Genomic DNA, 249649 nt, shown 5'->3' with positions numbered 1-249649 from the left:
GTGTGGAGTCCACCAGAAGTGGAATCCACTGAGTAGGGAATTCAGTGGAGTAGGTGAAAGGTCACGCTGACTGCAGGCGGGAAAGCGCCAGCCGGAAAATCCTGGATAAGTCCCAGGGACAGACATCCACCAATCAATGGCCCGTTGCCAGGCAGACTGATGGACACAAAGGCGCCAAGACTCCGGCCATTCAAAAACTGGCAGGAGACCAGAAAGTCCAACCAGCACCTTAGAGCCCGACCCTAACCGTATACAGAAAGGTCCCGCCACATCCGCAGCCGCCAGGGTATATAGGTGTCGCCCCCACCCCCCACCCCCTTCCCACAGGTTGCAGACTCCCGCTTTCCCCCTGTTCGCGCCTGGGAGCTCTGCCCAGGAGCGATTGCCCAATAAAAGCCTCTTGATACTCCGGCGGCGCTCTCTTTGTCTTGCCGCGGCGTTCTTACATTTGGCTCACGCCATGCGGGCCCCCTCGAGCTCCGCCGCCGCGGCCCTACGCGCCTCAGCCACGGACCAACCTCCCGGACGGCAGACGACGGGGTAAGTCCCTCCGGCTTTGGGTCCCGCCACCCTGGGCGACCACTTCCTAGGGCCAGATAACCGGCGCACACTTATCGGGCCCTCATCCGGCAGCTGTGCCTCCTCCCGGTTCTCAGCTCGTGCCGGAGACGTCCTAATCGGCTGAGTAACCCCCGGTCTCTCTCGAGACCTCCGATCTGGCTGCCTCTGTTTGTCCGGGGACGCCTGGACAATAGAGGCTAGCCCCTGGTCTCTCTCTCTCTCTCTCTCGACCTCCGATCCGGCTGCCTCTGTTCGCCCGGGGACTCCCGGACAAATAGAGGCTAGCCCCACGTGGTCGCCATGGGGTCGGCGGCCTCCAAACCCGAGTCCAGTTGGTCTACTCCACTAGAATGCCTGCTAGCCAACCTAAAAAATCTGAGGTTAACGGGCTACGCCCGGCCAAAATGGCTCACTTTTTTGTGCTCAGAGGCTTGGCCTCAATACCCCCAGACAATGATTCCCATTGGCCCCCCACAGGGACACTAGACTTTGATGTCCTCCGTGATCTAGATAATTACTGTCGGGAGAACGGGAAAATGGTCCGAGGTCCCCTACGTACAGGCTTTCTGGACACTGCGCTCCCGCCCTACCCTTTGCACAACCTGCTCCCCGACCCAAATTAGGAGCCACCGTGGCTCCTAAACGTCTGCCCAAATCCAGACCCCCCCTCCCAAAGAATCGCCAGGCCGTGAGTCCTCTGCCTTCTCTATTCCCCCGGAAGACCTGGTCGGCCCCCCCCCCCCCATGCTCCTCTGGCTCCAGCAGCTCCCTCCCACACTCCCACTCCCCTAGCTGCCTCAACAACACCTCCCCACACTTCCTCAGTTGATACACAACCGACTCCAGCAGCTCCCTCCCCCACTCCCACTCCCCTAGCTGCCTCAACAACACCTCCCCGCACTTCCTCAATCGATACACAACCGACTGAAACTATACACCTCCCTCCTACTCCCATTCTCTATCCTCCATTACCTCCCCTAACACCCTCCCCATCACCAGTCAGCTCACACACACGGTCCCAGGGACAGCCATCCCGAGATTCTTTTCCCCGTGCCCCGGCCCCCCTACTCCCTCTGAGACAAGTAGCTGGAGCCGAGGGCTTGGCACAGGTCCACGTCCCCTTCTCCCTCCAAGACCTGTCTCAAATCGAGGCCAAGCTTGGGTCATTCTCATCCAACCCTACCCATTACATCAAGCAGTTCACCCAACTGACCCGCTCATACGCCTTAACCTGGAAAGATATCTATGTGGTCTTAGGTTCCACCACCACCCCAGAAGAGCGACAAGCCATCTGGACGGCCGCTAGGGCCCAGGCCGACCAGAGACACTGCGCTAACCCCTCTCCCGAGCACCCCCCCAGGGGCCCAGGCAGTCCCCGACACAGACCCTAACTGGGACTATCAGGAGACTGGGGGAGGTGAACTCAGGGTCAGGTATATGATAGAGTGCCTCCTGGATGGCATGGAAGCCACTTCTAATAAAGTGGTCAACTTCCTCAAGCTGGATGAGATCACCCAGGGCCCTGACGAAAACCCCGCTATGTTCTTAAATAGGCTGACAGAGGCCCTTATCCAATATACCCGACTGGCTCCAGAGTCCCCAGCTGGAGCAGTCACTCTGGCCAATTATTTTATCTCCCAATCCACCCCCGACATCCGAAAAAAACTGGCCAAGGCTGAGGACAGCCCTCAGACTCCCATACGAGACCTGGTAAAAATGGCCTTTAAAGTTTACAATGCCCGGGAAGAGACTGCAGAGGCTAGTCGAAAGCCAGACTGAGACAAAAGGCCGAACTCCAGGCCAGCCTCCTCAACCAACAAACCCAGGCTCTGATAGCAGCCCTGCGGCCAGCAACAGGCTCGGGCCCACAAAAACCCCCACCGGGGGCCTGCTTCAAATGTGGCAAAGAGGGACACTGGGCCAAAATGTGTCCTAACCCAAGACCGCCCACAAGGCCCTGCCCAAAGTGCAAGCAACGCGGGCACTGGGCAAGTGACTGTCCCTCGGCCTCTCGGGCCCTGACCCCAGGGGGTAAGGGACCAGAGTGACCCAGGATGACTCCGAGCCCAGATTCCGCCCTACAACTGCTGACCTTCGATGAAGACTGAAGCCGCCCAGACTTGGGAACCCCGATAACCCAAGCCGAGCCCAGGGTAATGCTCCAGATAGCGGGTAAGTCCATCGACTTCTTGGTTGACACGGGGGCTACCTATTCGGTCCTTCCCTCTTTCGGAGGCACCTTGCGTCCTTCCCGGGTCTCGGTAATGGGAATTGACGGCCAGCCGTCACAGCCTTTAGAGGCCAAGCCCTTAAACTGCCAATTAGACAATTGCCTATTCACCCACTCCTTTCTAGTTATTCCCTCCTGTCCGACCCCTCTGCTAGGGAGAGATATTCTAACAAAACTCAAGGCCACACTTCACCTAGCCCCAGGGCCTTTCCCTTCCACAGGCAGATTCCTACTGCTACTCACTGGGTCCTCTAGCTCCCAAATAGATCCCCAGGTTTGAGACACCAAGATCCCAACAATTGCCCAACACCAACCCCCAGTCCTCATCCACCTAAAAGACCCCACCTGTTTTCTGGCTCGGGCCCAGTTCCCCCTGTCCCAGCCCAACCTTTGAGGGCTTAAGCCAATCATTGACCACCTCCTGGGACAGGGCCTACTGGTCCCCACCTCGTCCCCATGTAATACCCCCATCCTTCCGGTCCGTAAGGCCTCAGGAGCCTACCGACTAGTCCAAGACCTCCGGCTTATCAACAAGGCCGTTGTCCCTACACACCCACTGGTCCCCAACCCCTATACTTTATTGTCCCATATACCCACGGGCACCACCCACTTCACGGTAATCAATCTCAAAGATGCATTCTTTTCCATCCCAATCCACCCCGACTGTCAATTTCTGTTCGCCTTCACCTGGACTGATCCTGACACCAGACAGGCCACTCAACTCACGTGGACGGTCCTGCCTCAGGGGTTTTGAGATAACCCTCATTACTTCGGCCAGGCCCTGGCCCGGCACCTGGCCCTCTGACCTCTTAGCCCTAGTACCCTGCTCCAATATGTAGATGACCTCTTACTATGTAGCCCTTCCGAAGATCTCTCAAAACAACACACCACAGCTCTCCTTAACTTCCTGGCCTCCAGAGGATACCGGGCCTCACAGTCAAAGGCCCAACTCACCCAGTCCTCAGTTACTTACCTGGGATTACAAATTACCCCCACCACCAATTCCTTCACAACAGACCATTGGCAACTCCTCCGGTCTTTCCAGCCTCCAACTAGCGGAGACCAAATCCTGTCTTTCCTGGGCATGGCGGGATTCTTCTGCCATTGGGTTCCCAACTATGCCTCACTGGCAAGACCCCTCTATACAGCAGCGAAGGAAACCTCACAGGGGCCACTCTCTTCACAAAACGAGGTCACCCGAGCCTTTCTCACGTTACAGTCTGCTCTGACATCTGCCGCTCCCCTCTCCCTGCCTAATCCAAACTACCCATGTCATCTCTATACTGATGAAAAGGGGGGAATAGCCTTTGGGGCCCTGGTACAGCCGGTGGGCTCTGGGGTGCTGCCTGTCGCCTTCATCTCCAAACAACTAGACCCCACTGCCAGGGGGTGGTTCCCCTGCCTATGGGCATTGGCAGCGGCAGCAGCGGTTTACATGGACACAAAAAAGTTACTTCAAAATCAACCTCTAGCCATTTCCTCCCCTCACCGCCTCAGTGACCTCTTGGCTTCCAGATTCCTCTCTGACCTCAGTGACTCCAGACTACAGCAGTTCCACTTAATATTCCTAGACAACCCGCAGGTCACCGTGGGACATAGTTCCCAGCTGAACCCGCTATCTGCGCTTCCCTCTCTCCCGATTTCGTCAAGAGTCCCTGCTCACCAGTGTATCGAGATCTTGGACTCTCTGACACAGCCACCTCCAAACCTCTTTGCAGAGCCACTGCTGGATCCCGATATAACCATGTTTGTTGACGGGAGTTCCAAAAAGGACCCAGATGGGTGCTGGGCAGCGGCCTACGCTGTAGTCACCCTACAGAAAGTCCTTGAGGCCCAACCCCTCCCACTAGGAACAACTTCCCAAAAGGCAGAACTAACTGCATTGACCCGAGCCCTACACCTAGCAAGAAACAAAAGGGCCAATATCTACACAGACTCTAAGTACACTTTCCTAATCGCCCACTCACACGTGGCAATCTGGAAAGAGAGAGGCTTTCTCACAACTAAGGGCTCCCCAATATGTAATGCCTCCCATATTACCAGACTACTAGAGGCCATCCCCCTGCCAAAATAAGTAGCCATCTTACATTGCCGGGGACACCAGGAAGCTCGCGATGAAATAGCCCAGGGTAATAATTTGGCTGACCAAGTGGCCCGGCAAACCGCCCTGCAGCAAGAGGCGGTCCCTCTACTGGTCCTGGAAACTTCCTTTACCCCTAAATACACCAAGGCAGAAACCAGAGCTCTACTCGCCCAGGAGGGGACACAAACAGATCCTTCTGGATGGATCACCCTCCACGAAAAACTGGTCCTCCCTGAACAATAAGCCATCACCATCAATAAAGCAGATCCATGACACCCTCCATATCGGACCGTGAGCTCTCTTAACTTTCCTTAGCCCGCTCTTCTCCCCTCTTCACCTTAGACAGGCCATCCAGACCGTACATCGCTTCTGTCTGAGCTGCACAACGATCTCTCCTCAAGGAGGACTCCGGCCCCCCCAGGAAACCCACCAGCTGAGAGGACATCTGCCCGGTCAAGATTGGCAGGTGGACTTCACTCACATGCCCAGACACCGGGCTTATTGTTATCTGCTGGTACTCGTGGACACATTCTCAGGATGGGTCGAGGCCTTCCCCACCTTCTGCGAAACGGCCGCAATAGTATCCGAAACGCTGGTCAAACACATCCCCCGGTTCGGACTCCCTAGCTCCCTCCAATCCGATAACGGACCTGCTTTTGTTTCGCAGATAACCCAGCAGGTAGCTGCAGCCCTCAACATCACCTGGCATCTTCACATCCCGTACCGACCCCAGTCATCGGGTAAGGTAGAACGGGCCAATGGGGTCCTCAAAGCCCATCTCGCTAAGCTCGCCTCAGAAGTGCGGCTCTCCTGGGTCGACCTCCTCCCCTTGGCTCTCACCCGCATCCGCACAACACCGCACTCAAAGACAGGTTTGACCCCCTTCGAACTGCTGTACCCATCTGCCCCCAGAAAAACCACCTCCCCTGGCCAATTATCTGCCCCTCTTCACCCGCCTGCCCGCCTTACTCAGGGAACACGCAGATCGGGTCCTGCCACAACCTGGAGAAGGTGACGGTTCCATCAGACCGCTGTCGCCCGGGGACCAGGTGCTACTCAGGACCCTGTCTCCCGGGCCCCTCCAACCTCGTTGGACGGGTCCTTACACAGTAGTCCTGACCACCCCCACTGCAGCCAAGCTCTCAGGCCTCCAACCCTGGTACCACGTGACCAGGCTCAAACGAGCCCCCTCAGGCCTTCCAGAAAGAGATCCAGGCTTAGACTCGGGTCCAAAGGCTTCGCCAGGACACACATACCAGTCCTCTCTAACAGGGCCCACAAAACTAAAAATCTCCCAGACCCCCTTCCCACCAGTGGCCAAAGAATGACAGGTACCCTCCTATTGCTTGTTCTCCTTGGTCAGACCTACGGGGGATTTGATGACCCAGCTAAAACGAGGCAAATCCTGGCCAGGCAAATGGGAAAGCCTTGCGACTGTGCCGGGGGGACTCTCTCCCAATATCCTGAGGGAAGGGTCAGACATGTCCAATCAGTCAACTGTGGGGACAAAATGGCTTACAACTTTATAGGGTCGGGATATGAGTCTTCCTCAAATGGATACTCACACATTGGAAAAGCCAATTCATGGCAATGCGTTAACACCATCCAGACCCCAGAACCCCTGCCCCCAGGTCAGCTCAAGAACTGCTCTTGCTTAGAATACCAGGAAACTCTCCACTCTCTATGCTACCTTAAGGAACAGGCACGCCAATGCAGGGGCCCAATAAATAAGACTTATTGGACTGCAACACAAACAGGACACTTCCTGGGTACATCATGCCCAGGCCCTTCCTCACCTGCGTGCCCAAATAAGGCAGGTAAAGAGGTCTGCTGGAACCTAAAGGCACCCATACACGTCTCAGACGGAGGAGGGGTCCAGGATATGGCACGAAGAGAACAAGCCCAACAAAGACTCCAAGAAGTAATGGACCATTACTTTCCAAAAGTCCATTACCATCCCCTGGCCCTGCCTGATCGGCAGGGCCCTCTACAACTAGACCCAGCAACTACACACTTAATACAGCTAACATGGAACACCCTAAATCAGTCCAGCCCCGAGTGGGCCCAAGATTGCTGGATATGCCTAGCCGTAGGAACCCCTCACCCGCTAGCCGTGCCGGCCAACCTCTCCCAACCGGTCAACACCTCTGTAGACCCAGCAGCGTGTAAAGTGACACCACCCTTGCTGGTACAACCGATAGAAGCCTCAATAGGATACTGCCCAAGAGGCCAAATAACAGACAATGAGACAACTCTAGACGTGGGGGTGGGAGACTTTGCCAGCTGCACCACAATACAGAACATCACCACCTCAATATGCGCCCCTCATCCCCTGGTCTTTGTGGAGGAAACCTGGCCTATACTTTCCTCCCTACAAACTGGACTGGAACCTGCGTACTCGCAGTCCTGCTCCCAGACATTAACCTGATATCAGGAAAAGAACCCGTCCCCATACCCACTCTAGACCATGTGGCCGGAAAAAAAAAGCGAGCTAGCCAAATGGTACCCCTACTGGTGGGACTGGGCTTATCCACCAGCTTAGCGGCAGGGGCAGCAGGGATCGGCCTCTCACAGCATACATACGCCAAGCTCTCCCAACAGATCATAGCAGATGTCCAACATGTGGCTGACACCATGTTAGAACCTCAGGGGCAAATAGATTCTCTACCAGAAGTTGTCCTCCAAAATAGACGTGGGCTAGACCTCCTCACCGCCCAAGAGGGCGGCACATGCCTTTTCTTACAGGAAAGATGCTGCTTCTATGCCAACCGATCCGGAATAGTCCGGACTAAGATTAAGGAGCTACAGGACGACCTGGAACAAAGGCGCAGACAGCTCCAGGAGAGCCCCCTCTGGACCGGACTCAATGGTTTACTCCCATACCTCTTGCCCCTTCTAGGCCCTATACTCCTGCTGGTTATGGGCCTCACCATAGGCCCCTGCCTCCTCCAACTTGTTTCTCGCAGGGTCCAAGAAATAGCGCAGTCCGCAACCGGACGGGCCATGATACTAACAGCTTACACTCAACTCAATCAAGAAGACATAGAACCACCTCACAATCCTGCATAAGCCGACCTTTCGTCCCGACCGGCCCTGACCCCCACGTTGCCCCCGTTCAGCAGGAAGTAGCCAGGAGACAAACGTTGCCCCTTGTCCTATACCAAAAAGGCCGGGATGAAAGGTCACGCTGACTGCAGGCGGGAAAGCGCCAGCCGGAAAATGCTGACAGAGAAGCCCCCGCTGGAAAGTCCCGGATAAGTCCCAGGGACAGACATCCACCAATCAATGGCCCATTGCCAGGCAGACTGATGGACACAAAGGCGCCAAGACTCTGGCCAATCAAAAACTGGCACGAGACCAAAAAGTCCAGCCAGCACCCTAGAGCCCGACCCCAACTGTATATGGAAAGGTCCCGCCATGTCCGCAGCCGCCAGGGTATATAGGTTCCCCCACCCCCTTCCCACAGGTTGCAGACTCCTGCTTTCCCCCTGCTCGCGCCTGGGAGCTCTGCCCAGGAGCGATTGCCCAATAAAAGCCTCTTGATACTCCGGCGCTCTCTTGCCGTGGCGTTCTTACAGTAGGGAATTCTTCTTCCGGTTTGGGGATGGAGGTTGAGTTTCTGGCAGGTTGGGTTTGGAGATGTCTAGGACACCCACTTTCTTCCTGCCCAGCATGCTGCTTTTTTCCCTGCGCTGCTCCGAAGTTCCACTATTTAAAGCTAGACTCATGCCTCATCACTTGTAAGAGGTCCTCCTGGATCCCTCACCACCTCCAAAAAGTTCTCCTGGATCTTTACAGCCCTTACTCGTCTCTCTTCCCAAGATGCCAGGCATGTCTTGGGACCATTTGGATCTAGCCAAAACTCGGCCATAAGGGGTCAGTTCCAGCTATTTCGTCTGGAAACCTAGAAGTAGAGATCCAGCAGGGCACTTGGGAATCATGAAGTGCAGCTGTTTAACTTCACAGATACTGAGGCCCAGAGTGGGTAAGTTGCTTGTCCACAGTCACAGAACGACACAATGGCAGAAGCCAGAACCCGACCCTGGGATTTTTTGGCTTTCAGATTGGGTTACTTCCACCGCATCTGGTTACTATGCTTGAAAAGCCAGATGGATGGGTTTGAAGTGGCTCCAGGGCCGAACTTTTATTACATGAAAAATCCCATCAGACTTCATTCATGCAAATCTATGACTTGTCAAATAAAAGAATTTGTCTACAAATTAAGAAATTCCCAATGATGACTCCTGTTAAAGAGCAGAACCTGTGATTTGGACCCTGCTCCTCATCTTCCTTGGATGCAGTTTTATATTTCCATGTTTGTTTGTTTTTAATATTTATTTGGCTGCACCAGGTCTTAGTTGGGGCTTTCCTTGTGGCTCAGCTGGTAAAGAATCTGCCTGAAATGTGGGAGACTTGGATTTGATCCCTGGGTTGGGAAGATCCTCTGGAGAAGGGAAAAGCTACCCATTCCAGTATTCTGGCCTGGTCGCAAAGAGTTGGACATGACTAGCGACTTTCATTTCACTTCAGGTCTTAGTTGTGATATGCGGGATCTTCAGTTGTAACATTTGAGATCTAGTTCCCTGACCAGGGATCCACCCGGCACCACCCCTCTCCCCCCATATGAGCACAGAGTCTTAGCCACTGGACTACCAGGGAAGTCCCCATATTTGCATATTAATTGAACCTATCAACTACTGCTGGAGAAGAGTCTTGAGAGTCCTTTGGACAGCATGGAGATCAAACCAATCAATCCTAAAAGAAATCAGTCCTAAATATCCATTGGAAGGACTGATGCTGAAGCTGAAGGTCCAATACTTTGGCCACCTGATGCAAAGTACTGATTCATTGAAAAAGACCCTGATCCTAGGAAAGATTGAAGGCAGGAGGAGAAGGGGACGAGAGAGGATGAGATGGTTGGATGGCATCATCCATTCAATGGACATGAGTTTGAGCAAACTCTGGGAGATAGCAAAGGACAGGGAAGCCTGGCATGCTGCCGTCCATGGGGTTGCAAATGGTCAGACACAACTGAGCGACTGACCAACAACAACAATCAGCTACCACTGTTGGGGAATGTATTATTCCTATTTACAGTCATAGGTGTCATTATCATTTGCTTCTTTGATGTCTTGCTTTATCACAATTTCAGGTGGTTATTTGGCCTACCTGGCATCTTGGACCATTATATTCCAGATCTCCTAGTAATGACTGATAGGAGCTTGGTGTTTTTATGACTGTGAGTAGTGAGACAGTAAACTCTACCTAATTAATTCCGTTTCCCAACTGTATAAAATCAACTCATTTTCCATGGTCTCATAGGACTAGCCCACCCTTTTGTAGTTTGCTCTTTCCCTTACTATTAAGTTAGTAAATGTTAACATATGCTCAGAATCAATTTGTCTTAGAAATTTGTCTTTTACCACAGTTCTGGGCTTAAAACCCTAAATGCTTGTCATGGCTTATGAGGCCTCTCTCCACTGGTTCTTCCCTTCTCATCCTCATGTTGCAGCCCCCTCCACCTTCTTTCTATATCCTGAGCACACCCCAGTCCCCCCAAGCCCATCCTTCACCCTCTATCAGGAGTGATGTACTGTGCTCTTCTGCCCAGCTGGTGTTCATCGCCTGTTCAGTGAAGACTGCTCGATCACCCAGACCAGGTAATTGCCCCTGCTGGATGGACCCAGAAGCCCCTGCAATTCCCTCTGTAGCCCTCATTGACTCTGTCTTTATTCAGTGTTTGCCTTTCCAAACACAGAGTGCTTTATGAGAGCAGGGCTTGAAGCTGCCTCGGACACTTTGGATATCTATCTTTTGGCACTGTGTCTGATCCAAAGGGCGTCCTTCTTGCACTGAGGGATCTTTGGTGACAAGCAAGCCGAAAGGAATTTGGAAAAAGACTCTGTAATGGCCAAACTTAGGTCACACCTCCACTCCTTGGCTGTCCTGAGCCTGTGAGAAAGAATCAGATATAACCTATGGTAACGTTTAGCCAAGATGCATTGTGTGGTATACTGGGGTTTTCTTGTGTTTTTTTAAAATTTCATTTATTTATTTATGGCTGTGCTGGGTCTTCATTACTGCCTTGGGCTTTCTCTAGTTGTGGCGAGTGGGAAGCTACTCTCTAGTTGCAGTGTGCAGGCCTCTCATTGCGGTGACTTCTCCTGTTGCAGAGCATGGCCTCCAGGGCATGCGGGCTTCAGTAGTTGTAGTGCAAGAGCTTAGTTGCCCCATGACATGTGAAATCTTCCCAGACCATGGATTGTGGAATCAGTGTCTCCTGCCTTGGCTGGCAGATTCCTAACCACTAGACTATGAGGGAAGTCCTGGGTTCTTAGAATAGACAGATACTTTCCAAATGGTTGGTAAATAGGTGACACCCTTCTACTGTAACCCCAGGGTTTTGTGTGTGCATGCTCAGTTATGTCTGATTCTTTGTAACTCCTTGGACTGTAGTCCATCAGGTTCCTCTGTCCATGTGATTTTCTAGGCAAGGATTCTGGAGTGGGTTGCCATTTCCTCCTCCAGGAGATCTTCCCGACCCAGGGATCAAACCCTCATCTCTTGGGTCTCCTGCATTGCTAGGCAGATTCTTTACCACTGCACCACCTGGGAAGCCCCAGGGACCGCTTACAATCCAGCAATTAAAGAGTTAAGGCCTGGCCCATTCTGATTGGCTGATGACCCTGCCTGCTTGTGTTATTCAATATTTTGAACATAACCTTTGGATGAAAGTCTTCAGGATAGCATTTATATTCCTATCAACACTGATCCTGAGTTGGGAAAGTAATCTCCCAACAAAAAATCAGGATATGTTGGGTGGATAAACAAGATACACACATGTTCAATAGGGTGTTCATTAAGTGTTTGATATTGGATACCTGAAGGACAAATGGATGAAAGTATCCCATAGAAAGAAAGAAATCCAACAGACTGTGTTTCCATCCCTCCATCAACATGGGGGGAGCATAATCTCTTTACTCCGGAGGGCAAGGTGTTTGAGTTCTTTTAATTCCTTTTGGGCTGTTTCCCAATGTTGTCCTCATCTGTACTATGGATATATTAGCCAGCTCTGATGTCACGTGCAGCAGCTGGAGCTAAGGCTGCAGCATCCAAAGCCTTTGTGAGGTGGCCTTAGTGACAGCGGTTCTGAGGCAGGGGCTACCCCACCCTGCAGTGCCTAGGTCAGCTGTGTCAGCCCTGCCCTCCAACTCCAGAACACCACCTGCCTGACCTAAACCGTGTCATGTTGCTGCCCCTCCTGGGCGCCTGTGCTGTCGTGGGCCCGTTTCGGGGTCCTGAGTGGGAGCCAGTGCGGGGCCTGCTCTCTGAAGATCGCAGCTGCAGGGACCCTCGGTGCTGTGGTAACCTGCTTGTCCTCTGCCTCTTTCTGATCTGGCAGGTCCGGCACTACTGGCCTCAGGTCACCAGGACCCACCGCAGCATGAGGAAGTTCATCAAGGTGAGGGGGTCCCACCCACCTCTTTCCCTCCACACCATGATTGTGTCAGTCATTTGTTACAGGGACCCTGTCCTATGCCCTGTGTATCGGAGATGGATTCAGACTGAACTCTGATGAACTCAGGAAGAGCATTTTCTTGCCTCAAAAAAGAGCATTTTCTTGCCTCAAAGCCAGCAGTCACCCTGGACTTCTCTCTCCCTCATGCCACGTGTTCAATCCACCTGCAAGTCCTATGGACTTTACTTGCAAACCATATCTCAAATCTGATCATTTCTCAAACCCTCACCACATTCTTCTGGACTATAGGTACCACCTTCTGCCTGGTCCCTGCCTCCTGTCTCACCCAACCATGGAGCTCAGTGGTCCATGCAGCCAAGAGAATGAACTTCTGTCTCTCTTAAAAATTTTTCACCCAAGGATAATGCATATAAGCAGATTATAAGTGTGTATTTTTATTTTTTAATTTTATTTATTTTAAAAATTTATCATCTTAACTACTTAATATATATATGTATATTGTATATACTTACATGTACATATATTGTATATTTATTTATTTTGGGCTGCATTGTGTCTTAGTTGTGGCATGTGGGATCTTTCATTGTGGTGTGCAGGCTCTTCATTGCGGTGCTTGATTTTCTCTCTAGTTGCGATGCCCGGGCTCAACAGCGCCCCAGGCTCAGTAGTTGTGACAAGCAGGCTTAGTTGCCCTGCGGCATGTGGGAATCTTAGTTCCCCCAACCAGGGATCAAACCTGAGTCCCCTGCATTGGAAGGTGGATTCTTAACCACTGGACCACCAGGGAAGTCTTAGATTATAAGTGTGTAGATCAATGAATTTTTTCAAACTGAACACATACAGGTGCAGCATTAGATTAAGAAAACAGACCACTACCAGCAGCTCAGAAGCTTGTGGACACCACTCCGCTGATTTCTAAAAGCATTAGACTGGTTTTGCCCATATGGCATCATGCAGTAAATATTCCTTTGCACCTGGTTTAGGCCTAACATTATGTTCATGAGCAAGAACAAACTTTTAAAAACAGATCATAACACTTTGCCACTCAAGACTTTGCAATGACTCATGGATATACTTCCAGTCAAACTCAGAACAAAAGCTAACTCCTAACCACACTCCAAGGCTTGGAATAATCTGTTCTGCATTTCTCCCTGACCTCATCTCTTTGTGCTCTCTTCCTCACTCACTCGTTCCATTCTGACTACACTGGCTTCCTAGCTGTTCTTTTACAAATGACCCTGTTCCATCCTCAGGGCCTTTGCATGAATGTCTCCTCACCTACAAGGTTCTTTTTTCAGTCACTTGGTTTGTCCCTTGCTTCATTCAGGTCTCCAGTCAAACATCACCTCCTCTGAGAGGATTCTCTGACCAAAGAAGCTAGCCCCATCCCTACTCTTGCTTTTATTTCCGTTAGAACACTTTTTGATACCTAACATGTTGTATTATTGTGTCTTCCAAGTCTGGAAGACAGCTCCCAACAAAGACTTTCTGTCTTGTCCATGCTGGTACATCCAGCACCTAAAACAGTGCATCGCCTGGAATAAACTCTTTATCTATCTTTCTTGAGTATTTTCTTTTCTGTAAGTTTAATTAACTTTGCTGTGCTGGGTCTTGGTTGCTGCGTGAGGATTTAAGAGTGGGGATTAGAAAAAAAAAAAAAGAGTGGGGATTACTCTCTGGTCGCGTTGTGTGGGCTTCTCATTGTGGTGGCTTGTTTTGTCTCAGAGCACAGGCTCTAGGCACACGGGCTTCAGAAGTTGTGGTGCGCAGGCTCAGTTTCAGCTCGTGGTCTCTATAGCACAGGCTCAGCAGTTGTAGCATAACAGCTTAGCTGTTCCTGCAGCATGTGGGATCTTCCCAGACCAGGGATCGAACCCACATCCTCTGCATTGGCAGGCAGATTTCTATCCTCTGTACCACCAGGGAAGTGTAAACGAATACTTTCTTGAATGAATATTTTCCTTAAGAGAAGTGACTCCCATTTCCTGAACCCCAGCATCGTCATCTGGATAATGAGGATTACAATCCTGATCTGTGAGGATTAGATGAGATAATGTGAATGCGAAGATTTTTACTTCTCTGTTTTTATCTACAGGTGCCACCACAGAAGTGGGCAGTGCCCTCCATGAGACGTGACACTTGTTTCAGGCTGACCCCTGAATTCTTTCTCAGTCCTGGCAAGTTCAGGGGCCTGCATGCTCATGCCCAACAATGGGCCCAAAGTAAGAGCAGGGAATACTGGAGGAGCCTCGAGGAATCATGGACCCAATATCTGCTCTCTTGTCAGCGCCCATGTCAAGGTGTACTGTGGGATGCCTACACCTCTTCTGATCATATCTTTTGCACCACCTCCTTTCCCAGCACCAGTATGCTACCTCGGGACAGTTCTTGGGAAGCATGGCAGGTACCCTGGTGTTGTAGTGATGATCAGACTCACCTGATTTGCAGGCCACGGCCCCCTGCCTTGGACAGGTGCCAAAGGATGGAGCAGCTGTTGGTCCATCCCCAGGAAGAACTGGCACCACTGGAGTATATTGTCAACATGAGATGCCACCCCACCTCCATGACCCCTCTCCCAAACCTCCCTTCAGCCCAGAGCTTGCCATTCTGTTCCAGAGAGTTCCTAGTGGTTCCTTCCAACCAACGAGTGGGAATGCCTGCTTGGAAATCCTGGGGCTGCCCACACGAGGTCTGCGCACCAGGAACGGAAAACCGGACATTAAGTAGAGAGGCCAGTAGAGAGACCCAGGTTCCAGGGTGCGCGAACCAGAGAGAGAGCAGAGGGGATAATGCTTGGGAAATTCAGGCACCTGGAAGGCAATTGCCAATAAACTTTGGGATGGAGGACATGGCAGAGAGTAAGGTCCTGGACTGGGGCAGACAGAGACTAGTAATAAGTAAGGCTGTTGGAGAGATCTTGACACCATGGTGGGAGAATCAGGACCAGGTGCAAGTTGAAAGTAGTGTTGAAATTCAAGAACTATGGAAGAGAAGTCCGGGGGAGGCTGGAGGTGAGAATCTTCCTGAAACCCAGGCATGTAGAGGAGAGAAAGTAGAACAGTTAAGATGTAAAACTGATGCACAGACCCAAACACAAATGTGGGAAACTCAGGATAGGAAAAGGGATAAGGATGCTATAGAGACCCAGTCTTTTGAGAACAAGAAGGAGGCCAGAGGAGAGGATGAAGAAAAGAATGAGGCCCAATTGTTGAGGAAGCAAGGCCAAACTGGAAGTGAGGATGGTGAGGATACCCAGCTCCCAGGGTGGGGAAAACAAGACCAGATTACAGGTGATACTAATATAGAAATTCAGGCAGAAAAGAGGAGAAAAGAAGACCAGGGTGGAGGTGAGAATGCCGTGCAAATCCAGATATCTGGGAAGGAGAACTTGGGAGAAGTGAAAAATGAGGATGGCATAGAGACACAGGCCCTGGGGTGGGGAAAGCAGGAATGCGTTCAAAATGAGAATGTTACAGAGATCCAGACACCAGGGTGGGAGAAGTGTGATCAAGATGGAAGTGAGAAAGCTGGGAAGATCCAAGTATGTAGGGCCGAGATCCAGAAACAACTAAGACATGAACTTCAAGTGGGGTGGAGTAATCAAGGCATAAAAAGAGGTGAGGATGCTGGGGAAAGTCAGATATCTAGAAGGAACAACCTCAGGGAGATAAGAGAGGAGGATTGGGTGGTGATCCGGGCACAATGTTGGGGAGACCAGAAACCAGCAGCAAGTGAAATTGACAGAGAATTCAAGACACCATGTTGGGAGAGTGAGGACCAGATTGGAGGTGAGCAGAGAGCAGAAATCCAGGCACTGGAGAAGAGAGACGAGGGAAAGGACAGAGATGAAGATGATACAAACACCCTGGCACCAGAGGCAAAGAACCAGAGACAAATAAGAGGTGTAACTCAGGCAGAGACTCATCCATCAGGGATGAGGAACCAGGAGCAGTTTGGAGATGAGACTAGAACAGATATCCAGGCAACGGGGAAGAAAAACCTGAGAGAGGTTAAAGGTGAAGATAGTAAGCAGACTCAGGAACTTAGGGAAGAAAACCAGTACCAGTTAAACAGTGAAATTAATGGAAATATTCACATACCAAAGTGGAAGAATCAGGAACACATTAGAAGCAAGGATGGTAAAAATACCCAGGCATCTGAGGCAGAGAACTGGGGAGAATTAGCAAGTAAAATTGATGTGGAAACTAATTCAGCACAATGGAAGAAAGAGGAGCAGGTTGGAGGCGAGAATGCTGCAGAAATTCAAGCTCCAGAAAAGAGAAACCAGAGAGAAGCTGGAGGTGAGGATGGTATAGAGACCTGGACACCTGGAGAAGAGAACCAGAGTCAGTTAAGAGATGACACTGATGAAAAGACTCATTTGTCAGACAGGAAGAACCACCAGCAGATGGGAGGTGAGAATGAAACAGAAATTCAGACACCAGAGAAGACAGACCAGAGAGAACCTGGAGGTGAGGATGGTGTAGAAACCCAGAGACTTGAGAGAGAGAATGAAGGACAATTAGATGGTGAAACTGGATTGAGCCACCCACCAGGGGGAAGGAACTGGGAGCAGACTAGAGGAATGGACAACCCAGAAGATCCAACAGTGGAGAAGAAAAGCCAGAGAGAGGTTGGAAGCAAGGGTGGTAGAAATATTCAGAGACTTGGGGGAGGGAAGCAGACACTGTTAAAAAGCGAGGTTAATGAAAACTTCTGCCCACCAGAGTGGAAGAACCAGGAGCAGACTGGAGGTGAGAATGGTGCAGAAATTCAAATACAAGGGAAGAGTAACCTGAGAGGGGTCACAGGTGATGATGGTAAAGAGACCCAGGCTCATGGTGGAGATTATCAGGGAGAGTTAAGAAGTGAAACCGACGAGGAGATCCAGATCCAAGGGCAAGGAAACCAGAACAAGGGTGAAGAGGATGCTGCAGAAATCGGGGATGTAGGAAGCCAGAGAAAGTGCAGAGTTGAGGATGCTGGAAGGCTTCGAGTGCCAAGGCAAGGAAACAAAGGCCAGGTCAGAGGAAAGGATGCTGCTGAATGCCCTCTCCGAGTTGACTGTTCTGGGGGTGAAGGGCCCCCAGCCCTCACTGGCTCTGACTATGGGGCCATGGATCAGGAACAGGCTGTGGCTGCTGCTCCCCATCCTGAGATGAAGGCTCTCCCCGACCAGAGCGAACTCTTTCTGCCTGCCAGTGGAGAGGGGGAGCATTCGGCCTGCCAGAGCACGGCCACTGCTGGGAAGCCCAGAGTCGATGTCGTTCCAGCTTCCCGGCAAGCCAGACCTAAACCCCAGAGAAGCCGACAAAGGGACAGAAGAGTGGATCCAGGGAAGACCGCTGACCGGACTGGACAGCTCCAGAACCCACAGTCTTTGGCTGCTCCCCTGAGCTTACCCTCTGCCTGCCCCTCTGTCTCATGTGGCCACGCCCCCCCAGCCGCCACAGCTCCATTGGGTGGTCCCACTGCCCTCACTGTCCTGCCCAAGTGGCCAGTCCTCAAGAAGAGTCAGCGACAGCTCCTGGAGTCCCTTATGCGGCGGAAGATCGCCCACCTGAAGTGGGGCCTCCCCCAGCGGATCCTAGAGTCCTACTTGCACTTTAATGTCTTAGGACCACGCCCACTGCCTCTTGCTGGGCAGAGGCTCCCTGGGTTGCACATGGCCTGTGAGTTGCAGGGGCAGCAGGAAAGTGAGGCCCAGGGCTCCAGGCCAGGCCTTAAGTCCCAGAAGGTTCGGCCCCCCGAAGGGAAAATCTCAAAACCTGCTACACAGGCCAGAGCCCTGGAGAAGCCTAGACTGTGTGGGTCAGAGCCAATGGGCAGTTCTATCCCTCCTGTAAAGCCCAAGAGAGTCAGGCCACCAGGGGGCGCTAGAGAATCGCAGGATGTCCAGAAAGCGGCTCCTCCCAGGGTGGAGCTCACGGCTTCCAGAAACCCCAGGCCTGCTGCAGAATCTAGCAGCTGGTGTGGCCAAGAAAGGGTCCAAGAACCTTCCAGTGAGAACAGCAGGGGGAGGAAGATGGTCAGGCCGGGGATCTCGCGGATGGCAGAGAGGACTTTCTGCAGAGTGAGGATCTCATACTCCAGGGCAGGCTACGACCACTGGAGAAGGGAACACACATCTCAGAAGCTCCTCAGATTCCAGTGTCAGCAGCCCTCACACAGGAGAAGAGGAAGCCTGGAACCTGAGGAACGCAGAGGGGCTGGGCAGCAGCCTTCCTCCTGTTCCACAGACACCTTCAGCTTCAAAAGGAGTCTCCACTCTGCTGCGGCAAGGCTGAGCATGACCTTTTTGAACAAGAGCTCCCGGTCCCCACACTTGGCCAAGGCCCAGCACTCAGCCCCCAACCTGAGTGTGAGGGATCCTGGTCCTACCCTGCTCCCCAGAGTGGGTGACCCACATGCCAGGGAGGGCAGCATCAGAGTTCACACTCCTCTGAAGATGGACCTTCAGCCACCAGGTCACTGCGGTGCTGGGGCTCCTCTTCTCAAAACGGAAGAACTGGAGGAAATTGAGAACCCACATGGGGCCCTATGGAATCCACCAGCCCCCAGAAAGTCTGGTTTCATGAAATATTTGAGGGGTTTTCTGCTCCAGCATGGCTTTAGGAAGTAGGCTGAGGGCACAGAGTCTTCAAAACATCCAGAGAAGGCATGAGAGTGGCCTACTAACCCCTAAAGGGGATGATAAAATAACCTCTAATAAAATTGGTTATTTAAGCCCTGTGAGGGTTCTGATTTCTTTGATACATGTTTTATAAGTGCCTCTTTGGGGGATGGGATACCGTATGGGTGGGATAGCTACTCTATGGTTTCGAAGGTTTGGGGAATGTGGGTCAGCCCAATGCTGCCTCCTAAACACCTGCCCTCTCCAGGTCCTCAGAGGAGGGTTTACTGAAATTTCTATCATGGTTCTGTCCTGTCCTACTGCTGCTAAATTGCTTCAGTAGTGTCCAACCCTCGGGAATGTAGCCTACTTCATAACCCTCGGGAATGTAGCCTACTAGGCTCCTCTGTCCATGGGATTCTCCAGTCAAGAATACTAGAGTGGGTTGCCATTTCCTTCTCCAGGGGATCTTCCCAACCCAGATATCAAACCCACATCTCTTATGTCTCCTGCATTGGCAGGAGGGTTCTTTACCTCTAGCACCACCTGGGAAGCCCTGTCCTGTCCTCAGTTTAGTTCAGTTTAGTCGCTCATTCATGTCTGACTCTTTGCGACCCCATGGACTGCAGCACACCAGGCCTCCCTGTCCATCACCAACTCCCAGAGTTTACTCAAACTCATGTCCATTGAATCAGTGATGCCATCCAACCATCTCATCCTCTCTCGTCCCCTTCTCCTCCTGCCTTCAATCTTTCCCAGCATCAGAGTCTTTTCCAATGAGTCAGTTCTTCACATCAGGTGGCCAAAGTATTGGAGTTTCAGCTTCAGCATCAGTCCTTCCAATGAGTACCCGGGACTGATCTCCTTTAGGATGGACTGTTTGGATCTCCTTGCAGTGTAAGGCACTCTCAAGAGTCTTCTACAACACCACAGTTCAAAAGCATCAATTCGTCGGCACTCAGCTTTCTTTATAGTCCAACTCTCACATCCATACATGACCACTGGAAAAACCATAGCCTTGACTAGATGGACATTTGTTGGCAAAGTAATGTCTCTGCTTTTTATATGCCACCTAGGTTGGTCATAGCTTTTCTTCCAAGGAGTAAGCATCTTTTAATTTCATGGCTGCAGTCACCATCTGCAGTGATTTTGGAGCCCCCCAAAATAAAGTCTCTCACTGTTCCACTATTTCCCCATCTATTTGCCATGAAGTGATGGGACTAGATGCCATGATCTTAGTTTTCTGAATGTTGAGCTTTAAGCCAACTTTTTCACTCTCTTCTTTCACTTTCATCAAGAGGCACTTTAGTTCTTCGCTTTCTGCCACAAGGGTGGTGTCATCTGCATATCTGAGGTTATTGATATTTCTCCCTCCTGGCAATCTTGATTCCAGCTTGTGCTTCATCCAGCCCAGTGTTTCTCATGATGTACTCTGCATATAGGTTAAATAAGCAGGGTGACAATATACAGCCTTGAGGTACTTCTTTCCCTATTTGGAACCAGTCTGTTGTTCCATGTCCAGTTCTAACTGTTGCTTCCTAACCTGCATACAGGTTTCTCAAGAGGCAGGTCAGGTGATCTGGTATTCCCATCTCTTTAAGAATTTCCCACAGTTTGTGGTGATCCACACAGTCAAAGGCTTTGGCATAGTCATGTTCTGTTCTATTCCAAGTTAATTCTGATTGAGGTAGGATGCTCAAACAGCCTTTGCTGCTTGAGGAAGAGGTGGTACTTTGCACTGGACTATTATTCAGGTCCTTTTGAAGGACCTGAGGGAAGAGAGCTTAATCACTGAGTAGCTGCCCTTCTGGGATTCTGCTGTCCATGTATAGATTTCATGGAGAAGACATTTCTACCTCTTCAGTTCTCAAACACTGGTTCTCAAGTCATTAGAAGCTGGAAAAAACAAGGAACTGTTTGCCTGCTAGTGCCTAGGACTTCCCAGGTGTTGCTAGTGGTAAAGATCCCACCTGCAATGCAGGAGCTATAAGAGATGTGCGTTCAATCCCTGGATCAGGAAGATCCCCTGGAGGAGGAAATGGCACCCGACTCCAGTATTCTTGCCTGGAGAATCCTATGGACAGAAGAGCCTGGCGGCCTATGGCCCATAGGGTCGCAAAGAGTCGGACACGACCGAGCACGCAGTGTAGTCTTGCTGACTTACGGCCTCCAGAACTGAGAGAATAAATTTCTGTTGTTTCAAGCCACCAAGTTTGTGGTAATTTGTTATAGTAGCCATATAAAAGTAACATACCCCAATATTTAGCAGCATAAGGCGACATTAAACATTTTTTTTGCCACACCATGCAGCACACAGGATCTTAGTTCTCCAAACAGGGATCAAACCCATGCCCCTGCATTGGAAGTCCAGACTCTTAATCACTAAACCACCAGGAAAGTCCACAGGAGCATTTGTTAACTCAGTTTCTGTGAATCAGGAATCCAGGCACAGTTTAGCAAGATGACCTTGACTCAAAGTATCACTTATCTCCTTCAATGCTAACAGCTTGCTGGGCATTTTGGTGCTAATGAAATTCTTGTAGATTGACCGATTTGGTTAATATATTTAATAAACCAATTTTTCTTCTTCAGGATTCCTTCTGGGCTCACAAAACTGCAGGTACTGTGCAGCTCTCTGTGAGGATATTTTTTTTTTCCCTGTGAGGATATTTTAAGGGGATCACCTTAGAATCTCTGAGAGAAAGGCATCACCTTAGATTGTTTGAGAGAAAGGTGTCACATAAATTTAAAATAATCGTGCTGACAGTTTTTCGATAAAAATCACCAAGATCATTTAATTTTTTAATAGCACAAATAGATTGTTTCCTTTCCTTCCTTTTTCAAGGCTAATAACAGCCCCTTTATAAATGCTTTTCAACCTTCGGCGTGGTGAAGCTGAATTCCTGCAAGTTACAAGAGCAAACATCATCTTTTAGGATTTGAAATAGCTCAACTGGAATTCCATCACCTCCACCAGCTTTGTTCATAGTGATGCTTCCTAAGGCCCACTTGACTTTGCATTCCAGGATGTCTGGCTCTAGGTTGGTGATCACACCATCGTCATTATCTGGGTCATGAAGATCTTTTTTGTATAGTTCTGTGTATTCTTGCCACCTCTTTTTAATATCTTCTGCTTCCGTTAGGTCTATACCATTTCTGTCCTTTATTGTGCCCATCTTTGCATGAAATGTTCCCTTGGTATCTCTAATTTTCTTGAGGAGATCTCTAGACTTTCCCATTCTACTGTTTTCCTCTATTACTTTGCCAACAAAGGTCCATCTAGTCAAAGCTATGGTTTTTCCAGTAGTCATGTATGGATGTGAGAGTTGGACTATAAAGAAAGCTGAGTGCCGAAGAATTGATGCTTTTGAACTGTGATGTTGGAGAAGACTCTTGAGAGTGCCTTGGACTGCAAGGAGATCCAACCGTTCAATCCTAAAGGAGATCAGTCATGAAGGACTGATTGGAAGGACTGATGCTGAAGCTGAAACTCCAATACTTTGGCCACCTGATGTGAAGAACTGACTCATCTGAAAAGACCCTGATGCTGGGAAAGATTGAAGGCAGGAGGAGAAGGGGACGAGAGAGGATGAGATGGTTGGATGGCATCATCACCGACTCGATGGACATGAGTTTGAGTAAACTCTGGGAGTTGGTGATGGACAGGGAGGCCTGGAGTGCTGAAGTCCATGGGGTCGCAAAGAGTCAGACACAACTGACTGAACTGAACTGAACTGATAAGAGCAAACAGTTTTGAGCTTAGACGTACAAAGTGAGTCCTGAGGCCCTTCACCTGCCTTCAGGTGCCGCTGCTCGCCTGAACTGCCAGGTACTCGGTTTACGCAGGCGCATTACCCTCCTCCTCGTGCGCCTGCGCCGAGCTCTGCCAAGTGCGCTTGCGCATAAACTTGGCGGGAAAAGTGCTGTCGCTGTAGAACGCCAGTCGAGGGATGGCTGTGAGGGAGGAGGCGATCGGCCTTTCCGGGCCCGGGAGGGACGAAGAGGCGGCGCTGCTCTTCGAGAAGGCCCATTACCGGCACGACTCGCGCTGGCTGCTGCCCGTGTCCCCACGCTGCTGCCTGGCCTGCGCTCTGGAGCTGCTGCCGGAGCCTGGCGTGTCGGTGCGAACTGGGTCCCAGCACTTCCCTCACCAACAAGGCCCTCCCCTCAACGGAACAGCTCGCGTGAACCTGACGCACGTCCAGGGAAACTAAGCCGGCCCCCGTATGGTTAAATCTGGCTCCTACACAGGCCCGCCCCTCACCCTACTCCGCGGGCCGCCCAGCAGCCTCTTTCATAACGAGGCCCTGACCTTGGCTCTGCGCCTCGTGTGGGCCTACGCTCTCCGCACTAAATCCAGAGCTCTCGGGGGCCCCCCCAAGACTCATTGGCACGCGTTCTCAGCTTGCTTTCTGCCCTCCTCTCAGCTGTCCTGCCCTTTGCTGACCCTCTCTCCCCTTCTCCAGGGTCCAGCCTTCGCTCAGGCTCCCTCCCGCTCGAGCACCCGCGCAGCCTGTGGGCCGGGCGCACTCACCATAGGGCCTTACTCCCTTCAGCTTTCTGAGGGAAATGTGAGGCGGGGGCGCCTTTGCCTCTGGCAGCAGGAACAAGAGTGGATGTTATGGGCGGGTGGGAGTGGGCTGAGGGGAGGACCTTTCTGAGAGGCAGAGCTGGCTGGAGCGTGACCTGCCCTCTCCCTCAATGTCTGCCCACCTGTGCTGTGAGTTTTTTGTCCATGGACAGCTTCAAGTAGAGTTCGGGAGATAATTTGTTTTTCAGATTCACAGGAGGGGAATTCTTACCGTGGAGTGGGTGGGGAATCAGCTAGTTCAGCGGTTCTCAAGGTTTTGCTCTGGGGATACCTTTCCACTTTTTAAAAGTGTTGAGGACCCCAGAGAGCTTTTGTTTATTTACTGTGTTGAAAGTAACAAAGTTTAAGATACTCATTTAAAAATAGTAGTAAATCCATTACATATTAATGCAATTCTTTTTATTTTTGACAAAAAATAGTAATATCCCATTTACCATTTTGACTCTTTTAAATGTACAGTTCTGTGGCATACATGATTTTCAAAATGAAAATAACTACTTTCAAAACAAAGCAGATAATGAAAGGAATGTCTGTTTCACATTTTTGCAAATTTTCTTAATGTCTGATTTAATAGAAGACGACTGGATTTCTGCATTTTGTCTGTTGTGACATATCTCCTTGGAAAAACTACTCTACACTCAGTAGAGTAAGTGAAAAAGTCAAATAGCATCTTAGTATTATATGGAAATAATTTTCATCTTGTGGATCCTCTGAAAGGATTTTGGGCACCTCAGGGTCCAAAGACTATACTCTGAGAACCTATGGACTAGTTGATAACATCTGTAATATCACTGAGGCTAAAGTTCTGAGACTGCCATTCTTGGACAGTGAGAGATACAGAGATGAATAAGACAGTAAGGTATGAGAGAAAATAATAGAACACATTTCTGGGAGTTTAGAAGCTGGACATGCTTATGGTAAGTGCTGTTTGGTGGGATGAGTGAAATTAAGGAAGTTTTTTTAAGAGGAGGAAGCATTTGAATTATACTTGAAAAGATGGGTGATATTTGGGCCAGAGGAAATGGGGGAGCTTTTTCCAGGAGGTGGGATTCCAGCAAGGATGAGTTTGGGGAGGTCATCATAATGTGTTTGAAGGGCAGTTGAGGGAGGTGATATTGGAGAGCCAGGGTTGAGATCATTTCCTTTAAGAGTTTGAATCCAAGCTAAGGCTTGGATTTAATCTAGCAGGTGAAAGAGTGTCATTGAAATTTTTTAAATAACTCATTTAGGTCACTGGCTTAATGAATTATGTGGGAGGAACTGGTGAAGTTTGAAAAGGAGAGACTTGTAATAGCACAGGTTAGAGGCAGTAAGAGATGCAACTTCACCTTTTATTGAACATACTTGTCTTAGCTTCAGTTTTCACCAGTTGAAGGGGTATGTAGTCAGTTGTACCTATGTTCATGTTCTATCCTCAGTACACCCTTTTTTTGATCTATCTTTTGTTACTGTCTTGAACACTTTGCACAGCTGCTACCCAGTTCCCTGTATAGGGAGGCAAATTGAGTGTGAAGATTTATGTCTGCACTGAATGGAAGGATGCGTTTTTCTCTACCTACTTCAGTGAGACTTGTGAAGGGTCCCCAGTATCATTCTCATAGACTGTGGAAAGAGCCTTAGATAAGACCTGGTTGGATACTTAGATTTGAGTCCTTGGCAAAGTCTCTGACTGTCAGTTTTCTCATCTCCAAAACAGCAATAGTAGTACCTTTTTCTGCTTGCTTTACCAACTCAATTAGGCTTAAATGAGCTAGTACACAAAAGAGTGATTTGTGAACAGTAAAGTGCTCTGTAAATATAGTGTATTAGAAACCTTAGTTCTGGTATCACTCTTTGTTTGAACATGTGAATTCCTATGTGTAAATGATGCCTTTTCATACTCCATAGTTCAGATGATCCCATTGGTATAATCTTGTAATTATATTTGGAAATTATACTTGTTTGGGTTCAGAACAACTGAGACTTGGTTGCTATTGAATATTTTCTTCATCTGCCCCAAGTTGGTGCGCAAGAAGCATGTGCTGTCCGGCTTCCGAGACGCTCTCATGAAGCATGCCTCCCTGGTTGTGCAGCTGGTGGCTCAGGATCAGAGAGTCTGTATCCACTTCATAAGCATGCTTTTCGGTGAGACTAAAAAGGAAACCTGGAGTGAATTTTGCCTGTATACCTTGTACATTTGTTTTTGGGGTCTTGGAGAAATGGTCTTGGAACGATAGTTTGCACTGTTTGCAATGTAGAAGTTTAACTCACTAGCAAATTATTTTGTTACAATGGTGAAGAAATGGTTCCCTTCCTACGATACATGGTGCATTGTAACTGGCTTTACCATAGCTCAGGTGTCATTAGCAGTGTGAAAGTGGATGTGTTCTTTTAAAAAGTCCAGACTGTCTGGTCTTTGAACAGATCTGTCTGGTCAGATCTGGAGTCTGCTGATCTGAGTGTGACCTTGATTGAGTGGCTAGTTTTCTGTACCTTTAGTTTCTTCATGTATAAAATAAGATGAATTAAAAAGTCCCTCCTTTTAATACAATTATAGTGTCCTTTGGAATGAGCCCTTTCAGGGAGGAAGGGAGCCAACTCAAATTGGATGCTTTTCTCTGCTAGAGGCTTTTCAGGCTTTCAACTGCCAAAACTGTCTTTTAAGGGAGAGAGGATGATCCCCAAGGCTCAGGCAGGCCTTAGCTAACAGCTGGTAGAACTGGGATTTTACCCCAGGTCTGTTACAGACTCCAGAACACACAGTTTTTATATTGTGCCGCACTGACTATTTTTATCCTTTTAAAGCCAGAGTGCTGTTATTGAAAATCTGGGGTTTGGTGCTGAGGATAGAATTTAGCTGGGACATTGCTTAAAGCTGCTATTAGTCTTAGAATTCATAGTGTGCCTTTCTGGATTTGTTTCTGTTAACCATCCCCCTCTTCCTTCTGCTCCAAGGACTGTTATGTAATGTAGAGGATGGGAGCATAACAGACCTCTGTATTGAAGGTAAGGTAAAACTCTGTGTTCTCAGCATTTGAAGCTGGGAATATTACCCTGAATTGCAGCTCTGACTATTTGAGACCTGGATGAAATGTTCCATTTTACAGACAGATAAAGAAAACTCAGTTTTTAATCATTGATTCTGCATTTTTTTTCTTGGCACCTACTCTGTGTCAAGTACTGTATTAGACACTAGTGATACATCTGACATAATTCCTACCATGTAAGAGTTTACAATCTGGAGGAGAGGTTGGCTGGTAAATAGCAAAGGCTGATGAGTGCTGTTACAAAGACACATACAAACTCTGCTTTTTTTACATTAGTGTTGGGTGATTGGAAGTTGTCTGCACATAGATGGTATTTAAAGCTGTGGAAGTGTCTGAATTTACCTGTAAGACTCAAGAAGAAGGAAGACAAGAGCATTGGGATGAAAGGATTCTTGCAGAAAGAACAAGAACTGTATTAGTTAGAATCTAGTGAGGAAACACAAACCACTCAAGTTATTTGAACAGAGAAAAGAACTTTAAAGAATTATTAACTAGGTAACTAAAGGCAAAAAGAGAACCAAGTTTTCACCAAGGTAGCAATTTCTGAAAACAGCTGCCACCCCTGGGACTAGGGAAGCAAAGGGAGAGATTGAAATTATTAAAATTTACAAGTTTGGAGGAAGGACCCCATATATGAAACTCAGACCACTGAGGAGAGGATGCTGCTTGGCTGCTGCTGTGTCCGTGACCATACAGCCATAGAGTTAGCAGCTGTAACTGCTAGCAGTTGTAACAAATAAGTCAATATGATCTGTGTGTACTTTTGACCATCTCTCAGTATAGAGAATGTGGATAAACAAATGTCTCACTTGAAGTTCTGACCACTGGCATGGGTGGGGAGATTTCCCTTTGCCATTTTCCTCAAGGCTGCCCTGTTGTTATTGTTTAGTCACTAAGTCGTGTCTGACTCTTTGCGACCCCATAGACTGAAACCTGCCAGGCTCCTCTGTCCATGGGATTGTCCAGGCAAGAATACTGGAGTGGGGTGCCATTTCCTCCTCCAGGGGATCATCCTGACCCAGGGATTGAACCCATGTCTCTTGTTTGGCAGGTAGAGTCTTTACCGCTGAAAGTGAAAGTGAAAGTCGCTCAGTTGTGTCTGACTCTTTGCGACCCCATGGATGATACACTCCCTGGAATTCTCCAGACCAGAATGCTGGAATGGGTAGCCCTTCCTTTCTCCAGGGGATCTTCCCAACCCAGGGATCAAACCCAGGTCTCCCAAATTGCAGGCGGATTCTTTACCAGCTGAGCCACAAGGGAAGCCCCAAGGCCACTCTAGAGTGGAGCTATAATCCTAAAGCCATCTGCATCTGGTAGATGCCAGCATAGCTTGGAATCCTCTGTAAACTTCATGAGGTGGTGAGCACTAGATGGAGATTGCAAAACTAGAGGGAGAAGGACTTGCTCCTTCCTCACTATTTCCTGTTGGCTTCCTGCCTTCTTTCTGTTTCTGTCAGTGTTCTAGACTGCTTCTTTACTCTGGGAGTGGTAGAGCCCTCCCTCAGCAGCAGCCAAATCTAGTTTGCCACTTCCCCCACACTTGCAGAGCGAGCCTCTTCTCCACTCCTCATCAAAGACACCAGCAGAAGCACACAAATGATTGTATAGAAGGATAGGTTTGGGGTTGAGTGGTAATATTATTGTGAATTATCAGCACAAGAATTAACTCGGAACTCTTTTTTGGTATATGAAGTAGCAAATTCTAAGGAAGGAAAAAAGTGGAAATAATATAATGATAGTAGTTTTCAACCTTGGTTTCACAATAGACTTAGCTGGGAAACTTAAAAAATATCCAAATGCTTAGACGCTTTCTCTAGAAATTCTGAATTAATTGATCTGGGATGGAATTGAGCAGTAGTTTGTTTTTTTTTTTAAAGCTTCCTAGATTATTCTAATGTATTGCCTTGTTGTGAACCATTGATGAAAAAACAGTTAAGAATGGAGGAGATAGAAAAGACTAATGCCAATTAACACAAGCAGATGACTTTGATTAGAAGTCTGGGCCTGGGGTTGTCTTCTGGTAAGTAATGCTATTGTGTCTGTTCAGTCCTTATCCAGCTTACGACTCAGCTGAAGTTGGAGCAGACCATTCATTGCCTGCTGGATGAATGTCACAAAGAGGTCAGTAAGTATCCGTGGGTTCTTGAGTACCTCTTGGAATCCTCAGATGTCAGAGCTGGGTCAGCCCTTCTTTGGATAGATTGGAAGATTGAATCTGGAGAGGAAAAGGGACTTGCCTGAGGTCACTGAATCAGTGGCAGAACCAGAGCTGGGGCCTGGGTCTTCTGCTCCAGTACTCTTTGTAGCTTCCTCCCTTTCACTTTTAGTCTCCCAAAGGCTACCTCCATGTTGGTAAAAACCATTTTCTGGCATAATCATCCCATGGCCATTCTCTATATCCTCCTAAATATGAACAGATTTCCTTGATAAATTTATTAAGGAAATATGTTCACTATGTCTTGGCTTAGTATTTTTGTTTGGTTTAAGTTGTATACAGTATTTTGTGCTGAAGGCATTTGTTTTTATCAGCATCTAAAGTAAGCACTGAATAGTTACATTTAACCTGCTTTCTTCAATGTAGTCAAAGACATCAGTTAAACAAGCAGCTTTTGCTTTGTGTTTAAGATACAGGAATAATATCAGAATCACTTTTTTTTGCAAGAGAAAGACAGATGTTTATTTAACACCATTAACAGCAACATTTAATTAGAAAGTGTTAAATTACCATGTCATTATGATTACTCTGCATGTGATTAATGTATAAGATTACATTTATAAATTTATATTTATAAATATCAACACATCATTATGGTGATGCCCCTTTCTATACTGTAGGCACTGTGTTGGTGCTTCACATGCAATATCTCATTCAATCTTCTCAACAACCCAGTAAAGTTGGTACTATTACTAATTCCCATCAGAAGAGTTAAGTATCTTACTTAAGGTGCTATAGCTAGTCAATAGAAAAGGTGAAATAAATACTATTGACTCTCCCTGAAAAGCAACAAGCAAGCATGCATGCTCAGTTGCTTCAGTCGTGTCTGACTCTGCGACCCTATGGACGATAGTCCATCAGGCTCCTCTGTCCATGGTATTCTCCAGGCAAGAATCCTGGAGTGGGTTGCCATGCCCTCCCCCAGGGGTCTTTCCAACTCAGGGATCAAACTCGTGTCTCCTGTGTCTCCTGCATTGCAGGCGGCTTCTTTACCCCTGAGCCACCAGGGAAGCCCCAGGCATCAAGCATAGTACCTGACAAATAGAATGTTCAGTAATAGTAGCTATAATAATGATAATAATAATTTTTTGCAATGAACTAGAATTCCATTTTTATGATGTGTCCAACTTTCACCCCTCCAGTTTCTGGCTCCATAAGGGGCAAAATATGCTAATTTTAATTTAGTTTAACAAACATGTACTGAGCTATGTATTGAGGATTCTAAGAGAAATCTGACTTGGTCCCTTTCCTCCGGGGTTTCCCAGTCCAATAGGGGCAATTGATACTTAGCTATAGAGGCTGGTTACTAACTTGTGAGAGACACAGGCAGTACAGGCTTTGGTGTAGATAGGGCAAGATGAACTTTGGTGGGATCTGTTCTCATCCTAACTTATAGAATGGAATGTGTTCACCTTTTGTAGCTGTGTAGCATGCCCTCCATGCGAGGCAGCCTGGCCACACTGACTCTTCTTGGCAAGTTGGTAGATGCTGTCCCTACTCTGGCAGACAAACTTGTGATGGAGCACGGTGAGTAACCTCTGGGGAAAAGCTGCTGCTACACTTTCAAGAGCTGCTTTGATCACACTTCCATCTGGGAGGTCCATTCACTGTATACACCTGGAAAGACGTTACTTTCCTTCTATAGGCTTCAGTTTCCCCATCTGCAAAATATGCTTTATATTGGCTAATTGGGGAAAAAAAGTGTTGCTCAACTCTGGTCTTGGGCTGTTTCTATTCATTATTTTAACACAAAAGAATTAAGTATCTACTATGAGTCTTTCAGATGGGAGGAGGAATTAATTCTGGAATATAGAAGTACTTCTTTCTATCAGTAACAGAAAATAAGTATCTCATAGAGGATTTCTCCAAGGGTAAATCACTTAACTTCTCTATGCCTTAGTTTTCTCTTTTAGGATCCCAGAAATCATGTATTGTGGGGGATTATAGAGGATTACTATGACTACCCCATTCAGGGCAGTAGTTTGGAGTGTCATCTAGCAGTTGACATTGCGAGGTTCCCCTGATCCCTTGGTTGTTTTCTGGATAGGTGACCTGATGGAGCATCTGTTGAGAGGTTTAGTGTACCCCAATGAGGGGGTGCAGGCTTCTGTCTGCTACCTTTATGGGAAGCTGTACTCCTCCCCAGTTGCTGCTGAGATGCTTTTGGGCCATTTCCGGGAGAAGCTGTGTCCTCTCTTCCTTTCCACCATGGATGGTGCCCAGACAAAGGAGCTACAGATCAACTGCTTGGGTAAGATGTGAGACTGGAGAGAAAAGAGAGAGCTTTTGAGATTTTTTTTTTTTTTTTTTTGAGGATTTGAGATGCAGGCTCATTAGCGGTGGGGAGGTTTGCTGCTTTGCATGAGGTAGAAGTCATGGATTTGGGAGATAAGAGGCACAGACTGTGAAAGATGCCTCATGTTAGTGTGGTATCTTAAGAACGTCACCTTTGGAAGGAGAAGAGAAAAAGTGGGACAGCAGTTTTTTTGCCTCTGGTCTTTACTGCCTGCCCTGGTGCATCCTATACTTGCTGCCAAATTAATCTTCATACTGCATAGCTTGCATCCCATCAGTTTCCTATTTGGAAAATCATCTATGGCTTCCTCTGGCCTCCAGGGTGAAGTCCAAGTTTCTCTTGTTATTTGAGGCTCAGTGTACCCTTTCAACCTCTCCTGTTAACTTCCTTACATAAATACACAAAATCTATCAAATGCTTTTGAGCAGGGAGCTTTTTTGTATTTTGCAAAATATAAATGGGCACTGTGATTGGTGATTGGGTGCAGACCTGTTTCAGAGCAGGAGCTATAGGGAAAAGCATAGTCTGGGCAACAACAATTTCTTTTCACAGTTTGGGCCAAGAGATCTGTTTTGAACAGCTCAGCCATACATAGAGAGTGTTCATTCTGAGCCAGGACCCCTTCTGGGTTTCTACAGATGAAACCCACACTCTAATCTGAAGAAATTCATAGTCCATTGTGGAGGGCAGATGTGGACAATTAGAATTAATTGTGGTGTGCACTGTCATGGAGATTGCAAAGGAAAAGGTGGGATTCTATTCAAAGTAGTACTCGAAGTCCTAGCCAGAATGATTAGGCAAGAAAAAGAAATAAAAGGCAGAAGTAAAGGAAGGAAGTAGTAAGAGTGTCTCTGTTTTCAGATGATATTACCTGATAGATAGAAACCCCTAAAAACTACACTGAAAGAAAGGTGAAGTCGCTCAGTTGTGTGTGACTCTTTGTGACCCCCTGGACTGTAGCCTACAAGGCTCCTCTGGCCATGGTATTTTCCAGGCAAGAATACTGGAGTGGGTTGCCATTTCTTCCTCCAGGAGATCTTCCTGACCCAGGGATTGAACCCGGGTCTCCCACATTGTAGGCAGACGCTTTACTGTCTGAACCACCAGGGAAGTCCAAAAATCTACACTAAAAACTGTTAAAACTAATAAATGAATTTAGTCAAATTGTAGGATACAAAATCAGTTGAATTTCTACATGGTAGCACAAACTATCTCAAAAATAAATTAAGAAAACCGTCCCATCTACAGTAGTGTTAAAAATAATAAAATGCTTAGGAACATCTATGGAGAGATGAAGAAACTTCTAGCAGATGTCTGAGGAGCCACCTTGGGTGTGTCCTGGTACCCATGCTGCTCTTGCCTCACTTCCCCACCCCTTTGTTGTCTAGGTTTGCTAAAGCAGCTGCTGAAGTATGATCTCTTTGTGTCCATGATCATGAACAAGTCTGCGCTGGTGGAAAATACTGAGAGTGTTGAGGGGCCACCAGGAGAGACCGCACTGCCTTTGGTGCTCAAAAAGGTAGTTGTCCTGTGACTCCTGGTCTCTGGGTTCAGTAACCCAGGAACCTGAATCACCTGGGGCTTTTTCCTTATCCTTCTATCTAGGATTTCCTAAGTACTTTCTCACTGGCCAAAACAACATGCTCTTAGAAGATTCAACATTGGTTTTCTTTCAGTCATGAATCTTTATGTTTGTATCCTCCCCTTTACATCTGGGTTGTCTTAGAGTGGAAAATACAGGCAGCCGTGGAAACAAAGCCACCTCAGTTGTCTGGGGGATTATTCAAGCTTCTCAGCTTGGTACGTGGAGTCCTCTTTCTCTGGGCCCAGCTTATCCCTTCAGCCTTACTTGCCTGTCTCTTCTACCCCACAATCCAGCACTCCAGCCATATGCAACTTCTCCCTGGTCCTGTATATGCTAGGACCTCCTGTCTCTGTGCCTGTGCAGATGCTCTTCCCCTTTGCCTTTAAAGCCTTTTCCTTCTCCTTGGTCTGATTCCTTCAAGGCCTATAGAGGTCCCCTGTTCCCTGGTTCCTTTAGGTAGAATATGCCCTCTTCACAGTGCTTACCTCACCATGTTGTGGTGGATCAACTGGGAGCTTCTTTGATCTGACTGAGGATCAAAGGACCTGAGTCTGACTGTCTCTGTCCACAGTGCTCAGCACAGGGCTTGACAGAGCTGCTTATCCTCATCTGATACCAGGGGTATCATTCATTGACCAGACTGTGGGTCTCCTTCTGCAGAAAGGAGGAGGTACCTTGGTTAGAAACGGGAAAGGGACAGTCGGGATTAGGTAAGTTAGGAATCAAAAAACCAGAGCAAACTGCCCCTCCTCACCTCCCTGGGACACCTCTGGAATGGTCCACGCAGGGCCTTTGAACTCTCAAGAGCAAGTCTTGTGTCTTTGAACCACAAAATCTCATAGTGGGTTAATTTCTGTGTTCACTTAATTGCTGTGTCCTGGAGTTTTGGTGGTGTCTAGTTAGAACATTGCTCCTGGGCTCAGCAGGAGCACAAGGTCTTACGTCCTCACAGTGTACCAAGGCAGCATGAGGGTGGCAGGGACAGAGACTGGAAAGCACCTCCCTAGGGAGAGAGCTTCGTGGAGACAGGAATCTTGGTTTAGAGGTCCTGTCCTCCATCCATACGTGGAGACTGTTCCTCTCTTGGCCATTTTGGATGATTAGTGTTTTATTTACTACAAGAATCAGCAAGGTTGGAACTAGGGCAAGATGAGAAGGCACTTGCTTTAGGTGCAAAACTTAAGGGGGTGCTAAAAACTCAGCAATCAAAAAGAAAAGAATTAAAAAAACCTTAGCAATCAAGATAAATAGTATTTTAATGCAATATTTAAAAAAATCAAAGTTAATGCAAAAAATTAATGATGAACAAAATATCAGAATTTTAAATAAAGACTGGTCTGTATTCTTCTACTTCCATTCTTCCTTTTTTTTTTTTTTTGATCAGTCTAATCCCAACACAATACATTTTAAGCAAGGAATCATTGCTTTGCTTAATGGTTAAATATCATTTTTCTAAGGCACTTTTTAAACACTGTAACAGCTCTGAAACTAGAGACATTTTTACCATTAATGGTATGTCATAGTTTAATTATAGCTCTTCTTCTTTCTTAGTGGTACATAAAAAATGGTTTGCCTTTTATCACTAGGCATGACTGAAATACATGTCATTTTCTATATAAAAGAGAACAAGATAAAGATTAATATCTAGAAACTCCTTTACATGCAAATGCATTTTTAAGTCTAACATAACTGGAATGGGTTTAAGTTTGTAGTCCTCAAGAAATGTGCAGCTTGGTCCTTTTCCTTTGAAGCTCTAAAACCATGCACTCCCTCCTCTGTCTTGTGCTATGTTTTGCTTGTCATTTCCCCCCAGAAGGCCAGTTTCTTTTACACTTAAAATCTATGGTTGCATTTAACTCTTTCCTTGATTTCTGAAAGTGTTGTTCAGTTCAGTTCTGTTGCTCAATCATGTCTGACTCTCTGCGACCCCATGGAAATGTTTTAGGGACTCCCGATAGCTATGGTATCTAGTAGGAGTTTGGATGTTATTCAGAGTTCAGTGGAAATTCACTGAAATATTTTAATTAGAGGAATAACCTGATTTAAAATTTTGATGAGGGAGGCATCTCAGTTGTGGAAAGACTCCTAGATTTGGATGTGGCTGACCTGTGTCTGCCTGAGTTTTGCCACTTACAAGCTGGCATAGGCAACTTAATTTCAATGAGCTTTCGTTCCTTCCTCTGTGTGTTGAGGGTCCCGAAGACCACTCTAGGTTCAGTGATTCACTAGGAAGACTCACAGGATTCAGTGTACCGTTATATCCACAGCTGTGATATATTACAGCAAAAGAATACCAAGCAAAATCATCAAAAGGAAAGGTGTATGAGATGAGGTCTAGGGGAAAACCAGGCACAAGCTTCCAAGAGTCCTCTCCTAGTGGGGTCACACCAGATGCACTCTATTCCTCCAGGTATGAACTGTGACAGCATGTATGAAATGTTTAGCAGGAAAGCTCTTTAGAGTCTCAGTGCCCAAGGTTTTAATTGGTAGCTATCTGATTATGTAGGTACCCTCTGCCTAGCACATACCAAAATCCCAGATTCCCAGAAAGAAAGCAGGTGTACAGCATAAACTGCATTGCTTGAACAAATGGTTTAGTCACAGTGCACCACTCTTATCAGTTCTGGGAGAATTGGGAATCCTCCTAAAATTCAGCTTCCCAGACTCAGTGAGTGGCCAGCCTTGCAGGCAGGACTTTCTAAGGGTACAGTCTCAGGTCTGCAGTGTTAGCTCTTTTCTGCACACTCTGTAAAGCGAGGCTCATAATAGAATCTTGCCTTGTCACGTCCCAGGCTAGTTGCAAACATCAAAACTGGATGAGGACTGTGAAAATACTTTTGTCATGAAGGCCAGAGCATTCTTGGGGACAGGTTTAGTGTTCTTGGAATGCCACTGTTTTCTTTTGTTCTATTTCACACCTGCTGCTGTTCATAGAGACTCTTTTCCATAACCCATAGCTGCTCTCCTTGAGTATCATGGTTACACCTGGTGCCAGTAGTGTGGGAGGGATTCAGAGACAGTCATGCTCTTGCCCTGAGGCACCCAGGTGCCTCCCTCTGATCCTGTCTGTGTTGTGACTGCGGCACATTTTGCTGCCTGTTTCTCCAGCTTCTTCTCTCCAGAGATGAGACTCTGCAGGTGGCCAGTGCCCAATGTATAACTGCAGTATTAGTCCACTCACCAGCGAAGCATGCCCTGGCCTTCATCCTCGCCGACATCCCAGGTGGGAGTACCCTTCTAACTTTCTCCTCTGAGAACCCCAGAATTCTGACTGGAGATTCTCATGTAGCAGTGGCAGCAGCAGTTCTGTTTTGATTCTTTGTTATGCGTACTGAAAGGATTGGCTGGGGGCATGTTCATTATATATGACGAGTCTAGGAAATACACCTCAGGAAATCTGAATCCTCTTTCTACAGATTTCTAATTGACCTTGAGCAATTTGTTACTGATTTTTAGACCAGTCTAGAAATAAACCATCTAAAAATAAACACCTAGTGTGGGGTGGTAGAAAGACCTGTAGAAAAAAAAGGAACTAATGTGTCTTGACAGTTTGTTATGAGCCAGGAAATATGCCCTGAGGTGCATTGTAAATGTTGCCACATTTAGGTCCTCGTCTTTGCTATTTTATGAATAAGGAAATTGAACTAGAGAAGGGAAATAGCTGGTTTAAATCGACAAGGCTCAGCATTGGCAGAGAAGGAATAAAAAATCAAGGCTCTCTGGCTCTAAAATTTCTTTTCTCTGCATCATGTTGCTGCCCATCCTGAGAATTAGGGGACCTAAATTCTAGTCCCTCTTCTACCACCAGCTATCTCTCTCTGGACCTCAGTTTCCCCATCTGTAAAAAGAAGAAGTTAGACGATAAGCCAGAGGGCATTTTCCAGGTTTTTCTGTGAATTAATGATCATGTCTTATGGTGAGGGTGTATGAACAGATGAAGTGACAGGTTTGAGATGCTTAATAAATCTAAACCCTAGTATTAGTTGAGGGAGCAATATCACACAGTTTTCATATTGCTTCCTCCCTCTCTCCCTGGCCAGAGTTCCTCTTTGAGCATCTTTCCTCTTCCAGTGAAGTGCTTGTCTGGTCCTGCTACAACTGTTTGATACTCCTGGCAGAAGAGCCACTCTTCTTTTCCAAGTGCCACACGGTGTACGGTTGGTACTGTGGGTCCTGTACTAGCTCTGGCTCAGGTGGACAGCACCTTGAAGTTAGGTGGCAGCAGAAGTGATGGGCAGGTTGGCTTATATTTTGGAGGAAAGTGCTGGTCTGGTCATTTCCATAAGCGCCAACTTGTCACCAGATTCCACAGGCAAGCAGTGATATCCAAACAGTTCTGATCTCCATTAATTGGTGGAAGTGTCTGTTTAGCGAGAAAAGGACACTCCTATCAGCCACGAGATGAATTCCTGTTGTACCTTACTCAGCCTTGGAGCAGTCTTTTCCTGTGCCCCAGAAGTCTCCCCGTCTAATTAGTCCCCCAACTTTGATTTATCCTTTCAAAGTTTTTTGAAACTATCCCTTCTTCTTTCTTGGTGACACCTTCCTTGTCTAGGACTTTTTATATCACATGTAGATTTTTAGACTGGGCACATTCAGTTATTCATAGTCTGTGTTCCTATGCTATGCCAGGCATCAGGCTGGGAGCTAGAGATTTAGAGATACATATAACGTGGTCCCTGTCCTCTGGAAGGGGAGGGAGATATAAACAAGGTGGTTAGGGTTATGCTAGAGGGGATGGACAAGAGGTGTAGGAGGCCAGGGGATGCCCATAGCTCTGCCTGAGTGGACCAGAGAAGGCCTGGAGAGTGGAGGTCTGAGCTGATTCTTTGAGGACAAATAGGAGTGTATGTAGTAGAGAAGATGTAGTAGCCCATCCAGTAGGCACTGATGAAATACCTCGAATGCAGGGCCTGTGTTATGGGTTGTGCTGGGTTTGGGGAGACAGAGGTAAATCAGACAAGGGTCTGCCCTCAAAGATCTCACAGCCTCGCCCCATCAGCTCAACTTGTCAGGACTGCTCCAGGAGGGCTGCCAGCAACTGTGTGCTGTCCAGAACCTCTTCCCTCTCCTGGGAAGGCAGGAAGGAGACTACTGGGCACTGATCCCTGGCCTCTGCCGTGTCTTTTTGAGTTAGGGATCGAGTCGGTGGTGAGGAGCCTACAGGGAAGCCTGAGGATGAATAACACCGAGCTGCACAAGCAGGGCCTGCTGCTCTTTGCTGAGATCCTGACTCGGTGAGCTAAGGGGCAGAGCATCAAGCCTGCAGGGGCCAGACTGGAGAAACAAAGAACTGGAGGTATTTATTCCTGGTGGGGTCAATGATAGCAGTTCACACGCTTATTCTTCATTTACAATTTCTCAGGCAGCCAGAAGAGATCAAGCTGTTCACAAGCTCAGCCATGTGCAGAGATGCTGGCCATGCCCTCCGAGAGGCAGTGAGCAGCCCTGTGCTGGAGGTGGCCGCTGAGGCACTGAAGGCCATTTCTGCCTTTCTGAGGTGAGAGACCCAGACAGAGTGAACTTTGCACCTCTGCATGTACCCAAAGGCCTGTCAAGGCCAGAGCAGCTTCCAGGGGATACTTGTCCTTTAGGTCAGGGAAATTTCATTGAATTATTTCTTTCCATTATTCTGCTTGCTCTGTTCCGCCTTTATGGAACTGCCATTTGGATGTTGGGCATCCTGGATTGGTCATCTGGTTTTTTTTCTTTTGTTTCTTTTCTTTGTCTGACAGTTTTTCATCTTTTTGTCATTATGTACTAGTTTCCAGGAGATTTTCTTGACTTTATTTTTCAACTCTACTATTGAGTATTTTACTTCTACTTTCATATTTTAATTTGGAAGAGTTCCTTCCAATTCTTTGCATGTCTTTTAAAATAGGATTTTATTCTGTATTTATTTTGTGGATATAACTTTTTAAAACTCAGTCTTTTTTTTTTAGTCTGGACTTTGCCCCCACTTCCTTTCTACTAATTTTTCCTTATGCCTAAAATACTGTTCCCCGTAAATCTTTGCATGACTGGCCTCTTTCCATCATTGAGGTCTCATTCAGAGTGTCCTTTCCTAACTGACCCATTTGGCTATTGCAGCACCTACTTGACAGTTCTTGTTTATTCACCTGTTTTGTGTGTTCTCCACATATAACATAGTCTCCAAGAATTAAGAGATCATGTCATTTTTTTAAAAACTGCTATATGCCTCACTCCTAATAGATAGTCAGTATATGAATGATGTTAAAAGGGATGGTGAGACTAAATGATCCTAGGGTCAAAATGGGAAATCATTCCTTAGTAAGATGCTTGATCTTGAAAAAACTAATGGAGGAAACCCATATTTATTTATATAGAAAATTTTACTTTGTTTCTACATTCTCCCTTTTAAAAATCTAACAAAGTAATATATTTAAGCAATAAAAAATAAAACATGCACAAGGTTTATAAAGAAAAGAAAGAGTCTTTAGTCCCTACTTTCTAAAGGAAACTAATTTTAACTCATTTTGGTTTTAGTTCTAGTGACTTATTTCCCTCACTCTAAACAATATGAATGCAATGCTATTTCTTTGTCCATTTAGAACATTTCATTGACTTGCCAATAGGAAAGACCAAGACTTAGCTATTTTGTCTTCTCTACATTTCCTTGACATTTTTGCTAGTTAATATTTTGTTTTCAAATTTTTAAATAATATACTTAAAACTTGTATTCCTTGTTCCCTCAACTTGAAGCAGTATCTCTTGACACCCTACTTGGTTAGCTGAGTATATTAGCACCCCAACTCTTCCTTACCTTTCTCCTCCTTACCTTCTACTACTCAATATCAGCTGTACCTTAAATTTTGTATAGTACTTTTAATTTATATTGTAAAGGTTGTTAACATTTATAGTCTCATCTGTAACCATATTTAAGTCTTTGTCCCTTGCATAAAACTGCTTCTAAAATTTGACAGAAAGAATAGCATTTACATTATAATGGCTTCAGTTTGTCTCTTTTCCCTTTTTGTCCTTATCTGGATTTGAATCTCTAAATATGGGGCATGAATCCTAACAAGAGTGAGATGAGTGAACCAACAGGGTAACAAAGGCCTAGAGTAAGAGCAAAAGTCAATCAGAAGTTCCCAGGCAGAACTGCAAGTCTCCCAGCAGGTCAGTGTTATGGGGGACTGATAGCACCTTTCAAGCAGGAGGCAGTGTTTGGGCTGTGCTACGAGAGCTTCCCTGGTGGCCCAGATGGTAAAGAATCTGCTTGCTGTGCAGGAGAACCAGTTTTGATCCCTGGGTTGGGAAGGTCCTCTGGAGAAGGGAATGGCTACCCACTCCAGTATTCTTGCCTGGAGAATCCCATGGACAGAGGAGCCTGGTGGGCTACAATCCAAGGGGTTACAGTTACAAGGGGTTACATATTAATAACCTTATATTATTGACTTTATAAATGTTAGCTTTATTATGTATACTAATATATGCATACATAAGGGATGAGAGAGAGAGATTTGTGGAAGGACTGCTGCTGCTGCTGCTGCTGCTAAGTCGCTTCAGTCGTGTCCAACTCTGTGCGACCCCATAGACGGCAGCCCACCAGGCTCTGCTGTCCCTAGGATTCTCCAGGTAAGAACACTGGAGTGGGTTGCCATTTCTGTGGAAGGACTAGGATTGGTCAAAACATGTGGGTGGGAAAATTTAGGGATTACTGAGGGTACAGTAGTCAGTCTCACTAGCAGGTTGTGTGAAGGTAAGTAGTACTTGAAGAAGCCAGAAAGCTGGTTGGATCAGAATTGTGGAGAATTATGGGCAGGGAGCTTATTAGGTTATTAAGCTTATTAATATAAGTTTATATTTATAAGGTTAATATATAAGGTTATTAATTATAAGGTTATTAATCCTTAGATGCTTTTATTTTTGACTTTAATTTTCCTGAATGTTTACTGAGGTGGTCCCTCTGAGGTGGAGTAATTCAGAAGGTCTCTGGGAAGCCCAACTAGAAGAAGGAATGAGGAGTGAGAACTGTTGAAAGAATTTAAAGATGGCAGAGCCAGAGCTTGGCTATCAATGTAGGATAGAAAGTTAGAGCTTCCATTCAATACTGTTCACTAATTGTAACAGATGTACCACACTCATGCAGTGTGTTAATAGTAGGGGAAACTGCAGTAGGGCTGGGGGAGTATGGGAACACTGCACTATCTACTGTATTTGTTTCTGTAAATCTAAAACTGTTATAAAAAATAAAGTCTAAAAAAGGAAAAAAAAAAAAGAAAGAACTTACAGAAGGGAAAGGGGAAATCAAGCCTTCACTATATACAGTTAACTGAGCAGTTAGAAGGCCCAACAGATTGCTCTCAGAGTTCAAAAACAGCCCAGAGATGAGGGTTAACATAGGTTTCTCCTTAGTTGCTGCACTGGGTTGAATTAGCATCCCTCTAAAACTCATGCCCTTGTTTGGAAATAGGGCCTTTGTAGATATAATTGAGTTAAGATGAGGCCATACAGTGTGGGCTCCTGAATCCAGTGGCTGATGCCCTTAGAAGAAGGGAGTTTGAACACAGACACACACAGAGGGCCATGTGAAGACTGAGGCAGAAATTGGAATCATGCATTTACAAGCCAGGGAATGATAAGGATTGCCAGCAACCACTGGAAACTAAGAAGCAAGGCAGGATTCTTCCCTAGAGCCTTTGCAGGGTCTGACACCTTGACTGCAGACTTCTAGCCCCCAGAATGTGAGAATAAATTTCTGTTGTTTTAAGCAACACAGTTTATGGTAACTTATCATAGCATTTCTAGGAAATCAGTACAGCAAACTATACCCTGTCAAGTAGTCAGTCATTCATTCCTTTAAATTTTTTTTTTTTAATTTAGCATCAATTTACAATGCATCTAGCTCTGTTAGGTAAAGTGAAAAGGCAGAATTGGCCCCTGGCCTTTTGGAGCTCACATTTAGACTAATCATGACTCTTGCCTCTTCTGAGTCTATAGAAATATGAGAGTTCAAATGTACCATAAGTGTTACTTTTCACATTGTTTCACATTCTCATATTGATTGATTCTCCAAACATAGTTTCCAGTCTCTGTTTATAATCTCCAAGAATGGGGAGTTCACTTCCTCCTAGATACTCCTGTCTACCTCTATAGAGATTTTTTTCAGCTCTAAAAAAATTTTATTGAAGTATAGTTAATTTACAGTGTTGTATGCCTCTATAGCGTTTTGACTCTTAGTTCTTACTTATATTCATTCCTTAAATAAAATCTGGGTCCTTGATAACATTTACCTATTGATCATGATTTTCCTCATCAAGGTAATGGAAATCAAATTTGATTTCTCTTCTCTAAGAGAGCTTGGGATAGGGTGGGGAGGGAGGTGGGAGGGGGGTTCAGGATGGGGGGACACATGTATACCTGTGGCCGATTCATGTTGATGTATGGCAAAAACCATCATGATATTGTTTAGTAATTACCTTGCAATTAAAATAATTAATTGAAAAAATAAGAGAGCTTATCAGTTATTTGAGAACAGTGGCCATATACATCTCTTGATACACCTTCTGTTCTAAGTAGTACTTCTTTAATTGGGAGGCCCTTTTCAGTGAGAAAACCCTCTCTCTCCTTACTAACAATAACCATAGTCATGTGCATGCGTGCATGCGTGCTAAGTCGCTTCAGTCGTGTCTGACTCTGTGCGACCCTGTGGACTGTAGCCCGCCAGGCTCCTCTGTCCATGGGGATTCTCCAGACAAGAATACTGGAGTGGGTTGTTACGCTCTCCTCCAGGAGATCTTCCTGAACCAGGGATTGAATCCACATCTCTTAACATCTCCTGCACTGGCAAGTAGGTTCTTTACCACTGGTGCCACCTGGGAAGCCCAGGCTTAGTTATAGCTGTCATTTATAAGGACTTACTATCTAGTAAGCACTGTCCTGAGTTCTTGGCATGCATTATCCAATTTGATCCTTAGCATAATTCTATGAGGACAGTACTGTTACCTTTCACTTACTAGATGAGGAAACTGAGGGCTGGAGAGGATGAGGAATGTGCATAAAGTCACGCAGCAGATAAGTGCTGGAGCTGGGATTTTTGTCAGATCAGTTCCTGGACCCATGTTTGGATCCACCACATGCCCCCTCATTGCCTGAGAACCTGAGGCTATCTTGGGGTACCCTGACCTCACCGTAGGCTTACCTTTGTCTCCCTGCATGCAGGAAGGATCATCAGAGCGCACTCCCTGTGCTGTACAAGGAGCTGAAGGCCTTGGTCAAAGCCATGCTGAGCCGGTGTGCAGATCTGTCCCAGACGCCACTGAACTGGAGGCCCCTGGTCAGTACACAGCAGCTGCTGCTTCTGGAGATCATACTGTTCTATGTTTTTAGAAGATAATTAGTACATTGCATTATCTTTATATGCCACTTTGTAGCTTTTTCTCATGCACACACACCTACAACGAGATGTTATTTTTTTATCGTAACTGCAGAGCTGTGAGGCTTAATAATTGTTATCCTCATTAGGAAACCGAAGCCACAGGGGTTAAACAGTTTTTCTCTTAGGTCCAAAGCTAGCAAGGACCTGAGTTTGGTTAGTAAATCCCAGGGCCTACTACATACTTTGTCTTTTATATCATCTAAACGGGTATGGTAAACCCAAAATTATTTAAATAATTATTTAAATTATGGTAAACTCACAAAATTGTTTAAGACTCACAAAATTATTTAAACTCACAAAATTATTTAAGTTATTTAAATAATTAAATTATGGTAAACTCACAAAATTATTTAAGACTGGATTCACTAGAATCTTAGAATCTGATGAGTGTGCAGTGTGTCATAGTTGTTGGCTTTTAGTGGTCCATAGGCTTAAAATATCAGAGGAAATATTAATACAGTCCTTTATGTCTTCTAGATTAACTTTGGAAACTAAGCTCTTTTGCACATGATACAGTGGGGGAATTTGTATGTTTTGGAGCAACTAATATGGGCATTACAGCCATTAGGCTATTGTCCACTGGCCTGTGACAACTTTCTGTGTATAATAGAACGAGAACCAGTCCTGTGTTTCACAGGGAGACAAGGGGTTAAGGTTCCCCTTTGTACCATTTTTTTTTTAAATTTTATTTATTTATTCTTTCAGTGGGTTTTGTCATACATTAATATGAATCAGACATAGATTTACACGTATTCCCCATCCCGATCCCCCCTCCCACCTCCCTCTCCACCCGATTCCTCTGGGTCTTCCCAGTGCACCAGGCCCAAGCACTTGTCTCGTGCATCCCACCTGGGCTGGTGATCTGTTTCACCATAGATAATATACATGCTGTTCTTTCGAAACATCCCACCCTCCCTTTGTACCATTTTTTAAAGGAGCTACTAGATGTCTGAATTTTTGAGGATATCCCTAAGATCCCCTGGGAAGTGTTAGGTATGTGGGAATGCCAGACTCCAGTGTGGAGGAAGAGGTCTGTAGTCCTCTAAGCAAAGACTGGAACACAGAGTAGGTACTTGAGCAGTAGGTTCCCCTCTTTTTTTCTCACCTCAGGGCCATGCCTCCAACAGAAATTCAGAGAGGGCCATTCTTCGAAGAGGGAAGTTCCTCTTGAGCACTCTGGAGGGATTTAGAAATGCCTGCAGGTGAGGAGTTCTTTGCGGTCTGATGAGGTAGTAGTATGGAGGGTGGGTGCAGAAAGGAATGGACAAAGGGTGAAGTTCTAGAAGCAACACTTGATTTCTGATGCTTTGCTGCATAATGAGAGGACTTTGGCTGGGGTAGAGAATGGGAATGTTTGTGAGTTTGGAGTGAGTATGTGGAGGAGGTCTCTAAAGGTTCTCTTCTGGTGAAGTTTTTGTTACTGTGCAGTGAAGTTGTATCTCATTCAGCTTTGTGCCTCATCCCAAGTAACCTAGTGCTATATGTGTTCACTGACTGCTTGCTGGATTAATTCAGTTCTCATCAACAAACATTTGTTGCACCTACTGTGTGCCAGCCCTGATGCTGGATCCTGAAAGTAGAAAGATAACTCAGATCAACTCTTGCCCAAAAGGAGTTCACAGTCTCTTGGGAGCTGAGACAGTTTTGTGTATATGTGTGGAATCCATTACATTGTCACAAACCTGGGGAAGGCATTCCAAACAGAGAGAGCAGCACATGTAAAGGCAAAGACATGTGAAGCAGCAGACAGCATGGTATGTCGAGGGAAGTATTAACACATATAGTCGGGTGGAGTGTCATGTGTTATGGGAGAGAGGGCAGCGAGCTCGAAGCTAAAGAGGCGGCCCAAGACCAGGTTCTCCCTCACTGAGGCCTCCGGAGTTTTCTCCAGGTCTGCTGGTAGGGATGCTTGTCCTGAGCCCTGAACTCAGAAGTCCCTCTAAGAGGATGAATCTGACCTTGTTGCATAGGCAGTAATAAATATACTCATATTTATTTCTCAGGTTGGCTATGGAATTCCAGAGGGAGCCTTCAGCCCAGGAGAATCCATTCACAGCTCCCAGTGCTGAGAAAGAAGACACCTTGGAGGCCTTCTCAGAATTTCTCCTCAGTGCCTGTGACTCCCTGTGTATCCCTATGGTGATGGTGGGTTGGGCAGCAAGGATCTTGGGGAGGAGAAAGATGTGAAAGCAAGCCAGGCTGAGAGGCACAGGACAGTTACTCAACACTCAACTAGACCTGAGGGTCTTAACAGTGTTTTTCTTGCAGCTACTTTTCCTTTGGTTTTAAAATCACAGTACAGTATTTTGTTGTAAACGATAGATTAATAGATGCCTCTTAAAAAGTAGAAAGCAGTAGTAATAAAATAATAAATAGGTAATGTTTCAGTTCAGTTCAGTCGCTCTTTAGTCATGAGCAACCCCATGGACTGCAGCATGCCAGGCCTCCCTGTCCATCACCAACTCCCAGAGCTTACTCAAACTCATGTCCATCGAGTCGGTGATGCCATCCAACCATCTCATCCTCTGTTGTCCCCTTCTCCTCCCGCCTTCAATCTTTCCCAGCATCAGGGTCTTTTCCAGTGAGTCAGTTCTTCACATCAGGTGACCAAAGTATTGGAGCTTCAGCTTCAGCATATGTCCTTCCTGTGAATATTCAGGACTGATTTCCTTTAGGATTGACTGGTTGGATCTCCTTGCAGTCCAAGGGACTCTCAAGGGTCTTCTCCAGCAACACAGATCAAAAGCATCAATTCTTTGGCACATGTTAATGAAGTGATAAATGCCTTATATTCAGAACTTAACTTAACCCTCCCATTGACCTTGTGAAATAGGTCCTATAATTTCCCCCAATTTAAAGGTGATTTTTCTATGGCTGTAAAGCAAGTATATGACAGTGCTGAGGTTTGAACCCATGTATTTTGTCTGCTTAGTAAAAATGGCAACCCACTCCAATGTTCTTGCCTAAAAAAATCCCATGGACAGAGGAGCCTGGTGGGCTGTGGTCCAGGGGGGGTCACAAAAGAGTTGGACATGACTGAGTGACTAAGCATGCAAAGAGCAACAGTTAATGTGATTTAGGCTTCATTAAGTAGCACATATGTGAGTTCTGTAACATGAGAGATGGCTACTCTCAAGAGACCTGGTTTTGAGCTGACTTGAGACAAAGATGGTAGGAAGAGCAGGGTCCATAGTGTCGACTGCCCAGATGACCTTGGGTGAGTCTTGTCCTGTTTGAGTTTTGGACATCCTATGAACAGTCCATTAGTTGGGAAAGGAAACCTCCAAAACATCCACTGGAAACAGTAGGTGGCAGCAGGGGAGCATCTGGTTATGACAGAAGAGAGCCTCTTTTCCTTGAAGAAGCCTTTGAGCCAGCATGCCGGGGTCTTCAGGAGGGTAACTGTCTGGGGCCATGGGTTACAGCCCTGATTGGCACACACTAACAGTAATAGTTGGGCCATTCACTTTGGTTTCTTCCCCTGCTCTGCCTTCCTCCTAGATTTATGAAGTGTTAGAGCTAGATCTAGAATTAGATCATAGAATTATTGTGTTGTTCTTGCTTTCTACTTTTTGGTATTTTATACATTTTCTTTAATGAACTTGTATTACTTTTCTAGTTGGAAAAAAACTTGGTTTGAAAACCAAATGAAAAGTATCTGTAAGAACCACATCCCCGAGGCCCTGGCTATTTATACCTGAGGAACCGAAACAGTGAAAGGGGCGGGGGACTGACCCAGGGCACATAGCGACCTTGTGCAAAACTTGAAATAGAACCCAAGTTTCTCTACTCTGTCTACCACATCAGGCTGCCTCGTGATTCTATTCAAAGATCACATGAAAAATAAACATGAAGGAAGTTTGTGAACCATATTATTATATGTTAGAAACATGAATATCATTCATATCACTATGATGCATAGTTTAGAAAGTGCTTTTTACATGTGAGATGTCATTTGTTTCTAGGAGGTAGGACTTTTGGTTATTCCTGGTTTACTCTTTGGTAGATGCCCAGAGTGGTAGTGGATCTTGCATAGTTTATTAACTGGCGGATGTAAGCCTTGGATGTAAGCTTGTGACTTCAGGTCTCTGAGCTTTTTTTGTGGCCATCAGATGAAAGAATTTAGTCTGTCACTGCTAGACGATGCAGTTTTTGCTGATGCTCTTTCTCCTTCAGAGGTTCTTTCTTCCTAGTGGACTGTGCACTCCCTCTTGGTTCTTTGCAGAGGTACTCGGAGCAGGCCACTCACCCAGCCGTGATGGAGGTTTTCCTCTCGGTTCTGCACAGCCTTTTTGTCATCGTCCCTCACATGAAAGAGAAATTCTCCAAGAAGCTCGGTAGGCCGCAAGCAAGTGTGGAAGTTGGAAGGGAGGCTGGCACTTCAGGCAGTTGCTCCGGGTACTCAGAGAGAGTACAACCTGTGGGTGGAGGGTTACTCATTCATTCAGAATCAACATCCACACTCAGCCTAGTGTTGAGTGGAAGGATATATCATCCAGCAGTCAAAAGTCTTTAAAGGCAGTTCGCAAATTAATACTTCTCTGAGTCAAGAAGGTTCCAGTTCAGAACCATGGGTTAAACTGCTGTCTCAGAAAGTTGCTGTGAAACTCTGAGGGGTTAATTCCCTACCAGAAGCCCTAGGATAGAATACAGATTATTCCCAACATGAACTGGGGCAGTGGGAACTGTTGTCTAGAATCCTGCTCTTACAGGGGCCTGGGATGGGCAGGACAGTGGTCACTTTTGACAGAGATCTTCAGAGCAGGGTGGAGTGGGAGGGGGGAGACTGGGAGAGTCAGGCAGTGCAGAGGACTGGGCCAGGGTCACCAGCTAATGCAGAATGTTCATCAGAAGAGAAGGTGAACTTTTATTCAGAACTTGCTCTAAGCTAAATGTTTGTTAGATCTTCTATATACATGTATCTTACTTAGTTTCACAGCAGGCTTTGAGGTATAGATATCGAAACTGAATCTCAGAGAAGGTACGTAAGTGTCTCAGGGTCACGTTACTGGTTAGCAATGGAGCATATTTGAACTGAGGTCTATGTGACTCCAAAACTAGTACCACTCTCTTGGCAATCTCTGTAACAAGCCTGGCCTAAACCACTCTCTGCTTTCTTCCCAATTCTCGCAAGCTGCCTCATCCTTCATACGACTGGCCCTGGAACTGAAGGCTAGGTTCTGCAGTGGCCTGAGGTATGTATTGTCCCAAGGGGCCAAGTGTCCTTCTTGACTGGACAAGTGGAAATTTCTGACTGGTGTGGTTTAGTAATAGGACCATGGAGGGATTGACACAGTGTCAGAATTGCTCAGCATCTGATGGTACAAGCTGGATGGGCTTCTGTAGCTTTTACTTATCTGGTTCTGATAAGACTCTCATTTCATGTGATACTCGAAGGGCACCTTTTAGCATCAAAACTGGAGGGGCTCTTAGAGATCATTTGTCTAACCCCTCATTTTACAGACCAGGAAGCTGAGGCCCTCACAGGGTAACTGATGCCGTGTCCATCAAGAGAGTCATGTCCTGGTTGCTTCCAGCCCAGCAATTCCAGAGGAGAGGCCCTCTTATACAGAGTAGAGAGGTTGCTGCTTCAATCTCTCTCGTTAGGTTTCTGGAGCAGCCTTCCCATTTCTGACTTGCTACCTGTTTCTGCATTTGCTTGGCAGATTCTACTTATTTCTGCCGACAGTCTTCAAGGTAACCTCAGTGTAGTACCTAGCCCTCCTTCCATATCTCTGGATGGAACAACTGACGTTCAGGAGAGAATACAGGGATCCACCTGGGTTCAGATTCAGTTTTGGATGTTTGTAATTCTCCTGAATTACCCCTTTTGGGTTCAACAGCTTCCCCTTTTCTAGTACTTGCTAGCCCCTTCCTGACCCAGGAGCACATTTTGTTTATATGTTTTATTAATTTCGAGCTTAGTAGCTCACCTTGACTTATTTTTTTCAGGAAATTTTTCGTGCATACCTATATGGGCTAAGTGACTAAGTTACACCTGTGGGCAGCAGGTTCCATATTTACTTTTCACAGCCACCTCCAGACCTTCGACCTTCTCTACCAGGGCCATGGTTAGAATTTCCTTGGGCTCTGGTACAAAGCAGTGGTGCCTCAATACCTGGCAGGGATAATGCTGTCCCAACCGGAGTAGCAATGTCCTCTCTCTTGTTCTGTCTTCCTTTCTTCCCACTAAGTCACTCAGCCCTGAACCAGGTGTGTTCCAGTTTCCTGTACTACATGTGCATCAACCTCCTCTCAGCTCCAGAGAAGACAGGACCACCTTCCCAAGAAGGTATGATGCTGTAGTTTGACCACTCATGAGGTCCATGGTGGTATCTTAGTGTCTGGATGTCTTGCTGATTGGTTGAGTCATAAGTCAGTACAGTAATAAGAAATCTTTGCCTGAAGCTACCCAGAAGAACCATGGAATCATGGAACGATGGAACTGTAAGCTGCTTCCTAGGGAGGGAGGTGAGATAATAGATCAGCTCTCTGCCTATCCAGGTGTGGTCTGGCCTGCACAGGGAATAGCGTGATGACTTCTGCCCTGGTGGCAGCCACGTCACAGCAGCCTCTTGTGCTCACCAGCACCAGTCCCCTGCTGCTGGCCAGTTCTCTCTTTTGTCTGAATAGGAAGAGCCCCACTCTGCCTCCTCAGACCCTGAGACCCAGATATCTTGTCATATCTCAGAGCACCAGGAAGAGCAGCCAACCTTACTTACATGCAGACTGCATCTTTCTTTTACGTATCAGGAGAAAGGGCAGGTGGGTGTGTGAGGCTCAAGGATGTTAATTTTGTTACGATCACGATGATCATAGTGTGCTTTGGTGGGAAAAGCAATAAGCTTAGAATTAGGAAACCTGACCTGATTGCTGCCACATCTCAGTGGCACATTCCATCTCACTCTCTACTTGGTTGTAGGCCCATTGCATTGGCAAGATGGACCCTTTCATGTGACCTCTAACTTGGCCCCCTGCTTTCAGTCTCTCACCCTCCAACCAGTCCTCACCAACTGCTGGAGGGTCTATCCGAAAACCAAGTCAACATCTCAACTCCCCTGGCCTTCAGCGGTCATCTCCAAACAGCAGTCTATCGGGCATTGTTTGACAGGGATGGAGCTTTCTCTGGTCTGTCTGTGGTGAGATTTGGAAAGTAAGGGTAATATAGTGAATTTTCCATGAAGTTGAGTTTATTCAAAACTTAAGCTCTGAGGTCCTTTTCCTTCATATTCTTTCGGTATTCGAATGTTCTTTTAAGAATCAGAGCTTTCATAAGAAATGTAGGAATCTGCTCTCAGGTTAAATTCCACATTCTATATTCCTCATTCAAGGTCTTTCACAGCCTACCTACAAATTACATCACACAGTTCCTAAACCCCTGACACTCCACATCTTTTCACCGATGGTCCAGTCACACTGAACTCCTTGCCACCCCCTCTTATGCCTCCAGGCTGCTGAACACCTTGCTTCCTGGCTTGGCAAGCCTCTTCTCTCCTTTGTCTGCCTGATTTCTGTTCACACTTCATGGTTCCCTCCTCTTTGAGTTTGCCCCCCCCCCCATTGCAGGTGGCATGAGTCACTCTCTCTTCCACACTTGAACATGGCACTGATCACATGTCCTGCAATTATCTGTCTCATTATCTATTTTTTCTCACCAGCTGCCAGCTACAGGAGGTAGGGGCCTGTGTGTCACAGCCTGGCCTAGAATAGCCACTCAGTGGACATTGTCAAGTGGACGAATGTATCCAAGTCCTTCTACATGTTACCTTCAGTCTTTCCTGGGAGACTAAGAGAGGGAGAAGAGACTGATTGCCTTTTATCCTGTGTGTGTCCTTGTTGTCCTGTGCAGTACTCTGTATGTATAGACACACATGTGGCCATTACCTGCTCTCTTCTGTCCTTTGTGTGATTTTCTCCGGCCTGTTCCCTCCCCAGAACTCTCTGCAGTGTCTGAGCTCCTGCAGCATGGGCTGCCCCAGATAAGCAGCAGGGGCCCTGAAAGCCTTGCTCTCCTGTCGGATCGCCAGTACGTGGAGGAAGCTGCTCGCCAGAGACAGTACTGCATCCTGCTCCTCTTCTACCTGGCCTACATTCACGAGGACAGGTCAGTGCTCAGAGCTGGTGACTGACAGTTGGTTCTGGAACCTACATCTGTAGCCAGGTTCAGTTCAATAACTATTTATAGAGGCATCCTCTCCAGGCCTGGTGCTGAGCACTGGGAACATGGAGATAAGTGAGAAATGGCATGTATTCCTGAGGGGCTCACATTTTGGAGAGATGGGTAGTCTCAGGAGTGAAAGACAGAGCCTCGAATGCTGATGAGAATTCCTTGATATCCCTGAGGGTATTGTTTATGCACCAAAAAAACCAAAAATGTTAGTAGTTTACTGTGGTTTTAAGAATTACTATACAATTTATTAAAATTTAAAATCAAAGTACTATTTTTCATTAAGCTTTTAAAAAATTATTGAGGTAAAGTTTACATAGCTAAGTTAACCATTTTAAAGAGGACAACTTGGTGGCATTTTTAACATTCACAGTGTTGTGCAGCCACCATCTCTGTCTAGTTCCAAAACATTTCCATCACTCCAAAGTAAAGCCTCTCATCCTTTAAGCAGTCACTCCCCATTCCTTCTTCTGCTCAGCTTCTGGCAACTAACAGTCTGCATTCTGTCTCTGTGGACTTATCTATTCTGAACATTTCTGGTAGATGTGGTCATACGTCTGTGACCTTTTGTACCTGCTCCTTCCACTGAGCATAATGTTTTCAAGATTCATCCAGTAAGCATGTTTGATCTGGCATTGGTACTTCACTCTTTTTCATGGCTGAATAATATACCATTGTGTGTATACACCACAGTTTGTTTATTCCTTCATTCATTGATGGGCATTTGGGCTATTTCCAGCTTTTGGCTATTGTGAATAGTAATGCTGTGAATATGTGTGTACTTGTATTTGTTTGAGTACTTGTTTACTATTCCTTTTCTGTATATACCAGGTTTAGAATTGAGGAGTCATATGGTAATACTATGGGTAACATTTTGAAGAATTTCCAAACTGTTTTCCAGAGGAGCTGCAGCCCTATCAGCAATGTTTGAGCAAGGGTTCCAGTTTATCCATATCCTTGTCAAGATTTGTCCATCTTTTTTATTATATCCATACTACTGGTTATGAAGTAGTTTTTGCATTGTGGTTTTCATTCAGTTCAGTTCAGTCGCTCAGTCATGTCCGACTCTTTGTGACCCTATGAACCGCAGCATGCCAGGCCTCCCTGTCCATCATCAGATCCTGGAGCTTGCTCAAACTCATGTCGATTGAGTTGGTGATGCCATCCAGCCATCTTATCCTCTGCCGTCCCCTTCTCCTCCTGCCTTCAATCTTTCCCAGCATCAGGGTCTTTTCCAATGAGTCAGTTCTTTGCATCAGGCATTCAAAGTATTGGGGCTTCAGCTTCAGCATCAGTTGTTCCAGTGATCAAGGTTGATTTCCTTTAGGATGGACTGGTTGGATCTCCTTGCAGTTCAGGGGACTCTCAAGAGTCTTCTCCAACACCACAGTTCAAAAGCATCAATTCTTCAGCACTCAGACTTCTTTATAGTCCAACTCTCACATCCTTACATGACTACTGGAAAAACCATAGTTTTGATTATACCGGCCTTTGTTGGCAAAGTAATGTCTCTGCTTTGTAATACACTGTCTAGGTTTGTCATAGCTTTTCTTCCAAGGAACAAGTGTCTTTTAATTTAAATTTTGATTAAATCTAATTAAAGAAATTTTGGGGGGATGAAATTTGTCTATTTTTTCTGTTTTCATTTGATGTTGAGCATCTTTTCATGTGCTTTTTGGCCATTTGTTTATCTTCTTTGGAGAAATGTCTGTTCAACTCTTTTGTCTAGTTTTAATTCAGATTGTTTGGGCTTTTTTGTTGTTGAGTTTTAGGAGTTGTCTATATATTCTGGATATTAGTTCCTTATTAGATTTGCAAATAATTTCTACCATTCTGTGGGTTGCCTTTTTACTCTTGATAGTGGTTTGGGATGCACAGACTTTTAAAACTTTCATAAAGTCCAGTTTATTTTTTCTTTTATTGCCTGTGTTTTTGGTGTCATAACCAATAATTCATTGCCAAATTCAATGTCATGAAACTTTTGCCTTATGTTTTGTTCTAAAAATTTTTTTATAGGTTTAGGTCTCTCATTTAAGTGTGTTTCTATTTGGGGTTAATTTTTTTCTATCATGTTAGGTAAGATTCTAACTTCATTCTTTTGCATGTGGAAATCCAGTTTTCCCAGTGCCATTTGTTGAAAAGACTGTCCTTTCCCCATTGAATGGTGTTGGCACCCTTGTTGAAAATCATTTGACCATGTGTATGATGGTACAATACTATTAACTAAACTTTACTCAGATTTTACCAGTTTTCCTGTACTGTCCCTTTTCTGTTCTAGGATACAATCCAGGATACCCCATTGCATTTATTTTTTTTTTTTTTTTAATTTTTTTATTAGTTGGAGGACCCCATTGCATTTAGTATTACCTATTTTAAAATGTTTATCAGAGTCTTAATCTGATAGGTGAGACATACCCATGGTAGAAAATTTAAAAAGCATAAAAGGATATGTAGTAAAGTTGGTCTCCTCATCCCCATCTTCCTTGCATGTACAAGTGTAGAAGTCTCCCTTCCCCAGAAAGGAGCCCATTGAACACACAAATGTTTAGTGATAAATATGAGAAGAGACGGGTGAACTGGCTGTCAAAGCAGGGCCTCCTGAACCCCCAAAGTAGCACCCTTCTTTTTAACACTGCTGGTCCAGCTGCCTGATGCTTTACCTTCTAGGTGTGAGTGAGGAGTCTCTGTCCTCTAACAGATCCTTGCACAAAGCAGAACTACATGCTGTGCATGTGTGACAGTCCTTTGTTAAGTATGTACAGCACCCTCTTTGTGCAAGATGTCATTAGTCTGTGGACATGCTGGGACAGATGGGCAGAGGGAGGGTGTGGCAAGGCAGGACAGCCATCTCTGCCTTTTTCACTCAGACTGTCCTTGGTTGACAGGTTTGTGTCAAAGACGAAGTTATTCGTGGCTGTGCAAAGCTTCCTCCTGTCTCTGCAGGACCAGGGTGAACACCCTCCACTCGTCGTCTTCAGAGCTTCTATCTATCTACTTGCAATCTGCCAGGACAAAGATGGTGCCTTAGATGAGGTATGGATCAAAAACACCTGGGGCTTTTCCTCCTTCTCCTCTTCATCATGGTTCCTTGGAAGACTATTTTGATGTGTGTATAGAGACGCTGGGTGACAGAGAGACAGTGTGCTGGGGGACTAGAGGGAGACGCAGTGCTGATACTTACGGAGCTCATGTAACTTAGCCAGTTCTCTCAACAGTTCTGGGAGGCAGAGATTACTATTTCTATTTTATTGATAAGAAAATCAAGTGCTTGCTTCGGCAGCACATATACTAAAATTGGAACGATACAGAGAAGATTAGCATGGCCCCTGTGCAAGGATGACATGCAAATTTGTGAAGTGTTCCATATTTTTGGAATATTACTCAGCCATTAAAAAGAATTCATTTGAATCAGTTCTAATGAGATGGATGAAACTGGAGCCCCTTATACAGAGTGAAGTAAGCCAGAAAGATAAAAACCAATACAGTATACTAACACATGTATATGGAATTTAAAAAGATGGTAACGATAACCCTATATGCAAAACAGAAAAAGAGACACAAATGTACAGAACAGACTTTTGGACTCTGTGGGAGAAGGTGAGGGTGGGATGTTCAGAGAGAACAGCATTGAAAAAAGTATACTATCAAGGGTGAAACAGATCACCAGCCCAGGTTGGATGCATGAGACAAGTGCTCAGGGCTGGTGCACTGGGAAGACCCAGAGGGATGGGATGGAGAGGGAGGTGGGAGGGAGGATCAGGATGGGGAACACATGTAAATCCATGGCTGATTCATGTCAATGTATGGCAAAAACCACTACAATATTGTAAAGTAATTAGCCTCCAACTAATAAAAATAAATGGGAAAAAAAAAAAGAAAATCAAGACTTAAGGACTTCCCCCAAAATCCAGTGGTCAAGACTCCATGCTTCCACTGCAGGGGGCATAGATTTGATCCCTAGTCAGAGAAGAAGGATCCTGCATGCTGTGGACCTAAGCTAATTAGGTCCTAATTAACCTAAGTTATAAAGATCAATTAGATTAAAGGCTGTTTTCTTAGTACCACCCCCAGTTTGTGCAGGAGGAAAAAGTTGTGAGGTGTCTACAGATAACAGTTTATGAAACAAAATGTATTGCTGGGACCTACATCATTGTTAACCAGGCTGGTCTTGGATTACTTTGATGAGGTTATATGTTACAAGTTTCCTCCCTCCAGCTTCTTTATAAACTCTTAGGGCTGGAGCAATCATTTCACAATATATACATTTATCAGATGATGATGTTGTATCCCTTAAACTTGAAAGTCCCTCAGTCGTGTCCGACTCTTTGTGACCCCATGGACTATACAGTCCATGGAATTCTCCAGGCTGGAATTCTGGAGTAGGTAGCTGTTCCCTTCTCCAGGGGAATCTTTCCAACCCAGGGATCAAACCCATGTCTTGCACATTGCAGGCAGATTCTTTACCAGCTGAGCCACAAGAGAAGCCCATACCTGAGCTATCAGGGAAACCTTAAACTTATGCAATGTTATATGTTGATTATGTCTCAATAAAACTAGGAAAAAAGAAGACTTAATAGTGTTTAAATGGCAATACTCCCCAAATTATTCTATAGATTCAACATAATCTTGATAAAAATTTTAGTTGCCTTCTTTTTTTTTTTTCTTGTCTCGAAATGGACAAGCTGATTCTAAAATTTATTTGGAAATGCAAGGGACCCAAAATAGCCAAAACAATCTTGAAAAAGAAGATCAGGTTTGGAGGACTCACACTTCTTCATTTCAAACTTACTACAAAGATAGAGTAACCAAGACAGTGTGGTTCTAAATATGTCTAGGAGAGACATCCAGATCAACTGAATAGAGTTGACAGTCCAAAAATAAACCCATAGGGAATTCCCTGTCTGTTCAGTGGTTAGAACTCAGTACTTTCACTGCCAGGACCTGGGTTCCATCCCTGGTGGGAGAATTAAGGTCCCTCAGGTCAAAAACCCAAACAAACAAAAACCCCCAAAATAAACCCATATATTTTTATAAGGACAACAAGACAATTCAGCAAAGGAAAGAACTGCCTTTTTAATAAATGGTGTTGGAATCAGCTGCATATCTACATGCAACAGAATGGAGTTGGACCCTTAGCTCATATCATACACAGAAATGAACTCAAAATGGATGAAAGACCCAAGTGAAGTCAAAACTATGAAGCATAAAATCCTGAGAGTAACATGCTCAGGAATTTGAGCTTTGTTATATGTGCAACAGGGAAGAGAGGGTTTAATAAATGGTTTAACACACCTACCCTTTGCTTTCTCTGTGCCAAGCCCTGTGCCAGGCCACAGATTAATCTGTTGCATTCCCTGCCCTCAGGCAGCTGAAGTCTAGCGTGGTAGGTGGACACATACATGCTGACAGTTGTGACATACTGTGCTAAGTGTCATTATAGAGTGGGGTTTCTCAGCCACAGCACTGGTAACATTTTGCACAGTCTTTTCTGTGGGAGGCTGTTCTGTGCATTGTAGGATATTTAGTGGGATTTCTGCTCTCTCACACTAGACACCACTTGCACTCCCCCAATCAAGACAATCAATAATCTAGACAATCTAGACATTTTTAAATGTCCCTTGGGGAGTGAAATCACCCTGAGTTGAGGGCCACTGTTACAAGGTAAGCACAATGAGGTTTTCTTTTTTTTTTTCCCCATTTTTATTAGTTGGAGGCTAATTACTTTACAGTATTGTAGTGGTTTTTGTCATACATTGACATGAATCAGCCATGGATTTACATGTATTCCCCATCCCGATCCCCCCTCCCACCTCCCTCTCCACCCGATTCCTCTGGGTGTTCCCAGTGCACCAGGTCCGAGCACTTGTCTCATGCATCCAGACTGGGCTGGTGATCTGTTTCACCCTAGATAATATACATGTTTTGATGCTGTTCTCTCGAAACATCCCCCCCTCGCCTTCTGCCACAGAGTCCAAAAGTCTGTTCTGTACATTTGTGTCTCTTTTTCTGTTTTGCATATAGGGTTATCGTTACCATCTTTCTAAATTCCATATATATGTGTTAGTATACTGTATTGGTCTTTATCTTTCTGGCTTACTTCACTCTGTATGATAGGCTCCAGTTTCATCCATCTCATTAGAACTGATTCAAATGAATTCTTTTTAATGGCTGAGTAATATTCCATGGTGTATATGTACCACAGCTTCCTTATCCATTCGTCTGCTGATGGGCATCTAGGTTGCTTCCATGTCCTGGCTATTATAAACAGTGCTGCGATGAACATTGGGGTGCATGTGAGGTTTTCTTTTTGCTGGAGGATGCCAGTGAAAATATCCTGGACCCCTGAGAAGCCAGCACATTTTTTCCCAGTTACATCTTGGCTGTCTCTATTTGTTGGGGATTGGAGTCTCTTGGGCCCTCTGCAAGGTGCATTTAGCCTCTTTATTCTTTGCCTCCAGGCTGTGGTTGGCGTCATCAGAAAATTCCTAGAGGACACCCCAGACCTGCACCGAGTCTACACCCACCATCCGCTCCTGCTTAGGTTGTTTCTGCTGCATCCAGAGCTGATGAGGAGGTTTGGGCACCGTGTCCTGGAACTTTGGTTCTCCTGGGAAGAGAGCAGCTGTGAGGAGCTGTACGGTGTCCCATCTGCTGGGCAGCCCACCCTTCCCGCCAGCGTAGCAGCCCTGTTTCACATGCTTAGGAGCAGCCCCAGCATCCTACTCATTTTGCTAGTAGGTGACCACTTGCTCCTTTTTACTGTCAGAGGAGATGGGCCCTCTCTCTCTGGGAGCTGGTTTCCTGAGGTCAGGAGGTACCCACAGCTGCTTCTACCTGCCTCTGGACTTATCACTATTTCCATGCTAGTAGGAGGTCTTTTCAGCTGGCAGGTGCCTGGTAAATCCATACCCTTTCCTAAGTCTGATGGATGTCTGCTCACTGAGAGATATGTGCCTCTCTAATCCCCAGGGGATATGCCTCTGAAATGCTGACCTTTGTCACCATTCTCTCTCTCCTACCTGTCTTAAGTATATTCTGTTAGCAAGGGTTTGATGTCACAGGGGACCCCTGGGGCATGTAGTGGCAGATATCTGATTGGCAAAGGGACTCAGCCTCTTTTCTGTCATAACTCTCAAGATAATGTTACATGTGGAACACTCTCCCTTGGGCATACCCAGAATTTTTTTTATCATGAGTTTATTGCATATTCCAATGATTTTTTTGTGTAAGACATTCCTATAATTTTTGTCAGGTTCATCAGTTAGATAAGGAAGCTGCTTGTTTGCAGTTTCTCACACACTGGCTTTATTCCATCTATTTTTCTTTATTATTATAGCAATAACTGCTATAATATATATATATATTTAAAGTAAATTATTTACACAGCTGACAATTTGCATTTAGTGACCAATTAATGTGACTAGTGGCAGGTCCCAAACTGACAATGTGGTTTAGAACCCCTGCCTTCAATACCAGTTCACTTACTTGCCCCCTGTCCCTTAGTCCTAGAAGAATGACACAGCCCTTTAGAGGTGACTGGGTGTTCTTTTGATATTCTTATCATCAATAAATATGATTCCCTGATTTTATTGGAGTGACTATGGTGGAAATGGGACTTCCCTGGTGGCTCAGATGGTAAAGCGTCTGCCTACAATGCGGGAGACCCAGGTTCAATCCCTGGGTCGGGAAGATCTCCTGGAGAAGGATATGGCAACCCACTCCAGTATTCTTGCCTGGAAAATCCCATGGACGGAGAAGCCTGGTAGGCTATGGTCAGTCCGTGGGGTCGCAAAGAGTCGGACATGACTGAGTGACTTCACTTTTCACTTTTATGGTGGAAATAACACCTGCGTATTGTATATCTCACATCCTTAGTTACCTACTTCTGTCCATATTCACACTCACACATACACACCCCCACTCAGACTTAAATCTCCACCCTGTGTCCCTGAGATCTGTCATTCTGTGAAATCTCACATGTGTTGATTTGATAGGGGCCACATTCATGCTTTGGCTCAAATTCTTCCTTGGATGAGGAAGAAAAGGGAATAAGGAATGGGTTAAAAATAAGCCATTAGTGCATAAGGAAAGATGGGACACAGAGTAGCAATGGACAGAGCTAAGATACTGGATTTTCTTTGCCAGATATAGTATTCAGGGTCAGTTCCTCACACATAAGTATTTATGAACCTTTGCTGACCTGTTGAGTTAGGGATCTGAACAGATCTAAGTTTCTCAAAAAAGAAAAAATTCAGATCTTCTGAGGAAGATACTAATCATAGCATCTTATTTTTTTCTTTTTAAACAGATTAAGAAATAGTTTTAGATTTGCCCAAGGTCACAAGAGCTAAGATTAAAACCCAGATTTTGATTCCCTGTAATTTTTTCCAGTAAACTGAGCTAAATCTCAGGATAAGAGAGAAACCAACCCTGACTCAGGGTTTCATTTAATTAGGAGAGCTGTTTGAGCACAGGAAAGAATTAGACCTAGTTCCTGGCCCATGGGCCAGTGAGGGACTCAGCTACAACAAACTCCTAACAACTGGAAGAAGTCTTCTCTGAGCTTTGGTTTCCTCATGTCTAAAATGGAGATAACATGGGGATAAATGAAAGAATATATAGGAGCACTTGTGGTATGCTATACACAGTAGACTATCATTTACTGATTCCTGACTGACTCTGAACCAGATAAAGAATCTTAATCTCAGAAAGGCTTATTGAGGGCCTTCCCTTGTGGTCCATTGGTTAAGAATCTGCCTTCCAATGCAACGGATGCAGGTTTGAACCCTGCTTGAGCAGCTAAAATCCCACATTCCACCTGACAACTAAGCCTGGAAAGACCTGATACAGCCAAATAAATAAACAGTTTTTAAAAAAAGAAGGAAGACTTATTGAATACTGAAGGTCATAGAACTAACAAAGGTCATGAAAATGACCGGAGCCTAAATTAATGAATTTTTACTAAATTAGATCCTAGAAACATCAGTGTTAAGATAGAAGAGCAAGGAACAACTTCGTTGTTTGTTCATGTGTATAATTCCTACCATTGCTTCCCAGCTTCTAGCTGCAGGAGGGGAAAGAGTCTAAAAATATGTGTTGGTACCAATTTCTGTTTCTGATATGGGTAATTAACAGCTGAAAACAAAGCTGTTAATTGCCACTCTTACCAACGGGTGGTCTTTCACGTGGGTTGTTTATATGTAAAAAGCAGTGATGTCATAGAAGCTCTGTTTGTTCCCTGCTTGGGCCATGTGCCTCTGGTCGGCCCAGTCCCAGAGAGTTCTGGATGACTCTGGACGGGAGAGGCTTCAGAGTGGGCCATGCTCCACCCAGAGCCTCCTCACTAACCCACAGGGTGGGGTGCACCCTTTCCCCTGGCATTTATCACAGCTGCCAAATATCTAAGTAGCCCCCGTCCTTTGGCACTTTTAACAGTCACTAACTTAGGTTTCTAAGAGACCAGCTTTGGCAGTCAGGCAGCCATGTGCTGGTGAAGGAGCAGAACTAGGAAACTGGTTTGGCTGTGGGTCCTGTGACCTTAGACAAATCACACCTCATCTGGCTTCAGCCTCATACTCTATAAAAAGGTTGATGGAAATGAACTGAGATTCCCTTTAGCCTTCTTATTCTGAGATCCTCTCCTTCCAGAGATGTTTTCTGAGTCTCTGTGTGTATGTGTATGTGCGTGCTCAGTCATGTCCAACTCTTTGCAACCCCACGGAATGTAGCCCAACAAGCTCCTCTGTCCATGGAATTTTCTAGGCAATAATACTGGAGTGGGTTGCCATTTCCTACTCCAGGGGATCTTTCCAACCAAGTCCCTACAAGGTAACAAAGATGAAGCCAACCTCATCCCTGCCCTTAAATCATAGTGGCTATAGAATTTATAATGCCCCTGCTTTCTTGACAGGCAAACTAGTTAATCTGCCCCAGTTTGCTGATTTGAAAAACTGGAGTAACACCTACTAGGAAGAGTTATCATGAAGATACAGATAATGTATAGACAAACATGTAACTATAGTTTAAACACAGAACAATACCTGACATTATTAGGTCCTAACTGAGTGATTGCTATTGATGTTGTCAATAAAAATTAATCAACAGTCTATCTCAGAAGGAAATGGCATATTTATTTGAGCCAACCCAAGAATTATAACCTGGTAGACAGTCTTTCAGAAATCTCTGAGGGGAATTCCCTGGCAGTCCGGTGGTTAGGACTCAGTGCTTCCAGTATAGGGAGCACAGGTTCCATGCGTGGTCCATTAACTAAGATCTTGAAAACCATGTGGTGTGGCCAAAAAAATAAATTAAGAAAGTAAAATAAAAAGCTCTGAGGACTGTTCTGCCCATAAGAGGTCAAAGCACAGTGATTTAAGTTTTTGAGACAAATGGTTAAATGACATATTATTGATTGTTTACACAATTTAAATCTATACATACAAAGGTAGTAGTGGATCACAGGTCACCATGGTCCCTTGCAGAATTAGGAAGGAAGTTATCTCCTAAAGACTTATGAGTTGTGACCCTTGATGAGATTGAGAAAGAATGGTATCTCCTAAGGAGGTCTGGTTAATTCAGATGCACAATACACACTTAAAGGGGAGGAAGAGGCCCAAGCTAGCAAAGAAAAATTTTATGTTTAAATGTTTCTCTTTGTGCCATAAAATATGAATTATTTCATCAGTATTATCGTTGTTTCTCTGGCAGCTGTGGGGGTTTTTAGAGAGCCAAGTACAGACGCCCCTGTGCTACCCAGTGACCAGCACATCTGGGTTTGTCTGGCCGGTTGCCTGTAATCATGGCTCTGTGTGTCAGTAGCTAGGAGTCTGTGTGTGACACTGGTTTCGTGGCACCCAGCCCCCCTTGCCCTGTCCAGAGGAATCGGCCTGTTTGAGCTGGAAGGTGCAGGAGCTCTCAGTGGGATAGTCTCTGGTGTAGCTTCTGCTGACTTCTCCTTTAACATATACTCATTAACTCTGAAAGCAAATAAAAAGCAATGTTCTTTCCCGCCTTCTGAAACCAAGGCCTTTACTCCTTGGGGCAGAAATAGCCAGATGCCATGGTGGAGACAGGGCCTGATTTGGTCCTTGCCTCTCTTCCTGTGTCCTGAATCTGTCCTAACCCATCCTGTCCTTGCCCTGTGACATCTCCACCCCCACCCCCTTCTCCCTTAAGGCACACTCAGGTCCCATTGGAGTTGGGAGTGTGTTAGTCACTTAGTCATGTCTGACTCGTTGTGATTCAAGTCCTACCCTTGGGACTGTAGCCTGCCAATCTCCTCTATCCATGGGATTCTCCCAGCAATGATACTGAAGTGGGTAGCCATTCCCTTCTCCAGGGGAATCTTCCTGACCCAGGGTCTTCTGCATTGTAGGCAGATTCTTTACCATCTGAGCCACCAGGGATTCAAATCCTAACTGTGCCACTTACTAGTTTATGTGAGCTTTGGCACATCACACAATCTCTCTGAGCCTCTGTTTTCTCCCGTTTAGGATGGATTTATTTGACAGGATGATGCTTGGTAGGTCCTAAGTGAGTGCTTCCTTCCCCAGGTTCTGTGACAGCATTATTTGGGGCCCTTCTCCAGCCCCTCTTCTTCACTGTTCAACTGTCCCCAACTATAATGCCCTTTGAGCTCTGGCTTCCTTCTCTCCTGCTCAGGACCTCATCTGTTCCAGTCCCTTGGACATAGCCCGCAAGGTACTGATCATCCTGAAGACCTTTCTGAGGAGGAATGAAGATGTCCAAGTGGGCGGTCTCATCAGAGGCCACTTCCTGATGATCCTACAGCATCTGCTGGTGGAGCATGGGTCCTCCCCCTCAGGAGGTCAGCCTGTAGCTACTGCGGGCATGTTTAGATCTGAAGGAAGGTCACTCAAGAGTGGGCCTCTCTACTGTGATGAGGTCTGCTCTGGGAGAGAGAATCTGAGTTTTCTCTGCAAAAGACAAGTCAGGCCAGCGGGGCATCAAGTGAGAAACTTTTATCTCCATCCTCTTGTGGGAGAGTGGGTGCTCAACATACTTGTGTGTGTGTATGTGTGTGTGTGTGTGGTTTGAGTGTGCTTATGTTTCATGTCTGCATGGGTGGGTGTGTTTGATGCATGCATGCATATCCCCACCCTGCGCAGCATGTGCTCAGAGCTATTTGTCACAAGAATGGCAGCCCCTAGTTGGGAAGAAAGAAGTGGTAAATGTTGGGGAGGTGAGGGAGGCAGCAACAGCCAGCAGGGGCAAGGGAGGGAGTGGATCTGTGATGGATTGGAACCTCCTATTGAGATCCAAAAGGATGGTTTCCAAATCTGGAATGGGACTCCCTGGAGTCACAAAAGCTTGATATTTGGTATAGTGTGAAAGGCTGGGATTAGTCTGTTTTTTCCCCTACTCTTAGAAAGTTGAATTTTTTAATTTTCAAGCAATTAAGAGGAAGTGGGTGGAGAACTATGGCTCACTTGGTCCAGTTCTGTTGAGGACGGGGGTTTGGAGGCATGTTTAAGGGGATCTCAGTTCAGTTCAGTTCAGTCGCTCAGTCATGTCCAACTCTTTGCGACCCCATGAACTGCAGCACACCAGGCCTCCCTGTCCATCACCAACTCCCAGAGTTTACCCCAACTCATGTCCATTGAGTTGGTAATGCCATCCAACCATCTCATCCTCTCTCGTCCCCTTCTCCTCCTGCCCTCAATCTTTCCCAGCATCAGGGTCTTTTCAAATGAGTCAGCTCTTTGCATCAGGTGGCCAAAGTATTGGAGTTTCAGCTTCAACATCAGTCCTTCCAATGAACACTCAAGACTGAACTCCTTTAGGATGGACTGGTTGGATCTCCTTGCAGTCCAAGGCACTCTCAAGAGTCTTCTCCAACACCACAGTTCAAAAGCATCAATTCTTCGGCACTCAGCTTTCTTTATAGTCCAACTCTCACATCCATACATGACTACTGGAAAAACCATAGCCTTGACTAGACGGACTTTTGTTGACAAAGTAATGTCTTTGCATTTTAATATGCTATCTAGGTTGGTCATCACTTTCCTTCCAAGGAGTAAGCGTCTTTTAATTTCATGGTTGCAGTCACCATCTGCAGTGATTTTGGAGCCCAAAAAAATAAAGTCAGCCACTGTTTCCACTGTTTCCCCATCTATTTGCCATGAAGTGATGGGACCAGATGCCATGATCTTAGTTTTCTGAATGTTAAAGCTTTAAGCCAACTTTTTCACTCTCCTCTTTCACTTTCATCAAGAGGCACTTTAGTTCTTCACTTTCTGCCATAAGTTTGGTGTCATCTGCATATCTGAGGTTATTGAAATTTCTCCTGGCAATCTTGATTCCAGCTTGAGCTTCTTCCAGCCCAGCGTTTCTCATGATATACTCTGCATAGAAGTTAAATAAGCAGGGTGACAATATACAACCTTGGCGTACTCCTTTTCCTATTTGGAACCAGTCTGTTGTTCCATGTCCAGTTCTAACTGTTGCTTCCTGACCTGCATACAGGTTTCTCAAGAGGCTGGTCAGGTGATCTCGTATTCCCATCTCTTTAAGAATTTTCCACAGTTTATTGTGATCCACACAGTCAAAGGCTTTGGCATAGTCAATAAAGCAGAAATAGATGTTTTTCTGGAACTCTCTTGTTTTTTTGATGATCCAGTGGATGTTGGCAATTTGATCTCTGGTTCCTCTGCCTTTTCTAAAACCAGCTTGAACACCTGGAAGTTCATGTATTGCTGAAGCCTGGCTTGGAGAATTTTGAGCATTACTTTATTAGTGTGTGAGATGAGTACAATTGTGCGGTAGTTTGAGCATTCTTTGGCATTGCCTTTCTTTGGGATTGGAATGAAAACTGACCTTTTCCAGTCCTGTGGCCACTGCTGAGTTTTCCAAATTTGCTGACATATTGAGTGCAGCACTTTCACAACATCATCTTTCAGGATTTGAAATAGCTCAACTGGAATTCCATCACCTCCACTAGCTTTGTTCGTAGTGATGCTTCCTAAGGCCCACTTGACTTCACATTCCAGGATGTCTGTATCTAGATGAGTGATTACACCGTCGTGATTATCTGGGTCGTAAAGATCTTTTTTGTATAGTTCTTCTGTGTAGTCTTGCCACCTCTTCTTAATATCTTCTGTTCTGTTAAGGGGATCTGGAGGAGCTGAATCCTTCCTTTTCAGGGAAGGAGAAGCCACAACTAACTGATAATAGTGTTTAAGGATCATGAGATCTCTTGGAAACCCATAGTGGAAAGACTGTGACCTTGGATTCAGCTTTGGGTTCAAGTCCTGGCCCTGCCGGTGACTGTGGGACCCGGGAGATGTCAGTTAGCCTCTCTGGGCCTCAGTTTTCTTAAGTGTGAAACAGAAATGACAGTCCCTGCTCCCCATGAATTAAAGAGGATTAAGTGAAATAATGAATTCTCTTACCCAACCCAGAGTTGGCACTCAGTCTGTCAGTTGCCCCTTTTCCAAATAAAGAAGACAGGAAATAGGGGTAAATCCCAACGAACTATTTACCACTGGTCCGGTGGTGGTGGTGATCTGTCTGTCAGTCCCCCTGACCAGCTCTTCTTGTTCCTAACAGCTTCCGGGAACCTGCCTTTGCTGTTGAGCCTCCTCTCCTTAGTGCAGCTGAGGAATGAGTCAGAGCAAGAACTGGACAGCATGGCCATGAAGCTGCTTCACCAAGGTGCTTGGGACAGTGCCTGAGGGCCCAGGGCTGGGCCGGCTGTGGGTCGACCCTCATAGTGCTGGCCTTGGCCTTTTCTTCCACCCTTTCACCTTTTGGAAGAAGCTGGTGGGTCAGTCTATTCCTGTGGGCTTCTCTCTCTTTTTTTGAGTAGAGAAGGGTTTATTGCAGGGCCATGCAAGAATGGGGACTCATGCCCCCCACAAACTGAGACCCCCCGAAGTTGAATGATTTCAACAAAGCATTTTTAAAGGCAATGTGAGGGATGAGAGTTTCAGGGTATATGATCATCTCATGCACAGTTCTCTGACTGGTTGATCTCCTATGGGCTTCTTGATAAAGGACCTTACAGATCTTCTGCTCGTCCTCTGGGAATGTTTGGAGAACAAAAACCAAAATAAGTCACTGTGACAAGCTCCAGAATCAAGAAGGCCTGATTTTTGTTCTCAGCTTAGTCACTAGTTATGCAACCTTGGGCAACCTCTAGCCTTTGTGAGCCTTTGGTTCCTCATAAGATAATAGTGTGTACTGATTTAGGGTTGATGTAAGGAGTAACTTTAAATGTAGAATGCCACAGGGTGCTTGGCACAGAGTAGGCCTTCAGTGGGTACTGTCTATGTACCCTTCATTTTTCCTGGCACAAGCTCTGTTCTCCACCTCACCCTGCAGCTGACTCAGGATCTGATGATCCAGTTCACAGATCTCTAGGCCTTCTCCCTCCCCACACCCCAAACCTTATTAGGATCTTTTATTGCTCATTGATGCAGCCACCAGTTCATAGGCAGCACCCTCAGGAAGATTGTTGAGGAAAGTTTGAGATTAATAGGAAAAATGGTGTGTCTCCAGTCCCTGTGGAGTGGCGTGTCCTTTGGCCACAGGGGAGCATGGTTTTTTCCCTGCCTGGAGCCCAGATCTCCTCATGAGAAGATCAGTGTCCAGCCTGGCCTGGTGCTGGTCATTGCCTGCCTGTCTTATCAGGTGACACTCAGCCAGGAGGGAGGTTTGTGTGTGACAAAAACAGCTGTCAAAAGGGCCTCTAACAGGGAGACATAACAGACTGAAACATACACATGAAATGAGTATATATTTACATACAACCCTTGAATAGTTTTATTTGCGAGTAGAGGACTGTGGTTCAAGGGTGGGGCTGTGGTTGGGAGGGGCCTAGCTGTCTGGTTAACCATGAGCCATGTAAAGTCAAGTGTGATATGGCTGCCAAAAAAGTGAGTGAGGACTTAGGTAGGTTTATATCTAGGATGGTGGGGGCAGAGGAGCAAGGGCTGGTAATCCCAGGAGGAAGGGGTTGTGCTCTGTGGATGTCTACTCCACAGTGTTGTAACTGCTCTGATGAGGCAGGTGGAGTATGAGGAGGCGTTTAACCTTGCCTTGACAGATTGATTAAGGGAGAATTCATGAGGGAGGTGAACTTTGAGCTGAATCTTGATTGCTGAATCGGAGGAAAGGTAGATGGAGGTGGTATGAGAGAGAGAATGTGGCAAGTTTAGGGAACTGAACGTCGATAGCTACAGACCTCCCCTGGGAAGGTGGTGAGTGCCTATTGCTGAAAGAATTCAGAGACTGAATCGTCTTTCTGCTGATGGTGGCAAGTTGGCCTACATAACCTCTGCAGATTCTGCAACCTGGAGTCTGGTTGGCACAAGTGCTGTCAGAGGCTGCCTTTTGACCTCCTAAACTTGTGCAGTCTGTTCATACATGCAGCTGTGGGCTGCTTGCCTGATGTTTATTCCGATGGAGAGTGTGAACATGTCTTTGGGTTTGTCACTGCTTCTTTCCATTGGCAATAACATCAGGGACACCTGGTTTGTTCTTGATCCCCAAGACTGACATCTGAAATTAGCCAGTTGAGGGCCATTAGCTTTAAGACATGTGAGTGCTGGGGCTGCCAAGGACTCTGATCTCTTGCAGTGAGCAAGCTGTGTGGGACATGCAGCCCCGCTGACTCGGACATCCTGCAGCCCTCCTTCAACTTCCTGTACTGCAGCCTTCACCAGACCACGCTGGGCAGTCAGAGAAGAGGTGCTGGGGCCCAGGCTGGCACAGTGAAGAGGAAGGGAGGGTGCTGGGCAGTGTCTGGGGCTCTTGCTGCCCTCAGTTCTTCCATCTTAAAAAAATAAATAAGGGTGTGTGTGGCTGGAATGGATGGTCATAAGGTCCTTTCTGGTTCCAATAACCTTTGGTTCCAAAATGAAGCTGGGACCTTTAGAGCCTCCAGGTGACCCTTTTGTTCATTCACAGTACGTATGTGAAGCACCTTCTGGGTACTAATTGAGCACCACCTGCTCTGCCCAACCCTCTGCAGCTGCTGCAGTGCTTCTGAGCAGCACGGCCCTGATAGAGCTTCTGGAGAAGATGCTGGCGCTGACCTGGGCTGAAGAGGACTCTCCCAGGACCGGGCTCCTCTGCTCCGCCTGGCTGCTCACTGCCTCCTTCTCTGCCCAGCAGCACCAAGGCAGTCTTCAGGTTAGTCTCTAACCGCTGTAGCTTTGGGGCATGGGTGTCACTCAAAGGAGCGATGAAGATCCGAGTTCTGGTCTCAGCTCTGTGGCTTATTACCTATGTAACCTTAGTGAAGTATTTATCTCTTTGAGCTTCAGTTTCCTTGCCTACAAAACAGGAGAGTAACATGCAAGGCTGTTGTCAGGTTGATTTACATTGATCCATTTAGCACACATGGATCACCTACATGCCAGGCGGTACTTTAGGAACAGAGGAATAAAACATGAATACAGTATACACCCCACACTTGGGGAACTTGTGTTGTAATCTTTAAGCAAAGCTTTGAAAGGTAAGTAAGACTGTGCCAGGCGAGGGGGAGAGCATGCTAGGCAAAGAGAATGAGATGAGCACAGGCCTGAAGCTGCACAAGTTTAAGACATGATTTATGTATTTGAAGAGTGGTGAGATATCACATGTCAGGGTGTAGGGAGTGGACTGTCCAGCTGAACAGGAAGGCAGAATCCAGTCGTGATCTTGAAGTGGTGGGTGGCAAGCTGTGATGTGCCATACACATGGGAGCTGTCATGTGACTGTTAGAGAAGGTGATGCGGGGAACGGAAGCGCCATGGACTTGTCCACACAGCACCTCCTTTCCTCTCAGCCCCTCGCCCTTGTATGACCTTGGCATCCTAGTGCCCTGCATGGGCTCCTCTGTGGGCTGCTCCACTTTTCAGTGCTTCCCTTAAGGCTGGCTGCTCCTGGTGGATGTAAACCATTGCCTACCCCTTGGGGAATCCTCTCACTGTGCCCAGCTTTGTGCCAACCTAATGCCAGGCAAACTCACTGGTATAGAATTGAAGTGAGTCTTAAAATTTTGGCTTCTAGACTTTCAGTAAACTGGCAGATCTACACTGTAGCAGATCCTCAGGTAGTTGCTAGTGGGGTCAACTTGGGACAGGAACCTCTCCTGCTTTTCTCTGTTGGGCCCACCCCTGCCCCTGCAGCCACCTGCCTGGATGGAAGCCTGCACCACGTCATCAGTTCTGCCCTGGCCCTCAGCTCACACCCAGCCAATCACCTAACTGCCTCTGCTCTCCTCACTTCTGCTCTCGTTCAGTCCTGATCATTCGTCCTCAACACCAAGGCAGCCTGTTCACAATCTGCTGGCCCCAGCCTCTCCATTCCCCTGCCTCTCTATCCCCACAGCACAGTCTGTCCACACTTGCCCTCTGCCCACTATCCTTCAGCACCTTTCTGTTCTCTTCCTGGCTGCTGAGACCCTACCTACTAGGCCCCCCTACAGCCTTACTTCCTGTCATTCTGCCCTCCTCTTCTGAGCACATGCTTGCTCTTCTCCCAGTTCACTGTGCTCTTTCACATCTCCATACCTTGTTTTGTTTGTTTCTGGTTGATTTTTAGTAGCTGCTATTTTTTGGACAGTTTTAGAGTTACCAAAAAATTGAGCAGATAGCACAGAACTTGCACACAGCTTCCTCTACTAACAGATTAGTATAGCATCTCAATATCTTTATAGAAGTTGGTTCTGCTTAGAACCTGCCAATTCCATCAGCCAACAAGCATTTTTGAGGAAATGCTTTGTGCAAAACTGTGATAGATCCAAGTGGAGGAGAAGCTGCCTAAAGGCAGCTCATGTTCTGGGTAAGGAGAGCAGAGCACACTCACAGCTTTGAACCTGTTGCCTAAACTAACCCCTCACTTTGGTCACTGTTTTGACATCAAGGAGCACATTCACAGCACTGATCCCCAGCTGTTCTTCACAGTGGCTCTGGCGGGAGTGAGAGCAGGTGGTACTGCTCACGTTTCACGGGTGACGGAGGTAAGACAGGCTGGGAGAGGTGCAGGGCAGCGGCTTGTCCACAGCCACTAAGCTGGCCAGTGGCAGAGCCAGAATTTTGAATCTGGGCCATCTGACTCCAGGTCTGAGTTAGGTAGACGGTGGGCTGAGGTAGAGATGGACTTACAGATAAGGCCAGGATCAGTTCCTCCCTGGTGCAGAGGCTCTCTGAGGATGGGGGAAATTTGGGAGAAGCAGGGTTCTCCAGGTCTGGGCTTGATTTTCCTCCTCAAGCTCCTGAATCCAGGTGAGGTTCACAAGACCCTGTGTGGCCTTCTCTGTCCTTCTGGGTATGTGTATGAAGGTACACGAAATATTGTGGCAGGTTATTTTCTCCCCAGGCTCCCAGAAAGTGGGGGCTATGCCTTTACCCCATGCTCTGCCAGGTTCATCAGACATTGTCCGTGGAACTGGACCAAGTACTGAAGGCCCTCAGCGTCCCGAAGAAAAAGGCTGCACTGCTGTCAGGTGTGGGCCAAGGGCCTCCAGCAGGGAGAAGAAAAACCTTTCCCCTAGATCCTGAGATGGGACCACCCCACCCAGACCAGACTGTGGTCACCCCACTATATCTCCGTGGTCTTCCCCCTGTAACAGAGCTGGGCACAGGGAGGTGGGGAATGAGACAGGAACTGGGTGTAAGGAGTTTCCTACTTTCAGCTGCCATATTACGCTTCCTGCGGACAGCCCTGCAACAAAACTTCTCCTCTGCCCTGGTTGCCCTACTGCCCTCAGGGGCCCAGTCACTGCCAGCCCCTGAGGACACTGTCCTATCTCCACTGGGAACATCACAAGTGCTGTCCTTGGTCATCGGACTGCAGAACCTTCTGGTGCAGGTAAGGCCCTTGCCAAGTGCGACCCTGGCAGTGGAGCCTGGTTCTCCCAGGATGACGGCAGGAAGGGGTAGCTTGCCTGTCAAGACCCTGGTATTCCCACCAAGTCCTAGAGAGTAGATTGACTGGCTTTAAAGTTACAGTGACAGAAACAAAACTCAAATTGCCTCATAACTGAGAAGTCCAGGGGCCAAAACTGGCTTTAGGCACATCTGAGATCCCAGAGGCTCAGACAGTGTCATCAGAGCTCTATCTCTCTTATCTCCTGGCTCTGCATTTCTCTCAGCTTTCTTCTCATGGATGGTAGGATAACATAGAGCAGCTCTTGGCTTATATCCTGGCAGAAAGAAAGTTTCTCTATCTCAGTAGCCCCCAGAATTGAATCTCATGAGCCTGGCTTGGTAATGTGCTAGTCACCCTGCTTGAAACATGGGGTGTTCTGATTGGCCTGACTTGTGCCTCTCCTGGAGGATGGGGCATATAGTTAACTCTCCATAACTCACATGAACTGAACATAAGAGAGGAGTGTTTCTGCAAAATAAAATTGTTCTCAGAAGAAGGAGGAATGGATCCTGGACAAGCAAAAAGTGGCCAATTTTGAGTACCTGGGAAAAAGTTGGAAGTTCCCAACTCTTAACTGGTTAAGAGTTAATTTTTGATTGGAGAAGGAGAAAGGACACAAGGCCTAGACTTGGGGGTTGTTAGGGAGAATGTTTCCCCTGTTCTGCATTTCATTAAGATATTCACCACTTGTGCTAACTCAGTGCCAAGCACTCATTAGATACTCTGTACCCATATCTCATCAAACCCTCTTAGCAACCCAAGTAATCTTTTTATCCCCACTTAGCAAAATTAAGTAACCTTGGCCAGGATCCTGCAGATGGTAAGTAGTCAAGCAAGGATTCAAACCCAGATCTGCCTCATAACTTAACCTCCAGGTTGCTGTGTTCCGAAGGATAGCATGAGGAGAACATAGGATTTTTTTGGTTAGTTTGTTACATTAAAAAAAAAAAAATCAGTCTTACTGAGATATAACTTACATGTAGTAAAATTCACTGATTTAAGTGTAATTAGATGAGTTTTGACAAATATATTCAGTTTTGTGAACACCACCAGAATCATGGTATAGGTTTCCAGCACCACAAAAAGCTCCCATGTATTGCTTTGTAGTCAGTCCCCTCCCCATCCCTGACCCTTGGCAAACACTGATCTGCTTTCTGGCACTACAGTTGTACCATTTCTAGAATTCCATATAAATGAAATCATACATTATGTTGCCTTGTGTGTCTGTCTTCTTCAACTTAGCTTAATGCTTTTGAGACTCATTCATACTGTTGTGTGTATCGGTACTTTATTTCTATATATTGGTGAGTAGTGGCCTGTTATGTGGCTATACCACAACTTGTTTATCTGTTTACCTGCTGCTTCCCTGGAGGCTCACATGGTGAAGAGTCTGGCTGCAGTGCGGGAGACCTAGGTTCAGTCTCTGGGTTGGGAAGACCCCCTGGAGAAGGAAGTGGCAACCTACTTCAGTATTTGTGCCTGGAAAATTCCACGGATGGAGAAGCCTAGCGGGCTACAGTCCACAGGGCCACAAAGAGCTGGATGTGACCGGGCGACTAACACAACACCGATAGCTATTTGGGACTTCCAGACTTTTGGTTATTTTGAATAAAGACTGAAGTACAAGTCTTTGTGTGAATATCCATTTTTACTTCTCTTGGGTAAAATACCTAGGAGTGGGATTGCTGGGTCAAATGACATATTAGTTTTCTGTTGCTGTGTATCTACACACCACAAATGTAATAGCTTAACACAGCACCCACTTGTTATCTGATAATTCTTTATGTCAGAAGTCTGGGTGGGCTTAACCAGGTTCTTCACTTAAGAGTCTCACAAGGCTGAAATCAAGTTATTGCTCAGGCTGGGTGCTTATCTGGGAGATCAAGGAAAGAAACACTTCTTTCTTAGTTTGGTGTCGGGGGAGCTCTTTCATCTCTTTAAGGTTGCCCCTATTCTGTCTTACATGGCCCCTCTATCCTCTAACTAGCCAGTGCATGTTGAGTCCTTCTCATACTTCCGGTCTCTCTGGTTCTTCTTCTGCCACTAGCCAAAGAAAACTCTACTTTTAGAGAATTGGTGTGATCAGATTGGACCAACCCAAACAATCTCCCTTTTGCCATATAATGTAACCTAATCACAGGAGTAACATCTGGGAGCAAAGGTCATGGGACCATCTTAAAATTCTGCCTACAACATATGGTAAGCATGTGTCTATAAGAAACCATCAAACTATTTTCCAAAGCGGCTGCACCATTTCGCCTTCCCATCAGGAGTGCACGAAAGTTCTATCTGCTTCACATTCTTGACAATACTTAGTATTTATTGTCAGTCACAGTTAGCTATTGGTGAGTATGTGGTGTTATCTCAAGGTGATTTTAATTTGCATTTCCTTAATGACTAATGATAATAAGCTCTTTTCATGTGCTTATTAGAGCATAAAATTTTGTTTGGTAAAAGGTTCTGCTTTAAGAAAAAACCTACCCGTGCTGACTTAGATAAACTGCGGGGCTCTTACAGCATCTGTAATTTGTGAATCGCTTAAAGGGCCCCAGGGCCCACTCTTTTCTGGAACAGAACAGTCTGTCAAATGTTGGTAAATCATCAATATACACACTGTGATTTGTGTGTGAGTGAGAGATGAAACCAACAAGCATCTTGATTTTCTACAGAGTCACAATCCCCAATCTGAAATCCTGAAATCCAATTGTTTTGAAAACCAAATGTTTTTTTCTTAGTTGGCAGCAAAATCCATTATTGTGAAATCTGACGTGTACGTCTGTGGGTTTCGTTGTTTTTTTGCAGAAGGACCCTCTGTTGTCCCACGCCTGTGTCGGCTGCCTGGAGGCCTTGCTTGACTACCTGCATGCTCGGAGCCCAGACTTTGGTACAAACCCTCCCTCTTCTCTGATGTTCCCATGGGGGTGGTTGGAGGGAGCCAGCATCTGCCATGACACCCTCCCACCCCAAACTCCCATCCCCTGTTCTGTGATGCATACTCTTCTTTTTTTTTTTTTGTTTGCGGGATGTCAATTCCCCTACCAGGGACTGAACCTGAGTCATGGCAGTGAAAGCCCAGAATCCTAACGCTAGGCCACCAGGGAGCTCCCTGATTCACATTCATCTTGTTTAATTCTTTTAACAATACTACAAGGGCACTGCTATGTCCGTCATACAGATGAGGACACTGAAGTTCAGGGATGTCAAGCAACTTGCCCCACATAGCTCTTGCATGGCAGAGCTCCTCCCACATATAATGGGATATAATATATATATGGTCTCCCTGTGCCAGGCAGTGTGGGTAGATAGAAGCCCAGGAAAAAAAGAAACCCCTGGAGTCAGCATTGAACAATGCCCTGCCTCGAGTGGAGCAACCTGTTTTTTGAGCCAATAGGAGAAAGTTTTCTTTATCAGTGTTCCACGGCCTTCAGAAAAGCAGCATTAACAACACGGTGACTGGTGTTTCCCATAGCCCTCCATGTGGCCTGCCAGCCCTGGAATCGGTTTTTGATGTTTACTCTCTTGGAAGCTGGAGAGAATTCCTTCCTCAAACCTGAAATCTTGAGACTTATGACCCTGGTAAGTGTAGAATGGATGTCTTGTGGTCTGAAGAATGTCATCCTCCAAGAAGGTAGAGGGGCTGGGTGGGCCTTCACCCTACAAGAAGCCTGCTTAGAGAATTCCTCTAAATGCCCACATCTTCTCAGCCCAGAAGACCTGGGCATTCTTTCTTATTCACTCACTAATGAAACATTGACCAGGGCCTGCCCACCACATGTCAGGTCCTGTGCTAGCTACCAAAGATGTCAATGAGCCAACTGTTCTTTCTTAAGGGTCCCTCAGTCTAGAGAAGGAGATAGACAATGAAACTAAGACTTAAAATATGATGTTATTAATGGAAGAGTAGAAAATAATGCTAAGTGCCTAGAACACAGTAGGTATCCACTGAATAAACAACAAGGCAGTGAGCCCGTGAATGATAGTGAAACAGATCAATGAGTAAGTCAATGGTTGGTGTGGGAACCCAGAGAAAAGTAAATTTTTTGTTGCTGTTGTGCTGGGTCTTCATTGCTGCACGTGGGCTTACTCTAGTTGCAGCGAGCGGGGCTACTCTTCCTTTAAGTGCATGATCTTCTCATGGCGGTAACTTCTCTTGTTGCAGGGCACAGCACAGGCTCTAGGCACACAGGCTTCAATAATTGCGCCATGGGGGCTCTAGAGTGGTGGCTCAGTAGTTGTGGCACACAGGCATAGTTGCTCCGTGGCATGTGGAATCTTCTCAGATCAGTGATTGAACCTGTGTTCCCTGCATTGGCAGGCAGATTCTTTTCAGTGAGCCAACAGGGAAGTCCCGATAAAAGAGTAATTGTTTCTGCCAGAGCTGGGAGGGACAGTTAATACCTGTTGGTGCTCAGTCACTCAGTCGTGTCCGACTCTTTGCTACCCCATGGACAGCAGTATGCCAGTCTTCCTTGTTCTTCACCATCTCCCAGAGCTTGCTCAAACTTGTCCATTGAGTCAGTGATGCCATCCAACCATCTCGTCCTCTGTTGTCCCCTTCTCCTCCCGCCTTCAATCTTTCCCAGCATCAGGGTCTTTTCCAGGGAGTCAGTTCTTTGCATCAGGTGGCCAAAGTACTGGAGCTTCAGCTTCAGTATCAGTCCTTCCAATGAATATTCAGGACTGATTTCCTTTAGGATGAACTGATTGGATCTCCTTGCAGTCCAAGGGACTCTCAAGAGTCTTCTCCAACACCACAGTTCAAAATCATCATTCTTCGGCACTCAACCTTTATGGTCCAACTCTCACATCCGTATATGACTACTGGAAAAAACAGAGCTTTGACTAGACAGACCTTTGTTGGCAAAGTAATGTCTATGCTTTTTAATATGCTATCTAGGTTGGTCATAGCTTTTCTTCCAAGGAGCAAGTGTCTTTTAATTTCATGGCCGCAGTTACCATCTGCAGTGATCTTTGGAACCCAAGCAAATAAAGTCTGTCACTGTTTCCATTGTTTACCCATCTACTTGCCATGAAGTGATGGGACAGGATGCCATGATCTTAAGTTTTTTGAATGTTGGGTTTTAAACCAGCTTTTTCACTCTCCTGTTTCACTTTCATTAAGAGGCTCTTTAGTTCCTCTTCGCTTTCTGCCATAAGGTTGGTGTCATCTGCATATCTGAGGTTATTGATATTTCTCCCGGCAGCCTTTGATTCCAGCTTGTGCTTTATCCAGCCCAGCTTTTCTCATGATGTACTCTGCATATAAGTTAAATACGCAGGGTGACAATATACAGCCTTGATGTACTCCTTTCTCAATTTAGAACCAGTCTGTTGTTCCATGTCTGGTTCTAACTGTTGCTTCTTGACCTGCATATAGATTTCTCAGGGGGCAGGTTAAGGTGATCTGGTATTTCCATCTCTTTAAGAATTTTCCACAGCTTGTTGTGATCCACACACTCAAAGGCTTTAACAGAAGGAGGGAGAGTTAATTTAATAAAATTAAAGAACCATTCAGTAGTGAAGGTAACATTTTAGCCGAGACTTGAAGGATTAATCGAGAAAGAGAAGGAAAAGTATTACGGGTGCTGAGGTGAGAACAGCAGGTATACAAGGACATGGTGGCGGGTTGGTTGACCACACGTAGTCTAATGTGAGAGGCAAGGCTGAGGGGCGGGGAGTTGGAGACTGAGGGGTCAGCAGGGCCAGCTCTCAACGTCGAGCAGTCCTCATTACTTCACTGTCCCAAGACACAACCCCACCTGTGCATACCAGTGCCGAGCTCCTTGAAGGCAGAGTTCTGTGGGCTTCAAATCTATGTCCCCAGCCCAGTGCTGGGCATGGCAGGGACACAGGAAGTGTTTGTGAATGGAGGAGATGCCGAGTCACTGCATTCTTGGCTTCTCTCCCTGGCCCAGTTTGTGCGGTTCCGGAGCAGCAGCATCCTCTCTCAGGAGGTGGGTCATGTTCTGCAAGGCGCAGCTTCGACCGACCTCTCTACCCTTCCTGCCTCCACACTCCAGGCTCTGCATGGCTTCTTCCTGCAGGTGAGTGGGGAGGGGATGCCATTTAGCCACTTGGAGGCCAAACCCTCTATACCATCTTCTCTTGGGGCGGGGTGGGAGGGGGGAGCTCTAACCACAACAGCCAGTGGGAGGTCAGGAGTGCAGGGGATGGAGGGCAGAGAGGGCCTGTGTGGAGTGGGCACTGAGAAAGCCTGTCTTTCTTACCCTCTTTTTTCTCCAGGTCCAGAGCATGGGCCTCCTGACTGACCACAGCATGGCCCAGACCCTTCAGGCCTCCTTGGAGAGTCTTTCCCTCAGGGCCTCCCTGGCCCAGCCACCCCTACAGGACATGCTGTATCCTTTCTTGCATCTTGGAGCTTTGGCCTGGGCATGGTCACCCAGGCTATGGGAGGCCACAGCATCATGCTTCAGAGTAGAGAAGTACCCTGTCTACAGCCCTGTCCTCTTAAGGCAAGCAGGGGTCGGTGATAATAATTAACAGTGGGAGCAGTGACAATGACTTGTTCTGTTTGTTAAGTTCCTACCAAGGACCAGTCATGTTACATGCACTGTATCGAATCCTCACAATAGCTAGGAGTGTTAATGCAGTAGTAACTTAGATCAGAGAGGTTAAATGACGTGCCCGGATCCACACTGATAGCATCAGGATTTGACCCCAGATTTGACCATCTCCAAAGTCATATCACCAAACTCAGAGGGAGTGACCCCTTCCCCAGGAGCTTTGGAGAAAGTTGCCCAAGCCCAGTTGGCACAGATGCTGCCCTGAGTGTAACATGGGGGATGGTGCTGGGTGACTGGCAGGTCCCCGAGCAAGCCAGGGGTCACCCGCCCTCTGAGGGGTTGCTGTGGTGGTGCTCCAGAGACACTTGGTCTGGAGGTGCGTGTGCTGGGGTGGGAGTGCCTCCTCACAGACTCTCCTCCTTCCCCTTTCCATGGAACGGTTCCCTCCTTGATATATAGTGACTACTGAGCTCAGGTATTCAGGTCCCAAATTTAGAGTCCATCCCATTATTCTCAGGAGCACCTCTGCTCTTGTCTGACTATTTTTGCCCCAGAAGCGTGGTTCTCCCATGGTTGGCCCTACCTCCTTGCTGTTCTCCTCTCATGGTTGTTGCCAGCTGCCTGGGAGGGGTGTCTGTATCCCTGTCCCACATCAGAGACTGACCCTCTGGCCGGATGCCTAGAAGCAGAGAGAACTGAGACCTGGAGAAGACAAAGTCAGGGCACAGTGGTTTGGGGGAAATGGATGACAACTGCAGCCATTCATCTGGGGCCATTTACTCCATCATTGAAACAGAATCAGGAAATAAAGTGATACACTCAGATGCCTGTGTGGGCTCTCCAAAAACATTTCACTTTGCACTTACCTGGGCTCCCTCCAGCTGGTTCCTCAGCCAGGATGGGTGGCCTCCTTAGGGAGAGAGGGGGTGGACTTGTTCTGGTTACACCAGCAGGTCGCCTCAGTTGAAGACATCAGTTAGGCCATCTTTGGGGCAGGAGAGGCAGAGAGAGGCCACATGTTTGGTGCTGCTGTGATCCAGGTGCTCTGGGATCAGTTTATCTACTGCTTTACCTCAAGTGAAAGTGGAGAGAGGTACAATTTCCAGGCAAGGAAAGTGAGCAGGTCAGAACTTTCTCAGCCTTCCTAACTAAATGAAGCTGTTGCAGCTCATCTCCTTCCTGGTTGAAGCAGGTCCCCTATGTGCCTTTTGCTCCTGGCTCTCCTCGGAGCGTGTATTTGTGCACCCATGTATGCAGTTCTTCCAATGTCTGCTCTCCACAACTGCCCACTCCTGTTCTGCCTCAGCTAACCTGGGGTGTCGGCTCCCTTACCAACTGTCTGCCAGGGCTCTCTCGGAAACTCAGCCACTGTTCATTGGTGCCAAATAGTAATAGAAACTCGGAGACAGGGTTTTGGGTGAAGTAGAAAAGAGTAGCTTTTATTGCTTTGCCAGGCAAAAGGAGCCACACTGGGCTAATGCCCTCAAGACTGTGTGATTCACCCTGGAGGGGGGTAGTGAGGAATTTTATAGTCTTCAAGGGGCAGGGCATGATCCATGGACAGTTCTCAGATCGGCTGGCATCAAGATGAAGTTTCAAGTATCATCAATTTTCTGGTTTCAGCTAGTCAAGGGCCTGTGGTTCTTGTGGGCAGCAGTTTTCATTTGGTGGTGGTGGTGGGGGGGTGGTCTGCTTCCTATAAAAACAATTTAGGAATGTGTGTCAGACCTTTGTATCTTCCAGGGAACTGGGAGTTGTGATTCTGCTATGTGGCAGAATTATAGTCTAAACTGTTACCAGTTCCCTAGTCCAACAGCTATTCTTTGTTTCTACATCTTCACCTTTCCCAATCATTAACGCTAGAGTCAGCATTTTACTTCAAAAGACAAGGATACGGGGTTGTACACGGTTTCGGAGCTCTCCTCGGGTCTGTCTATACGGACGCTGTACAAAATCATAGACCAGGGAAGAACCCAACGAGCTTGGTTTAGAATTTCGTGGATCGAAGCGGCGAGCAGGGGATGTCCCAGCTCTGCATTGCACATTACTTAGAAAAAGGAGTTAGTCACGACCCACTAAACTGATTTTGACAAATGCAGTTTGAAAAACACTTAGCTGACAAAACAGTTTCAGGGAGGGCGCTAGGAAGACCGTCCGGCAGAGATCACGGCGTCAGTGTGCTGATGCGCCCTTTCAGGCTATTTTCTCCAAACCAACCTTGACACACAAGTGCGCCGGCGGACAGGCAAGGTGGGCGGCACCGGAATCCCACAGACCTCAAGCCTGGCAGATGCCTGCGCCTTCTGGGCGGAGCCGGAAGTGAGGTCAAGGAGCGACCGTCGCGGCCTGCGCTCATTGGTCAGGGGTGGCACGGTGGGCGGGGGCAGTAATCGGCGGTCCCAGGGCTGCTACTCGCGGGCATTCTTTGAGGATCCACGGCTCTGCTGGTTGCTAGCAGACCCTCGAGTCGGTTGCTGTCTGACCTGCCCCCGCCCCCGCCCGCCTGGCCCGGTAGGTAGGGCGAGGGCCGTGGGCAAGCAGACCCCTTTGGAGAGCGGGGGGAGGAACCGAGGGCCCAGAACTGGCTGCAGGGGGTGGGGTGTGGGATTCGCGGACCTCATTGGAAAGACTTTCTCCTTTAGGAGCTCTAAAGGCACGGGTGGCATCCCTGGTCTGCAAGCCCGAGTGGCCCGCTCAGAACCCACCACGAAGTCACCTCTCTCATTTCCCTCTTCTTCCCCGCTTCAGTCATTACCGGCCATCTGATAGTCCCTGATTCCCAAGTTTCGCCTTAACCAGAGTTTGGTTCCCTTGAGTCTGGAGTATGACGGTGGAATGTAGGGCTCTGGTTGAGCTTGAACTATTTCCTCACATTCTGTAGGCTTCAGTTGTCTGATCTGCACGGGACAGAGTTGGTTCTCTGATTGACCTCTGTGAGCGGTCACTGTCCATAACTGAGCATCTCTCCCCTGGGGCAGGTGTCCTGGTAGAACAGTGGCCAGCTCTGAGATAGCCTGTTCATTAAGACTCTTAGTTTAACTGGAAAATCTATGAGTGATCTATAAGTGATTTGGGCAGTCACCTCATTTTTCTGTGCATTCATCTCCACGTTGGTAAAATTGGGCAGCTGTCATCTGAGTAGAGGCCTCCTCTGACTGCTGTTTTTAATGTCACACTTTGCTGACTCCCTCTTATCCTTCTGTGCTTGTTTTACAACTTTGTTGGTTGTCTCTTAACCCTACTAGAGATAGAAGTACCATTGTGTGGGGAATGTTGTTCCTGCTGTATTCCTGGCTCCAGAACATTCAAGGAACATGAAAGTTACTCAGTAAATAGTTGGGGAATGTTGCCGAGATAGGAACAGGTGTTGCTTTTGGTGCCTGTGGTTCCTAGGAGAGTAACAGCCATCTTACCCCAAGACTGCCTTGCCTCCTTTCCCACCCAGCACCCCTCCTTCCTTTCTGATGACAAAAGTCAGGAAAAGCAGGAAACCCTGCAAGTTTCATGTTTTTGACTGCCGGGCCTCCTGGAAGGCCAGGGTGGGGGAACTGAGGGGGAATGATGTTGACCCTCCTTCCTCGGGCACAGTGCCTCACCCAGGTCTTTGTCTCTGCAACAGGGAGATGACCTCCTTATCCTCATTTTGCAGTGAGGAAGATGAAGATCAGAGAGGCTGAGCAATCTGCCTTCTGTAGGTCACGAAGTCAGGCAGAGCCAGGGCTCCAGCGCAGGGTTCCAGACCTGTTCTCTGAGCATCCCTGCTGTGCTGACATTTATCTTTCTTTCTCCCATCATCCCATGTTGTCACCGTGTGTCTCTTGGTCCCTGGCCCTGGGCTAGGGACTGGGGCTTCAGTGATTCTGAAAGCTGGGTTCTTGGTATTTGGAGGCTGTGTCATGTCAGGGGAAGTTGCTTTTCAGTTCACTTTGTGTTTTATATAATACCAAGCTCTGGGTCTCACCTTCTTTCACTGGGTTACTCTCTTAGCTCCAGAGTCTTGGATATGGACCTTCTTCAGTTCCTGACCTCCCTGTCTGTCCTGCTATTGTCTGGAACAGGAGTCACAGACACCCTGAGGACCTCCCTGGACCCGAGCCTGGAGATCTGTATCCTTTGGGGTTGGAGGTATTTTAGAGGGATCTATAAATGAGGTCTCTCTATACCCACAGTTGCTTGGGGGATTCCAGGGTAGAGCAGGACCTGCCCCCCTCAACCAATAGAAATCGGGGAGAAAAAGTAATGTGCTCTAACCAGATCTTGATCAAGTCAGTTCTCTCCTGAGCCTCAGTTTCCCCATACAAATTGAGAAGGCAAGGCATATATTTCAGTACCATGAGGACCCTGAGGATTTTGCATGTACCTAGCACTTTCTGTGTGAGACCCTGGGCGGAGACCAAATCCTGGCATTTTGGGCTATCTACTAAAAAACCGGGCCTTGAAAGAGTGGAAACTCATAGAGAAGGGTGGGATGGCACCCCAGGCAGAGTGTACAGTGTGAGCAGAGAAGCGGAGGTTCTGGGAACAATGAAGGGTTGTGGGAGATGGTGGAAAGACCACAGGGATGGATGGGAGGGCAGAAGCCAGGTCCTGAGGGTTGTATTCAGGCTGTTGGGTGTGGAATCCTCTGTGAAATAATGATACGGTGCGGGATTCATCTGCTTCTCAGACAGCTTATTCATTCCCTGGGAAGTCCCAGCCATGTGCATCTATGCCCCTTGCAGAGACTTGCTGGCCAGGAATGGGCCCTCTGGATCAGGACCACTGAATTATCCAGGCAGGAGAATTGGTGCCAGCTCCTTAACTTAATGGCGCTCAGACAAGAAGATGTTTGAGGTGAAGCGGCGGGAGCAGCTGTTGGCACTGAAAAACCTAGCGCAGCTGAACGATGTCCACCAGCAGTACAAGATCCTGGATGTCATGCTCAAGGGGCTCTTTAAGGTGCACGCAGGCAGGGGGCAGCTCATGGTAGGCCTGGTCTTTGATCTGGGCACTGATGGATGAGTAGGAGTTCCCCATGGGGATGGTGTTCAGTGAAGGGGAAGCGAATCCACAGAAGATTTGAAGTAGGGCCTCAGTAAACAGGGCTGGGGCTGGTCTGGGAAGACCTTGGCAAAGCCACTCAGCCCAGGCGGGCTTCCCTCAGGTGCTGGAGGACTCCCGGACAGTGCTCACTGCTGCAGGTGTGCTCCCAGATGGGCCCTTCCCCCAGGACGAGAAACTGAAGGATGGTATGGTCTTCCCTGCTGCAACCTTGATCTTCTCCAGCTGCTCCTTCCCTCTTGTTCTTGTCACTCTTCTTTTCCTCTCTGGAAGTGCCCTCTTGCAGCACCTTCAAGGAGTCTCTTGGGTGGTTGGGCACTCAGTACAAGATTCTCCGAGTGTTTCTGGGCTCGCCCCAGAGCGTTTCTGTGTCCCTGATACACATACATTATGTAGTACTGTCCTGTGCTTGGGGCAGGGGAATCAGGGAGGAGCCTTTGCCTACTTCCAGTCCAGCAGTCCTTGCCTTCACCACCCTGACCCTTCTGGTAGAGATGGCAAGGATTGTTCCCATTTATAGAAGAGAAAAACTGAGATCTAATGAAGTGACTGGCCCATGGGAGCAGTTACCAGCACTCTTCACTGCTATTCTAAAAGCCTCAACCTCCTTAAATCCTTTTTGAGACAAGGTGGGACCAACATAAATAAAAGAATATTCTGTATCCTTTCATCTCCTCTTCCAGGAATTTCTCTTCAGTGGTAATGTCTCCCCATTAGCTAGTTATATTCTAACAATAAAGTATGTTAGGTCACACTGTCTGAGCCAGGACAGAAGTAGCCTTTACATATTGAATGCTGGGCAGATACCATCTCTAATCTCCACTGTAACTGAGGAAGGCACCATAACCTCCAGTTTCCAGGTGAAAGAGGACAGGTGGTTTGCCCGGCTCTTACCTATAAACCTAGTGAATTCCTGAGTTCTTTGTGATTCAGGATAGTTCTGCAGCCCAGAGGTCCCTGCCCCACTTGTCTCAGACCCAGCTGAGCATATCTTTGGAGGGCTCCCTTTCTCTCTCTGTGTGACCTGGCCAGTGCTGATAAGGACGTGAGCCTTATCTATGGGGGTCACTCAAACAGCCCCCCCCCCCCAACCAGGGCTGGGTGTATAGTTACTATTCTTCATGCTCGCCTGGGTCAGGGGAACCTGCCACCGTAATGGACACTAAACTCAAACTGATCTATTGACTAAAAGATACTGGTGGAAAAACTGACCGAAATCAAACAAGGTCTATGCATTAGTTAATAGTATTGTATCAATGTTAATTTTCTGGCTTAGATGGTTTGTACAATGGTTATGTAAGGATGATAACATTAGAGGAAGCCGAGTGAAGGAATTTTTTGGTGTATTATGTAAGTCTAAAATTATTTCAAAATAAGAGCTTAAGCATTTAAAATAAAATTGGACATATACTAAAAAGAAAACAAGCCCTGATGTGTTCCCTGGCCATCCTAACAGAACTGACCCCTCACAGACACTAGTTAACACCAGGGCCCAGCTCTGGACATTATGGTACCAAGTTGGGGAGGTTAGACCCAGCAAAGCCTCATGGGATGCATTTGCCTCCGTCTGCGCAATGGCACCCCTCTGGTCCCCATGGCAAACGAGTCTTCTGAGCTGTGAGGTACAGGGGAAGAAGCATGTCCTTTGGAGTCAGACAGACCTGGGTTTGGTGCTCACTACCTGTCAGCTTCAGTTTCCCATGTGTGAAATGGGAATTAAAGCCACATCTCCCTCTGAAGGTAGTTTTGATGATTCGGTGACATAAATCCCTCAGCACGCATTGCACATGTGGTCAGCAGCCTGTATGCAGCAAGCACTGTTCCCTTCTGTGGTTAGTGGGCTTACCGCTGTCCTTTGGAGGGTGTGTAGAGCTGGCCAGGAGGCTGCAGAGGGCCATCTCCACCAGCCACTCACCAGGGTCCTCTCGCCAGCTTTCTCCCAAGTGGTGGAGAACACGGCCTTCTTCGGTGACGTGGTGCTGCGCTTCCCAAGGATCGTGCACCACTATTTTGACCACAACTCCAACTGGAACCTCCTCATCCGCTGGGGCATCAGCTTCTGCAACCAGTCGGGCGTCTTTGACCAGGGCCCCCACTCACCTATCCTCAGCCTGGTAAGGACTGGGGTGGAGGAGGTCCGGGAGCCCTCTATGTGGTTGTACTATGAGCCACCATGAGCCTGCTTCAGTGGGGCCTGAATGTCAACCCTTGGTTGCATTTTCTGTGATAAGCCTCAGGCCACCTTGAGGTGCCATTTCAAGGGGTTCTCTGCTGACCTTGGTGCCTGGGGGTCATCACCTGGCCCACATCTGTCCCAGCCTTGGAGGGAATGGCCTGTGGGTGAGCAAGATGTGGGAGAAGGCAGAGGATGACTAGCTTTTCCTCGTCCGCAGATGGCCCAGGAGCTGGGGATCAGCGAGAAACACTCTGACTTCCAGAACCCATTTAAAGTAGACCGCACAGAGGTGAGCTGCTGGGGCCTGTGGCCCTGTCTGCACTTCATCTGCCGGGCCCTGGGAGGCCAGGGGCTGCAGCACCTAGAGTGGAGTGTGAGGGCTTTGGACTTGGAGCCAGAAGTACCTGGGTCTGGGTCTAACCTACCCTGGTACCTTTGGGCAAGCTGCTGGCCCTGTCTTAGCCTCAGCTTCCTCTCTGTCCATGCTGGGTGAACCTCAGCTATGAGGGGCAGTCAGGGGCTATAAACACGTCCATCCCAGTGCACAGTAGGCCCTGTTCACTCCAGGTGAATGGTAGGGAAGCCATGGGAGGTCAGGCCCTGCTTCTCTGCCCATGAGCCTCTGAGCAGCCAGCCTGCCTTCTGTCCCTCATTTCTGCACATGTTCTCATCCTAGAGCTGAAGTGGGCTTTAAGGGCTGGAGGCTGCCGGGGGAGCAGGACAGACAGCAGAGGGGAGGGTGAGGTCAGAGTGGCCGGGCAGGAAGGACTGGAGGACTGGCCTCTGCAAAGGACAAGCTCTCCCCCAGGCATCGGGGGGTACTGCTGAAGGTCTAGGATTTTGCTGCTGTTTCATGGATGCTGACAGGTTAGAGACATCAGAGTTCATTACAGTGAAAGCAGTTGCTGTTGACCTGGTCATGCGGGTTTCCCTTATTTCCCAAGTCTTGGTTGGGGGAGAGGGGTGAAACAGAGGGGTTCAGACAGATGTCAGTGGGTTTGCATCAAGTTGAGGAACACCAAGCTTGGGAAGTCCACCACCTTTATACTGATCAGAAGCAAACCTGGTCTTTGTTTGTAGACAGATATCACCTCATCCTTCAAGGTTGCTTTCTGTAAGCACGACCTGAGAAATGACCCAGGTACAGAGGGGTCAGGTGTACCCAGCAAGAATGTGCAGGGACACTCAGGGCCATAGAGAGAATTCCGCACACACCACCACCACCACCACACATACACACAGTCCTTCCATCAGCCCTGTGTGTCTTGGCTTAGCTCACATTTCTACATGAATGCCTTATTCCATATGATAATCTGATCAGTAGAGACTAGGACCACATTTGTTTAGTTCATCTCAGACTGCTGTCAGTAGGACTGTAACTAGCAAGATGAGGCCAGATGCAATGTTGATCTTAACCATATGCTCCAGGGTCCTGAACTCAACCAGCTCTGATAAGTCCTAGGGGATCAGTAGATCTTATATTAGAAAATCAGGATGTCATTTGAGACCAGTCTATTATCTCTCACCATGCACACAAGAGTTTAGACTGAGCTGCTGATCTTCATTGTCATCGCTATTGGCTACTGAGGCCAGTTTGTGTGTGTGTTCAGTTGCTCAGTCGTGTCTGGCTCTTTGCAACCCCATGGACTGTAGCATGCCAGGCTCCTCTGAGCATAGGATTTTCCAGACAGGAATACTGGAGTGGGTTGCCATTTCCTTCTCCAGGGGATCTTCCCAACCCAGGGATTGAACCTGTATCTCCTGAGTCTCCTGCATTGTAGGCAGAGTCTTTACCACTGAGCCATCAGAGAAGCACGATCCTGGGGCCAGTAGGTCGACCCAATGCCATCTGCGTCTGCATTGGAGAGGTGTTCCGTGGTCCACTGTCTCCCACTTGATTTGGGTCACCATTGCAATCTTTGACTGAGCTAAACAATGGGGGCAGTGTTACCATGGAGTTGCTCAGTTGCCTCAGTTGCCCTATGTGGTATAACCCAAGGTTGATAAGGGATCAGGACAGGCGGAAGGATTCTTACCAAGGTTGGATTGAAGCAAGGTTGTACTGGCCTGTGTGTCTGCGCAGGGTTACCTCGGGAGCTGCCTTTGATGGCAGCAGGCAGAGCCACATAGTTCAGCAGTGACCTCGTCTATGTGGATTTTCCTGTCACGTGGTTGAGAATGACACACTGGACAGTTGGTCTGACTCAGCTGCAGCTGCCACTTGGCCTGCACGGGCCCTCGGATTGTTTGGCCAGGCGGCAGTGCTGGCTGTAAGGGACAAAGAGGATTAATTGTTCCACATGCCTCCTGGGGTCTAAGGCAGTCCCTTCCTAGAACATTGCTGCAAAATCAACATGTCACATCCCAGGACCTATAATTTCACTTTTCTCCAGTTACTCCCTACTTTCACCTAGACTTTTTGTGTGAAAGGGTTAGAAGTGAGTGGAACAAGAGCATTTTTTGCAAAATTTTCACAGACACCTATCTCCCATCTTGGCCCACATGGGCCACTACAAGGGGACTTGGCAAGGAGCATACTTAGCCAAGTGGTCATTATTATTTTTGCGGGGGAGGGGAGCATGCCATGTAGCATGCGAGATCTTAGTTCCCTGACCAGGGATCGAACCCATGCCCCCTGCAGTGAAAGTGTGGAGTCTTAACCACTGGATTGCTGGGGAAGTCCCCCAAGTGATCATTATTCTGATGATCTTGGGCCATACCGTTCCATCCAGGGTCTCTAGGTGGTTGAATTGGAGATTCAGAGTCCTCTGCTTTATGTCAGTCCATGGTGGCCGTGTACTGCCACATCTAGTACAGTGACACATATAGGCGGCGGTGCCAGTCAACTGGGCAGTGTCGGCTCGATCAGCAGTTTGATGCTGGTTAGTCTCATCAGAGAATTGGCTGTGGGCATCTAAACGAGTGACCCAGACTGTCCCGTTGTCAGCCGTGGTTTGTTTCCACAGTTCATGGCCCCTGAGAGGGGTGGCCGTGTGTGACCTGCCAGCTTGCAGCCTGCTCATCTGCCAGGCCAGATGGCCAGGACGCTGACGGTAGTCAGTGAGAATACAGCCTGCCTGGTCACTAGAAATACCATCTAGGCAAGAGTCACAGCTTTTAATTCAGATTGTTGTCTCACTGGGCTTGATGACAGTTGGTCTCCCAGCATCATCCTTGGGGCTGGATGGCTGCTGCTGCCCATAGAAAACACCCCCAGGTTGGTGATTTGCTGGGAGGACTGAGTGTTTTGAGTCACTGGTTAATGCTCCTCATGTGTCGTTGTCCTCAAGGCTCTGATTTATTACAGTGCAAGGATCCACAATAAAATCAGCAGTAAAAAAAGGTAAAAGACTCCTGGGGTGAAGTCTAAGGGAACCTGGACACAAGCTTCGACGTGTCTCTCCCAGTGGAGTCACATGGGGCATACTTTATTCCCCCAGCAACAGGTTATGAAAACATGTGTGAGAAGTCTATTAGGAGAGCCCGTTAAAGACGCAGCACCCAGAGTTTTTACCAGGGACTGGTCGCGTAGGCACCCTCTGCCTGCTACTGCTGCTAAGTCACTTCAGTCGTGTCCGACTCTGTGCGACCCCATAGACTGCAGCCCTCCAGGCTCCCCCGTCCCTGGGATTCTCCAGGCAAGAATACTGAAGTGGGTTGCCATTTCCTTCTCCAGGAGATCTTCCCCACCCAGGGATTGAACCTGGGTCCCCCGCATTGTAGGCAGTCGCTTTACCATCTGAGCCACCAGGGCGCCACTCTTATCAGTCAGGGTGATGGAAATCCCTCCCAGAATCCTGGTTCCCAGACACCAGCCAAGGGCCGGCCTTAGACGCAGGCCCTCCAAAGAAGAGCAGTCAGGCCAGCTTGGTTAAGAGCACCATTAGCGCTTCATTCAGGTGAACAATCAGTGTAGTTCCTGAGTAATCTCTGACTTGAGGGCCCTGTTGAACTAGTGGCTTTGCTTCAGGTGACGGAGTGGGTGATATGGTTTTTCACACTAGCATAGCTGCCTCCCCTTCATGTGAAACCAAGATGACACACCCTTCACGGTGGCTTGCTGCCACCACAACCCTAATAAACAGCCTGGATAAGAGCAGCAGGGCTGATTCTTGGTGTACCCAGCAGGGACATGCAGGCAGGCTCCAGGCCGTGGCAGGTCGCCTTTCTTAGCGCTGGCTCTCATGGAGATGTTTTCCTGCTGTGATGCTGGCTCTCCTTGCCCTGCAGATCATGAAATGAATGCGTCTCCTGCAGGAGGTGGGCCTCAGAGAGAATAGGCTCCAAGAGGTGTGATTTAGCGTCATAGTAATGTGCTCTGCTTGGATATAGGCGCAGAAGCAACACACTTCCCTTCTCATCAGCTGGAGATGGTCCCAAGATTTTACTCACTTTTCAGTATCCAGTGTAGACCCCTCCGCCAGTAAGGTTCAGAGATGATCTTTTTTTTAAAGGTCATCTGTGCTCTATTGCGCAGCACTGGCCCCTCACAGAGCCTGCATTGTAGGGATCCTGGGAGGCCAGCCCCTGCCCCCACTCCAAATACCCCAGTCATGCCTGGCTCCCAGCCTGGTGCAGGGTGGATGGGCTGGGGGACCAGAATTCCTGTCCATGAAGTCCACGCTGGGCTCAGTCCTGGCCTCCTGGGCCCCTGGAGGCTGGACAGAGTGGGCGAGGTAAGATAGGAGAGCCCCATCAAGTTCTCGAGCCCAGGGCCTATCCTGGCAGTTTCTTTGAGGTTTCCACTTGGGGAGGCCAGCAACAGCCCAGGTTTGCTCAGCTCCCCCCATGCACTGCCTCCATACCAGTGGGTGTTCTGGGAGGGCCCCTTCTTATGATACTAGAGCCAGCTTGTATCAGGCTTTGGGCTGGCCACTGTCCCCGTCCAGAGGGTGCTGGCCCTATCCCTGCTATTCAGATGCTCACAGACTGCTGGGGATGTAACAGAGGAGCACAGTCCCAGTCGAGCGTGATCACTGGAACCAGTGGAAGAGGGAAGCGTCATGAGCCACAGGACCCATGAGAGGAAGCCTATGGAAGCAGGTGGCCGAGGCTCTGGAATAAGTAAGAGTTGCCGGGTGGACCAGCTCAGGGAAGACCTTCCAGGGAGAGGGACTGGCTTGCATGAAGGCTCAGAGGCAGAGAGCATGCCTTCATTCAACGTTTAGTGAGCATCTGCTGATCCTAGCCATCAGAGAAGCCCTCCTGCTCTGCCCACCTGGGAAAGGCATTCTGGTTGGAGGAGACAGTCAATAAAAAATACATGGTAGGTGGTGACCAGGGCAACGGAGGAAAAGGCAGAGGCACGTGGTTAAGGAATTCCAGGGATAAGGTGAGGATGTCACTGCTGTTTCATGTGACTTTGACACAGGAGGTTCTAACTGCAAAGACCTGAAAGCAGCAAATGAGCCAGCCCTATCTCTGGGGAACTTTCCAGGCTGGAGGGGCAGCGAGTGCAAAGGCCCTGAGTTGGAAGCATATTTTGAAGGGCAAGAGCTTGGGAAAGGGAGGTCAGAGTCATAGGCCAAATTGTAAGATCCTTGCAGGTCTTCTCCAGGGCTTTGGCATTTCCTCCGGGACACAGAGGAGCAGGGCGAGGGACTCTGACTTAGCCCTTTAAGCGGTCAGCCTGGCAGCCGCGTGGCAAATAATGTGAGGACCAGGGTGGAGACAGATCCTGGTGAGACCACTGTGCTGGTCCATTTGGAGTTAACGGTCCACTGGAGTTAACAGCTGGTCCATTTGGAGTTAACAGTGGCTTGAACCAGGGTGACAACACTGGGGCTATTGGGAATGGTGAGATTTTGGTTCTGTTTTGAAGGTAGAGCCAGTAAAATTTACTAAGGAAGCAAATACGGAGTGAAAGAGGCATTAAGGATGATTTGACAATTTTGGAAGAATGGGGCTGCTATTTTCCACCAGATGGGCAAAGTGGTGGGGTGAGGTTGAGGGCTGGATTGGGGATCAACGCCTTGTTTCTGGACCTAATGGGCATCTGAATGAAGATGTCAAGGAGGTAACTGATTTTGACTTGACTGATGTCAAGGAGGAGGACTAGATTTTAGGGAAGAGCTTTATTAAAGCCAGAGCTACAAATGTGGGAGTTGTGCCAATGACAGACCGTGTCCCATCACTCCAGGGGGCAGGGGGACGGGGCAGATAGAGCGGTGGTCTGAGGACCAAGGCCTGGGATATGCCTGCAGTTAGAGATGGGAGAGTGAGGAGGAGGTCACAGAGCACCCCAGGAGGGATCAGTCAGTGGAGTAGTAGCAGACCCAAGAGGGAATCAGTTCCCTGAGGCCGCGTGACAGGAAGGAGGGAGTGGACATGCCATCGGATGCCGCTGGAGGGCCAGGAGGGTGGGGCTGAGAATCGGCTGCCAGACTTAGCAGCATGGAGACCGGCCCTCAGAGAGCTGGGTAAAAGCTCTTTTGGTCAAGTGGTGGGGATAAAAGGCTGAGTTTCAAGAGAACGAGATGAAAGGAAGTAGACTCCCATCAAATACAGGTGACCCTTTTGAAAAGTTACTCTTTTTTTTTTTTAATATTAGTTTCAGGTGTGCAGCAGAGTGATTCAGTATTTTTACAGGTTCTACTCCATTAAAAGTTATTACAAGATAGAGGCTGTAATTCCCTGGGCTGTATAGTATATCCTTGTTACCTATTGTAAAGAGATGTGTTTTCAAGGGGAGCAGACCCAACAGGAGACTAGCTTCAGGAGGGCGTGGGTTCCAGGGGAAATCTTGATCGGATGGGAAAGACCACACCATGTTTGCATGTTGGGGGGACCCACCCATGGTGAGCGTGGGGGAGAACCCCCGGTGCAGGGGTAGGAGAGTGGCTGGAGCCTTATCCCTGAGGACTTGAGGAGGGAGAGAGAGGCGAGCTGGTGCTTGAGGGAGGGGTGGACTCGCCTGGAAGAGCAGCGTGGGCACAGCAGCGTGGGTCCGTGGGTGTGGCGGCGGGGGCTCGAGGAAGCTGTCTCCTTAGCATCTCCATTCTCTGTGAAACAGGAAGCGAGGTCACGGTCTGCGAGTGAGGAGAGGAGGAGAGATGGAGGCTCGAGGAGAGGGTCTGTCTAGGAGAGCAGGACAGGCAGTGGACCAGGGCAACATCCTGGGTTGCCAGGCAGCAGGGAGGCCCGCTGGAGGTCAGCATCTGAATTTAAAGTAGGCATTAGCCAGGCCCGGCCTGGAGGAGAGCCAGGAAAGGACTAGGCGTTGTTTCTCTGCTGACCCAACCTGTTGGGGTTGGAGGAGCCAGGATCTCTTGACTGGTCCTTCCCCAGCCAGAGCCAGAGGATGGGGTCCTCTGTGGCCCGAGGGGTCTCCTGGCTCCTCCTTGCTTCCTAGGAGGATCTGAAGTAACTGGTAGGGATAGGAGGCAGTGTGATCGGGGAAGCATGGGGCAGGGAGCTTAGGAGGCTTGGGGGCTAGTCCCAACTGGGACTAGCTGTGTGACCTGTACAGATCATTTACCCTCTCTGGGCTGCACTTCTCTGACTTCACCCCATCTTCCAGACTTGTGGTTCAGTCTAACACAGTAGGTGGATTACTCCACAAGGTGGAGCTCCTAGTTTGTTTTTAACGTCTGCCTTGACCAAACATCAGATTTACCATATGAACAAGTAAAAGGGGCATATTTCCCAACAGAGTTACCTGAGTTGTGGATGTTACTGTATTTCATACTCTAACATGATTCATTCATTCATTTAAAAAATACATATTAAGCGCCGTCTGTCGGCCCATCAGACCACATCGGGGGCTTGTGTCCCAGTGAGCGGCACCCCACTATCCACCTGTCCTCGGGGAGAGTGTGATCCAGTGGGGGCAACAGGCACGAAGCAGGTGTCACAGAGGCAGGTGGTCGCAGGGGAGAAGCACTGAGGAGGAACTGGAGGAGACAGCCCCAGCCGGGAGAATCAGGGCAGGAGTCACCCCAGGGATGGGGACTGCTGAGCTGCAGCTACTGTGACAAAGAGGGTGGGGGCCGGGAAGAGGGTTCTGGGCCTGGGACACAGCATGTGCAGAGAGCTGGAAGTGGGCACAAAGGAACCCAGGAGCCAGAAGTGAGGGGGGAGGAGGGGTGGGCAGGGTGGGCCTGCAGACAGAGCTGTGTGGAGAGTCAAGGACGGGTTTCAGCAGGAGTCCAATTTACATTTTGAAAATATCTGACTGCCGTGAGGAGAATGGCTTCAGAGGGACAAAGTGGGTGTGGAGAGACCCTGAGAGGTGCTGAGGTTTATCAGGAGAGGTGTGGGGGGGTGGTGATGGGGTTAACGATATGATAGGTGAGACAGAAGAGATGGGTTTGAGACTTAGGAGTTAAAATGGGCCAGACCTTGGCAATGGACTGTGAGGGGTTTCAACCTGCAGCTGGGGAGTTGGGGGGCGGGTGGGGATGATGCTTTGTCTCTGCACTACTCGCTGACTGGGATGTGGGACTCTGCTGCTCATGAGGACACGGACTCTGGAAGGGGACTGGGTTTTGGGGAGATGGAGCCATGCTGAGTTCGGGGCACATGTGCACACATGTAGAGGTGTCAGACAGGCCTTTAGATAGGGAGATGCAAATCTGAGGGGTGACGGACTGTAGAGGTGCGACAGAAGCCCTGGGTTCAGATGAACCGGTCTGGAGAGTCGGGGAGGAAGAGCTGAGGGCCTGGGGGTTGCCCTGGCCAAAGTCCCATTCTCCTCCTGCCCAGCACGCCCCATGTTCCTGTCTTCTCACTGTGCACCACCCTGCACCCACTAGGGAAGCCACAAGCCTGGGCATCACTGTCATCTTCTTTCCATCTCTTTCCGGGTCTGGCAGTTTAACCTCTGATCCAGCTGCTTCCTATATACTCGCTTGTCTACACCTTGCAGCTTGTCCGCAAGCAGTAGGACCCCTGTTGTCTTACTCTCGCTGACTGTCCCCCCAATTCAGGGCTCTGGGGGCCCGAGGTGGTCTTGGGCACTCAGCCCCCTTCACCCTGAGTGCAGTCTGTTGCTTGTTTCTCAGACGAGCCATGCAGGTTTGGCGCCTGTCCTTCGTGGAGTGTCCTCTTCCCTCGCCCTGTTCACTTGGCAAGCTCCCGCTTAATCTTTTGAGACCCACTCAGCAGTTTCCCCTGAGCCCATTTACTAGCTGCATGTCTGTGGGCTCCCCCGAGGCCAGGGCCTGTGTCTCAGTGACCTTCCTGTGCCCACAGCAGCCTAGCTCAGAGCACACTCTTTGCTGCCAGCCGACCTAACAGACGGCTCTGCTTTTCCCCTCAGTTCATCTCTAGCACTGACCCTTTCCAGAAGGCCCTGAGGGAAGAGGAGAAACGCCGGAAGAAAGAAGAGAAGCGGAAAGAGATCCGAAAAGGCCCTCGGATCTCAAGATCACAGTCTGAGTTATAGCCCTGGAGTGGCCCAGGGCTCAGGGGACCAGGAGGCGGCCAGTTGGGAGGAAAAGGAGAGTTCAGAAGCGTGACTGATGGTGAGCACTGGCGCCTTCAGAGAGGAGGCCAGAGTCTGCTTGGCCCCTTGGGGCTGGCTCCGAGCCCCCGCTGAAGGGACTGAGCCACAGAGGGCTGGACTTCCTCCCAGGGACCTCACCAGAGGGGTGCCAAGAGAGCTTCCAGAGGGCGCTGTGCTGCAGACCTAACCCTGTGGAGATGCTGGGGGAAGCAGGAGGGATCCTGGGCTGGACTCCCCCCGCCACCACCGTGGGTTAGGACCGCTGGCCAGCTGGTGGCCGCTTCTCATGGGGAGGCAGCAGAACTAGGCTCTGAGCCATGTGCAGAGGAGTCATGCCTGCTGCTGGCCCTGCTGTGTCACTGAGATGCCAGGCACAGGTTCCAGCCCCCTGCAGAGACAATAAAAGCCAGCAAATGCTGGCTGACCAAGGCTGGTTTGGGCCCCAGGGAGATGTGAGCCTCTCCATGGAGCAGGTGAGGCGGGCCCGGGCAGGGGGGTCAGGGGCCCTCGGCTGTGGAGACCATCTTAGAGAATGTTCTGCCTACTCAGGAGGAGCCTCAGGCCCTGGCAAGGCAGCAAAGCAGAGGCTTGGCTTCGGCCTCCTATTCCCTTCACAGCACCGTCCTTGATGAGGGGTCAGTGTTGGGAAGGGGCCAGAAGTATCCTTCCTGGGAGGCTGTATAGCCCAAGACAGTCTTGGAGCAGTCTGATCTCTGTCCTTCGGTATCAAGGAACAGTCATTGAGCAGGCCCAGGGAAGAATCAACTTGTCCTCTCTGGCAGTGCAGGGTGCCCCTGGGCCTATTGGGGGCACTGTTGGGGGACAGGCTGCAGCTCTGCAGGAGGCTGTACTTTGTTGTGGAAGGGCTGCTCCCAGGATGGATAGGCCGGACAGCAAGCTCCCTGTGTCAGGAGGCCTGTAAGCAGAGACCAGGGCCAAGGGGGCCGGGAGCTGCAGAGGGACTCAGGCCCTGAGTAGGCAGCCGCCCTTCAGTCATGCCCCTCCCAGGCAGAGAAGGGAGGGGCTCTGGGGGGGAATTCTAGCTCAGTCTCTTGACTTTGCCAAGCCAGGGGAGAGACACACAGCTGTCCCCAATAGCCCACCACTAACAGAGCCCAAGGGAGACCCAGGGTCTTAGCCCATCAGACTTGCTGAGTGACCCTGGCCCACCCCTTCCCTGTGCTGCGGCTTCACTGGTGTAATGAATTTGATAATGCCTGAACCCTCTGCCCAGCCCTAAACTGCTTCTCTCATGTTGGGGCCTGGCTTCTCAGTGACAGGAGCCCTTCTCTGATGGTTCTTCATTCATCCCAGAAATGTGGTGAGCACCCACTGTATGCACAGCCAGAGAGAGAGGGACCCAGTCTTAGCCAGTCTTCACTTCTGTCCTATTTTAGCACCTTTATCCTCTGGGACTCTTCCTTCTACACCTTCACTTCTCTCCATCTCAGTTGATGCCTTCCTCTCTACTCTCCAATGAGCCCACGTTTTCCCCTCTAACACCTTGAAAGGTAGAAACAGAACCACTCTGCCCTCCTCCCTGGGCAAGTCTAGCTGGGAGCTGAGGGAGCAGCTGCAGAGTGGGAGGCACTTTGCCCACTTACCTGACCTGGTGCTCAGGCAGCCCTCTGCAGTAGCTTACTGAGGCCCTGGGATGGAAGGGCATTGAACCAAAGTGAAAGTATGTGGTGTGGTGTGCCAGCAGACTACCCCGTGGTGTGGCAGCCCTGCGAGAGCGACTGAATGGTAGAGCTGAAGGTGGCACTGTCCAGCTCAGCACCTGGCCAGAGCAGGGCAGCAGGGTTTGGTGTTCTGTTTCAAGGTGAGACTTCTATCATCTATATCAACTCTCCTGCATGTAAACAATGAAAAGAACATTTGTGTCTCCCCTACTCCCCCAATAAAGTACTTTGCTATACATATTGATTATAAAATGTAATTTTAAGTAACACTGAAATGCCAAGAAGTAAGTATGATTCACCCTAATCTCACCACTCTGTAACCATAACTGATGCTCACCTGTTGGACCATCCATCCTCTTCGCCCTCATGTGCACACAGATCACATGTAAGTTTTCGGTTATCAATACAGTAGCTGCCTTGTATGAGCTCTGTGTGTCGGGCCTTATCCATGTACTACTGGCTTGCAGCAGCTCCTCCTGCCTCAGGGCCTTTGTCTGCATTGTGTGTTCCCCTAGCTATACCAGGTGCAGTTGTCACCACAGAATTTGAGGTTTCCTCTTAAATATCAATGTATGTTTTGTTCAACAGACTGGAAGCTCTCAGAGGGCAGGAACTGTCTCTTTGCCTGCCACAGAGGTATTCAATAAATACTGTCAAAGGAGTGTGCAAGTGATCTCACTTCATCTTCACCACTCCAAGGGGGCACTGTTCCCCTCGTTTTTTAGAGATGACAAAAATGAGAAGGGGAAAAAAAAAAAAATCCAGAAGTTATTTAACCAGTCCAAAGTCACAGGGTTCATAAGTGGATCCTTTATGTCCATGTGGTTACCTCCACCCAACCTCTGAACTCAATTTTAAGTTTTGACCACTAAGCAACTGCTGTCTCACCGACTAGTGAGACAGCTTTTCCCTTTCAACAATATATTGTGAAAGTCTTTGTCAATTGATACACGTTTGGGAAACGATGCCATGGTATTACATTGTGTGGATGTAATGTATTCATCAGGCCCTTATTGGGCTTCCCAGTTTTTCCAGGTTACAGGGGATTCCGTGATGAACACCTTTGAACGCACGTGCTTGTGCACTTCTCGGAGCACTGTACTTCTATTCCTTAGTATAAATTCCTAGAAACCTGTACATTTGTTTACGTCGTGACCAGCTGCGAGGTGGGGAAGTGAGGTGGTTGAAGAAGTGGGAATCCGTGGGTGGGTTGCGCCTCAGAATCTCTGCGGAACTCTTCGTCAAAATGTGTTCGCACTGCACCCCAGAAGCACTGTGGTGGTTCCGGGGCACTGGCACTATCTTAAAGGACTGCAGGAGATTCGGAGGTACCCAGGGGAGACCGCTGGAGTAAACACGTGGTCGCGGCAGGTGCAAAGGCGCAGAGTTTGTAAAACAAACCCTCCTCACTCGGGCAGTTCGCGAGTCTCTGTAGAAAGGCTTGGAAGGAACGCGATTAGAAAGCATCTCCAAACTCCTCGGGGGCGGGGGGGGGGGGGGTGGGCCGTGTTGGGGGTCCAGTTTTGATTCTGCCCGCCCCAGTGGGCTGGGCAGCGAGGCGGGGGTCGGGGGAGAGGAGGCTGACAGCTGGGAGGATGACGTAATGTGCTCTCGGCTCGCTCCGGGAGGTGCCGAGCGGACGCGGGGCTGACGGCGTTAACCCTTCCACCCCTAGCAGGTGGACCGAGTTAGCTCGCGGAGCCGAACCAAGAGAAAAGGGAACGGTTCCTTTAAACTTGAGGGGAAAGAAGGTTGATCTCAGGACCCGGGGGGCCTCTCTCTTCGTATTCGCTTAAGAGCCGCCAGAGGCGGGGCCTCGCTATGCAAATCCGAGCTGCTGATCGTCGACGCGCCATCACCCCACGCGCCGGCCCGCGCGCCGATTGGCCACGACCAGCCTGGTCCCATTGACAACAAACAAGGGAGCGCGCGGCCCGGGGGGCGGGGCCACGGAGGGCGCGGGCTGGGGGCGGGGCCGCACCGCACCGCCCCCCTCCCGCGCGGCGCAAACATGGCGGCGGCTGGCACCGGCCGCTGAGGCGGTAACCCGGCGGGGGCTGTTGGTTGTCATGGGCGGCGACGGCGGCACCGCCCCCGCGTCTCCCTGAGCGGGACGGCAGAGGAGGCGTGGGGCTTGGGGGGGTGGTCTTCTGCGCCGAGCCGGGCGATGGACGGAAGCGGCGAGCTGGGCGGTCTGGAGACCATGGAGACGCTGACGGAGCTGGGCGACGAGCTGACCCTGGGGGACATCGACGGTGAGTGGTGGGGTGCGGTGGGTGGGAGTGCGGGGGGCCGGGGGCGCGCGCGGGGAGGAAGGGGTTACGGCGGCGCGCGCGGGTGCGCGTGCGCCCACCTTCTCCTCACACACAGCCCGCCACCGGGCAGCCCCGTCTCACGCGGGAGGAACCGGCGCGCGCGGTCGCCGCGGCGGTCCGCGACCCTTCCGGGTGCTGCGGGCTTCAGCCCCGCCCGGCGGCTCGGCTCCGGCAGGCCGCGCGGGAGCTGCTCCGGGGGCGCCTCGTGTCCGGAAGCCCAGCGAGGGTCGCGGGGTTGGGCGGGGGAGCCTGACGGGAGCGGCCAGAGGAGAGCGCGCGGTCGCTGCCTCCGTCTCGCGCCGTCCGAGGTCCGGCTCTGCCTGCCAGCCCAAGCGGCTTCGCGTCGCATCTGTCACTCCCCGCCGGGCCGCGTGGGCGGCCCTGGGAGATTCCCGGGGCCGGGCCCCCAGGCTCCGCGTCCTCCCCCTCCGTGGTCTTCCCGGGGTTGAACCGCGGCCGAATTCTCCCGACGCTTGGGAAAACTTTGGGGGGCAGCGCTTAGTCGCTGATGAAGCGAGCGGTGGCGGCGGAGTGTTGGACGCATCTCCCCGCGATAGAGACCCGGGCGCTCCTGCTGTCGCGCTGCAAAGGGACTTGAGCCGCAGGAATTTTGGGTTGTGCTCCCCCCGACCCCCTCGGGGACAGGTTGGGGAGCGGGTGGCCTTTGTTCCGGCCACCTTCACAGCGGAGACGAAGAGCTGTAGGAGCCCAGGGGATCATTTTGTGATCACGGTACCCAAAGTTTGGAGGTCAGAGACTTGCCCAAGGTCACCCAAGCTGGTTACAGCACACAGTTACTGGGTCAGTGTTGCCGTCGCTGCAAACAGTCTTTTCACCTGATCTTTGGGGGTGAGAAGTCCAATGAGTGGATTAGTCTCGTCCTAGTAATAATAATAACGCCCAGCAGTTGGGCTCTTCTGATAGTCTAGGCCCCAAACACTTATATTGTTTCACTGGTTCCTCACTACAATCCCTGAGGTAGATATTCTTACTGCTCCGGTTTTATAGGGGACCGAAGTCAGGAGATATTAATTTGTCTCAGGTCACTCTCTCTAGGTTCTCCAGAACCCATGCTGTTCATCAGTAAGTGACTCAGGTGCATTGTGCTCTGGAGTTTACAAAGTGCTTTCTTGTGCCAGGATCTTACTACAGCCTTGCAGGCAGGTATGAAGGCTTCGTCTCATTATACAGATGAAGAAACCAAGGCAGCAGAGGATTCTCTTCCAGGGGAAGAGACAGTGGCAGCAGCTAATTGAAAAGGATCCATTTCTTATTTTGCTTTTGTAACAACCCTGTGGCCTGACCTTGTTTTCCTATTTTGGTCATCCAGGCAGTGTGGTAAGACTCTTAAATGAAGCCCTAAATCTAACCACAGACTTTTTCTGTTGGATGCTCCCAAATACAGAGATGTGTTGACAAATGAAGGGAGGGAGGTTCTTGGAACTTAACAAGGACAGCTAACATGTCGTGAGCACTTGTGTGCCAGGCACCGTGTTAAGCAGTTAGTGCGCATCAGTGTTCTCAATCCTTAACAAGTTGCATCAGGTAGACAGTGCTTGTTATACTACATTAATCTCTTTTTTATAGATCCTGAAACTGAGGCTCAAGGCAGTTGATTAACTTACCCAGGCTTACACAGCAGTAAGGAATATGTATAACTGTCTACCAGCAGCCTCACACAAAGATATTTGTGTGGTTTTGCATTCCCATTCCGAAACTGATCCCTGTTTGTTTTCATTTATAAATTTATAATGTGTTAAAGTGTGTGTGTGCATGCTGAGTCGCTTCAGTCGTGTCTGACTCTGAGACTCTATGAACTATAGCCTGCCAGGCTCCTCTGTCCATGGGGTTTTTCCAGGCAAGAATACTGGACTGGGTAGCCATGCTCTTCTCCAGGGTATCTTCCCGACCAAGGAATCAAACCCACATCTCCTGTGTCTCCTAGATTGCAGACAGATTCTTTACTGCTGAGCCACTGGGGAAGTCCACTGTGAACTACCTGGTGGTTAAGTAGTAACCTTATCCCTATAGATTGTTGAGTAAAATGAACATTCTGGGAACTCCCACAGTGGTTAAGTGGCTTCACAGGGCTCCATGTTAGATTGGGGGTAAAGTGGTTCCCTGTCTTCATTGATCAACAAGTATTCACATGCCAGCTGTAGTTTCTGAGCTATAGGGAACATGAGAAGATAGGGAAGATAGAATTTTATGGCTTTGTGGAGCTTGAGATGAATGATGATAAAACTGTAGTGTGTGAGAGTGTGTGTGTGTGTGTGTGTGTGTGTGTGGTGTGCACTCATGCTCAGTTCTGTACAACTCTTTGCAACCCCTTGGACTATAGCCCACCAGGTTCCTCTGTCCATGGAATTCTCTAGGCAAGAGTACTGGAGTAGGTTGCCATTTCCTCCTCCAGGGGATCTTCCCGACCCAGGGATTGAACCTGCATCTCCTTTGTCTCCTGCATTGGCAGGCAGACTCTTTACCACTGTGCCACTTGGTAAGCATACTGAGTGTAGAACAGCTCAGTTATACAGGGCAGTTAGTGAAAGTCAGTGAGTGTGGATGGAGCTTGGTAAATACTGGCTTACCAGGAAGACCACACCAAAGAGATGGCCCTGGACTCAGGTCTTAGAGCAAAGTTGAGTAGGCTGAAGACGGGTGGTCTGCAGGTATCCTTGAATGCTCACCCATACACCCCTCTCCAGAACATCAACCCTATGAGGGCCAGGACCTTTGTTTTGTTTCTTTCACCTAGAATTAAATATTTGTGGAATGTTTGAATGAGTCCAAGGACTTTGAGCTACGCAGGAGTCGAATAATTAATATTAAGCTCAGCCCTTGGTGTTGGATCAGATCAGGGCTAGATGCTTCTGGGAGCTAGTCAGCTGAAGAAGAGACTCTGTGGGTATGAACACATATTTTTTTTGTTTGTCTGTGGTGGGGGAGAGAGGGTATCTACCACCTAGAGAACTCATGCCTGCCTCAAGGAGACAGCCATCTGGGTGTGCGATGACAATCCTAAGAGGGTGACAGGATGGGAAGAGGAAGTAGCCATTGTGCAAGGTGCTGGACATGATAGGACTTGGCCTCAGTGAAACTTGGTCCTGAAGATAGAGCAGAGGTGGAATTTAAGTTCCCATTTAGGCTTTGATGTAGGGCATTGGGAGGGTTCAGAAGCTAGCAGGAAGAGCTGGTTTGGGGAGATGATGAAAATTTGTCTTTAAATGGACTGAAATTGAGGCGCTAGTAGGAAACGAGAGACATACTCAGGAGAACATCAAAACTGGGGGTGGAGATTGAAGACTAGTCACTCAGATTGATGAGTTGAGGACAGAGGTGAGAGGAAAAGATGGAACTGGACAGGCGAGGGAAGTGTAATAACCTAAGAGGAAGTGAACTTTTTGAGGAACAGTGGATGATGGAGACAGGGCTTTAGAACACAGCAAGGATGACAAGACTCTGAAAGGACTCATGGGATTTGGCAATTAGGAGATCCACTGGATGAAGTGATTGGGTGAAGTGGTCTAAGGCTAGGTAAATGAGAACATAGTCAGGAGGGCAAATAGGGGCAGCGGTTCTCAGTGGAGAAGGTTGGAGAAACTTCAGCAAGCTAATTTACATTGTCCTTGTGAATTGGCCTGTTCTGGACATTTCATGTGAAGGGAATCATACACTGAGTGGCCTTCTTCACTTAGTATAAGATTGAGGTTCATCTTTGTTGCACCAGTGTTCCCTTATATGGATACTCCGTGTTTTATCGATTCATCACTTGTTGGACATTTAGGTTGTTTCCACATTTTGGCTATTCTAAATGAAGCTGCTGTGAGCATTCGTGTACAGATTTTTCTGTGGGCATGTTTTCTTTTCTCTTGGGTAGATCCTCTACGGTTTTTGTCGCTGTTTGTTTTTTCCTAGGGTTTATAATAGCCCCATTTATTCACTTGCTTACTTTCCATGTTCCCATAACTAACTTAGTCCTAAATCTTATGACAGAAGCTCAGTTTGGTGGTCAGTTCTTTTTATTCCCCTTGTTGATGTCTCTTCTGAAACTTTCCCTCTTTTTGCTGTGTCTGATGGTTGGTTGAGGTCTGTTGTTCCTCGTTTATACGGGGTCTACCCTTGACTATCAGCTGGGGTCAGGGGCATGTTGAAGCCTTATTCCCTTATTTTTTTGGTGTGTGTTTTATTTTTACTCCCTTGTTTTGATGGAGCACATCCTCCAGTAGCTCCCTAAGAAAGAGTACATTAGAAGTAAATTTGGGGGGACCTTACCTCTCTAAAAATATCTTTATCCTAACCTCTCCAATTTGATAGTTTGGGTGAGTTTAGAATTTCAGGTTGAAGGCATTGCCTCGTTGTTTGCTAGCTTTCAGTAGTTGGGCATCTGATACCATTTTGACTCCTACCCTCTCTGTGTGACCTGTTTTCCCTGGAAGCTTGTGGGCTCTTGTCTTTATCCCTGGTGCTCTGAACTCCACAAAGATGTCCGCTAATGTGACTGAGCGGTTGGTCTGTGCCTGCTCGGTGGGCTCTGAAGGGCTCACAGAGTCAGATACCTGCCTGCATGCGGTCCCCCTGCTGGTCACCCAGCCTGCCCTCCTGTTTGCCGAGAAACCTGCGGTTCCTGAGCCTTTGGGTGGCACTGTCTCTTGGGCCTCTGCTGCTTCTCCCGGCAGACAGTTCCGTCTTGGCAGAGTCCCTGGACACTACCTGGCACTAAAGAGGCACTCTGTAAAGGTGTGTCTAGTGAGGAAAGGAAAGCGCTTCAGGTTCAAGGTGTTGGGTGGGCCCCTAGCCTGGTGTCCACGTCACTGGGAAGGTTGGAGTGGCCAGCCTGGGGTGGGGGAGGAGGTGAGGAGAGGGGTAGAAACTGACTCCATGTCTCTCCAGTGAGTCATGCTTTGGAAAAACTGCTCAGAGGTGGAGCCTCCATCTACCTCTTACCCCATTTTCAAGATGTAAGCTTTGTCTTGACCCTGAAGTATGTATCACTGGTGCTAGTGTCTGGGTTGAAAGAGCTGCTGTTGCTCTTAGCTTGTTTATTTTCTATGAGTTTTTAGCTCCTGGTTTCATCCAGTTCCATTTCCTGGGATACATCTTTTGGGCTTGCTCACACCTCCAATCCAGTCTCCCTGGGTTTCTCCTCCTTCCTGGGTCTGTTTGGTCTCGCCCTTGACAAACGTTGTCACACTCACTCCGGGCCTGTGGCCCAGTGTTCTGAGCGCTGCCTGTCTCTCAGTCTTTTCTGTCATCCTCATACTCAGCCCAGACGTGGCTTTTTTTAAAAAGTGAGTTTTTCCTTCTGTATCGAATAGATCTTTTCTTTCCTTAATTTCATAATTAATAAAGGAACTTCTTAAGCAACTTTATTAAAATAGTGCCCCCTGAATATCAAATTGCCTCTCCTGCTGGGTTTGTGTATGAACTTTATATTAAAGTGCACATGAAACATTATAGCATTTTCACTTACGGGTTGCTGTACATGGAAACAGTTGAGGTGTAATTGTCACCTGATCCAGTGTAATTCATCTAAGGAAGCAAATGCCTGTTCAGGCCGCTGTGGAGTATTTTCATCATTTGCAGTTTTTTCATTAACCTGAGTACTGCTGCCCTGAACACAGATGAGCAAATCACTTTGGAGTTAGTTCATTGGTGTGTTTTTCTTATCAAGGACTCTTCAAGTCAAGAGCTGGGTGATAGCTCTTACACACTGCCAGCTGTAGCCCTTTCATTAAAAAAAAAAAAAACTTTTTCAATATGATAAATTACTGTGGTGATTGGAACTTACCACTTGGAAAATATTTTTTTAATGATACATTCATAAAGCAAAATAAAAAATATGAGAGGGATACTATGGAAAGTCTTGCCCCCAGCCCTGTCATCATCTACTTAGGGTCCACAACCCCCAGGTTATTCATTTTTTCATTTCCTTTACATCCTTCAAAACTTAATGCAGATAGAAGCAAATAGAATGTATGGATTTTCACTTTTGCTCCCCTTTTTATTTTTCACAAATAGCTAGCATGCTATAAGTTTTGTTGTTTTTCTGCCAGTGTTGATGTTAGAGATCTTTCCAGTCTTCTTCACTGTTGCATGTTGATTTCCCATTATATAGATGAACTGTAACTCATCTGCCCAGTCCCTTTTTGGTGGACATTTGAGGGTGTTTCCAGTCTTACTATGAAAAATGTGCTGGTGTGAATAGCTCTGTAAGTTCATCATTTCACACATGTGCAAGTATGTGTGCGTGCTCAGTCGTGTCTGACTCTTTGCGACCCTCTGGACTATAGCCCACCAGGTTCCTTTGTTGGTGGGATTCTCAGGCATGAATACTGGACTGGGTCACTGGTTCTTCCCCAGGGAATCTTCCCGACCCAGGGATTGAACCCGGATCTCCAGTGTCTCCTCCATTGGCAGGCAGATTCTTTACCACTGAGCCACTTGAGAAATCCATGTGCAGGTATAGGCGCAGGATGAATGACTAGAGGTGGGGTTGCTCCCTCAAGGTGTGGTGGTGATAGGTACATCACAGGTGCTGCCAGAATCAAAAGAGATAAAACATATGAAAGGAAGGGACAGGAAGTAACATCCTCTTCTGACTCCTTTGTGGTTTCGATAGGTTCTGTCCAATGCTCTCCACGCTGGATGGACCAGTTTACTCCCCCACCACGGTGGAGGAGAAGGTCTGTCCTCCTTAGCTTCCAGCTAGAGTCTGAAACTCTGGTCCCTTTATTCTGCCTCTCTCTATGCCAGTTTAGGGCTGATGCCACCCAGCCCCCCAACAGTGCACAGATAACAGGCCCCTTTGTCCTGGCCTCCTGGTTCCTCATTTGCCTTTCCTGTACTTGAGACCACTGGACAGTCAGTGAGCAGCCACCAGCTTCCTGAGCAGTCCCTTCGTGTGCTTCTGATGTTCCCTTTGCTTGCCCAGAACCCTAGTGGTTGCGACTCTGTTACTCCTCTGCTCCACTTGGTTTCTTGGAATGATCCTTCATCAGGTTGGCTTGCTCTCCGTACGTTTAGAATTGCTCTAAAGGTACAGCAGTTCCTTATTTTCAGCCCTCCTCTGCCTTGGGGGACTTGATAAATGACTTCTTGTTTTACGTTGTCTCATCAGGACTCTCTTCTGTCCAGGTTCCCTTTATTCAGTGTGTTGGTGGCAGCCCTGTCTGCTGCCAACAGTGTGACTCCTCTATCCTTGCATAAAAGTTCTTTGGGACTCTGTATTCCTATAATGTTCTTCGTTCTAATTCTCTTATGACTACTTTTCACCAAAATCTGCAGATATTTTAGGAAAAGCCCTTTGGTTATGAATAGCCTCACCTCTCACAGCACTTTCCTTTGAACTGTTAAAAGTCAACGGGGGTGGTTTTTCTGAGCTAGACGGGTAGACTTTCTGTGATTATTTGTTGGGCAGGACCGAAATTGACATGCAATAACTGTTTCCCATCGTGTGATTCTTCCTACAGATGTACACCATATTTGATAATGAATATGGGACCATTTCATCTTGATCCTACAGAGGTACTGTCATTTATCCTGAGGTGCATCAGGCTTTACCTAGTTCTCTAGGTAAATGTGACTGTCTTATTCTTTATTAATTATCGACTCTCTCTGCAGTCGCCACTTCTTTTCCATCCTTCATCAGGTTTTGAAATCACACTGTAGGCAGCATCCACTATGTGCTCAGCGCAGTGTCTGGTTAGCTCTGCAGTCGAGACCCTTTCAGAGGGCCTGTGTTGTGCTGGGCTCTGGCTATAGCCCTGTCAGGGTGAGCAAGGTCCCTGCCTTCACACGGTGTATGGCCTTTTACCTACACTGTCTTTTTGCTTTTAATTCTTTCTCCAGTTGCATGGTATGTTACAGATGAAGACACTGAGGCCCAGATCAGAGCTAGTAAGTTGTAAACTGGTGACCTCAGTACAACTCCAAAATCCATGTACTTTTCCTCCCCCTCATGCCAAATCCCCATCTGATGTAGGGGGCTTCAGATTTGTGAATACTAGGCGGGTGGTGGGCTGGGGCTGGAGAGACCAGCCTCCTCTGCTCAGGTGTCCCTTCAGTCCACATGTATTTATCAGGAAGGGTCTGCCCTGTGCTGGACGCTTCAGGTGGCTTCCGTGGATCCCACAGCACTTATCTAAGCCTTCTGTCCTGCTGCAGAGCAGGGACTGGGGCTGTCTGCGTCACAGGTGCTCTGAGACTTGCCTGAAGCTGCAGCACATGCATGGAAGAGGGCAGGGAGTATGACGTTCTCTTTGACTCTTACCTGAGAGTGAACAAGAACTCCAAGTTGCAAGTGGACTCTTAGGACCAAGGGCCCTTTTTTTAGAATACAGTTTTGAAATGTTTATTTTTTCCTTTTGAAAGGGCTTCTGTAGGTGTGGTGGGCGGACACAAAGGAGCAGTCACAGAACAAGGTCAAGTGTTCCATCTCTGGACCACAAGCCTCACGGGTTAAACTTTGTTGACATGATGGAATTTTTTAAAGAGTAGCAGGATCCCAGAGCAAGGCCTCAAAGGAAGGATCTCTGGGGAAACCTCTGTTTAGAAACTAATCCTCAACCATTGAACGGCTTGGAAGCTGGAAAACAGCTCTTTCTGCATCTCTCAGGCCTTCAGAATTGCTAATGAACACATGTCTAAATGTCCCTTATAATGTGGCTTCTGCATCTGTCCCTTGGAACTGGTCTGTTGGGTTCAGGGACTAGATTGGATCAGTGATGAAATTCTGGCTGCTGAACCAGATGTGGAACTGCCTTGTTAAACTGGAGTCTTCTTGGCTTAGGTCCTCATCATCCCATAGCAACTCATGGAAATACTGCTTCTTCCTAAGTGTAAACATTCCTGCGAGGCCTAACACGTTACAAAAGTCCCTTTGATACATTTGTCTTTCTGACAGTGCTGGGAGGTACTTGATTTTATTCCCATTTGCAGATGAAGACGTAGAGACAGATAAAATGATTTGCCCGAGATTTACTGCTCTGATGAAGTGGCGTTAGGAGTCAACTTGGGCCTTCTGACATGAGCTCATACTCTTCCCTACCCTGTGGGAATGAATTGGGAGATGCCTTTACTCCGGAAGCCTGTCTGGGAACCCCTGTTCTGGTCAGAAGTTGTTTTAAATTTTTTAAATTTAATTTAAGAAATTTATTCATCCCACTTCTGCCTGAGTATCCACTATATTCCTAGCTCTGTGCTACGTATCTGTGCTCTCTGCTGGGTCCCACACAAGCTAGCGTATCACTAGACTCAGGTATTAGAGATGAATGAACAAGTCTCAACTTTCAGGGAGCTGACATCTAAGCAGCCAGTCACAATACAGAGCAAAATGCAACAGAGACCAGAACAGAGGAACAAAATCCCAAGTTTTTGAAACACTAAGGAAGGGGAGTAGGAAAATCTTCACAGAGACTGGCATTTGAGCTGAGTTGTGAAGGATGAGTGAATAGCATTTTAGAAAGGAGAATTCGGAAAGGCAGGGTGTTTGGAATAATTTGACATGTTTGGGAATATGTGATTCATTGTGGCCAGAACATAGTGTAGGACCGAGGGTCTCAAACTTTAATGTGCCAGAGCCCCACCAGGGTACACCCCCAAAGATTCCAGTGTGGAAGGTAAGATCTGGGGTAGAGTTCAGGAGGGGCACCGGCCAGGGGAGCAGGCGCAGTAGTGTCCCAGGCTGAGCAGACGGCCGCTTCGTAAGGCTTGCCCACCGTGCTCGGGCAGTTTGCAGGCTGTCCTCTTGATAGCTGTGTTTTGTGGCCTTCCTCAGACGTAGCTTTGATCAGGCCCCTCTCCTGCTCCCGTGTGCTCTCAGTTGGCAGGCTTGGCGATGAGCCCCAGAAGCTGGCTTTGAGTAGCTCAAGTAGAAAAGGAGTTTATTGGCAGGACAGCGCGTGGACTGATCAGAGAAGCGGGAGAGCCGGGCCGGGAACGTGGGCCAGAGCCAAGGGCAGCTCGGCAGCAGAGTGCTGCTAAGGAGAGGCCGGAGCAGCCTGTTTAGGACCCGCCGCCTCGGTGGCCTCTGCTTGTCCCCGCTTCCTAGAGTCACGTTCCTGGTGGGTGCATGCATTCCTCAGAGCCGCCTGGCAGGAAACCTTACTGCTGAGAACCCAGCGTGGGTTCTCCAGAAGGAAGATGAGCGTGCATGGGAGGTTCGGCTTGAAGGATGGCAGACAGAGCAGAAATGGCAGACGTCCGCCGTTTTTCTGTGCCATGGCAGGCGGCTTCAGTGAGGCCCTTCACAGCTCAAGTGTGGGCAGCTCCGTGTCTCCACTCTGTTTCACGTGCTCTGCCGAAGCTCCTTCCAGAACATTTCTTGGTGCTATGCTTTTGCTCATACCGTTCTCTTTGCCTGCAGCACCTACCCATGCCTCTCTCTAAGTCACAAACGTCTCTTCGCCCTTCGAGGCTCTGCTTTCCCTGCCTGCCAGGATGAGTCAGCCCTTCCTCTGTGAGGCACCTGCCTGTTCACCCTTGTCACAGTTTCTGGGTTGCTTGGGTTTCTTCCCTGTGAGCTTGCTGGGTGGGAAGGGAACTGGCACTTGGGAGTCTGTGCTGTATGCGGGTTCCCCGAGCTCCCAGCACCGCAGTGCACAGTGGGTATGAACCTGCTGGCTGGTGATTTGTAGCAGGGGTTAGTAACCTGCTTTGGAAATATTATTTTTGTCCTTAGTCTGAGGGAGATTTGGGGGTGTGGTAATGATTTGGGGAAGGGTAGGTTGGTGAGTCACAGGTCTTTCACTTTTGCCTGAATGACTTTTTTAAAATTAATTTTTCTTGGAGTATGGTTGCTTTACTGAATCTTTTAAGGACTGGGAAAGGCTGAGATCCCCAGCTTTGGAACTTTGCCCCCCAGGAGGACAGTTAAGTGGAAGAAGTGGCTTTTGCCAGACTTTGTGGACACTTGGTCACCTGGCACTGTGCAGCGCCACCCCCTGAACATTGTGCAGGGGTGTTCCTGAGAGTCTTCCTCTCTGCCTGTTGTTCAGCTTTCAGTCTCTGTGTTGCGGGAGAGAGAGAGAAACCAGTGTGATGCAGGGTGGGAGCAGATGAAGGGGCAGGAGGTGCAGGACACCTGGGTTGACACGCTTTTCCTTCCCGAGCTGGGGATGTTTGTTCCCGTTCGAGAACAAGGCTCTGTCTGGTGACATCCACACAGTAACAGAAGCAAAGCATCTGTCCAGGGTGGTGGCTGAGAACTTGACTCTTCAGTCCCAGCTCCCAGCTGACGAGTGATGCTGGACAAGTTCCTTAACCTCTCTGTGCCTAGTGTTCATTGTGTGTAAAGTGGAGTTGATGAAGGCACCTATCTCAAAGTGTTGGGAAGATGAAGTGATGAAATCCATGTCAAGTGCTTAACGTAATTGCTACCACGTGGTAAGAGCTCAGGAAATGTGAACAATTGCTATACTATTTTTATTATTACTGCTAGTCATTGACTTGAGTTTTTTCTTAATTGTTGTTCTCAAAATCTATTGATCTGTTTCTAAAAGCATGTATTTCAAAGGAATAAAGAAACAAGATAGACAGCCTTTCAAATGTGGGCGGTCAACAGATCTGATGCCTCTGATGTGGTCTTGGGTAAGACCTGGGTTCCCAGCTGGGACCCAGGGTGGGGCTCTCCCATGGGTGGGGACAGTTGCTGCGAGGTGGGACAGTCCCAGGGGTGGAGGGCTCCTGAGAGGAAGCCCCCCCAGCGTGCTTGTTGGGGTGACGTCTGGAGCAGGATGGAGCTTTTGTGGACTCACCTGCCTAAGACACCTCATTGGACTTGGGCTTATTTCTTCCAGTGTAACAACCCCCACCACCATCACCACTTTCAAGCACTTCTGTGCCAGACACTGTTTTAAGTGCTATGCATATATTAACTCATTTAAAAGAGTGCTTAAAGCTACCTCACAGGGCGATTTGAATCGTATACCATGATGAGTGGAAGTTTGCGCAAGCAAGGTGTTAAAAGCAGACACAACTGGGTGACACTGCCAATGAAGTTCATTTCTAGTAAAAAAAAAAAAAGCAAAAGATCACATTTAACTTTTGTCTCTTAAGTGCTCACACACAAGCATGAGATGAATTGCAGTAAAAATCAACAACAGAAGCTTTTTAGGAAATGTACTCTGACAGTGTCCTCCTGCACATGGACCTTTTATCATCCCAGCACACAGCACCTGACCCTGGCAGGTGCTCACACAGGGTCTGTCCGCCAGAACACGTGCCTCTTGATGTGTTCAGGTTTGTGTCTGGCACACTGTGCACTCAGTTAATGTGTGTTGAATGCAGATCTTAAGGGATGTGTCTTATTGGTTTGTTCTTTATTTGAAGAAAGAGGGGTGTTCTGGAAAGGAGCATCTTGTCAAGGCAGAAGGTCTCATCTGGAGAAAGATTTACTACTTTGGAAGGAAAGTATGCTGGCAAAATACAGTCAGGCAAAAATCTCTCTCCTCTACTCCCCCATGAGTCAGTTACATGAGTGTTACCCTGAGCTGGATCTTCTTTCACTAAAATTGAACTTAGTATTGGGAGTCATGAGGTGGGTTACATTAAGTGCCCCCTTTCTACCCACACCCAGATTGCCCCCAGACTTTATTGTTGCTACAGGTCCGTCTTGCATCTTTCTCCCTGGTTGTAAAATCCAAGAAATGTTTGTTTTGTTGGGGGAAATAGAGTGCATGGAAGAGATATGCAGACCTCAATACAGATATAAATTCAGATCTTGTAGCTTATATGAAGGGCTTAAGCAAATAGTTTAACTTCCCTGAACCTCAGTTTTCGTGACCTGTAAAGTAGAATAGTAATACTAGCATCTGGGTTTGTGTGAAGTAGTAAGTAGGTATTAGTGACAGCTATTATTATGTTGTCCACATAGAAGCAATAGGAAGTGAATTCAATTTCAATCATAACCACCTTCTCTGCATTTGAATAAAATATAAATATGATTTCTAGTTAGAAAATAAGTTTATTAGCTTTTTCACTGAGTTGTTTTTGCTTTTAAACATCAATAGTGTGACTGCTGGCTTTTATTCAAAGATTAAATTGGCCCAACTAATAAAAATAATTGGAAAAAAAACAACAACGATTAAATTGGAAGATAACCTACAAATAACCCTTTTTCAAATGTTAGGTTAAAAAAGAAACTATGAAAAAGTCAAAGACATTTTAGTATGTGCTGATCATATCCCTATATGTTAATATATATCCATTGGAGTTTGGATTGTTCCCATATTTATAAGTAGAGAAACTGAGTCTCGGAGAGATCAGTTAATTTCCCAGAGGCAGCACAATTACATTATGAGAGTTCCAACCAGCCTTCTGATTTTCACACAGAAAGCCCTCTTTGAATTTAAACTTGGGAATCCCCATTCTCTTTGGTCTTCCAGTTAATTCTTGGTTTAACTTTTCAACATCCTGCTTTTCTTTTTTAGCATGATTGTTTGCCATACTCCCTTCACACAACCCCTGAGATAGGTGGCCTGTTTCCCAGTTTTCATACATAACTGGAACTTTCCTTTGGGGACTTCCCTGGTGGTCCAGTGGTTAAGACTCCACATTTCCACTGCAAGGCGTACATTTCAATCCCTGGTCAGGGAACTAAGCCCTCATGCTGTGTGGCACGGCCAAAAATTAAAAAAAAAAAAAACTTCCCTTTAATCTACTTTCAGAAGTCTCTTCCTCTGTTGATAAAGTTACTCTAACTTTTGTTTTAGCTGTTTTGATATTCTCCTCTCAAGTCAGAACTCAGCCCTACGTCTTTGCTCAGAATGATTCTTAATGAACATATGATGTCTGGGGGCTCTGGGCAGGCCAGCAGCCCCCTATACAAACCAGAGTGAGCAGGGTTGAGCTACAGGGCTCCCCTTCCTAGAGCATTGCCGAACTGCTGACTGTAGCTTTTCCTTCTTTAAGAAGGAGAGAGACCAAGTTCATTACCATGAGCTGCAGACCCCTTCAGGATTTGGTCCTGACCACCTGCCCAGCCTGGAGCCCTCCCGCTGCCCACCATGCAGCTCCAGGCCTCTGAGCCGTGATTTACAAGATTCCCCGGGCCTAGAATTTCCCCGGTATCCTGGTCAGCCTTCATTCCAGCTCTTGAGGAAGCTGCTTGACCGGCTGGAGTCAGTGATTTTATCACATCCCCTGTGTTGTCCTCGTCTGCTGTGACTGTCACCACCAGATCTGTCACTCTCACTAACTCCTTGAGGTCGAGGGGTGTTTTGTCATCTCTGCACCAGCACACAGTGGGTATTCAACACATTTAAAACCTTGCATTTATATACCTACTTCACCAAAAGTGGAAGCTTTGTGGAAATTGCAGAAATTTGTCCAGATTTTCCTGGGTAACCCAAATTTCAAAAACATCTTGTCCCATCGTGAGGCGGTGTCCTTTCCACTTTTGGTTCAGAAAGCATGTTTGCTGTTTTTATAGAGTGCATGAAGGTTGCATGTGAGGGCATCTCAGTGATGCCAAGTTGATACCAAGTCTTTTAACTACCAGAGCGCTGAGTGCCTAGAGAGGCCCAGGGAGTAGAAGGTTTTGTCTAGGTGCTTGTGGAGCACAAGATCTAAGGCAAGTATTAAAAAATAGGTCTTACTGGATGTAATATGACAAAATAAACTTTTTAATGTTAGAAGCATACTCTTATGCCAGTATATCATTAGTATGTACTGAAGATTTATGAAGATTGCTGAGGAAAAGAGCAGGATGACAAAGGTGGATTCAAGGAGAACGCAAGAAACTGATCCTCACATAGTAGGAAAGAGGTAAGATTGCAAATTCAGATACATAACTGGTTAATGTCCTGCAGGGCAATAAAGACAAAGCTTTCAAGGTTATCTTTTTCTCCAGACAAGTCATTTGCAACTTGTTTATTTTCTACATGTGAACATCTCATTTTACAGAATGTTTGCCTGATGAGTAGTAAAGAGGAAGTCAGACCACTTTGTGTTTCTGGAGAGCGTCAGATGACCTTTAGGTAGACAGGTAGGACTTTAGAGACACTGTACTCCCCCCCCGCCCCTTATTTTCAAGTTTTGGACAATTTTTTTTTTTTAAACAAATCACAGCTGGGTTCAGGAGCTAAAAGATGGCTAGACCTGAGGTAGAAAAGTGTCCTTGGTGAAAGAAATTGTAAGTCGTTTTGAAATGGAATTTTGCAGTTAAAAGGAAGAAGGCTGTAACAAGCAGAAAGGGTGAGGCAGGTGATCGCATTCAGAGAAAGAGCCCCTCCTCCCCTTCCAAAGGCTTGTGCTGACAAGGAAGGGAGTGGGTACTTTTCCGGGGTGAATGACGAGCTAAAGTGAGTGGGAAGTGAAATCCCTTGGAGTCGGAGGGAGCCATTGGTGGGAACCTATGAAGCTCCTGCTAGAGAAGTTTGATTTGCTTTGAAAGATTGTTGGCCCAACAAGATACTCGGGACGATTGTCACCGGGTGGAAGGCTGTGGTTGAAATCAAGGCAGCGGGGAGCAAAGAGAGAACCCTGTGATACCGTGGAAGGAGACCTGCCAGAGATTCACAGTGAGCTCACTACAGAGGAAAGAAGAAAAGAGCAGCTGAAGGTAGTGCCGCAGGTCGCTGTCTTTCGATGGAACTTAAGAGCTGGCTCGGGTTCTCTTGGCCCAGAGACAACGGCACCGGTCAGCTGAACCGGGTCCTCCGGGGCTGCCCCTGATGCCCAGCCTGGGCAGGTGGCGAGAGAGCCAGGGCAGACCAGAGGCCGTCCGATAATGACTTGCCTCCCCTTTGTATTTTCTTTTCACTCTTAATCCTTCAATGTATTATTTTATTATGTAATACTCAATATGTGCAGAGGAGTGTGTGACACATTTGTGTGTGTTATGAAACACAAGCATTTGAGAACCTCCACCTTCCTCTGTGGTTTCTTTGCCAGTAAAGAGTTCACTCATCCCTCGCTTAAAATATGGGATACCTGAGTCACCCGCTTGTCATCCTGTGTCATTCGGCACCTCCTCCAGCCTCCCTCTTCCCCAGGACTGTGACCCAGGATTTCCCTGAAGTACATGATTCTAACCCTGTGCTCTGAGCTTCTTAGCAAATGAATGTGCCTCCCCGTGTTTGAGTGGATCAAATTTTTTTTTTTTTCAGTTGAGAGATCTCTAGAGTAATTTTATCTGTAGAGCTGCCATAGCATATAATTTCAAAGAATATCTTGAGGATATTGCATTTCTTGAGTACTTATTTTCAAGAAATTTATAAGTGGTCACATTTTCTATGGAAATATTGGAGGGTACTTGTTGTCAGATCACACATTTACACAAAATAATAGTTGTACAAATAAGACCTTATTAATTCCTTTAACAGTCCTAATATTCCCTTGGGTGGGGCAGGAGCTCATTCCGCTAGTTGTCATCTCTCAGTTACTGTAGTTTAAACTCTCCATTTTTCACAATTCAGTCTTTTTTCTTTTCCCACCTCCCTTTGGGTCTTCTTAAATGCTGCATCAAGGGACGAGTTCTGTGGCATATGACCCAAATCCTTAGAGACTCTATTCTCGAATTATCAGTGGGTTTTGCCACGGGTGACTTGTCTCTTCTGATTCCTGGGCTGGTATTTGTTGAGGTGCAACTGGACCTGCCTTGCTTTCTGAATTGTCTTTCAGGGTCTAATTGTTGGCCCCTGCTGTAGAGCACACACAGGCTTTCTTATCACATGTTCAAGCCATTGCCACACATCTCTGAAACACAGGGGAATTTTGGCATTCTCCAGAAAACAGAAGATCTTCAGATTTACCGTGTGCAAATGCTATCTTTCCAGTGCACATTTAATAAGACACCATGGATGCATGAGGCTTTTAGAGAAATGCCCTACCCTAATTGCCGCACCTGTAAAATAGACTCATTCATCCTTCTCCTGATGTTATCAGATTCTCTGATAACTCTATGTGTGCTCAGTCTCTTAATCGTGTCTGACTCTTTGCAACCCCGTGGACTGTAGCCTGCCAGGCTCCTCTTTCCATGGAATTTTCCAGGCAAGAATATTGGAATATTGCCATGTCTTACTCCAAAGTGGATCGATTTTTAAGGCGGCAGTTTGCCTGTTGTAGTTGTCACTCTGTTCCTTCTGGTATTGTTTACACTTTAGGGCTTCTATGTTGAGGGGAGTGGTCGCCAGCCTAGCTCCTTTACTGCTCCTCCAGGTGACCTGAATGGGGATAATAGATGTTTCAGGTCCTGAGAAGCAGGGGTGATCACAAATAGCAAAATGGTGGACAAATGAAAAGTTGCCTTACCACTGACCGTCAGGTTTGATAGGGGTCTACATTGGACTTTTTTTTTTTTTTAAGATTCTTTAATTAGAAAAAAAAAAAAATCCTAGGAGGGGAGACAGGTTCATCAGCTTGAAAGCAGGATATGTTTTGGGGATTAGATTTTGTGTTTACCTCCCTCTCCCCCACTGGTTATGTCCTCGTTCCACATACATTACACGCCATACTTCTGTGTTCTCAGGTCTGTTGGGCAGGTCTAATGTGAAAGATGAACAAAAGTAAGTGAAGAAGGTTTAGGTCAATATCCTTATGAAGTTGGGGATGAGGAACAGAAACCAGGTAATTTTACTACACAGGATTAAAATTGTTCTGCTGTAATGCAACATACACGTTACTGAAAAGTACTACACTATGCAGAATTACACAGTAAAAACCACAGAGCTTATGGGGAAAGTGGGGTTAGGTTCTCAACACTCAGAAATTTCGTAGGAGACCAGAAAATACAGAGAAAAAATGAATAGGCATTCTGGAAAAAAAAAGATAGGGAGGTACAAACTACCATGTATAAAATAAACGAACCACAAGGATATATTTATTTATTGTACAGCACAGGAACAATAGCCAATATTTTATAATAACCTTAAATAGAGTATATATAGTTTATAAAGATTTTGAATCACTGTGTTGTAAAACTGAAACTAACATTTTGTTAATCAACTATAGCCCAATAAAAAAATTAAAATTTAAATGCTAAAAATAAATAACTAAGATAGCAACCCCTAAAACAGTTTTACAGATGTTAAGTGGCTTGGAAATACAGCACTCTACCTTGAAAAAGACCTGAGGTTTGCTTGTGGAAGTGGATGTTGGAAAGTTATAGCTCATGAGTTACTGTGAAGTGATGGAAGAAGGGCTATCTGAAGTCCAGTGGAAATTCTGACCCCAGATGTGGATGGTTATAACTCATAATACATGCAAGTGACCTGACGAAGCTGGTAGATGTTTGAGGTGTGTACATTTTTTGTTTTCCTGTGTGGCTCGTTTCAACTGGGTGTGGTTTAATGCATTTTTTTAGTGTTTCTTTAATGCATAAGTAAACACAAAATTTATGCCCAAATTATTCCCTAATATATCCAGTTCATCAGAAAAAAAATCTGAGTTTTCCAAAAATAAAGTCAAAGCAAAACTATCAGAAACCACTATGTATAACATGTACTAGCGAATACTAAGTGCCAGGCACTGTGCTGTAGATTCTGTGGATTATCTCTCAACAACATGACGAGCTCAGTATACTTGTTAGCCACATTCTATAGGTGAGAAGACTGTGACTCAGAGAGGTAAAACTTACCCCAGGTTACAGGGCTAGGACAAGGTGACTCTCCTGACTGTGCCATTCTCTTTTCCTGAGCAAAAACAAATAAACCAACAAAGTGGGGCAAATATTTAAGGAAGAGCAAAATCCATAATATGTAAAAGTTTTTCAAATCAGTAAAAAGAGACAAATAGCCCAGTAGAAAAATGAACAAAGGTCAAGAGCAGGCAGTTTGCAAAGAAGGAATACACATGGCCAGTGAAATGGGGGAATGACATTTAACCTCATTTAATACTGATTCATGTCAATCAGAACAATTAGATGTTTTTTCCCCACTATCAAATGGACAGAAATAAATGTGGGAAAACACTGGTAGGAATATAGATTGTTATAACCTTTCTGAAGTATATATAGAATACCTGTCTTTTGACTCAGCCATCTAATTTCTAGAACTTTATCTTAAGAAAATAAATAATCAGATAAGTGGGAAAAGATCCTTGTTCAAGATTTTTGTAAGAGTTGTTCATCATGCCGAAAAGATGAAAACATTCATTCATCATCACCAAGTGATTAACCAAGTGGTTAAATCCTGGTACATTAATACAATATAATACAATTCAGCGCAGCACAACACAATGCAATATGAATGTAGGACTCTCAAAAAGGATGATATTCTGTCTGTAATGGTTGACACTGCATACTGTCTGTGTTTTATTAAGCAAAAGAAACAGGGACAAAATAGCATCTTCCCAGTGTGATCCCATTTGTGTAAAACTATCCCACATGTGTGCATGCTTGTGTTTGCAAGCAAACCTTGAATGGGAAGAAGCCTAGATAAAGATACACATCAAAACATTGATGGTAGATGTCTCTGGGTGATGGAATTGCTGGATGATTTTTTTTTTCATTTAATATTTTTCTAAATTTTTCTGTAGTGAATATGTTACTTTTATGGTTTAAAAAAGAAAATTATTTTAAAACATTGTCTAGGGACTTCCTGGCCGCCCAGGGGTTAAGACTTCGCTGTCCCATGCAGGGGGCACAGGTTCCACTCCTGGTCAGAGAGCTAAGATCCCACATGCCTCATGGCCAAAAAAACCAAAACATAAAGCAGAAGCAACATTGTAACAGATTCAATAAAGACTTTAAAAGTTGTCCACATCTAAAAAAAAATCTTTAAGAAAACATTGTCTAACCCAAGATCCATAATAAATACAAAATATAAGAATAAATGACCTTTGTAAAACAGTTCTAGCACCTAACAGGGCTCAGTAACAAACACCCACAGAAAGGATTTTTGACCAGCTGCAGTATTGGAAATGATGTTACCCCATTTGGAACTTCAGATTCTATATTTCTGACTGAAATTAATCTGATTGGATTTTAGGTTACCTCATTTCAGGTAGATGCCATTGGACCGAGCCAGACACAGTGGCTTATGTTACCTCCAGGTCCCGGGCCCTGTAAAGTACATGTGAACTTGGGGTCTCTTCAGATGAAACCTGGGACTGTCAGGCACAGGTGGCAGCCAGGGCCTCTTAATTTTGGTTACATGATCAGAACCCACATGTAGTTTCTTGGGGCCCAGCTTACTTTATCAGGCAACTTGAATCTTAGTTTATGAAGCAGCTAAACACAGGAGGGTAGCTTGGTGGGGAAGGTGACTGACAGGAGCGCCCCTGCACCCCACCCAGTGAGCTGGGGTTTGCACGCCTCAGGCGGTGGCCCAGCTCCAAGGAGGCCCGTGTCTGGTCCTCCATGTCTTGCCCAGCTGCATTTTCAAAGCTCCATAAAAATACCCAGACTTCCCAGTGGCTCAGTGGGAAAGAATCTACCTGCCAATGCAGGAGACACGGATTTGCTCCCCAGCCTGGGAAGATCCCACTAAGCCCGTGAGCCACAGCTAGTGAGCCTGTGCTCCACAACAAGAGAAGCCACTGCTGTGAGAAGCCCATGCACTGCCACTAGAGAAAAGCCGCACAGCAAAGAAGACCCAGCACGGCCAAAAAGAAAGAAAATTATTTATACAGAAAACAACAAACTGCCTTCTCTTAGGCCTCTCTTTTCCAGGTTTCGTGGCTCTTTGTGGACATGGGAGCCTGCGTGACATGGCACACGAGTGATGGGAGCAGGGAGGCGCCAGGAGATGCGGGACGCTCCCAGAGGGTAGCCCCGGGGTACGGAGCAGATCTGCGCCTGCGCGGCCTGCCCTTCTGTCACTGCGGCCAGCTGGGTCTGGGGAGGCCCCGCGCGCCTGCTGCGGCAGTGGCTCCCAGAGCCGTTTCCTTACTTCTTTCTTCAAGTGCTTAGTCTCAACAGCCCCTCTGTGCCCCTCAGCCCAGTGCCCGTCTACCTGGCTGGAAATAGCTCTTCTGGAGCTCATCATATGTGGGTTGAGAAGGATTTTTTTTTTTTAAATTTAAGCAGTCACATTCCATCTGCCTACACACACCCTGCTTTGTGAGCTAAGCTGTGTGACCTCTGCACGTTACTTTTCCCCAGTCAGCCCAAGTGTCCCCCGACAAGAGTTTCTGGAGAGCACTCGACAGGGAGCCAAGCACCCGTGTACTAGGGCTTCTGATCCCACTGATAGGTATCTTTGTAAGGATCAGCCTCTCACCGAGCACTTTGCATACATTATCTTATTAATCCTTACCACAAAGAAGCCAAGTCTTCTTGTGGCAGCCTCTTGTGAGGAAACGGGGATGTGGAAAGAAGTGACTTGCCCATGTTCACACAGCGGATTAGATTGGAGATCCACCTGGTGTCAAAGCCTGTGCCCATCTGCCCTCCCGCCTCTTTAGCCCTCCTTCACTTTCCATGGATTAGGGCAGTTAGTGGAGGAGTAAGTCTTATGGCTCACAAAGTAGTCCTCTGTGTTGATTCCCCAGATATTATGGGAAGGGTCAACAAATTATTAGGTTTCTCTTAATCACTTTCTTAAAGCATTTTAAGAAATTGTGCTTGGAACGTGTCAGCACTGAATCGTTTTGTTTAAATTTTGTGCTGAATTTGAGGATATTTTTCAATAATCATGTATGAGAAATTGGAATTAGTTGGTGCAAGTTAGTTATCTGTGGTATTCTGCCCACTCCTCCCTCCCACAGGTGACGGGCTGAGTGGGGACGGAGCCGAGTATTGAGGTGTTGGTAAATAACACCACTGTGTAGTCATTTAATCTTGTGAGGTGCTGTTTTGCCAGCAGGTTGAACTGACTGAACACTAAATGTGCTGAACTGCTAGGTCACACTAGAAACCCCTGGGTAGCTTTCTGCTTGCCTGTGATAAGACTCTTCATAGCCTAGATTCTCACACGCATGATGAGCACACGCACACACACAGTTAGAGACCTGGGAAAGGCTTGCTGGTGGAAGTTTGGAGAATGGTTGGAGATAGCGCTTAAGGGCTTTTGTTTGTTTTTCTTTTTTCTTTGTGTGACCAGATCAGAGCCTCCTGCCACCTTGAGAGTTTGAGAGGAGGATGCCACAGTTTAGGAACAAGCAGTAGCTTCTTGGGAATATATTGGAAAGGAAAAGGGAGAGGATGTGGACCGGGTAGAGGATTGTAGATCTGAAAATACCTCGGACACTGTTGAGGCCCCAGACTCCCAGTGGGAAGCAGCCCTATGGGGAGGGAAGGAGTCATGAGAGATGAGTTGTTGGTCGTGGATTAAGTTCGGTTTGGGTAAACCTTTGGGAGGATGAACCAGAGGAAGAGGCCCTGGAAGCAAGCTTGAGGCCCTCAGGGCTGGGAATTTAGGGTCCCAGGTACTTAAGAGCACGATCTAGAAGGGGGGCATGGTCTCTAGTGGACACATGCCCTTAGCCCCACAGACTTCTTGCCCAAAGGGAAGGGGCACAGCCAGAGAAGTCCAGGGCCCGGGTTGTTCTGCCCTGACCTTCTGATGGTGCAGTGGAAGAAACTTGAAGGTGGGAGGCCAGGAACTGGTTCTTATCCTTGCTGTGCCCTGATGTGCTTTGTGACCTTGGCTGAGTGATTTCCCTGTTCTCGACCTCGTGTGAGATCTTTCCTTCAGGGCCATCACCTTCGTCGTCCTTGCGGGTTCCATTGCCCAGGATGGCGGGAAGGCCTAGAGCCTGCCTGTGGTGAGGAGAGTCAGGTCTGGCCGACTCCTGCTCTGCCGTGGGGAGCAGTGCTGGCCGGGACTGAAGGTGGCCTCCCAGTGCAAGCCTGCTGAGCCCCAAAGACTTAGGGCAGCGACTCCCCCAGCTGTAAAATGGGGCCAGCAGTCCCCTCCAAAGGCAGCAGTCACCCAGGACAGAGGCGGCTCCTATTAGACCTGATGCAGACAATGAGGAAAGGGGGCAGGGTGAGCCTGGAGGTGGTAAGGAGGGAGAAGAACAGGAGCCAAGTGAAGTCCTGTAGCATTTGCCCATGGTCAGCCATGTTGGCCCTGTTGAGTTCCCACGTGAGAGAGAGGTCACCCATCTCTGCCCTGGTCTTGGGAAAGCTGTTGGATTTTCTCACGCCTCAGTTGTTGTTCAGCTGCTAAGTCATGTCCCAGTCTTTGTGACCCCGAGGACTGCAGCATGCCAGGCCTCCCTGTTCCTTCCCATCACCTGGAGTTTGCCCAGGTTCTCATGCCTCAGGTTCTTAAGCAAATTTAAAAGTTAATCAACATCTTGTTTGTTTATGATGCCAAATACTTTTCAAGTTTCTTTAATTTTTTAGATCCAAAGCTATACACAAACAGGTACAACCTAGACATTTTATCACACGTTTACCCACTAGACGTTTTGGACATCAGTAAAATTCCCCCTCTCCGTGTGTTCACAGAGATGCTGCAGTTTGTCAGCAATCAAGTGGGCGAGTTCCCTGACTTGTTCTCAGAGCCTCTCTGCGGCTCCTTCCCCGGCGGTGGCGGTGGCGGTGGCGGCGGCGGTGGCGGCGGCGGTGGCGGCGGCAGCAGCAGCAGCGGTGGTGGAGCTGGGAGCGGGGACCCCTCCGGGCAGCGGCCTTTCAGTCAGGTCCCGCTGCCGGCCTTCTCCCCCTCGGCCACCTCCCCGCAGGCTGCAACCCTCCAGGTCAAGGCGCCCGCCGCCTCGGGTCCCACCCAGCCAAGGGCGGCCCCGGTTCTGCAGCCCCGCCCCCAGCCGCAGCCCCCGCCCCCTGCCCCGCTGCCGCCGCAGACCGTCATGATCACCCCGACCTTCAGCACCGCTCCGCAGACGAGGATCATCCAGCAGCCCGTCATCTACCAGAATGCAGCTACCAGCTTTCAAGGTGACTCGAGAACTCAGATGCCATAGCCTTTAGTGGGTTCAAAAGTTTTCGGGCCAGTCTGCAGGCACTGCGGAGGCAGATAGTGAAGAGTTCTGCCTCCCTGGGGATGACAGAATCTTCCTGATCTGGCCCAGTCTGAATGAGGTTTTGGTTAACTGAGCCTGGTGGTGCAGGATCAGGTTCCCACTCTTCAGATACCTTAATGTCTGTTGGGCCTGCTTCAAGGATTCGTGGTCAGAGACTCCTGACAGGCACAGTAGGCTCAGGGGTATCCTGAGAACTAGAGGTGGAGACTTGCATGAAATGGGTCTTGAAACTTAACCCAGGCCCCAGGAGGATCGCAGCTCCTGTAGGTTGAGAACCCGGCATCCAGCCAACATCTGAGCATCCACCACGGAGAGGATCGCACCTTTGACGTAGACACCCTGTCTCTTGAAGTGGCGGGCCTCAAAGTGGGCCCTCGGCTGTGTGCGGAGTGAACCAGCAACTTTCTGCGCTGTGTCTGCGCAGTGCAGTGTCCCAGCCCCTTTTCTTGGGATTTCTCTCTGACCCTGTGAGGAGCCCAGGGTGGGATTAGTCCTGCTGTACTAATTTATTTCACAGGATCTGCCAGCTCTTCAGCGGGCTTCAGGGGTTTCGGGTCTGGGGAAAGGTGACAGAGTAAAATCCAAAACAGTCATCCCAAAGTTCACTTTCCATTCATTTCCTGGGGGCCAATGAAGCCCTGGGAGTTGGTTCTAACATCTGTTACCTCGCTCATTGGGGGCAGCCATTTGCTGTTTAGCCCCCCTCACCTCCACTGCAGCACCTGGAGTAATGAAATAGCTTCTACTTGTTAGCTCAGAAATTGAGGCAGCCCTCACGGGATCTTCTTGTCCACTTGACCAGCTTGTGGATGACTTTCCACATCCTCTCCAGACGCAGGCAGGGAGCTGGGGTCCTTCCAAGGCACTTGGTTACAGCGCAGCTACGGTGACAGAATGCATTCCTTGTCCATGTGACTTTTCTTCTCCTCTCTTCCCAAGTCCTTCAGCCGCAAGTTCAGAGCCTAGTGACCTCCTCCCAGGTGCAGCCAGTCACCATCCAGCAGCAGGTGCAGACGGTGCAGGCCCAGCGGGTGCTGACGCAGACGGCCAATGGCACGCTGCAGACCCTGGCCCCGGCCACGGTGCAGACAGTGGCTGCGCCCCAGGTGCAGCAGGTCCCGGTAGGTGGCTGGCAGGAGTTCCGAGAGGCCATGGTAGGGGCTCTCAGCCAGTCTGTGATGGAGGATGGGGTCTACATACCAAGCAGGGCCAGCAGGGTGTGAGGGAGCCACTTGTGGGGGCAGGTTGGGGCCACTGGACCTTACAAAGCCACCCGTGAGACCCAGCAGAGATAACATATGTAGGTGGACACTGGCACTTATACAAACTCAGTAAATGCTGGTGTATTAACTTATTTGCACATGTAATGGGTATAAAACTGAAAACAGATGTGTTAAAATGTTTTTAAGACATGCAACAAGGTGGACTGTGTTTCTAACTAATGAAGTAATTTATCTTAAAAAAAAAAAATCCAGGTTTACCACTTTTGCTTCTCAGCCATGTTCCTGGCATTCCTAAGTTTGTCCATAATCAGATCTCTTTCCCCTCCACACCATGTCTTCTCCGCACTAGCTAGGCTCCTGGCACTGCTCGCATTGAAGCCTTTCAGCCTTCCATCCCAAGACCCTCTTTGTTGTTGTTGGTTAGTCGCTGAGTGGTAGCCGACTCTTGCGACCCCATGGACCGTGGCCTGCCAGCCTCCTCTGTACATGGGATTTCCCAGGCAAGAATACTGGAGTGGGTTGCCATTTCTCAGTGGGATCTTTCCGACCCAGGGATCTAGCCACGTCTTCTGCTTGGCAGGCAGATCCTTTACCACTGAGCCACTTGAGAAGCGAAGCCCCAAACCCTCTTTAGCTGTGCTCTTTCTCCTCCTCAACCCAGTAGTCAAGCTACATTCTCAGTTTTATGAAAATTTTATCATTCTTGTCTGGAGGGTCTTTGCAGCAAGAAGTAACACAAAATAGAAAAATAGACCACTTCCTTGGTGGTCCAATGGTTAGGACTTTACACGTCCACTGCAAAGGGTGTGGGTTCCATCCCTGGTCTTATACGCTGATGGTGCAGCCAAAAGAGGGAAAAAAAGAAATACAGTGCTACCTTCCTTTTCCTTTTCTTCCTTTTCCATGCAGGTCCTGGTACAGCCTCAGATCATCAAGACAGACTCCCTTGTCCTGACCACACTGAAGACAGATGGCAGCCCTGTGATGGCCGCAGTCCAGAACCCCGCCCTCACTGCCCTCACCACCCCCATCCAGACAGCTGCCCTGCAAGTTCCGGTAAGAGCTGTGCCCCCTCTTTCTTGGGGGTATTAGGCCTCAGAGATGTTAACAAAGCCTCCAGACACTGAATGGATGCAGAAACTCTATGGAATGTGTCAGTCAAATTGCAAAATCACCTCTTTTAGTTTCTTTTTTCCCCTTGAGAAGTACCAGCACCGAGTGTTATGTGGGAGTCCTAGGGTTTATGAAGAGCAAGGGAGGGACCGCAGAGGAGCTGCAGGTTCACCCAGGACCATCCGCCTCTTAGGTCCTGCCGATGGAGGTTTAGCTTCTGAAGGACCCTAGGCAGGGAAGGGCTTCAAGGTGGGGCATGGAAGGTCCCTTAAGGTGTAGGGTCTTGGTCACTGTCTGCATCTTGTGACCAGAGAGTCTAACAGAAAAAAGTGATCAGAAATCAAAAGTAAGCATTATTCATAAAAGCCAAGAATCAAAAACAACCCAGCTATCCATCCAAAAAGAACTATTGATACATACAGCTACGTGGCTGACCTTCAGAAATAGTATGCTCAGCAAAAGATGCTGATCGCAAAGAATTCATGCTGATGTTTCCAGTGTATTAAGTTTAAGAAGACAGTGATAGAAGTCAGAGCAGTGATTACAAAGACAGGGAAGGGGCGTACAGGAACTTTCTTGGGAAATAGAAAGGGTCTGTGTCTTCGTCAGGGTTACATTGGTTACACACCCTGTTCCATTAAGTTGTACACTTGAAATGTGTGCTTTTGACCATGTGCAAATTATTTCTTGATGACTCATGCATTTGAGAAGCGTTTTATCTGCTCATTGGCCATTTGGATATTGAAGCTGTTTGTTGAAGAAAATAAAACTAAAATTAGTGAAAATAGAAACAGAGAAGGAAAAGCAGACCTGAGGGGAAAACAGGGGGATGCCTCCATAGTTGGTGTGTTTATTTAATATAATGGCTCTGATTGTCACTTCTGCCCTTGAGGTTTTTGATGGTCAAATTGTATAAGGAAACCCAATAAGTTAGCTCTCTGTCACGTGAGAGGAAAACATGTGTCACACACAGGAGAAAGTTTTGTGGTTGGTGCAGCATTGTACACGAGCTCAGAAGCAGCTGATGGGTTGAAAGCGAAGCAGAAACTGTAGACATTTTCTGGCATCCTTAAACCAAAGGTTGGCGTTGATCCACACTAATGCTGTTGTGGCACAGGCTAATCAGCAGTGACTCTGAAAGGGCACAGTGACCAAGATACTGTGGCTCCAGAGCTTCCAGACTTGATTATCCCAAGCAAGGCGTCAGACCACACAAAGCATTTTCAGGTGATGCCACATGGCCAGGGCCAGTGGGTTCGTGACCTGAGGTTGCTTTCCCTATGCTAACCAGGCAGTCATTCTGACCTTGTGTCTGTTCTAGACCCTGGTGGGCAGCAATGGGACCATTCTGACCACGATGCCTGTGATGATGGGACAAGAGAAAGTGCCCATTAAGCAGGTCCCCGGGGGAGTCAAGCAGCTCGAGCCTCCCAAGGAAGGAGAAAGGCGGACGACACACAACATCATCGAGAAGCGGTATCGCTCCTCCATCAACGACAAAATCATTGAGTTGAAGGACCTGGTCATGGGGACTGATGCCAAGGTGGGTGCCAAGCAGAATGTTGTCTCATGCCCCATCATCTCCCCTCTGTCTGTCTTTGCTCTGGGAATTTAGGGAAGACCCAGGCCCAAGTGAGTGAATGCAGGAATAGATAAAGGTGCTTTCTTATTAAAGCATCTTGTTGTTTTGAAATTCTATAAAGTTTAGCTGTTGGGGGTTGGTCAGGCAGTAGCTTGTGTGGACCTTTGACTCTGCTCTGCAGTGGTGGCTACTCACTGCCCCCCACAACCACCACTACCGTGTCACAGGCTCCTGCTGCTCACTGATGGCCAACTACAGGACCGTGTGCACCTCTTAGTCAGCCGATGGCATTTTTGGCAAATGTTTAATCATATTCAGGGATGGCTAGCAATATTTTAACCTTTTAGGGAGGAGATAAAATGTTGATGGGGTCTTTGACCAAGAACAAATAAGAGGAAATTGATTTTTCATGTACTTCTGGTGTTTCAATTAATGTATCTTTTGGCTTTGGCATGTAGATTTTTAAATCTATTATCTGTTTATCTTTACCTCTATTTTCAAAGAAAATACAGTTTTCTTGGTAGCCTACAAATCTGAAAGGTACTGATATACTTTTATTTAAGATAACCATCCAACAGTGCTCTGGTTTTTTGTTTGTCGTTTATTTTCCTTAAAGTTTGTTTTGGTGCGAGGATTATTATAGGAAGTAGGAATAACAGCTAATATTTAGTGCTACTATGTGCCAGGCCAGAGACTAAGCCCTTTATACATATTATCTCTTTTAACCCTCATGGCAAGGCTATGACTCATATACTGTCATTATCCCTATTTCACAGAGGAGGAAAAGTGAGGTTCAGAGATGTTGAGTAACTTGTCCTGGGTTACACAGCTAGTTAGTGGAAGAATCAGGGTCTGAACCCAGCAAGGACCTCCCACTCCAGAGCCTGAGCTCTGGGCCTCTGCTGCCCTCACTGTGCAGGCTGGTCTGATGCCCCTGTGTTTCTCACCCATCTTCCTTCCCAGATGCACAAGTCTGGCGTTCTGAGGAAGGCCATTGACTACATCAAATACTTGCAGCAGGTCAATCATAAACTGCGCCAGGAGAACATGGTGCTGAAACTGGCAAATCAGAAGAACAGTGAGTGTGCTCATTATAGGAGAAGTCCTGTGTTGGACACTGGGGAGGGTCCACGGGTGTGTGTGCGAGGTGCCGTCATGGGTGAAGCAGGAGCAGGGGCTGTGTGTCCCTCCTAGCCCCGCCCTGGCCCAGGTCAAGTGTTGTAAAATGGACCATTTGCCAGGTAGGGTTTTCTTTACAGAACTCCTGAAGGGCATCAACCTGGGCAGCCTGGTGGACAATGACATGGACCTGAAGATCGATGACTTTAATCAGAATGTCCTTCTGATGTCGCCTCCGGCCTCCGACTCAGGGTCCCAGGCCGGCTTCTCCCCCTACTCCATCGACTCAGAGCCGGGAAGCCCTCTACTGGATGATGCAAAGGTAATGAGCTTTTGAAATCCCTTGACTCTGGGAATCTCTCCCATCTCCTGTAAGTTAATAGTGGGGAGATTGCAGACAGAGGTCCAGGCCAGGTGTTCAGAGGCCTCGGGCTGGAGAGCAGCAAGAATTCTGTGAAATTAGGCACATGCTGAAAACTAAAGAAAAAGAAGACTGACTCTATGTGGGGAGACAGCCCCTGATTTTATTGGTCTTTGCTGAAAGGGCCCATCAGAGAGGAATAAGGGCCGAATCCAGAACGGGGACACACAGCAGCTGTCACACGGAGCTAGGAGTTGCTGGAGGCGCCTCATTGCTTTCCTTGCCTGTAATGAGCCTGGCAAGACCGCTTTGTGAGGTTGATCAGTTGGGTTAGGATGAAGCTGCCTCTGGGTCCTCTTCGGGAAATGATTACAATTTGCAGCCTTAACAGATAACATTCCTACCAAGGGCCTTTAATTGTGGAAGAAAGCCCCTGGCAATTGTTGTTTAATGGAGTTAGTTAGAAGAGAATCAAGCCTAATGATTTTCCTAGGACCCTGTGGCAACCACTGGGTTTTGTGCTGTATTTTGACACTGGCAGTTTCTGGCTTCAAAAGCACAAAGTTTCCTTCTACCGTAAGTTGTTGATCAGACTATTTATTGTAGCATCTGCTTAATTTTATTAAGGAAGCTCTATTTTTGAAATATTTTATAAGTGTGGTTCTGTTTGGAAACACAAATCCATATGACATATACCTTAAATTGGATAAGTGTCTGAATCATCAGAAGAAATTTTCAAGTGGCTTAAAAATGTTGAAAAGGAATGACGTGGTAAGTACACAGTGGGAGTCAGGGGAGATCCGACTCTAGTCTGGTTCCCCAGGCTGGCAGAGCCTCTGCCTCCAGTTCTTCTGTAAAATGGGGAGAAAACAATGTTGTGGGTTTAGAATAGGTAAGCTTCTGAAAATAGATTCATTCTAAAGTATGGTCTTTAATCAACTTGGAGGTATAATTTATATGTGATAAAATACACCTGTTTTACTGTATTGTACAATATGTGTTTTAATAAATATATACACTTATGTAACTCACAATAACCATGATATAGAGGAAAGAACTGGAAGTATTTTTTCTAAGATCAAGTGGAAGACAAGAATGCTGAGAGGAATTCCCTGGTGGTCCAGTAGCTAGGACTCGACGCTTTCACTGCCAGTGGCCCAGGTTTGATCACTGGTCGATGAGCTAAGATACCATAAGCAGCACTGCATGGCCAAAAAATAAAAGAAGACAAAGATGCCCGCTCTTGCCACTTTATTCAACATAGAATTGGAATCCTAAAAAAGAAGTTAAAAGGAATCCAAATTGAAAAGAAAGAAGTAAAACTGTCACTGTTTGCAGATGACATGATACTATGAAAATTCTAAAGATGCCACCAAAAAACAAATAGATTAATAAGTTTAGCAAGATTGCAGGATATAAAATTAATGTACAGAAATTGGTTGAATTTCTATACTAACAAAGTACCAGAAAGAGAAATTAAGAAAATGATCTCATTTGCAGTTGCATCGAAAAGAATAACGTATCTAGGAATAAATCTGACTAAGTAGCTAAAAGACCTTTACTAAAAAAACTGTAAGACACTGATGAAAGAAACCTATAATGGTGATGGACACAGATGGAACGATATATCGTGCTCGTGGACTGGAAGAATTAATACTGCTAAAATGACCATACTCCTCAAGACAGTCTGCAGTGATATTTTTCACAGAACTAGGGAAAAAAATCCTAAAATTTATATGGCAACACACAGGACCCCAAGTAGCCAAAACAGTCTTGACAAAGAACAGTAGAGCTGGAGGTAGCAGGTTCCCTGATTTCAGGAATCAAAACAGTATGATACTGGCACAAAACAGACACTTAGATCCATGGAACAGAATAAAAAGCCCAGAAATAAACCTACTTATGTGTTCAGTCAATCCGTGACAAAGGAGGCGAGGATATACAAAGGGGGGAAATGACAGCTTCATTAGTAAATGCGGCTGGGAAAACAGGACAGTTCCATGCAAGAGAATCAGATGTACTACTTTGTCACACAATCTACAAAACTAAACTCAGAACAGATTAAGGACTTAAATGTAAGACCTGAAACCATAAAACCCCTAGAAGAAAACATGCAGTATGCTCTTTGTTACTCGTCTCAGCAATGTTTTTTTGAGTATGTCTCCTCAGGCAAGGGAAACAAAAGCAAAAATAAACAAATGGGACTACAGCAACTAAAAAGCTTTTCCAGCAAAAGAAACTATCAGCAAAATAAAAGGGCCACCTACTGAATGGAAGATGGTATTTGTCTGATGAGGAGTTAATATCCAAAATATGCAAAGAACTTGTAGGATTCAAAATCAGAAGAATAAACAATTTAAAAATGAACCTAGGACATGAACATTTTTCCAGAGACGACATACAAATGGCCAACAGGCACATGAAAAGGTGTTCAGCATCAGTAATCACCAGGGAAATGCAAATCAGAATCACAGTGAGGTACCACCTCACATCTGTCAGAATGGCTATTATCAAAAAGACAACAAATAACAAGTGTTGGTGAGAATGTGGAGAAGAGAACCCTAGTGTGTTGGTGGGAATGTAAACTGGTGCAGCCACTATAGAAAGCTTCCCTGGTGGCTCAGACAGTGAAGAATCTGCCCGCAGTGTGGGAGACCCGGGTTCATCCCTGGAGAAGGAAATGGCAACCCACTCCAGTGTTCTTGCTTGGAGAATCCCATGGACAGAGGAGCCTGGTGGGCTACAGGCCATGGGCCGAAAAGAGTTGGACACCACTGAGTGACTAACACACACACCATGGAAAGCAGTATGGAGGGAGGTTCCTTAAAAAAAGGTTTAAAGTAGAACTACCACCCAATTTAGCAGTTCCCCTTTTGGGTATTTTCTAAAGAAAACAGAAATACCAATTTGAAAAGATATATGTACCCTTGTGTTTATTGCAGCCTCATTCACAATAGTTAAGGTATGAAAGCCACCTAAGTGCCTATAAATAGATGTTGGGTAAAGAAGATGTGAAAAAAAAAAGAAGATGTGGTATATATGCAATGAAATACTAGCCATTAAAAAGAATGAAATCTTACCATTTGTGACACTGTGGATGGACCTAGAGGGTATTATACTAAAGTGAAATTAGTCAAACAGAGAATGACAAGTGTTGGCGAGGATGTGGAGAAAAGGGAACCCTCACCCAGCTGTTGTGGGAATGTAGTTGGTGCAGCCACTATGGAAAGTAGTATGGAGGTTCCTCAAAAAGTTTAAAAGAGAACTACCATCCAATTCAGCAGTTCCACTTCTGGCTGTTTTTCTGAAGAAAAAGCCATAAAAAAGAATGAAATTTTGTGACAACCCGTATGATCCTAGAGGCTATTATGCTAAGTGAAATGAGTCAGACAGAGAAAGCTAACCACACATAATTTCACTTATATGTGGAATCTTAAAAAAAAAAAATGGGCAAAACAGAAGCAGATGCTTAGATAAAGATAACAAATGGGTAATTGCCAGAGCGGAGGGTTTTGGGAGAGGGGGAGACTTAGAGATACAGACTTCCAGATAAAAAATAAATGAGTCAGAGGGAGGAGCTTTACAACATGGGGGAAATAGTCAGTAATGTTGTGATAATTTTGTCTGGTGACAGATGGCAGCTAGATATATTGTAGAGATAGTGTCATATATTAAAATAATCCAGGCTCTGTGTTGTGCACCTGGAGCCAACATAGTGTTTGTAGGTCAATTATACTTTAATTAAAAAATAATAATAATAAATCCTTTATAATTTAAAAAAAAATGATACAGAACATATTTATCTCCTGTGAACGTACACCTTTGCAGGAAGTTCACCCATGTCTCTCCAGGCTCAGATTTAACTTCTGATGTTGCCTTTGGTTGCTTTAGATCAGCTTGCCTGTTGTGGAATTACACAGAAGCAGAATCCCTCAGGGTGTTCTCTTTTGTGTCGGAGCACTGTGGTAACAGCAGGGCCCCTCTACCTCCGGTATGTAGAACGTGTTCTTCTCCCAGGTGGCAAGGGGGCAAGGGCTCCCCATGCCTGAGCAGCAGTGGGAGAGGCGTGAACCTCTTAGTTCCAGCCTGAGTTTATTCCCATCCAGCTTCATGGTCTTGAATTGAAATCTGAGAGTCCCGATTCCGATATATATAAAGTAAAATGCTATAAAAACCCACACAAGTCTTCCTTCTCACCTCGAGGCCCCCTGTTTTGAAGGTCAAAGATGAGCCAGACTCTCCTCCCGTCGCGCTGGGCATGGTGGACCGCTCTCGTATCCTGCTGTGTGTCCTCACCTTCCTCTGCCTCTCCTTTAACCCCCTGACCGCTCTGCTGCAGTGGGGCGGGGCCCACGACGCAGACCAGCACCCGCACTCAGGCCCTGGCCGCAGCATGCTGTCGCTCGAGTCAGGTAGGTGGAGGGCGCCTCCTGCCACCCGGGCACGAGTGGGCTGCTGTGGCAGGAGAAGGCCCTGCCTGCAACCCTCTTGGCTTGTCACCAGGTCCCAGAAGGCTTTCGCAGTGAGCCCCCGCCTGCTTGCTTCTGATAGCGACTGGCATCAGTCTCATGCACAAGTAACAGGGCAAACCTAAGTTCAGTCAGAAATAGCAAAACAAATCAGGACTCTGCTTGGCTGTGATTGGGGTTTTGGAGGTATGCCTGTTTGGAGGAGGATGTGGTCTACTGCCTGAGTCGTTAAACCAGCTGCAGAGCCCTGCCTTGGCCAACAAAGATTTGTGTGGCGTCCTGCCCCATGGTGACAGGGGCTCCAGGGCTTCTATTGAGGCTGTGGAATTGTCCCAGATTTTCTAGGTGTGGATTAATTGCATATATTTATTCGTGCCCTAGGCACTTAGACATTGTTACTAAATGAAACAATCACATTTGTTCCAAACATGAGGGAGGAGGCTGCTTCCTGTCACCCCGGGGTCGGTCAGGTGCCCCACAGTTCCCCCAGGGCTGCCCTCCGTGGGGGGGCCCTCCCTCCCAGGCTCAGCTCAGACGCTCCTCCATAGGCTCCAGGGGCTGGCTCGACTGGATGATGCCGACGCTGCTCCTGTGGCTGGTGAATGGCGTGATCGTGCTGAGCGTCTTTGTGAAGCTGCTGGTTCATGGGGAGCCGGTGATCCGGCCGCACTCGCGCTCCTCAGTCACCTTCTGGAGGCACCGGAAGCAGGCAGACCTGGACCTCGCCCGGGTGAGTCTGCGAACCGGCTCAGAGACCATCATGCTCAGAGCGTGGGCATCCTCTGTCCCTCTTCTTCAGGGTCCTCTCTTCTCAAAGGTACAGGAGGGAAGGTTCAGGTGTCATACCCATTGCATGATGGGAAAGGAGAAGAGCGTTGACCCCAGTTTCCCAAGTGTGGCCTCCAGGAATGAGAAAAACACAGACAGGGTCTTCAATACAGGGCAGTAGACTGTCCACTAGGCCCTCTCAGGTTGGCAGAGACATGTTCAAATCCTCGGTCAGAGTAATTTCACTGCATATTTGTCTAAAACTGTGGTTCTCAAACTTCAGGGTCATCAGGACCACCCTGAGGGCCCACCCCAGAGGTTCTGAGTCGGTAGCGGGGAAGGGGTGGGGTGGAAAACCAGGAATTCACATTTCTAACAAGATCCCAGGGACTGATGATGCTCCTGGTCTCTGGAGACCACACTTTGAGAACCTAAAAGCCTAAAAGATCACATGGTTCATCGTCTCCATCCATGTTATCATCTTATGTATGAAAAGTACTGGGGGAAATTCTGCATAGAATATTTGCTTAAAGATAGAATGCGGTACAATCCCAATTTAGCAAAAAGGCTGGGAGGAAGTATATCAGAATGGCAGCAGTCATTCTAGGGGATAAGATTCCAGGTGATTTCTTTGTTCTTTTCTGTAGCTTTCTGAGTTTTCCCAGATTTTTCTTCACTAAGCATGCATTACTCTGATAACCTGGGGGTCTGAAGAGAAAGTAAGAGTTTTCACTAAAGCGAAACTAAACGGCTGCCCCAAGGCCGGCGAACATTACACCTTCTCGCTTCCTGCCAGGGGGACTTTGCCGCGGCTGCGGCCAATCTGCAGACCTGCCTGTCGGTGCTGGGCCGGGCCCTGCCCACCTCCCGCCTGGACCTGGCCTGTAGCCTCTCCTGGAACGTGATCCGCTACAGCCTGCAGAAGCTGCGCCTGGTGCGCTGGCTGCTCAAGAAGGTCTTCCAGCACCGGCGGGCCGCCCCAGCCACTGCTGCGGGCTTTGAGGAGGAAGCGAAGACCAGCGCCCGGGACGCAGCCCTGGCCTACCACAGGCTGCACCAGCTGCACATCACAGGTGAGGGCTGGCGGCCGCGGCCTGGCCTGCCTCCCAGTGCCCTGCGCCATCGCCCCACCCGGGCTCAGTTTGGCAGTTTTTTGCCCCAGATGAACAAAGTCCCCTTTACAACGCTTGTTGAGGATGGTTAGACCAACCGTCCACCCACGGCCACAGCTGTGAAGATTGCAGTTCATCATTGTGTGTGCTTAGTCACTCAGTCGTATCTGACTCTTAGCGACCCCATGGACTGTAGCCCACCAGGCTCCTCTGTCCATGAGATTCTCCAGGCAAGAATACTGGAGTGAGTTGCCATACCCTCCTCCAGGGGATCTTCCTAACCGTGGGATTGAACCCTGATCTCCCGCATTGCAGGCAGATTTTTTACCATCCGAGCCACCGGGGAAGTCTTTCATCATTATAAGACACGTGTTTTTTTCACTTTAACATCTCTGCACCAGGCTGTATCCTCTACACATTGAGTGTCATGGTTGAGTTGGCAGTGCTTTCTCCTTGGTGGTGCTTAAGTTAATGGAGAAACTTAAAAATTGATGGCGTCTTAGAATCAGAGAAACATGATCCTTTATTTCATTCCATGAAGTCCTGCTGTAATAGAGAAGCAGATTGGTCAGCAGGTGAATTACAGTTCAGTGTGGTTTAGGGATCACAGGAGAGTTGGGTTTCAGCTGGGAGGGGAGGGGTCCCTGTTGGGTAGGGCCCTGGGAGGCTTCATGTCAAATCCTGGCTTTGCATGGAAGGAGGCATTGGAGCTCACCAGCTCTGCCTAGGGGATGTGCCTTCCGGGCCGGGGGATGTGTTCCTAAGGAAGAGGCTCCTCTGTGTGAGGGGAGGGTGATGGGAGCCAGCGCAGTGGGGGCGACGGCATCGTCAGGCCTGTGCTCTGAAGCCGAGAAGATTCGCTCCAATGAAGAGGCTGCCTTTGGGAGGCCTTGTGGGAGCCGGTGCAGGTGCTGAGAGGACAGACAGAGAGGAAGGAGCAGGTGGGGTTGACAGGCCTTGGGGACTCATTGCCTGGGAAGGGTAAGGTGCTTCCCTGGTTTCTTGCTTGAGAGTTGGGGTGAATCATGTTGCCACCAATAAAGGTGGGGAGAACAGGAGGCGCACAGCTTTCTAGGGAGGACGTGAGACATCCAGCTTGGGACCCTTGCCCACGAGACACTGAGGAGGGCTATTCAGTGATGGGGGCTGTACTGGATCTGCCATCCATGGAAGGGAGCTGGGTCTCTGGTCTTCGGGTGAGGATGAAAGCCATGGGCGCTGATGAGAGGGCTTGTGATGAAAGGGCCCCTCTAGGGCATGTGGGAGGAGACCCACACAGAAAGGACAGGGAGTGGGGCAGAGGCTGACCTAAGAGGTGATCAGGCAGGAGAGGCCGAGAGGCTTGGTGTGGGGGGAGGAAAGGGTTCAAGAAGAGAGGTTGCTGCTGGGATGTGGGTAAGACGAGGGCAGAGAGCAGCCGTGGGTGCAGTGACAGGAAGGCCATAGGCAGCCTGGTGGCTGGGGGAGCTTCGCCCGGGGGTGGGGCGCTCCCAGGCCCCAGGGGGATAGAGATGAGACACTGGGGCAGCCGTGGGGCTGGAACACCTGCGGCCTTGTAGAGCTCTCGCAGCGGGGCCCCATGTGCAGACCCTCCCTGCTTCCCCATCCATCCTGAGCCCCTGGGGATGGAACAGGCTCCATCCAGGTCTCTGATCCAGAAGCTGCATCTGTTGAGGAGAATTCCAGCTGGGATGTTTCACACTGCTCATCCCCCACACTCAACCCAGCACTCAACGGGCCTGGCCCTGAGCAGGACCCCAAGAGGACAGAGTGACTGAGAGACGACATGGTCCCCACACTGCCTTCCCTGCAAAGGAGAAAGCCCAGTTGGTGGTGCCTCCTGGGAAGACCAATACCTAAATGTCTGTGCCAAATGAAGTCTGGGGCCTGATATGAGACCAGAGAGACTGGGTGGGGTCGGGAGGCCTGGCTGGCCACCCCCACAAGGGTCAACCTGCTCCCCTCCCCGCAAAAAAAAAAAGGCAACTGCTTGTGCTGGCCACCTTCCCTTGCTGTAGTGAGGACCAAGGCAGGTGTCAGTGTGAGAGCCTCAGAGCCTCGACAATGCCCTGGGGTCTGGTCCCAACCTCGGGGTCACTGCAGGTGAGCCGTGTGGCTCTCACGGGAGAGTGCAGTAAGCATCTCCTGGCTGTCCACCTCCCTGCCAAGATGTGTCCGGCCGTCACGGCTCAGTTTTGTGTAACTTCCTTCCCTCAAAAGGGTGTGTGTTTATAGACTGTGGGATCTTGTTGAAGCAAGATAAATTCAGATCAGCTTTTATTTTTTTAGCCTTACTTGCACCATTTGGAAACATGGGACTGTATTAGCAGAACACGGCCATGCTGTTGACACTGTTTGGGAAAATGCTGCATCTAGCCCCCCAGAATCCTGTCCACTCACCCGCAGTCCTGACCACTTCTGTTACCCAGGGCTGGGGCCGTGGGCCAGGCGTTTGACCTGTGCTTCCTCTTGTCCTCAACCACCTGTGAGGTAGAAGGGAGCACAGAGCTACTGGGTCGCAGGGCTGGCACCCCATCCAGGGCTGTCTGATCACAGAGTCCACCAGCTTCCTTGCCATGGTTCTGTCCTTGTTCTGATGGTGCTGGAGGAGGCAGGAGAAAGCATGGGTTGAGGGCCTCTGTCAACATTCATCATCCCATTTCTGCCGCTACAGGCAAGCTTCCCGTGGGATCTGCCTGTTCTGACGTACACATGGCCTTGTGTGCGGTGAACCTGGCTGAATGTGCCGAGGAGAAGATCCCACCGAGCACGCTGGTGGAGATCCACCTGACTGCTGCCATGGGGCTCAAGACCAGGTGTGGAGGCAAGCTGGGCTTCCTGGCGGTGAGTGTCCTTCACTTCCGTCCCTTGGACCTTCTCAGAGCGCCCTTCCCAGCCGAGTGAGTGAGTGAGTGAAAGTTGCTCAGTCGTGTCCAATTCTTTGTGACCCCATGGACAGTAACCCTCCAGGCTCCTCTGTCCCTGGAATTCTTCAGGCAAGACATCTAGAGTGGGTTGCCATTCTCTTCTTCAGGGGATCTTCCTGACCCAGGGACTGGTCCTGCATCTCCTGCATTGCAGGCGGATTCTTTACTGTCTGAGCCACCAGGAAAGCCATTCCCAGCCAGGAACCAAGATGTAAAACTTGGTGTGGGCCCTCCCTCAGTTGCTGACCACCTTGAGGGGTGGATGTACACTCAGTGGGTCATTCCACAGATACTTGGCAGTAAATGAAATAGACAGGAATTCCTCCCCCCAAGCCATTTTAAGCGGAACGAGGCATTCTAGTGCCCTGAGGTGTTGCTTCAGTGATAAGAGTGACCTTGTATTCAAGAGGCTAATATATGACTCTTCTGCTTAGAATCTGCTGGTCGTGTCTCCTGGTTCTGTTATTAACTGAGAGGCATTCTGTTTGGTACCTTGTGTTGATCACAGCTCTGTGGGTCTAGAAGTGGAAAACACTGTATGTCTTGTGAGGGGCTCGCGTCAGACTCCGGGTGGAGACCATGGTTTCCTCCAGTGTGCCTGGCACAGGGCCAGCCTCGGGAACTCTCAACTGGATAATTCACAGACTGTGTTGCCAACTCGTTCACAGCCTCTGCTGACCTCAGGCTTTCTCTTCCTCTAGCAGACACAAGCATGTCTTATTCAGTGTCGGCTTTGGGTTGGCTACCCAGCACATCAGCTGTGTTCAGCATAGAATGATCTTATCCCCCCATCCGTCCGTATCTTTTAATAGCACTGATGCGCTGAGAATGAGCAGGAATGTGCCCAGTGCTGACACTGATGTGCTTGAAGTGTGTCACCATAATCTGGGTGACAGAGGACACGGGAGAGGAAGACCGTGTTTCCAAGACCCGTTCACTCAGCAGAGGTTACTGAGGCCAGGCACTCCCCGGGGAGGACGTGCAGTGGCAAGCAGGACTTTCGCCCTGCCAGGGGTGCTCACAGTTGGACAGGAACCCAGATCAGGCCCAGGTCTTCGGGGCAGCAGGGTAAGGTGGGGTCTGGATGGCTGCCTGGAGAGCATGCTGAGCTCCTGACCCTGTCTTAGAGGAAGTCAAGGTGGCCTGTCTGGGCTGGGAGCAGTCCTAGTGCCCTGGACCAGCGTCAGCACATTTGTCACTTCTCTGCCCCCCAAGAAGTTTTGAAGGCATAATCAAAGTATAACATACACACAGAAAAATGTGTCCATTTTAACTTAGCAACTTGATCACTGTGTGATACATTTTCACACAGTGAATTTACCCACTTAACAGCCACCCAAATCAAGAAGTTGTGTGTTCCTGTCACCCCCAGAGGCCTTCACCCATGCTGCCTGCCCCAGAGGTGACTGTCGTTCTGAATTCCCTCACTGTAGTTTAACCTCCCTGCTGTTTGTTGTTCCTGGAAGCTTTTTATTAAAGTACAATATGCCTGTAGAAAAGGATGCAAATTATAAATACACAGATCAGTGACTTCATAAAATGAACACACCCTTATAACCAACAGACAGATCCGGAAACAGAACATGACCCAGACCCCGGAAGACTTTCTTGGGGCCCTTGCCATCAGCAAACTGCCACTCCCCACCCCAAGCCCCCCAGCCAGGTAACCGCCATCTCGATGACCTCAGATGTTTTGCGTCTATCAACTTCATATGAGGAGAGCCACACCTGTGTCCTGTAGCTGTCTGCCCTCTTCCGCTCAGTGCCATGTGTGAGGTTCATTTATGTTGTGTGGTTACAGATTGCCTGTTCTCGCCACTGCATGGGAGTCCACTGTATGACCGAACACTTCCAGTGGACTTGGGGGCTGTCTCCTGTTTTGGGTACTGTGAATAGTGCTGCTGTGACCATTCCTGTTCCTCTCAGTGGGCGTGTGCCTGCATCTCTGGTCTGGCACTGCTAGCTCAGAGGTTTTCATATGCTCAGCTTCAGTATCCACAGCCTGGCGGTTTTCCAAAATGGATGAACCAGTTTTCACTTCACCAGCAGTGTAGAGAGTTTCAGTTCTGTACCCTGAGCAGACAGGATAGTTCTGTGTTTTTAGTCCTTCTGGTGGTATCTCATAGTTTTCATTCGCAGTTCCCAGGTGGTTAACGATGTGAGCCCCTTTTCATGGGCCATCTGGATGGTCTCCTTTGTGAACACCCTGTTAAGTCTTCTACCTTTTTCATTTGTGATATCTGTCTTTCTTTTGGTTCAAGAAGTTCTCTGCCCGGATCCTCTGTTGGAGGTGTGCTTTGCGTGTGTCTCCTCCCACTCTGTAGCTTGCTTGTTCTCTCTCAGTGGTGTTGGTTGTAAGCACAAGTTCTTAATGTTCGTGAAATCTAGTCTGTTCTTTTCCTTAACAGATATATCATGTCCTGTTTAATATTCCTTTATCCTACCTCAGTGTCATGAAAACACTCTACTGGGTGTCTGATAGACCCGTTATTTTTAAATGTCGTACGTAGGTCCACCTGGAACTGGTTTTTTTATGAGTTGGAGGCAGAGATGCCAGATCTACTTTCTTTTTCACGTCTGTCTCCCTGTCTCAGAATCTGTTGTTAAAATGACTGACTGCTCACCACTGCACTCAGTGGCCCCTTTTGCATAAATTAAATGTCTGCGTGTGAGGACTCTGCTTCTGGACCCTCCGGTCAGTTCTGTTGTGCACCACCAATATCACAAGATCATATATCTAATATGTCTGGAAGTGTCGGTCCTTTGGCTCTAGTGACTAGTGTATGCTGTTTACCTTCCTGTATACATTTTAGGATCATTTCCATCAGCCTGGAAATCCCAGCGGGGTTTTGACTGTCCTTGTTGCTAAGATGCAGCTGCTCTGTGAGAGGGACTCGTCTGTTTGAGGAATGCATGTGTGTAGCAGCTGAGGATGGGGGAGATGGTCCCCCAGTGAGTGCCCCACCTCCCCGAAAACATTGAATGTGCCTAACAAGCAGTGAGCAGTTTTTTGTTACCGCTGTTGTTTTGTTTTTTTTTTGCCACACAGCACAGCATGTGGGATCTTCTGTTTTTGTTTTTCTCTTTTCTTCTGGACTGTGCCACGCATCATTTTCTTTTGGATTCAGGCAACCATCTCCAGGTTCCCCTGAGAGAGCCAGCCTCCTTGGTCCATGTCCTTTGAGTGGCACTTTGGCAGGGCTATTTCTGACCCTGGCATTCAAATCTTCTGAGACCGTCACATTAGCTGATGGTGCTCAGAGCCTAGTAAAGGTCAGAACCGTCAGGCTGAACCAGCAGAGGAAGCAACCTCCTGGGTTGTGAAGGCAAGGCTGCCGTGTGACGGGTGAGGCCCAGCCCAGCAGCCGCTCCTCCTCCAGGCTCCCTGCACTGCGCTCTTCTCTCTCCCCTCCATCCTTCTCTGCTGAGTTTCTCATTCAGATTGTACTGTATCAAGTGGTTTTAGTGGGTTTTAGAATAAAGATTTGTTGTTGTTCAGTCACTATGTTGTATCCAACTTTTTGCGACCCCGTGGACTGTAGCATGCCAGGCTCCTCTGTCCTCCACTGTCTACCGGGATTTGCTCAAATTCATGTCCATTGAATCAGCAATGCTAACTATGTCATCTTCTGCTGTCCCCCTTCTCCTTTTGCCCTCAGCCTTTCCCAGCATCAAGGTCTTTTCCAGTGAGTCAGCTCTTCACAACAGGTGGCCAAAGTATTGGAGCTTCAGCATCAGTCCTTCCAGTGAATATTTAGGGGTGATTTCCTTTAGGATTGACTGGTTGGATCTCCTTGCAGTCAAAAAAATGACACAATTTCTGAAAACATGGATGGATATCATTGTCCCTGCAGGCTTATCCCTGGGCCCTGGAGTGATGTTATCTTATGGGCAGAAGAGGGGCTTTGGAAGCAGGAGCTCTCTAGTAAAGAGGCTTTCAGAGTCTTTTCCTCATGAGACCAATGTTCTCATCAAGGGCTCACCCAGGTTTGGCAGTGGGCGGGGGGGTGGTCTCTCTCTCTCTTTTTTTTTCAATATTCATTTATTTATGTGCTTGGCTGTGTTGGGTCTCAGTTGTGGCACACAGGATCTTCATCACTGCACGTGGACTCTCTAGTTGCAGCGTGCAGGCTCAGTAGTTGGCAGCACATGAGCTCAGTTGCTGCACAGAATATGGGATCTTAGTTCCTCAAACAGGGATCGAACCCGCGTCCACCTGCACTGCAAGGCGGGTTCTTAACCACTGGACCACCAGGGAGGACCCTAGGGGGTTCTCTGGAGGGTGGACAAAGCCCTTGCCAGGCCATCCTTGAAGGGGGGGATCACGCAGGCCTGCTTGCGTCCTGGACGAGCCTCATGGCGGCCCTCTCACTCTGGCGCTTTCTAGACTGATAGTGACTGTAAATGACAGTTGCCGGCCACTTGCCGGGTGCCTGTTCTAAACTCTTCACACTCGGAGGTGAAAGAGATGAAAATGAGTCAAAGCAGAACACAGTTTTACCTAAAAATACTCTGAAAGATATGTAATTAAAATGGTAGATAAGAAAAAGTCTCAGGATCCAAGGGGCCGCCTGGCTGGAATGCAGGGTTGGACAAGGTTGAGGGCGGGCATGCTGTGGGGGGGCAGGGGGGCCTGGGAGAGCCTGGTTCAGCTCAGCAGGTTGGATGCCAGCACGGCCAAGAACAAGATTCAGGTCGGGTTGGGCAGACCCAGCAGGACAGGGTGCAGCCGAGTCCCCAAGGGTGCCTTGAGCCCCCAACCCCTTCCCTCTGGGGTTTGTCATTGAGCCTGGCAGGTTCCCCTGGAGCCATCGCCCTGGTTTCCGTGGGGGTGTCTACTTGCTGGCGTGGAGGGTCCCAGCCCTCCTGCTGGCCACCCTTCCCTAACCTGCCTCCACCACTTTCTGACGGCCTCCTGCTGGCCGCAGCTGGTGTCCACCAGCCCGGTGTCACAGTGGTCTTTGTCCTTCCACAGAGCTACTTCCTCAGCCGCGCCCAGAGCCTGTGTGGCCCCGAGCGCAGTGCCGTCCCCGACTCGCTGCGCTGGCTCTGCCATCCCCTGGGCCAGAAGTTTTTCATGGAGCGGAGCTGGTCGGTGAAGTCGGCTGCCAAGGAGAGTCTGTACTGTGCACAGAGGAACCCAGGTGAGAATGCCTTGGCCCCTGGGGACCCCCGGTGCTGCCCCCAGACACATGGAGACACAGGGTGCCTCAGCCGTGAGTTCCTTACACTCAGGAGCTTGTGAGCCTGGTCGCCAGCGAAGCTGGGTTTGCAGCTCGCCACTGGGCCACTCAGCCCTTGATCCTGGCATCAGTCACCCCGCCACACATCTCCAAGGGTGACTGAGTGCCAGCCGGAATCTTGCCCTTGTGCTGGGCGCTGTGGAGACTTAGCAGGTGTGGAGGAGCTGCTCACTGGCCCCGGTCTCCCGCTCCTGCCGGAAAACAGACAGACATAGACGGAGCAGTTAGGGAACAACAGGCGACAGACGGTCGTCAAGTGCTCAGGGTGGTGGCAGAGACAGGGCTCCGGGCGTCGGGGGAAGAGGCTGGCTGGCTGGCCCTTGGTTTCTGACGGTGATCAGAGTCGACTCGCCCGGCCTGGGAGCGGGCGGGAGAGGCCGGTCAGGTTGGCCCAGGCTTGAGCAGCCAGCGGCTTTGTGCTGTCTGCACTTTTCCTCTCTCTGAACTGGGAGTGTGGGGAGTCAGACGTGGTCGGCAGGTTCAAGGGTGTGTGTCAAGCATTTTGTGAGGATGGCAGGGTCCATTGTCGTTTCTTCTCAGTAATTCTGTTGTTCAAAGTAAAAATGACGCACGACCCCAGAGAGGAAGGGCAAAAGCAGAAGCCATCATCAGTCTCGGATGCGTGGCCAGGCTGCTCTGTCCGCAGTGGAGGCTGCCCCTGGCCCTCACGCCTCTGGTGGCTGTGGTTCTAGTCCTTGTCACCCAGAATATATTCCCAAGTATCCTGCCTCCCTGTCCTTGTCAAGTTGAAACCCACATGTCTGTGGCGTGTGAATGAGGGGAAGGGCCTGGTGACGCCCTGTTTGGGGCCTGCCAGTCGGGGGACTTGGTGACAGGCAGCTGTCATTGCCAAGCATTGCCAGGCTTCTTGTTTAATCGGCTCGGCCAGACAACTTCTGGCCACAAGTCTTGTGTGAAGGCTGTAAGCGGGAGCTGGCTCTTCCTCAGCCTGTCAGGTAGGGGTCTCGGTGGCCATCCTCCTGAGCCGTGGGAGAAGGGGTGGCCTCTGAGACTTGGGGTGGCTGTCCATCTTCCTGGTTTCTGTTTGCTGACGAGGGTCGTGGCCATCACCTTACTGCTCCCAGCCTTGAATGAAAGGACTGAGTCTTGTGCCAGGAGACACAGCACCCCTCATGCCCCCCACTGGAGCCAGTCCAGGACTCGTGTAGTCTTGGACTTGACCACCCTCCCCCTGCCCACCCCCCACTTCTGACTGTTCAGCGAGCAGTTCTGGGGTTTGGTTGGGGAGGTTTGGCCCCATTCAGTGGGTCCCTCCCCCACACTTTGTTTTCTCTGTAGGACAAACTGAGCTCATACGTGAGCCCCACTCACCCCTCTCCTGGCTTCCTCTTCTCTTAGCCGACCCCATTGCCCAGGTGCACCAGGCCTTCTGTAAGAACCTGCTGGAGCGAGCTGTGGAGTCCTTGGTAAAACCTCAGGCCAAGAAGAAAGCTGCAGACCAGGAAGAGGAGAGCTGGTAGGACCTAGGATATGCCCTCCCCCCGCCCCGCCCCTGCCTCAGGCTACCCCCCTGGGTAGCACAGATGGAGCTCTGAGATTCACCTCCCTTAAGGAAACGAGCCCCAGTGTGGCCACTGCAGGGAAATCCAGTGATTCTTTGATGTTGATGTCTCAAGCCTGGCAGCCCTACGAGAGCCCTCTGTGGGCTCAGAGCTGGCTTCTTTGCCTCTTGCTGACCCACCTAGTATATCACTTCCCCCTTTTCTCCTTTCTACCTGTCTCTTCACTGAGTGGAGTCAGTTCTTGGAGCAGGTTGGGGATTTGATTTTTTTTGCTTTGCCCTTTGGCAGGGGGAGGGTGGCCTGTGGAATGGAGCATGGGAAGCTCAGCAGAAGGCAGACGCCTCTGGCCCAAACATCTTGGGGACCCAGACTTGTATTGAGAGGTCAGGTGGTGTCTTATTCTTACGGAGTCACCGAGCACAGTCTTTCCTTCACAGAGTCAGACCTGAGAGGCAGACAGGTGCCAGCATCGCTCTCATTCAAGGCCCAGGTCCTGATGAGAGTGCACCTGGGCAGAGAGGGGATCTCCTGCCTGGGGGATCAGAAAACTTCTGGGCAGAGACCACGGTTGAATTGGGTCTTGAAAGGCAAGGGATGAAAGAGAAACCTTGCTCTTCCTGCAGAGTGTCAGAAACAGTGTCAGGGCAGCCTGGGGTGAGCCGGAGTGGTTGGTGGGGCAGTGTTCGGGGTGTGCCTGGCCCTGTGGGCCTCAGAGCTGGGGGCTGACCAGCCAGGCCATGAGTGAGGTCCTTGTATACATTCTGATGTGCGTGGGACCCTTTCTTTTCTTTGCAGTGAATTCTCCAGTGCTCTCGAATACCTGAAATTACTTAACTCTTTTGTGGACTCCGTGGGGATTGTGACCCCCCCCTTCTCTAGCAGCTCCGTGCTCAAGTCGGCCCTTGGTAAGCACCTTGCAGGCGGCTCCACGGGCCTCAGGTTGCTTGACTCAGTTCTTCACAGCCCTTGTGTCTCGGGGGTCCAGGGTTAGTTATGAGTCTGCCACTCAGGAACCTTCTCTGGCTCTGAGGTGTGTATCTGCAGTCCCCACCTCACCCCCATCCATAGTTCCCCTCGCTGGGCTGTGTTTTGGGGTCAGGAAATCATGATGCTACTAGAAGTGGGACGATGAGTGAGTCTGTGATGCTGCCCAGGCCCTGGCTGGCCAGGACAGGTCAGGAATGCTCCCAGATGCTCAGAATGGGCAGCAAGTGGTCCAGGCCCCGGGAGCTGGTGGGGAGACTCACCTTTCAGTACACAGTGGTCCCTGGGGCTGCTCTTGGGTCTGACACTCTCTGCTGGAGAGGCCTTTCATCCGGTGTCCGTACTGCTCCGGCACCCACTGCCTCGGGTGGCCGCACAACTGCTGACTGAACTGGCAGCAGGACATTCTTTGCTTCTGTCTCTAAACTGCCCTCCAGATGACAACACGAGAGCTGCTGCCTCTTGCGTGGCTGAGGCTGCAGGAGAGAGCGTGGGGCTTCCTTTGACGACTCTCCCCACGGAGGGCAGGATCGCAGGGAAGCAGCCTCCCCATCGCAACCTCTGACCTCATGGCGTGTCTCATTTCCTAGTTGAGAAAACAGTGCGCTCTTAGGCATTTCATGTGCAGGTTCACTGAGAAACTAGGCCTGAGAGAGGAAAACACTAGAAAGATGTTACCCGCATCGTTACTATACATATCCTGGAAACACTGTTTTTCACAACCGTTGGAAGTTTGGGTTGTTTCCAGCTTCTTCCTTAAAAAATAACACCATAGTGAACGTCTTTTTTTCCTCTCTTTAGGCTCATTTCTTTGTGATGGATTTTCAAAAATGAGATTCCTAGGTTAATAGGAGTGAACATTTTTAAGGCTGTTAAGGCAAATTGCCAAACGTGTTCTGAGATGGGGCTGGTGGGTGTGAGAGGGCAGCCCACAGGCCCCAGCTTGTCGTCTGGAGGGAGAGACGATAGGAACAGGGGGGCTCTAGTTTCCACAGTGCTTGAGCAGCGTTTGGTTCTGTTTGCCTCTAGGCCCAGACGTCGTCTGTCGGTGGTGGACGTCCGCCATCACCATGGCCATCAGCTGGCTCCAGGGAGATGACGCTGCTGTGCGCACTCACTTCACTGAAGTGGAGCGAGTCCCCCAGGCCCTGGAAGTGACAGAGTGCGTAGCCCTCCTTGACCTCTTGCCCGCTTCTCTCCAGGGGAGCCCCTGGTGCCAGCGGGTGCCAGGCTCGCTGTGTTAGTGGGGGCAGGGAGCGGGTCTGCGTGGCCATCAGCGTGAAGGGTCAGGCAGCCTGGGGACAGCACAACAGATGGAGAGATGAAGCGAGGGGGCAAGGGCACCGTGGAGACTCCAGACGTGGCGAGGTGTGTGTGTGTGGGGGGGGCGAGGTGTGTGTGTGTGTCTGTCTCTCTGTCCCCATGCTCCCAGGGCTCCTCACACAGACTGATGGGCAGGGAGAGCTGGTGGCTCCTTCTACTACAGAAGGTCCCGGTGGAGCCCGGCAGGCCAGTGCTGGCTTCTGAGGCCCAGGGATCCTCTCGTGTGCCGGTGCTGAGTCTCATTTCCTCTCGACCACCCTCCACCCCACCAGCCGTATCACTAAAAAGGCCTTTAGCACAAGGCATCACCAGAGAGCTTTTGACATTCCTCTTGGGGACTCATGCCTGCCTCTTGGGGGCATTTGGCCTTTAGTGGCGGGCAGCCTGCCAACACCCTGGCTGCTTCTGACTGGATCTGAGTGTCCCTGACATCTTCTGCCACTTGAAGAAATTGTGAAATGCCCCAAGGCAGGAAGGCCTCACTGGGGCTTCCCTTAGAGCCAAGGCTGTCGTGTTTCCCGCCAAGCGGGCACTTACCCGGGAGAGCAGGAGGGAGCCGAGAAAAGCAAGTTTAGGCAGCTTCACCACTCCCAATTTCATTTAAGTAACCCCCTTTTAAACTCTGACCAGTGAACGCCCACCCAGGGTGTGTTGTCTTCCAGCTGACGCACCCAAGCAGACTGAGGCCCAGCAGGTAAACCGTCTAAAGTCATCTCACTTCTAAGAACAGGCCCTGGGGTGCAGCTAAAACCCCTCCAGGCATTCCCTCCCCCCAAATTCAGCCACCCTGGGGCCCCTTTGCTCTTTGTTTGTGGTGATGCTGTGGGACGCCCCCCCACCCCAACCTCCCCACTCTCTCCCTGATCTGCTCCATGAAATGAGGCTGTTTCTCCAGAGTTGAGCACCCGGCCTGTGTACCTTAGCGAGTGGGTGCAGATAACAGGGCCAATGTCGTATGTCCCCACAGGGCGCGGCGAGTGGTACTGTGGCTCTGTAGAGAAGAGTAAACTGACTCACGGGTTTTTTTTTTTAACTTTGTGCTCTTCTACTTTTTTTTTTAACCTTTTATCTTATGTTGGAGTATAGCAGATTAACAATGTTATGATAGTTTCAGGTGAACAGCAGAGGGACTCAGCCACACACAGACATGTACCATCTTCCCCCTGAGGCACAGATTGTTTAAGTGACCATCTTGAGTGACTGTTGGTGGTGGGGCCGGGGTCTCTGATCCCTTCCCCTTGGTCACATGCCACATTTGGGGGTCTCCTGCACCCCTCCATGATTCCATCATCCACTCAACGAGTGCTTAGCTGAGGGCGTACTTGGTGTCAGCTGAGTTCTAGGTTCTGGGAGGCCACAGTGAACGAGACAGTGAGTTATGGCCATAAGCAAATAGATAGTGGCCCGCCCCACTCAGCTCTCCACTCTGGGAGCCGTGGCCTATGCCAGGGGCCAGTCTCAGCTCCCAGGAAGCAGGCAGCACATCATGGGAAGGCGTTCTGGGCCAGAGGCAGGTCAGTCTTTAGGAGTTCACACAGCGCCTGGTGAGGGCAGGAAGCTCACAAACCTACAGCCGGTGTCGGGGGAGCAGGGGGCCTGAGCCAGGGGGGCAGCAAGAGGAGGCTTGCAGGGGGCTGGGCAGGAGAAGGCGGACCAGAGGGCCAGCAGGTGAAACAGGTCTCGGGAATAAGTGGGGAATGGGTATTCCAGGCAAAGGCAGCCGCGTCAGCAGAGGCGAGGAGTGAGGAAGGGAGCAGAGATGAGCTCCGGTTGCCTGGATCCTGGAGCTGGGTCAGAGGCTGAGAAGAGCCTCGTTCAGCGCCTGCTCTCCTCCACTCCCCTCACTTCCTCCTGCAGCCATGCTCCCACCTGGATGTTCTCACATGTGTCAGACACTCAGGGCCTTTGCACCTCCCATGGCCTCTTTCCAGAACCCTCCTCCCTAGAAATCCATGTGCCTGCTTCCCTCGGGTTCCTTCTGCACCAGTGTCACCTTTTCTGTGAGGACGTCCTTGGTCATCCTTTATAAAATGCCATGCCCTGGCTCCGGGTGACTTTCCTTCATGGCCCTCGCAGCGCCTGGCTTTACACAGTCAGCATCTAATGTGTTGATCATCCGACTCCCTCACTAGGAGTGTGCACATTTCTGGAGTGAAGAAATGCTCCCTGCTTAGGGCCAGGGAGCATCCCTCGCTCAGGGCTGGCATTTCCAGTCTGGAGCTGGGACCTAGAACCATTATGGTGGCCTTTGGTCCAGCAGACCCACATGTCACAACAATGTGGGGATGGCAGTGGCCGGCTTGGGCTCCCAACCTTCATTCTACCCAGGTGATATGCGCTGACCTCTTGCCTCTCGCCTCTGTCACCCCCCAGGAGCCCCCTGGTGAAGGCCATCTTCCACACCTGCAGAGCCATGCACGCCTCGCTCTCTGGGAAGGCAGACGGGCAGCAGAGTTCCTTCTGCCACTGCGAGAGGGCCAGTGGCCACTTGTGGAGCAGCCTCAACGTCAGTGGGGCCACCTATGACCCTGACCTCAACCATGTGAGTGGGGGCGTATCTGGCCCCGGGGGTGGTGCTCATCTCTGCTGGGAGAGAGCACTCTGACCTTCCGTGAGCCACCCGGCCTGTGGGGCTGCGCGAAAGGCAGGCCAGGTAGCAGCCCCTCCCCCAGAACCTGGCCCGGTGGTCCGGGGGTTTTCCTTTCAGTACTTGGGACCAGCATGTTCCCATCTGGGTCCCGGGTCCTGCGGGCCCTCGGCTCGGTCAGCCCCAGGTGGACCTCAGCTGGCCAGGGCATACATCTGCTCTGGCCCCCGCCCCTCGCGCGTACACCCTGGAGCGGGCGGCTGTGGTGCATTGTAGTTGCATTGCATGTTCTGGCGGTACCCATGCAATGTTTCCACAGTGCATCACAGAGGCCTGCCCGGCCCTCGAGAGACTCCCCCGTGCCTTGCTAGAGGGACTGTGTCACTGCTGGGGCGCGAGGCAGGGCTGTCCGGGGTCCGGGGCAGGGGAGGGGAGGCGGCGTTTGCTCACCAGGAGGAGCCTGGTTCACTCCGGAAAGGGAGGCCGGAGGTGTGTCCTGAGGGTCGGACTCCGAGGCCCTCACTAGGGTTGGTCTGGCACCTCTGGCTGAGGTCCTCCCTGGACCTGGAGCCTGCGGTGAACCCGAGATGACATGCCAGCCCTGCAGGACAGATGCACCCGCAGGGCCCGAGGCTCGCTCTGGGTGGTTCCTCTGCTGGGCCCAGTAGTGTTTGTCTTCATGGAGCCGCAGACGAGTGTGAGGAGGAGAGAGAGGCTGCAGGCACCTGTGTGGGAAAGTGCGCCTGGAAGAAGGGGCCCCCACAGAGGCTAGCGTCCGTCAGAGGCAGAATTCAGCCCCAGGCTGTTACCTCACCTCTCAGAAATGCTACCTTTGGTCGAGGAGAAGGGTCTCATCCATGTTCTCCACCAGTGCTGTCAGCAACCAAAAAACCACTGTGGCTGAGGGTCAGGCAACATACAGGTGTGAGGCAGGGTCGGGGGTGGGAGGTGTGGGGCAGCACCCTGGAGAAGGGGACGCCAGGCTGGATGAGATGGGAACGGCCTGGAGGCGTCCATCAGCGCCTGAGGGCAGCACATGAGCCACCTTGAGAAGCACTTTCCCTGGCGCTGAGGGTGAGCTAGGCCACACCAGCCTGGGCTGAGGCCAGTGCTCCTTTGTGACTCTCCTTTGTGACCCTGCAGCCCTGTGTGGTGCCAGTTTTGTGGGTGGGGAAACAGGCTCAGAGGTGAGGTCATGTGTCAGGGCCACGTAGCTATGGACAGGAATCCGTGAAAGACTAGACTAGTAGATCCAAACCCCAGCATTGAGCCTCTCTGCGGGTCTGCCTTCTTGGGTTCCTGTCTCCCCCGCCCACCACAGAGGCCACTAGGGCCAGACCTGGGCCCCATCCGTGGAAGCGAGCCTCTGATCCCTGCTCCTCCATCTCCAGGTTCTGATCGCCCTGCAAGGACAGGGCCTCTAGGCCACCCATGGGCTCCTGGAGGTGGGAGGGGCTCCCAGAGGTGGGAGGGGCCGGCGATTTCCTGTCAGAACCACCCCGGTTTTATTCCTGCTCTCCCCATTGTCTCCTCCATGAGGCGCTGCCCCTTTCTGAGCCTTGGCTTCCTCACCTGCTCGATGGAAGAGCAGATCTCCCTACAGGGGCCGTGGAAAGAACTAGATGACATGAACTGAAGCTCACTCCCTGGCGGTTCTCTTGCTCCCTGATTTTCTGGGGCTCCCCTTTCATCCCAGAGCTGCCAGGTGTCTGGTCGGGGAAGACCTGGTGGGTGCAGGGACCCTTGCCATGGTAACCAGCCAGTCACCTTCTCCTTCCTCATGGCCCACCCCGCAGGTGGTCCAGCTGCTGACCTGTGACCTGCTCCTGTCGCTGCGGACAGCGCTGTGGCAGAAGCAGGCCGGAGCCAGCCAAGCCCTGGGGGAAACCTACCACGCATCGGGCGCCGAGCTGGCTGGCTTCCAGCGGGATCTGGGCAGCCTGCGCAGGCTGGCACACAGCTTCCGCCCGGCCTACCGCAAGGTAAGGCCCAGCCTGCTGCCAGGGAGGGTGGATCGAGGCGCCAGAACCCAGCCCAACTCTGGCGTGTGGTCATGGAGTCGGCTGACATGTCAGGTCCTGGGCTGGGTGCCGTTCATCCCTTTGTTTGGCTCATGCTATGTGTGCCCAACCCTGGCGCGTGGCAGTGAACAGTCCGCATGGCACAGACAGGCCAGCTGAGAGCTCGCCTTACCAGTTAACACAAGGGAGCGAGAAGGGGCCCCTAGTCTGTGCGAGGAGGGGTGGGACGGCCACGAGGGAGCGCGGCTAGGTTTTCATAGTGGGTGTCAGGATCTCCTAGAAATGTGTTTAATACTTTTTCTGGGCCACTGGGGCTTTAGTTCTGTGCTTGAGAACTCTCCACGTAACATCCCCTTGGCAATGAGGGCAGTTGTATAACCCACTTAGTGGATTCAAATTGTTCCCGTGTTTACCTTTATTGCTAATCAGGAGTAATACAACTCAACATATTTTCCCTGAATTGTTTTCCAAAAATTCAAGTGAGAAGGCCAGTGTTAGGGGCGGGGAAGGGTTGTATTTGGAAATGTGCAAAAAAGAAGGGTTTCGGGTACAGCTGCCCTCACCCTCGAGTGCTCTGGGACCCTCATGGGGTTGCAGGGAGCCAGGACAGACACTGCAGATGAAATAGTCATGTGAGAACCACCCCCTTCACGGTAGGAAAGAGGAAGTGCACCCAGGGGCGGTGGCCTCCTCACAGGCCTCCTCAGAAAACATCCCCACCTGCCTCTCCCTTCCCCGCCTCACCCTGGCCTTCCAGGGCAGCGCCACCCTCCTCACACCCTGAGGTGTTGGGGTGTAAAAGGAACTAGAGACCTAGGGAGACCCCTTCTGCCCTCCCCGCCCCCGTCGGTGACTCCAGTTGACAGAAGAGCCACAGGTCTTCCTCCTGGAGACCTTCTGAACTCTGAAGAACAGATCGTTTCTGAAGAAACCAAAGGACACAGGCCCCTAAGCCACCTCGAGCTGTCCCCCTGCCTCTCCTCTGTCCTGTTTTCAAGCTGGAGGCAGCCTCCAGCGTCGTGAGGGTCCACGCCGCCTATTTGTCCTCACACCCCGGAGCGCACATCGGTGCTCTCCATCACCGTCCGCAGAGGTGGCCCTTAGCCTGCCTCTCGGTGTGCTCTCTCACTCCAGCCCCACCAGCTGGCCTGTGCTGTTCCCCTTTCCTGCCAGGCGAGTGTCCAGGGTCAGAGTGAGGACGGGAGAGGTTGTTTTCAAAGGGTGAGCAGGGCAGGGTGTCGTGGAGAGGAGAAGGGGTGTGGTCAGGGGGCAGATGCGATGCTGCAGGGAGGGATGCCCCCAGGGACACAGACAGGTGAGGACGCTGGGCTTGTGTCCTTGGGCCCGCCAGGTGTTCCTGCATGAAGCCACCGTGCGCCTGATGGCGGGAGCCAGCCCCACCCGCACCCACCAGCTGCTGGAGCACAGCCTGCGCCGGCGCACGGCTCAGAACGCCAAGCACGGTGAGCCGGCTCGGGTCGGGCCGGGGAGGGCAGCCTGATGTGGCGGGTAGCCAGGGCAGGTCTGAGAGGCGCTGTGGGGCTGGACGGGCCTCGGTCAGGTTGTTGTGGGTCCAGCCTCTCCAGAGTGAGAAGGGGATGGTGGGGGGTGTTGTCCCAGCGCCGGAGCTGGGCCCCATCTCAGCCCCATCACAGAATGATAGAGTAATGTGTGTGGCACCCGCCAGGGTCAGCTCATCTGTCTGTTGAGCTGAACCTCCCCTGCCTGGGGGCGGGGGACTTAGATACACAATTTCTCACCGAGCCCTGGGGACAGCACCGCGTTGTAGCGGGCTCTCAGTGGGTATGTGTGTCTCCTGGTTCCCACAGGAGAGGCGGACGCCTGGCCCGGACAGCGAGAGCGGGCCACTGCCATCCTCCTGGCCTGCCGCCACCTCCCCCTCTCCTTCCTGTCCTCCCCGGGCCAGCGGGCCGTGCTGCTGGCTGAGGCTGCCCGCACCCTGGAGAAGGTGGGCGACCGGCGCTCATGCAACGACTGCCAGCAGATGATTGTCAAGCTGGGGGGCGGCACCGCCATCGCCGCCTCCTGACCACGGGGCTCTGCCCACCTCGGTCGCCGCCTCCCTTGGTCACTCTCCAGTTCCCTCTGTCTCTGAGTTTCTCCCTCCTCCCTCTGTCTCTCTCCCTCCTCCATCTATCTCTCTCCCTCCTGCTCTGTCTCTGAGTCTCTCCCTCCTCTGTCTCTCCCTCTTCCTTCTGTCTCTCTCTCCCCTCCGTCTGTCTCTCTCCCTCCTCCCTCTGTCTCTCTCCCTCCTCCTCTGAGTCTCTCCCTCCTCTGTCTCTCCCTCCTCCCTCTGTCTCTCTTTCCCCTCCCTCTGTCTCCCTCCTCCCTCCGTCTCTCTCCCTCCTCCTCTGTCTCTGAGTCTCTCCCTCCTCCCTCTGTCTCTCTCTCCTCCCTCCGTCTCTCTCCCTCCTCCTCTCTCTCTGAGTCTCTCCCTCCTCCCTCTGTCTCTCCCTCTTTGTTTGTCTCTCAGTCTCTGCCTCCTCCTCTGTCTCTTGTGTCTCTCTCCTCTTCCCTGTGGGAGCTGAGGGACAAACCTTGGCTTTGGAGCGGTCACCTGCCGAGGCTTCTGGACCACCTCTGGCTAGTGGGCCCCTGGGAGCTGCTGCGGAGAGAGGCCCCAGTGGGCCTGAGCGGGAAAGATAGGGCGGGCAGGAAATGGGGGTTCCCTGACTTGAAAGTGGCAGGGGGAGCTCCCAGGCTGCCCAGTCCCACCTCCAGCCCTCCCAGGACTCTTTTTTTCCTCTGAAAATCTCCCCACTCCCTTTTCCTGCTTCCTTGTTTTTTTTTTAATCAGGCTTTCCCTCTGCGGGACATAGGTCTCTGGGCACCATGCGCTCCACACGTGGCGCTGTGCCCAGCACACCCCCCTTTTATATGAATGTTTTTATATCTGTGTGCTTGGAGTTGCCGTGATGCAAGGCTGAGTTGCTGTGGCATCTTTATTTCTCTCCCCGGGTCCACGTCCCCTCCCCTGTACCTGACAAAGTGAATTCATTGTTTTCTCTTCATTACACAGGACAGCCAGGGGAGGAGCGAGCCCAGCCCTGGGGAGGTGGGTGGGAGGCGGGGGGCAGGCTTGGGGATGGGTGAAATTGTGTTGGCATTATTTTTTAATTTTTTTAAAAAATAAATGGTCTTATTTAATTGTCCTGTTCCTTCCCACTCCCCCGCCCCCTGGGATGTCAGCCCAGTCTCGGGGTACACCCCCAGGGGGCTGGGAGAGAGAGTCACCCACCAGGACTGAGGACCAGGGGCCTTCAGTGTGGGTTCTCCGCTCTCTTGGGCTCCCTCCCACCCCAACTCCTACCTCCACGGTCTATTTTTATCCCTAATTCTTGACCTGAACATAAGCCAGGCTGGCAGGGACCAGACCCCAACCCGTCCCCAGACAAGCCCCTTTTTGAGGTGGGCACAGGGTTGCCCGAGGTGGGTACTAGGATCAAAGCCCCCTTCCTTGAGGGGGTCCTGTGAGGAAGAGTGGCCCCACTTTTCTGGATGCCCAGGCTTGGCATCTACCTGGGGCCTGAGGGCTGCCTGGCACCCGGGGCCTGCGGGGAGGCCAGGAGGGGCTGCCCTCCTCCCTCCCTGTGCCTCTCACCCCCTTGGGCTGGTTGGGGCAGAAAGTGGGCAGGGGCCCCAGCACAGACTGAGGGTACAAACAGCAAGGGCTCCCCTCATGCCGAGAGCAGGCTTCACCCACGAGCTTGGACCTCACCCACTTTTTCTCTTCTGCCCCCACCTTAATTTATGGCCCCTGCCCCCTGGGTGAGCCAGCCTTTGTGTCATGTGTATATACCGTGCCTTTTCTCATGATGGTTTCGGGGGGGAGGGGGTGGGTTTTTCACTGAAACGTGGGCAATGCCTGTGGCTTCCTTGATATGGAATCATTCACTGTGTCCTGGATGTAGGTTATTGAATAAACACAGATTGGTACCACCTGGCGTGAAGCGTGTGGGGTCTGTGGTGTGACTGCTGGGGTGACCGGCCAGGCGGCTGCGTGGCTTGGCCTCCAGTGGGTCTGGAACCAGGGGTCATCTCTCCCCCTTTGCCAAGAGGTCCTAGGGGCTTTGGGCTGACAGACCTTCCTTGCCTGCCCATGCTCCTGGCCCCATCCTCCCAGCACCAGCTGTCTGGCTCACACTGCAGGGCTGGGACAGACCTGGGCGAAAAGGGGTGTTGGTGGTGGTGGTGCTGGGGTCAGAGGTCACCGTATGCAGGACACAGCTCTGGCAGCTTAGCAGAAGGCAGCAGTTCTTTGGGATTTGGGGTGCTAAGCCCTCCTGGGTTCACCCCTGAGAAGCCTCTCCTCAGTTGGGTTTCCCCATCTCCTTGGAGGCAGAGAGCTTCTGAGATGTGGCTTGCAGGTCACATCTGAGTCCAGCTCCTGTGCTTCCCAGCCAGGTCCCCTTGGAAGTGCGGGTGGCAGGGGTGGGGGGGGCGTCCCTTCAGCCTCCACAAGCCTGTGGAGACAGCCAGCCCCTGCCTGTGATGGCCTGTTGGCCAGTGTGCACCACCCGGCGCACGTGAAGTGCCAGTTTGTAGGGAGGGCCCGTGAGGCTGGGGAGGGGCCAGGCCACAAGGAGTGTGGGGGCCGTGTGGGCAGGCGGGTCAGCAAGGCCCGTGGGGATGAGTCTGGGGGCCGAAGTGCGTGGTCCATAACCCAGCCCCCGGCTGAGAAATGGGCCAGGACCCTTGAGCCATCTAAGCCACTCCCTTCTCTGAAGGACATACAGAAGGCCACTGTCCCAAGGGCCAGAACAGCCTGTGGGGGTGGGGGGTTGGGGGGGGGCCGCTGTAGTTGGTCCTTGTCCACAGTCACTAGAGTATTTCCAGTGGAGGCCTGGCCCCCTGAGATGGAGATCCAGGGCCCCTTGGGACTGAATAAGCAACGAGGTCACGCCCACCTCCCAGCCTAGCGTCTCCAGGGCCTGTGTCACCAGGGTGGGTGGCTGTGGGTGGCTGATGTGTGCCCAGGAACCCAATCCTTTTGTGAGTCTCTACGGGATCCGTGACTCAGCACCCACCCCCCTCCCCCAGCTCCATACAGCTGCAGGATCCTCTTGGGGGCACCCCCCCACACACCCTGGGTTGAGGGTGTGAGAGCCACCTTCCCTGTGAGCCATGGGGGTCCCCACTGCAGGCATAACCATGGACCCTGGGCTCTGTTCTGACCTGGGGCTTCTGGGCTTTGGTTTTCTCAAGAGAATGTAAGAAAGGGCAAGGTGGACCCTCCTACAGGTGAAGAGCTGGAGGGTTTGGGGGCCTCAGGGCAGCCCAGCCAGCAGGAGGAAGGCCAGAGACTAGCTGGGAGCATGGGGCCCCTCTGCCAACACACACTGCCATTCCACCACCAGATCCACAGTGCCGGCAGAATACGGAAGAGTCCTAAACTGCCGTCAGTTGGGTGACCTTGGCATGGTACTGAGGTCTCAGGACCTCAGTTTCCTCATCTGTCCAGCCACACGCTCACGGGGCTTTCGTGAGGATTAAATAGAAGAAATAGCAAATGGCAGCCATTGTTATTAAGACAATATACTGTGCCTAAGATAACCAGTGAGGGGCATAACCCAGCCCTCAACCTCCCACCAGTGCCTGGCACAGAGGAACTTAATGCACGCAGGGTGTTGGCAGTGCCCTGGGCCACAGCCAGGAAAAGGGAGAGCTGGCAGCGCCAAGCCTGAGGGGGGGCAAGCACCCTGGTGGGGGCACTGCCAAGGCTCTGGGTCCACCAGCCCTATCCCTGTTTCCCCCAGAACAGCCACTGGGAGCAGGCTCCCCCATCCTGAGTACCAGCTGTCTCCCGGCCCACTGCCCACGCCCATCAGGGGGGTGGCCCCGGGCCAAGCTGGCCAAGTGGCCTGCAACCCAGGGGCCGGCCCAGGGCCAGACAATGTCAATGAGGATCAGCCAGGCTCAGCCAAGTCAAGCAGGTGACTGGCTGGAGGGGCTCTCCTCCGTTCAGGGGCATGGACCCTCGGGGGCCCACCAGCTCTCTCTCCTGTGCCAACCTCCAAGATGGCTGGGGCCTAGCTGCCGCCTCTCCCATGGCTCCTCCTGGTGTGGACATTCCGGCTGGCTTTCAGCCCTGACCACCCTCACCAGCTACTTCCCATCTCCCAGAGCGCTTGCCCACCAGCTCTCAGTCCTCTGCTCTTGCACATGCTGTGCCCTCTGCTGGCACTGCCGTCTGTCCAGTCAATGACCAACACCTCCACCATCAGTGCCTCTCAGAGCCAAGCTGGGGCCCCTTTATTCTCAGGGATGGGAGTCACAGAAAAGGGTTTACTTACACAAGGAGCCCCCAGGACAGAACCACTGGCCTTATCCAGTGGGCCTCAGCCCTGCAAGACTCCAAGGCTTCTCCTGGTTCAGTCTGGGCAGCAGAAGGGCTGGACTTCAAGGCTGGCACCCCTCCTTCCACGGCCTGGGCCCACCCGATGAGGCCCGTGGCAAGTCTCCCGGGCAGAAGAGGGCTCCCGGCGCTGCAACGCCTCCAAGAGAATCGGCAGCCCCTTCTTCACACGGTGACCTCAGCTTTGCTGTTGGTGCTCAGGTGCCGGGGTCCGCGGACCGCGCTGCCGTAAAGGCCAGGGGCCTGCGGGCTGAAGGCCTCGGGCAGCTTCTCCACGCTGAACTGGCTCCGGGGCGCGTGGCCCGCCCGTCGCGGCGCCGGGGAGGCGTGAACCACCAGGTGGCCGCGGGTAGCGGGCCGGACTGGGCGGCCGGCGGTCCAGGCCTTGTAGTGGCCCGATGGGGTGGAGCCGGCAGGGGGCGCGTAGCCCGGGGGCGCCCAGGGGCAGGCGTCGAGCAGCTCAGGCAAGTCCTCGGGAGGCCTCCGGGCTCGCACCGGGAGGGTCAGCGGGGCGGGTTCCGTGGCGGGAAAACGCTGGTAGAAATCTGGCGCGGAGGCCTCTGCGGGTCCAGACAGCCTTGAGTCGGGGTCGGGGCCAGACCTAGACCTCGGGGCGTGGCCAGGTCCCGGGGGCGGGGTCAGGCCTCGGGGCGTGGCCAGGTCCCGGGGGCGGGGCCTCAGCGCCTCCCGGCTCAGACCCACTCAGGCTACGCTCCCGGCTCTACATTCGGCTCTCCGGCCCCAGACCCGCGGCCTGATCAGAGAAGGGTGCGGTGCGGCGAAGGCATGGGAACCGATCGGCGAGGGGGCAATGCGGACGCTGGCTGGAGCGCCGGGAACTTTAGAACTGGGACGCCGAACTATGCAATCCAGGCGCTTGCACCTCCGCGGGTGCAGTGGGCCCGGCGCTCCCCGCACAAACCCTGCCTCTCACCTGCGGCCTTGAGCGAGGCTGCCTTGAGGGTGGCGTACTTGGCGAAGTCGGGCTGCCGCGTCAAGTTGCCGCCGCCCTGCAGCCGGGGTGCGCGTGGGGGCCCCGCAGTCACCGAACCCAGGGGCACGTTGTTGGGGCGTTTCTTATCTGGAAGGAGGAGATGAGACTCGGCTCGCTGACTGGAAGACATCCCGCACCTCTTTGCAGCCCACTCCCCAAGGGCAATTGACGATCACTTGTGAGATGACTTAGGAACTTATTCCTCCTCTGTCTCCTGACGGCAGAATCTACAGTACCTCGGACAGAGCCTGGCTCAGAATAAACGTGAATAATAGCAGCCAGCCCTGAGGGAGTGCTCATCTAACGGATGACTTGCCAGCTTGTTCGATTGGAGCCTGGCGCTGGGGCTCAGAATCGGCTTCTCCCAGAGAGGAAGAGAATGTTTGAGGATTGGAACCCATAGTGGGGGGAGGGGAGGTGCTGTCAAGCCTGTGTCACCAGCAGGAGTCCAAGAAGGAGGCACCAGCTGGAAGGAAAAGGCCCACAAGAGGCCACAGACACAGACCAGTCAGACCCCAGGGCTCTGAGCCAGAGCCTAGGACCAGGCAGACCCAGAGTCTGAACTGGGCATCCCTGAATCTGGACTCTTCTTCACAGAGTTCCAGAGGCTGGAGGTTGCAGGACCCCGGGAGGGACTCTGTGCACCACAAGGAGCACAGAGGCGGGAAGCTCACTTCGATCTGGGAAACGGCACACAGCCTCAGCGCCCGGGTCCCCTGCTCCCAGGCCCTCCTGACAAGGCAGCTCTGTGCTGTGGATCAACAAAGGCCGGGCCACTAGCCGCCTCACCTGTGCTTTTGTGGGGGGAGCCCCGGGGAAGGCCATCACCCATCTGCACCTGGACACAGCTACCCAGAGGTGGGCCCAGAGGTGGAGGCAGTGGCTCCTGGGGGCCGGGCTGCTTCAGGAGCTCCGTCAGTGTCCTGTGGGGAAAGAGTGGTGACAGGCAGCCTGTTTCCCCACCAGCCAGGTCTGGCCCATCAGAGGAAGCCCCCGCCATGACTTCTCACTGTGTGGCCCTGGGCAGCTCTTTCAACCCCTCTGGCCTCCCCTCTCCCCAGTGATTAACCTCAAACATCTAGTTTCCTCTCCCAGACATGACCTGTAGCCCCAACATGGCCGACTCTCAGAGCAGGTCAGGAAACTAATGCGGTCATATGTAACCAGGACCACTTTATTTTCCAAAGGCTCCCCCCCTCCCCTTTCTGGAGTCTACTCCCCAAGACCCTCCATATTGCGCCCCCTCTCTCAACACAAGCATCTGAGCATCTCTGGCTTCTGGGCTTTGTGCTACTCCTTCTCCGTCTCCTCTGGGATAACTCCTACTCATTCTTCAAAGCCCACCAGAATCCTTCCTCTACCAGGAAGCCTTTTTTTTTTACCTGCCTGCCTTCCTCCCCTCTTGCCGCAGGGGTTTCTGCTGTGTTCCAGGACAAGCAGGGAGGATGGACAGTGCGGGGAAGGAGGAGCCAGGAGACCCCGCAGTGCCAGCCCCGCACCAAAGGCTGTGTGACCTTGGTACCGGGACACCCAGCCCCCACCCAGCTGTGACGGGATCTGACTGAGCCTTCCCCACAGACAGCCAAACCCAGCCTTCAGCCCAGCTGCCTTCAGAGTCCAGAACCCATGATTTTCTCCTCGCTGGGGCCTCAAATGACTGATTTCATGCTGAAGCCCACGGAGATGGGACACCTGGGATGGGCGCAGTTGGCTGCAATGTGGCAGGAGCTGAAGGTCTCCTAGTGGCTGCCTGAGCTGATCCACGTGCCCTGCTCACTCCTTGGCTGCTCACCCCCGTGGTCTCATCTCTGAGCACCCACCAGCCAGCTCTCCCAAATACCTGAGAGATTTTCATGCCTCTGAGCCTTTGCACAAACTTTCTCCAGAGACAGACTCGGACTCCCCACCAAGCCGTCTGAGAAGCCTTCCCTGACCAGCAAGCTCAACAAAGCAGAATTAAGGGTGTGACTTGAGGGGAGGAGGGCAGGGACTCAGAGCACACCCACACACAAGCTCCAGGTCTCCCCAAAAAAGAAATGGAGTCAGGGCACATAGGAGCCTAAAGCCCAGACAGAAAAAGGCACTGGCCCACGCGACACAGCACATCAGGGGTGGCCCGGCTCTTCCCGAAGCATCACTAGACCTGCTTCCTGGTCCCCTGAGGACAAAGTGGGTTCCGGATGAATGTGTCCCTAGGCTGCTACAGCTGTTCCCCTCCACCATCATGGCCCCCAGGTCCTGCTGCCCCGCTCGGACCAAGGACAGGCCCTGTCCTCTCCCCCTCACCCAGCTCCAGGAGGCTCCAAGCTCAGGAGGCCCAGGCCCTGCTCCGGGAGCATCCAGCACCCAGGGTGAGAGGCACCACATCGCACGCAGCACAGCGGCTGAAGCCAGGGTTCCAGTCCCGGTTCCAGCCTACAGCTGCCTTACAGCAGGTGGGCTGGGTGGTCTGGAGGTGAGGGGTCCCACAGAGTGCCAAGGAAGCCCTCCTGCCCCTGAGGGAAGTCTAGGAGTGGGGAAGCATTAACACCTAGCCCGCCCAGGCATGGGGGCCTCTCTCCACGATCACTTCTAAGTACCAGCCTGTCGCACACCGTGTCTGCAGCCCACACACCCAGGGGAGCCGGGCCTGGATGAGTGAGAGAGGAGGGCACAGGCCCCAGGACATGGGGTGACTGGGGGCATGTGAGTGTGTGTTGGGGTATGGGGTGTGGGTGAGGGTTTCAGGTTTGGGACACTGAATCCCAGAGTCCCTTTCCCAGCTGAGGTAGGGAACCTGAGTCCTGTGACCCCCACTTAACACAAAACTCAGAACTCAGCACCTGTCCAGACCGCAGCCAAAATGAACCTGTACGGCTCCCAATTCGGATCCCCTTCTAGCCAGGGGGCACTGAGTGGGGTGAGATGGGGAGGTCTTCTAAGAACACTAGGGAAATAAGGTCAGGCCTGAGTCACAGCTTTGGGGGTGGGGTGGGGGGTGGGGAGTGGGAAGGGAAGCAGGAGGGGAGAGAGCCAAGGGAGCCACAGAAAATGTCCCTTCCCTGGGGACCTGAGATGCCCGACGCTACGTCAGTGCACAACGCCCAACCCAGCGCTAGTTGGGCTCGGGCCCCAGGCCCCCTCCCCTAGGCACGGATTTTGTGCCCTCTGTCAAGCGACCTGCCCTCCCCCCAACTCCGGAGGAGGCGGGAGCCGCGGGGGAAGGCGGCTCAGCACCCAGCTCCCGCCGGAAGGTCAAGGGGAGACGGCGCGGTATCAGCTGTCTCCCTCCGTGAAGGGGGGATGGGGGGAGAAACAGACTTGGAGACAGTCAGAAGCGGGGAGGCAAAACCTGGAGGAGGGGGCTGTTGAGAGGACCGGAGGTCCCAGAGGGTCAGGAAGAACGCAGGATCGCGAGGGGGAGCCCACCCGGCAGGCTGGCCGTCCAGGGGGTGAGGAGGGGGTCCCGGGCCTCGGCCCCGGGCCGCGCGCGCTCACCTGGTCACGGTGCGCCGCGCGCGCGGGCTGTGCGCTCTCTCCAGGCCCAGGCGCGCCCCGATGCCCGCTAGCACCAGCAGCGCGGCGACGCCGCACACCGCGTAGACGGCCGTGTGGCTGCGTTCGCGGCCCGGGTCCCGGGGCGCGGCGGCGTCGCGGGCGCGCGCGGGCGGCCGGCCAGTCTGCACCCAGGCCGGCGTGTCGTAGTTGGAGCAGCGGCTCTGGTCCAGGCGCCGCGGCCCGTCGTGGCAGCAGAAGCGGTAGCCGCACGTGCCGCAGCAGAAGTTGTAGGCGCCCGAGCTGCAGTTGAAGGGCGGGTCCCACTGGCCCATCACATCGTAGTAGCCGCGGCAGCGGTCGCCCCCGGCTGGGGCCGCTGTGCCTGGAGCCGCCGGCTCCTGCGCCTCGGGGGCCCCCGCGCGGCCCGACGGCGGCCGCGCCAGCAGCAGCGCCAGCCAGAGCCCAAGCCCGAGCCCCGGCAGCCCGCGGCGGCCGCGCAGCCCCCGCACCCCGGCCCGCTCCATCGGGCCCGCGCCTTCGGCTACAGCACCCGGCGCATGGCGGCGCGCCGCGGCTCCTTCCCGCCGCGCTCCGGTCCCGCTGGTCCGCGCCGGCTGGGATCGCACCCGCCTCGCCGCCCTGCCGCTGGCTCCTGGAAGACACCGTCTGTGTCGTCAGCCTCCCGCGAGGACCCCAGGTCCTGGGGCGGGGTTCGGTCTGGGCCTCGCGGGGCCGCGTCTCCAGTGGGCGCGTACTCTTCGGAGGCTCACCTCGGACCCGAGCTGGCCAGTCGGCGCCCTGGGACTGCCCCTACCCCGGGCCGGGCGGCGGGTCCTCGCCTGCGCGCGGTCCCGGCCCGGCGGGTGTGCGAGTCCCGGGCCTAGCGGGGGCGGCGGGCCGCCGGATACCACTGCCTTCCCGCCGCCCGCTCCGCGCTGCCCGCGCTCTGGCTGCGGCTCCGGCTCCGCGCGGGCTCGGGCGGGCGGGGGAGGGAGGGAGCGGGGGAAGGAGGGCAGGCGGGAGGGAGGCAGGGCCGGGGGAGGAGCGCGGCCGCGGCGGCGGGAGGGCGGGGGCGCGGCGGGCCCCGCACCGGCGGAGCGCCCCACCGAGACCCTCCCTAAAGGCCCGCCGCGAGCGGTCCTCGGATCGGGCGCTCCAGGGCACGCAGCCCAAGGCTCTCGGTACTGTTCCTTCGGACACTAGGCCCGCCGCGGGAGCGCATGTGTTTACAGGTGCGGGGACTGAAGGGACCGGGAAGCCCTGGCGGGTCGCTGTTGTACCCCGTCCTCCCCGTGCCCTCCGCCAGTTCCGATCCAGACACAAGTGTGGCTTGAGGCAGGGCCATTCCCTTCTGCGCGCCTCGATTTTCTGGCTGTTAAATGGGAAGGAAACTTCCAGCAGAACCGCAGCAGAGGGCCAAGTTTAGGTTCTCTCCAGGCCGCCTAGGATTCAGTGTTAACCCTGGGACACGAATCTGGGTCCCAGAACTTCCTGGACGCTGGGCTGGGGTCCTGCGGTGACCACACGCCTATGAGCGATGGACATGGCCTAGTCTGGCGCTCCCTGGATCTCTCCTGCCATTCCAGGTGAGAAAGGGAGGAGATTGGTTTAGCCTCAGGGACTCCACTTGGGGCAGAGCCCTTGTCAGACCCTTCGCCCTGGTCCCCACTGGACCCTCAGGTCCTTTCTCAAGCCCGGGGGGTAGGGGTAGGGCCCGGGAGGGAACCTACTCAGAGCACTACTCAGTTATGATTGTGAAGTTTGTTTTAACTGCACAATGCGATCCGAGCAACCCAGGTGAGGTGCCTTGTTTTTTCCCTGCCTCAGTTTCTCATTTTAACATCAGAAACTGTCTCTTCTGGCAGGGAGGGGTCAATATGGGGCCTCCCACTGTCTAGATGAGAGCACCGACTGCGTGGGCCAGTTCCCTGGTGTCCCCGCAGTACAGACTTCTGCCACATCTGCTGAATGAATGAAGTGACTCTAGCCTCGAGTTTCAGATGAAGAATTTGAGCTCCTTGCGTCCTTCCTGCTCCCCCTTGCATCCTGTCTTCACTCAGTAACTGGGATCAGCTTATAAAAATGGAGGAGGTGGAGGTAGGAAGGAGACAGATTTACATTTAAAGGAGGATCAGGTTTTCTGTTGATGAGATGAGGGGCTGACAGGCTAATTTCAGGGCTAAGACAGGAAGGAGGGTGACCTCCCTACAAAGCCCTCCCCCATTCCTTATGCCCTGGCCAAAAACAGACTGCTCCTCTCTCCTCCACCCACAAACATGCTTTGGATCCAGCCCAGGAGACCCTACCCTACTAAAAGGCTTTATTACAATTTTAGAGAAAAAAGGAAATAGATGAATAAAGGAATAAAATGAAATTGCCTTAGTCATTACCAGGGAAAACTGATGATTTACAAACTGCTTTGTAACTGGTTTTTCATTTACTCCTTGCTGTCAAACCTTCCGTATATTATTCTGCTTTAGGACTTTGTGTTTTCTGGTGCATCCTTTGCTGCTTGTTTAGCTGGTATTCCTAGAAAATGGAATCCATGGCACAGACTGCCTAGTTTGTATCCATGCCCCCAACACACACTGCCAAGCAGCCCTCCGGGTCACTGAGTCTCGGAGGGTGACTGCGTCTGCCCTCTTTCCCACCCTATTGCTGGGCACTAGGTTTCAAGAGGCTTGTCACTGCTCCCCAGGACTGTGACCTCTTCCTGGGTAACATGACCCTGTTGGACCCAGAGCAAGTCTTCCAATGCTGTGCTCCTCCCTGGGCCCCTCTCCTGCACCTACTCTCTTGGCATCATTGGATGCCCTGCCCAGCTTCCACCCCAAATTGATCGCAATCAGGATATATGTCTCCATTTATCCAATGAAGGAGCTGGATTCCAGACACCCCGATACCATAGCCCCAAGGGACTGATGTCCAACCTCCAACTCCTCCCCACACCCATGGCTTCCTCCCCATCTCAGTCTGGCTTAGGGGTCAGCCAGGAACCATAGATGCCCACATCTACTGGGTCCGTGCCAGGCACTCAATGCCCTCTCCATGTGAACATTCAGCCTTGGGGTGGAGGATGACCCAGAGAGGGCAAATGCAAAGAGAGACCACAGCTGACTGGTGGAGCCTGGGGTCTGACCGTCCACTCAGCTGACACCGTCCCCCAGGTGCCCAGCCATGTGCTTGGCAAGGGGATCTAGAGATGGAGCAGTCCAGTTAAGGGGGGACCCCCTTGTCCAAGTTGCCCTCCCTGGACCCTGGGATCTCTCTCCATGACAAGGCTCCAGAGCACCGGCCCCTCATCTCCACTGCCCGCCGCCCCCAAGCCTGTATCACCAAAAGTCATCCATTGATCCAGGCTTAAAATAACCCCTGGCATCTGCAGCGAGCTCCACGGGGCGGGCAGAGGAGCCGAGTCTCTGTTCATGAAGGGCACCTGCCCTGCCCCCAGCTCCGAGAGCTGGGATCTGGAGTGTGTGGGTGTCTGAGTGTGCTCGAGAACATGAGTGAGTGTGTACACATCTGGGGCTGGCACGACTATGAGGGCTTTCACTGCAGGTGGGCATGTGCGTATGTGTGTGTGGCAGTGTGAATGTGCCTGTGCACAACCCTCCCTGTTGAGTCCTCACCTGGTGCCCAGGTTTGGCTGGGCAGGGCTCAGAGTCCTGAGAGGAGAGATCAGGGATATACATTAAGAACCTGGCCTGGGCCTCAGCCTCCGGATTCTAGGTGGTAGGTAACCAGTCTGCCCAGCCTTTCTAGAGAGAAACCCAAGACCCCAGGAAGGGGAATGACTTGGCACACAGCCTGGGAGGGCCGGAGTCTGGCCTGGAACCTGCATTGTGTGCCCCAAACCTACCTTCTGACTAGTTCAGTACAGAGAAAGCAGCTGGAGGCCCCCGGCCCAGAGGCCCGGCAGTACCCCCAGTGCTAACACCTGGCACATCAACTCCTCCATGAAACCCTGGGCCCTCCCACAGGTTGTTTCTTCCTGGAATGCCTTTCCAGCCCCTCACACTGAGAACTCCTATTTATTCTTCACTTTGGATCCAGACTAATATGAGTTGGAATTCTGACTCTAATAAGACTGATCAACATTTCTGGGCCTCAGTTTTCTCATCTGCAAGATGGGCTGCTAGCTCTTCTTCCTCGGGGCTGCAGGGAGCGGCCAACGGGTCTCCGGTCGAAAAACATAGGAGCCTGCAGCCTTTTGGGAGCCCCCACCACAGCTGTGCTAAGACGGTTATTCCACCGTGGGTGCCCTCCGTGAGTCATTGCCAAGCCCATCTTGCTCCCATTTCGTCTATGGTGGAAGGTTACCCAAGAAGCAGATATTGCAATTGCAAGGGACCATGGATTCCCTGCTAGTGCAGATGCTGAAGAATGTACGTTGGGGGGGAGGTCTGCAGGGGAGGACCCGAGGCTCCTTTGTCTCCCTGAGAGGCAGTTCGTGACTCAGGCTCCAGCTGTGGGAGGGACGGGATGCGCCCGGGCTCCTGAGGTCTCGAGGGAGCAGGGGGGGTTGGAGGTGGGGACTGGCGCTGGGTGCTGGAGCTCAGCTTCCCTTCGCAAACACGCGTGCACGCAACGAAGGTGCAAGTCTGGAGCTGCCCACAGTGACCTTAGACCCAGAGAGGACATGTGTTCGGCGGAGGCCATACCGCGCCTCCACTCCGCACAGGTGCTCTCTAACACCGCCTGCATGCCAGTTCCTAGGACAGAGCTCCGAGGTCAGCTCCGAGCGCGCAGCGCCGAGCCGGAGGAGAGGGACAGAGCCGGGTAGGCCACCTCTCCCCAAAGTCGGGGCCAAGCCCCTTCATTTGGACCCCTTCCGGCTCGGGTCGCGGTCCTCGGGCCTCGTTTGAAGACGGGGACCCCGCGTGAGCGCGGCGGTCCGGAGTTTGGAGTCTACAATTATCTCGGTGCCCTGCTCCTACACGACCTGCCTTTTCCCTGCAGGTGGGCCTCGGACCCACCCCTTCTACCAGCTCCTGGCCCCGCCCCTTTCCTGATACCCCGAGGCTTGGAGTTCCTCAGCCCCACCTCCCTCCTTGACCCCGCCCTCGCCACGCCTCTGGCCCTGGCCCCACCCTCCCTCCCGCAGCCCCGCCTTCCGGTGCCCGAAGGCAGGCGGTCCAGGTGCCCCGGGTCTCGCTGACCGCAGGAGCCGCCGACATAGACTTTCACCTGCGCCGGAGTCGCAGGCACTGTCCTGGATCCATGTAGGACGCCCGGGGCTGGTCCTCAGATTCTCTGCGCTCAGGGGAGTGAAGAGATGCTCAAGAGGCCCGGTGGGCCCCCGAAACCCATGCAGAGTCCCCCGAAGAGTACGGGCCAGAACACAGACGTCTGTGTCCTCCTGGCTTCTCCTCGACTCTCCTTGTGACCCTGGGCAGTTGTTCCTACCACCCATCCCCCTGCAACCCCCCTTCCCCGCCCCCAGTTCAGGATCAAACTGCTGGGGAGCCAGCAGATACGGGAGAAAGGTCAGATTTCGGTTCTGGGTAACAGAGAATTTGGCCTGAGTCACCCACAACAGAGAAGATGGGAGTGGGCTCCCACTTTGTGCCCAGGGGAGGTCTATAGGGTCTGGAGGTGACAGAAAGGGTGAGACCAAGCAATGGGGCTGAAGGAGCGCCGTGCTCCCAGAGGTGGGTGCCCCTAGGTGCCACAAGGTGGGAGTGGCCACAGGGAAGGTTCTGACAGCCTCACCTGGCACCTAGCAGCCGTGAGCCCAAGTCTCCAGCCCCTCCCCCTGCCCCGACTTCTCTGCACCTTTGCACACAGCTCCCTGGGCCAGGAATGCCCTTGGTCTGCTCTGTTCCAGCAAGACAGGTCTGCAGGCCTTGGGGCATACCTCCAACTCTCCAAAGCACTCTACATGCTGAATTAACACACATACACACACCCCCGTCCCCCTTCTCCGCGCCCCCCTTACCCCCCTCCACCCACCGCACCTACTGGGGGCATTCCCTGGCTCTGGCCGGGATCACCCTGTCCTGTGGTCGTGTCCTGCTCTGTCTCTCCCACTGGAATAGGACCTAAGGCAGGGTCTGAGGCTGATCTCCTGGCACTGACCAGCATGGTTCTGGCACAACGCAGGCCTGCTGGGATCTGGGATCAACAGGGCAGTAAACAGATGACAAAGGGAGATGGGAGTGGTAACCCCTGAGACCAGAGCCTCGGGCCAGCTCTGGGAAACTCACATGGGCTGGGGGGTGGGGATGAATTTCTGAGGGTTGAGGGGCTCTGGGCAGAAAAGTGTCTGCATCCCAGAGAAAGAAGTCAATAGAGGCATTCATGAGGTAGAGCCCCTACTTGCCACATGGCCTCTTTAATCTTGGACAGTTGGTTGCCCCTTGGGTTCCATTTTGCATGTGGCAGACAGGCCCCAAGAGATGCCACAGCTTCTAAAAGCAAGAGCTGTGTGGGACCATCTCTAACGGGACAGAGGGAGGTTAGGGGTCACGTTCCTCCTCCTGGCCTCACCAGCTGGGCCTCCCCACCCCCACCTTGAGCCGGGAGCCAGGGCTGTCAGGCAGGAAGTGAGAGGTGCCTGCAGGAAGCCCCAGGAGGAACTGAGACTTCAGCCAGCCCCGCCCCCACCTGCAGGGCCCTGGGGACCTTGGGGACACCTGACTCTGCACCAGGAAAATCTGGCCAGAAACAGGCTAGGGGGAGGGAGGCTACTTCCCTGGGTTCCGATCCCAACAAGCAGCTTTCCCAGTCTATCTTGGATCCTTCTTACTGCAGAAAGAGACCAGTTGGGAAGGGAAATCTTTGAGTCGAGATGAAAATAAAGAGCAAAGCCTGGAACCAATGCCTGGGGTCTTCAGCTCCCTGGTCTGCTCCTGGGACCTTCTGGCCAGCAGGTGCCCAGGTCTAGCCCAGCTCCACCACTGTGGATTGTATCTTGGGCCAGGTCCCTCCACCTCTCTGGGCCTCTTCTTTCCTATCTGCAAAATGAGTCATATAATCCCTGCTCAGGGACAAGAACTGGTCCAGATTTTCAGGAAAGCAGTTTGACCAAAAGGGCTCTAAAAAAGGTCAAGGCCTTTTTAAAGCAATGACTCTCCTTCCAGGAAACAGAGACTCGGTGTTCTCATCTGTGAACTGGAGGTGAGGAGTGGGAATCCTCTAGGTTTCCTTCCAGTCCTTGGAGGGCCACAGGCCTGGAGGAGAGCTTTGCATCCAACCCCCACCTCCATTTTTCAGAAAAGGAAACAGACTGGACCAGGGGTTCAGTGGGGACACAGCGGTGCCAGAGGTTTGCATGTCTGGGCCCCAGGGGGCTGCGCCCACTTGTGTCGCCGCCAGGGCCCACCCCCCTGGCTGTGGTAGCAAAGGTGGGGAGGGGACAGGGGTGGCCAAGAACAGCTCAGGCTCCCCCAACTCTGAGATGCAGAGAAATGGAAAGTTGGGCCCATTCTGGGCCTGCCCCCGACCCTCCTGCCTATAGCCCTCACCCTGACCTCACCTCAGCCACCTGGTGGCCGGGGGGATGGGGGGAGGCATCTGAGATGTGTTCAGGATGGAGAGAAGAGACTCAGATGTGGCTGTCCGGGTTCTGGGGGCACCAAACGTTGCTGGCCACTGACTATCTTCTGAGCTGGGAAAGGGCTGGGCCGGAAGTGCAGGTGTCTACTGGGCAGCGCTGATGGGCAGGTCAGGGGCAGATGGACAGAGAGCAACTGATGCATAGAATAGAACACGGTCAAGGTGGGAATCCTCTGGCAGTCCAGGGGTTACGACTCCAAGCTCTCACTGACAAGGGCCTGGGTTCCATCTCTGGTCAGGGAACTAAGATCCCACAAGGTGTGCAGCATGGCCCAAAAAAGAGAAAAGAATATGGTCAAGAACCTACAAGGAGGACAACATGGTACTCAGCATACCATCTTCTGACTTCCAGTCCCTTGCCCCTTCCAAGAGTGCTAAGCTGTGACAAATTCCAAGGACACAGTCCAGGGTCGAATCCAGGTCAGGAGGATCTAACCCTCCTGATCACAGGAGGTTGGGCAGGAAAGCCAGTGGCTGACTGAATGCACAGCATGGTCCAGAACTGGGAGACAGGGTCTTGGTTCCAGGCCCCAGGGCCAGGGGGCACCATGGTCAGAGGAACAGTTCCACTGGGGTAGTGGATGCCTGACTTGGGGAGGACAGGCCACAGAGTGAAGGGCACTCACAGGACACCGGGTCCAGCTGGTTCAAGGCCACAGGCCTGCCCTGGCCTCCTAAGTAAGGAGCCTCCTGCTGGTCCTGGGGCTGCCCTGTATATAGCTCTGTGGGCCCCGGAGGCCGCTAGGACTCCAGGTGGGCTCATGCTGACACGCTGTCCGCATGCCTCGTGTGCAATTGCAGTCCAGCCCCACAGGCTCTAGACTTCCTCGCAAGTGTGAGCCTGGGGCTCTGGAAGCTGCCACCAGGGCGAAAACGGCATCACAGATCTTAGCAGATTGGGCCAAGCTCAGTGGTGACCCTAGGATACAGATACCCAAGAACCAGCACAATTCAGGCTATTTCTTAAACTCATCTTGTACTAAATCCCAAAGCAAACCGGTCAGCGTCAGTTGGTTACTCACTGCTGCCATTTGTATTGGTTTAAAAGCGGGACAGCTCCGAGAGCAAGTATTGAATACAACCCAGCTACAAATAAAGCATCCTCCTACTCAATGCTTTCCTAGATTCATTCTGGTTTATGGTGGTTTCCCCAAGCTTAAGGAAAAACTCTACTCAGAGTCTCCCAACCACTCAAAAAGCACAGAACTCAGCTATGACCTTTAAGGACAACGACAGGTGGTATGAATTTATTCTGTGTATTTGTGCTCACTCAGTCATGTCCAGTCTTAGCGACCCCATGGAATATAACCCACCAGGCTCCTCTGTCCATGGGATTCTCCAGGCAAGAGTACTGGAGTGGGTTGCCATTTCCTCCTCCAGGGGGATCTTCCCAACCCAGGGATCAGACCCACCACCCTTAATGTCTCCTGCATTGGGAGGAAGATTCTTTACCGCTAGCGCCGCCTGGGCAGCCCAGTATGAGTTTAAGCCAAATGCTAACATGCCATACAATGCCATGCAGTCCAAGCCCTGTGGTCTGGGTGCCTGTAGCTCTGCAGGGTTAGCTGGGGAGCAGGTGGGCTCCCAGAAAGGACAGTGGGCACCGGGGTGAAGAACTGAATTCAACCTCCAAGTCTGGCTGGTGGCCCGTAGAGAGGGAGGGGGCCACCTGCTGCCCTCCTCAGTCGCTACTGTAGCTCAGGCCCGGCTGTCTTGGTGGTCACCAGTTCAGTGGAACCCAGCTCTGTGGCTGGCACAGGGACGCTGTGGGCAGGAGGGGTGGCCGCCGGGTCTTCACTGGGCGGAAGCCAGATGGGAGCCATGGCATCCAGGGTTCCGGGGGAGAGTGTGGGGTCAACGTCCAGGGGCTCTGGGGAGGCGGCGGGGGGGGGGTGTTTGTGGGTGGCGCAGGGTCAGGATCGGCTCACAGCCGTCCCCACCCCCTGTTCTGGAAGCCTCCCTGGAGGGAGAGCCGTCTGACTGATGGGAGAGAAGTCAGTTGATAAAGCCCCACTGGTGGGATGGGGAGGGGTGGCACGTGATGGGCCCTCAGGACGGGAAGTTTCTAGAGCTGGCTGGCAAAATGCCAGTGCTGACAGAGGGCGAGGAGAGGTGGGAACCGGTCTGGCCGTCCCAGAGAGAAGGCAGAACAGGCCACCACCCCCCACCCCACCCCAAACCGGGCTCCCCAGCCTTGTGTCTCTTCCTCACACAGGTCTGGGGCACTAGAGCTGTGTCCCCCGCCTGGACTGGGGGGGTCTCTGGCAGGACTATTTCTCTCCACTCGGCCTTGCCTCCTTCAGATCATCCCTACTCCTTCACCCAGACCCCCTTGGACCCCTCAAGGGCCATGTCTCCCCTCCGACGTCCCCCAGTCCTCTCGGGTCCCCTAGACGAGGAACTTACTGTCTGGGTCTCCGTCCGGGGCCTCTGGGACCTCCGGGGCCTCGGGAGTCTCAGGGGCCATCGCCGTGCCCAGCCGCCGCCGCCGGCGGCGCTTCCAGGTCACCAGCCCGAGCAGGGCCAGGGCCAGCGCCAGGCCCAGCAGCGCGGGGGCTCCGAAGAGCAGCGCCGGGAGCGGCAGCGCCGCCTCGGCCTCCGCGGGGGTCCCCGGGCCCGCCGACTCCTGCGGCTGCAGCGCCGTCCCGGGCGCCAGGCTGCTCGGGCTGCCTGCTGGAGGGGACGGGCAGGGGGAGCAGGGGGCGGAGGAGAGGGGGGCGTGGGGAGGGGGAGGGCCGGAGGAAGGTGAGGCTGGGCCGCGGAGGGGGGGGACGGCCGGGCGGGGCAGCGCAGGCCGAGGGGGCGAGAGGGGGCCGTGAGGGCCACGCGCCGACGGCTGGTCCCCCCTCCAGGCCCCCAGCTCACATTCCCCACCCCACCTCGCCAGTTAACCCGAGGCCCCCGCCCCCTCCCCACGTCCTGGGACAGGGCGGCGGCGGGTGGGGGGTGGGGAGGGCATGCCTGCGATTCCTGGCATCACCCTCCTTCCCGCTCCAGGGCTGACCCGCGCGCGCGCCATGCGTCGGCGCGGCTCGACTCTTACCCGGTCTAGGCTCCGTGGTCCGGAGGAGACTGCAGGCCACACAGTTGCGGACCAGCGGGTCGAAGCACTGGGTCTGCAGGCACTGCGTGGGTGCCGGCCGGTCCTTGCCCCGCATGCTTCTCCGCCCTCGCTGCATGCTGCCAAAGCCTCTAGCCTTCTGCGCGCACCCCCGCCGCCCTCCGGACCGAGTCTGGCCTCTGCTGCCCCGCCGGGAGGAAACCGGGCGGGGCGCCACCCACTCCGCCCCAGCCCGCCCTCCTGCCTGCTGGAGTGGGACCACTCTTAGCCCGTGGCCCAGCACCCCAGACCTTCTTTCTGTGGTTTCTCCATTCAACCATCACCCCTAGACAGCCACTGGGCGGGCCCTTTTCTGGGCAGTGAAATCAGGTTGGGACTGAGACCCGGGGCTTTATCTTGGGGCACAGAGGATGGGCCCCTTAAGCAGGACACAGAGCTCTGGGGTGGCCTCCTCCGTCCTGCCCCCCCATGGCCAGCCTGTGGTCCCAGGCCATCCTCGCTGGCCCTCTTCCCCTTCCTGCCTCCTCCTCCGGGGAGCCCTCCTGTCCTTCTCAGGCAGTGCTGGTCAGTTCATCAAACACAACCGGAGCGCCCACACTGTCCCAGGCCCCCGGGGGACTCCCGCATTGGGAGGTGGTGATGGGGGAGGCAGTGCCTCTCCGTCACAGCATCCCTGAAGATGATCCCCACCTAGGGGACGGGGAAGCTTTGTGGACAGGGCAACTTTGTGAATAGGACGAGCAGGTGTTTGCTAGATGGAGTGAGATCCACTGGAGCAGGCAGTGTAAACAAAGGCCTTCGGCCAAATCCGAAGGCCAGGTAGTGCTGGGACCAGAGGGCGGGACTGGGGCTTTAACTGAGAGAAGCCAAGACCCTGGCTGCAAGGGCACTGGGGAGCCATGGAGGGCTTTCAGCAGGAAGTGTCCCAGTCAGACCTGCCTGTTAAGCACTGGCTGGAATGGAGTGCGCGGATGGGGTAGGTCCAAGCACACCTCGGTCTCTAGCTCTTAAGCAAGAGGGAGACTCAGACCAACCGATAAACAGATAGACAGACCAAGGCCCAGGAGGCAGTATGCAGGCCACCCACTTCGACTTCTTTTCCCCAGGGCTGTGTGTGTTCAGGCCTGCTCGCCCCTGTGTCTCATCGAGGCCCCCCCTGTCTGACTCTACTCCCTAGAGTTTGGGGCTGCCCCTCCTGACTCTCACCTGTGTCTCTCGGACCAAGTCTCAGGCAGACACACCAGCCCCCTTGGCCTTCCTGGACAGATGCTGGACCCCCTACCTGGAGCGGCCGGGGGGATGGGGCTAGCAGAGAGCCTCAGGAAGGAGCATGGGCGTGGTGCCCTCGTGGTGGGCCGTACCAGACCCCTAAGCACTCAGGGCTGGAGATACACAGAGGAAAGAGTAACTGTCCGCGGGGCAGGGAGGGGGCTCAGGGCCAGGAGTAGATCTTTAGCGGCTCAAGCAGGAGGGAAACCTTCCAGAGAGAAGGTGGGACGGACAAGTTCACAAGCAAGAGAGGGGCAAGGGGAAGCTTGCCCTGGGTCCTGGCTTGGACGCTGCCTTGGGGGCCCAAGGCTGCGGATGGGCTGGGCCAGGCCTTGAGCCACAGGCCCTGGGGGGTGAGGAGCCCCAGGAGGTGTTGGAGTAGGTGAGAGTCTCTGAGCTGTGCCTTCGAAGGGACCCTCTGCCCGCTGCTGTGGAGTTGCAGCCTGGCCAGGGTGGGCAGCACAGCAAGGAGGCTGGCACCACAGCCCAGGGCCGGGGAACGAGCCAGCAGTTGTTTCGGAGGAAAGAGGGACGTGATGGAATGAGGGGAGCAGGGCTAGCCCCCCTCCCAGGTTTCTGGCTCCGGAAACCCTGAGACGGCTGGCCTTGAGGAGCCCGGGGCCCACTGCCTCTCCGTCCCCTGCCCACGGGCCAGCAACTCCGTGGCAGGAAGGTGTAGGCGGTGGGGCAACTGCAAAGGAGAAGTGGGTCTGAGGCGGGGGTGTGGGTGTGAGTGTGGGTGTGTGTTGAAGGGGTGGGGGAGTCAGGAGCCTGCCCAGGAGCCAGGGCAAGGCAAGCCCTCCTAGGGGCAGAGGGGCAGGGGCAAGACTAGAAGACTGGGTCCCCCTCCCCACCCCTGATGCCGCTATTACCTGTTAGCCGTGGGAAGGCCCCCTTAATAGCATCAGGCATGTCTTCTAACCTCTGTGTGTATGTGTGTGTGTGTGTGTGTGTGTGTGTGTGTGTGCGTGCTCAGTCCATCTCTTGGGGATCCCATGGACTGTAGCCCACCACCGGTCCTTGGGATTTCCCAGGCAAGAATGCTGGAGTGGGTCGCCATGCCCTCCTCCATCCAGGGACTCTTCCCGACCCAGGGATTGAACCTGCATCTCTTGTGTCTCCTGCCTTGGCAGGTTTGCTCTTTACCTCTGCGCCACCTGGGCAGCCCCTTCTTTGAAGCTGGGTGCCGGACAATTGGGCAGAGGGAGCTGAGTCTCAGGAAACTTGGGGAGAACCTACGCCTAGGGGATGGGCGGCCCAGGTCTGGGGTTGTGTACACAAGCCTACCCTGCACAGATGGCCCTGGGCCTGTGTCTTACTGCGGCCGCTCTGACCCTCGCGGAGAGCAGGGGAGGTGACCAGTAGGGCCTCGGGCCATTCGGGGAGAGTGGCACCTGGTGGTGCAGGCCTCCTGGAAGGAAAGAGGTCCTCGTTGGACACACAGGCTTCCCGGGCGCCTCCTGCATGCCTGCAGAGGCAGGGGCTGAGGACAGGCAGATGGAGCCTGTGAGGGCCTGACTCCAAACCTTTTCACTTGTGCTTCCTAAATAGGGAAGCGGGGAGACCTTGAATCTCTGTTTGGATGACTTAGGGGTTAAGAAATTTCGGGACTTTCCTGGTGGGCCAGAGGTTGAAACTCTGAGCTTCCACTGTAGGGGGCATGGGGGGTTGAATTTCTGTTCAGGGAACTAAGATCCTACATGCTATGTACTGCCACAAAAAAAAAAAAAAAAGAGAGAGAGAGAGAGAGAGAGAAATTTCACCATCAGACCATATGGTAGAAGTTTATTCCTCAATGTGTTTTTTCATATCCTCTGAAGTCAAATTTATTACTTTTTAAAATTCACCTTCTGTATCACTTTTTAACTGTGAAATATGACCAAGAGGGTGGAGTTAAGTTTCTAAAATCAAATGTGGTTCAAGCAAATGTCCCCTGTGCTCTCGATAGCTTTTACTTTAACTTGTATCATTACTCTATGTATGCGCAAGTAGAAAATTAGGGACTTTGTTGCTGAAAAACCCTTCTAATTGAATCTATTAGTGTTCTCAAGTTTTCATTCACCGAGTTTTGTTTTTTTTTAAATATGATTAATTTGAGTCTGTCAGGGAAAACGGAGTCTCCTTTGATCTGTGTCCCCTGAAATACCCCCCAAAACACCCTCCCCATGGTTCTGACACAGGTGCTGTCATGATGTCATTTTTTTTCAGATGGGGAAATAGGGGCTGTGAGGGGCAGGGGGGTGACCCTGTACCTCTGGGGGGGCCTGGCTGGGGTCTGTGTCCAGCTGGCCGTGAAGTGTGGCCTGTGCCCCGCAAGCCTCAAGGACAGGGTGGGGAAGTGAGGACGTTCTGCCTGGTGGACAAGCTCAGTGTCAGGGAGGTGGAGAGGGGAGGCCCCAGGGGCAGAGAGGCCCAGCCCCCAGATCTGGATGTGAAAGCGCTCTGAGTCCTGGGATGCCTGTGTTCTTTACCTAAAAATTAGTTTTATTTGTAATTTTGTGAGTAATACTGAACATGTTCTCATGAAAAAAACCCTCACACAATACCGACGTGGATGAGTAAGAAGGGCATTTCTCTGCCGTTCCCCAGAGGGGGTCCGTTTTCACTTTGTTGAAGTCTTTCATCCCAGTCTTATTTTTATGCCTTTACATTCTCGTCTACGCGCATTGAGAAAATCAGGTTTTGTGTTTCATGGAGAGAGGGGCCATGGGCTGTGAACTGACCTGTCGGTCTGAGTGCTTGTGTTGGCTCTCTTGTGTCATCTTCTTTTTGGGGGCCAAGCCACATGATATACAAGATCTTAGTTCCCTGACCAGGGTTCCAATCTAGGTCCCGGCAGTGAAGGCATGGAGCCCTAACCGCTGGACCACCAGGGAATTCTCTCTCACTCCATCTCATTGTCACAGCGGCCAGAGCCTCCAGAGTCGAGATTCCCTTTGCCTTTTTTTCTTTATTTTTTGGCTGCACCGCGTCTTCACTACTGTGAGAGAGCTCTCTCTAGTTGCGGTGTGTGGGCTTCTCATTGCGGCGGCTTCTTTTTTGTGGAGCGAGGGCTCAGTACTTGTGGGACGCAGGCTGTTATTCCTCAGCAGGTAGACTCTTCCTGGACCAGGGATTGAATCCATGTCTCTTGCCTTGACAGGGAGATTCCTATCCACTGTGCTACGGGAACCCCTCCTTTGCCTTTCTCATGTATTGGGTTGGCTAAAAAGTTAGTTCAGATTTTTCATAAGATGTTATGGAAAAATCCGAACTAAACTTTTGGCCAACGGATGTCATTTTAGCTCTGACATCGAGGACACTGCCAGAAAGTCTCCTTTCCTACCAGGAAGAGTGGGAAGGGTGTGATATGGGGCCTCTAGACACAGACAGGGAAGGGTTGGGAGAGGCAGGGAGGTCAGTTCAAAGTCCTGGTGAGGCCAGAAGTCCCTCTCCCCTTGAATCCAAGTTACACAAGGCGAGGCCGTGGAACAGGGGGACAGAGGTGGGAGTGCTCCCTGAGGGTGTCTGTCCAGGCGGCAGTTAGGAAGTCCTCACCCAGGCTCTCAGGCCCCTCAGCCTGTCCTCAAGGCCCCATCCCTCCCCCCGCCACCAACTCACACAGGTACAGCGCAGGGCTTCCTGACCAGGGCAGCCCCAGCGATCTCTCAGCCTGGCCCCTGGCTGGGGGTGTGGGCCCTCCATGTGAGGCCCGAAAGGAGACCCGGCCCCTCAGCCTCACAGCGAGAGGCGTCCCCCACCCTCTGGGGCCAGGCCTACAGGTATGTAAGGTGGACAGAGATGCTGAGACTTGGGGGATGGGGCGGATGGGGAGCAGGATCTCCCCGCCAAGGGGCCAGCTGTCCCCAGGCCTCATTCAGGGCACCACCCAGGAGGGACCAGGGACGTACCACGGGTCAGGCAGTGTTCTAGGTTCTGGGGCGACAGCAGGGAACCAGAGACACAGACCCAACACTAAAACCACAGAGGAGGTGAGGAGGTGAGACGTGCTGGGGAGGAAATGTCAGGAGCACAGGGCGACAGGGGGGTGGCCGGAGCCTTGGGAAAGGCCCGGTGCAACCTTGGAACAGGAGGACAGAGGTGCGAATGACCCCGAGGATGTCTGGGGAGGAGTGGGCGAGGCCCAGGGACCCACCGGCCACAGCAACCAGGGAGACGGGAGTGTGCACGCCCACCACGGCCTGGCCCTGCACCCCTTGCCTGGACCCGTGGGGGAGGTGACCTCGAGATCCTTCCTTTGCAGAGAACAAAGCAAGCCCAGGAGGGGGGATGAGTCAGGCGGCCCCTCGGGCCTGAGCCCCTCCAGACCACTTCTGTTGGTTGATGACATCGGTGGTGGGCGGGGGACGGGGGTCTAGTCCAGCACGGAAGAGGACCAAGTGCGGGGGTTCCCTCTGAGCCTGGCCGGGCAAGGCTGTTACCCAGACCAGGCACCCGCTGCATGTTAGCTCCCAGAGCCCCCCAGGTGTCTTTGGCACCCCCCACCCGACACCACAGGGGTCCCGGGCACCAGGGATGGCCACCCGCTCTCCCGCCCAGAGGCTGTTCAGGGACCCCACCCCCATCCTTAGGGTCACACTCGAGTGGGCCTCACAGCTTTGGGGTGCAGCAGGCTCCGCAGCCCCCGCCCCCCCCCCCCCCGCCTCCCCCGGCCTTGCCCCATGTCTGTGAGAAGTCCTTTCACAATGATTCTCTGCTTGCACGCTCGCAGCCCCAGGGGAGGCTGAGCGGCGCAGGGGCAGTGGGGGAGGGCTTAGGTGAGCAGGCGTCTTCTGGAAAGGGTCCCTTTGAGCTGGAGTCCTGCCAGGTAGGTCCGGCCGGTACCAGGTGTTTGCAGGCAGGGACACCCCGCGGCGGGGCTTTAGTTCAATCACCTCTTGCGCTCACCTCGCGCTCCACACGCCTGGGCACAGCCAGCCAACCACCCACCCCGTCCACTCCCGGGGGCCACCATCTGCGGAGGGCGTGGAGGGCCAGACCCCGGCAGGTGCCGTGGCCAGCCCTTGGGTTTCTCTGAGCCTCTTGAGGACCTCACCAGGCTGCGGGGCCCAGGGATGGGAAGTGAGCCGCCCCAGGTCACGCTGCAGGTTGGCCCCAGACCCTGAGGCAGTGGGACGCAAAGGCCGGGCCCTTTCCCAGTGCATCACTTCCCCTCTGTGGCCAGGCTGCCCTGTCTCAGCCACAGCCCCAGGCCGCCCCTGCCTTTGCTCGCTGAGGGGTGGCAGAGATGCAGGTGCCAGGCTCGGAGCCCCCTCCTGGGTGGGGAGGGGAAACAGCGTCAGCCTGGGGCCGGGATGCCTGGGTCTGGGCCGCCTTCTACGGAGCGCCTGAGCCCCTCGGGCCTGGGCTCAAGGGTTGCCCGCAACCAGGTGGCCTGAGACCCAAAGAAACCTGTGCCCCTGAGCAAGCCCTGCCCCTCTGGCAGCCCCAATGCCTCACCCACACGGCGGGGGCCCCGACGCCCCCTCCCTCCCCTGGGCTCTCAGGGAGCATGGCGCCTCGGGCTGCCCACCGCCTTGGGCCTGCTGCCAGGGGTCCATGCCCACCATCAGTAACCGCCTCCGACGTGACCGCCCCATGACTGTGGCCAGCCTGAGAAGTCTTCCATTAGCTTTGAGTTTATTTTTTTGTTTAACATCATAGCTTCTCCCTCTCGGTCCTCACGAGTGGCTGGGAAGAGAGGTCAGTTAGCCTGACCCCAGGCTACAGACCAGGGAACGCAGGGAAATCGAGCGTGTGACCCGTCGGCAGTCAAGGGCAGCCTTTCCCATCTCCTGCCCCGGCACCAGGAACCCGTGCCGGGCACCACAGGGGCGTCGAGACAGGCCTTCCGTCACACCGGCTCCCGGGTCTGGGGGCTCGGCTCCGCTGTGAGGCAGAGGCAGGGTTCCAGGGTTCTGGGGCCCCGCTGAGCTCGCTGGAGCCGTGAGAGCACGGAGCTCCCCCAGTGCTTGGAAGGCTCCCAGGCCCGCGGCTGGAAAATGTGGTGCCATCTCTCTTGTTAAATGGCACCAGGTGGCGAAGAAAATGTGGCACAGGGACGAGAGCGAGCGGGCGAGCGAGCCCCGAGCTGGCTGGGGCGGGGCGGGGGCACGGGGAAGGACCCCATCTGACGCCAGCCCCGATGTGGCAGGCAGGGCGTGCCCGCACCCCTGCTCGCTCCTGTTTGGACACCTCAGCCCGTCGCCCTCCTCTCCCCTCCAGCAGCCCTGCGGGGCCCCACCCTTTATGGCCCAGGCTCCCGAGGGGCTGAAGACAAGGCCGGTTTCTAGGACCCCAGGTCCTTCTGGGAAGCCGACCTCCTGGGCCTCGGCTGATCCTGTCCATCCCTGCAGAGACCCCCACCCTGACCTCAGCACAGAAGGGGGCCTCCCTCCCCAAATGCTGAGGGAGTTCTTGGCTCAAGCCCCAGGCTCCTACCCTGCTCCCCGCCCTCCCCTCCACAAGGCCTGCCCCTGTGCTAACGGGGCCCCAGCCAGTGGGAATGGCACTTCAGGAGACCGTCTTTCCACACGGGCCGCTCTCTCCCACACAGGTGGGAGCTAACATGTAGCGGGTGCTTGGTGTCCACTGTTTCTGGGTTCTCACTGCCCAGCGGAGATGACCAAACCTCTGTTCAATGACTGGGCACACAAGAGAACCACCAGAGAGAAAAAGCAGAGAACTGGGGCCAGGGGTGGGCTCTGCCTGATTACCTGCGTGACTGTGGATATGCCTCTGATGACAGCAGTCTCGGTTTCGTTAAATGTGAAATGGGAAAACACTGTCAACTTCACACAGGTCTGCGGGGAGGGCAGGCGGCAGGAGTGACTGTGTGAGAAGCGCTCTGTAAAGCGTGAAGCTCTGCAGAGGTCGGGTGACGTCTGAGACCTGAACCGAAATTGCCGCGGCTGAGGTTCTCGGTGGGGGCTGCCTGGAAGACCAGCTAGGCCTCGGCAAACCTTACCGAGTGAGCACGGGGTGGAGAGGAGCCCACGCACGAGGATGGGCCCCATCCTCATGACGCCTGCACCGAGTTTCAGGTTGGCCCGTCAGTGAAGCGCGTGAGCTGCGGCTGCCATGGTGACATCAAAGCAGAGGCCCTGCGGCATTGGCACTGCCCAGGGCATCAAGCAGGGCCCGTCCTGAGGCCTGAGGATGGAGGGGGTGCTGGGAGGGTGCTGGCACGCTCCAAGGGAACCAGGATCTGGCTCTCTTCCTCTCCCACCAGACCTCCTCCTCACCCAAGCTCCCACGGGAGTGTCCAGCCAGCTACAGGGGCACGGCTGCAGCTCATACCTGGCTGCCAGGATTTCTGCAGCCTCATCTCAGCATGGCCACAGATTCTAATTAGACCCCGAGGAGGAGGAAAGCAGCCGTCATCGCAGTCTCCTGCGGCCAGCCCAGAAACCAGCCTTCGGTCAGGTTCTCTAGCTTGACTTCATGGTGTGATTCCTGGACGTGCACCAGTTTTGTAACTTAGCTCTGTGTGATTTCACATAATAGTTCAAGTAACTGTTTGCGGAGTGCTTACCTGGCGCTGTGCAAGCATTCACACATTTATTAGGAGATACATGGAGAACCCAAACAAGCGCAGGAGTAATACAGTACACCTCAGGCACTTCACCTTTACCGCCATGTCACTCAACCCTTACGGCGCCAGCAAGGTAAGCTGAACAATCTCCATCTAACACCTGGAGAAACTGAGGCTCCGCAAGTCCCGTAAGAATGGCAAGGCCAGGATGTGGAGTCGGACTGGGCTCATAGAGTTCAAGCTCCCGCTGCCCAACTCTTTTAAAAATATTTATTTATTTATTTGGCTGCACTCGGTCTTAGTCAAGGCATGAAGGATCTTTAGTTGCAACATGTGGGATCTAGTTGCCTGACCAGGGGTTGAATCCGGGCCCCCAGCATTGGGAGCGCAGTCTTGGCCACGGGACCACCAGGGAAGTCCTTACCCGCTCTGACCCTTAATTGTTTGGAGTCAGTTGCCTCATCTACAAAATCAAAGTGGTGGATGAGTTCAGTGACGTTCAAACTTTCAGCCACGGACCCTTTGTTCAAACGAAGTCTTGAGAAGTAACAAGTCAGATCAACGAAGACCTGGGGCTCTGCTGGGGTGGGCATGAGAGGGGTAGGGGGCTGGAGTCCCACCAGCTGGACTGCTCCCCGCCGCCCCCCGGCACTTCCTGTTGAAACGCGAGGACTTTAGGCCCTGAGGGAACTGCCCGCTGACCCAGGCCTGCCAAGCCCTGGCACAGTCTCCAGCAACAGTGACTGCTGGCCTGGGCACCCAGCCACGGGGGAGGGCGGCCGGGGGCCTCACAGGTCCTCCAGGGAGGGGTTCTCGGAGCCCCTCAGCAGGGACAGCAGGTTCAGGGCCGAGACGCCGGGCACGTGGCCCGCGCAGATCTGCAGCAGGCGGACCAGGCGCTGCGCCATGGTGGCACGGAAGTCTTCTATCTGCAGAGGAGGAGACAGGACCACGGTGAGGCGGTGGCCAGAGGGGAGCTGGGGGCTGAGACGTGGGGACAGCTCTGGGCACCGCTGCCCCCAGGGCCATGCCCTGTCTGCGCCACACCTCAGCTTATGGAAACCCTTCGGACGCCTTCCAGGGGTACCAGAGACGCTGACCCCACTCCAGAAGAAACCAAGGCTCAGCAGGCGGGGCTGGCGAGGTCAGGGACGCCGTCCAGAGGCCCGGTGAATGGCTGTCGAGCTGGGGTCTGAACCAGGGCTAGTCCCAACCAATGGTGGGGCGGCACCCACTGGGATCTCTCTGAGACGGGCACGCCCAGGTTGGAAAGGAGGGGTGGGGAGTGGCCCTCACGGAGGACAGGGACATGCCACCAACAGACGGTCCCCACACCAGGGCCACGGAAGGGCTAGTGGGCCCAGAGCCATGGAATTAGGCAGAGGTAATCAGACTGTGCGAAGGCCCTAGCTGGTGAGATGCTCCAGAAAGGAAGAAGAATAAACAGTGATGCTCAGATGGCCTCCCAGCTCCACCTACTTCTCCTGTTCCCTCTCTAACTGGGGAAAGGGCGCCACCATCCGCCCAGTCCCCCAAGCTAGAGCCGGGCCGCCTGAAGCCCCCCTGCTCTCACTCCACCTTGTGAGTCCTGGGTTCCAAGTCCAGAGGCGACATCTCAGTCCTCACACACTGGCCTCGTTCTCAGTGGGGACTCTTCTTAGTGGAGCTTGAGGCAGCTGCTCCCAGCCTGGCAGGCCTTTTCTCCCCGGCTCCCAGGACCCACCCCCGCCAGCTTTTCCTCCCCTCTCAGGCCACTCCCTCCTTTGTGCAACATCTCACTGCTGGGGTGGGGGTGGGGGGCAGGGGCGGGGCTTCTCAGGCTGAAAACTCCAGAGTTGACCCTGACTCTTCTTCCTCTCCTGTCTCACAGGCAGGCCATCCGCACACCACACTGGTCAGCCCCACCCTGGAAACACCCAGCATCAGAGACCATCCCAGCTCCCCCTTCCCTGGCCACCGCGGAGCCCAGACCACTCTGAACTCTTCCAGACACAGTCCCCAGGCCCCTCTCCCTATTCCTGCCCTTGCGTCCCTCCAGTCTACTCTCCTCCTGACAGCAGGAGGGGCGCCGTTCAAAACCCAAGTTGGGCTGCAGCCCTCCCTGGCCCCACACCCCTCCGCTGCCCCAGTCTAACAGAGTGAAAGCCACCACGCCTTTACTGCAACCCACAGAGCCCTGCTGACCTGGCCCCAGTGTCAGTCCCCCGCTCCGCTCCAGGCGCCATGGCGCCCCGTGGGCCTTGAACATGGCAGGCAGCGTCCAAACTCAGGGCCTCTGCACTTGCAGTTTCTCCAGCCTCGTGGGCTTCTCCACCAGGAGGCTCCATGGCACCTCCCTTCACATCTTCACTTAAAGGTCAGATTCACCCCCTATTTAATCCTGTCACTTTACCACCACCTGACACGTCACATCTCCGTGCCCTAACACATCACACTTTCTACTTCCCATGTTTCCTCCACTAGAACAGAATTGGGAGTGTTAACATTGCTTTGCACTATACTGACTCCCGAGAGCCTAGAACAAACACTGGACAGGCTGTAGGTTATGTTAAGAAACATAACCTATTCCTATTCCTATTCAAGGAATCCTCTGGGTGTTGCGGCCACAGCCTCCGAGTGGTCCCTCCAAACTGCCGCTGCTCTCCCGAGGGCTCCACGGCCTGCTTTCTGCAGCCTCGTCCTGGGCCTCCTCCCATCCACACACCCTACTCCAGAGACATGGCCCCCAAACATCTGAGCCCATTGTGACTGCCCCGATGCCGACGGGAAGAATGGCTGGATTCACTGCCTGGCTTCCAAAGCCCTGCGGATCCTCCTGACGCAGCAGGCGTGACATGTCGGTCTGTTTCCCTCCATTCTGAGGGGCAGGGCCAATATCGAGGCATCTGGTTCTCAGGGACTCACACAGAGCCTAGTAGTGGAGCTGGAAAATAACTGCACTGGGCGAATCCTGCGCCTCCCTGGGCGTGTTTCCTGTTCTGTAAAACCGGGCCAGTGTTTCCCACCGTGCAAAGGCCTCAAAACACAATGAGGCTCCAGCTCATGAAGTGGGGGAGAGGGCCCCAGACAGGACCACACAGGTTACCAGGCCCGCTGGCTGTCCAAACACTGGGTGACTCAGATGAGAGGGTGCCAGGCCTAGGTTCTCAGCCCGCCGGCTCCAGGCTGGAAATAGAAAGTCAGCCACAGACCTTTTTCGGTGGCTCAGATGGTAAAGAATCTGCCTGCCAAAGCAGGAGACCCAAGTTCGATCCCTGGGTCGGGAAGATCCCCTGGAGCGGGGCATGGCAATCCATTCCTATTCTTGCCTGGAGAATCCCATGGACAGAGGAGCCTGGCAGGCTACAGTCCATGGGGTCGCAGAGTCGGACACCACTGAGCAACTAACATTCTCGGGCTAGAGGATAACGTAGGACCTGGTACAGCCTGCCACCTCCTGGCCATGCGCAGAACTGCGCCACCATGCACCACGCAGCCAGCCTGCTCAGCCAGGAAAGAGTCGGCAGCACACCAACCTGGCTCTTCTGCGGACTTACCAGCCGTGTGACTGTGAGCAAAGCCAGGCACCTCAGGGTGCCTCGGGTCCTACCTGTGAGATCAGAGCCTTGTTCGAGTCCAGGTTCTTAAAACAGTCATGATCAGATGTGAAACACAAATCTGTGACAGAGCAGTGTGTGCATCAAGCGATGCACTGGGTGAGAAGACCGAGGTCTAACAGCTTCTGCAGAATTGCAGCAGTCATGAAGTCCGACCCATCTCCATGGGACGTGCCAGTGTCTGCCGCTTCTGTGGCTAACAGTCAGAGACTCTGCTAACACTACTGTCGCCTCCCATCTACGTTCATAATGCTAAATTCCTTCTAGAGGTTAGTAGGAAAAAAAGTAATTTTTTTCTTGTCCAAAGCCACAACTCCCCTGAATTCTTCTCCCTTCGGACCAGAGGGGTCCATAGACTCCAGAGTCAGCACCTCTGGTCTAGATGGTGATGACGGAACACACACTGACTCAGCTCCCTCTGCACCACATCACTTGGCCTTTGGGGACAGGTGTAAGACCCAGAACAGAAACACAAATCTTTAAAATGAACCTCAAAACCAATAAATATAACCTATATGGGGAAAGCATCGGAAAAAGAATGGATACATGTATAACTGAATCACTTTGCTGTCCCCCTGAAACGAACACAACACTGTAAACCAATATACTCCAATGTACAATAAAAAAAACAACAGAACCCTAAACCACCCGAGCAGGTTTGGTGTGCAGGTGGGGCAGCCCAGGACCCAGGAGCCCTTAGCAGACCCCCAGCGGGGGCAGAATCAGCTCTTGCTGAGAACCCTTTAGCAAAATGTCTTCGGGCGCCACACTGCACAGAGAGGCTGAAGAGCAAAACTTATCAGCAAAGCAGAAATCCGCGTGCTACCCTTACGGCTGGGATTCACCTCGTGAGAAACCCCGAGAGAAGCGAGTCAGGGCAGGACCAACATTACATGTATCCAGTCAGCCATCTATCCACCCCCCAACCTCCATCCTTGCTGCCTGCTGGACCCCCTGCCCCGGGCTGGGACCCGACAAGGTCTGCGATCCAGGGAGCTAAGAGGGAACGGACGGCATCCTGACTGCTGGTAATGACACAGACAGGATGCCTGGCGTCACAGTGCTTACACCCCCGCAGAAAAGCGACACATTCACAGGGACCCATAGACACACACACAAGACTTAGCCTTGAGTACAGAGAAAATGTCAAAGCAAGAGGTGATGGCGCCCGGTGTACAAATGGAGCTCAAGATGTGCATGGAGTGTCACCCCACTTTACAGGGATGCACCCAAGGCTTACGATGACCCAACCAAGGACAGAGACTGGGAAAGCCAGGATTCCAGCGAGGATCTGGTCTCCACATCAGGAGCCCCTTCACGCGGGTACTCATGATCCTCCAAGAAGCACCCCGCCAAGCCCTCTGTGTTCTGACTGTTCCAGCCCGCGGCCCGCGTGAGCAGGTCCTTACCTCCAGGTCACAGAAGAGCAGGGGGCTCCGGTAGGTGTGGGCCAGCTTCACCACGGTGTTCCGGTGGATGCTGCAGTGGCTGTCCCGCCCAGCTGCAAGGAAGCCACGCCTGTCATCTCCACCTTCCTGGCTGTGATGGAGGAAGCACTGGGCCCAGGGGGTCACATCCCCTCTCTGGGCCACAGTTTCTACCTTCTTTGGGTGACAGGCCTGTTGTACCTTCTTTTCAGGGCAGTCAAGATCATCAGATCAGAAAAAAAGCTGAAGGGACTTGATAAGAGTCGGACTAAACACATGAGTTTCCTCATCTAGGAAATGAGGATCGTAACAGCACCTACTCCGCTGAGTTACTACAGTCAGTGAACGAATACACGGAAGGGGCCTGGGGTTTACTTCTCCACCAAAGCTTATTGAGAATAACGTGAGCCAGGAGCTCACAGTGCAGCTGGTGGAGGGGGCGGACACACCATCAGTGTTGGTAGAAAGGTGAGGAATCTGACAGAGGCCTGCATGGACACCCCGAGGGCCCAGACTGCAGAGCTGGTCAGGAAGGTGTCCCCCAGGGGGCAGAAAATTGGGGTCAGCCACATAAAAAAGGAAAAAAGTATTTATGAGAAGCCACATGGTACAATCATTAAAGGCATGGGCCCTGGAATATGACCAGCTAAGTATGAACTCTGCTCTACTACTGTCTAGCCGTGGGGCCTTGGACGAGTTACCTAACCTCACGAGCAACTTCCTTCTCTGTAAAAGAGACAATCTTACCTACCTCAATAGTACTTCTTGTGAAAATTAAGCGATACAGAAACAAAGCACTTAGAACAGAGTCTGGTCTATAGTGAGTGCTCAATATAGGTTAGCTATTTTTTACGATTTTTTTTCTTTTTGATGTGGATCATTTTTAAAGTTTCTATTGAATTTGTTACAATATTGCTCCTGTCTTATGTTTTGATTTTTTGGCCAGATGGCATGTGGGATCTTAGCTGCCTGACCAGGGACTGAAGCCTCACCCCCTGCATTGGAAGGCAAAGTCTTACCCATTCGAATGCCAGGGAAGTCCCCGAGGTTAGCTACCATTATTTCCACTGTTAATATTAGCGTCTCGGAGAACTATCTGAAGAAGAGTAACAGGAGATGAACCACCAGGCACCCCAGGGCAATGATCTCAGCAGAATTAACCTGGCAGGACGATCGGCTCCGACTTACTTTATGGAGACAGACAGCAGTCAGATTCCAAAGCCCATGGTCTCCCCACTCTCTACACAGAGTCCACCACAGGCCCACCCACGGCAGCAGGCAGGGGAGGCACTCACCTCCCGTGGCGAGGAAGGTTACCTTCCCCAGGAAGAAGGCTGCGTCCAGGTGGCACAGGGACTCCTCCACATTCTGCAGGCTGGGGCGGCCAGGCCAGGGCAAGAAAACAAGCGGAAGACATACCTTACAACAGAGAAGGCAGAAGAAGCCCCTGCGCCTCTGATCACAGAGAGGCCAGGGTATAAGACAAGGGTGATGGGAGACAGCCCTGGAGGAAAACTTTGTCCTTTTGTAGCTTTAAACTTCTTCTAATTACAAAGTGAGTCAAGTTTGTGAAATGATCAAATAGTAAATACTAGCGTATAAGTAAAAAGTAAAACTCCCCGTCTCCAGCACCACCTCTACTTTTAACTCCCCAGAGATGACTGCCACAACAGTTTGGGGTGTAATTCTTCTGGAATTTTCTTCATGTGTAAATACAGACAGTGATATGTATAAGCAGCCAGTCGGGTCTAATCGAGTTTGATGTCTCTGTTACATTCTTTGGAATGACCACACCATACCCCAAACTAACTGCTTGCCCTGTGGTGGACATTTAAATGGTCTCCAGTTTTTCACCATCACAAAGAACGCTGCATGAATATTGTTTCCTACATCTCCTACTAAGCAGACGTTTCTGTAGAACAGATGCTAGAAGTGGAAGGGCTGGGTCACAGTAGGTGTCTTTTTTTTAATTTAAGTATGTGTCTTTTTAAAGTGTGGATAACTATTGCTGAATTGCCTTGCAGTAAGATGACAGTGATTTTAAGTCATATCAGTTGTATGAAAACACTCTTTTCCTCCGAACAAGGGCACCTTGACCTGCTGCGTTGAGGCCTTCACTCACTGGTATCCAGGGAGTGATGAAAGACTCTGTTGTCTTCCAGGCCAAAGGCCATCTTGGTCAGGCTTCATGAATGAACAAGGCCTGAGACCAACAGCCCTATGGCTCAGACGGTTCGTCGGTGTCCCTTCTGGTGAACAGAGAGACCTCACCCGAAGAGCAGCAGCCCTGTGGGCCAGGGCGCCCGCGGCAGGTCTCAGCCCTTTCTTGACCCACCCGGGCCTAAGTTCCTGCTGACTGGTTCCCAGCGGTCAGGTCGTGCGGTCTGGACTCGATCCCGGTGTCTGGTGTCTCCGTCCCCCAGTTCTCAGGCGTTTCCACCACAGCCTTCCCTTAACCCCACCACAGGACCAGGTAGGTGTCTGCCCTGGTTTCTGTGCTGGACCCTGTGTCCTGCTCTTAGCCAGCTGTCCCCAGGAAGGAGAGGGGAGACCTTCCACCTGTATTCCCTAGATTGGCTGCAGTCCCGACCCCAGGGTAGCCAGCACCGTGGGGAGGCCAGGCCAGGCCACCAGCATCAACGTCACCCACGCTGCCACTGGCCCGGCCCCAGAGTGGACTGGGCTCTGAGCCTGCCCGGGCCTGGGCGGTCCTCCACACAGGCTGTACTCCTCCTGTCTGTACGCCAGCCCTCCACCTGGGACGTCCTGCTCACTGTCATCCCTGCCTGGCTAACTCCTCCTCATCGCTCAGGTGTTTTATGTGTTATTTTAACTGACTGAGTGCCATGTGTGGCTTCTGCGCTCTTAGTTCCCGGACCAGGGATTGAACCCAGGCCCCCACAGTGAAAGTGCTGCGTCTTAACCACTGAATCGCCAGGGAATTCCTTCCGGCGTCTATGTAGATGTCACCTCCAGGAAGCCAGGAAGCCAGAAGTCTAGCTTGACCTGAGTCCTAAGAGTCAGAGGTCTTGTTCGGGCTCTCACAGCCCCAGGATTCCTCCTTTGACAGTACACATCACAGGTACTGTAACTGTCTGTTCAAAAGTCTAGATTCCTCCCCAAATGGACCTTGAGAACAAGGCCCGTTTCACTCACATCTGTGCTGCTGTCAGGGAGGCAGAGTGGGCCTCAGAGAGCATTAGATAAATGACAGATGACACCGCTGGCATTGGTCAGTGTCTTTCAAACATGTTGCTTTGGCACTGGCTCCTCCCTCCTCACCCTCTAGGTTGCCCCCAGGCAGCCTCTCCCAGTCTCCTCTCCTTCCCATAACAAGTGAGGCCACCATCCCAGCACAACCCTAAACCACATCTGAGCACTGACAGCCTCATCCCCTGGCTCTCACCTGTGTTTGCTGTGAAGGTTGACCACAAACACAATCAAGTCAATTCGGGGCCGATTCACGCTGCAGGGCAGAGGGAGGGACCTTGCTAAGTGGCTGAAAAACAAGAGATCGCAGAACTCAAGATACACATACCCACATCACAATGACTGTTCACACACTACCCTTTGTAGGGAAAGAGGCTGTCAAAAGCTCCTCCTCATTCACCTGAAGCTTTTGTGTGTGTGTGTTTTAAAAATATTTATTTATTTGACTATGCCAAGTCTTAGTTGTGGCATATGGGATCTTCGATCTTTGTTGCTGCATGTGGGATCTTTGCAACCTACAGGAATTTTTTTTTTTCTTAGTTGTGGCTTGTGGGATCTAGTCCCCGACCAGGGATCAAACCCAATCCCCCTGCATTAGGAGCATGGAGACTTAGCCACTGCACCACCAGGGAAGCCCCTACAGGAAGCTTTTGTGGGCAAGACTCCTCAAGTGATCTTATTCAGATTACCCCTGCTTTACTCTCCCTGCCAGAAAGTTTAGTAACTCCCTTGGCAAAAAGGGATTTTGGATATAAGATGGCATCTAGCCATCTACACTGAATGCTGGGAGGGAGGCCAGGCTCAGAAGGGGAGAGGAAGGTGTTAGACTATGAAATTTAGGGGTTAAGACCGAAGCCCTTTGGAGTGAGATAGAAGTGGGTTTAAATTCCAGTCTGCCAACTATCAGCTGTGTGACGTTGGGCAAGTCACCCTCAACACTCTTGTATGTCTCAGATTGTTAAATACCCACCTGAAGGGTTTTTGGTTTTTTTTAATCCTTTATTTCTGCCCACTTCCATTTATTCCTATTACTCCTCTGCCCCTACCCCTCAGCTTCTAATTCAAGAATACCAAAAAGCTTACAAAACATAACAAAAGTTAAAACACACACACACTCCTAAAAGTTCAGTTACCTAAAAATTACTACTATTAATGTTAGAACATTTTTCTAAATATCTTTCCATGTACGAATGTATACACATTCAGACACTAGAATACAGTAGATGGAATCTAAAAATAGGATAATAGTATTTCCTTTTTTGGTAATGATTTCCATCTTGCTCAAGGAAGGCAATTTTGTCCACATTTTCCTTTTACTCTGATGCTAATTAATTATTTTTTTATCTTTTCCTATTTCTGAGCTACGGGATTGAGATTATCAGTGATGGGGTTTGGTGTTCTATAGCCTAAGAGCCTGGTAAGACGGTAGGGCACAGGTGGATCTATGAACAACCTTTATTTCGAGGGAAAGATGATCTTCTCTCTAGGAAGGGGCAATTCCAGTTCCCATAAAGGAAATACACTCTAGATTTAGATCATTCAACTTAGACCCCTGGAGCTTGTCTTTCAATCAGGGAGAATGACACCCACATATATTCAGTCATGTGACTCCTGCCAGCAGCTGTTTCTACTCCCTATCAGTTAGAAAAAGGAAAGCAAAATACACTTTAGTCACCTTTTCTCCAAATTTGGGGAGTATCTGAGTAACTAAATATTCTGGGCCAAATACTGCTCAAGGCAATAGGGCTTCTTCACCAGTCAGCAAAAGTCAAAGTCCCTGCCCTCAAGGGGCTAACCTTGGGGTGCCTCAGGGTGGCAGACTGGAAACAAGAAAACAAACACGTGAACAAGGAAATTTTTTTTTTTTTAAACAAGCTGTGGCCAGTTTTATTAAAGAAAAATTGTACATGATTTACTTTTCACCAGTCTGTTCTGGCATGCTTCTAATAATATCAGAATCACCTGGATCAATGACAGCCAGTGTGCATACTCTGTAGTACTTTCCACATGCTGTGCCCAATTCAACGCTATTGCCACTGGAGTGATGGACACCAGTTTTGGCCAACATGGCATAATATGGAAATTTCTTTATAGTGACAAGTGCTAGAGGGAAACAGAAAAACTGGCGAGGCAGAGAAGTGACAGAGGATGCTTTACACGGGAACAGATCACGCGTCAGGACGGAGACTCCGAGCGGTGGGTCAAAACTCGCCCCACCTGCACCAGCCTCTCTGGACTTCCGCTCCACCCCCACCCACTCCACCCGCCTCCCCGCTCTCCCTCGCGCCCAGGCAAGCGATCGGACATCTCCAGCGCAGGCTACTTACACCTTCAGCTCCGAGGTGCAGTCCTCCTTGAGCATCGAATCGGCCAGTTGCTGCAGAAGAGCATCCTCCGTGCCCACCAGCTGCCCAGAGAGAGAAGGCGGCCAATGGATCCCTGGATACAGCAACCCAGTCGCTGGGCCCGCAGGGCCGCGACCCTAGGATTCTGGCTGTAGCGCGCGAGGTACTCTACCGAGAGGACTACGGCACGCACGGGTGAGGGCCTGAGGTTTGCACTCGCTCCGGCTCCACTCACTACCTGCCCACCCCGGATCCTCCCTGGAACAGCCTCGTTTCTACTGGAGGCCTGACACGGATACAGGGGGGAAAGCACATCTTGGACCGCCTGCATCCACCCTGCGCGCGGGCGCCCGGCCCAGCCGCTCCACCAATCAGAAACTCAGAAAGAGCCCGCCGCGCACTTATTGGTGAAGACGTCCCAGGGCCGCTAACTCTGATTGGTTCAGAGAGGAGCTCTCCCGCCCACCACACTCCCGCCGGAGCAGCCCAGGCCAGAATCTCAGAGAGCCGCAGAAGGCGTGGCCGCTGAGGCGCGGTCCAGGAGGAAAGGTGGGCGCGGGAATCGGGGCTGCTAACGCCTACCAAGATGGTGGCCGTGTTCAGGCCTGGCAGCTTGTCCAGCGGCCGTAACGCCGACATCCCCGGTAACTGAACTGCCGCTCGCTGGGTGCGCGCCGGGCTTTCAAACCCCGCTCGGTCCAGCCCCTTGTGCGCAGGCGCGGGTCACGTGACGCTGTCTGGGCGGGGCTTCGTGTGGGGTGGGGCCGAGCAGGGCCTTCTTAAAGGAGACACTACCTCTTTTTCTTTTCTTTTAAAATTTTTTTAATCTTTTATTGGGGGATAGCCGATTAACTGGAGAAGGCCATGGCAACCCACTCCAGCACTCTTGCCTGGAAAATCCCATGGACGGAGGAGCCTGGTAGGCTGCGGTCCATGGGGTCACTAGGAGTCCGACGCGACTGAGCGACTTCACTTTCACTTTTCACTTTCATGCTTTGGAGAAGAAAATGGCAACCCACTCCAGTATTCTTGCCTGGAGAATCCCAGGGATTGGGGAGCCTGGTGGGCTGCCGTCTATGGGGTTGCACAGAGTCGGACACGACTGAAGCGACTTAGCAGCAGCAGCCGCAGCCAATTAACAAACCATGTTGTGATAGTTTAATGTGAACAGCGAAGGGACTCAGCCATACAAACACATGTATCCATTCTGCTCCCCCCCAAACCCTGCTCCCCTCCAGGCTGCCATTTAACACTGAGCAGAGTTCCACGTGCTAGACAGTAGGTCCTTTCTAAGGGGAAGTTTTCCACGGCTGGCCCTAGGCACCAAAGGTGCTGCCTGCGAGACAGGACTTGAATTTCACTCCTGGGAGAAAGACGGTATTCAGTGATTTGTTTATTCATTTTTCCTTCACTCATGATCATTCCAGGCACTCTTGTTGTTCAGTCACTCACTCAGTGCAGTTCAGTTGCTCAGCCGTGTCTGACTCTGCGCCCCCATGGACCGCAGCACGCCAGGCCTCCCCGTCCATCACTAACTCCCGGGGTTTACTCCAACTCATGTCCGTTGTGTGATGCCATCCAACCATCTCGTCCTCTGTTGTCCCCTTCTCCTCCCACCTTCAATCTTTTCCAGCATCAGGGTCTTTTCAAATGAGTCAGTTCTTCACATCAGGTGGCCAAAGTATTGGAGTTTCAGCTTCAGCATCAGTCCTTCCAATGAATATTCAGGACTGTTCAGTCACTAAATCATTTTTAACTCTTTGCAACCCCATGGACTGCAGCATGCCAGGCTTCCCTGTCCTTCACAGTCTTTTGGAGCTTGCTCAAACTCATGTCCATTGAGTTGGTGATGCCATCCAACTGTCTCATCCTCTGCTGCCTCCTTCTCCTCTTGCCCTCAGTTTTTCCCAGCATCAGGGTCTTTTCCTATGAGGCAGGTGGCCAAAGTATTGGAGCTTCAGCTTCAACTTCAGTCTTTGCAATGAATATTCATGGTTGATTTCCTTTAGGATGGACTGGTTTGATCTCCTTGCTGTCCAAGGGACTCTCAAGAGTCTTCTCCAACACCACAGTTCAAAAGCGTTGATTCTTCAGCACTCAGCCTTTTTTATAGTTCCAACTCTCACATCCATACATGACTACAGGAAAAACCATAACTTTGACTATGCGGACCTTTCCTGACAAGTGATGTCTCTGCTTTTTAATATGCTGAGTTTGTCTCCTCCTGCTCAGTTGACTCATTCCTTGCAGCTGCTCAGAACAAAATCTTGGGTCATTCTTGGCTCCTTTTCTCTGCACCTCACAGCCAATTTCTGGTTCTGTTCTTAAAATGCATCCAGAAGCTGACCGTTTCTCACCACTTCCACCCCTCAATCAGGAGAAGACGCTGGCATCTCTCACTGGGTCTACTGTAATAGGCTTCTCACAGGCTCCCTCTGTCCACGCTGATCTCGGGGGCTACTGGCTTTTCTCATACAGCAGTCAGAGTCTTCCTTTCGAAAGAGAAATCAGAGCAGCCCACTCCTCTGGTCCAAACCCACTGGTAGTCCCCCCTCACTCAGAGTACATTGCGAACATCTTACATGACCTTTGAGGCCCTGTGTGTTCTGGCCCTTGACGGACTCCCCAGTCTCATCTTCTGCCTTTCTCCCTTTAACATCTGCTCCCGGGGGCTTCCCTGCTGGATCAACTAGTAAAAAATCCACCTGCAATGCGGAAGACCTGGGTTCTCTCCTTGGGTTGGTAAGATCCCCTGGAGAAGGGAAAGGCCACCCTCCCCAGTATTCTGGCGTAGAGAATTCCATGGACTGTATAGTTCATGGGGTCGCAGAGTTGGACAGGACTGAGTGACTTTCACTTCATTCACCAGGACCCTTTGCCTCTGTGGTTCTGACTGAAATGCACTTCCAAATAGTCACTTGGCTTGTTTCCTCACTTTATTCATGTATCTGCATCAACGTCACTTGATCAGAGGAGGCTTTCTGAACGACCTCATCTAAAATAGCTAGCATGGGGCTTCCCTGGTGGTCCAGTGATGATGACTGGGCTCCCAAAGCAGGCGGCCTGGGTTTGATCTCTGCTCAGGGAGCTAGAGCCTGCATGCCGAGACTAAAGTTTCTGTATGCCTCAGTGAAGATCCTGTGTTCCTCAACAGAGACCCGGCACAAATAAGTAGAAAATAAAAATAAAATAAAGTAGCAAGCCCTGGGATTTCCCTGGTGGTCGAGTGGTTAAGACTCTGAACTTCCAATGCAGGGGTCCTGGCTTCAATCCCTGCTTGGGTAACTAAGATCCCACGTGCTGTTCAGCTCAGAAAAAAAAAGTATGTATATACATATATATATATAGAGAGAGAGAGAGAGAGAGAGCCCTCCCATAATTCCTCTCTCATCTTTTCTGCTCAGTTTTCTGAAAAGCACTTCACGTATTGCTTACAAATGTATAGCATCTGAGATTTTGCAAACTAATAAACTGTTTCTATTTATTACTGTTTAGCAATAGTCTCTTCATGGATGCTGCAGGAGACATGGAACTCTTGGGCAAGGGACAAAGGACATTATTATTACTCATGGTAAAAGCAGTCGCTGATACTTTATTTTTGTGTCATTTTCCCCCCATGTCCCCCAAGCCCTGCAAAGGACCCATTGTGTTTGTATACCTTGTGCATGGCATTATGGGAGAGGAACACAGAAATTAATACTGCTTTTATAGTGAGTGATAAGCATGCTTGTTCTTTTTCCAGGAGGAGAGGTTACCTCATCCCTCAATGTTGCTTGTTATAAACACAGCCCTGAGAAATGGCCTGGGTAGGCAGCTTTCAGGGCCTTGCTCTCTTGGCTTGCCCAGCAAGAACTTGCAGGGACTCAAAGCTCATGGCAGACTGCTTCTCCTAACAGTTATATAGTTACCAGCTCATTGTCTCTCTAACCAAAGTATAAAATACAAAGGACAAGGATTTTTGTCAGTTTTGTACATCCAGCACTTTAGACAGTAGGGACTTCCCTGGTGGTCCAGTGGCTAAGACTCCATGTTCCCAATGCAGGGGTCCCAAGTTGGATCCCTGGTCAGGGAACTAGATCCCACATGCTGCAACTAAGAATCTTCATGCTGAAACTAATGATCCTGCACTCCACAATGAAGACTGAAAATCCTGTGTGCCACAACTAAGGCCTGCTGCAGCCAATATCAATAAATAAATATTTTTAAAAGGAATGCCTTTCTTATTCATATAATAAAAATACTTTTTAAAATAAATAAAAGTACCTACACCTACAGAGTAGTTGCTCAATAAATATTTGTCGAATGAGTGAATTGACTGATTTACACCCATTCGTTCATTCTCAGCAGTGATTTGTTCACTCATTTCCTAGGGCAGACCCAGTGCCCTACCCTGGGAACACAGATGAACCAGACAGGACTGACCAGCTCAGTGTGATGGAGAAGTCAGACAGTGATCACACAGTGTGATATCTGCAAGAGCAGGGGGTACTTCCTGTCTAATCAATCCTTCCCCCCTACAGATCAAACGAGTTAAAACTTGTTTAGAAAGAGCAGGAAGGTACACGGCTGTGTGGAGCTCCTGCCCCAGCCCAGATGGCGCTCCGATTCCCCACGGCCTGCAGCATAGAGGGGAGTCCCTGACAGCCAGTTAGTAGTTAGTACTAGGAAAATAAAGCAAGGCGGCCTAGGAGATAGAACGTGATGGGCTGCTTTAGGTTGGAGGGGGCCTTGCTAAGAGGGTTATGTTTGAGCAGATGCCTGAATGCAGTGATAGAGGAGCCAATAAACGTAGTGAAGAAGAGGATTCAGGCAGAAGGATCAGCAAGTGCTAAGACCCCAAGTGGAGAGCATTCCTGAGGCTTCTGAGGGGCAGCAAGGAGGCCAGTGGCTCAAGCAGGTGAGGTGAGGAGTGGAGATGAAGTAGAGAGGTGATCGAGACCCAGGTGACTGAGGCCCTTAGACAGTCAAGGAGAGACTCTGGACCCTGCTCATCATGTTCCAGGAGGGGCTGAGCTGAGACCCATTCAGTCCCACCTGTGCGGAGCGCCTACCTGGGCTGGGCCTGGTGCTGGGCTGACCTGGGCACAGAGGTGTCCTTCCTGTTCTCCGGAGTTTTCAGGGTGGACGGGCAGATAACAGCAACGAAAGGCAGCACAGTGAGTGAGAGTCACCCTGGCAAGCAGCTGCAGCCCAGGTGAAGGTGCATTAAAGCTCCCTGGGGAGAGCCCCGTTACACTTGGCTGACTGTCGGTTGAGGCATCAAGGTGAGTTGATGCTTGTCCCCCTTGCAGGTAGTGCAATAGAAAACAGTGGTGTGTAAGATCCATCCTGTGATGAAGGGTAGAGATTGGCAGGAAACCCAGATCCAGGCCTGGAAGTTCCTGTAGCAATATCAGAACCCAGAACTGGAAGGGCCATCAGAGACCCTCTGGGCCAGTGTGTTTTGAACTGACTTCTGTGGAACCCTGGGGAGATGCTGCCTTGGTGGGCAGGGGTTGGGGGTGCACCGTGAGGGGTAGGGGGAAGCTGAGTGGGTGGGATCGGGAAACCTCATCCCACCATTTAACAGAAGCAGCTCTGGCTTTATCTCTATTGCATATTGAGCTTCCCACCAACTTTTGTGTGGGACTTCCCTGGTGACTAAGTGGTAAAGAATCTGCCTGCCAATGCAGCAGACAAGGGTTTGATCCCTGATCCAAGAAGACCCCATATGCTGCGAAGCAACCAAGCCTGTGTACCACAACTATTGAAGTCCGTGCCTTAGAGCCTGTGCTCCGCAATAAGAGAAGCCACCACGTAAGTTTGCCCACTGCAACTAGAGAGTAAGCTGGTGCAGCCACCAAGACCCACACAGCCAAAAATAAATGGCTAAATAAAAATTATAATAACCTTTTGTGTGAATAAAGAATCACGTGACTAGAACAATATCCAAGGGCCACTGATCACTTTAAAAAACAGATTTATTAAGGTGTCACTGACACGGAATAAGCTACACATATTTAATGTGCAAGATTTGATAAGCTTTGACATAAAGATACACCCAGGAAGGCACCATCCCAATCATTTTATAATGAGCATATCCATTACCTCCAAAGTTCCTCTGTGCCCCTTTGTCATCCTCCGCCACCTCCTCTCTGCCCTCCCACTCCGAAATGTTGAACAGCACTTTGGCAGCTTCACTCTTCAGAGTCCAACATTGGAAATGCCCCAAATGTCCTTCTGTGGTGAACAGATAAACAAGCTGTGGGGCGCTGGCACAGGCAGCATTATCAATGGAGTGAGCATTGTGCTGAGCAACAGAAGTCAGACACAAAAGAGCACGGGCTGTGAGATCCCATTTATGTGAAATGCAAGCCCAGGAAAAACTGATCTATGGTGACAGAAATCAGATCACTGAGAGCCTGTGGGAAGGTGGTGTTGACTGGCAAGAGGCAGGAGGGAACTGTCTGGGATGATGAAAACACCCTAGACATGATCTGGGTGCTGCTTGCAAAAGTGTATACACAGGTAAAAATTCATCACTAAGGTTTACATTTTACAGGCTTCAGTTGGGCTTCCCTGGTGGCTCAGATGGTAAAGAATCTGTCTGCAATGCAGGAGACCCGGGTTCTATCCCTGGGCCTGGAAGATCCCCTGGAGAAGGAAACAGTAACTCCAGTATTCTTTTTTTTTTTTTTCTTTTTTTTTTTTTTTTTTCCATTTTTTTTTTTTTTTTAATTTTTTTTTCCAGTATTCTTGAATGGAGAATCCCATGGACAGAAGTTGCCTGGCGGGCTACAGTCCATTGGGTCGCAAAGAGTCAGACACAACTGAGCAACTAACACTTTCACACCTTATATCTTAATAAAACCCCTCTGGAGGACTTCCTTGGTGGTACAGTGGATAAGAATCTGCCAGCCAATGCAGGGGGACATGGGTTCGATACCTGGTCCAGGAAGATTCCACATGCTGTGGAGTAACTAAACCTGTGTGCTACAAGTACTGAAGCCTGTGTGCCTAGAGCCTGTGCTCTGCAACAAGAGATGCCACCGCAATGAGAAGCCTGCACAGCAAGGAAGAGTAGCCCCTGCTTGCTTCAACAAAGACCCAGAAGAGCCAAAATAATAATAATAAACATTAAAAATTAATTTAAAAATCTTTGAAAAGATGTGAAAGTCACTCAGTCGTGTCTGACTCTTTGCGACCCCATGGACTATACAGTCCATGGAATTCTCCAGGCCAGAATACTGGAGTGGGCACCTTTCCCTTCTCCAGGGGATCTTCCCAACCCAGGGATTGAACCCAGGTTTCCCGCATTGTGGGCAGATTCTTTACCAGTTGAGCCACAAGGGAAGCCCAAGAGTACTGGAATGGGTAGCCCATCCCTTCTCCAGCAGATCTTCCTGACCCAGGAATCGAACCGGGGTCTCCTGAATTGCAGGCAGATTCTTTATCAACTGAGCTATCAGGTTAAGTCCAAAAAGATGTCAACGTTATTTTTTTTTTTTTTAAATCCCTCTGTAAACTCAAACTCACTCCCCTTGGATATAGGGGAGAGGACCCTTGCAGGACTCCCAGGTGGTCTCAGAGCTGGCAGGGTGTGTGTGGAATGGGGTGGGGGACCCAGAGACCCAAAACCATTTTACCTATGGCCATTCCCACCTGCCTGTCCTCAGCTTCTGGAAATGGACTCCCCAGGGAGACGGTTCCTCTGAGCCTCTTCCCCGCCCCGTGGGCCTCCGGGGCTGCTCTCTCCTGAGACGGTAACCACTGCTGTTGACGGAATGCTCACCAGGCATGTGAAACTCTGCACACACTCTGTCTATAGCACAGGAGGGAGGACCCAGGCTTGCACAGGACCCCCTCCCACCCCCGGGCCCCTCTGGCTTTGTCACTGAGAAGCTGAATGATCTTGGAGAAGGAGACGGTAAGCCGCTGCACCTCTCTGAGCTGAAGCTGCATCACCCCCAAAATGGGCTTCGACACCCACCCAGCTGAAGGAGCAAGTGAAGTGATGTGGGGGCAAGGCCTGGATGGCCAGGGAGGGCTCGGTGCCTGAAAGCCACGACCACCTCAAGCTGCGCCCCAGCCTGGGGGGCTCTGGGGCTGGTGAGGAAGAACCCAGCCCCTGAGAGGGAGCCTGCAGCCCAGGCTAGGGCTCTGACCCTGGCATTGAGACTTTCTTCCCATGTGACCTTGGAGGACCAACAAATGAGTTAATATAAACAAAGCACTAAAGCAGAGCCTGGCATATGATAAACGCTACATCGGACCAATGTGTCCAGACTCTCAGTTTTGGTTCTTCCCTCTTTAGCATATGACCCTCATTGGCTCTGTTTGCTATTGCTTTGGTGTTCCACCCCCATGCCAGGGACCCCAGTCTCTCCATACCCTCAGACGACAAGCCTCCAAATCGTCCCACTTATCTTGGTCGGGGACGCTTCCTCTTGGGGTCCAGCAGCCTGCTGGGTGACTCCCATCCGTCCCAAATTTATCCTGCCCTGCCTGTCATCTCTGTACCACGCGCGCAGTGCGGGGGATCCAGAAGAGAAGGCTGGTTGCCAGGGCAACGGAGGATAAAGCCCTTGCTCTGCCAGGCTGCTGATTGGCTGAGGCGGGTCCCACCTCCTGCTATCCTGAGGGTGGGGGGCAGAGGGAAGGGTCTCCAATGGGCGGGGAGAGGTACAGGCTGCCCAGCCCAGGACCGCCCCCCTCCGCCCAGGCAGAGCCCCTGGGCCTGAGAAACTGTCTCTCCTGGGGGGCGTTGGCCTCGCCCCTTCTCTGCTTCCCGCACCCGGGGCGGCTGCAGATGGCAGCATCTCTGGGGACCGCAGCTACGACTGAGTCCACCGGCCGACACTGAGCTGCTTGGGCCGAGGCGGTGCGCTCAGCGCAGAGCCCCCGGAACAGGCTTCTGCAGGGCTTGAGGTGGGTCTGCGGGTGCGGGGGTTGGGCTGCCAGGTTGAAAGGTACCAGGGGCTTGAGAGGCAGGGAAAGGAGGTCTGCAACCCTCGCACTGTCCTGGATGGGACTTTTGCTGGAATGGGGGCTAGAAAATTCCTTATAGGTCATCTGGTAGCCCCCATGCCTACCTCGTCATTGCGCGGGGACACGCTGAAGTTCAGAGAGGCTGAGGAGAGACCCAAGGTCACACGGAAGGCCAGTGGAGGTTCTGTTTCAGCTGAGCCAGTCCTCTGAGAAGCCAGGAGAAGGTCTGGGGTCCTCGGTTGCCCCAGAATGCCTGGGATTTTCTTCACAGGGCTGGAGAGGATGGGAGACCCAGACCACCTCTCCACAGGCCCTCGGCACTGCGGCTGAAATGGCTCCTGCTCTGTCCAAGTCCCCCATCCTCATGTTTAAGCTCAAAGGAGCCTGGGGTCCTGGGTGGGCCAGGGGAGGGGGCACAAATCTCTTGGTCTCAGTCAGGCTAGTTTGGAGCAGCCTTCCTGCTCGTAGGTCCCCTTCTCCACCTCTCCCAAACCCAGGCCACACCAATCAATTCAGAACCCTCTCTTTGGCTCTCCAGAAAGGCAGATGGTTAGGAGGACAGGCTCTAGCCCTAACTCTGGGCCATTAGCACACTCTTCGTTTTATTCCTCAGTGAAGAGAATAGGGCACCTTGAGACACTGTGGTTTGGAGCGGCCAGTGGGAACCCTGGAGGGCGCGGGAGGGCTTCCGGGTGGATGCAGGATTGGGGAGCAGCACCTCTCCCTCCCCTGGGGCCATAGCCCTCCTCGGAGGCCCACCCAGCAGTAGAGGGGCGAGAGGACTGGAGTCTGGAGCCCGAGGTCTGAGAACCTGGGGCTTCTCCTCAGCCAGCCCTGAAGGTCACTCTTCCCTCCCAAGAAGACAAGGTGGGCCTTAGCTCATTTCATTCAGCTCAGGTGTCTTTCCCCATCAAACCTCAGGACATTACTGGGGGACTGGAGTCCAACTCCGTCACTTCTCAGTTGGGTAACTCAGGGCAAGTTAGCGAGCTTCTCCAGGCCTCAGTTTCTTCATCTATAAAATGTGAACAATGATACTTACCCCAGAGACCTGTTGTAAGGTCCGTGACTCCATTCTGACCGTGGTCTCCCTGCCTGGCGGGCAGAGGTGGGGCTCTTCACCCTACCCCTTTCTCATACCTCAGGAACCATTCGAGGGTGGATTAAATGGGTCCTGATTTGTCCCATGTCTGGAGGAGATAATCTGTGGTGTGGCTTTGAAGTATGTATAGGAGTTTGCCAGATGAACATGAACGCAAAGGACATTCCAGGAAAATGAAAGCACATGCGGAGATGGAGACTGTATCACATGCAGGCACACGCAGGTGACTGACAAGTGGTTCCCTCTGATGGCGTGGAGTGCGGGAGATGCGGCTGGCAAGGTTGGCAGAGAGCAGGGGTGGACCACTCTAAGGAGCTGGATACATGTAACGCTTGTGAATCACCTTAAACCTGCCAGCTTCCATTTCCTGCTCTCCCCACCTCTGGTGCCCTGGAAATAACATCAGCTAGTATTCATCCAGTGCTGATTCTGCTCCAGGCAGCATGATGCTACAGGCACTTTAGGCATTGTCTTGTTAAACATTCACAGAGACCTTAAGTAGTGGGTCCTACTTCTATGCCCATTTTACAGATAAGAAAACTGAGGCTCAGAGACCAAGAACAAAGTACTATGTAGCACTCACTAAGCGTCAGGCTCTGGTTCTGAGCATTTTATATAAATTAGCTTTTTTAACAGTCACAACAGCCCTATAATTTCCCGTTTTTATGGACATGGAAATTAAGGCCCGTCTTTGGGGGCTGCTGCCCGTGTCCACACTCTTATCATTATGACATGGGGCATGGGCCTGAATTCGGGAGCCTGTGCAGACCTTGTTGATATCAACCAGGTTCCCTGGGGATGGGTGGCTGTTCACCACGCTTTCACCAAGCGACCCCTGGCCAGGAAGTACGGGTAGCTGGGGACCCACTCATCTGTGAGGGGGCCGGCAAGTGGCAGCCTCTGCAGGTGCTTCAGAGCCGGGAGAGGGGGCTCAAAGGAGGACTGACCGAGTCGTCCTTTACTGAGAGCTCTGAGAGGTCAGTCACCTCACCCCGTCCCCTCATGTCTCTGGTAGTTGTCCCCCCTTCTGCCGGGGACAATGCTGAGGCCCGGAGAGGTTAGGCAACTGGCCTGAGGCCACAAGTGCTGTTGAGGGACTGAGGCATAGGGGGCCCTCCGCTATAAGCTTCCTTGTGAGTAGGAGCTGGGTGGGCCCCTGGGTGGGTGGGCGGCTGGATGGCTGTGTGCTTGCTCAGGGGCCAGGATGCTGAGTCACTGCCCTCCACTCTCCGGGTGTCGGTCTTCCCACCTGCGAGGTGACGTTCTGGCCGCCTGGCTCCGTGAAGACCGCGGGTGTCCCCTCTGGGAGGGAGGGTGGGTGGACGAGCCGCCCCTCTGCTGGTTCTCACCTACCGTGTCTCAGCAGCCAAGGCCGCCGCGATGCCGCACTTCCTGGACTGGTTCGTGCCTGTTTACCTGTTCATCTCTGTGCTTATCCTGGTGGGCTTCGGCGCCTGCATCTACTACTTCGAGCCCGGCTTGCAGGAGGCGCACAAGTGGCGCATGCAGCGCCCCCTGGTGGACCGTGACTTCCGCAAGACGCTGATGGTCCGCGACAACCTGGCCTTCGGGGGCCCTGAGGTCTGAGCTGACCTGTGCTGGTGGCGGTGGGGGGTGCCCTCTCCCGCGCCGCCCAGCCTGGAGACCCTGGGGCAGAGGGAGGCCACCCCTGGTCCTCCGGGCGATCGCTCTGCAGCCTGGCTCCTTCCAGGAGGAGGTCCTCCAGCAGGACCCGGCTGTGCAGGGATGGGGCACCTGAGGTGCCTTGAGATGTCGCTGCTGCTGATGGCCCCGGGGCTTGCTCTCCAGGTCAAGCCGGCTCACCCCACGCCTGCCCTCCCCAGCTCCGGGACATCGTCCCGCTCCCCCCAGTGCCTTTGTGCTGCCCGGCGCTCCTGGCCCTCCACCCAGAGCCAGGCACTCTGCCTGTCCTGAGTCTCCAGGTCTCCCACGTCCCTTCAGGATCCTGGGTGACACTCAGCTCCCCGCTCCAGCCGATGGTCTCGACCCTGCAGCTCCACGGGCCGGGCTTCAAGTCTGCTGAAAGGAAAGGGCCCCCTTTGGAGGGAAGTCAGCTCAGGGCAGCCCAGCTCTGCTGCTCTGGGCCCAAACTTAGCGTGGATGAGTGTATGTGATGGGGCGTGCCAGGGGCCAGACCATAGAGGAAGGAGGTGTGTGTATGTGTGTGTGTGTCAGAGGGAGAGAAAGTTTTGGAGGAGTAAGCAGCCTTGGAGACGGCATGGTAGTGGGGAGAAGCATGTATGTGTGAGAGGGAGAGAGGGCCCTAGGCAGGGTGGGAAGTGGGGGACGGGGTGAGTTCTGTGGGCATTATGGGGGCCACCAGCAGCAGTTACCACCCCCATTCCTTGGCTGGACTTCCCCCTTTCTCTCCTTTCCCAAGACTGAGGCTGCTGGCAGAAGCCCTGCCTCCTCTCCTGGTCCTGTGCTGCCCCCCAAGCCCACCCTGGAGCCCCTTCCTCTGTGGAGCATCACCCTTCCTTTTTGGACATCTATTGGCCTCACTCCCCTTCTCTGGGGCTTCCATCTTACTTTATTGCAATAATAAAGACTCCATGACTATCTCAGCAGGATTGTCTCCTTTCCTAAAAGTAGGCTCATGTCTGTCATCTCACCAGATCCTCATAAAAAAACATGATAGTTCAGGGACTTCCCTGGTTGTGCGGTGGATAAGAATCCTCCTGCCAATGCAGAGGACATGGGTTTGCTCCCTGGTCCGGGAAGATCCCACATGCCATGGAGCAACTGAGTCCATGCACTGCAACATCTGTGCCCACACTCTAGAGCCTGTGAGCCACAACTACTGAGTCTAAATGTTGCAACAACTGAAGCCTGCGTGCCCAGAGTCTGTGCCCTGAAACAAGAGAAGTCACCACAGTGAGGAGCCCGAGAACCACAACAAAGAGTAGCCCAGATTTGCCACAACTAGAGGAAGCCCGTACCCAGCGATGAAGACCCAGTGCAACCAGAAACAAACAAAAACAAACAAAAAACCCCATGATCATTCAATATCCCCCATTTGTGGGATGGGAACTGAATTGCCAGAAGGAAAGAGCAATTTCTCAGCGGGTGTATCGTTGACTTTTTGGATGAGATCATTCATTCTTAGCTGTGGGGGGTTGTCCTGTGCATGCAGTAGGGTGGTGAGCACCTCTGGGCTCCACTCAGTAGAAACCAGTAGCCCTGTGCCCTCCCCTGACCCGGGACAACCAAAAATGCTAACTGGAATCCCTGGGGTAGAGAACCAGTGAGGACATAAATTCAGGCACAGAGATGCAAAACAATACAGCTTGATACCAAATAGAACATCCTTTCTTTCTCATGGTTCTTTCATATGGAGGTTATCCAGACTGGTCTGGTGGCCAGGTCCACGCAGTGTTCAGGGACCCGAGTTGCTCCTCTCTTGCTGAAGGAATGTTGATGGTTGGTGCCCCCCCCCCCCAGGGGGGTCTTCTGTACCCTGAGGAGCAGAGTGGAAGGAGGTTGGAAGTGGTCACCTGCCCTCTTGAGGGATACTGTGGCTGGCTGGACCCTTAGTTCCCTTTACACTTCACCGGCCAATACTTAGTCACATGGGTACTCCTAGCTGCAAGGGAGTCTGGGAAGAGCTGTATCTTCATTAAAAAAAGTCCCCCTCCTTTAGAATTTTGGTTCGACATGTACACACTGCTATGTTTAAAATGGATAACCAACAAGGACCTAATGTCTAGCACATGAAACTCTGCTCAATGTTATGTGGCAGCCTGGATGGCAGGGGAATTTGGGGGAGAATGGGTTCATGTATTAATATACGTATTGCTGAGTCCCTTCGCTGTTCACCCGAAATATCAGAGCACAGTTAATTGGCTATACTCCAATATAAAATAAAAAGATTAAAAAAAAGTCCTCCCTCCTTGAAAGGGGGAGAACACATGAAGGCAGCTTGCATTCCATCTTTTCTTTTAAATTTTTGGCTGTACCCCACAGGATCAGGGATCCTGCAACCAGGGATCTCAGTTCCCTAACCAGGGATTGAACCCATGCTCCCCACATTGGAAAGCAGAATCTTAACCACTGAACCATCAGGGAATCCCTGCCATTCTGTTTTCATAGGGATTTGCCAAGGGCACAGGGCAAGGGGCTGAGATTTGGGTCAGATCTCCTTACCCTAGGCCTAGGCTTGCTCTTGAACAAGCCCCATCTTAGGAGTCAGCCAGGACAAAAGCTATCTTCTCTCACCTTGAGGGGTGGGGCTACCCTCCCCGCTGGAGCCAACCCGGGAATTGCAGGGGCTGTCTTGCAGAACCAGGTTAGAGCGAGGCAAGAGGGGCACCAGTGCTGGGCACCTCTCTTGTCTCAACCCGGCCCAGCTCTGTTATTTCTGAGTTTCACTGCCCTGACCTCCGTCTGACCCAGCAGAGTGTTCTGTAGCTTTCGGAGACTCTACCACACTACCGCCCAAGACTCTTGCAGCCACAAGGCACCAAACTGAAAACAGCTGCAATAAAAGGGTTTGCTCCTGGACTCAGGTTCGGCTGGACCCTGGGGCTCAAGGATGTCACCAGTGCTCCATCGAGCCATCCTTCTCTCTCCCCATCTCGCTCAGCCCTGTGGGCTCCATCCAGGTGGATTTTTCTTCTCCATGAGGTGGTAAGTTGCCCAGACAGTCCCAGGCTCACACAGCCCTAGTGCATTGATCTCAGGAGGGAGCACACGTCGTGTTCAAGCAAAAAGTTCCCATCAGCCCCCGGGTTCTTGAGCCCAGGGGATGGGTGCGCTGATCACCAGGCAGCTCCAGCTCCAACCACAGGGGACAGGGCTGGAGTTGCTCTGCTGATCCCATGGTCTGAGGGGTAGGTTGTAGCTGGAAGGGAAGGAAAGGGAAAGGGAAGGGAGGGGAAAGGGAAGGGATGCTGGGTGAAAACCAAGAGGGACTGAGGCTGCTGCTTTATGGAGGAGGATACAAGGGTGGAGAGAAGTGAACTAGGGTGACCCAGGGGATTACCAGTACCTGGGTTTGAGACTGGGAGTCTGGGATGGGGAGAATGGACGGAAACTCTCAGTTTGGTGGGTATGTGAGTCGGGGCTCTCTGTATGGACTTTCAGGGCAGGCAGGGCACGGTGGAGGTAGGTGAGCAGGTGAGTGGGTTCTGTAGGGACCCACTGGAGGGCAGGGTCCTTCCGGTGTCTTTCATTGCCCCACACCAGAAAGAGGGGGGAACCAGCACCACCCACACCACCCACTCAGTAGCCAGTTCCAGACGCCTCAGTGTCTCTGGCAGCGCCAGCCCCAATGTATTCTGAGCTTTCTTCCCTGCAGTGGGGGTGGTCATGAACGTCTTCCTTTACAAGGCTGAGTGGGTAGAGGTGTGAGGCATGGGGGACGGGGCTGGGAGGCCAGGACTAGGAGCTGGGTGCTGCCTCTGTTTATCAGGAAAGAGGAAAGTGCCCTAGCAGAAGCCACGTGCATGAGTTAGGACCAATGACTGCCAGGGACAGAAAAATTCCGACTCACTAACTGACTTGGGTAAGAAGGGGAAAGTTATCACAAAGACACTGGGGTGGTCCAGCCCTGTAGGACAAGAGAGTGGCAGGGACTCAGGACAGCTAGACAGGCACTCCCCCTTAGGACTCTCTTTCAAATCTTCTTTTTTTTTGGCTACATCATGTGGCCTGTGGGATCCTAGTTCCCCAACTAGGAATCGAACCCATGCCCCCTGCAGTGGGAGTGTAGAGTCTTAATCACTGGGCCACCAGGGAAGTCCCCTCAAACCATTTTTTATTCCTGTTTCTGTATACCCATTTCACTAACCACCCCTGCTGCCCCCATCATGGAAAATGCAATAGCTAACTGCTGGCAAATTTTATGTCTTACAGCTCTGGGCACTGGAGAGAGAGTTACCCATCCCTCTCTCTGGCTGCAGGGCTTCCCAGGTGGCGCTTGTGGTAAAGAACCCACCTGCCAAAGCAGGAGACATAAGAGATGCACGTTCAATCCCGGGATCGGGAAGATCCCCTGGAGAAGGAAATGGCAACCCACTCCAGTATGCTTGCCTGGATAATCCCATGGCCAGAGGAGCCCGGTGGGCTACAACGACTTTGCACGCACGCACTTACTCTCTGGCTGCAAGCACATACATCTCAGGGGAAGGATTCATGGCTCATCCTAGGTCAGATGCCCATTTTAAACTCACCACCTGAGGCTAGGGCAGGGTCCTCTGTAAGGTCCAGCTTGGAACAGGGTCCTCTGGACCTGCCCACATGACCTGAGCTCAGGTCCTCTCAGAACCTGACTCTGACTCCTGCAGTCAGGTCTCTTGGGATGTTATGGAAGGAAGCCAGGGCTCAGAAGGAATGATGGAAATTTCCCCTCACCCCTGGTCCAGACTCATCAGACAATCCCTCTTGGACTATTAGGCTTAACTGACTGAGTCAGGGAAGGCCTCAGACTAGATTTGGCCTACAGCCAAGTTTGAACAAATGCAAATTAATTGCAACCTTTTTAAGTCAGGAGATTTCACATGAAAGTCTTTTTCTGACTCCCCCCCCCCTTTTTTTTTAAAGCTGCACCACACTGCTTGCAGGATATTAGTTCCCTGACCAGGGATCAACCCCATGCCTCCTACGTGGGTGGAAGCATGGAGTCCCAACAATTGCACTGCCTGGAAAATCCCGATTCCTCTTTAAAAATAAAAATTCTGGCCATCCTGGATCTAAAGTGTGAAGGTATTCAAGGTTAGGAGCTTCACAGCCTGAGCGGGGTTGGGCGGGTAGTGAAATGGGTGTACAGAAACAGGAGGAGGTTGACTGTGACCCTACCAGAGGCCTGAGCAGTGGCCAGTCTTCACAGTAAGGCTGGCTGTATCCACAAGTCTTGGCAAATCTACCGTCTCAGGTTGCCAAGGAGACTGAGGCTGAGAGGGTAGGGGATTTACCCAAGCTTTCTGCTCTTAAGCCTGGATCCTTTCCCAGTGCTCTCCCCAGGGCCTATCACATTAATATTTATTTATTTAGTCTTTCTTTTTTTTAATTGGAGGACAATTGCTTTACAATGTGTTGGTTTTTTCCATACATCAGTGAGAATCAGCCATAATTATATGTGTGTATATATATATATCTCCCCTCCCTCTTTTTGTTGTTGTTCAGTCATTAAGTTATGTCCAACTCTTTGTGACCCCATGAACTGCAACATGCTAGGCTTCACTATCTCCCGAAGTGTGCTCAAATTCATGTCCACTGAGTCAGTGACGCTATCTAACCATCTCATCCTCTGCCGCCCCCTTCTCCTCCTGCCCTCAATCTTTCCCAGCACCAGGGTCTTTTCCAATGAGCCGGCTCTTCGTGCCAGATGGCCAAAGTATGGGAGCTTCAGCTTCAGCCCTTCCCATGATCATTCTGCCCCTCTAGGTCATCACAGAGCACCAGGCTGGGGTCCACGTGTTAGACAGCAGCTTCCTGCTAGTTATCCATTTCACACGTGATCGTGCACATGCGTCAACGCTACTTTCTCAATTTGTGCTACCCTCTCCTTCCCCTGCTGTGTCCATCAGTCCCTTCTCCACATCTGCATCTCCATTTCTTCTCTGTAAATAGGTTCATCAGTACTATTTTTCTAGATTCTAAATGTTTTCTAGATTCTAAATGTTTATTTATATGTGCTCTTCCCATAAAGGACCTAAGAAGTTTCAGCTGAAGGAGCCACGTACACGGGGGTGAGAAGGAAATATTCTGACTCTGACTCCTGCTGTATTTTTGCTCCTTGTCTTTGAGCTTCCTGGCAGCCAGAGGGAAAGAGGAAACACAAAGAGGTCATTTTATTCCCAGTAGGTGATAGGAGGGAGCGGTTGACCCTTAATGAACGACAAGTGATCTGGTTCTAAATACTAAAAAGAAATGTCTCAAAAGGGATGTTAACAGCAACACAGTAGATGGCGCCTTCAGCATCAATTTTACAAGGTTGACCCAGATGGCAGAGGTCACAGACACAGGCCAGGGTCCATGGAGGCAGATTTTTCCATCTGCCAGGGCTTCCCAGGGAGCAGCTTGATGTCAGGGCCCGACAATAGTAAGTCCTATAAAGCTGTTCATTTAAATTGTGTTTTTAGGGGGACTTCCCTGGTGGTCCAGTGGTTAAGAATCCTCCTGCCAATGCAGGGGACACAGGCCCAATCCTTGGTCTGGGAAGATCCCACATGCCGAGAAGCAAATAAGCCTGAAAGCCACAACTACTAGGCCGGTGCTCTAGAGCCTGTGCTCTGAAGCAAGAGAAACCACTACAGTGAGAAGCCTGTGCCCCAAAATGAAGAAGAGCCCCCGCTCACCACGACTAGAGAAAACCTGTGCACAGCAATGAAGACCCAGTGTGGCCAAAAATAAAATAAATAAAAATCAGTTGCATTTTGGGGGGCAAGTTTCCTGTTCTCAGACACACAACTGAGTTCACCAAGCACTTCTGTGTACCAGGCACAGAGATTTCATAGATGTTTAAAACTCAGAGAAATGCCCCCTGCAGTGCCTGGCATTGTGCTCGGCTCATGTCAGGTTCTTATAGCGCCCTGGTTATTTGTATATTGCTCCCGCCCTGCCTGTCTCACTGGGTTGTGGCAAACGTCAAAAGAGATAGTTGGCAAGAAAGCAGTGTATGAATGGTATACAGAATATAGCTCTTCTCCTGGACCCTACAGAGGCATGTCACATACCTGCTCAAAGCCAGCACTAGGACTGGCACCAAAAATTCAAAGACAAACAGGATATAATCTCCCAATCAGAGGAACTCACAGACTAGAGGGGCAGGTGGATATGGAAACAAATAACAACTGTAATTGTAGCAAGAGAAGGATGGGTGAGAAACTGAAAATAGAACTGAATCCCAGGGAAGGGGGTTATCAAGGAGGATATGACTGCCGATGTGGGTTTTGAAGGCTGAATAAGAGTATTCCCTGTAAAGAGAAGAGGAGCCGGCAAGTGCAAAGCCGTGGAGGTTAGGGAGGACCCAGTCCTTTTTGAGGATTGTGAGGGGTGTCACGTGGTCGCGGCACAGAATACCAGTGCGTAAGTGGTGGGAGAGGAGGCTGAACAAGCCGAAAGTTGTGTTTCAAGTAAGACTTAGGTCCAGGGAGAGAACCTGATCACTCTCTAGTTGCCACCTCCTCCAGGAAGCCTTCCCTGACTCCACCAGCAGCTTTCCCCATTTCGGCCCCAGTCTTGTGCTGTGATTTTGTGCACGTGTCTATGGAGAGCCGGCACAGGGCATCATGCTTGTCGGATGAATGGCACCCATCTCTGTCTTGCCAGGGGCTGCCCAGCTGCTGAGAGACAAAGATTTTAGAGAGGCTTGGAGGCTTCGTAGAGGTCAGCTGTTATGAAGGTTTTAAAAACACTTTGGGAGGTTTTGAAGAGCCCTGGGTGCTCTCCTTTCCCACCATCTGGTTGCTGTCAGGATACAGTGGGTGTGTCTGGGCTGGGCCCAGGACAGGAGGCGGGAATGTGCAGGGTCCCTGCGTAGGCTTGGCTGCAATGTTCGGACTCTGGCCCCGGAGGGCGGCAAAGGCTGCTCATTGTTCTACCCCCTCGTTCTCCACTCGGACTGAGTGAGCCAGCCTTGGGAAGGCTTGAGGGACCAGCTTTGGGAGGAGAGTGGCAGCTACCCCCTCACCCCACCCCACAAAAGACCATCACACGGTCAGCCAGCGTCCTTACCAAGAACCCTGGGAATGCAAAGCCCCTTCTCCTACACCCCAACAAGTGAGGGATGCGGGGCTCAGAATTTGGAGCCCTGGAGACGTGGGTGTTCAGCTACTGGTTCATCGGGTAAAGCCTGGCGAGTCCACTACCCTTTCTGTATCTGCAGCTGTAAACAGCTGGAATTGATGCAGAGGTCCCTGGAAATCACAAGGGTAAATAAAAGAAGAAATCAGAATTATAAGCAATTATTTCCTTTTTTAAAGAGTTTTTTTTTTTTAATGTAAACTGTTTTTAGAAGTCTTTACTTTGTTACAACATTGTTTCTGTTTTATGTTTTTGTTTTTTGGCCACAAGGCACATGGGATCTTAGCTTCTCAGTTGGGCATTAAACCCACACCCCCTGCATGGGAAGGCGAGGTCTTAACCACTAGACCACCAGGGAAGTCCCCAAGACAGTAATTTCAATGGCGAAGGACTCAATTCATTGTATGATGGTTAATGCGTTGGCACTTCTCACTGCATCCTCATAGTCATGCATATGGGCCAGCAGTGCTGCTCACCAAATACTTCTGACTGTTCAGTTCTTGCACACGGTAGGGTTAATCTCCTTGCTTCCTGGTAATGGCTGGGATCATTCGACTAGTTCTTGCTGGTGAGTTGTGATCCGAAGTCCGGGCCAATGCATTTCATAGCTCCTGCACGCTTCACCACTGTCTCCTTCCTTCTGCTTCAATGACCAGCCCAGCTCCAGAAGGTGGCTGCTTCATCAGCCTGGGTCCCTGAGATGACATGGAGCAGAGCCAAACCACAGTGGACCCAAAAAACCACAGTGAACACAGGCATGTATCAGAAACAAGCATTCAATATTACAAGTCATTGAGATTGTGGAATTGTTTGTGACTGCGACATAAGTTAACCTGTCTTGACTGATATAGTTTCCAATTCACAGATGAAGAAACAGGAGCTCACAGAGATCCACTTGTTCAAAATCTTGGACAGCTGTAACACACCCAGGTTGGAGACTCTAGAGCTCGTGTCACTTGTCTGGGAGGCTACCACGAGGATTTTTTGCTTGGGTGGAGGTTTGTCCTTTGAGGCTGCTTTCAGACCTGTCAATCTTTCCTTTAGCGGCAAAGAAATGGGTACAGGCACAAGGTGGGGTGGTCATTGCTACTTTGGGCCACTAGAGGGCAGCTGAACCCAAGCTTGCAATTAGAGGGCAGGCAGTTTTCTCTAGGACCCCCAGAATGGGAGAGCGAGCTGGGGAAGATGGGCAGTAGGAATACCGAGATGAACAAGACTCATACCTTGCTTTCAAGGCCCTAACATTCTGGCACGGAGCAAGATAGAGGAGTTCTAGACCTTCAAGAGGCCACATGAAGGCATCTGGTCCCTATTTAAAAAGGCAACTTGAGGCCCAGATGGGCAAGAGATCTGATAGAAGCTGCTACTGAGTCACTGTCTGAAGAGAGGAGAGAAGCTAAGACCCCTGACTCCAGCTCGGGGTTTCTGCATCTCAGAGATAATGCGATCCAGTGGGGTGGGCAGTAAAATCTCCCCCCACACACAACCTATCCAGAAAGAGCTGTGCCAGCCCCTCCCCCAGCCTCCTCTGTTCTTCCGGGAACCAGGCTGGTCCTCAGGCCTCAAAGGCAGGGGAGAAGGGGGGAGAACTCCAGGCAGATCCCCTCCCCCACCCAACCTTCCAGCAGGTTGCCCTGGCAACCAGAGCACAGCCAAGTTTGAAAACCTAAAGCTGGAGGGGGAGAGAATGGATAAGAAGAGGGACAGTCCCTAGGTCCACATATCCGCCGTTCATTGAATCATTTTTTTCCTTTTATTCATTTATTCTACAGAAACTTAAGAGGCTAATCCTTGCCAGGCCCTGGGGGAAGACCCAGAGAAGAATAAAATCCAGGTCCTTCAGAACTGTGCTGTCCAATATGATAACCATAAATTAAAATGAAATAAACATTCAGTTCCATGGTCACTGTAGCCACATGGTATGTGCTCACCAGCTGCATGTGGTCAGCGGCTATCACATTGGACAGCACAGATATAGAACATTCCCATTATCACAGAAAGTTCTATTGGCCATCACGGCTCCAGAAGCTCACTGGCTAAGGGGAGTGACACGCAGGAAGATGGACCAGACCACACAGGATGGTGTGGGCCGCAATGTCCTCATCAGGAGAAAACAGGGGATGAGGCAAAGAGTGAAGGAGATGCCAGAAGAATGCTGAGTCTAGTTCCTGGCTTGCGGTCAGTGCTCAGACAATGTCGGCCATCACTGCCCTACAGTTACTGTAAGGATTGTTTATATCATCTCTCTGAGCAGGCTGCATGCTTCTTCCCAGCCCTGATGTAGTGCTGGAGCATAGTAAGTGTTCAGTAAATGGTAGCTATCATTAGCACCATAATTATTATGACTATTCCTATGACTCATTGGAAAAGACCCTGATGCTGGGAAAGACTGAAGGTGGGAGGAGAAGGGGACGACAGAGGGGGAGATGGTTGGATGGCATCACCGACTCGATGGACGTGAGTTTGAGTAAGCTCTGGGAGTTGGTGATGGACAGGGAGGCCTGGCGTGCTGCAGTCCATGGGGTCGCAAGGAGTCGGACACGACTGAGAGACTGAACTGAACTGATTCCTATGAAACAGACAGAAGAAGACACCCAGCCCAGGCCAAGGGCCAGGGTCTGCGGACAGCCCGCAATGCTAACGCCAGACTGGGAGGCCTTGTGGGTTTCCTCAACCCCAGGGGAGGGTCATCTTCGCAGGCTCGGGGGCTCAGTACAGGGTCCAGCTGGAGTGAGCACAGGCTCAGAGGGATAGTTGTTGAAGCAGACGGCCCCTGCTTTAGTCTCCAGCATGCTCCACCAAAGACCTCAGACGGGTGGGCAAGACGGTCTGAGGGTCAGAGAACTAATCAGGGTGCGCGGTGATGCAGGCAGAAGAGAGGTCAGCTCTGGGACCACCAGAGTGTGGCCGTGTTTGGAGTCTCCCTGTTCCTACTGCAGACATCTCTCCAAGGGTTAGAGTCTGGGGGAGACAGAGGAGATTTGGAGAGGGCAGACAGCAGGGCACCACTCCCCAGGTGCCCTTGAGTCCAGGGTGGCCCAGCCTGGCCGTTAGGAGCCTCCCATGGCCCTTTGGGATTCCAGAGGCTCAGAGCAGCCATTCACTGACGCCCACTGCCGAGAAGCCAGCCCCTCCCTACCCTGGAGCCCAGCCCAGCTGGGGACGTCGCTGGTGGGACAGGTCAGGAGAGCTCTGGGCCCTGGGCCTAAGACCACAAGCCTGGACACTGAGCGAAAGCCTGTGAGGGGACCAGAGGGATGAGGCCCCTGAACCGGTCGCCACCTGAGCTGGCCAGAATCTGGGTGCGGAGGAGGTGAGGGCCCTGCCCTGGGGTCGGCTTCCCAGACCGAGAACCATCAGACCTTCCTTGTTCTCTGACCAAGGCGGGTGAGTGTGGCTGCAGGGAGGACAGGACCAAGTGATTGATGGGGGGCGGGGGGAGGGGGCTCAGTGAGGGGAAGGGATCTGGAGACGTCAGAACAGATTCAGAAATTCTGTCCTCTGGCCAGCCGCGTGTGTATGTTCGTGTGTGTGTACACCGAGGGTAGATGTTTGTGGTTAAGTGCAGGGTAAGTGTGCCTGTGCCCGGGTGCGTGTCGTTGTGAGTAAGGGCCCGCAAGCAGGGCTGCGGGGACATGCCAAGTGGGGAGGTGATAAAGGCCAGGACAGCCTTAGGGACAAATATGCGACTGGAGGGGACGCGGGTCTGGGGCGCCGCCGTGAGGGATGATGAAGACTCCTTGGTGTCCTGCCCTGTCCCTGCTCCAGACCTTAGGGCCTTAGCCACAGAGTCACACTCCCTCGTGAACCCTGCTATCAGCCCTGCACCCCCGCCCCCCAGCATCACATCCCTGTGTTGAAAGCAACAGAAACAACTTTGTTCCAGAAGGAGGGTTCCATGGAGCCCAGCGTGTGCACCAGCTGGCCGTCTGGGCGCTCAGTAGCTCCCCTCAGAGGGTGGCTCACCCATGCAGACCACCAGCCAGATTCCTGGACGCCCCCCACCCTTGCCCCTACTCCCCGCGGCCAGGTGGTCCCTCTGCTTCTTCCTCTGTGCTGCTCAGCCTTCTCCAGCCCCACCCCAGCCCACAGAGAGGCATCTCTCCTTGCCATGCAGCTTGCGGGATCTCAGTCCCCCCGATCGCGTTGAACTGGGGCCACGGCCGTGAAAGCAGCACACCCTAACTACCAGACACCAGGGGACTCCCTCTCTGCCTCCTCTTCTGTTCCCCCGGTCTCTCTGCCACACAGCCGCGGAGTGACCACCTGCAAGATCCCACCAGGTCCCCTTCCAGGGCCCGAGCATCGTGGTGGCCTGGCCCAGGTCCCAGCACACCTGCAGGCTGGCCTCCCCTCTCCCCCAGACACAGCCTGGAAGCCCATGGAGGGTTTTCAGAAAGACACGACGTTTCCTTGCCCTGGGGTCCTCCGTGTGAATTCCCCCAGCCCCAGGTCAGCCTCCCTCCTTGAACCCCACAGGCTGAGCTAACGCTTCCGCCACAGGGCTCACCTCTGATGTAGCTTGGCCTGCTTCACTGCCCTGCAACTCTGGGGACCACAGGTCCCCCGGGGAGGGGACAGAGGTGTGTTCACCAGACGAGTCTCCCGTGAACGCTTGTTACTTCTGCACTTCCCAAGCCTCCCCTCTTCCAGGGCCTGCTTCAGCTCCAATTACGGCTCTCATTTTGGCTCCAGCAGCAGGCAGCCCCGGGCTCTTCCCTGGTTCTGGGAGGAGCCCCAGATCTGACCCTGTTCCCAAGCCAAAGGGGTCGTCTCTTGGCCTCCTACCTGGACGCTGGCACTCCTATTTTGGGGGCTGTGGGTGGGAACCCAGAGTCCTCTGGTTCCTTCTGGAAGACACAGAGAGGCCTCCAATAACCACTGTCCTCCCCTGGGGTCCCCAGACATGTATATGTGACCTCCACGGAGCTGTCCATAGAGAGAGGGGCCCAGGTAAAGAGAGAGGTTTCATCCATCACGCCAGGCAGCCTGCTCACTGGGGGCCACCTTCACCTGGTGTCCAGGTAGCGGTGTGTGTGTGTGTGGCGTGTGCAGGCATGCAGCGGTGGGAGCTGTAGGAAGGGATGCATGTACCCCACTGAGGACCTGACCGCCCCCTCCAAATAAGGCCCCTTCAGAGGAGGGCTAGCGGCTGGACAGGTGGGGAAGGGCCGGCACCTCCAGGCTCGGGTACCTCACCCCTGCTTGGCCCCTTTGCTCTGTTGATCAGGGGAAGGTGGAAGACCTGGATGGACCACGACTTTGAGATGCAGCCGCATGGGGCCCCCGGCCCCGGAAACTCCTTCTCCCGTAGCCACCTGCTGGGCCGCCCAGCCCGCCCCTCGAAGCTCCCCGGGGGGGTGTCGCCTCTCATCCCTGTTCTCAGGAAGACCTTCCATCTGGATGCTTTTCCCCCGAGCCACATCCCGCAGGCTTCCAGCCGGTCAGGCCTTGGGGTGAGGGCCTGGAGCGTGTCCTCCCAGGAGACTGGCAAGAGCCTGGCATCCAGGAAGTTCAGCTCCATCTCCTTAACAGTCCATCCGCACAGACAGGCACGGCCCCTGGGCCCCCTACCTTCTCACTGGGAAGAGCTGTCCAGCCCGGGCAAGGAGGTGGCCACCCACGGAGGAGGGAGGCTGCCCACAGTTGGTTCGTCATCGGTGACCCTAGTGCCAGGGGACAGGGTCCACTCTGAGGGCCCAGGGAACCCAGGTCTGGCCAAACCCAGCAGGATGCCCACAGTGGAGAAGCCCTTGGTGAGTTCATATCTGACTCTACCGTTCCAGTCCCGCTTAGCTCCGAGTCCACCAGGTCCTGCGGGGCTGGGCTCAGTGGGTCCAAGGCACCCCGTCCCAGTGACTGCACACATGCCTGCCAGAGCTTCTCCAGGAAGAGGCAAGCCCCGGTGCAGGGGTATTCCAAGACCCCGGCTGCATCTCCAAAGGGCCTCCCCTACCTCGGGGCCCACGATGGCCATGGACTTGGCTGCTCTGGATAAGAGGCCAGGCACAGCCAGCCGTTTATCCACAAGGGCCACCAACAGACCCGGCTTGACTGTCAACTTGGCTACACCAAATCCATCCAGACTGGACACAGGCATTGAGTCCCCTGATCTGGATACCAATCTGGGATCTGCTATGGATGTGGCTGCAGCAGGCACAACCAAGCCTGGAGGGGGCATGGACTCGGTAACCCCAGACCCAGACAAGGTGGGCAAAGCCATAGCTACAGCAGGCACAGCCAAGCCAGAAACAACCACAGCGGGTGCAGCCATGGAACGGGCAGCCCCAGATCCAGTCAGGCTGGGCACAGCCAGGCCGGACACAGTCATGCTGGTGAACACAGCCAAGCTGGGCGTGACTACAAATTCTCCAGCTCTGGATACAAGCAGGTTGGTCATAGCCATGGGTCCAGCCGTGCCAGTCACCCCAGACCCGGCTGCTGGCGAGACCACACTGGACAGTGTCATTAACCTGACACCAGATGTTGCCACCCACCCATCAATGCTGAGCCAAAGCACAGACACAGCCCTGGGCCACCCTACAGCAGATGCTGCCACGGACTGGGCCACAGAGCTGGACCGGGCCAGAGAAACCAAAGGTAAATGCAAAGAGCTGGGCTGGGGAGGCACCGGACCGCGGTGGGTGGGTGGGGCAGGGGTGTAAGGACCTGGAAATAGATTGTGCTTGGCTATATCTGGAAAGGGAGGGAAGTTTTTTTTAAGGTGAGAATGACATTTCTTTTAATATCTATGTATTTAGTTTATTTATCTGGCTGCACTGGGTCTTAGTTGTGGCACATGCAACATGTGAGATCTTAGTTCCCTGACCAGTGATCCAACCCCCGTCCCCTGCATGGGAAGGTGGATTCTGAACCACTGGACCACCAGGGAAGTCCTGGGAAGGAAGATTTTAACTCTTAGTTGCAGCACGTGGAATCTAGTTCCTTGACCAGGGACCAAACCCAGAACCCTTGCATTGGGAGCTTGGAGTCTTAGCCACCGGGGGGAGCGCTGTTAGCTGTTGCTTAAAAAGTGTCTTACCTGGAATTCTTTCTTGGTCCCCTAGCCCCAGCGCTGTAGTCCTACAGGGTGAGTTGGAGATTTGTATGTTGGAAGTCCTACACGGAACTATAAACAGGTCAACACAAGGGCCAGAAGTTCATTTGGTCTTCGAGAGGCTGTGACTTGCCTACATCACATAGCTGGCATGTCTAAAGTGGCAGTAGTGGTAAAGAACCCGCCTTCAGTGCAGGAGATGTATAATAAGAGACTCGGGTTTGATCCCTGGGATGGGAAGGCCCCCTGGAGGAGGGCATGGCAACCCACTCCATGGGCAGAGGAGCCTGGAGAATCCCATGGGCAGAGGAGCCTGGTGGGCAATAGTCCATAGAGTCCCAAAGAACCGGACATGACTAAAGCGACTTAGCAAGCATCCATGCAAGGTAACGGCAACCCAGGGATTGGAATTCTTCTGGCAGTCTCATTCCCAACCTTGCAAAGGCTCAGAGATTCTGGGTCTGGCAGATGCTCAGAAAGCATCTGGTCCTGTGGCTTACCTGGGGTTGGGGGTTGTCAGCCCCCTTCCCACTGCACTCTGCACACTCCGTCTGGGGAGCCCACTCAGGCTCTCGTCTTCCCTCCTCCCTCCAGCTCTCTCTCCATCTTCAGCCCAGCCCTCTCTTCTGAAATGTAGGTGTGGACAGCCAGCGGCCTGCCAGACCCTTCCGCCCAGACAGCTCCCAGGCAGGTTCAGAGGCAGCCCTTTACTTCCTGACTTCTCCCTTGCCCCACCCCACTAGAGACCCGGGCATCCTCCTCTTTCTCTCTCCTTCATCCCAACCAGTCTGATTCCAACTCTGTGGCCCAACCTCCTCAGTCCCAGGCTCTGTGTCCCTTTCTCTCCATCCCTCTGCCCCTGCGAGGCCACTTGCCCCCTTCAACTGGCATGAGATGAGGGACTCATCTCATGGGAGCACTTTCTGCTTAACAGCTGTTGGTGACTCACCATTATCTTCTTTTAAAGTCCAGCTCCTTAGCTTGACTCCCAAGGCTGTGGACTTCTCTTAGCTCTGTATCCTTGTCTGGAATTTTCCCTGCTTCCTTGCACCCAGGAACCCTGTTGTCCCCAGCACTAGGCAGCTCTCACCTCTGGTCTCCTCACCTCAGCCCTCTTCTCTCCATGGAATGATTTCCCTTCTTCCCTCCCACCTACATTTGTCTTTCCGTCTCGGCCCTCACCCCCTCCAAGAAATCCTACAAAACCCCTTTCCCCAGGGTGCCCACCTGCCTGCACCCACAGTTTCCCTGGGCACACCCCACTCTCTGTATGAGGACAGTCCAGCTTTCTGTCTTACCCCACCAGACCCAAAGCTCTTTGAGGACATAAACGATGGTCCTCATTCCTGTGCCCACCTGGCCTGGCAATATGCTATCCATTCATGTGGATTAAATGCAAGAAAGATTTTTTTCCCGACCGGTAAATTGAGGCCCAGGAAAGAAAGTTCCTGACCAGTTCAAGGTCATAGGGCTCCTCATCCCAGGGCCAGGCCCGGGCTCCTGAATCAGGCAGGGTTCTACCGGCACCCACGCCTGGGCAGAACCCCACGGAACCAGCCCAACATCCCAACCACCGCGTGACTCACGCTCGCGCACCGCATCCCGCAGCAGTCACTGGTTCCCCGCGCCCCCGCCCCGCCCCAGCCTCAGAGAGTTAGAGGCCGGGAGCGGGATCCGGGCGGAGGGATGGGATGGGGGCACCGCCCGCCGCCCGGCATCTCGAGACTGCGAGGCCCAGCGCCCCCGCTCAGCCGGCGCTGGGTGCCCGCGCTCCCGGGTGCGGGCGGGCGGGCGGAGAGCCGGTGCGGGCGCCGACGCCGTGGGAGGGGGAGGGGCCCTCGGCGGGGCGGGCGGCGCGCGGGTCACGTGGTGCGGGTGGCAGCGGCGGCGGCGGCGGCGGCGGCGGCATCGGTGCGCGCGGGCAGGGGCAGCGCGGCGCCGAGCCACGGAGTCGAAGTCTCGGGCGGGCGCGGCGGCGCGGGGCGCAGGGGCGGCGCGGCCGGGCCGCGGGCCGGGCGGGTGGGCGGAGAGCGCCGAAGGGCGAGGCCCGGCTGCAGGGGCTACTCGGCCCAGGAGGAGCCCGCGTCCCGCTCAGCCTTGCAGCCCCGCGCCCTTGAGCATCTTCCCGGAGGAAACGGAGACAAAGGAGGATTCATGTCCAAAGGTAAGGAGGCCAGCCGGGCCATCAGCGCGCGCCGGGAGGCGGAGGCTGCGGTCCCTACCAGCCCAGCTGGAGATGCTACCAGGGGGAGGGTTGATGCGCGAAGGAGCCCACGCACGGTGACATATGTGCACGGACACACACACGGGGGCACACTCCCCAAGATGTTCAAGCCCGGAGAAATGCACAGACGGGAAGGCGGAGAGACACGGAGACCCCCGAACACGCAGGCGGGCACCGCGATGCGCGCTGGAGCACACTAAGACGTGCACACACATGCACACCACGCACAGGTATCGGGACCACCTACGGCCGGGCTCAGAGACCTGTGCGCTGACACATAGACCCCTTCCCCCACACACAGGGGCGGCGGGCGCACGCTGAGACAGGCACCAGCTGGTGGTCTCCAAGGGAACTCGTTGGCCTCCAGAGGACTGGGATGGAGGAAGGGGTATATATCTCAGGGCCCTTTGGTTCTGTGAATGGGAAAGTACTAAGATAGCTTTTGTGATTTCTCCCGCTGAGCGCCAGGGGCTGGAGCTAGGGGTGGACTGAAATTGCCTCTGCGGGTGGGGGTGGGGGTGGAGTCTTAAGACTGGGGTCTGGGGGTTGGGAATGATCTCCGACTCCGGAAGGAAGAGCCTCCCCACCCCCTGGATCCCCGAAGCCAGGAAGGCAGGTGCTATTCTGGAAAGGTCCTCTCCCTTTGCGGCCACCTTCCCAGCAGAGGGGTGGGGTCCCTGGGCCGGAGAAAGACAAAGCCCATTCATTTCCCTCTAAGAGAAAGCACCAGGGCCCTTGCTTGTCAGGGAAGTGGGGTGGGGTGGGGGGAGAATGTTGCCGTTTCTGTGGGGACTAAGCCAGAGCTGAGCAGGGAGTGGACAGGGTCTCTCCCCGGAGCACGGTTGGGGCAGGTGGCTCCCAGCAGGAGGTGCTGCAGGCAGGGCTGGGAGAAAGCTGGGAGCTTAGAAGGAGCCCCAGGAACCCCGTAGGCAGGATGGCATTTTTGAGTTACATCCGGCTGTGAGCCCATCCGGAGCTCTTCCCCACCCCTGGGGAACCCTTCCTCCAATCCCTGTTGTGGAGGGGGGAGAAGGTCTCATAACAGTCTGTCTCCCGTGCCTGGGGCCCACCCAAGAGCCATTTGCTGGGTTGGAGGTCAGCCGCTCCACCAAGGGAGCAGCATCCAAAGGAGGAGAAAGGTGATGGCTCTGAGTAACATCGGCCTTGCAGTGAGGCTTGCATTGATTCATTCATGGCTGAATGAGGCTTACCTTCATTCATTCGTTCATATTGCTGAGTGAGGCTTGCATTCATTCATTCATTGCTGAATGCCTTGTTATACTAGGTATATCGGGGCACAGAAATCCATAAGACGTGGCTCCTGCCCTGAGGAAGGGTGGCAACTGGCATGTGTTCAGTGCCAGGTTCGTGCCCACACTTTTGTGTAAGCATCAAAGCAACCCAGTGAGGTCGGGACTGTCCCTGTCTTCCCGAGGAGAACACTGAGGCTCCCGGAGGCCATCTGGCTGGGGGTCAAGGATGGGCCAGCTGCCCATCTGGAGCTGGCATGGCCGGACCTGGAGGGGCTGCAGGGGCAGAGGAGGGAGCTACAGATATCAACTTCGGAGCTGTCTACACCCTGTGCTCTGGAGGTCTCTTCACCAGACAGTATGAGGCAAGGACCTTGTCTGGGGTCTAGCAGTGTCCTTGGCATTTAGTCTAGGGTTTGGCTGGAGTCGGCTCTCACTGGAGGGCCTATAGAATGGCCCAGATGGGATGGAGTGAGTGAGTGAATGAATGAATGAATGTAATGACTACAGAGGTACTCAGGGGGCTGAGGCAGCACAGAAGAGAGGCATCCATGTGAGATGGGAAAGCGGAGGCTTTCCTGTATAGTGAAGGAAGAGTGGGAGGTCGCCAGGGGCTGGAGTGGGCAAAGGGTCTTCCAGCAAAGGCCGTGACACTGTGACCCGCTGCAGGTTTGCAATGCTTGTGGCTGATGGGTGGCTGTCGTTAGCACATGACTGGCGTGTAATCGCCGTGTGGTTGGGAGGGACATCTTGCCAGCAGGAGCTCTGTGGGTGGTAACAGGGGCTCAATGGAGGAATAAAAGTGGACTCTGCTCATGGCCTGCTGGAGCCCCTTGAAGTTGCCCGGGAATCTGGTCAGCTGGCCTCTTCTCCAAACCAGGTTGTATTTGGGGAGTGGTCTTTGAGGATGCTGCGATTGACAGGCCGGGACAAAGCAGGCTGGGGTGAGGATATAGACTTTATAAAAACCCTTATAAAAACTCCCGTAAATAAATACCAGACTCATTTCCAGGTCTGTAGAGTAAGACCCTGCCCTCCCCAAAACACACACATGCACACAGATGGCTCCATCTCACAACAGTGGTTGTGGCGACCCAGTGGGCTGGCCGTAGAGGCGTCCGGGGGATGAAGAGGACCGGCCTGGTGAGCAGCTGGACAGGGAAATCGGGGCACTGGCCCCAGTGCAGGTGTGCTGAGTCGGGCCCGGGAACCACGTGCAGAGTGGAGGCGCAGGCCAGGCTGCTGATAGTCAGCTGCTTCAGGCCCGAGCCAATCTGGGTGCCTTCTGGAGCCGCCTGGCTGGCAACAACTTCCTGGGAAGCAGGAGGGAAGCACGCCAGGCCCTGGGGAGGTCCCGAGACTCCGTCAGATTTGGCTGTGCCCGCGGATGACAAGAAAAGAATGGTTTCCAGTGGGGAGAGAGAGTCGTGCCAGGACCAGGGAAGGGACCAGGTGGTGGGGGTGCAAGAACAGACTCCTGGCTGGCTTTGCGGGTGGGGGAGGGAGGTGCTTCTGTCCCCTCTCTCTCTTTCCCATATGCGGCTCCATCACTTCTCCCTGGGAGCCAGAGACCCTGCAGGGGGTAACCAGGAGCCATAGGATTCTAGAATGGCCAGGCTGGAAGGGGGCCTCCAGAGAGCGTGGAGTCCAGTGACTGTGCTGGGTAATTAGCATCTAGGGCACCTCCCTTTAACAAGTGCTTTCTCATGCACCACTTCATTCCCCCTCATGACTGGGAACCGGAAAGGGGCAGGACCAAGAGGGTTTGCAGCAGTGAGGCAGAGTGGGGGTGCATCTCACATGCGGGGCTCCCCACAGCCTTAATCACTATCCTAAGAAGTTTACAGAAGAGGAAGCAGGTGCATGGGGGCAGGTGGTTCACCCGAGGCCATGGAGAAGGCAAGTCACAGAGCCAGGCTCTTCCCACGTCACCTCACACCCGTGTCTCATGGGGAGGGAAGTGGGGATGCCATGTCCCGAAACCCACCCTGGAGGACAGTGCCCTGATGAGGGAACACACAGATTTCTCATGTATATGAGCATACCCATGATGTGCCAGACCCGGAAGGATGTTTGCCTTTCTCCCCCGGGGAAGGGCTGTGATCTCAGGCTTTCCTTCTCCTGTTACCCACCACGCCAAGAACACAGCATGTCATGTCATCTTAGGCCCGTGACTGCCCCTACTTGGGCCTCATCCTCTCCTCATTGGTCAGCAGGGGAGGCTTATTCCTCCTCAGATTTAAAACTAAGGCTTGTAGAGGACTTCCCTGGTGGTCCAGTGGTTAAGACTCCATGCTTCCACTGCAGGTGGCATGGGTTTGATCCCTGGTCGGGGAACTAAGGTGCCGAATGCTATGCGGTGCAGCCAAACAAAAAATCTGAAAGCAATAAACAACTTAAAAACTAAAAATAGAGTGTGGAGGCTGTCTGGGACTCCTCAGGGCACAGAGACCCCTACTTTGCAGCAATGCCCATGGAATAGAGGTGATACTGAGACTGGGAGACATGAGTGATGCTCACTCTGCTGAGTTGAGGTAGAGCCCCATCTGCTGCTTTTTTAAAAAAAAATTACTTTGTTGCATCAGGTCTTAGTTGTGGCAAGCTGGATCTTTCATTATAGCTCACGGGGCTCTATTTGCAGTGCACAGGCTTAATTGTTCCTCAGCATGTGAGATCTTAGTTCCCCTACCAGGGATCGAACCCACATGCCCTGCCTTGCAAGGCAGGTTCTTAACCACTGGACCACCAGGGACGTCCCAGACCCACGGCTTTCTAAAAGACAAAGCAACTGGGTCAGGGACAGGCAGTCAATAGATGTTAGGTCCAGAATCCTAAAAGGTCTTTGCTTTGCCCTTTATTTGGGTGAGGCAGGACTCAGGTTGGAATAACCCCAAACATCTCTTAGGTCAGTGGTTCTCAGCTGTTGGCAGTGCCAGCCAATATTTGGCACTGTCTGAAAATACTTTTGATCATTAAATTGGAAGCTACTCCTGGCATCTATTAGTGGAGAAGGAAATGAAAACCCACCTATTCTTGCCTGAAAAATCCTATGGACAGAAGAGCCTGGTGGGCTATAATCCAAAGGGTCACCAAGAGTCAGACACGGCTGAGTGACTAAGCATGCACTGGCAGCTAGTAGAGGCCAAGGATGTCACTAAATGGACTACAATGCCCAGGACAGCTGCCTAGTCTAATTATCTGACCTAGCATGTCAGTAGTGCCAAGGCAAAGAAACCCCTGGGTTAGAGACACAGATCTGGTTCTTTGGAGCAGTGAGGTACATTTGAAAGTACCCCAGCAACTGGGTACTGGTCCAGATTTTGCATCTGACTTGCTCTGTGTTCTCAGGCGAGCCCTTACTACCACCTCCCACCCCCAGGCCTCAGTCTCCACATCTGTGAGATGGGATACCTATACTGGAGGACATCCATGGTCCCATCCAGGCCTAACTCTGTATAATTGTGTACCCAGAGAATAAAACTGTGGTGTCCACGTGACCTCAGCCCGCCTCTCCCACCTTGGCTTTGCAGGGCTCCCAGAGACCAGGACGGACGCAGCCATGTCAGAGCTGGTGCCTGAGCCCAGGCCTAAGCCGGCAGTGCCCATGAAGCCCGTCGGCATCAACCCCAACCTGCTGGGCTACATCGGCATCGACACCATCATCGAGCAGATGCGCAAGAAGACCATGAAGACCGGCTTTGACTTCAACATCATGGTGGTCGGTACGGAGGCCGTTGGCTCCCTGGAGACCCTGGTGGCAGGCAGTACCCTTTAGAATCCCACCTCTTTCTTTAGGATGGCCTCAGCCCTGGCTTCTCTAGAATGAGCTGTTCCTCAGAGGAAAGATCTTAGCGTGCTGATCACAAAAGCCTGACTCCTCTCTCCCCACAAGGCTGGCTGCTCTGAGGGTGGGAGATGTGGGTGGACGATGGTCAACCTGGCCCTGTCACCCCCTGTCTGTACACAGGCAGCCCTATAGCTGTGTTCAAGGCCTGGGAGCATCACCCTTGTTCTTCCCCACCTTCAAGAGTTAGGAGAGGATCAGAGGAAGGGTGGTCTTCTTTCTGATCTTTGGTAGTGCTTTCAAGCTTGAAGAGAATTTTCAGGACATTGGTCACTAAGTAGGGTCACTGGGCCACAGAATATAAGAGCAGGGAGGGACCTTTGCCTTTGATCGCAGTGACATATTCTCTCAGTTGCTGAAACTGGGATCTGGGAATCATCTTTCTTCCTCCTTCTTTATCCCCAATCCAGTCAGTCATCAAATGCTGTCAATTTTACCTCACAAATATCTCTCCAGTCTGTCTACCCTCTCCATCTCCACTGCCAGCACCCTAGGCTACAAGCTGCTACTCCCCTGGGTTACCACGGCACCTGACTCAGAGCTGCTCATACATCTGGGCCAGAGTGTAAATCATCTGGCACGTCTTGCTCTAAAACACACTGGCTAAACTAGACAGCGTGTGTGATGACATAACTTCTCTTTCTCCTGGTTCTCTGTCTTCTTCAATCCATTGTCTACCAGTGACTGAATAATTTTTCCAGCCTGCAAAGCTCATCATCACCCATCCTACTTAACAATCTTCATAAGTTTAAGGGTTTGAATTCCTAGCTTGGTCTGGTACTACTTCTCCACTCATCTCTTAGCACTTCCCATGTAGCATCTTTGTTGTTGTTCAATCACTAAGCCATGTCTTACTGTTTGCAGCTCCATGAACTGCAGCATACCAGGTTCCCCTGTCCTTCACTATCTCCCAGAGTTTGCTCAAATTCACGTCCATTGAGTCAGTGATGCTATCTAACCATCTCATCTTCTACCACCCGCTTCTTTTTTGCCTTCTTTCCCAGCATCGGGGTCTTTTCCAATGAGTCGGCTCTTTGCATCAGGTGGCCAAAGTATTGGAGTTTCAGCTTTAGCATCAGTCCTTCCAATAAATATTTATAGTTGATTTCCTTTGGGTTTGTTTGGTTTGATTTCTTTGCAATCTGAGGGACTCTCAAGAGTCTTCTCCAGAACCACAATTCAAAAGCGTCGATTCTTCACTCAGCCTTCTTTATTATCCTGTGATTCTTGTGCATGTTTGAGAAACACTCTGCTCAGACCAGTGGTTTTCACTTATCTTTTAGTTGTGGAGCTCTTCCTTGGACTGAAATCTTCTTCAGAAGTGCAGTGTCAGTATGTAAAGTAATTCCATCTTTAAAGTGTGATTTAAGACTAAAAACTTAGGTCAAGCAAAAATGAAATGGAAAACCAGTACACAAGTGCAGAGGTTGCCCCTTTCCCACCGCTCCCAGGGCTCCAGAAGGAGAGGATGTGCAATGCAACTGACGTTTCCCCAGGTCCTCCATCAGTGAGTAGGAAAGCATTCCCACCCACTCACTGTCCCTGCTCAGCCTCTAGCCTCTCCAGTGAGCATTCAGTCAAGGACCTGAATCACAGCTCTAGAATTCTGTAAGCTCGGGAGAGATGCTAGGCTTGGGAGCTGGGCCTGGGGTCTCCCGGCCTTCTCATCCTCCTCCTGTCTTGCTGCAGGTCAGAGTGGACTGGGCAAGTCAACCCTGGTCAACACCCTCTTCAAATCCCAAGTGAGCCGCAAGGCCTCCAGCTGGAACCGGGAGGAGAAGATTCCCAAGACGGTGGAGATCAAAGCTATTGGGCATGGTGAGAACCCGGCAGGGACCCTGACGGGCATTGTTCCAAGGGCCTCTGCCAGAAAAGGGGAAGAATGGGGCATCTGGGGGATGAGATAAATGAAAGACAATCTGAAGACAGAATAGAATTAAGCCCTTGAACACGATGGAGCCAACTCTTTAGACTGTAAGTCCAGAAAAGGGGGTGAGGGAATTACAGAGGAATGAGTAGGATTTGAGTGGGATGATAAAGCCTGGTGGATTTTTTTTTTTCATTTAAAAAAAATACTTATATATTTTTTTAATTTGGCTGCAGCAGGTGTTAGTTACAGCACAAGGGATCTTTAGTGGGGCACATGAACTCTTTGCAGTGTACAGAGTTCACGTCTGCAACCCTAGTTTCCTGACTAAGAGTTGAACCTGGGCCCCCCTGCATTGGGAGCATGAGGTCTTAGCCACTGGCCCACCAGAGAAGTCCCAAGACTGGGTAGATTTAGACAGACAGAAGGGGTAAGGAGGGCATTCCAGGTGTAGGGAACAGTATGAACAAAGGTGTTGAAGTGTTGAGGACCCTGAACTTGATTTTCCCAGTCATTGGTCCTGTAGAAGTAAGGAGCCCAGGTCTCCCCAGCGGGTAGGCAGTGGGGCACCTGGCGTCAGCTGGAGGACTGACCCCCTGGGTGCCTTTTCTGTTTGCTCCCCAGTGATCGAGGAAGGTGGTGTCAAGATGAAGCTGACTGTCATCGACACCCCAGGCTTTGGAGACCAGATCAACAATGAAAACTGGTATGTCTGCCTGTGTGTGAGACCTCCACCCTAAAGACTGCAAGGCAGACACTGAATGCAGAGCAGATTCACTCAAACTGAGAACCATCTGTGCCCTCCATGCTGAGGGCTTAAGTGGCAAGACTTGCTGAAAGAGGGGAGGGCGGTTGTCAGGAAGCAAGCGGAGAGGACTAAATGGGGCCCGGGCGTGAGGATAGAGGGGACAGAGCAGAGGCAATGTCAGCCGAGGCATTGCCTGGAGATGGGTGTGGGTCAGGAGCTGGAGTGACGGAGCGGGGGAAACTGGGGTGCAAACCCAGGCAGACCTGAAGGTTGTGGCAGAGAGCTTGGCCTGAGGGCCAGGTGTTGGCCACCTAGACAAACAGGATGGGAGGAAGACAAGGGGGAGGGCAATTTCCATGAGGAGAGAGCCTCTGGGGATCCAGTGTCCAGCCAAAAGGGGGGAAGTACACTGCCCAGGTGAGGATGGAAGTGTTGGCTGCGAACAGAATGCACAGTGCCTGCCTCATGGTGCAGCCAAAAAAAAAAAAAAAAAGAAGAAAAAGCAGAATGTAAGAGTTCTGAGTTGGGTCTTATTCACACTCTTACTGAGGGCTTCCCAGGGAGCTCAGTGGTAAACAATCTGCCTGCCAATGCAGGAGACACAAGAGACGTGGGTTCATTCCCTGGGTCAGGAAGATCCCCTGGTGAAGGAAATGGCAACCCACTCCAGTATTCTTGCCTGGAGAATCCCATGGGCAGAGGAGCCTGGCGGGCTGCAGACCTTGGGGTCACAAAGAGTCGGACCTGACTTAGCAACTGAGCACGCACGCACACACACACTGAGGCCTGTGGCCTGAGAGCCAGCCTCCCAGATGGCTCGGAGGACCTGCTCTGAAAAGGTGGGCGGAGGCCAGTGTACGAGTGATTTTTGACGGGATGCGTGTAGCCAAGCATACATCTCAGCAGAAGGCTACTGCTAGTCAAGAGGAATAGAGATCTCTGTTAATGATTTTGGTGCTTTTCTAAATAGGGGACGGTGCAAGAATTTGGGTCCAAATTTTTTTTTCCTGAAATACAACTATTGAAGGGCCTGTTTCCCCAAAGCACGGAGAGCCTTATCTTGTTCCTTCCAGGATATATTGTAGGTCAGTGACTACAGTGGCTAATGACTTAATCCTTGTAAAACCAGATGGCAAGTGACATTCTTTGCTTTACAGAAGGTTCTGGGCAGAAGTTTGCTCCCAGACAGGGATGAAGACAGTTGTACCTCTGTGAGGGAGCCTGGGGCTGCCCCAGACAGATAGGGCCTGTCAACAACACACCTTGGAATTGGCTGTGTTGATCTTAGAAAGTGGCTGGTCACCTTCTTCTCTGGCTATCCACACACTCCTAGACAGGGAAAGGTTACTATTACGGCAACAGCCATGACAATGATGAATTATTGTGCTGGGGTTATTGTACGCCTATGATTATAATATGAATTATTATAATGCCAGGATTGAGCACATTCTATGTCCCATTTCTCTGTTCTGTACTGTGTTGTTGTTGTTTAGTCCCTCAGTCGTGTCCAACTCTTTGCAACCCCTTGGACTGTAGCCCGTCAAGTTCCTCTGTCCATGGGATCTCCCAGGCAAGAATACTAGAATGGGTGGCCATTTCTTTCTCCAGGGGATCTTCCTGACCCAGGGATCGAACCTGCATCTCTTACATTGCAGGTGGACTCTTTACCACTGAGCCACCAGGGAAGCCCCGTTCAGTATTATACCTCTGTTCTAATTCTTACATGAATCTCTCCAGGCACCTGTTGTTACTCTCTTTTCACTTATGGGAAAAGAGCTTCAGAGAAGGGCAGAGACTTGCCCAGAGTGGCCCAGCTAATAAGTGATGGATGTGGGGACAGTGTGCACTGCTGTCAGGAGCAGGGTGGGGTTCTGCAGGTTCCCATAGGTCAATCAGAGGGCTCGGACCCCAGAGGAGTTCTGCCCTTGATAACAGGGAAAGCCATCCATGGGCGCCGAGGGAGAATAATCAACAGGTCACCTAGAGCCCTCGGGAGGCAGGGAATGAGACGGATATGAGAGCCTGACTCCTGACCCTGGTAAGAGGAGCTCCCAGGTCGTGTCCTTCTGGGACCTCCATCTGCTTTCTTCCCCCCTCCTCTAGCTGGGAGCCCATTGAGAAGTACATCAATGAGCAGTACGAGAAGTTCCTGAAGGAGGAGGTGAACATCGCCAGGAAGAAACGCATCCCTGACACTCGCGTCCACTGCTGCCTCTACTTCATCTCCCCGACCGGACACTCGTATGTATCAGTCCTGCCCCCGTCCCTGGGCCTGCCTCTGGTTTGCATCATTTGATCCCAATCATAGCGAATGACAGATATCTAGACTCAGCTAGGGAGGTCAGGTGGGCCCCCACATAGTCATGGCCCTGGGAGTCCCCCAGAGATTCTTGACAGGAGAGAGAAGCTGACCACCATCAGCCCCCATGCTGCCCATCCGTGTGTTAGCATGACTGTGCCAGCAGACAGAAGTTGGTTGCTGCGGGCAAAGGGCTCCTCGTTTGTTCAGTAGATACCTGCTTTTCAGAGGCCTAGGGTCAGGGGCAGCAACAAGGATGAGATGGCAAGGGCCCGGGCTAGTGGGTTGGGGCTGGTGTTTAGGTGGAGGTGGGGAGGGAGGACCCAGCTGTAGGCATTTGGAGGGTGGCCAGCCCAGCAAGAGGAGCCAGGTGTCCAGCGATGAAGGCTGACAATCAGCAAGGCATGCTGGGAACTCTGGTTGTGAGTATCAGGTGGGGCTGAGCCATCCAAATGGACAAGCAGGCCACCTTCCTGCTGGGGAGGTCTCCTAACTGTCACTGAGCCCGGTGGCTAGGCAAGAATTTCATTCTTGAGACGATGGCACCAGCGCGGCAGGCCCTCGGTTTTGGAGGAGCCAGATGTTCAGCAGGTTTTCGACGGTGCAGGTCAGGAACTTGGCAGGAAGGTTTGTGTTTATCCCTCCCTTTGCCTGGACCCAAGGTCAGAGCAGGCCAGCAGGCAGCCTGACTTAAATGAGTCTGGTGGACTTCAAACTACAGCCAGATCGGGGCCCCAGAGCCCAGAGGCCCTCGGGGAGGTGAGGGGCCAGGCCCCAGCTGGACCCCTGCAGGACTACTTGGGACCAGGGGGAGGCCTGTCCAAAAGTGCTGCCCGTAGGCAGAATAGACACACGTATAACCATGACACGAGGATGCATGGGTAGGGACAGCAGGCCATGGCTGTTCCTAGGAGAAGGAGATCTCAGGTCAGAAAAGGTGTCATGAAGGAGTGGTTTGAGTGGGGCTTAAAGAAAGCCAGGATATGCCCCAGAGCCAAGGGAGAGAGAAAGGGAGTTGGTAGACCACGTGTGGGTAGAGAGTTGGCTTCTGTTCTGCAGACGGGAGATGGTGGCTACCCAGCCAGTTCCCAGCCCAGTCCTCCTGTCCCAAGGGTGCCCCTGGAGTGGTGGCAGAGGCTGAGTGGGGAGGGCCTGGTGGCTCTGACACCCCGCCTTGTCTGGGCCCCAGCTTGCGACCTCTCGACCTGGAGTTCATGAAACACCTCAGCAAAGTTGTGAACATCATCCCCGTCATTGCTAAGGCTGACACCATGACCCTGGAGGAGAAGTCTGAATTCAAGCAAAGGGTGAGAAGGTCCTTTCTCCTTTTCCTGTCCCCATGCTTGCCTCTCCCCCTCGGGTCCAAGCCCTCTCCTCTCCTCTATTACTATATCCACCTCCTACCCCACTTCCCACCCGGCTCCTACTCAACTATTAAAGAGGCGAGACTGGTGGAGAAGAGAAGTTAGTGCGGCTCCAGCCTTCTCGCCCTCCAAACTTACCTGCAAATACCACTAAATGCATAAATCACCTCGAACGTGAGAAACCACTCTACACTGTTAGGTTGCTTGAAGGACGAGACTAATTAAATCAACCACCTACTGGTTCTTTATCGTTATTTTCCGTAAGCTCTGTCCTGTGCTGGACACACAGGGGACTGGGTTGGGGAAATGCCGGAGAAGTATAAAGACAGTTGCTGCCTTTAAGAAACTTCATCAAGGAGATTGCTGAAAAGCACTGGGTGGCTTCCTGGAGGAGGAGACTTAAGCTGAGCTTTGAAAGAGGACAAAAAAAAAAAAAAGAAAGAGGACAAACGGGGAGAGGCTGCGGGTGGCGAGCTGGACCTTCCTTCCCTGCCAAGAGGCGTGAAACAAGCATGGCATGAACACTGCCCACGTGGAGTCTGTTCTCAGTGGTCCTGCTTGTCTGGATCCTGATCTTACAGACCCTGAGGGGAACAGACCACATCCCCTGATTCTTCCTCGTGGCAGGCTGGGGTGGGCAGTGGTAACTGTAGGGCTGGGGCGCCCATTCATTCAGGATCCTCCTGCTGCCCAGGGCCTCAGAGTTCAAAGATGACCGGACTGCCATTTACCCCTCTGGCTTCAGTGTGCACACATTTGCACACTCGTGCCCATGCACACATAGCCCTCTCTGAATCCTGATGCTTGGCTACCATGCTTCTCCTGCCCGCCTTTAGGTTCGAAAGGAGCTTGAAGTGAATGGCATTGAATTCTACCCCCAGAAGGAATTTGATGAGGATTTGGAGGACAAGACAGAGAATGACAAAATCCGGGTAGGTGCCTAGGACTCTGTTCATCACATAGATGCCCGCCTTGGTCCCCCTGGGATATGTATCATGTACCACTTCTGTTTTGCCTCCTGCTTTCCCCTTTCCAAACTCCCTGCCCCACCTTGCCTGACCCAGACCAGAAGTGGCATGGGAGAGGATGAGGACTGGGGGCCTGGCCGTGGCTGTGAATCCTGCACCCAGAAAGCCAAATTCTCCTGTTCATGCCCAGAGCCAACAAAAGCCTCTGGTTCCCCCACTGGGCCAAGTGAAACCAGAGTATGGGGTGGTGGAAGAATACAGGCAGGAAAAGCTTCAGGCAGAGCTCCTCCTCAGTTTCTCCTTCTTTAAAATTCAGAGATCAGGCTAGATGAGTGGCTCATCGACTCTTTTGCTCCCCTAGAAGAACCCTTTAGAAAAAGCTAAGTGTCAGACTCCAGTATGTTGTTTTTCAGTCGCTCAGTCGTGTCCAACTCTTTGTGATCCCATGAACCGTAGCACGCCAGGCCTCCCTGTCCTTCACCATCTCCCAGAAGAAATTGTTCAAATTCATGCACTGAGTCGATGATGCCATACAACCATCTCATCCTCTGCTGCCCCCTTCTCCTCCTGCCTTCAGTCTTTCCCAGCATCAGAGTCTTTTCAACTCTACCTTCTGAGCAGCCCCTGAGGTATTTCCTGGGAATCTTAAGGCTTCATGAAACCTGGCTGGGAAACCCCTGACCTTTATGATTTCCAAGATCCCTCTCAATTCTAAACTTCTACTGTTCTGTGATTCCTCATTAGAATCTTGGGTTCTAGTCTGAGCGTTTCCACTAATCACTGTAACCTGGGACAAATCCCTCGCTTTGGCCTTGAGTCTCCTTCTCCATCAAGTGTGGTAACCTAGGAGAAGCCTGATGTAGTTGAGACAGGTAGTTCATTGAAAAAATCAATTGAAGAAATCATTTTAAAAATGAAGCATACAAATCTTAAATGTTTTAAAATAGATGTTTTACTGAATTATTAAATTAAAATATCAAAAACACATCATGTTCATTAAGCATTCTTTTTATATAGAGACAAGGCCTCTTCTTTGGAGATAAGTCCGCTCTTTATTTAAATTCTGTGCTTTTTTAAAAAAATAATAATACATTTTTTACTATGTCTAGTCTTAGTTGTGGCATGCAGGCTTTTCATTGCAGCGTGTGGGCTTCTCTCTAGTTGGGGCCAGAACACATGGGTTCTGTAATTTGCAGTATGCAGGCTCTCTAGTTGAGGCGCTTGAGCCCTGTGGCATCTTAGTTCCCTGACCAGGGATCAAACTCACATCCCTTGCGTTGGGAGGCAGATTCTTAACTGCTGGACCTCCAGGGAAGTCCTGCTAAATCCACTGTTAATGCAAAAGGAACTCAGCTTTATCAGGTCTTTCTGAAACATTCCATTTTCAAAGAAACAGATCTCCACACTGATAGGTCCTCAGCTTATATAATAGTTAATTTATCCAAATGCAATAACAGCACACACCAAGCAGATCAACTTGGGAACAGACACCTGCTGGAATAGGGGAGCCTAGGTACGTCAGAAAGTGGCCTTTGACCTCTGGCAGGGCAGCAGGTATGGGCCTCTGCCAGTGTGGGAGACCATGTGAAACTCATTACTTTGGTTGTCCATTGGGTGGATATTGTCTAAGAGGTCTGTCTTTCTTGGCTAGCTCACAGAGTTGTTCCAAATCAAACCAAACCTCTTAAAAGTGCTAAAGAGTACAAAGCATTCTCCAGTTGTGGGAAAGCTGACTTACTGAGGTTAACCAGCCAGGCAGGGGAGCAATCAGGTCTGGATCCCAGGATTTCAGACTCCCAGTCCAGTGCTCTTTTTCAGAAACAAGTGCCTGGCCTCTGCCATCAGTGGGATCACTGAACGAGCTTCAGAAATGTGCAGTTCAAGGTTAGAGGCCCAGGACCGTATGCCATCCTACTCTTGGAGGCGCAAAGAGTAGAAGGATGACATGCGTATGTGTCTGCTTTGTCAGCAGGAGAGCATGCCTTTCGCTGTGGTGGGAAGTGACAAGGAGTACCAAGTGAATGGCAAGCGGGTCCTTGGCAGAAAAACTCCCTGGGGCATCATTGAAGGTAATTCAATGCATCTTCTTGAAGAACTGGTTGCCAGTCAATTATGCTTATTAATTAAGCATCTGTAGGTCAAGGCACAGTCCTAGGATGCAAGATATAAAATGAATGCCAGCCAGAGCCAGTCAGACCCTGCCGTAAGGGGCTTACAGTCTAATTGAGAGGCTGAGACTCATGAGCAGGAAGCAATAAAAGATGGATTTAGCACCTGACCGGGAGGCACTAGCTCGAGGGTCAAAGGAGCTCAGAACATGGAGAGATTAATAAGGATCAGAAAAACCAGAGAAAGGTTTTCACATGAAAGGAGGCATGATCTGAAAAACTGCTGAAGGGTTGTTCAGATGTTGCCATTTTCATTTTATTAGAAATGATGTGACCTTGAGAAGGTCACAGTGATTCTGAGAGCTCTCAGAGAATCACTTCAGTGATGAATTCATCATGATACCCTTGGAGGCGGGCAGGGTAGGCGTGACTGCTCTCAGATCATCCTCCCTGAGGCACTTGGGTATCAGGTTAAGTGTCCTGCCCAAGATCATGTGACTTATTAGTGGTGAAACCTGGATTTTAGACCTGGATATTTTGATTTCAAAACCAAGTTCTAAAAAAAAAAATTAAAAAAAAAAACAAAACACCAAGTTCTTCCCATTATATCATGTTGTCTTTCATTTTTCTATCCTTTGTTGGGATTTTAAAAAAATAGCCTTTTTCTCATCATTTGCATTGAATGAAATTATAAGAATATCTGTCCTACCCATAGATTATGAGAAAGAGGGCTCATGACTTAATTCTCTTCGGTTTCCATCGTCTTTGTCAAGTGATTTGCAGTTAGTAGGCACTCGATCTATGTTGAATTAGATTTATCAAGCCATCACGACCTTTTTAAGATGGCTCGATTATTCTGTCTGTGTGTTTATTGTCTTCCAATAAGATTACAAGCTCCTGAAAGATAGAAATTGTGTCTTCGGCCTTGGGCAAGTTTCTTAGACTCCCTGTGTATTAGTTTCTTTTCCTATAAAATGGGGACTATAATACTACATATGAGATATTATTCCACAGAGTCTAGAATAGTATTGTGCCCTTATCACTGCTTCATGAATCCTTCCTTGTTCAATGAGTAAAATCCAGTGCACTCGAGTGCCAAGATGAGCACACCTCTGGAAGGTGACAGTGGCCCGGCCCATGGCTTAGTCCATGACCTGAACAGAAATTCACCTGCTGGTATCTGCATTAGTGAAGTGACCACCTGTTTTTGTTTGTTTGTTCACAGTGGAAAACCTCAACCACTGTGAGTTTGCCCTGCTTCGAGACTTTGTCATCAGGTAAGACACACCCCTCCCATCCAACGGCAAGTTTAATTATCTGGGGTCCAGAGGCCACTTGTTCAGATCCACTTCCTCGGTCCCCAGGTCCCTCTGACAGAGCTTCTGCTGCAGTCCCAGCTCCCATCTTGAAGGACAAGGTGCTCAAGAGGTGTCATTGGCTCTCTGGTCCCAGTCATTGGGTCCAGACCCTGGAAGCGACGTGTTGACCTCAGACGTGGGTCCTCTCTTCCTCCTCCTGCCCCTAATCTCATCCCTCTTTCTCTTGCCCTGTGTCCTTCAGGACCCACCTCCAGGACCTCAAGGAAGTAACACACAACATCCACTACGAGACCTACAGGGCCAAGCGTCTTAATGACAATGGAGGCCTCCCTCCGGTGAGCGTGGACACAGAGGAAAGCCACGACAGTAACCCATGACGACCCTTTCTCTGTATCATCACACATACCCACTTCTCCACACACACACATCCTCAGACCACCACCCACCACCTTCTTCCTTTCTACTCTGTCCCACAGGCCTGTCTGGTAATTGTGGAGCATCTTGTCTACAGTGTGTGTGTGTGTTGTGTGTGTGCGAGAGATGAGTGTGTGTGTGTGTGTGTGTGTGTGTGTGCACGCGCGCTCATGTGTGTGTATGTGTGTGCGCCCGTGCAGGGCTGAGGTATTTATACTGCCTCCCTGGAAAGTTCCTAGTAAGTTTGGTTCCTCCATGGCTGTCCATTATCTGTCTCCTTTCCTTGTGTCCCAGAACAAGGCGTGTGCCTCACTCAAGAGGTCTGGGGGAGGCTTCATTTAAAAATGATGGGAGCAGGTGAGCCTCAGGTAACGCTTTCTTATCTCTGAACCCACCTGTGAGCAGGGACCACAGAGATTCTCCAAAGATGGTCTGTGGAGCTTGACCTGGGATTGGGGCCGGGGCGGGGGGGCGGGGGGGCGGCGGCAGAGTTGAGGACTTAACCCTCTCTGTAAGCCCGGTGATCTGTGGTGAGGCTAGGACTTTTTGGGAAAAGAAAGATCAGTGGAGAGCAGAAAAGTTGGCCAGTGCTGGGCTCCTGAAGAATTAGTGCCTACACATGGAGGAGAGAGCTCTACCCTTCGGTCTGTGTGGCATTCACTGTCCAGAAGCTACCACCTGTCTCTGTCGCAGACTGCTGCTTTCCACATATCCCACCCCCCGCCCCCCGCCTCACTCTCCTCTGCTCCCACCTTCTCTCTTTCTCCCCTTTCCCTCCTTCCTTTGTCCTGCCCCCTCTGACTTCTTTCATTTCCTTTTAGCCTAATCCACTTGAGCTGCACTCCTATATTTAGGATTTATGTCCAGTTTACTTCCAAAAGTGACTTTAGGCCACTTAACATCCCCAGTAAAATCACAGGACAGTAAAAAAGGAGACTACAAGGGAAATCAGATCTGTAGAAAAACATGGGAGACAAAGTTTCTGCAGTTGAGTGATGAAAAAGGGCCCTGAACTTGTGGGCAGCCCAGTGAAGGAGCCAACACAGTGAGCTATGTGGTTCCCACTGTCTGGTTAAAGAAATACATGTGCTGGTCAAGTGAGACAACCTTTTTTTCTAGGTGTTAGGTCCTAGCAGAACTGAGTCTAAAGAAGTATCAAGAACAATATAGTGTTTGTCTTTCTTGGTCGTTTGGCTTCAGAGACAGTTTTGAACCTCATTTCCCTTCTATCCATTAGGAGTCTTCCTCCTTAAAGCTGGCTTCTGTTTCTCCTCCTTCTTGTATATACTTGACCTCCCTTTCCTTCTCTTCTATTCTCTTTCTCATGTTGAAGCTACTTGCATTTTTGTGTCTTTCTCAGCTTTCTGCACTTCTTCTTCTTCACCCCTTTAGACATGCCCAATGACACTCACAAGCCTACATGTAGCCTTTTCTTGCCTTCCCCTTCAGCCCTATATTTATTAATGCATATATTTTCCATGTTGTTTGACACACAAGTTACTCTTTCTCCTTTAGTCTGTAAGGTGGCTAAAATTTCAAGCTGGAGAAACAATTTAGCCTCAGGCAAGGGGAAAAATTGACACAGTTTACAGTAACCTCTTACAACCTCCTGTTTCATCTCCTGGTCCAACCCGAGGTGTTTTACTGGTCCTCTACAAATCCCAGTATTTATAGGCCCTTATCACTCAGGTGCTAGGAAAACATATAGACTTAAGACCAAGATTCAGCAGACCAGGAGAAAGAGGTGGGTGATCAGATTGCTAGTGGCCCCAAACTCACAGTCTCCGATCTTTCCTGGAAGCTCATTACCAGTCCAACCCCCATCTTCCCTCACCCACACAGTTATTCCAGGTTAGGCACCAGTCAGAGCAGAACAGTGCAGAGTTAGAGTCCAGAGGTTGCTAAGTTTCAACAGAAGAGGGACCCCTGGCTTATATGAAGACGTGGGACTAGACACCTTGACCTCACAGGGAAGGTCTGGGGTGGGAGTTGGGGGGCACTGGTGAGGCTGAGGAAGAGAATAGGAGAATAATGCTTGGTGCTCCTAAACCATGATCTCAGCCTCCCTGGAGAAGCTGTTCTGTATGTCTGCTGTCAGCTGCCGGTCTCCACACCCTCAACCGTTCTCAACCCCCCCTGCAGGGAGAAGGCCTCCTGGGCACTGTCCTTCCACCCGTGCCAGCCACCCCCTGCCCCACTGCCGAATGAAGGCCATTTCAAGCGCCGCTCCTCCCTCCATTCCTCTCAGCTCTTCTTGCTGCAGGGCCATGCGCTCTTTAGTGCTGTGCGTGTCGGGCCCACCACCACAGCCCCTCTCAGCCCTCAGCAGATGGGAGGGGCCAGCTGCCTCTTTAGGACAGTTGCTGCTTCCATTTATCCACACCACCCCTCTCCTCCCAGTTGGAATGGAGTTCCCGCCAGCATTGCCCTCCTCCATCGTCTGTGTCAGCCGGTCCTAGCCCATCCGTAGGGTGAAAGAACTCACCAAGAGCTTCTTCTGCCCTTGGAAACCCATATCAGCTACTTGTAACCATCTCCAAGGGATATGGCGTTGCTCCCTGTCCATTCATCTGCATGAGCTGCTCTTGACTTCCTTAAAGGGTCAAGAAAGCAACTTTTCTGCTTGTCGGATTTGTTGACGTCAGCTGTGTGAGCCCCAACGTGGGACAAGGGTGTCTTCTTCATTGCTTAAAGCTTATTTGTAAGGATGGGTCACTCCAGATGTGGGGGAGCAAGGGCTAGGATCACTTTTTTTAAAAAAATCACCGCTGGTGACTGGCCCAGAGTGCAGCCACACACCCTCCCTACCCCACATAGCAGCCATTTAGGAATGGTGGTTTTCCTGAAGAGACATTCCTGGAGTTGACTTCCTTATCCTTAGATTTTAAATAAGAACTAAACACACATACCGAATTCCAGAAGCTCACGAAATGTGAACTCTAGGAAGAAAAAAAGCACCCTTCTGTCCACTTAGCAATAAGAGGGAATCTTTTCCCACCTACCCTGGCTACTCCTACACACCACCCCTCCCCTACTCCATTAATGTGAGTAATGAATTAGCCTGGCCACAGTCGGTTACTGTAGGCTAGTGGAAAATCCCCAGTGGAGGGCAAAGCCCTCCTATCAGATGCATGAATGTTTGCGAATGTCGGCTGCCACTGCCCACCCCTGCACTGTGTCTTTATGGACTACCCCTTGCCCACTGCCCAACCACTTCCACCTGGACACAACTTGCTCAAAGGCTGGTGACTTGTGGGCCATTCATCTACAACCAAGTCCTGATGGAGCAAGAGGCCCAAGCCTAGGGGATGCAAGAACGACCCATTTCTTAAATGTTACCAGTCCCAGCCAACCTTTTGGTGACATTACAGTTAATTTACCCAATTGAAAGTAAGCCAGCAGACACTCAAACTGGTTGTGTAAATGTTGCTAGACTTTATGTGTTGTACAACTAAACATTGCTCTTTAAACAATAACTGTCTGAACTGTGTTTTATTTGTGCTCCTCATCCTTGGCCAAATTAGCTATTACATCATCTCACTCATGTGGAGGGTGAGACAGGACCATGTTGGTAAGAAGCAGACACAGAAATTAGAGATGGAAAATTTTTGTTCATCTTCAGTTGGCAAGAAGATGGTCACCAGGCATTATTCCCTGGAGTTTTGTATCCAAAATGAGTTATAGATCTTTCACACGACCTTGAGGGATGTGGTATAAAGGCATAAAACTCATTTTGGATACAAAACTCCAGGGAATAATGCTGTGAGAGGAGTGGATCCATCTTGCTAGAAACCTGCCTATTTTGCACTGAAGACTTTAAGAGTTAAGAATTTAAACTAGCTTTTCTGTTGTCTTTTTTGAACTTAAATCAGTCCTTCTTCTCTATGAGGTTTACACTCTCTTCTATAGCCAGCAAATAACACAACTCTAACTGCACATTATTTCTCTGAATTTGAATGTGACAACCATATGCAATTATGTTTGGGTCCTCAACGTTCTGTAAGATGATCTTAAGGCATAAATGAATGGTGGGGGTCAAGACTAGAGGAAGGCTCTTGGTAGTCATTCAAGTTAAATGATGAAGGCCAGAATTGGAGCCTCAAGGAGATGGAGAAAAGTGAGAAGATTTGAGAGACAGTTTGGCAAACATAAAATATTATAGCTGGAAGAAACCTAAGAGTTCTAGTTCTTTCTTCAAACAGATAAGGAAACAAGTCTAGGAAGCATGATCACATCTTGCCCAAGATTATATACTTAGTTAACAGTGCAGGACAGGACCTACAGAGCAATGCGTGATGTTTGTTCCACTGCTTCACACCATTCCTATGGTAGTCATACTTAAAAATATATGTATACACATACATATTTCTGAAATCAGGATACATCTTACAACAGATGTCAGTTGATTTAGCAGCTTTTCCCCCTTAGAGTTACACTTTAAAATGGTGCATATTATAACTGTTGTTTAGTTGCTAAGTTGTGTCTGACTCTTTACATCTCCATGGACTGTAGTCCACCAGGCTCCTTGGTCCAGGGGATTTCCCAGGCAAGAACACTCAAGTGGGTTGCCATTTCCTTCTCTAGGGGATCTGCCTGACCGATGGATCAAACCAGTGTCTCCTGCTTGGCAGGCAGTCTTTACCTCTGAGCCACCTGGGAAGCCCCTATTTTATAACTGACAACATCTTAAATTTGATGATATATATGGTAGGTAATCCAGATGTTAACATCCTTTTGTTGGAAGACCTCTGGTGCTATTGGTGAAGTTCAAGGAAATAAGCAAACACACATTATAGTCTTAAAAGCAACTCTAATAAAATGTATCACCTGATCCTCACAATCACCCTTTGGAGGAGGCAGGGCAGGTATGACAGGAGACACAGAGACAAAGACTCTCCATCTTGGAGCTGGAACGGACTCACTCAGGGTCGAAATCCCCCCTTGGATTTCCTCACCCAGCTCTTGCACCATTTCCTGGACGCTGCCTCACAAAAAATCGGCTCTGATTTCAGTCTTTCCCTGGGGGAAGAGAGTGCTGCTCATCTCAGGAGAAGTGAGGAATCGTTTCGAACTCTTTCTCCAAAGAGCAACAGTTTTCTGACCTGGGTCAGGAAGGGCGTAGGAAAATCCGGCTTTTAATTTTGATTCCTGACAGGACCAATTCAAGTCCATACTCGTGGGCAGCGGGGCTGCTAGGCAGGGGCGACAGAACAGCGGCCAAGACTGCGGCTGGCTGTGGCGATCACCGCCTCATCCCTTACTCCTCAGGGCTCTGGGGGCAGAGCCAACCCCCTGGACCCATCCGCTTCCCCCTCAGGGTTGTCTCAACCTTGACTCTGCGGGGTCCTCTGACCGAGGCCCCTCACGTGACCAGCCGCCTCGTTCACTCACTCCGGTCCTTGCGCCATAATCTCCGCCTCCCCTTCAGAACCCCACCCAACCGCTTGGCGCAGGCCCTGCCCCTTCCCATCTGCGGGGCGGCAGGAGGGGGCCTGGGCAGGATGGCAGTGAACCAGAGCCACACCGAGAGCCGTCGTGGGGCCCTCATCCCCTCTGGCGAAAGGTGCCTGAAAGGAAGCCTGTGCAGCTGTCAGAGGGAGGAGAGGCCAGGAGAATTGGCGGCGCGCAAACTCTCAGCCAATCAGAGACTTTCCCGCCTTTTTTGCGCTCACGGCAAGCGTAGCTCTTCCCCGACCGTTAGGGCCAGTGCTGCCTCGCGGGTGTTCTAGATGTGAACATGGTGAAGGCGGGAATAGGGGTGTCGCACGTGTGAAGGGCACGTGCGCAGGGAGTGAGCGGCGTGCTGCCTCAGAAAAAAGTTGGAAGTGCAGTGGCAGGAAAGGGAAGTCACACCGACCCTCGGGGTGGCATGCGGTGCCGTTAGGAGCGCACTACCTTTGTAGAGTGACGGCAACAAGATCCCAGGCTTCTCGGAGGTAGAAGAGGCACGAGGGTGGATCTTTCTAGAAAGATCCTGAACTGTCCGGGGCCTCTCTTCACCCTCAGAACTTCAAAAAGCCCTCTCTCTTCTTTGCCCCCAACCAAGGAGATGACTGGTCTTACTTTTTTGAAAAGATGGGGACCAAGAGAAGACACGTCTGGGAAGAGTGATGTTCTCTCATCTCCCATGACGGCCCTGGAGTTTGCACCCCTGGCTTTGTGTGGTGCTAACAGTGCCTGCCGCTCACCCGTTTCCTCCAGCCTCTGTCAGGTTAAGCCCAGAGTTGCCCAATTTTTACTTCCCTACCCAATACCTCGGCCCCTGCTTCACTCCCCTCCTCAGTCCCCTGCCCAGGCTGTTAGAGTCCTGTTCGAACTCCCCAACAGTTCTTGAAAATGCTCCCCTCTGTGCTCAGATTTGCCGTCCTTTTCCTTTGCTTTCGCCTAGCTGTGAGATTCTGAAGCCCAACGCATTGCTCAGGTGAACCACACTGGGCAAACCACACCCAGATTGCTTTGAATGCATCTGTCAGGAAGATCCTTGAAGACAGTACATCATGCTGATGTCCAGATCTGTTTTTTCCTATGTTTCCTTGCCGAGAATATTTTCTTGACAGATTTATACGCTCTGTCAAGGCTGTACGTTCTCCCTTGGCCACGGAGGACCGCTGCTAGGACCGTTTTCCTAGTAGTGAGATGATTGCCCACCATGCTGACTCCCTGCACGCTGGCCTAGAGAACTATGACCTGTGTGCCTGTGGCTCTGTGCCTAGAAGCCACTTCTAATCTGGTGTTTGGGTGTCTTCTCAGCTGGGCTATGGGTTTGTCTCTCTGCTTTTCTGTTTGTGTACTGGAGGCAAGGAATGAAGCGTGGTCTTAAAAAAATTATAACAAATATTGATTTTATGTCTGTTATCTTTGTGGAGTCCTTTCTGCGCTCTCCAATGGTTGACCTTATTGGGGCACTGTTCTAAGGGCTTTATGGTTATAACTGCTGTATCTGCAATGAGGATCAGTACTATTTTCCTCATTTCATAGGTGGAAAAACTAAAACAAAAAGTAATTTGCTTAAAATCATATGGTCAGGCATGTGGGAGAGCTCTGAATTTTGGTAGTGTGTATTCATGTCTCTAGGCTGGCTGCCCCTCGAAAAGGATGAGGACTATGTCTCTTTTTTCTCCTCTGCAAACAAGGCTCTGTCAGTGCTCTAGCTTTTTGGGTAGAAATTAATTTACAGAAATAGCTTGAGAGGGAGAAGATTGGTTATATTTTAACTTCTTCTGAGTATTCACAATACGCAGTTAAGAAATTCATAACAGCTTGGCTATGTTGTGTGGAGATATTTTTTCTGATCCCAGCTGAAAAGTCATAAGTGTATGAGCCAGACTGTATTGGTAAAAAGGAAGATACTGACTGAGTTTTGTTTTTTTTTTTAAATCCATATCCTAAAATGTGCAGGTAATACCATGTAGAAAAATTGGGAAACATTTAATTACCCCAAATTCTTACATTCAGTGCTTTTTATATTTTGATATGTATCCTTCTGCACGTCCCCCTGTGGAAATACACACACCTTCCCTTATCAGACTGCTTTGTAATTTGTTTTTCTCATTTACCAATGTATTGAGAATGCTTTGCAGTATTAGCATCTATTAATGCATCATTGTTTTCAATGTCTGGTACTCCAATATGCAGACATTTTTGCTCAAGCCACTATCTGGGATAAGTCTGGTTTTAATTTGTCATTGCTATAAACATTGCCACAGTGAATTTCTTAAAGATTTATTTTTGGTCACCTGTCAAATGTTTCTTTCATACATATTTCTGAAAGTGAAATTGTGGGGTCAGAAGACATAGACTTTTTAAAAAGTATTTATTTGTTATTTATTTAAATATTTATTTTTATTTATTTGGCTGTGCCGAGTCTTGATTTCGGAACACAAACCTTTGTTGTGGGCTGTGGGACCTTTAGTTGTGGTGTGCAGGATCTAGTTCCTGGACCAGGAATTGAACCGAGGCCTCCTGCATTGGGAACTTGCAGGGAAGTGCTGGACCACCAGGGAAGTCCCCAGAGGACATAGACCTTTAGAAAAATTTTATATATTTATAATATAAAAATCCTTATAAACATATTTTAAAATATTACACATATTTTATATTTAACATATTTATAAGTGGAAATATATTTATTGCAAAATCCCCCTATAGTTTCAGTTTCAGTTCAGCCACTCAGTCATGTCTGACTCTTTGTGACCCCGTGAACCGCAGCACGTCAGGCCTTCCTGTCCATCACCAACTCCCGGAGTTCACCCAAACCCATGTCCATTGAGTTGGTGATGCCATTCAACCATCTCATCCTCTGTCTTCCCCTTTTCCTCCTGCCCTCGATCTTTCCCAGCATCAGGGTCTTTTCAACTGAGCCAGCTCTTCGCATCAGGTGGCCAAACTATTGGAGCTTTAGCTTCAGCATCAGTCCTTCCAATGAATATTCGGGACTGATTTCCTTTAGGATGGACTGGTGGGATCTCCTTGCAGTCCAAGGGACTCTCAAGAGTTTTCTCCAACACCACAGTTCAAAAGCATCAATTCTTCGGTGCTCAGCTTTCTTTATGATCCAAGTCTCCCATACATGACTACTGGAGAAACCATAGCTTTGACTAGATGGATCTTTGTTGGCAAAGTAATGTCTCTGCTTTTTAATATGCTGTCTAGGTTGGTCATAGCTTTTCCTCCAAAGAGCAAGCATCTTTTAATTTCATGGCTGCAGTCACCATCTGCAGTGATTTTGGAGACCAAGAAAACAAAGTCTGAAAAAAAAAAAAGAAAACAAAGTCTGTCACTGTTTCCATTGTTTCCCCATCTATTTGCCATGAAGTGACGGGACGGGATACCATGATCTTCATTTTTTGAATGTTGAGCTTCAAGCCATCTTTTTCACTCTCCTCTTTGACTTTCATCAAGAGGCTGTTCAGTTCCTCTTCACTTTCTGTCATAAGGGTGGTGTCAGCTGTATATCTGAGGTTATCAATATTTCTTCCAGCAGTCTTGATTCCAGCTTGTGCTTCATCCAGCCTGGCATTTCCCATGATGTATTCTGCATATAAGTTAATTAAGTGGGGTAACAACATACAGCCTTCATGTACTCCTTTCCTGATTTGGAACCAATCCGTTATTCCATGTCCGGTTCTAACTGTTGCTTCTTGACCTGCATACAGATTTCTGAAGAGGCAGGTCAGGTGGTCTGGTATTCCCATCTCTTTCAGAATTTTCCACAGTTTGTTGTGATCCACACAGTCAAAGGCTTTGGGGTAGTCAATAAAGCAGAAGTAGATGTTTTTCTGGAATTCTCTTGCTTTTTCAATGATCCAGCAGATGTTGGCAATTTGATCTTTGGTTCCTCTGCCTTTTCTAAACCCAGCTTGAACATCTGGAAGTTCTTGGTTCAGGTACTATTGAAGCCTTGATTGGAGAATTTTGAGCATTACTTTGCTAGCGTGTGAGATGAGTGCAATTGTGCGGTATTTTGAGCATTTTTAAGCATTGCCTTTCTTTGGGATTGGAATGAAAACTGACTTTTCCAGTCCTGTGGCCACTGCTGAGTTTTCCAAATTTGCTGACATATTGAGTGCAGCACTTTCACAACATCATCTTTTAGGATTTGAAATAGCTGAGCTGGAATTCCATCAACTCCACTAGCTTTGTTCATAGTGATGCTTCGTAAGGCCCATTGGACTTTGAACTCCAGGATGTCTGGCTCTATGTGACTGATCACACCATCGTGGTTATCTGGGTCATTCAGATCTTTTTTGTATAGTTCTCATGCATATTCTTGCCACATCTTCTTAATATCTTCTGCTTCTGTTAAGCCCATACCATTTCTGTCCTTTATTGTGCCCATCTTTGCATGAAATGTTCCCTTGGTATCTCTAATTTTCTTGAGGAAATCTCTAGTCTTTCCCAGTCTATTGTTTTCGTCTGTCTCTTTGCATTAATCACTTAGGAAAGTGTTCTTATTTCTCCTTGCTATTCTTTGGAACTCTCCATTCAGATGGGTGTATCTTTCTTTTTCTTCTTTACCTTTCGCTTCTCTTCTTTTCTCAGCTATTTGTAAGCCTCCTCAGACAACCATTTTGCCTTTTTGCATTTCTTCTTCTTGGGGATAGTTTTGGTCACTGCCTCCTATACAATGTTACAAACTTCCATCCATAGTTCTTCAGGCACTCTATCAGATCTAGTCCCTTGAATCTATTTGTCACTTCATCGTATAATTATAAGTGACTGGATTTAGGTCATACCTGAGTGGTCTAGTGGTTTTCCCTACTTTCTTCAATTTACTCATCTTACATAACTCTAAATTTGTATCCTTGCCTAACATTTCCCCATTTTCCTCATCCCCTCAACCTCCAATAACTACTGTTATACTCTTTGCTTCTATGAATTTGATTTTGTTTTAGATTCCACATGTAGGTGAAATCATATAACTGTCTTTGTCTCTGCTATTGCATTTAGCATAATGTCCTCAAGGTTCACCCATGTTGTGGCATGTGACAAGATTCCTTCATTTTTAAGACTGAATAATATTCCATTGTATGTATATACCACATTTTGTTTCTCCATTCACTGATAGACTTTTAGATTGCTTCCTCCTCTTGGCTATTCATATTAATTATGAATAGTGCTGTTATGAATATGAGTGCACAAATATCTTTTTGAGAACTTGCTTTTAATTCTTTTTGATATATACCCAGAAGTGGGATTGCTGGATCATGGAGTAATTCTATTTTTAATTTTTGAGGCAACTCCATACTGTTCCATAATGCCTGCACCACTTTACAATCCCACCAAGAGTGCACAGAATTTCCAACCTGTCAATATTCTAGACCACAAACACCTAGAATATCTTTTGCAATAGTAGTCATTCTAATAGGTGTGAGGTGATATCTCATTTGTGGTTTTGATTTGCATTTCTCTGATGATTAATAATGTTGAGCATCTTCTCATATTTTTTTCTATTTATATATCATTTTTGGCAAAATGTCTATTTAAGTCCTCTGTCCATTAAAAATTTTTTTTCTTTTAAACTTTTTATTTTGTATTGAGGGATAGTCGATTAACAATGTAATAGTTTCAGGTGAATAGCAAAAAGACTCAGTCATGCATATACATGTATCCATTCTCCCCCAAACTCCCCTCCCATCCAGTCTACCACATGACACTGAGCAGAGTTCCATGTGCTATACAGTAGGTCCTTGTTGGTTATCCCTTTGTTCATTTTTAAATCAGATTTGTTGTTGTTGAGTTGTAGGAGCCCTTTATATATCTTAGATGGGCTCTGTGTGTGTGTGTGTGTGTGTGTGTGTGTGTGTGTGTGTGTGCCAGTCTTTGTCACTCAGTCAAGCAGTGTAAAACTGTCTTAATTTTCACTTCCTGATTGGGCAGAGCCTCACTGTCAGCCAGAGGTAACAGTTCTAGAGCCTTTTCAGGTTTCTTCTCAGCATGACCCCAGCCCTGATATGTGAAAGCACCCTGTCTGTGATACTTTCTAGATTCCCATGAACATATCAGAGGTTTTCAAAGCCTTTATTCCTCAAAGCATCTCATTCCCCAGTCTTTTCTTCCCATCTTTTAAGTATATGTCTTTTCCCCCAAAGTCATCTTTTGCCCCACTTAACAGCTCTCATGCATTTTGAAATGTTGTTTAACAAATGTGCCCTGGGTAGTTGCCTTAATCCTGAGGGAATTCTGAGCTAGTCCTCTAGGGAACCCCTGGACAGGTCAAAACAGAAAACCACAGTAAGGTCTGTTCTCCTCCCCTCACCCCAGTACTTTGTACTTATACTGAGAATGTGGGTTGTTGTTTTCAGAGCTGTGCCATGCTAGGGAGTGGAGGAGTACCGGGGTAAGTTGAAGTGCACAAAGCTCTTATTGACGCTCTTATTTTTGTTCTTGATTAAACATTCTGCTATAAGCTTTTGATTAGATTCTAGAGTTCTAGACTGACTTCTAGAGTTCCTTATTCCACTATTGTTGCTGACATCCATTTTTTCATGGTCTCTTTTTTTTTTTGGCTTAGTGACTTTATTTTTTTTTTTCCATTTATTTTATTAGTTGGAGGCTAATTACAATATTGTAGTGGTTTTTGCCATACATTGACATGAATCAGCCGTGGATTTACGTGTGCTCCCCATCCTGAACCCCCCTCCCACCTTCCTCCCCATCCCATCCCTCTGGGTCATCCCAGTGCACCAGCCCCGAGCACTTGTCTCATCCATCCAACCTGGACTGGCGATCTGTTTCACAGTTGATAATATACATGTTTCGATGCTGTTCTCTTTTCATCGTCTCTTAAGCGCTTTTTAGCCATATACTATCACCCTAGTTCTAGTTCTTATTACCTTATATCAGGACTATGTCCGTTCTTAAATGGATCCCTCTGACATATCACCATTTCCTTGGTCATGTGACCTACCCGCTGAGACAGCTGCAGGTCACAGTTCTGCCTTGCCTGTTGAATGGTGTCTCTATCTCTGTTCCCAACGCGGGTCCAGCTTTATCTCACTATTCCTCCTAATCCCACTTCCATGATGTTTTGATAAATTCACACAGGTAGGCTGCTGCCAAGTATACAGTGTTCTTTCCACTGATGCTGCTCCTGCACTTCCACTAATGCTGTTTGCACCCCATCAGGACTGTCCCCTGCCCTCACTTCTGCCCACTGAAACACTATTCATCTCTGAAGAATCAGCTCAAATTTCAACTTTTCTATAAAATCATTCCTAATTACTTCTACCAAGAGCTGATCTCTACCTGCCATGATATTTTTTCTGCTTATGTGATGCATATCATGTTTTTCTTGCATTATTACCTATATTCATGTTTTCGTTCATTCATTCTTTCAATAAATATTAACAGTATATATATATATATATATATATATATATATATATATATATATATATATATATATATAAGAACGGGTAAAAAACTCAATAGGGTTCTGTAAGAGTAGGATGAGTCCAGGTTTTTCAGGTTAGGAGTGAAGGGAGAACATGG

At 50.7% G+C, this 249649-nt stretch overlaps 7 protein-coding genes, 1 long non-coding RNA gene and 1 other non-coding gene across 24 annotated transcripts in view; 5 read left to right on the top strand and 4 right to left on the bottom strand.

The window, feature by feature from the left end:
- Nucleotides 1-22843: 22843 nt before the first annotated feature.
- Nucleotides 22844-96658, top strand: LOC122680298 (coiled-coil domain-containing protein 134). 5 transcript variants are annotated; one of them, XM_043881510.1, is made up of 38 exons: nucleotides 22898-23088; nucleotides 25559-25682; nucleotides 26493-26543; nucleotides 28635-28708; nucleotides 30224-30329; nucleotides 30850-31053; nucleotides 32487-32617; nucleotides 35792-35906; nucleotides 36724-36840; nucleotides 37821-37920; nucleotides 38049-38183; nucleotides 42869-42983; nucleotides 44196-44287; nucleotides 45089-45230; nucleotides 47311-47422; nucleotides 48220-48280; nucleotides 49280-49377; nucleotides 51021-51189; nucleotides 54138-54285; nucleotides 57711-57986; nucleotides 62914-63079; nucleotides 65821-65925; nucleotides 67852-67962; nucleotides 68246-68406; nucleotides 70124-70219; nucleotides 70624-70705; nucleotides 70895-71070; nucleotides 73933-74014; nucleotides 74600-74706; nucleotides 77046-77174; nucleotides 77374-77486; nucleotides 79782-79904; nucleotides 81642-81760; nucleotides 82471-82592; nucleotides 82798-82882; nucleotides 84627-84808; nucleotides 85088-85159; nucleotides 94130-96658. In XM_043881510.1, the coding sequence occupies exons 1-38, from the start codon at nucleotides 22918-22920 to the stop codon at nucleotides 94253-94255; spliced, it is 4698 nt and encodes a 1565-aa protein (XP_043737445.1). In that variant the 5' UTR covers nucleotides 22898-22917; the 3' UTR covers nucleotides 94256-96658. The 5 variants fall into 5 exon arrangements, with proteins under 5 accessions (XP_043737448.1, XP_043737445.1, XP_043737446.1 ...); XM_043881511.1 differs by lacking the exon at nucleotides 79782-79904 and having other exon boundaries at nucleotides 77374-77603; XM_043881512.1 differs by lacking the exons at nucleotides 79782-79904; nucleotides 81642-81760; nucleotides 82471-82592; ... (2 more) ...; nucleotides 85088-85159; nucleotides 94130-96658 and adding an exon at nucleotides 78272-78478.
- Nucleotides 54517-54623, top strand: LOC122680945. Its single transcript, XR_006336853.1, has one exon. It is a non-coding gene; the product is annotated as a U6 spliceosomal RNA (small nuclear RNA).
- Nucleotides 96659-97981: 1323 nt separating the features above from the next.
- SREBF2 (sterol regulatory element binding transcription factor 2) lies at nucleotides 97982-154500 on the top strand. Of its 2 annotated transcripts, XR_006336558.1 has the most exons (20): nucleotides 97982-98252; nucleotides 121648-122094; nucleotides 123120-123301; nucleotides 124313-124459; nucleotides 125838-126059; nucleotides 127062-127176; nucleotides 127358-127539; nucleotides 131798-131990; nucleotides 132596-132777; nucleotides 133612-133888; nucleotides 136602-136771; nucleotides 141830-141998; nucleotides 143457-143574; nucleotides 144416-144525; nucleotides 145634-145766; nucleotides 148301-148469; nucleotides 150311-150496; nucleotides 151887-151998; nucleotides 152365-152653; nucleotides 152903-154500. XR_006336558.1 is itself a non-coding variant. In XM_043880613.1 (19 exons), the coding sequence occupies exons 1-19, from the start codon at nucleotides 98165-98167 to the stop codon at nucleotides 152583-152585; spliced, it is 3423 nt and encodes a 1140-aa protein (XP_043736548.1). In that variant the 5' UTR covers nucleotides 97982-98164; the 3' UTR covers nucleotides 152586-152762. The 2 variants fall into 2 exon arrangements, 1 of the variants encoding a protein (XP_043736548.1); XM_043880613.1 differs by lacking the exon at nucleotides 152903-154500 and having other exon boundaries at nucleotides 152365-152762.
- Nucleotides 154501-156780: 2280 nt separating this feature from the next.
- Nucleotides 156781-166416, bottom strand: SHISA8 (shisa family member 8). 2 transcript variants are annotated; one of them, XM_043880617.1, is made up of 5 exons: nucleotides 162153-166416; nucleotides 161383-162034; nucleotides 158695-158828; nucleotides 157846-157992; nucleotides 156781-157471 (listed from the first exon to the last, which is right to left on the bottom strand). In XM_043880617.1, exons 2-5 carry the CDS (start codon nucleotides 161904-161906, stop codon nucleotides 157077-157079), a joined length of 1200 nt encoding a protein of 399 aa, XP_043736552.1. In that variant the 5' UTR covers nucleotides 161907-162034; nucleotides 162153-166416; the 3' UTR covers nucleotides 156781-157076. The 2 variants fall into 2 exon arrangements, with proteins under 2 accessions (XP_043736552.1, XP_043736551.1); XM_043880616.1 differs by having other exon boundaries at nucleotides 161383-166416.
- A 3737-nt stretch (nucleotides 166417-170153) lies between these two features.
- Nucleotides 170154-172264, bottom strand: TNFRSF13C (TNF receptor superfamily member 13C). 3 transcript variants are annotated; one of them, XM_043880618.1, is made up of 3 exons: nucleotides 171983-172264; nucleotides 171346-171690; nucleotides 170154-170809 (listed from the first exon to the last, which is right to left on the bottom strand). In XM_043880618.1, the coding sequence occupies exons 1-3, from the start codon at nucleotides 172116-172118 to the stop codon at nucleotides 170628-170630; spliced, it is 663 nt and encodes a 220-aa protein (XP_043736553.1). In that variant the 5' UTR covers nucleotides 172119-172264; the 3' UTR covers nucleotides 170154-170627. The 3 variants fall into 3 exon arrangements, with proteins under 3 accessions (XP_043736553.1, XP_043736554.1, XP_043736555.1); XM_043880619.1 differs by having other exon boundaries at nucleotides 171346-171612; nucleotides 171983-172259; XM_043880620.1 differs by having other exon boundaries at nucleotides 171346-171609; nucleotides 171983-172240.
- Nucleotides 172265-180760: 8496 nt separating this feature from the next.
- Nucleotides 180761-192100, bottom strand: CENPM (centromere protein M). 3 transcript variants are annotated; one of them, XM_043881989.1, is made up of 6 exons: nucleotides 191943-192100; nucleotides 191343-191422; nucleotides 189212-189304; nucleotides 187101-187180; nucleotides 185788-185879; nucleotides 180761-181711 (listed from the first exon to the last, which is right to left on the bottom strand). In XM_043881989.1, exons 1-6 carry the CDS (start codon nucleotides 191997-191999, stop codon nucleotides 181571-181573), a joined length of 543 nt encoding a protein of 180 aa, XP_043737924.1. In that variant the 5' UTR covers nucleotides 192000-192100; the 3' UTR covers nucleotides 180761-181570. The 3 variants fall into 3 exon arrangements, with proteins under 3 accessions (XP_043737924.1, XP_043737927.1, XP_043737926.1); XM_043881992.1 differs by lacking the exon at nucleotides 191943-192100 and adding an exon at nucleotides 191528-191789 and having other exon boundaries at nucleotides 191343-191475; XM_043881991.1 differs by lacking the exon at nucleotides 189212-189304.
- Nucleotides 192101-204532: 12432 nt separating this feature from the next.
- LOC122680621 lies at nucleotides 204533-212211 on the bottom strand. Of its 2 annotated transcripts, none has more exons than XR_006336733.1 (3): nucleotides 211671-212211; nucleotides 211126-211307; nucleotides 204533-204907 (listed from the first exon to the last, which is right to left on the bottom strand). It is a non-coding gene; the product is annotated as an uncharacterized LOC122680621 (long non-coding RNA). The 2 variants fall into 2 exon arrangements; XR_006336734.1 differs by lacking the exon at nucleotides 204533-204907 and adding an exon at nucleotides 210314-210734.
- A 4217-nt stretch (nucleotides 212212-216428) lies between these two features.
- SEPTIN3 (septin 3) lies at nucleotides 216429-240132 on the top strand. 5 transcript variants are annotated; one of them, XM_043882209.1, is made up of 11 exons: nucleotides 216429-217794; nucleotides 225256-225447; nucleotides 227259-227387; nucleotides 228061-228142; nucleotides 230288-230425; nucleotides 231673-231790; nucleotides 232684-232779; nucleotides 234785-234884; nucleotides 236149-236200; nucleotides 236484-236577; nucleotides 238799-240132. In XM_043882209.1, exons 1-11 carry the CDS (start codon nucleotides 216444-216446, stop codon nucleotides 238862-238864), a joined length of 2418 nt encoding a protein of 805 aa, XP_043738144.1. In that variant the 5' UTR covers nucleotides 216429-216443; the 3' UTR covers nucleotides 238865-240132. The 5 variants fall into 5 exon arrangements, with proteins under 5 accessions (XP_043738144.1, XP_043738140.1, XP_043738141.1 ...); XM_043882205.1 differs by lacking the exon at nucleotides 216429-217794 and adding an exon at nucleotides 220115-220415; XM_043882206.1 differs by lacking the exon at nucleotides 216429-217794 and adding an exon at nucleotides 220136-220415 and having other exon boundaries at nucleotides 234788-234884.
- Nucleotides 240133-242140: 2008 nt separating this feature from the next.
- WBP2NL (WBP2 N-terminal like) overlaps nucleotides 242141-249649 on the top strand; it is an 18127-nt gene continuing 10618 nt past the window's right edge. Inside the window, exon 1 of the mRNA XM_043882196.1 lies at nucleotides 242141-242219. Coding sequence (XP_043738131.1) covers nucleotides 242158-242219 — 62 coding nt within the window. The 5' untranslated portion in view covers nucleotides 242141-242157. The remainder of the gene's footprint in view (nucleotides 242220-249649) is intronic.

This window comes from Cervus elaphus, chromosome 22, assembly GCF_910594005.1.
Source record: "Cervus elaphus chromosome 22, mCerEla1.1, whole genome shotgun sequence".
Taxonomy (NCBI): Eukaryota; Metazoa; Chordata; class Mammalia; order Artiodactyla; family Cervidae; genus Cervus; species Cervus elaphus.
Note: the sequence above shows the minus strand (reverse complement) of the source record. Positions and strands in the feature narration are given on the sequence as shown.

Bases quoted from the DNA above. Each gene is read 5' to 3' on its own strand.
- LOC122680298 (XM_043881510.1), top strand. From the start codon at position 22,918: ATGGCTGTGAGGGAGGAGGCGATCGGCCTTTCCGGGCCCGGGAGGGAC. The intron at 25,683-26,492 runs GTGAGACTAAAA...TTCTGCTCCAAG, and splicing joins CTTCATAAGCATGCTTTTCG to GACTGTTATGTAATGTAGAG. The intron at 38,184-42,868 runs GTGAGAGACCCA...CCCTGCATGCAG, and splicing joins GCCATTTCTGCCTTTCTGAG to GAAGGATCATCAGAGCGCAC.
- SREBF2 (XM_043880613.1), top strand. From the start codon at position 98,165: ATGGACGGAAGCGGCGAGCTGGGCGGTCTGGAGACCATGGAGACGCTG. The intron at 150,497-151,886 runs GTAAGGCCCAGC...TGGGCCCGCCAG, and splicing joins TCCGCCCGGCCTACCGCAAG to GTGTTCCTGCATGAAGCCAC. The intron at 151,999-152,364 runs GTGAGCCGGCTC...TGGTTCCCACAG, and splicing joins GGCTCAGAACGCCAAGCACG to GAGAGGCGGACGCCTGGCCC.
- SHISA8 (XM_043880616.1), bottom strand. From the start codon at position 161,906: ATGGAGCGGGCCGGGGTGCGGGGGCTGCGCGGCCGCCGCGGGCTGCCG. The intron at 157,993-158,694 runs GTGAGGCGGCTA...TCCTCCTTCCAG, and splicing joins CTCCCCCCACAAAAGCACAG to ATAAGAAACGCCCCAACAAC. The intron at 157,472-157,845 runs GTGAGAGGCAGG...CTGGACCCGCAG, and splicing joins AGCCTCGCTCAAGGCCGCAG to AGGCCTCCGCGCCAGATTTC.
- TNFRSF13C (XM_043880618.1), bottom strand. From the start codon at position 172,118: ATGCAGCGAGGGCGGAGAAGCATGCGGGGCAAGGACCGGCCGGCACCC. The intron at 171,691-171,982 runs GTAAGAGTCGAG...TCCGCGGCCCAG, and splicing joins GACCACGGAGCCTAGACCGG to CCTCACCTTCCTCCGGCCCT. The intron at 170,810-171,345 runs GTAAGTTCCTCG...CCGCCTCCCCAG, and splicing joins CCCGGACGGAGACCCAGACA to AGCCCCTGGACGTTGACCCC.
- CENPM (XM_043881989.1), bottom strand. From the start codon at position 191,999: ATGTCGGCGTTACGGCCGCTGGACAAGCTGCCAGGCCTGAACACGGCC. The intron at 187,181-189,211 runs GTGAGAGCCAGG...TGGCCGCCCCAG, and splicing joins AACCTTCACAGCAAACACAG to CCTGCAGAATGTGGAGGAGT. The intron at 185,880-187,100 runs GTGAGTGCCTCC...GCTTCCTTGCAG, and splicing joins AACCTTCCTCGCCACGGGAG to CTGGGCGGGACAGCCACTGC.
- SEPTIN3 (XM_043882209.1), top strand. From the start codon at position 216,444: ATGGACCACGACTTTGAGATGCAGCCGCATGGGGCCCCCGGCCCCGGA. The intron at 231,791-232,683 runs GTGAGAAGGTCC...GCCCGCCTTTAG, and splicing joins AGTCTGAATTCAAGCAAAGG to GTTCGAAAGGAGCTTGAAGT. The intron at 232,780-234,784 runs GTAGGTGCCTAG...CTGCTTTGTCAG, and splicing joins CAGAGAATGACAAAATCCGG to CAGGAGAGCATGCCTTTCGC.